This window comes from Rhipicephalus microplus, chromosome 5 (genome assembly GCF_043290135.1).
Source record: "Rhipicephalus microplus isolate Deutch F79 chromosome 5, USDA_Rmic, whole genome shotgun sequence".
NCBI classification, from domain to species: domain Eukaryota; kingdom Metazoa; phylum Arthropoda; class Arachnida; order Ixodida; family Ixodidae; genus Rhipicephalus; species Rhipicephalus microplus.
Window position 1 is genome coordinate 163,980,812 of NC_134704.1, and position 222,125 is coordinate 164,202,936.

The window sequence follows — 222,125 nt, forward strand, 5'->3', positions numbered from 1 at the left end:
GAGCATTTGAAAGACATTCTTTGGTTTTTGTGACAAATATTTCATCTTGCAGCAGCTTTTCATTAAATTTCCATAGAAACCAATTAAACTTCGCAGCCTTACGTTTTTCGCCAATGTTGACCTTGACCAGACAATGATCACTAAAACTAAGATGTTGAATTTGATAAGATGAGCATAGTGGCACCAACTTTGCCGACAAATATATTCTGTCTAACCTCGCGTGCGAATGACCTTGAAAGTGCGTATATCCTACTTCACCCTCTCGCGTCATTACATAACCGACATCTTCCAGCCCTGTCTCGTTCACTATTTTATTCAACAGCTCAGCGCTTCTATCGCGCACATTGAAGCTCGTTGTCTTATCCTCAGCTCTACAGACACAATTGAAGTCCCCTAGAACCACAACATTTCTTTCCGTTTTCAAGAATCCTTCAATCGCTCTGAAAAAAAAAACCCGTTCGTGCGATCTATTCGGTGCATAAACACACACAACGCGCCAAGGCATTCCAGAAACACTGAAGTCGCACACAACCAGCCTACCGCTATCGCAGGTAGACACATTTTCAACAACCGCGATACTACTACGTATGAAAACGACACAGCCTCCTGACCGCCCAACAGCATGACAAACGCAGACATTGTACCTAGAGCGAAAAACTTGAACCATTTGCTCCGTTTGTTCTTCACTTTCCATTTTAGTTTCTTGTACAGCCAGGAGGTCTATGTCGTTTTCTAACAAAATGCGACTAATCTGGCATTGTCTCCTGCGCGAACACAGGCCTCTTGAGTTCAACGTCGCGATGCAAATACCAGTTTTAAAGTTAGTCGCCATTTCTTGAAGGTTGTTTCGTCAGGTGTCATACTCACGTCGCAACAGTGGTTGCGTGTGCTCAGCGTAGAAGGCCTCGGAACGTCTCCTCCGCTACGGCGGGGCCGACGTTTGAGTGCCCCTACGGTCAGGAGACAGGTTTGGTCGTGGTTTAAAGGTAGGCCGACGACCAGTCGCCGTCTTTGTTGGAGGTTCATTGATGGCCGACGTGTCAACATTTCCGGTACGGTCAGGTGTTTCACGAGCTCGCTTAAAAGCGATAGCACCGGCCTTGGTCATCTCGGCGTCCGTTGCTTCCGGGCCGCCCTCTCGCGCAGCTGAAGATGACTTGCTCGCTGCTGTAGCGTCGTTCTCTACTGCTGCCGTGTCTAAATTCGTTCCTGGCGCACCAGAGTGCTTGTCGCCTTTATTGGTAGATTCCAGTGCGGCCCCAGAAGACTGTTCAGGGGGCGTGGCAGGGCCTTCCGTATAACCGTCTTCCCTGCTCGCTTCTTCGGCATCCACGGCATCCATCAGGTGTTCAGACACTTCGTCTGTTTGGCCTGGGCCCGCAATGCTGGCGTACGACCTCACACAGTGGGCGTCATCGTGGCCATAGCGACGACAGACCCCACAGCGCGGCACGCGGCAATCCCGTCGAATGTGTCCGATAGCCCGGCATCGGAGGCATAGCGGTGCTCTGCCAGGAATTACGACGAGCGCCATATCCTCCGCAACTCGCAGTTGGTGTGGCAGGTCGTCCACGGACACGCCCGCGTGTAGCCTCAGCGTGACCGACCGCGTGGTTGAACCTTTATCATTGCAACCCTGCACCTTCCATTTATCTCTGCTTATCTCGGTCACTTTTCCGTAGGGCGTTAAGGCGACTCGCACAGCCTCGTCCGGCACGCCATGAAGAAGCCAGTACAACTTCAGCCGCACACCTCGATCACGGGGGTCAACCACCATACAGCGATGGTCCTTTAGATCAAAAGACTCCGCCGCCAGCATCTTCTTTTTACCCTCATCATCCTTGAACGTCACTGCCCATACATGATTCATTTGGTATGCCCCTAGGGCAACCACTTCCGGCAGCAGCGAAAGACGAGCAAGGCTGTCTCGGACATGCTCCACTCGATATGGCCTGGCTTTCAAGTTTCCGTGCAAAAAAACCGTGTGCAAAACGGAATCACCTGAAGGCAGCTGAGGCAGAACAACCTGGAAATCTTCGCCTGGCTTTTCGGTACACCTGATACCGCGGCCCACACGGGCCGCTGAAACCGCCCCTACGCGGGAGCACATGATAAACACGTCCGTTCACTGTCGTGGCCGGAAGTGGAAAAAAAATTGTCGCCACTGAGTCCGCTTAGAGTAATTGTTCGCAAACACGCTGTAGCATGTTTTGCTCGGCCTTCTGTCGATGAAGCACAGGTAAAGGGACAAGTCATTGCAGATAGACAAATAAGTAGATAGACAGATAGATGAAAATACTAAAAAGAGAATTTGACGCGGACGTGATTAGAACACGCAAACTTCTGATCTGGAGTCAGACGTGCTAAAGTTGCGCCACCGAGTCCGCTTAGGGTAGCCGTTCGCCCCCACGTGGTAGCATGTTTTGCACGGCCTTATGTCGATGACGCACAGGTAAAGGGACAAGTCATTTTAGACAGACAAATAAGTAGATAGACAGATAGATGAAAATAATAAAAAGAGAATTTGACCCGGACGTGATTCGAACATTTAACCTACTGATCTGGAGTCAGACGCGCTACCGTTGCACCTCCGAGTCCGCTCAGGGCAGCCGTTCGCACACACGTGGTAGCATGTTTTGCTCGGCCTTCTGTTGATGAAGCACAGGCAAAGAGACAAGTCATTGTAGACAGACAAATAAGTAGATAGACAGATAGATGAAAATAACAAAAGAGAGAACTTGACATCGACGTGATTCGAACACGCAACCTTCTGATCTGGAGTCCGACGTCCTACCGGGTCGCCACCGAGTTGACTTAGTGTAGCCGTTCGCACACACGCAGTAGCATGTATTGCTCGGCCTTCTGTCGATGAAGCATAGGTAAAGAGAGAAGTCATTGTAGACAGACAAATAAGTAGACAGATAGTTGAAAACAATAAAAAAGAGAATTTGACCCCGACGTGATTCGAACACGCAACCTTCTGATCTGGAGTCAGACGCACTACCATTGCGCCACCGAGTCCGCTTAGGGTAGCCATTCGCACACACGTGGTAGCATGTTTTTTAGGCCTTCTGTCGATGAAGCACAGGTAAAAAGACAAGTCATTGTAGACATACAAATAAGTAGATAGCCAGATTGATGAAAATAAGAAAAAAGGAAATTTGATCCAGACGTGATTCAAACTCGCAACCTTCTGATCTGTAGTCAGACATGCTAACATGTCGCCACCGAGTCCGTTTAGGGTGGCCGTTCGCACACACGTGGTAGCATGTTTTGCTCGGCTTTCTGCCGAGGAAGCACAGCTAAAGAGAAGAGTCATTGTAGACAGACAAATAAGTAGGTATACAGATAGATGAAAATAATAAAGAGAGACTTTTACCCGGACGTGATTCGAACACGCAACTTTGTGATCTGGAGTCAGACGTGCTACCGTATCGCCACCAAGTACACTTAGTGTAGCCGTTCGCACTTACGCGGTAGCATGTTTTGCTCGGCCTTCTGTCGCTGAAGCACAGGTAAAGAGACAAGTCATTGTAGACAGACAAATAAGTAGATAGACAGATGAAAATATTAAAAAGAGAGCTTGACGCGGACGTGATTCGAACACGCAACCTTCCGATCTGGAGTCAGACGTGCTACCGGGTTGCCACCGAGTCCTCTTAGTGTAGCCGTACGCACACACGCGGTAGCATGTTTTGCTCGGCCTTCTGTCGATGCAGCACTGGTAAAGAGACAAGTCATTGTAGACAGACAAATAAGTAGATAGACAGATGAAAATAATAAAAAGAGAATTTGACCCGGACGCGATTCGAACACGCAACCTTCTCATCTGGAGTGAGACGTGCTAACAGTTCGCCACCGCGTCCATTTAGGGTAGCCGTTCACACACACGTGGTAGCATGTTTTGCTTGGCCTTGTATTGATGAAGCACAGGTAAAGAGACAAGTCGTTGTAGACAGAAAAATAGGTAGATAGACAGATAGATGAAAATAATAAAAAAGAGAACCTAACACGGACGTGATTCGAACACGCAACCCTCTGACCTGGAGTCAGACGTGCTACCGTGTCGCCACCGAATCCACTTAGCGTAGCCGTTCGCACACACGCGGTAGCTTGTTTTGCTCGGCCTTCTGTCAATGAAGCACAGGTAATGAGACAAGTCATTGTACACAGACAAATAAGTAGATAGACAAATAGATGAAAATAAGAAGAAAGAGAATTTGACCCGGACGTGATTCGAACACGCAACCTTCTGATCTTGAGACAGACCTGCTACCGTGTCACCACCGAGTCCACTTAGTGAAGCCGTTCGTACACACGCGGTAGCATGTTTCGCTCGGCCTTCTGTCGATGAAGCACAGGTAAAGAGACAAGTCATCGTAGACAGACAAATATATAGTTAAACAGATGAAAATAATAAAAAAGAGAATTTGACCCGGACGTGATTCGAACACGCAACCTTCTGATCTGGAGTCAGACGTGCTACCGTGTCGCCACCGAGTCCGTTAGGTAACCATTCGCACACACGTGGTAGCATGTTTTGCTCGGCCTTCTGTCGATGAAGCACAGGTAAAGAGACAAGTCATTGTAGACATACAGATAAGTAGATAGACAGATAGATGAAAAGAATAAAAAAGAGGATTTGACCCGGACCTGATTCGAACACGCAACCTTGTGTTCTGGAGTCAGACGTGCTACCGTGTCGCCACTGAGTCTGCTTAGAGTAATTGTTCGCAAACACGCTGTAGTATGTTTTGCTGGGCCTTCTGTCGATGAAGCATAGGTAAAGAGAGAAGTCATTGTAGACAGACAAATAAGTAGACAGATAGTTGAAAACAATAAACAAGAGAATTTGACCCTGACGTGATTCGAACACGCAACCTTCTGATCTGGAGTCAGACGCACTACCATTGCGCCACCGAGTCCGCTTAGGGTAGCCATTCGCACACACGTGGTAGCATGTTTTGCTTGGCCTTCTATTGATGAAGCACAGGTAAAGAGACAAGTCGTTGTAGACAGAAAAATAGGTAGATAGACAGATAGATGAAAATAATAAAAAAGAGAACCTAACACGGACGTGATTCGAACACGCAACCCTCTGACCTGGAGTGAGACGTGCTACCGTGTCGCCACCGAATCCACTTAGCGTAGCCGTTCGCACACACGCGGTAGCTTGTTTTGCTCGGCCTTCTGTCGATGAAGCACAGGTAATGAGACAAGTCATTGTACACAGACAAATAAGTAGATAGACAAATAGATGAAAATAAGAAAAAAGAGAATTTGACCCGGACGTGATTCGAACACGCAACCTTCTAATCTTGAGACAGACCTGCTACCGTGTCACCACCGAGTCCACTTAGTGAAGCCGTTCGTACACACGCGGTAGCATGTTTCGCTCGGCCTTCTGTCGATGAAGCACAGGTAAAGAGACAAGTCATCGTAGACAGACAAATAAATAGTTAAACAGATGAAAATAATAAAAAAGAGAATTTGACCCGGACGTGATTCGAACACGCAACCTTCTGATCTGGAGTCAGACGTGCTACCGTGTCGCCACCGAGTCCGTTAGGTAACCATTCGCACACACGTGGTAGCATGTTTTGCTCGGCCTTCTGTCGATGAAGCACAGGTAAAGAGACAAGTCATTGTAGACATACAGATAAGTAGATAGACAGATAGATGAAAATAATAAAAAAGAGGATTTGACCCGGACCTGATTCGAACACGCAACCTTGTGTTCTGGAGTCAGACGTGCTACCGTGTCGCCACTGAGTCCGCTTAGAGTAATTGTTCGCAAACACGCTGTAGCATGTTTTGCTCGGCCTTCTGTCGATGAAGCACAGGTAAAGGGACAAGTCATTGCAGATAGACAAATAAGTAGATAGACAGATAGATGAAAATACTAAAAAAAGAATTTGACGCGGACGTGATTAGAACACACAAACTTCTGATCTGGAGTCAGACGTGCTAAAGTTGCGCCACCGAGTCCGCTTAGGGTAGCCGTTCGCCCCCACGTGGTAGCATGTTTTGCACGGCCTTATGTCGATGACGCACAGGTAAAGGGACAAGTCATTTTAGACAGACAAATAAGTAGATAGACAGATAGATGAAAATAATAAAAAGAGAATTTGACCCGGACGTGATTCGAACATTTAACCTACTGATCTGGAGTCAGACGCGCTACCGTTGCACCTCCGAGTCCGCTCAGGGCAGCCGTTCGCACACACGTGGTAGCATGTTTTGCTCGGCCTTCTGTCGATGAAGCACAGGCAAAGAGACAAGTCATTGTAGACAGACAAATAAGTAGATAGACAGATAGATGAAAATAACAAAAGAGAGAACTTGACATCGACGTGATTCGAACACGCAACCTTCTGATCTGGAGTCCGACGTCCTACCGGGTCGCCACCGAGTTGACTTAGTGTAGCCGTTCGCACACACGCAGTAGCATGTATTGCTCGGCCTTCTGTCGATGAAGCATAGGTAAAGAGAGAAGTCATTGTAGACAGACAAATAAGTAGATAGACAGATGAAAATAATAAAAAGAGAATTTGACCCGGACGCGATTCGAACACGCAACCTTCTCATCTGGAGTGAGACGTGCTAACAGTTCGCCACCGAGTCCATTTAGGGTAGCCGTTCACACACACGTGGTAGCATGTTTTGCTTGGCCTTCTATTGATGAAGCACAGGTAAAGAGACAAGTCGTTGTAGACAGAAAAATAGGTAGATAGACAGATAGATGAAAATAATAAAAAAGAGAACCTAACACGGACGTGATTCGAACACGCAACCCTCTGACCTGGAGTCAGACGTGCTACCGTGTCGCCACCGAATCCACTTAGCGTAGCCGTTCGCACACACGCGGTAGCTTGTTTTGCTCGGCCTTCTGTCAATGAAGCACAGGTAATGAGACAAGTCATTGTACACAGACAAATAAGTAGATAGACAAATAGATGAAAATAAGAAAAAAGAGAATTTGACCCGGACGTGATTCGAACACGCAACCTTCTGATCTTGAGACAGACCTGCTACCGGGTCACCACCGAGTCCACTTAGTGAAGCCGTTCGTACACACGCGGTAGCATGTTTCGCTCGGCCTTCTGTCGATGAAGCACAGGTAAAGAGACAAGTCATCGTAGACAGACAAATATATAGTTAAACAGATGAAAATAATAAAAAAGAGAATTTGACCCGGACGTGATTCGAACACGCAACCTTCTGATCTGGAGTCAGACGTGCTACCGTGTCGCCACCGAGTCCGTTATGTAACCATTCGCACACACGTGGTAGCATGTTTTGCTCGGCCTTCTGTCGATGAAGCACAGGTAAAGAGACAAGTCATTGTAGACATACAGATAAGTAGATAGACAGATAGATGAAAATAATAAAAAAGAGGATTTGACCCGGACCTGATTCGAACACGCAACCTTGTGTTCTGGAGTCAGACGTGCTACCGTGTCGCCACTGAGTCTGCTTAGAGTAATTGTTCGCAAACACGCTGTAGTATGTTTTGCTGGGCCTTCTGTCGATGAAGCACAGGTAAAGGGACAAGTCATTGCAGATAGACAAATAAGTAGATAGACAGATAGATGAAAATACTAAAAAGAGAATTTGACGCGGACGTGATTAGAACACGCAAACTTCTGATCTGGAGTCAGACGTGCTAAAGTTGCGCCACCGAGTCCGCTTAGGGTAGCCGTTCGCCCCCACGTGGTAGCATGTTTTGCACGGCCTTATGTCGATGACGCACAGGTAAAGGGACAAGTCATTTTAGACAGACAAATAGGTAGATAGACAGATAGATGAAAATAATAAAAAGAGAATTTGACCCGGACGTGATTCGAACATTTAACCTACTGATCTGGAGTCAGACGCGCTACCGTTGCACCTCCGAGTCCGCTCAGGGCAGCCGTTCGCACACACGTGGTAGCATGTTTTGCTCGGCCTTCTGTCGATGAAGCACAGGCAAAGAGACAAGTCATTGTAGCCAGACAAATAAGTAGATCGACAGATAGATGAAAATAACAAAAGAGAGAACTTGACATTGACGTGATTCGAACACGCAACCTTCTGATCTGGAGTCCGACGTCCTACCGGGTCGCCACCGAGTTGACTTAGTGTAGCCGTTCGCACACACGCAGTAGCATGTATTGCTCGGCCTTCTGTCGATGAAGCATAGGTAAAGAGAGAAGTCATTGTAGACAGACAAATAAGTAGACAGATAGTTGAAAACAATAAAAAAGAGAATTTGACCCTGACGTGATTCGAACACGCAACCTTCTGATCTGGAGTCAGACGCACTACCATTGCGCCACCGAGTCCGCTTAGGGTAGCCATTCGCACACACGTGGTAGCATGTTTTTTAGGCCTTCTGTCGATGAAGCACAGGTAAAGAGACAAGTCATTGTAGACATACAAATAAATAGATAGCCAGATTGATGAAAATAAGAAAAAAGGAAATTTATCAAGACGTGATTCAAACTCGCAACCTTCTGATCTGTAGTCAGACATGCTAACATGTCGCCACCGAGTCCGTTTAGGGTGGCCGTTCGCGCACACGTGGTAGCATGTTTTGCTCGGCCTTCTGTCGAGGAAGCACAGCTAAAGAGAAGAGTCATTGTAGACAGACAAATAAGTAGGTATACAGATAGATGAAAATAATAAAGAGAGACTTTTACCCGGACGTGATTCGAACACGCAACCTTGTGATCTGGAGTCAGACGTGCTACCGTATCGCCACCAAGTACACTTAGTGTAGCCGTTCGCACTTACGCGGTAGAATGTTTTGCTCGGCCTTCTGTCGCTGAAGCACAGGTAAAGAGACAAGTCATTGTAGACAGACAAATAAGTAGATAGACAGATGAAAATATTAAAAAGAGAGCTTGACCCGGACGTGATTCGAACACGCATCCTTCCGATCTGGAGTCAGACGTGCTACCGGGTTGCCACCGAGTCCACTTAGTGTAGCCGTACGCACACACGCGGTAGCATGTTTTGCTCGGCCTTCTGTCGATGCAGCACTGGTAAAGAGACAAGTCATTGTAGACAGACAAATAAGTAGATAGACAGATGAAAATAATAAAAAGAGAATTTGACCCGGACGCGATTCGAACACGCAACCTTCTCATCTGGAGTGAGACGTGCTAACAGTTCGCCACCGAGTCCATTTAGGGTAGCCGTTCACACACACGTGGTAGCATGTTTTGCTTGGCCTTCTATTGATGAAGCACAGGTAAAGAGACAAGTCGTTGTAGACAGAAAAATAGGTAGATAGACAGATAGATGAAAATAATAAAAAAGAGAACCTAACACGGACGTTATTCGAACACGCAACCCTCTGACCTGGAGTCAGACGTGCTACCGTGTCGCCACCGAATCCACTTAGCGTAGCCGTTCGCACACACGCGGTAGCTTGTTTTGCTCGGCCTTCTGTCGATGAAGCACAGGTACTGAGACAAGTCATTGTACACAGACAAATAAGTAGATAGACAAATAGATGAAAATAAGAAAAAAGAGAATTTGACCCGGACGTGATTCGAACACGCAACCTTCTGATCTTGAGACAGACCTGCTACCGTGTCACCACCGAGTCCACTTAGTGAAGCCGTTCGTACACACGCGGTAGCATGTTTCGCTCGGCCTTCTGTCGATGAAGCACAGGTAAAGAGACAAGTCATCGTAGACACACAAAAAAATAGTTAAACAGATGAAAATAATAAAAAAGAGAATTTGACCCGGACGTGATTCGAACACGCAACCTTCTGATCTGGAGTCAGACGTGCTACCGTGTCGCCACCGAGTCCGTTAGGTAACCATTCGCACACACGTGGTAGCATGTTTTTCTCGGCCTTCTGTCGATGAAGCACAGGTAAAGAGACAAGTCATTGTAGACATACAGATAAGTAGATAGACAGATAGATGAAAATAATAAAAAAGAGGATTTGACCCGGACCTGATTCGAACGCGCAACCTTGTGTTCTGGAGTCAGACGTGCTACCGTGTCGCCACTGAGTCCGCTTAGAGTAATTGTTCGCAAACACGCTGTAGCATGTTTTGCTCGGCCTTCTGTCGATGAAGCACAGGTAAAGGGACAAGTCATTGCAGATAGACAAATAAGTAGATAGACAGATAGATGAAAATACTAAAAAGAGAATTTGACGCGGACGTGATTAGAACACGCAAACTTCTGATCTGGAGTCAGACGTGCTAAAGTTGCGCCACCGAGTCCGCTTAGGGTAGCCGTTCGCCCCCACGTGGTAGCATGTTTTGCACGGCCTTATGTCGATGACGCACAGGTAAAGGGACAAGTCATTTTAGACAGACAAATAAGTAGATAGACAGATAGATGAAAATAATAAAAAGAGAATTTGACCCGGACGTGATTCGAACATTTAACCTACTGATCTGGAGTCAGACGCGCTACCGTTGCACCTCCGAGTCCGCTCAGGGCAGCCGTTCGCACACACGTGGTAGCATGTTTTGCTCGGCCTTCTGTCGATGAAGAACAGGCAAAGAGACAAGTCATTGTAGACAGACAAATAAGTAGATAGACAGATAGATGAAAATAACAAAAGAGAGAACTTGACATCGACGTGATTCGAACACGCAACCTTCTGATCTGGAGTCCGACGTCCTACCGGGTCGCCACCGAGTTGACTTAGTGCAGCCGTTCGCACACACGCAGTAGCATGTATTGCTCGGCCTTCTGTCGATGAAGCATAGGTAAAGAGAGAAGTCATTGTAGACAGACAAATAAGTAGACAGATAGTTGAAAACAATAAAAAAGAGAATTTGACCCCGACGTGATTCGAACACGCAACCTTCTGATCTGGAGTCAGACGCACTACCATTGCGCCACCGAGTCCGCTTAGGGTAGCCATTCGCACACACGTGGTAGCATGTTTTTTAGGCCTTCTGTCGATGAAGCACAGGTAAAGAAACAAGTCATTGTAGACATACAAATAAGTAGATAGCCAGATTGATGAAAATAAGAAAAAAGGAAATTTGATCCAGACGTGATTCAAACTCGCAACCTTGTGATCTGTAGTCAGACATGCTAACATGTCGCCACCGAGTCCGTTTAGGGTGGCCGTTCGCACACACGTGGTAGCATGTTTTGCTCGGCCTTCTGTCGAGGAAGCACAGCTAAAGAGAAGAGTCATTGTAGACAGACAAATAAGTAGGTATACAGATAGATGAAAATAATAAAGAGAGACTTTTACCCGGACGTGATTCGAACACGCAACCTTCTGATCTGGAGTCAGACGTGCTACCGTGTCGCCATCGAATGCGCTTAGGGTAGCCGTTCGCACACACGCGGTAGCATGATTTGCTTGGCCTTCTGTCGATGTAGCACAGGTAAAGAGACATGTCATTGTAGACAAACAAATAAGTAGATAGACAGATGAAAATAATAAAAAGAGAGCTTGACCCGGACGTGATTCGAACACGCAACCTTCCGATCTGGAGTCAGACGTGCTACCGGGTTGCCACCGAGTCCACTTAGTGTAGCCGTACGCACACACGCGGTAGCATGTTTCGCTCGGCCTTCTGTCGATGCAGCACTGGTAAAGATACAAGTCATTGTAGACAGACAAATAAGTAGATAGACAGATGAAAATATTAAAAAGAGAATTTGACGCGGACGCGATTGAACACGCAACCTTCTGATCTGGAGTCGGACGTGCTAACAGTTCGCCACCAAGTCCATTTAGGGTAGCCGTTCACACACACGTGGTAGCATGTTTTGCTTGGCCTTCTATCGATGAAGCACAGGTAAAGAAACAAGTCGTTGTAGACAGACAAATAAGTAGATAGAGAGATAGATGAAAATAACAAAAGAGAGAACTTGACATTGACGTGATTCGAACACGCAACCTTCTGATCTGGAGTCAGACGTCCTACCGGGTCGCCACCGAGTTGACTTAGTGTAGCCGTTCGCACACACGCAGTAGCATGTATTGCTCGGCCTTCTGTCGATGAAGCATAGGTAAAGAGAGAAGTCATTGTAGACAGACAAATAAGTAGACAGATAGTTGAAAACAATAAAAAAGAGAATTTGACCCCGACCTGATTCGAACACGCAACCTTCTGTTCTGGAGTCAGACGCGCTACCATTGCGCCACCGAGCCCGCTTAGGGTAGCCTTTCGCACACACGTGGTAGCATGTTTTTTCGGCCTTCTGTCGATGAAGCACAGGTAAAGGGACAAGTCATTGCAGATAGACAAATAAGTAGATAGACAGATTGATGAAAATAAGAAAAAAGGAAATTTGATCCAGACGTGATTCAAACTCGCAACCTTCTGATCTGTAGTCAGACATGCTAACATGTCGCCACCGAGTCCGTTTAGTGTGGCCGTTCGCGCACACGTGGTAGCATGTTTTGCTTGGCCTCCTGTCGAGGAAGCACAGCTAAAGAGAAGAGTCATTCTAGACAGACAAATAAGTAGATAGACAGATAGATGAAAATAATAAAAAAAGACTTTTACCCGGACGTGATTCGAACACGCAACCTTCTGATCTTGAGTCAGACGTGCTACCGTGTCGCCACCGAATCCACTTAGCGTAGCCGTTCGCACACACGCGGTAGCTTGTTTTGCTCGGCCTTCTGTCAATGAAGCACAGGTAATGAGACAAGTCGTTGTACACAGACAAATAAGTAGATAGACAAATAGATGAAAATAAGAAAAAAGAGAATTTGACCCGGACGTGATTCGAACACGCAACCTTCTGATCTTGAGACAGACCTGCTACCGTGTCACCACCGAGTCCACTTAGTGAAGCCGTTCATACACACGCGGTAGCATGTTTCGCTCGGCCTTCTGTCGATGAAGCACAGGTAAAGAGACAAGTCATCGTAGACAGACAAATATATAGTTAAACAGATGAAAATAATTAAAAAGAGAATTTGACCCGGACGTGATTCGAACACGCAACCTTGTGTTCTGGAGTCAGACGTGCTACCGTGTCGCCACTGAGTCTGCTTAGAGTAATTGTTCGCAAACACGCTGTAGTATGTTTTGCTGGGCCTTCTGTCGATGAAGCACAGGTAAAGGGACAAGTCATTGCAGATAGACAAATAGGTAGATAGACAGATAGATGAAAATACTAAAAAGAGAATTTGACGCGGACGTGATTAGAACACGCAAACTTCTGATCTGGAGTCAGACGTGCTAAAGTTGCGCCACCGAGTCCGCTTAGGGTAGCCGTTCGCCCCCACGTGGTAGCATGTTTTGCACGGCCTTATGTCGATGACGCACAGGTAAAGGGACAAGTCATTTTAGACAGACAAATAAGTAGATAGACAGATAGATGAAAATAATAAAAAGAGAATTTGACCCGGACGTGATTCGAACATTTAACCTACTGATCTGGAGTCAGACGCGCTACCGTTGCACCTCCGAGTCCGCTCAGGGCAGCCGTTCGCTCACACGTGGTAGCATGTTTTGCTCGGCCTTCTGTCGATGAAGCACAGGCAAAGAGACAAGTCATTGTAGACAGACAAATAAGTAGATAGACAGATAGATGAAAATAACAAAAGAGAGAACTTGACATTGACGTGATTCGAACACGCAACCTTCTGATCTGGAGTCCGACGTCCTACCGGGTCGCCACCGAGTTGACTTAGTGTAGCCGTTCGCACACACGCAGTAGCATGTATTGCTCGGCCTTCTGTCGATGAAGCATAGGTAAAGAGAGAAGTCATTGTAGACAGACAAATAAGTAGACAGATAGTTGAAAACAATAAAAAAGAGAATTCGACCCTGACGTGATTCGAACACGCAACCTTCTGATCTGGAGTCAGACGCACTACCATTGCGCCACCGAGTCCGCTTAGGGTAGCCATTCGCACACACGTGGTAGCATGTTTTTTAGGCCTTCTGTCGATGAAGCACAGGTAAAGAGACAAGTCATTGTAGACATACAAATAAATAGATAGCCAGATTGATGAAAATAAGAAAAAAGGAAATTTGATCCAGACGTGATTCAAACTCGCAACCTTCTGATCTGTAGTCAGACATGCTAACATGTCGCCACCGAGTCCGTTTAGGGTGGCCGTTCGCACACACGTGGTAGCATGTTTTGCTCGGCCTTCTGTCGAGGAAGCACAGCTAAAGAGAAGAGTCATTGTAGACAGACAAATAAGTAGGTATACAGATAGATGAAAATAATAAAGAGAGACTTTTACCCGGACGTGATTCGAACACGCAACCTTGTGATCTGGAGTCAGACGTGCTACCGTATCGCCACCAAGTACACTTAGTGTAACCGTTCGCACTTACGCGGTAGCATGTTTTGCTCGGCCTTCTGTCGCTGAAGCACAGGTAAAGAGACAAGTCATTGTAGACAGACAAATAAGTAGATAGACAGATGAAAATATTAAAAAGAGAGCTTGACCCGGACGTGATTCGAACACGCAACCTTCCGATCTGGAGTCAGACGTGCTACCGGGTTGCCACCGAGTCCACTTAGTGTAGCCGTACGCACACACGCGGTAGCATGTTTTGCTCGGCCTTCTGTCGATGCAGCACTGGTAAAGAGACAAGTCATTGTAGACAGACAAATAAGTAGATAGACAGATGAAAATAATAAAAAGAGAATTTGACCCGGACGCGATTCGAACACGCAACCTTCTCATCTGGAGTGAGACGTGCTAACAGTTCGCCACCGAGTCCATTTAGGGTAGCCGTTCACACACACGTGGTAGCATGTTTTGCTTGGCCTTCTATTGATGAAGCACAGGTAAAGAGACAAGTCGTTGTAGACAGAAAAATAGGTAGATAGACAGATAGATGAAAATAATAAAAAAGAGAACCTAACACGGACGTGATTCGAACACGCAACCCTCTGACCTGGAGTCAGACGTGCTACCGTGTCGCCACCGAATCCACTTAGCGTAGCCGTTCGCACACACGCGGTAGCTTGTTTTGCTCGGCCTTCTGTCGATGAAGCACAGGTAATGAGACAAGTCATTGTACACAGACAAATAAGTAGATAGACAAATAGATGAAAATAAGAAAAAAGAGAATTTGACCCGGACGTGATTCGAACACGCAACCTTCTGATCTTGAGACAGACCTGCTACCGTGTCACCACCGAGTCCACTTAGTGAAGCCGTTCGTACACACGCGGTAGCATGTTTCGCTCGGCCTTCTGTCGATGAAGCACAGGTAAAGAGACAAGTCATCGTGGACAGACAAATAAATAGTTAAACAGATGAAAATAATAAAAAAGAGAATTTGACCCGGACGTGATTCGAACACGCAACCTTCTGATCTGGAGTCAGACGTGCTACCGTGTCGCCACCGAGTCCGTTAGGTAACCATTCGCACACACGTGGTAGCATGTTTTGCTCGGCCTTCTGTCGATGAAGCACAGGTAAAGAGACAAGTCATTGTAGACATACAGATAAGTAGATAGACAGATAGATGAAAATAATAAAAAAGAGGATTTGACCCGGACCTGATTCGAACACGCAACCTTGTGTTCTGGAGTCAGACGTGCTACCGTGTCGCCACTGAGTCCGCTTAGAGTAATTGTTCGCAAACACGCTGTAGCATGTTTTGCTCGGCCTTCTGTCGATGAAGCACAGGTAAAGGGACAAGTCATTGCAGATAGACAAATAAGTAATTAGACAGATAGATGAAAATACTAAAAAGAGAATTTGACGCGGACGTGATTAGAACACGCAAACTTCTGATCTGGAGTCAGACGTGCTAAAGTTGCGCCACCGAGTCCGCTTAGGGTAGCCGTTCGCCCCCACGCGGTAGCATGTTTTGCACGGCCTTATGTCGATGACGCACAGGTAAAGGGACAAGTCATTTTAGACAGACAAATAAGTAGATAGACAGATAGATGAAAATAATAAAAAGAGAATTTGACCCGGACGTGATTCGAACATTTAACCTACTGATCTGGAGTCAGACGCGCTACCGTTGCACCTCCGAGTCCGCTCAGGGCAGCCGTTCGCACACACGTGGTAGCATGTTTTGCTCGGCCTTCTGTCGATGAAGCACAGGCAAAGAGACAAGTCATTGTAGACAGACAAATAAGTAGATAGACAGATAGATGAAAATAACAAAAGAGAGAACTTGACATCGACGTGATTCGAACACGCAACCTTCTGATCTGGAGTCCGACGTCCTACCGGGTCGCCACCGAGTTGACTTAGTGTAGCCGTTCGCACACACGCAGTAGCATGTATTGCTCGGCCTTCTGTCGATGAAGCATAGGTAAAGAGAGAAGTCATTGTAGACAGACAAATAAGTAGATAGACAGATGAAAATAATAAAAAGAGAATTTGACCCGGACGCGATTCGAACACGCAACCTTCTCATCTGGAGTGAGACATGCTAACAGTTCGCCACCGAGTCCTTTAGGGTAGCCGTTCACACACACGTGGTAGCATGTTTTGCTTGGCCTTCTATTGATGAAGCACAGGTAAAGAGACAAGTCGTTGTAGACAGAAAAATAGGTAGATAGACAGATAGATGAAAATAATAAAAAAGAGAACCTAACACGGACGTGATTCGAACACGCAACCCTCTGACCAGGAGTCAGACGTGCTACCGTGTCGCCACCGAATCCACTTAGCGTAGCCGTTCGCACACACGCGGTAGCTTGTTTTGCTCGGCCTTCTGTCAATGAAGCACAGGTAATGAGACAAGTCATTGTACACAGACAAATAAGTAGATAGACAAATAGATGAAAATAAGAAAAAAGAGAATTTGACCCGGACGTGATTCGAACACGCAACCTTCTGATCTTGAGACAGACCTGCTACCGTGTCACCACCGAGTCCACTTAGTGAAGCCGTTCGTACACACGCGGTAGCATGTTTCGCTCGGCCTTCTGTCGATGAAGCACAGGTAAAGAGACAAGTCATCGTAGACAGACAAATATATAGTTAAACAGATGAAAATAATAAAAAAGAGAATTTGACCCGGACGTGATTGAACACGCGACCTTCTGATCTGGAGTCAGACGTGCTACCGTGTCGCCACCGAGTCCGTTAGGTAACCATTCGCACACACGTGGTAGCATGTTTTGCTCGGCCTTCTGTCGATGAAGCACAGGTAAAGAGACAAGTCATTGTAGACATACAGATAAGTAGATAGACAGATAGATGAAAATAATAAAAAAGAGGATTTGACCCGGACCTGATTCGAACACGCAACCTTGTGTTCTGGAGTCAGACGTGCTACCGTGTCGCCACTGAGTCTGCTTAGAGTAATTGTTCGCAAACACGCTGTAGTATGTTTTGCTGGGCCTTCTGTCGATGAAGCACAGGTAAAGGGACAAGTCATTGCAGATAGACAAATAAGTAGATAGACAGATAGATGAAAATACTAAAAAGAGAATTTTACGCGGACGTGATTAGAACACGCAAACTTCTGATCTGGAGTCAGACGTGCTAAAGTTGCGCCACCGAGTCCGCTTAGGGTAGCCGTTCGCCCCCACGTGGTAGCATGTTTTGCACGGCCTTATGTCGATGACGCACAGGTAAAGGGACAAGTCTTTTTAGACAGACAAATAAGTAGATAGACAGATAGATGAAAATAATAAAAAGAGAATTTGACCCGGACGCGATTCAAACACGCAACCTTCTCATCTGGAGTGAGACGTGCTAACAGTTCGCCACCGAGTCCATTTAGGGTAGCCGTTCACACACACGTGGTAGCATGTTTTGCTTGGCCTTCTATTGATGAAGCACAGGTAAAGAGACAAGTCGTTGTAGACAGAAAAATAGGTAGATAGACAGATAGATGAAAATAATAAAAAAGAGAACCTAACACGGACGTGATTCGAACACGCAACCCTCTGACCTGGAGTCAGACGTGCTACCGTGTCGCCACCGAATCCACTTAGCGTAGCCGTTCGCACACACGCGGTAGCTTGTTTTGCTCGGCCTTCTGTCGATGAAGCACAGGTAATGAGACAAGTCATTGTACACAGACAAATAAGTAGATAGACAAATAGATGAAAATAAGAAAAAAGAGAATTTGACCCGGACGTGATTCGAACACGCAACCTTCTGATCTTGAGACAGACCTGCTACCGTGTCACCACCGAGTCCACTTAGTGAAGCCGTTCGTACACACGCGGTAGCATGTTTCGCTCGGCCTTCTGTCGATGAAGCACAGGTAAAGAGACAAGTCATCGTAGACAGACAAATAAATAGTTAAACAGATGAAAATAATAAAAAAGAGAATTTGACCCGGACGTGATTCGAACACGCAACCTTCTGATCTGGAGTCAGACGTGCTACCGTGTCGCCACCGAGTCCGTTAGGTAACCATTCGCACACACGTGGTAGCATGTTTTGCTCGGCCTTCTGTCGATGAAGCACAGGTAAAGAGACAAGTCATTGTAGACATACAGATAAGTAGATAGACAGATAGATGAAAATATTAAAAAAGAGGATTTGACCCGGACCTGATTCGAACACGCAACCTTGTGTTCTGGAGTCAGACGTGCTACCGTGTCGCCACTGAGTCCGCTTAGAGTAATTGTTCGCAAACACGCTGTAGCATGTTTTGCTCGGCCTTCTGTCGATGAAGCACAGGCAAAGGGACAAGTCATTGCAGATAGACAAATAAGTAGATAGACAGATAGATGAAAATACTAAAAAGAGAATTTGACGCGGACGTGATTAGAACACGCAAACTTCTGATCTGGAGTCAGACGTGCTAAAGTTGCGCCACCGAGTCCGCTTAGGGTAGCCGTTCGCCCCCACGTGGTAGCATGTTTTGCACGGCCTTATGTCGATGACGCACAGGTAAAGGGACAAGTCATTTTAGACAGACAAATAAGTAGATAGACAGATAGATGAAAATAATAAAAAGAGAATTTGACCCGGACGTGATTCGAACATTTAACCTACTGATCTGGAGTCAGACGCGCTACCGTTGCACCTCCGAGTCCGCTCAGGGCAGCCGTTCGCACACACGTGGTAGCATGTTTTGCTCGGCCTTCTGTCGATGAAGCACAGGCAAAGAGACAAGTCATTGTAGACAGACAAATAAGTAGATAGACAGATAGATGAAAATAACAAAAGAGAGAACTTGACATCGACGTGATTCGAACACGCAACCTTCTGATCTGGAGTCCGACGTCCTACCGGGTCGCCACCGAGTTGACTTAGTGCAGCCGTTCGCACACACGCAGTAGCATGTATTGCTCGGCCTTCTGTTGATGAAGCATAGGTAAAGAGAGAAGTCATTGTAGACAGACAAATAAGTAGACAGATAGTTGAAAACAATAAAAAAGAGAATTTGACCCCGACGTGATTCGAACACGCAACCTTCTGATCTGGAGTCAGACGCACTACCATTGCGCCACCGAGTCCGCTTAGGGTAGCCATTCGCACACACGTGGTAGCATGTTTTTTAGGCCTTCTGTCGATGAAGCACAGGTAAAGAAACAAGTCATTGTAGACATACAAATAAGTAGATAGCCAGATTGATGAAAATAAGAAAAAAGGAAATTTGATCCAGACGTGATTCAAACTCGCAACCTTGTGATCTGTAGTCAGACATGCTAACATGTCGCCACCGAGTCCGTTTAGGGTGGCCGTTCGCACACACGTGGTAGCATGTTTTGCTCGGCCTTCTGTCGAGGAAGCACAGCTAAAGAGAAGAGTCATTGTAGACAGACAAATAAGTAGGTATACAGATAGATGAAAATAATAAAGAGAGACTTTTACCCGGACGTGATTCGAACACGCAACCTTCTGATCTGGAGTCAGACGTGCTACCGTGTCGCCATCGAATGCGCTTAGGGTAGCCGTTCGCACACACGCGGTAGCATGATTTGCTTGGCGTTCTGTCGATGAAGCACAGTTAAAGAGACATGACATTGTAGACAAACAAATAAGTAGATAGACAGATGAAAATAATAAAAAGAGAGCTTGACCCGGACGTGATTCGAACACGCAACCTTCCGATCTGGAGTCAGACGTGCTACCGGGTTGCCACCGAGTCCACTTAGTGTAGCCGTACGCACACACGCGGTAGCAGGTTTCGCTCGGCCTTCTGTCGATGCAGCACTGGTAAAGATACAAGTCATTGTAGACAGACAAATAAGTAGATAGACAGATGAAAATATTAAAAAGAGAATTTGACGCGGACGCGATTGAACACGCAACCTTCTGATCTGGAGTCGGACGTGCTAACAGTTCGCCACCAAGTCCATTTAGGGTAGCCGTTCACACACACGTGGTAGCATGTTTTGCTTGGCCTTCTATCGATGAAGCACAGGTAAAGAAACAAGTCGTTGTAGACAGACAAATAAGTAGATAGAGAGATAGATGAAAATAACAAAAGAGAGAACTTGACATTGACGTGATTCGAACACGCAACCTTCTGATCTGGAGTCAGACGTCCTACCGGGTCGCCACCGAGTTGACTTAGTGTAGCCGTTCGCACACACGCAGTAGCATGTATTGCTCGGCCTTCTGTCGATGAAGCATAGGTAAAGAGAGAAGTCATTGTAGACAGACAAATAAGTAGACAGATAGTTGAAAACAATAAAAAAGAGAATTTGACCCCGACCTGATTCGAACACGCAACCTTCTGATCTGGAGTCAGACGCGCTACCATTGCGCCACCGAGCCCGCTTAGGGTAGCCTTTCGCACACACGTGGTAGCATGTTTTTTCGGCCTTCTGTCGATGAAGCACAGGTAAAGGGACAAGTCATTGCAGATAGACAAATAAGTAGATAGACAGATTGATGAAAATAAGAAAAAAGGAAATTTGATCCAGACGTGATTCAAACTCGCAACCTTCTGATCTGTAGTCAGACATGCTAACATGTCGCCACCGAGTCCGTTTAGTGTGGCCGTTCGCGCACACGTGGTAGCATGTTTTGCTTGGCCTCCTGTCGAGGAAGCACAGCTAAAGAGAAGAGTCATTCTAGACAGACAAATAAGTAGATAGACAGATAGATGAAAATAATAAAAAAAGACTTTTACCCGGACGTGATTGGAACACGCAACCTTCTGATCTTGAGTCAGACGTGCTACCGTGTCGCCACCGAATCCACTTAGCGTAGCCGTTCGCACACACGCGGTAGCTTGTTTTGCTCGGCCTTCTGTCAATGAAGCACAGGTAATGAGACAAGTCATTGTACACAGACAAATAAGTAGATAGACAAATAGATGAAAATAAGAAAAAAGAGAATTTGACCCGGACGTGATTCGAACACGCAACCTTCTGATCTTGAGACAGACCTGCTACCGTGTCACCACCGAGTCCACTTAGTGAAGCCGTTCGTACACACGCGGTAGCATGTTTCGCTCGGCCTTCTGTCGATGAAGCACAGGTAAAGAGACAAGTCATCGTAGACAGACAAATATATAGTTAAACAGATGAAAATAATAAAAAAGAGAATTTGACCCGGACGTGATTCGAACACGCAACCTTCTGATCTGGAGTCAGACGTGCTACCGTGTCGCCACCGAGTCCGTTAGGTAACCATTCGCACACACGTGGTAGCATGTTTTGCTCGGCCTTCTGTCGATGAAGCACAGGTAAAGAGACAAGTCATTGTAGACATACAGATAAGTAGATAGACAGATAGATGAAAATAATAAAAAAGAGGATTTGACCCGGACCTGATTCGAACACGCAACCTTGTGTTCTGGAGTCAGACGTGCTACCGTGTCGCCACTGAGTCTGCTTAGAGTAATTGTTCGCAAACACGCTGTAGTATGTTTTGCTGGGCCTTCTGTCGATGAAGCACAGGTAAAGGGACAAGTCATTGCAGATAGACAAATAAGTAGATAGACAGATAGATGAAAATACTAAAAAGAGAATTTGACGCGGACGTGATTAGAACACGCAAACTTCTGATCTGGAGTCAGACGTGCTAAAGTTGCGCCACCGAGTCCGCTTAGGGTAGCCGTTCGCCCCCACGTGGTAGCATGTTTTGCACGGCCTTATGTCGATGACGCACAGGTAAAGGGACAAGTCATTTTAGACAGACAAATAAGTAGATAGACAGATAGATGAAAATAATAAAAAGAGAATTTGACCCGGACGTGATTCGAACATTTAACCTACTGATCTGGAGTCAGACGCGCTACCGTTGCACCTCCGAGTCCGCTCAGGGCAGCCGTTCGCTCACACGTGGTAGCATGTTTTGCTCGGCCTTCTGTCGATGAAGCACAGGCAAAGAGACAAGTCATTGTAGACAGACAAATAAGTAGATAGACAGATAGATGAAAATAACAAAAGAGAGAACTTGACATTGACGTGATTCGAACACGCAACCTTCTGATCTGGAGTCCGACGTCCTACCGGGTCGCCACCGAGTTGACTTAGTGTAGCCGTTCGCACACACGCAGTAGCATGTATTGCTCGGCCTTCTGTCGATGAAGCATAGGTAAAGAGAGAAGTCATTGTAGACAAACAAATAAGTAGACAGATAGTTGAAAACAATAAAAAAGAGAATTCGACCCTGACGTGATTCGAACACGCAACCTTCTGATCTGGAGTCAGACGCACTACCATTGCGCCACCGAGTCCGCTTAGGGTAGCCATTCGCACACACGTGGTAGCATGTTTTTTAGGCCTTCTGTCGATGAAGCACAGGTAAAGAGACAAGTCATTGTAGACATACAAATAAATAGATAGCCAGATTGATGAAAATAAGAAAAAAGGAAATTTGATCCAGACGTGATTCAAACTCGCAACCTTCTGATCTGTAGTCAGACATGCTAACATGTCGCCACCGAGTCCGTTTAGGGTGGCCGTTCGCACACACGTGGTAGCATGTTTTGCTCGGCCTTCTGTCGAGGAAGCACAGCTAAAGAGAAGAGTCATTGTAGACAGACAAATAAGTAGGTATACAGATAGATGAAAATAATAAAGAGAGACTTTTACCCGGACGTGATTCGAACACGCAACCTTGTGATCTGGAGTCAGACGTGCTACCGTATCGCCACCAAGTACACTTAGTGTAGCCGTTCGCACTTACGCGGTAGCATGTTTTGCTCGGCCTTCTGTCGCTGAAGCACAGGTAAAGAGACAAGTCATTGTAGACAGACAAATAAGTAGATAGACAGATGAAAATATTAAAAAGAGAGCTTGACCCGGACGTGATTCGAACACGCAACCTTCCGATCTGGAGTCAGACGTGCTACCGGGTTGCCACCGAGTCCACTTAGTGTAGCCGTACGCACACACGCGGTAGCATGTTTTGCTCGGCCTTCTGTCGATGCAGCACTGGTAAAGAGACAAGTCATTGTAGACAGACAAATAAGTAGATAGACAGATGAAAATAATAAAAAGAGAATTTGACCCGGACGCGATTCGAACACGCAACCTTCTCATCTGGAGTGAGACGTGCTAACAGTTCGCCACCGAGTCCATTTAGGGTAGCCGTTCACACACACGTGGTAGCATGTTTTGCTTGGCCTTCTATTGATGAAGCACAGGTAAAGAGACAAGTCGTTGTAGACAGAAAAATAGGTAGATAGACAGATAGATGAAAATAATAAAAAAGAGAACCTAACACGGACGTGATTCGAACACGCAACCCTCTGACCTGGAGTCAGACGTGCTACCGTGTCGCCACCGAATCCACTTAGCGTAGCCGTTCGCACACACGCGGTAGCTTGTTTTGCTCGGCCTTCTGTCGATGAAGCACAGGTAACGAGACAAGTCATTGTACACAGACAAATAAGTAGATAGACAAATAGATGAAAATAAGAAAAAAGAGAATTTGACCCGGACGTGATTCGAACACGCAACCTTCTGATCTTGAGACAGACCTGCTACCGTGTCACCACCGAGTCCACTTAGTGAAGCCGTTCGTACACACGCGGTAGCATGTTTCGCTCGGCCTTCTGTCGATGAAGCACAGGTAAAGAGACAAGTCATCGTAGACAGACAAATAAATAGTTAAACAGATGAAAATAATAAAAAAGAGAATTTGACCCGGACGTGATTCGAACACGCAACCTTCTGATCTGGAGTCAGACGTGCTACCGTGTCGCCACCGAGTCCGTTAGGTAACCATTCGCACACACGTGGTAGCATGTTTTGCTCGGCCTTCTGTCGATGAAGCACAGGTAAAGAGACAAGTCATTGTAGACATACAGATAAGTAGATAGACAGATAGATGAAAATAATAAAAAAGAGGATTTGACCCGGACCTGATTCGAACACGCAACCTTGTGTTCTGGAGTCAGACGTGCTACCGTGTCGCCACTGAGTCCGCTTAGAGTAATTGTTCGCAAACACGCTGTAGCATGTTTTGCTCGGCCTTCTGTCGATGAAGCACAGGTAAAGGGACAAGTCATTGCAGATAGACAAATAAGTAGATAGACAGATAGATGAAAATACTAAAAAGAGAATTTGACGCGGACGTGATTAGAACACGCAAACTTCTGATCTGGTGTCAGACGTGCTAAAGTTGCGCCACCGAGTCCGCTTAGGGTAGCCGTTCGCCCCCACGTGGTAGCATGTTTTGCACGGCCTTATGTCGATGACGCACAGGTAAAGGGACAAGTCATTTTAGACAGACAAATAAGTAGATAGACAGATAGATGAAAATAATAAAAAGAGAATTTGACCCGGACGTGATTCGAACATTTAACCTACTGATCTGGAGTCAGACGCGCTACCGTTGCACCTCCGAGTCCGCTCAGGGCAGCCGTTCGCACACACGTGGTAGCATGTTTTGCTCGGCCTTCTGTCGATGAAGCACAGGCAAAGAGACAAGTCATTGTAGACAGACAAATAAGTAGATAGACAGATAGATGAAAATAACAAAAGAGAGAACTTGACATCGACGTGATTCGAACACGCAACCTTCTGATCTGGAGTCCGACGTCCTACCGGGTCACCACCGAGTTGACTTAGTGTAGCCGTTCGCACACACGCAGTAGCATGTATTGCTCGGCCTTCTGTCGATGAAGCATAGGTAAAGAGAGAAGTCATTGTAGACAGACAAATAAGTAGATAGACAGATGAAAATAATAAAAAGAGAATTTGACCCGGACGCGATTCGAACACGCAACCTTCTCATCTTGAGTGAGACGTGCTAACAGTTCGCCACCGAGTCCATTTAGGGTAGCCGTTCACACACACGTGGTAGCATGTTTTGCTTGGCCTTCTATTGATGAAGCACAGGTAAAGAGACAAGTCGTTGTAGACAGAAAAATAGGTAGATAGACAGATAGATGAAAATAATAAAAAAGAGAACCTAACACGGACGTGATTCGAACACGCAACCTTCTGATCTTGAGACAGACCTGCTACCGTGTCACCACCGAGTCCACTTAGTGAAGCCGTTCGTACACACGCGGTAGCATGTTTCGCTCGGCCTTCTGTCGATGAAGCACAGGTAAAGAGACAAGTCATCGTAGACAGACAAATATATAGTTAAACAGATGAAAATAATAAAAAAGAGAATTTGACCCGGACGTGATTGAACACGCAACCTTCTGATCTGGAGTCAGACGTGCTACCGTGTCGCCACCGAGTCCGTTAGGTAACCATTCGCACACACGTGGTAGCATGTTTTGCTCGGCCTTCTGTCGATGAAGCACAGGTAAAGAGACAAGTCATTGTAGACATACGATAAGTAGATAGACAGATAGATGAAAATAATAAAAAAGAGGATTTGACCCGGACCTGATTCGAACACGCAACCTTGTGTTCTGGAGTCAGACGTGCTACCGTGTCGCCACTGAGTCTGCTTAGAGTAATTGTTCGCAAACACGCTGTAGTATGTTTTGCTGGGCCTTCTGTCGATGAAGCACAGGTAAAGGGACAAGTCATTGCAGATAGACAAATAAGTAGATAGACAGATAGATGAAAATACTAAAAAGAGAATTTGACGCGGACGTGATTAGAACACGCAAACTTCTGATCTGGAGTCAGACGTGCTAAAGTTGCGCCACCGAGTCCGCTTAGGGTAGCCGTTCGCCCCCACGTGGTAGCATGTTTTGCACGGCCTTATGTCGATGACGCACAGGTAAAGGGACAAGTCATTTTAGACAGACAAATAAGTAGATAGACAGATAGATGAAAATAATAAAAAGAGAATTTGACCCGGACGTGATTCGAACATTTAACCTACTGATCTGGAGTCAGACGCGCTACCGTTGCACCTCCGAGTCCGCTCAGGGCAGCCGTTCGCACACACGTGGTAGCATGTTTTGCTCGGCCTTCTGTCGATGAAGCACAGGCAAAGAGACAAGTCATTGTAGACAGACAAATAAGTAGATAGACAGATAGATGAAAATAACAAAAGAGAGAACTTGACATTGACGTGATTCGAACACGCAACCTTCTGATCTGGAGTCCGACGTCCTACCGGGTCGCCACCGAGTTGACTTAGTGTAGCCGTTCGCACACACGCAGTAGCATGTATTGCTCGGCCTTCTGTCGATGAAGCATAGGTAAAGAGAGAAGTCATTGTAGACAGACAAATAAGTAGACAGATAGTTGAAAACAATAAAAAAGAGAATTTGACCCTGACGTGATTCGAACACGCAACCTTCTGATCTGGAGTCAGACGCACTACCATTGCGCCACCGAGTCCGCTTAGGGTAGCCATTCGCACACACGTGGTAGCATGTTTTTTAGGCCTTCTGTCGATGAAGCACAGGTAAAGAGACAAGTCATTGTTGACATACAAATAAATAGATAGCCAGATTGATGAAAATAAGAAAAAAGGAAATTTGATCCAGACGTGATTCAAACTCGCAACCTTCTGATCTGTAGTCAGACATGCTAACATGTCGCCACCGAGTCCGTTTAGGGTGGCCGTTCGCACACACGTGGTAGCATGTTTTGCTCGGCCTTCTGTCGAGGAAGCACAGCTAAAGAGAAGAGTCATTGTAGACAGACAAATAAGTAGGTATACAGATAGATGAAAATAATAAAGAGAGACTTTTACCCGGACGTGATTCGAACACGCAACCTTGTGATCTGGAGTCAGACGTGCTACCGTATCACCACCAAGTACACTTAGTGTAGCCGTTCGCACTTACGCGGTAGCATGTTTTGCTCGGCCTTCTGTCGCTGAAGCACAGGTAAAGAGACAAGTCATTGTAGACAGACAAATAAGTAGATAGACAGATGAAAATATTAAAAAGAGAGCTTGACCCGGACGTGATTCGAACACGCAACCTTCCGATCTGGAGTCAGACGTGCTACCGGGTTGCCACCGAGTCCACTTAGTGTAGCCGTACGCACACACGCGGTAGCATGTTTTGCTCGGCCTTCTGTCGATGCAGCACTGGTAAAGAGACAAGTCATTGTAGACAGACAAATAAGTAGATAGACAGATGAAAATAATAAAAAGAGAATTTGACCCGGACGCGATTCGAACACGCAACCTTCTCATCTGGAGTGAGACGTGCTAACAGTTCGCCACCGAGTCCATTTAGGGTAGCCGTTCACACACACGTGGTAGCATGTTTTGCTTGGCCTTCTATTGATGAAGCACAGGTAAAGAGACAAGTCGTTGTAGACAGAAAAATAGGTAGATAGACAGATAGATGAAAATAATAAAAAAGAGAACCTAACACGGACGTGATTCGAACACGCAACCCTCTGACCTGGAGTCAGACGTGCTACCGTGTCGCCACCGAATCCACTTAGCGTAGCCGTTCGCACACACGCGGTAGCTTGTTTTGCTCGGCCTTCTGTCGATGAAGCACAGGTAATGAGACAAGTCATTGTACACAGAAAAATAAGTAGATAGACAAATAGATGAAAATAAGAAAAAAGAGAATTTGACCCGGACGTGATTCGAACACGCAACCTTCTGATCTTGAGACAGACCTGCTACCGTGTCACCACCGAGTCCACTTAGTGAAGCCGTTCGTACACACGCGGTAGCATGTTTCGCTCGGCCTTCTGTCGATGAAGCACAGGTAAAGAGACAAGTCATCGTAGACAGACAAATATATAGTTAAACAGATGAAAATAATAAAAAAGAGAATTTGACCCGGACGTGATTGAACACGCAACCTTCTGATCTGGAGTCAGACGTGCTACTGTGTCGCCACCGAGTCCGTTAGGTAACCATTCGCACACACGTGGTAGCATGTTTTGCTCGGCCTTCTGTCGATGAAGCACAGGTAAAGAGACAAGTCATTGTAGACATACAGATAAGTAGATAGACAGATAGATGAAAATAATAAAAAAGAGGATTTGACCCGGACCTGATTCGAACACGCAACCTTGTGTTCTGGAGTCAGACGTGCTACCGTGTCGCCACTGAGTCTGCTTAGAGTAATTGTTCGCAAACACGCTGTAGTATGTTTTGCTGGGCCTTCTGTCGATGAAGCACAGGTAAAGGGACAAGTCATTGCAGATAGACAAATAAGTAGATAGACAGATAGATGAAAATACTAAAAAGAGAATTTGACGCGGACGTGATTAGAACACGCAAACTTCTGATCTGGAGTCAGACGTGCTAAAGTTGCGCCACCGAGTCCGCTTAGGGTAGCCGTTCGCCCCCACGTGGTAGCATGTTTTGCACGGCCTTATGTCGATGACGCACAGGTAAAGGGACAAGTCATTTTAGACAGACAAATAAGTAGATAGACAGATAGATGAAAATAATAAAAAGAGAATTTGACCCGGACGTGATTCGAACATTTAACCTACTGATCTGGAGTCAGACGCGCTACCGTTGCACCTCCGAGTCCGCTCAGGGCAGCCGTTCGCACACACGTGGTAGCATGTTTTGCTCGGCCTTCTGTCGATGAAGCACAGGCAAAGAGACAAGTCATTGTAGACAGACAAATAAGTAGATAGACAGATAGATGAAAATAACAAAAGAGAGAACTTGACATTGACGTGATTCGAACACGCAACCTTCTGATCTGGAGTCCGACGTCCTACCGGGTCGCCACCGAGTTGACTTAGTGTAGCCGTTCGCACACACGCAGTAGCATGTATTGCTCGGCCTTCTGTCGATGAAGCATAGGTAAAGAGAGAAGTCATTGTAGACAGACAAATAAGTAGACAGATAGTTGAAAACAATAAAAAAGAGAATTTGACCCTGACGTGATTCGAACACGCAACCTTCTGATCTGGAGTCAGACGCACTACCATTGCGCCACCGAGTCCGCTTAGGGTAGCCATTCGCACACACGTGGTAGCATGTTTTTTAGGCCTTCTGTCGATGAAGCACAGGTAAAGAGACAAGTCATTGTTGACATACAAATAAATAGATAGCCAGATTGATGAAAATAAGAAAAAAGGAAATTTGATTCAGACGTGATTCAAACTCGCAACCTTCTGATCTGTAGTCAGACATGCTAACATGTCGCCACCGAGTCCGTTTAGGGTGGCCGTTCGCACACACGTGGTAGCATGTTTTGCTCGGCCTTCTGTCGAGGAAGCACAGCTAAAGAGAAGAGTCATTGTAGACAGACAAATAAGTAGGTATACAGATAGATGAAAATAATAAAGAGAGACTTTTACCCGGACGTGATTCGAACACGCAACCTTGTGATCTGGAGTCAGACGTGCTACCGTATCGCCACCAAGTACACTTAGTGTAGCCGTTCGCACTTACGCGGTAGCATGTTTTGCTCGGCCTTCTGTCACTGAAGCACAGGTAAAGAGACAAGTCATTGTAGACAGACAAATAAGTACATAGACAGATGAAAATATTAAAAAGAGAGCTTGACCCGGACGTCATTCGAACACGCAACCTTCCGATCTGGAGTCAGACGTGCTACCGGGTTGCCACCGAGTCCACTTAGTGTAGCCGTACGCACACACGCGGTAGCATGTTTTGCTCGGCCTTCTGTCGATGCAGCACTGGTAAAGAGACAAGTCATTGTAGACAGACAAATAAGTAGATAGACAGATGAAAATAATAAAAAGAGAATTTGACCCGGACGCGATTCGAACACGCAACCTTCTCATCTGGAGTGAGACGTGCTAACAGTTCGCCACCGAGTCCATTTAGGGTAGCCGTTCACACACACGTGGTAGCATGTTTTGCTTGGCCTTCTATTGATGAAGCACAGGTAAAGAGACAAGTCGTTGTAGACAGAAAAATAGGTAGATAGACAGATAGATGAAAATAATAAAAAAGAGAACCTAACACGGACGTGATTCGAACACGCAACCCTCTGACCTGGAGTCAGACGTGCTACCGTGTCGCCACCGAATCCACTTAGCGTAGCCGTTCGCACACACGCGGTAGCTTGTTTTGCTCGGCCTTCTGTCGATGAAGCACAGGTAATGAGACAAGTCATTGTACACAGACAAATAAGTAGATAGACAAATAGATGAAAATAAGAAAAAAGAGAATTTGACCCGGACGTGATTCGAACACGCAACCTTCTGATCTTGAGACAGACCTGCTACCGTGTCACCACCGAGTCCACTTAGTGAAGCCGTTCGTACACACGCGGTAGCATGTTTCGCTCGGCCTTCTGTCGATGAAGCACAGGTAAAGAGACAAGTCATCGTAGACAGACAAATAAATAGTTAAACAGATGAAAATAATAAAAAAGAGAATTTGACCCGGACGTGATTCGAACACGCAACCTTCTGATCTGGAGTCAGACGTGCTACCGTGTCGCCACCGAGTCCGTTAGGTAACCATTCGCACACACGTGGTAGCATGTTTTGCTCGGCCTTCTGTCGATGAAGCACAGGTAAAGAGACAAGTCATTGTAGACATACAGATAAGTAGATAGACAGATAGATGAAAATAATAAAAAAGAGGATTTGACCCGGACCTGATTCGAACACGCAACCTTGTGTTCTGGAGTCAGACGTGCTACCGTGTCGCCACTGAGTCCGCTTAGAGTAATTGTTCGCAAACACGCTGTAGCATGTTTTGCTCGGCCTTCTGTCGATGAAGCACAGGTAAAGGGACAAGTCATTGGAGATAGACAAATAAGTAGATAGACAGATAGATGAAAATACTAAAAAGAGAATTTGACGCGGACGTGATTAGAACACGCAAACTTCTGATCTGGAGTCAGACGTGCTAAAGTTGCGCCACCGAGTCCGCTTAGGGTAGCCGTTCGCCCCCACGTGGTAGCATGTTTTGCACGGCCTTATGTCGATGACGCACAGGTAAAGGGACAAGTCATTTTAGACAGACAAATAAGTAGATAGACAGATAGATGAAAAAAATAAAAAGAGAATTTGACCCGGACGTGATTCGAACATTTAACCTACTGATCTGGAGTCAGACGCGCTACCGTTGCACCTCCGAGTCCGCTCAGGGCAGCCGTTCGCGCACACGTGGTAGCATGTTTTGCTCGGCCTCCTGTCGATGAAGCACAGGCAAAGAGACAAGTCATTGTAGACAGACAAATAAGTAGACAGATAGTTGAAAACAATAAAAAAGAGAATTTGACCCCGACGTGATTCGAACACGCAACCATCTGATCTGGAGTCAGACGCATTACCATTGCGCCACCGAGTCCGCTTAGGGTAGCCATTCGCACACACGTGGTAGCATGTTTTTTAGGCCTTGTGCGATGAAGCACAGGTAAAGAAACAAGTCATTGTAGACATACAAATAAGTAGATAGCCAGATTGATGAAAATAAGAAAAAAGGAAATTTGATCCAGACGTGATTCAAACTCGCAACCTTCTGATCTGTAGTCAGACATGCTAACATGTCGCCACCGAGTCCGTTTAGGGTGGCCGTTCGCACACACGTGGTAGCATGTTTTGCTCGGCCTTCTGTCGAAGAAGCACAGCTAAAGAGAAGAGTCATTGTAGACAGACAAATAAGTAGGTATACAGATAGATGAAAATAATAAAGAGAGACTTTTACCCGGACGTGATTCGCACACGCAACCTTCTGATCTGGAGTCAGACGTGCTACCGTGTCGCCATCGAATGCGCTTAGGGTAGCCGTTCGCACACACGCGGTAGCATGATTTGCTTGGCCTTCTGTCGATGAAGCACAGGTAAAGAGACATGTCATTGTAGACAGACAAATAAGTAGATAGACAGATGAAAATAATAAAAAGAGAGCTTGACCCGGACGTGATTCGAACACGCAACCTTCCGATCTGGAGTCAGACGTGCTACCGGGTTGCCACCGAGTCCACTTAGTGTAGCCGTACGCACACACGCGGTAGCATGTTTCGCTCGGCCTTCTGTCGATGCAGCACTGGTAAAGATACAAGTCATTGTAGACAGACAAATAAGTAGATAGACAGATGAAAATATTAAAAAGAGAATTTGACGCGGACGCGATTGAACACGCAACCTTCTGATCTGGAGTCGGACGTGCTAACAGTTCGCCACCAAGTCCATTTAGGGTAGCCGTTCACACACACGTGGTAGCATGTTTTGCTTGGCCTTCTATCGATGAAGCACAGGTAAAGAAACAAGTCGTTGTAGACAGACAAATGAGTAGATAGAGAGATAGATGAAAATAACAAAAGAGAGGACTTGACATTGACGTGATTCGAACACGCAACCTTCTGATCTGGAGTCAGACGTCCTACCGGGTCGCCACCGAGTTGACTTAGTGTAGCCGTTCGCACACACGCAGTAGCATGTATTGCTCGGCCTTCTGTCGATGAAGCATAGGTAAAGAGAGAAGTCATTGTAGACAGACAAATAAGTAGACAGATAGTTGAAAACAATAAAAAAGAAAATTTGACCCCGACCTGATTCGAACACGCAACCTTCTGATCTGGAGTCAGACGCGCTACCATTGCGCCACCGAGCCCGCTTAGGGTAGCCTTTCGCACACACGTGGTAGCATGTTTTTTCGGCCTTCTGTCGATGAAGCACAGGTAAAGGGACAAGTCATTGCAGATAGACAAATAAGTAGATAGACAGATTGATGAAAATAAGAAAAAAGGAAATTTGATCTAGACGTGATTCAAACTCGCAACCTTCTGATCTGTAGTCAGACATGCTAACATGTCGCCACCGAGTCCGTTTAGTGTGGCCGTTCGCGCACACGCGGTAGCATGTTTTGCTTGGCCTCCTGTCGAGGAAGCACAGCTAAAGAGAAGAGTCATTCTAGACAGACAAATAAGTAGATAGACAGATAGATGAAAATAACAGGAGAGAGAACTTGACATCGACGTGATTCGAACACGCAACCTTCTGATCTGGAGTCAGACGTCCTACCGGGTCGCCGCCGAGTTCACTTAATGTAGCCGTTCGCACTTACGCGGTAGCATGTTTTGCTCGGCCTTCTGTCGATGAAGCACAGGTAAAGAGACAAGTCATTGTAGACAGACAAATAAGTGGATAGACAGATGAAAATAATAAAAAAAAAGAATTTGACCCAGACTTGATTCGAACACGCAACCTTCTGATCTGGAGTCAGACGTGCTAAAGTTGCGCCACTGAGTCCGCTTAGAGTAATTGTTCGCACACACGCTGTAGCATGTTTTGCTCGGCCTTCTGTCGATGAAGCACAGGTAAAGGGACAAGTCATTGCAGATAGACAAATAAGTAGATAGACAGATAGATGAAAATACTAAAAAGAGAATTTGACGCGGACGTGATTAGAACACGCAACCTTCTGATGTGGAGTCAGACGTGCTAAAGTCGCCACCGAGTCCGCTTAGGGTAGCCGTTCGCCACACGTGGTAGCATGTTTTGCACGGCCTTATGTCGATGAAGCACAGGTAAAGGGACAAGTCATTGTAGACAGACAAATAAGTAGATAGACAGATGAAAATAATAAGAAAGAGAATTCGACCCGGACGCGATACGAACACGCAACCTTCTGATCTGGAGTCGGACGCGCTAACAGTTCGCCACCGAGTCCACTTAGGGTAGCCGTTCGCACACACGTGGTAGCATGTTTTGCTCGGCCTTCTATCGATGAAGCACAGGTAAAGAAACAAGTGCTTGTAGACAGACAAAGAGGTAGATAGACAGATGAAAATAACAAAAACGAGAACTTAACACGGACGTGATTCGAACACGCAACCCTCTGATCCGTAGTAAGACGCGCTACCATGTCGCCACCGAATCCACTTAGCGTAGCCGTTCGCACACACGCGGTAGCTTGTTTTGCTCGGCCTTCTGTCGATGAAGCACAGGTAACGAGACAAGTCATTGTACACAGACAAATAAGTAGATAGAGAAATAGATGAAAATAAGAAAAAAGAGAATTTGACCCGGACGTGATTCGAACACGCAACCTTCTGATCTGGAGACAGACGTGCTACCGTGTCACCACCGAGTCCACTTAGTGAAGCCGTTCGTACACACGCGGTAGCATGTTTCGCTCGGCCTTCTGTCGATGAAGCACAGGTAAAGAGGCAAGTCATTGTAGACAGTCAAATAAGTAGACAGATAGTTCAAAACAATAAGAAAGAGAATTTGACCCCGACGTGATTCGAACACGCAACCTTCTGATCTGGAGTCAGAGGCGCTACCGTTGCGCCACCGAGTCCGCTTAGGGTAGCGTTCGCACACACGTGGTAGCATGTTTTTTCGGCCTTCTGTCGATGAAGCACAGGTAAAGAGACAAGTCATTGTAGACAGACAAATAAGTAGATAGACAGAATGATGAAAATAAGAAAAAAGGAAATTTGATCCAGACGTGATTCAGGCTCGCAACCTTCCGATCTGTAGTCAGACATGCTAACATGTCGCCACCGAGTCCGTTTAGGGTGGCCGTTCGCACACACGTGGTAGCATGTTTTGCTCGGCCTTTTGTCGAGAAAGCACAGCTAAAGAGAAGAGTCATTCTAGACAGACAGATAAGTAGATAGACAGATAGATGAAAATAATAAAAAAAGACTTTTACCCGGACGTGATTCGAACAAGCAACCTTCTGATCTTGAGTCAGACGTGCTATCGTGTCGCCATCGAATCCGCTTAGGGTAGCCGTTCGCACACACGCGGTAGCATGATTTGCTCGGCCTTCTCTCGATGAAGCACAGGTAAAGAGACAAGTCTTTGTATACAGACAAATAAGTAGATAGACAGATAGATGAAAATAACAGGAGAAAGAACTTGACATCGACGTGATTCGAACAAGCAACCTTCTGATCTGGAGTCAGACGTCCTACCGGGTCGCCGCCGAGTTCACTTAGTGTAGCCGCTCGCACTTACGCGGTAGCATGTTTTGCTCGGCCTTCTGTCGATGAAGCACAGGTAAAGAGACAAGTCATTGTAGACAGACAAATAAGTGGATAGACAGATGAAAATAATAAAAAAAAGAATTTGACCCAGACTTGATTCGAACACGCAACCTTCTGATCTGGAGTCAGACGTGCTTAAGTTGCGCCACTGAGTCCGCTTAGAGTAATTGTTCGCACACACGCTGTAGCATGTTTTGCTCGGCCTTCTGTCGATGAAGCACAGGTAAAGGGACAAGTCATTGCAGATAGACAAATAAGTAGATAGACAGATTGATGAAAATAAGAAAAAAGGAAATTTGATCCAGACGTGATTCAAACTCGCAACCTTCTGATCTGTAGTCAGACATGCTAACATGTCGCCACCGAGTCCGTTTAGTGTGGCCGTTCGCACACACGTGGTAGCATGTTTTGCTTGGCCTCCTGTCGAAGGAGCACAGCTAAAGAGAAGAGTCATTCTAGACAGACAAATAAGTAGATAGACAGATAGATAAAAATAATAAAAAAAGACTTTTACCCGGACGTGATTCGAACACGCAACCTTCTGATCTTGAGTCAGACGTGCTATCGTGTCGCCATCGAATCCGCTTAGGGTAGCCGTTCGCACACACGCGGTAGCATGATTTGCTCGGCCTTCTCTCGATGAAGCACAGGTAAAGAGACAAGTCTTTGTATACAGACAAATAAGTAGATAGACAGATAGATGAAAATAACAGGAGAGAGAACTTGACATCGACGTGATTCGAACACGCAACCTTCTGATCTGGAGTCAGACGTCCTACCGGGTCGCCGCCGAGTTCACTTAATGAAGCCGTTCGCACTTACGCGGTAGCATGTTTTGCTCGGCCTTCTGTCGACGAAGCACAGGTAAAGAGACAAGTCATTGTAGAGAGACAAATAGGTGGATAGACAGATGAAAATAATAAAAAAAAGAATTTGACCCAGACTTGATTCGAACACGCAACCTTCTGATCTGGAGTCAGACGTGCTAAAGTTGCGCCACTGAGTCCGCTTAGAGTAATTGTTCGCACACACGCTGTAGCATGTTTTGCTCGGCCTTCTGTCGATGAAGCACAGGTAAAGGGACAAGTCATTGCAGATAGACAAATAAGTGGATAGACAGATTGATGAAAATAAGAAAAAAGGAAATTTGATCCAGACGTGATTCAAACTCGCAACCTTCTGATCTGTAGTCAGACATGCTAACATGTCGCCACCGAGTCCGTTTAGTGTGGCCGTTCGCACACACGTGGTAGCATGTTTTGCTTGGCCTCCTGTCGAGGAAGCACAGCTAAAGAGAAGAGTCATTCTAGACAGACAAATAAGTAGATAGACAGATAGATAAAAATAATAAAAAAAGACTTTTACCCGGACGTGATTCGAACACGCAACCTTCTGATCTTGAGTCAGACGTGCTATCGTGTCGCCATCGAATCCGCTTAGGGTAGCCGTTCGCACACACGCGGTAGCATGATTTGCTCGGCCTTCTCTCGATGAAGCACAGGTAAAGAGACAAGTCTTTGTATACAGACAAATAAGTAGATAGACAGATAGATGAAAATAACAGGAGAGAGAACTTGACATCGACGTGATTCGAACACGCAACCTTCTGATCTGGAGTCAGACGTCCTACCGGGTCGCCGCCGAGTTCACTTAATGTAGCCGTTCGCACTTACGCGGTAGCATGTTTTGCTCGGCCTTCTGTCGATGAAGCACAGGTAAAGAGACAAGTCATTGTAGACAGACAAATAGGTGGATAGACAGATGAAAATAATAAAAAAAAGAATTTGACCCAGACTTGATTCGAACACGCAACCTTCTGATCTGGAGTCAGACGTGCTAAAGTTGCGCCACTGAGTCCGCTTAGAGTAATTGTTCGCACACACGCTGTAGCATGTTTTGCTCGGCCTTCTGTCGATGAAGCACAGGTAAAGGGACAAGTCATTGCAGATAGACAAATAAGTAGATAGACAGATAGATGAAAATACTAAAAAGAGAATTTGACGCGGACGTGATTAGAACACGCAACCTTCTGATGTGGAGTCAGACGTGCTAAAGTGGCGCCACCGAGTCCGCTTAGGGTAGCCGTTCGCCACACGTGGTAGCATGTTTTGCACGGCCTTATGTCGATGAAGCACAGGTAAAGGGACAAGTCATTGTAGACAGACAAATAAGTAGATAGACAGATGAAAATATTAAGAAAGCGAATTTGACCCGGGCGCGATTCGAACACGCAACCTTCTGATCTGGAGTCAGACGTGCTAAAGTTGCGCCACTGAGTCCGCTTAGAGTAATTGTTCGCACACACGCTGTAGCATGTTTTGCTCGGCCTTCTGTCGATGAAGCACAGGTAAAGGGACAAGTCATTGCAGATAGACAAATAAGTAGATAGACAGATAGATGAAAATACTAAAAAGAGAACTTAACACGGACGTGATTCGAACATGCAACCCTCTGATCTGTAGTAAGACGCGCTACCATGTCGCCACCGAATCCACTTAGCGTAGCCGTTCGCACACACGCGGTAGCTTGTTTTGCTCGGCCTTCTGTCGATGAAGCACAGGTAACGAGACAAGTCATTGTACACAGACAAATAAGTAGATAGACAGATAGATGAAAATAACAAAAGAGAGAACTTGACATTGACGTGATTCGAACACGCAACCTTCTGATCTGGAGTCAGACGTCCTACCGGGTCGCCACCGAGTTGACTTTGTGTAGCCGTTCGCACACACGCAGTAGCATGGATTGCTCGGCCTTCTGTCAATGAAGCATAGGTAAAGAGAGAAGTCATTGTAGACAGACAAATAAGTAGACAGATAGTTGAAAACAATAAAAAAGAGAATTTGACCCCGACCTGATTCGAACACGCAACCTTCTGATCTGGAGTCAGGCGCGCTACCATTGCGCCACCGAGTCCGCTTAGGGTAGCCTTTCGCACACACGTGGTAGCATCTTTTTTCGGCCTTGTGTCGATGAAGCACAGGTAAAGAGACAAGTCATTGTAGACTGACAAATAGGTAGATAGACAGATTGATGAAAATAAGAAAAAAGGAAATTTGATCCAGACGTGATTCAAACTCGCAACCTTCTGATCTGTAGTCAGACATGCTAACATGTCGCCACCGAGTCCGTTTAGTGTGGCCGTTCGCACACACGTGGTAGCATGTTTTGCTTGGCCTCCTGTCGAGGAAGCACAGCTAAAGAGAAGAGTCATTCTAGACAGACAAATAAGTAGATAGACAGATAGATGAAAATAATAAAAAAAGTCTTTTACTCGGACGTGATTCGAGCACGCAACCTTCTGATCTTGAGTCAGACGTGCTATCGTGTCGCCATCGAATCCACTTAGGGTAGCCGTTCGCACACACGCAGTAGCATGATTTGCTCGGCCTTCTCTCGATGAAGCACAGGTAAAGAGACAAGTCTTTGTATACAGACAAATAAGTAGATAGACAGATAGATGAAAATAACAGGAGAAAGAACTTGACATCGACGTGATTCGAACAAGCAACCTTCTGATCTGGAGTCAGACGTCCTACCGGGTCGCCGCCGAGTTCACTTAGTGTAGCCGCTCGCACTTACGCGGTAGCATGTTTTGCTCGGCCTTCTGTCGATGAAGCACAGGTAAAGAGACAAGTCATTGTAGACAGACAAATAAGTAGATAGACAGATAGATGAAAATAACAAAAGAGAGAACTTGACATTGACGTGATTCGAACACGCAACCTTCTGATCTGGAGTCAGACGTCCTACCGGGTCGCCACCGAGTTGACTTTGTGTAGCCGTTCGCACACACGCAGTAGCATGGATTGCTCGGCCTTCTGTCAATGAAGCATAGGTAAAGAGAGAAGTCATTGTAGACAGACAAATAAGTAGACAGATAGTTGAAAACAATAAAAAAGAGAATTTGACCCCGACCTGATTCGAACACGCAACCTTCTGATCTGGAGTCAGGCGCGCTACCATTGCGCCACCGAGTCCGCTTAGGGTAGCCTTTCGCACACACGTGGTAGCATCTTTTTTCAGCCTTCTGTCGATGAAGCACAGGTAAAGAGACAAGTCATTGTAGACTGACAAATAGGTAGATAGACAGATTGATGAAAATAAGAAAAAAGGAAATTTGATCCAGACGTGATTCAAACTCGCAACCTTCTGATCTGTAGTCAGACATGCTAACATGTCGCCACCGAGTCCGTTTAGTGTGGCCGTTCGCACACACGTGGTAGCATGTTTTGCTTGGCCTCCTGTCGAGGAAGCACAGCTAAAGAGAAGAGTCATTCTAGACAGACAAATAAGTAGATTGACAGATAGATGAAAATACTAAAAAGAGAACTTAACACGGACGTGATTCGAACATGCAACCCTCTGATCTGTAGTAAGACGCGCTACCATGTCGCCACCGAATCCACTTAGCGTAGCCGTTCGCACACACGCGGTAGCTTGTTTTGCTCGGCCTTCTGTCGATGAAGCACAGGTAACGAGACAAGTCATTGTACACAGACAAATAAGTAGATAGACAGATAGATGAAAATAACAAAAGAGAGAACTTGACATTGACGTGATTCGAACACGCAACCTTCTGATCTGGAGTCAGACGTCCTACCGGGTCGCCACCGAGTTGACTTTGTGTAGCCGTTCGCACACACGCAGTAGCATGGATTGCTCGGCCTTCTGTCAATGAAGCATAGGTAAAGAGAGAAGTCATTGTAGACAGACAAATAAGTAGACAGATAGTTGAAAACAATAAAAAAGAGAATTTGACCCCGACCTGATTCGAACACGCAACCTTCTGATCTGGAGTCAGGCGCGCTACCATTGCGCCACCGAGTCCGCTTAGGGTAGCCTTTCGCACACACGTGGTAGCATCTTTTTTCGGCCTTGTGTCGATGAAGCACAGGTAAAGAGACAAGTCATTGTAGACTGACAAATAGGTAGATAGACAGATTGATGAAAATAAGAAAAAAGGAAATTTGATCCAGACGTGATTCAAACTCGCAACCTTCTGATCTGTAGTCAGACATGCTAACATGTCGCCACCGAGTCCGTTTAGTGTGGCCGTTCGCACACACGTGGTAGCATGTTTTGCTTGGCCTCCTGTCGAGGAAGCACAGCTAAAGAGAAGAGTCATTCTAGACAGACAAATAAGTAGATAGACAGATAGATGAAAATAATAAAAAAAGTCTTTTACTCGGACGTGATTCGAGCACGCAACCTTCTGATCTTGAGTCAGACGTGCTATCGTGTCGCCATCGAATCTACTTAGGGTAGCCGTTCGCACACACGCAGTAGCATGATTTGCTCGGCCTTCTCTCGATGAAGCACAGGTAAAGAGACAAGTCTTTGTATACAGACAAATAAGTAGATAGACAGATAGATGAAAATAACAGGAGAAAGAACTTGACATCGACGTGATTCGAACAAGCAACCTTCTGATCTGGAGTCAGACGTCCTACCGGGTCGCCGCCGAGTTCACTTAGTGTAGCCGCTCGCACTTACGCGGTAGCATGTTTTGCTCGGCCTTCTGTCGATGAAGCACAGGTAAAGAGACAAGTCATTGTAGACAGACAAATAAGTAGATAGACAGATAGATGAAAATAACAAAAGAGAGAACTTGACATTGACGTGATTCGAACACGCAACCTTCTGATCTGGAGTCAGACGTCCTACCGGGTCGCCACCGAGTTGACTTTGTGTAGCCGTTCGCACACACGCAGTAGCATGGATTGCTCGGCCTTCTGTCAATGAAGCATAGGTAAAGAGAGAAGTCATTGTAGACAGACAAATAAGTAGACAGATAGTTGAAAACAATAAAAAAGAGAATTTGACCCCGACCTGATTCGAACACGCAACCTTCTGATCTGGAGTCAGGCGCGCTACCATTGCGCCACCGAGTCCGCTTAGGGTAGCCTTTCGCACACACGTGGTAGCATCTTTTTTCAGCCTTCTGTCGATGAAGCACAGGTAAAGAGACAAGTCATTGTAGACTGACAAATAGGTAGATAGACAGATTGATGAAAATAAGAAAAAAGGAAATTTGATCCAGACGTGATTCAAACTCGCAACCTTCTGATCTGTAGTCAGACATGCTAACATGTCGCCACCGAGTCCGTTTAGTGTGGCCGTTCGCACACACGTGGTAGCATGTTTTGCTTGGCCTCCTGTCGAGGAAGCACAGCTAAAGAGAAGAGTCATTCTAGACAGACAAATAAGTAGATAGACAGATAGATGAAAATAATAAAAAAAGTCTTTTACTCGGACGTGATTCGAGCACGCAACCTTCTGATCTTGAGTCAGACGTGCTATCGTGTCGCCATCGAATCCACTTAGGGTAGCCGTTCGCACACACGCAGTAGCATGATTTGCTCGGCCTTCTCTCGATGAAGCACAGGTAAAGAGACAAGTCTTTGTATACAGACAAATAGGTGGATAGACAGATGAAAATAATAAAAAAAAGAATTTGACCCAGACTTGATTCGAACACGCAACCTTCTGATCTGGAGTCAGACGTGCTAAAGTTGCGCCACTGAGTCCGCTTAGAGTAATTGTTCGCACACACGCTGTAGCATGTTTTGCTCGGCCTTCTGTCGATGAAGCACAGGTAAAGGGACAAGTCATTGCAGATAGACAAATAAGTAGATAGACAGATAGATGAAAATACTAAAAAGAGAATTTGACGCGGACGTGATTAGAACACGCAACCTTCTGATGTGGAGTCAGACGTGCTAAAGTTGCGCCACCGAGTCCGCTTAGGGTAGCCGTTCACCCACACGTGGTAGCATGTTTTGCACGGCCTTATGTCGATGAAGCACAGGTAAAGGGACAAGTCATTTTAGACAGACAAATAAGTAGATAGACAGATAGATGAAAATAATAAGAAGAGAATTTGACCCGGGCGTGATTCGAACATTTAACCTACTGATCTGTAGTCAGACGCACTACCGTTGCACCTCCGAGTCCGCTCAGGGCAGCCGTTCGCACACACGTGGTAGCATGTTTTGCTCGGCCTTCTGTCGATGAAGCAAAGGTAAAGAGACAAGTCATTGTAGACAGACAAGTAAGTAGATAGACAGATAGAGTAAAATAACAAAAGAGAGAACTTGACATCGACGTGATTCGAACACGCAACCTTCTGATCTTGAGTCAGACGTCCTACCGGGTCGCCACCGAGTTGACTTAGTGTAGCCGTTCGCACACACAATGTAGCATGTATTGCTCGGCCTTCTGTCGATGAAGCATACGTAAAGAGAGAAGTCATTGTAGACAGTCAAATAAGTAGACAGATAGTTCAAAACAATAAGAAAGAGAATATGTCTCCGACGTGATTCGAACACGCAACCTTCTGAGCTGGAGTCAGACGCACTACCATTGCGCCACCGAGTCCGCTTAGGGTAGCCATTCGCACACACGTGGTAGCATGTTTTTTCGGCCTTCATTCGATGAAGCACAGGTAAAGAGACAAGTCATTGTAGACAGACAAATAAGTAGATAGACAGATTGATGAAAATAAGAAAAAAGGAAATTTGATCCAGACGTGATTCAAACTCGCATCCTTCTGATCTGTAGTCAGACATGCTAACATGTCGCCACCGAGTCCGTTTAGTGTGGCCGTTCGCACACACGTGGTAGCATGTTTTGCTTGGCCTCCTGTCGAAGAAGCACAGCTAAAGAGAAGAGTCATTCTAGACAGACAAATAAGTAGATAGACAGATAGATAAAAATAATGAAAAAAGACTTTTACCCGGACGTGATTCGAACACGCAACCTTCTGATCTTGAGTCAGACGTGCTATCGTGTCGCCATCGAATCCGCTTAGGGTAGCCGTTCGCACACACGCGGTAGCATGATTTGCTCGGCCTTCTCTCGATGAAGCACAGGTAAAGAGACAAGTCTTTGTATACAGACAAATAAGTAGATAGACAGATAGATGAAAATAACAGGAGAGAGAACTTGACATCGACGTGATTCGAACACGCAACCTTCTGATCTGGAGTCAGACGTCCTACCGGGTCGCCGCCGAGTTCACTTAATGAAGCCGTTCGCACTTACGCGGTAGCATGTTTTGCTCGGCCTTCTGTCGATGAAGCACAGGTGAAGAGACAAGTCATTGTAGAGAGACAAATAGGTGGATAGACAGATGAAAATAATAAAAAAAAGAATTTGACCCAGACTTGATTCGAACACGCAACCTTCTGATCTGGAGTCAGACGTGCTAAAGTTGCGCCACTGAGTCCGCTTAGAGTAATTGTTCGCACACACGCTGTAGCATGTTTTGCTCGGCCTTCTGTCGATGAAGCACAGGTAAAGGGACAAGTCATTGCAGATAGACAAATAAGTAGATAGACAGATTGATGAAAATAAGAAAAAAGGAAATTTGATCCAGACGTGATTCAAACTCGCAACCTTCTGATCTGTAGTCAGACATGCTAACATGTCGCCACCGAGTCCGTTTAGTGTGGCCGTTCGCACACACGTGGTAGCATGTTTTGCTTGGCCTCCTGTCGAGGAAGCACAGCTAAAGAAAAGAGTCATTCTAGACAGACAAATAAGTAGATAGACAGATAGATGAAAATAATAAAAAAAGACTTTTACCCGGACGTGATTCGAACACGCAACCTTCTGATCTTGAGTCAGACGTGCTATCGTGTCGCCATCGAATCCGCTTAGGGTAGCCGTTCGCACAAACGCGGTAGCATGATTTGCTCGGCCTTCTCTCGATGAAGCACAGGTAAAGAGACAAGTCTTTGTATACAGACAAATAAGTAGATAGACAGATAGATGAAAATAACAGGAGAAAGAACTTGACATCGACGTGATTCGAACAAGCAACCTTCTGATCTGGAGTCAGACGTCCTACCGGGTCGCCGCCGAGTTCACTTAGTGTAGCCGCTCGCACTTACGCGGTAGCATGTTTTGCTCGGCCTTCTGTCGATGAAGCACAGGTAAAGAGACAAGTCATTGTAGACAGACAAATAAGTGGATAGACAGATGAAAATAATAAAAAAAAGAATTTGACCCAGACTTGATTCGAACACGCAACCTTCTGATCTGGAGTCAGACGTGCTTAAGTTGCGCCACTGAGTCCGCTTAGAGTAATTGTTCGCACACACGCTGTAGCATGTTTTGCTCGGCCTTCTGTCGATGAAGCACAGGTAAAGGGACAAGTCATTGCAGATAGACAAATAAGTAGATAGACAGATTGATGAAAATAAGAAAAAAGGAAATTTGATCCACACGTGATTCAAACTCGCAACCTTCTGATCTGTAGTCAGACATGCTAACATGTCGCCACCGAGTCCGTTTAGTGTGGCCGTTCGCACACACGTGGTAGCATGTTTTGCTTGGCCTCCTGTCGAGGAAGCACAGCTAAAGAGAAGAGTCATTCTAGACAGACAAATAAGTAGATAGACAGATAGATAAAAATAATAAAAAAAGACTTTTACCCGGACGTGATTCGAACACGCAACCTTCTGATCTTGAGTCAGACGTGCTATCGTGTCGCCATCGAATCCGCTTAGGGTAGCCGTTCGCACACACGCGGTAGCATGATTTGCTCGGCCTTCTCTCGATGAAGCACAGGTAAAGAGAAAAGTCTTTGTATACAGACAAATAAGTAGATAGACAGATAGATGAAAATAACAGGAGAGAGAACTTGACATCGACGTGATTCGAACACGCAACCTTCTGATCTGGAGTCAGACGTCCTACCGGGTCGCCGCCGAGTTCACTTAATGTAGCCGTTCGCACTTACGCGGTAGCATGTTTTGCTCGGCCTTCTGTCGATGAAGCACGGGTAAAGAGACAAGTCATTGTAGACAGACAAATAGGTGGATAGACAGATGAAAATAATAAAAAAAAGAATTTGACCCAGACTTGATTCGAACACGCAACCTTCTGATCTGGAGTCAGACGTGCTAAAGTTGCGCCACTGAGTCCGCTTAGAGTAATTGTTCGCACACACGCTGTAGCATGTTTTGCTCGGCCTTCTGTCGATGAAGCACAGGTAAAGGGACAAGTCATTGCAGATAGACAAATAAGTAGATAGACAGATAGATGAAAATACTAAAAAGAGAATTTGACGCGGACGTGATTAGAACACGCAACCTTCTGATGTGGAGTCAGACGTGCTAAAGTGGCGCCACCGAGTCCGCTTAGGGTAGCCGTTCGCCACACGTGGTAGCATGTTTTGCACGGCCTTATGTCGATGAAGCACAGGTAAAGGGACAAGTCATTGTAGACAGACAAATAAGTAGATAGACAGATGAAAATAATAAGAAAGCGAATTTGACCCGGACGCGATTCGAACACGCAACCTTCTGATCTGGAGTCAGACGTGCTAAAGTTGCGCCACTGAGTCCGCTTAGAGTAATTGTTCGCACTCACGCTGTAGCATGTTTTGCTCGGCCTTCTGTCGATGAAGCACAAGTAAAGGGACAAGTCATTGCAGATAGACAAATAAGTAGATAGACAGATAGATGAAAATACTAAAAAGAGAACTTAACACGGACGTGATTCGAACACGCAACCCTCTGATCCGTAGTAAGACGCGCTACCATGTCGCCACCGAATCCACTTAGCGTAGCCGTTCGCACACACGCGGTAGCTTGTTTTGCTCGGCCTTCTGTCGATGAAGCACAGGTAACGAGACAAGTCATTGTACACAGATAAATAAGTAGATAGACAGATAGATGAAAATAACAAAAGAGAGAACTTGACATTGACGTGATTCGAACACGCAACCTTCTGATCTGGAGTCAGACGTCCTACCGGGTCGCCACCGAGTTGACTTTGTGTAGCCGTTCGCACACACGCAGTAGCATGGATTGCTCGGCCTTCTGTCAATGAAGCATAGGTAAAGAGAGAAGTCATTGTAGACAGACAAATAAGTAGACAGATAGTTGAAAACAATAAAAAAGAGAATTTGACCCCGACCTGATTCGAACACGCAACCTTCTGATCTGGAGTCAGGCGCGCTACCATTGCGCCACCGAGTCCGCTTAGGGTAGCCTTTCGCACACAGGTGGTAGCATCTTTTTTCGGCCTTCTGTCGATGAAGCACAGGTAAAGAGACAAGTCATTGTAGACTGACAAATAGGTAGATAGACAGATTGATGAAAATAAGAAAAAAGGAAATTTGATCCAGACGTGATTCAAACTCGCAACCTTCTGATCTGTAGTCAGACATGCTAACATGTCGCCACCGAGTCCGTTTAGTGTGGCCGTTCGCACACACGTGGTAGCATGTTTTGCTCGGCCTTCTGTCGATGAAGCACAGGTAAAGAGACAAGTCATTGTAGACAGAGAAATAGGTAGATAGACAGATAGATGAAAATAACAAAAGAGAGAGCTTGACATCCACGTGATTCGAACACGCAACCTTCTGATCTGGAGTCAGACGTCCTACCGGGTCACCACCGAGTCCGTTTAGTGTGGCCGTTCGCACACACGTGGTAGCATGTTTTGCTTGGCCTCCTGTCGAGGAAGCACAGCTAAAGAGAAGAGTCATTCTAGACAGACAAATAAGTAGATAGACAGATAGATGAAAATAATAAAAAAAGACTTTTACCCGGACGTGATTCGAACACGCAACCTTCTGATCTTGAGTCAGACGTGCTATCGTGTCGCCATCGAATCCGCTTAGGGTAGCCGTTCGCACACACGCGGTAGCATGATTTGCTCGGCCTTCTGTCGATGAAGCACAGGTAAAGGGACAAGTCATTGCAGATAGACAAATAAATAGATAGACAGATAGATGAAAATACTAAAAAGAGAATTTGACGCGGACGTGATTAGAACACGCAACCTTCTGATGTGGAGTCAGACGTGCTAAAGTTGCGCCACCGAGTCCGCTTAGGGTAGCCGTTCGCCCACACGTGGTAGCATGTTTTGCACGGCCTTATGTCGATGAAGCACAGGTAAAGGGACAAGTCATTTTAGACAGACAAATAGGTAGATAGACAGATAGATGAAAATAATAAAAAGAGAATTTGAACCGGACGTGATTCGAACATTTAACCTACTGATCTGGAGTCAGACGCACTACCGTTGCACCTCCCAGTCCGCTCAGGGCAGCCGTTCGCACACACGTGGTAGCATGTTTTGCTCGGCCTTCTGTCGATGAAGCAAAGGTAAAGAGACAAGTCATTGTAGACAGACAAGTAAGTAGATAGACAGATAGATGAAAATAACAAAAGAGAGAACTTGACATCGACGTGATTCGAACACGCAACCTTCTGATCTGGAGTCAGACGTCCTACCGGGTCGCCACCGAGTTGACTTAGTGTAGCCGTTCGCACACACGATGTAGCATGTATTGCTCGGCCTTCTGTCGATGAAGCATACGTAAAGAGAGAAGTCATTGTAGACAGTCAAATAAGTAGACAGATAGTTCAAAACAATAAGAAAGAGAATATGTCTCCGACGTGATTCGAACACGCAACCTTCTGAGCTGGAGTCAGACGCACTACCATTGCGCCACCGAGTCCGCTTAGGGTAGCCATTCGCACACATGTTGTAGCATGTTTTTTCGGCCTTCTGTCGATGAAGCACAGGTAAAGAGACAAGTCATTGTAGACAGACAAATAAGTAGATAGACAGATTGATGAAAATAAGAAAAAAGGAAATTTGATCCAGACGTGATTCAAACTCGCAACCTTCTGATCTGTAGTCAGACATGCTAACATGTCGCCACCGAGTCCGTTTAGGGTGGCCGTTCGCACACACGTGGTAGCATGTTTTGCTCGGCCTTCTGTCGAGGAAGCACAGCTAAAGAGAAGAGTCATTGTAGACAGACAAATAAGTAGGTATACAGATAGATGAAAATAATAAAGAGAGACTTTTACCCGGACGTGATTCGAACACGCAACCTTCTGATCTGGAGTCAGACGTGCTACCGTGTCGCCATCGAATCCGCTTAGGGTAGCCGTTCGCACACACGCGGTAGCATGATTTGCTCGGCCTTCTGTCGATGAAGCACAGGTAAAGAGACATGTCATTGTAGACAGACAAATAAGTAGATAGACAGATGAAAATAATAAAAAGAGAGCTTGACCCGGACGTGATTCGAACATGCAACCTTCCGATCTGGAGTCAGACATGCTACCGGGTTGCCACCGAGTCCACTTAGTGTAGCCGTTCGCACACACGCGGTAGCATGTTTTGCTCGGCCTTCTGTCGATGCAGCACAGGTAAAGAGACAAGTCATTGTAGACAGACAAATAAGTAGATAGACAGATGAAAATAATAAGAAAGAGAATTTGACCCGGACGCGATTCGAACACGCAACCTTCTGATCTGGAGTCGGACGTGCTAACAGTTCGCCACCGAGTCTATTTAGGGTAGCCGATCACACACACGTGGTAGCATGTTTTGCTTGGCCTTCTATCGATGAAGCACAGGTAAAGAAACAAGTGCTTGTAGACAGACAAAGAGGTAGATAGAGAGATGAAAATAACAAAAACGAGAACTTAACACGGACGTGATTCGAACACGCAACCCTCTGATCCGTAGTAAGACGCGCTACCATGTCGCCACCGAATCCACTTAGCGTAGCCGTTCGCACACACGCGGTAGCTTGTTTTGCTCGGCCTTCTGTCGATGAAGCACAGGTAACGAGACAAGTCATTGTACACAGACAAATAAGTAGATAGACAAATAGATGAAAATAAGAAAAAAGAGAATTTGACCCGGACGTGATTCGAACAGCAAACCTTCTGATCTGGAGACAGACGTGCTACCGTGTCACCACCGAGTCCACTTAGTGAAGCCGTTCATACACACGCGGTAGCATGTTTCGCTCGGCCTTCTGTCGATGAAGCACAGGTAAAGAGGCAAGTCATTGTAGACAGACAAATAAGTAGATAGACAGATGAAAATAATAAAAAGAGAATTTGACGCGGACGCGATTCGAACACGCAACCTTCTGATCTGGAGTCGGACGTGCTAACAGTTCGCCACCGAGTCTATATAGGGTAGCCGATCACACACACGTGGTAGCATGTTTTGCTTGGCCTTCTATCGATGAAGCACAGGTAAAGAAACAAGTCGTTGTAGACAGACAAATAAGTAGATAGACAGATAGATGAAAATAACAAAAGAGAGAACTTGACATTGACGTGATTCGAACACGCAACCTTCTGATCTGGAGTCAGACGTCCTACCGGGTCGCCACCGAGTTGACTTAGTGTAGCCGTTCGCACACACGCAGTAGCATGTATTGCTGGGCCTTCTGTCGATGAAGCATAGGTAAAGAGAGAAGTCATTGTAGACAGACAAATAAGTAGACAGATAGTTGAAAACATTAAAAAAGAGAATTTGACCCCGACCTGATTCGAACACGACACCTTCTGATCTGGAGTCAGACGCACTACCATTGCGCCACCGAGTCCGCTTAGGGTAGCCTTTCGCACACATGTGGTAGCATGTTTTTTCGGCCTTCTGTCGATGAAGCACAGGTAAAGAGACAAGTCATTGTAGACAGACAAATAAGTAGATAGACAGATTGATGAAAATAAGAAAAAAGGAAATTTGATCCAGACGTGATTCGAACATTTAACCTACTGATCTGGAGTCAGACGCGCTACCGTTGCACCTCCGAGTCCGCTCAGGGCAGCCGTTCGCACACACGTGGTAGCATGTTTTGCTCGGCCTTCTGTCGATGAAGCACAGGTAAAGAGACAAGTCATTGTAGACAGATAAATAAGTAGATAGACAGATAGATGAAAATAACAAAAGAGAGAACTTGACATCCACGTGATTCGAACACGCAACCTTCTGATCTGGAGTCAGACGTCCTACCGGGTCACCACCGAGTCCGTTTAGTGTGGCCGTTCGCACACACGTGGTAGCATGTTTTGCTTGGCCTCCTGTCGAGGAAGCACAGCTAAAGAGAAGAGTCATTCTAGACAGACAAATGAGTAGATAGACAGATAATGAAAATAATAAAAAAAGACTTTTACCCGGACGTGATTCGAACACGCAACCTTCTGATCTTGAGTCAGACGTGCTATCGTGTCGCCATCGAATCCGCTTAGGGTAGCCGTTCGCACACACGCGGTAGCATGATTTGCTTGGCCTTCTCTCGATGAAGCACAGGTAAAGAGACAAGTCTTTGTATACAGACAAATAAGTAGATAGACAGATAGACGAAAATAACAGGAGAGAGAACTTGACATCGACGTGATTCGAACACGCAACCTTCTGATCTGGAGTCAGACGTCCTACCGGGTCGCCACCGAGTTCACTTAGTGTAGCTGTTCGCACTTACGCGGTAGCATGTTTTGCTCGGCCTTCTGTCGATGAAGCACAGGTAAAGAGACAAGTCATTGTAGACAGACAAATAAGTGGATAGACAGATGAAAATAATGAAAAAAAAAGAATTTGACCCAGACTCGATTCGAACACGCAACCTTCTGATCTGGAGTCAGACGTGCTAAAGTTGCGCCACTGAGTCCGCTTAGAGTGATTGTTCGCACACACGCTATAGCATGTTTTGCTCGGCCTTCTGTCGATGAAGCACAGGTAAAGGGACAAGTCATTGCAGATAGACAAATAAATAGATAGACAGATAGATGAAAATACTAAAAAGAGAATTTGACGCGGACGTGATTAGAACATGCAACCTTCTGATGTGGAGTCAGACGTGCTAAAGTTGCGCCACCGAGTCCGCTTAGGGTAGCCGTTCGCCCACACGTGGTAGCATGTTTTGCACGGCCTTATGTCGATGAAGCACAGGTAAAGGGACATGTCATTTTAGACAGACAAATAGGTAGATAGACAGATAGATGAAAATAATAAAAAGAGAATTTGACCCGGACGTGATTCGAACATTTAACCTACTGATCTGGAGTCAGACGCACTACCGTTGCACCTCCGAGTCCGCTCAGGGCAGCCGTTCGCACACACGTGGTAGCATGTTTTGCTCGGCCTTCTGTCGATGAAGCAAAGGTAAAGAGACAAGTCATTGTAGACAGACAAATAAGTAGATAGACAGATTGATGAAAATAAGAAAAAAGGAAATTTGATCCAGACGTGATTCAAACTCGCAACCTTCTGATCTGTAGTCAGACATGCTAACATGTCGCCACCGAGTCCGTTTAGGGTGGCCGTTCGCACACACGTGGTAGCATGTTTTGCTCGGCCTTCTGTCGAGGAAGCACAGCTAAAGAGAAGAGTCAAAGTAGACAGACAAATAAGTAGGTATACAGATAGATGAAAATAATAAAGAGAGACTTTTACCCGGACGTGATTCGAACATGCAACCTTCTGATCTGGAGTCAGACATGCTACCGGGTTGCCACCGAGTCCACTTAGTGTAGCCGTACGCACACACGCGGTAGCATGTTTGCTCGGCCTTCTGTCGATGCAGCACTGGTAAAGAGACAAGTCATTGTAGACAGACAAATAACTAGATAGACAGATGAAAATAATAAAAAGAGAATTTGACCCGGACGCGATTCGAACACGCAACCTTCTGATCTGGAGTCGGACGTGCTAACAGTTCGCCACCGCGTCCATTTAGGGTAGCCGTTCACACGCACGTGGTAGCATGTTTTGCTTGGCCTTCTATCGATGAAGCACAGGTAAAGAGACAAGTCGTTGTAGACAGACAAATAAGTAGATAGACAGATAGATGAAAATAATAAAAAAGAGAACCTAACACGGACGTGATTCGAACACGCAACCCTCTGATCTGGAGTCACACGTGCTACCGTGTCGCCACCGAGTCCACTTTGTGTAGCCGTTCGCACACACGCGGTAGCATGTTTTGCTCGGCCTTCTGTCGATGCAGCACAGGTAAAGAGACAAGTCATTGTAGACAGACAAATAAGTAGATAGACAGATGAAAATAATAAGGAAGAGAATTTGACCCGGACGCGATACGAACACGCAACCTTCTGATCTGGAGTCGGACGCGCTAACAGTTCGCCACCAAGTCCACTTAGGGTAGCCGTTCGCACACACGTGGTAGCATGTTTTGCTCGGCCTTCTATCGATGAAGCACAGGTAAAGAAACAAGTGCTTGTAGACAGACAAAGAGGTAGATAGACCGATGAAAATAATAAAAAAGAGAACCTAACACGGACGTGATTCGAACACGCAACCCTCTGATCTGGAGTCACACGTGCTACCATGTCGCCACCGAATCCACTTAGCGTAGCCGTTCGCACACACGCGGTAGCTTGTTTTGCTCGGCCTTCTGTCGATGAAGCACAGGTAACGAGACAAGTCATTGTACACAGACAAATAAGTAGATAGACAAATAGATGAAAATAAGAAAAAAGAGAATTTGACCCGGACGTGATTCGAACACGCAACCTTCTGATCTGGAGACAGACGTGCTACCGTGTCACCACCGAGTCCAATTAGTGAAGCCGTTCGTACACACGCGGTAGCATGTTTCGCTCGGCCTTCTGTCGATGAAGCACAGGTAAAGAGGCAAGTCATTGTAGACAGACAAATAAGTAGAAAGACAGAATGATGAAAATAAGAAAAAAGGAAATTTGATCCAGACGTGATTAAAGCTCGCAACCTTCTGATCTGTAGTCAGACATGCTGACATGTCGCCACCGAGTCCGTTTAGGGTGGCCGTTCGCACACTCGTGGTAGCATGTTTTGCTCGGCCTTCTGTCGAGGAAGCACAGCTAAAGAGAAGAGTCATTGTAGACAGACAAATAAATAGGTATACAGATGGATGAAAATAATAAAGAGAGACTTTTACCCGGACGTGATTCGAACACGCAACCTTCTGATCTGGAGTCAGACGTGCTACCGTGTCGCCATCGAATCCGCTTAGGGTAGCCGTTCGCACACACGCGGTAGCATGATTTGCTCGGCCTTCTGTCGATGAAGCACAGGTAAAGAGACATGTCATTGTAGACAGACAAATAGGTAGATAGACAGATGAAAATGATAAAAAGAGAGCTTGACCCGGACGTGATTCGAACACGCAACCTTCCCATCTGGAGTCAGACGTGCTACCGGGTTGCCACCGAGTCCACTTAGTAAGGCGTACGCACACACGCGGTAGCATGTTTTGCTCGGCCTTCTGTCGATGCAGCACAGGTAAAGAGACAAGTCATTGTAGACAGACAAATAAGTAGATGGACAGATGAAAATATTAAAAAGAGAATTTGACCCGGACGCGATTCGAACACGCAACCTTCTGATCTGGAGTCGGACGTGCTAACAGTTCGCCACCGAGTCTATTTAGGGTAGCCGATCACACACACGTGGTAGCATGTTTTGCTTGGCCTTCTATCGATGAAGCACAGGTAAAGAAACAAGTGCTTGTAGACAGACAAAGAGGTAGATAGAGAGATGAAAATAACAAAAACGAGAACTTAACACGGACGTGATTCGAACACGCAACCCTCTGATCCGTAGTAAGACGCGCTACCATGTCGCCACCGAATCCACTTAGCGTAGCCGTTCGCACACACGCGGTAGCTTGTTTTGCTCGGCCTTCTGTCGATGAAGCACAGGTAACGAGACAAGTCATTGTACACAGACAAATAAGTAGATAGACAAATAGATGAAAATAAGAAAAAAGAGAATTTGACCCGGACGTGATTCGAACAGCAAACCTTCTGATCTGGAGACAGACGTGCTACCGTGTCACCACCGAGTCCACTTAGTGAAGCCGTTCATACACACGCGGTAGCATGTTTCGCTCGGCCTTCTGTCGATGAAGCACAGGTAAAGAGGCAAGTCATTGTAGACAGACAAATAAGTAGATAGACAGATGAAAATAATAAAAAGAGAATTTGACGCGGACGCGATTCGAACACGCAACCTTCTGATCTGGAGTCGGACGTGCTAACAGTTCGCCACCGAGTCTATTTAGGGTAGCCGATCACACACACGTGGTAGCATGTTTTGCTTGGCCTTCTATCGATGAAGCACAGATAAAGAAACAAGTGCTTGTAGACAGACAAAGAGGTAGATAGAGAGATGAAAATAACAAAAACGAGAACTTAACACGGACGTGATTCGAACACGCAACCCTCTGATCCGTAGTAAGACGCGCTACCATGTCGCCACCGAATCCACTTAGCGTAGCCGTTCGCACACACGCGGTAGCTTGTTTTGCTCGGCCTTCTGTCGATGAAGCACAGGTAACGAGACAAGTCATTGTACACAGACAAATAAGTAGATAGACAGATAGATGAAAATAACAAAAGAGAGAACTTGACATTGACGTGATTCGAACACGCAACCTTCTGATCTGGAGTCAGACGTCCTACCGGGTCGCCACCGAGTTGACTTTGTGTAGCCGTTCGCACACACGCAGTAGCATGGATTGCTCGGCCTTCTGTCAATGAAGCATAGGTAAAGAGAGAAGTCATTGTAGACAGACAAATAAGTAGACAGATAGTTGAAAACAATAAAAAAGAGAATTTGACCCCGACCTGATTCGAACACGCAACCTTCTGATCTGGAGTCAGGCGCGCTACCATTGCGCCACCGAGTCCGCTTAGGGTAGCCTTTCGCACACAGGTGGTAGCATCTTTTTTCGGCCTTCTGTCGATGAAGCACAGGTAAAGAGACAAGTCATTGTAGACTGACAAATAGGTAGATAGACAGATTGATGAAAATAAGAAAAAAGGAAATTTGATCCAGACGTGATTCAAACTCGCAACCTTCTGATCTGTAGTCAGACATGCTAACATGTCGCCACCGAGTCCGTTTAGTGTGGCCGTTCGCACACACGTGGTAGCATGTTTTGCTCGGCCTTCTGTCGATGAAGCACAGGTAAAGAGACAAGTCATTGTAGACAGAGAAATAGGTAGATAGACAGATAGATGAAAATAACAAAAGAGAGAGCTTGACATCCACGTGATTCGAACACGCAACCTTCTGATCTGGAGTCAGACGTCCTACCGGGTCACCACCGAGTCCGTTTAGTGTGGCCGTTCGCACACACGTGGTAGCATGTTTTGCTTGGCCTCCTGTCGAGGAAGCACAGCTAAAGAGAAGAGTCATTCTAGACAGACAAATAAGTAGATAGACAGATAGATGAAAATAATAAAAAAAGACTTTTACCCGGACGTGATTCGAACACGCAACCTTCTGATCTTGAGTCAGACGTGCTATCGTGTCGCCATCGAATCCGCTTAGGGTAGCCGTTCGCACACACGCGGTAGCATGATTTGCTCGGCCTTCTCTCGATGAAGCACAGGTAAAGAGACAAGTCTTTGTATACAGACAAATAAGTAGATAGACAGATAGACGAAAATAACAGGAGAGAGAACTTGACATCGACGTGATTCGAACACGCAACCTTCTGATCTGGAGTCAGACGTCCTACCGGGTCGCCACCGAGTTCACTTAGTGTAGCTGTTCGCACTTACGCGGTAGCATGTTTTGCTCGGCCTTCTGTCGATGAAGCACAGGTAAAGAGACAAGTCATTGTAGACAGACAAATAAGTGGATAGACAGATGAAAATAATGAAAAAAAAAGAATTTGACCCAGACTTGATTCGAACACGCAACCTTCTGATCTGGAGTCAGACGTGCTAAAGTTGCGCCACTGAGTCCGCTTAGAGTGATTGTTCGCACACACGCTATAGCATGTTTTGCTCGGCCTTCTGTCGATGAAGCACAGGTAAAGGGACAAGTCATTGCAGATAGACAAATAAATAGATAGACAGATAGATGAAAATACTAAAAAGAGAATTTGACGCGGACGTGATTAGAACACGCAACCTTCTGATGTGGAGTCAGACGTGCTAAAGTTGCGCCACCGAGTCCGCTTAGGGTAGCCGTTCGCCCACACGTGGTAGCATGTTTTGCACGGCCTTATGTCGATGAAGCACAGGTAAAGGGACAAGTCATTTTAGACAGACAAATAGGTAGATAGACAGATAGATGAAAATAATAAAAAGAGAATTTGAACCGGACGTGATTCGAACATTTAACCTACTGATCTGGAGTCAGACGCACTACCGTTGCACCTCCCAGTCCGCTCAGGGCAGCCGTTCGCACACACGTGGTAGCATGTTTTGCTCGGCCTTCTGTCGATGAAGCAAAGGTAAAGAGACAAGTCATTGTAGACAGACAAGTAAGTAGATAGACAGATAGATGAAAATAACAAAAGAGAGAACTTGACATCGACGTGATTCGAACACGCAACCTTCTGATCTGGAGTCAGACGTCCTACCGGGTCGCCACCGAGTTGACTTAGTGTAGCCGTTCGCACACACGATGTAGCATGTATTGCTCGGCCTTCTGTCGATGAAGCATACGTAAAGAGAGAAGTCATTGTAGACAGTCAAATAAGTAGACAGATAGTTCAAAACAATAAGAAAGAGAATATGTCTCCGACGTGATTCGAACACGCAACCTTCTGAGCTGGAGTCAGACGCACTACCATTGCGCCACCGAGTCCGCTTAGGGTAGCCATTCGCACACATGTTGTAGCATGTTTTTTCGGCCTTCTGTCGATGAAGCACAGGTAAAGAGACAAGTCATTGTAGACAGACAAATAAGTAGATAGACAGATTGATGAAAATAAGAAAAAAGGAAATTTGATCCAGACGTGATTCAAACTCGCAACCTTCTGATCTGTAGTCAGACATGCTAACATGTCGCCACCGAGTCCGTTTAGGGTGGCCGTTCGCACACACGTGGTAGCATGTTTTGCTCGGCCTTCTGTCGAGGAAGCACAGCTAAAGAGAAGAGTCATTGTAGACAGACAAATAAGTAGGTATACAGATAGATGAAAATAATAAAGAGAGACTTTTACCCGGACGTGATTCGAACACGCAACCTTCTGATCTGGAGTCAGACGTGCTACCGTGTCGCCATCGAATCCGCTTAGGGTAGCCGTTCGCACACACGCGGTAGCATGATTTGCTCGGCCTTCTGTCGATGAAGCACAGGTAAAGAGACATGTCATTGTAGACAGACAAATAAGTAGATAGACAGATGAAAATAATAAAAAGAGAGCTTGACCCGGACGTGATTCGAACATGCAACCTTCCGATCTGGAGTCAGACATGCTACCGGGTTGCCACCGAGTCCACTTAGTGTAGCCGTTCGCACACACGCGGTAGCATGTTTTGCTCGGCCTTCTGTCGATGCAGCACAGGTAAAGAGACAAGTCATTGTAGACAGACAAATAAGTAGATAGACAGATGAAAATAATAAGAAAGAGAATTTGACCCGGACGCGATTCGAACACGCAACCTTCTGATCTGGAGTCGGACGTGCTAACAGTTCGCCACCGAGTCTATTTAGGGTAGCCGATCACACACACGTGGTAGCATGTTTTGCTTGGCCTTCTATCGATGAAGCACAGGTAAAGAAACAAGTGCTTGTAGACAGACAAAGAGGTAGATAGAGAGATGAAAATAACAAAAACGAGAACTTAACACGGACGTGATTCGAACACGCAACCCTCTGATCCGTAGTAAGACGCGCTACCATGTCGCCACCGAATCCACTTAGCGTAGCCGTTCGCACACACGCGGTAGCTTGTTTTGCTCGGCCTTCTGTCGATGAAGCACAGGTAACGAGACAAGTCATTGTACACAGACAAATAAGTAGATAGACAAATAGATGAAAATAAGAAAAAAGAGAATTTGACCCGGACGTGATTCGAACAGCAAACCTTCTGATCTGGAGACAGACGTGCTACCGTGTCACCACCGAGTCCACTTAGTGAAGCCGTTCATGCACACGCGGTAGCATGTTTCGCTCGGCCTTCTGTCGATGAAGCACAGGTAAAGAGGCAAGTCATTGTAGACAGACAAATAAGTAGATAGACAGATGAAAATAATAAAAAGAGAATTTGACGCGGACGCGATTCGAACACGCAACCTTCTGATCTGGAGTCGGACGTGCTAACAGTTCGCCACCGAGTCTATTTAGGGTAGCCGATCACACACACGTGGTAGCATGTTTTGCTTGGCCTTCTATCGATGAAGCACAGGTAAAGAAACAAGTCGTTGTAGACAGACAAATAAGTAGATAGACAGATAGATGAAAATAAAAAAAGAGAGAACTTGACATTGACGTGATTCGAACACGCAACCTTCTGATCTGGAGTCAGACGTCCTACCGGGTCGCCACCGAGTTGACTTAGTGTAGCCGTTCGCACACACGCAGTAGCATGTATTGCTGGGCCTTCTGTCGATGAAGCATAGGTAAAGAGAGAAGTCATTGTAGACAGACAAATAAGTAGACAGATAGTTGAAAACATTAAAAAAGAGAATTTGACCCCGACCTGATTCGAACACGACACCTTCTGATCTGGAGTCAGACGCACTACCATTGCGCCACCGAGTCCGCTTAGGGTAGCCTTTCGCACACATGTGGTAGCATGTTTTTTCGGCCTTCTGTGGATGAAGCACAGGTAAAGAGACAAGTCATTGTAGACAGACAAATAAGTAGATAGACAGATTGATGAAAATAAGAAAAAAGGAAATTTGATCCAGACGTGATTCGAACATTTAACCTACTGATCTGGAGTCAGACGCGCTACCGTTGCACCTCCGAGTCCGCTCAGGGCAGCCGTTCGCACACACGTGGTAGCATGTTTTGCTCGGCCTTCTGTCGATGAAGCACAGGTAAAGAGACAAGTCATTGTAGACAGATAAATAAGTAGATAGACAGATAGATGAAAATAACAAAAGAGAGAACTTGACATCCACGTGATTCGAACACGCAACCTTCTGATCTGGAGTCAGACGTCCTACCGGGTCACCACCGAGTCCGTTTAGTGTGGCCGTTCGCACACACGTGGTAGCATGTTTTGCTTGGCCTCCTGTCGAGGAAGCACAGCTAAAGAGAAGAGTCATTCTAGACAGACAAATAAGTAGATAGACAGATAATGAAAATAATAAAAAAAGACTTTTACCCGGACGTGATTCGAACACGCAACCTTCTGATCTTGAGTCAGACGTGCTATCGTGTCGCCATCGAATCCGCTTAGGGTAGCCGTTCGCACACACGCGGTAGCATGATTTGCTTGGCCTTCTCTCGATGAAGCACAGGTAAAGAGACAAGTCTTTGTATACAGACAAATAAGTAGATAGACAGATAGACGAAAATAACAGGAGAGAGAACTTGACATCGACGTGATTCGAACACGCAACCTTCTGATCTGGAGTCAGACGTCCTACCGGGTCGCCACCGAGTTCACTTAGTGTAGCTGTTCGCACTTACGCGGTAGCATGTTTTGCTCGGCCTTCTGTCGATGAAGCACAGGTAAAGAGACAAGTCATTGTAGACAGACAAATAAGTGGATAGACAGATGAAAATAATGAAAAAAAAAGAATTTGACCCAGACTTGATTCGAACACGCAACCTTCTGATCTGGAGTCAGACGTGCTAAAGTTGCGCCACTGAGTCCGCTTAGAGTGATTGTTCGCACACACGCTATAGCATGTTTTGCTCGGCCTTCTGTCGATGAAGCACAGGTAAAGGGACAAGTCATTGCAGATAGACAAATAAATAGATAGACAGATAGATGAAAATACTAAAAAGAGAATTTGACGCGGACGTGATTAGAACATGCAACCTTCTGATGTGGAGTCAGACGTGCTAAAGTTGCGCCACCGAGTCCGCTTAGGGTAGCCGTTCGCCCACACGTGGTAGCATGTTTTGCACGGCCTTATGTCGATGAAGCACAGGTAAAGGGACATGTCATTTTAGACAGACAAATAGGTAGATAGACAGATAGATGAAAATAATAAAAAGAGAATTTGACCCGGACGTGATTCGAACATTTAACCTACTGATCTGGAGTCAGACGCACTACCGTTGCACCTCCGAGTCCGCTCAGGGCAGCCGTTCGCACACACGTGGTAGCATGTTTTGCTCGGCCTTCTGTCGATGAAGCAAAGGTAAAGAGACAAGTCATTGTAGACAGACAAATAAGTAGATAGACAGATTGATGAAAATAAGAAAAAAGGAAATTTGATCCAGACGTGATTCAAACTCGCAACCTTCTGATCTGTAGTCAGACATGCTAACATGTCGCCACCGAGTCCGTTTAGGGTGGCCGTTCGCACACACGTGGTAGCATGTTTTGCTCGGCCTTCTGTCGAGGAAGCACAGCTAAAGAGAAGAGTCAAAGTAGACAGACAAATAAGTAGGTATACAGATAGATGAAAATAATAAAGAGAGACTTTTACCCGGACGTGATTCGAACATGCAACCTTCTGATCTGGAGTCAGACATGCTACCGGGTTGCCACCGAGTCCACTTAGTGTAGCCGTACGCACACACGCGGTAGCATGTTTGCTCGGCCTTCTGTCGATGCAGCACTGGTAAAGAGACAAGTCATTGTAGACAGACAATTAACTAGATAGACAGATGAAAATAATAAAAAGAGAATTTGACCCGGACGCGATTCGAACACGCAACCTTCTGATCTGGAGTCGGACGTGCTAACAGTTCGCCACCGCGTCCATTTAGGGTAGCCGTTCACACGCACGTGGTAGCATGTTTTGCTTGGCCTTCTATCGATGAAGCACAGGTAAAGAGACAAGTCGTTGTAGACAGACAAATAAGTAGATAGACAGATAGATGAAAATAATAAAAAAGAGAACCTAACACGGACGTGATTCGAACACGCAACCCTCTGATCTGGAGTCACACGTGCTACCGTGTCGCCACCGAGTCCACTTTGTGTAGCCGTTCGCACACACGCGGTAGCATGTTTTGCTCGGCCTTCTGTCGATGCAGCACAGGTAAAGAGACAAGTCATTGTAGACAGACAAATAAGTAGATAGACAGATGCAAATAATAAGGAAGAGAATTTGACCCGGACGCGATACGAACACGCAACCTTCTGATCTGGAGTCGGACGCGCTAACAGTTCGCCACCAAGTCCACTTAGGGTAGCCGTTCGCACACACGTGGTAGCATGTTTTGCTCGGCCTTCTATCGATGAAGCACAGGTAAAGAAACAAGTGCTTGTAGACAGACAAAGAGGTAGATAGACCGATGAAAATAATAAAAAAGAGAACCTAACACGGACGTGATTCGAACACGCAACCCTCTGATCTGGAGTCACACGTGCTACCATGTCGCCACCGAATCCACTTAGCGTAGCCGTTCGCACACACGCGGTAGCTTGTTTTGCTCGGCCTTCTGTCGATGAAGCACAGGTAACGAGACAAGTCATTGTACACAGACAAATAAGTAAATAGACAAATAGATGAAAATAAGAAAAAAGAGAATTTGACCCGGACGTGATTCGAACACGCAACCTTCTGATCTGGAGACAGACGTGCTACCGTGTCACCACCGAGTCCACTTAGTGAAGCCGTTCGTACACAAGCGGTAGCATGTTTCGCTCGGCCTTCTGTCGATGAAGCACAGGTAAAGAGGCAAGTCATTGTAGACAGACAAATAAGTAGAAAGACAGAATGATGAAAATAAGAAAAAAGGAAATTTGATCCAGACGTGATTAAAGCTCGCAACCTTCTGATCTGTAGTCAGACATGCTGACATGTCGCCACCGAGTCCGTTTAGGGTGGCCGTTCGCAAACTCGTGGTAGCATGTTTTGCTCGGCCTTCTGTCGAGGAAGCACAGCTAAAGAGAAGAGTCATTGTAGACAGACAAATAAATAGGTATACAGATGGATGAAAATAATAAAGAGAGACTTTTACCCGGACGTGATTCGAACACGCAACCTTCTGATCTGGAGTCAGACGTGCTACCGTGTCGCCATCGAATCCGCTTAGGGTAGCCGTTCGCACACACGCGGTAGCATGATTTGCTCGGCCTTCTGTCGATGAAGCACAGGTAAAGAGACATGTCATTGTAGACAGACAAATAAGTAGATAGACAGATGAAAATAATAAAAAGAGAGCTTGACCCGGACGTGATTCGAACATGCAACCTTCCGATCTGGAGTCAGACATGCTACCGGGTTGCCACCGAGTCCTCTTAGTGTAGCCGTTCGCACACACGCGGTAGCATGTTTTGCTCGGCCTTCTGTCGATGCAGCACAGGTAAAGAGACAAGTCATTGTAGACAGACAAATAAGTAGATAGACAGATGAAAATAATAAGAAAGAGAATTTGACCCGGACGCGATTCGAACACGCAACCTTCTGATCTGGAGTCGGACGTGCTAACAGTTCGCCACCGAGTCTATTTAGGGTAGCCGATCACACACACGTGGTAGCATGTTTTGCTTGGCCTTCTATCGATGAAGCACAGGTAAAGAAACAAGTGCTTGTAGACAGACAAAGAGGTAGATAGAGAGATGAAAATAACAAAAACGAGAACTTAACACGGACGTGATTCGAACACGCAACCCTCTGATCCGTAGTAAGACGCGCTACCATGTCGCCACCGAATCCACTTAGCGTAGCCGTTCGCACACACGCGGTAGCATGATTTGCTCGGCCTTCTGTCGATGAAGCACAGGTAAAGAGACATGTCATTGTAGACAGACAAATAAGTAGATAGACAGATGAAAATAATAAAAAGAGAGCTTGACCCGGACGTGATTCGAACATGCAACCTTCCGATCTGGAGTCAGACATGCTACCGGGTTGCCACCGAGTCCACTTAGTGTAGCCGTTCGCACACACGCGGTAGCATGTTTTGCTCGGCCTTCTGTCGATGCAGCACAGGTAAAGAGACAAGTCATTGTAGACAGACAAATAAGTAGATAGACAGATGAAAATAATAAGAAAGAGAATTTGACCCGGACGCGATTCGAACACGCAACCTTCTGATCTGGAGTCGGACGTGCTAACAGTTCGCCACCGAGTCTATTTAGGGTAGCCGATCACACACACGTGGTAGCATGTTTTGCTTGGCCTTCTATCGATGAAGCACAGGTAAAGAAACAAGTGCTTGTAGACAGACAAAGAGGTAGATAGAGAGATGAAAATAACAAAAACGAGAACTTAACACGGACGTGATTCGAACACGCAACCCTCTGATCCGTAGTAAGACGCGCTACCATGTCGCCACCGAATCCACTTAGCGTAGCCGTTCGCACACACGCGGTAGCTTGTTTTGCTCGGCCTTCTGTCGATGAAGCACAGGTAACGAGACAAGTCATTGTACACAGACAAATAAGTAGATAGACAAATAGATGAAAATAAGAAAAAAGAGAATTTGACCCGGACGTGATTCGAACAGCAAACCTTCTGATCTGGAGACAGACGTGCTACCGTGTCACCACCGAGTCCACTTAGTGAAGCCGTTCATACACACGCGGTAGCATGTTTCGCTCGGCCTTCTGTCGATGAAGCACAGGTAAAGAGGCAAGTCATTGTAGACAGACAAATAAGTAGATAGACAGATGAAAATAATAAAAAGAGAATTTGACGCGGACGCGATTCGAACACGCAACCTTCTGATCTGGAGTCGGACGTGCTAACAGTTCGCCACCGAGTCTATTTAGGGTAGCCGATCACACACACGTGGTAGCATGTTTTGCTTGGCCTTCTATCGATGAAGCACAGGTAAAGAAACAAGTCGTTGTAGACAGACAAATAAGTAGATAGACAGATAGATGAAAATAAAAAAAGAGAGAACTTGACATTGACGTGATTCGAACACGCAACCTTCTGATCTGGAGTCAGACGTCCTACCGGGTCGCCACCGAGTTGACTTAGTGTAGCCGTTCGCACACACGCAGTAGCATGTATTGCTGGGCCTTCTGTCGATGAAGCATAGGTAAAGAGAGAAGTCATTGTAGACAGACAAATAAGTAGACAGATAGTTGAAAACATTAAAAAAGAGAATTTGACCCCGACCTGATTCGAACACGACACCTTCTGATCTGGAGTCAGACGCACTACCATTGCGCCACCGAGTCCGCTTAGGGTAGCCTTTCGCACACATGTGGTAGCATGTTTTTTCGGCCTTCTGTGGATGAAGCACAGGTAAAGAGACAAGTCATTGTAGACAGACAAATAAGTAGATAGACAGATTGATGAAAATAAGAAAAAAGGAAATTTGATCCAGACGTGATTCGAACATTTAACCTACTGATCTGGAGTCAGACGCGCTACCGTTGCACCTCCGAGTCCGCTCAGGGCAGCCGTTCGCACACACGTGGTAGCATGTTTTGCTCGGCCTTCTGTCGATGAAGCACAGGTAAAGAGACAAGTCATTGTAGACAGATAAATAAGTAGATAGACAGATAGATGAAAATAACAAAAGAGAGAACTTGACATCCACGTGATTCGAACACGCAACCTTCTGATCTGGAGTCAGACGTCCTACCGGGTCACCACCGAGTCCGTTTAGTGTGGCCGTTCGCACACACGTGGTAGCATGTTTTGCTTGGCCTCCTGTCGAGGAAGCACAGCTAAAGAGAAGAGTCATTCTAGACAGACAAATAAGTAGATAGACAGATAATGAAAATAATAAAAAAAGACTTTTACCCGGACGTGATTCGAACACGCAACCTTCTGATCTTGAGTCAGACGTGCTATCGTGTCGCCATCGAATCCGCTTAGGGTAGCCGTTCGCACACACGCGGTAGCATGATTTGCTTGGCCTTCTCTCGATGAAGCACAGGTAAAGAGACAAGTCTTTGTATACAGACAAATAAGTAGATAGACAGATAGACGAAAATAACAGGAGAGAGAACTTGACATCGACGTGATTCGAACACGCAACCTTCTGATCTGGAGTCAGACGTCCTACCGGGTCGCCACCGAGTTCACTTAGTGTAGCTGTTCGCACTTACGCGGTAGCATGTTTTGCTCGGCCTTCTGTCGATGAAGCACAGGTAAAGAGACAAGTCATTGTAGACAGACAAATAAGTGGATAGACAGATGAAAATAATGAAAAAAAAAGAATTTGACCCAGACTTGATTCGAACACGCAACCTTCTGATCTGGAGTCAGACGTGCTAAAGTTGCGCCACTGAGTCCGCTTAGAGTGATTGTTCGCACACACGCTATAGCATGTTTTGCTCGGCCTTCTGTCGATGAAGCACAGGTAAAGGGACAAGTCATTGCAGATAGACAAATAAATAGATAGACAGATAGATGAAAATACTAAAAAGAGAATTTGACGCGGACGTGATTAGAACATGCAACCTTCTGATGTGGAGTCAGACGTGCTAAAGTTGCGCCACCGAGTCCGCTTAGGGTAGCCGTTCGCCCACACGTGGTAGCATGTTTTGCACGGCCTTATGTCGATGAAGCACAGGTAAAGGGACATGTCATTTTAGACAGACAAATAGGTAGATAGACAGATAGATGAAAATAATAAAAAGAGAATTTGACCCGGACGTGATTCGAACATTTAACCTACTGATCTGGAGTCAGACGCACTACCGTTGCACCTCCGAGTCCGCTCAGGGCAGCCGTTCGCACACACGTGGTAGCATGTTTTGCTCGGCCTTCTGTCGATGAAGCAAAGGTAAAGAGACAAGTCATTGTAGACAGACAAATAAGTAGATAGACAGATTGATGAAAATAAGAAAAAAGGAAATTTGATCCAGACGTGATTCAAACTCGCAACCTTCTGATCTGTAGTCAGACATGCTAACATGTCGCCACCGAGTCCGTTTAGGGTGGCCGTTCGCACACACGTGGTAGCATGTTTTGCTCGGCCTTCTGTCGAGGAAGCACAGCTAAAGAGAAGAGTCAAAGTAGACAGACAAATAAGTAGGTATACAGATAGATGAAAATAATAAAGAGAGACTTTTACCCGGACGTGATTCGAACATGCAACCTTCTGATCTGGAGTCAGACATGCTACCGGGTTGCCACCGAGTCCACTTAGTGTAGCCGTACGCACACACGCGGTAGCATGTTTGCTCGGCCTTCTGTCGATGCAGCACTGGTAAAGAGACAAGTCATTGTAGACAGACAATTAACTAGATAGACAGATGAAAATAATAAAAAGAGAATTTGACCCGGACGCGATTCGAACACGCAACCTTCTGATCTGGAGTCGGACGTGCTAACAGTTCGCCACCGCGTCCATTTAGGGTAGCCGTTCACACGCACGTGGTAGCATGTTTTGCTTGGCCTTCTATCGATGAAGCACAGGTAAAGAGACAAGTCGTTGTAGACAGACAAATAAGTAGATAGACAGATAGATGAAAATAATAAAAAAGAGAACCTAACACGGACGTGATTCGAACACGCAACCCTCTGATCTGGAGTCACACGTGCTACCGTGTCGCCACCGAGTCCACTTTGTGTAGCCGTTCGCACACACGCGGTAGCATGTTTTGCTCGGCCTTCTGTCGATGCAGCACAGGTAAAGAGACAAGTCATTGTAGACAGACAAATAAGTAGATAGACAGATGCAAATAATAAGGAAGAGAATTTGACCCGGACGCGATACGAACACGCAACCTTCTGATCTGGAGTCGGACGCGCTAACAGTTCGCCACCAAGTCCACTTAGGGTAGCCGTTCGCACACACGTGGTAGCATGTTTTGCTCGGCCTTCTATCGATGAAGCACAGGTAAAGAAACAAGTGCTTGTAGACAGACAAAGAGGTAGATAGACCGATGAAAATAATAAAAAAGAGAACCTAACACGGACGTGATTCGAACACGCAACCCTCTGATCTGGAGTCACACGTGCTACCATGTCGCCACCGAATCCACTTAGCGTAGCCGTTCGCACACACGCGGTAGCTTGTTTTGCTCGGCCTTCTGTCGATGAAGCACAGGTAACGAGACAAGTCATTGTACACAGACAAATAAGTAAATAGACAAATAGATGAAAATAAGAAAAAAGAGAATTTGACCCGGACGTGATTCGAACACGCAACCTTCTGATCTGGAGACAGACGTGCTACCGTGTCACCACCGAGTCCACTTAGTGAAGCCGTTCGTACACAAGCGGTAGCATGTTTCGCTCGGCCTTCTGTCGATGAAGCACAGGTAAAGAGGCAAGTCATTGTAGACAGACAAATAAGTAGAAAGACAGAATGATGAAAATAAGAAAAAAGGAAATTTGATCCAGACGTGATTAAAGCTCGCAACCTTCTGATCTGTAGTCAGACATGCTGACATGTCGCCACCGAGTCCGTTTAGGGTGGCCGTTCGCAAACTCGTGGTAGCATGTTTTGCTCGGCCTTCTGTCGAGGAAGCACAGCTAAAGAGAAGAGTCATTGTAGACAGACAAATAAATAGGTATACAGATGGATGAAAATAATAAAGAGAGACTTTTACCCGGACGTGATTCGAACACGCAACCTTCTGATCTGGAGTCAGACGTGCTACCGTGTCGCCATCGAATCCGCTTAGGGTAGCCGTTCGCACACACGCGGTAGCATGATTTGCTCGGCCTTCTGTCGATGAAGCACAGGTAAAGAGACATGTCATTGTAGACAGACAAATAGGTAGATAGACAGATGAAAATGATAAAAAGAGAGCTTGACCCGGACGTGATTCGAACACGCAACCTTCCCATCTGGAGTCAGACGTGCTACCGGGTTGCCACCGAGTCCACTTAGTAAGGCGTACGCACACACGCGGTAGCATGTTTTGCTCGGCCTTCTGTCGATGCAGCACTGGCAAAGAGACAAGTCATTGTAGACAGACAAATAAGTAGATGGACAGATGAAAATATTAAAAAGAGAATTTGACCCGGACACGATTCGAACACGCAACCTTCTGATCTGGAGTCGGATGTGCTAACAGTTCGCCACCGAGTCCAGTGAGGGTAGCCGTTCGCACACATGTGGTAGCATGTTTTGCTCGGCCTTCTATTGATGAAGCACAGGTAAAGAAACAAGTGCTTGTAGACAGACAAAGAGGTAGCTAGACAGATGAAAATAACAAAAACGAGAACTTAACACGGACGTGATTCGAACACGCAACCCTCTGATCCGTAGTAAGACGCGCTACCGTGTCGCCACCGAATCCACTTAGCGTAGGCGTTCGCACCCACGCGGTAGCTTGTTTTGCTCGGCCTTCTGTCAATGAAGCACAGGTAACGAGACAAGTCATTGTACACAGACAAATAAGTAGATAGACAAATAGATGAAAATAAGAAAAAAGAGAATTTGACCCGGACGTCATTCGAACACGCAACCTTCTGATCTGGAGACAGACGTGCTACCGTGTCACCACCGAGTCCACTTAGTGAAGCCGTTCGCACACACGCGGTAGCATGATTTGCTCGGCCTTCTGTCGATGAAGCACAGGTAAAGAGACATGTCATTGTAGACAGACAAATAAGTAGATAGACAGATGAAAATAATAAAAAGAGAGCTTGACGCGGACGTGATTCGAACACGCAACCTTGCGATCTGGAGTCAGACGTGCTACTGGGTTGCCACCGAGTCCACTTAGTGCAGCCGTACGCACACACGCGGTAGCATGTTTTGCTCGGCCTTCTGTCAATGCAGCACTGGTAAAGAGACAAGTCATTGTAGACAGACAAATAAGTAGATAGACAGATGAAAATATTAAAAAGAGAATTTGACCCGGACGCGATTCGAACACGCAACCTTCTGAACTGGAGTCGGACGTGCTAACAGTTCGCCACCGAGTCCACTTAGGGTAGCCGTTCGCACACATGTTGTAGCATGTTTTTTCGGCCTTCTGTCGATGAAGCACAGGTAAAGAGACAAGTCATTGTAGACAGACAAATAAGTAGATAGACAGATTGATGAAAATAAGAAAAAAGGAAATTTGATCCAGACGTGATTCAAACTCGCAACCTTCTGATCTGTAGTCAGACATGCTAACATGTCGCCACCGAGTCCGTTTAGGGTGGCCGTTCGCACACACGTGGTAGCATGTTTTGCTCGGCCTTCTGTCGAGGAAGCACAGCTAAAGAGAAGAGTCATTGTAGACAGACAAATAAGTAGGTATACAGATAGATGAAAATAATAAAGAGAGACTTTTACCCGGACGTGATTCGAACACGCAACCTTCTGATCTGGAGTCAGACGTGCTACCGTGTCGCCATCGAATCCGCTTAGGGTAGCCGTTCGCACACACGCGGTAGCATGATTTGCTCGGCCTTCTGTCGATGAAGCACAGGTAAAGAGACATGTCATTGTAGACAGACAAATAAGTAGATAGACAGATGAAAATAATAAAAAGAGAGCTTGACCCGGACGTGATTCGAACATGCAACCTTCCGATCTGGAGTCAGACATGCTACCGGGTTGCCACCGAGTCCACTTAGTGTAGCCGTTCGCACACACGCGGTAGCATGTTTTGCTCGGCCTTCTGTCGATGCAGCACAGGTAAAGAGACAAGTCATTGTAGACAGACAAATAAGTAGATAGACAGATGAAAATAATAAGAAAGAGAATTTGACCCGGACGCGATTCGAACACGCAACCTTCTGATCTGGAGTCGGACGTGCTAACAGTTCGCCACCGAGTCTATTTAGGGTAGCCGATCACACACACGTGGTAGCATGTTTTGCTTGGCCTTCTATCGATGAAGCACAGGTAAAGAAACAAGTGCTTGTAGACAGACAAAGAGGTAGATAGAGAGATGAAAATAACAAAAACGAGAACTTAACACGGACGTGATTCGAACACGCAACCCTCTGATCCGTAGTAAGACGCGCTACCATGTCGCCACCGAATCCACTTAGCGTAGCCGTTCGCACACACGCGGTAGCTTGTTTTGCTCGGCCTTCTGTCGATGAAGCACAGGTAACGAGACAAGTCATTGTACACAGACAAATAAGTAGATAGACAAATAGATGAAAATAAGAAAAAAGAGAATTTGACCCGGACGTGATTCGAACAGCAAACCTTCTGATCTGGAGACAGACGTGCTACCGTGTCACCACCGAGTCCACTTAGTGAAGCCGTTCATACACACGCGGTAGCATGTTTCGCTCGGCCTTCTGTCGATGAAGCACAGGTAAAGAGGCAAGTCATTGTAGACAGACAAATAAGTAGATAGACAGATGAAAATAATAAAAAGAGAATTTGACGCGGACGCGATTCGAACACGCAACCTTCTGATCTGGAGTCGGACGTGCTAACAGTTCGCCACCGAGTCTATTTAGGGTAGCCGATCACACACACGTGGTAGCATGTTTTGCTTGGCCTTCTATCGATGAAGCACAGGTAAAGAAACAAGTCGTTGTAGACAGACAAATAAGTAGATAGACAGATAGATGAAAATAAAAAAAGAGAGAACTTGACATTGACGTGATTCGAACACGCAACCTTCTGATCTGGAGTCAGACGTCCTACCGGGTCGCCACCGAGTTGACTTAGTGTAGCCGTTCGCACACACGCAGTAGCATGTATTGCTGGGCCTTCTGTCGATGAAGCATAGGTAAAGAGAGAAGTCATTGTAGACAGACAAATAAGTAGACAGATAGTTGAAAACATTAAAAAAGAGAATTTGACCCCGACCTGATTCGAACACGACACCTTCTGATCTGGAGTCAGACGCACTACCATTGCGCCACCGAGTCCGCTTAGGGTAGCCTTTCGCACACATGTGGTAGCATGTTTTTTCGGCCTTCTGTCGATGAAGCACAGGTAAAGAGACAAGTCATTGTAGACAGACAAATAAGTAGATAGACAGATTGATGAAAATAAGAAAAAAGGAAATTTGATCCAGACGTGATTCGAACATTTAACCTACTGATCTGGAGTCAGACGCGCTACCGTTGCACCTCCGAGTCCGCTCAGGGCAGCCGTTCGCACACACGTGGTAGCATGTTTTGCTCGGCCTTCTGTCGATGAAGCACAGGTAAAGAGACAAGTCATTGTAGACAGATAAATAAGTAGATAGACAGATAGATGAAAATAACAAAAGAGAGAACTTGACATCCACGTGATTCGAACACGCAACCTTCTGATCTGGAGTCAGACGTCCTACCGGGTCACCACCGAGTCCGTTTAGTGTGGCCGTTCGCACACACGTGGTAGCATGTTTTGCTTGGCCTCCTGTCGAGGAAGCACAGCTAAAGAGAAGAGTCATTCTAGACAGACAAATAAGTAGATAGACAGATAATGAAAATAATAAAAAAAGACTTTTACCCGGACGTGATTCGAACACGCAACCTTCTGATCTTGAGTCAGACGTGCTATCGTGTCGCCATCGAATCCGCTTAGGGTAGCCGTTCGCACACACGCGGTAGCATGATTTGCTTGGCCTTCTCTCGATGAAGCACAGGTAAAGAGACAAGTCTTTGTATACAGACAAATAAGTAGATAGACAGATAGACGAAAATAACAGGAGAGAGAACTTGACATCGACGTGATTCGAACACGCAACCTTCTGATCTGGAGTCAGACGTCCTACCGGGTCGCCACCGAGTTCACTTAGTGTAGCTGTTCGCACTTACGCGGTAGCATGTTTTGCTCGGCCTTCTGTCGATGAAGCACAGGTAAAGAGACAAGTCATTGTAGACAGACAAATAAGTGGATAGACAGATGAAAATAATGAAAAAAAAAGAATTTGACCCAGACTTGATTCGAACACGCAACCTTCTGATCTGGAGTCAGACGTGCTAAAGTTGCGCCACTGAGTCCGCTTAGAGTGATTGTTCGCACACACGCTATAGCATGTTTTGCTCGGCCTTCTGTCGATGAAGCACAGGTAAAGGGACAAGTCATTGCAGATAGACAAATAAATAGATAGACAGATAGATGAAAATACTAAAAAGAGAATTTGACGCGGACGTGATTAGAACATGCAACCTTCTGATGTGGAGTCAGACGTGCTAAAGTTGCGCCACCGAGTCCGCTTAGGGTAGCCGTTCGCCCACACGTGGTAGCATGTTTTGCACGGCCTTATGTCGATGAAGCACAGGTAAAGGGACATGTCATTTTAGACAGACAAATAGGTAGATAGACAGATAGATGAAAATAATAAAAAGAGAATTTGACCCGGACGTGATTCGAACATTTAACCTACTGATCTGGAGTCAGACGCACTACCGTTGCACCTCCGAGTCCGCTCAGGGCAGCCGTTCGCACACACGTGGTAGCATGTTTTGCTCGGCCTTCTGTCGATGAAGCAAAGGTAAAGAGACAAGTCATTGTAGACAGACAAATAAGTAGATAGACAGATTGATGAAAATAAGAAAAAAGGAAATTTGATCCAGACGTGATTCAAACTCGCAACCTTCTGATCTGTAGTCAGACATGCTAACATGTCGCCACCGAGTCCGTTTAGGGTGGCCGTTCGCACAGACGTGGTAGCATGTTTTGCTCGGCCTTCTGTCGAGGAAGCACAGCTAAAGAGAAGAGTCAAAGTAGACAGACAAATAAGTAGGTATACAGATAGATGAAAATAATAAAGAGAGACTTTTACCCGGACGTGATTCGAACATGCAACCTTCTGATCTGGAGTCAGACATGCTACCGGGTTGCCACCGAGTCCACTTAGTGTAGCCGTACGCACACACGCGGTAGCATGTTTGCTCGGCCTTCTGTCGATGCAGCACTGGTAAAGAGACAAGTCATTGTAGACAGACAAATAACTAGATAGACAGATGAAAATAATAAAAAGAGAATTTGACCCGGACGCGATTCGAACACGCAACCTTCTGATCTGGAGTCGGACGTGCTAACAGTTCGCCACCGCGTCCATTTAGGGTAGCCGTTCACACGCACGTGGTAGCATGTTTTGCTTGGCCTTCTATCGATGAAGCACAGGTAAAGAGACAAGTCGTTGTAGACAGACAAATAAGTAGATAGACAGATAGATGAAAATAATAAAAAAGAGAACCTAACACGGACGTGATTCGAACACGCAACCCTCTGATCTGGAGTCACACGTGCTACCGTGTCGCCACCGAGTCCACTTTGTGTAGCCGTTCGCACACACGCGGTAGCATGTTTTGCTCGGCCTTCTGTCGATGCAGCACAGGTAAAGAGACAAGTCATTGTAGACAGACAAATAAGTAGATAGACAGATGCAAATAATAAGGAAGAGAATTTGACCCGGACGCGATACGAACACGCAACCTTCTGATCTGGAGTCGGACGCGCTAACAGTTCGCCACCAAGTCCACTTAGGGTAGCCGTTCGCACACACGTGGTAGCATGTTTTGCTCGGCCTTCTATCGATGAAGCACAGGTAAAGAAACAAGTGCTTGTAGACAGACAAAGAGGTAGATAGACCGATGAAAATAATAAAAAAGAGAACCTAACACGGACGTGATTCGAACACGCAACCCTCTGATCTGGAGTCACACGTGCTACCATGTCGCCACCGAATCCACTTAGCGTAGCCGTTCGCACACACGCGGTAGCTTGTTTTGCTCGGCCTTCTGTCGATGAAGCACAGGTAACGAGACAAGTCATTGTACACAGACAAATAAGTAGATAGACAAATAGATGAAAATAAGAAAAAAGAGAATTTGACCCGGACGTGATTCGAACACGCAACCTTCTGATCTGGAGACAGACGTGCTACCGTGTCACCACCGAGTCCACTTAGTGAAGCCGCTCGTACACACGCGGTAGCATGTTTCGCTCGGCCTTCTGTCGATGAAGCACAGGTAAAGAGGCAAGTCATTGTAGACAGACAAATAAGTAGAAAGACAGAATGATGAAAATAAGAAAAAAGGAAATTTGATCCAGACGTGATTAAAGCTCGCAACCTTCTGATCTGTAGTCAGACATGCTGACATGTCGCCACCGAGTCCGTTTAGTGTGGCCGTTCGCAAACTCGTGGTAGCATGTTTTGCTCGGCCTTCTGTCGAGGAAGCACAGCTAAAGAGAAGAGTCATTGTAGACAGACAAATAAATAGGTATACAGATGGATGAAAATAATAAAGAGAGACTTTTACCCGGACGTGATTCGAACACGCAACCTTCTGATCTGGAGTCAGACGTGCTACCGTGTCGCCATCGAATCCGCTTAGGGTAGCCGTTCGCACACACGCGGTAGCATGATTTGCTCGGCCTTCTGTCGATGAAGCACAGGTAAAGAGACATGTCATTGTAGACAGACAAATAGGTAGATAGACAGATGAAAATGATAAAAAGAGAGCTTGACCCGGACGTGATTCGAACACGCAACCTTCCCATCTGGAGTCAGACGTGCTACCGGGTTGCCACCGAGTCCACTTAGTAAGGCGTACGCACACACGCGGTAGCATGTTTTGCTCGGCCTTCTGTCGATGCAGCACTGGTAAAGAGACAAGTCATTGTAGACAGACAAATAAGTAGATGGACAGATGAAAATATTAAAAAGAGAATTTGACCCGGACACGATTCGAACACGCAACCTTCTGATCTAGAGTCGGATGTGCTAACAGTTCGCCACCGAGTCCAGTGAGGGTAGCCGTTCGCACACATGTGGTAGCATGTTTTGCTCGGCCTTCTATCGATGAAGCACAGGTAAAGAAACAAGTGCTTGTAGACAGACAAAGAGGTAGCTAGACAGATGAAAATAACAAAAACGAGAACTTAACACGGACGTGATTCGAACACGCAACCCTCTGATCCGTAGTAAGACGCGCTACCGTGTCGCCACCGAATCCACTTAGCGTAGGCGTTCGCACCCACGCGGTAGCTTGTTTTGCTCGGCCTTCTGTCAATGAAGCACAGGTAACGAGACAAGTCATTGTACACAGACAAATAAGTAGATAGACAAATAGATGAAAATAAGAAAAAAGAGAATTTGACCCGGACGTCATTCGAACACGCAACCTTCTGATCTGGAGACAGACGTGCTACCGTGTCACCACCGAGTCCACTTAGTGAAGCCGTTCGCACACACGCGGTAGCATGATTTGCTCGGCCTTCTGTCGATGAAGCACAGGTAAAGAGACATGTCATTGTAGACAGACAAATAAGTAGATAGACAGATGAAAATAATAAAAAGAGAGCTTGACGCGGACGTGATTCGAACACGCAACCTTGCGATCTGGAGTCAGACGTGCTACTGGGTTGCCACCGAGTCCACTTAGTGCAGCCGTACGCACACACGCGGTAGCATGTTTTGCTCGGCCTTCTGTCAATGCAGCACTGGTAAAGAGACAAGTCATTGTAGACAGACAAATAAGTAGATAGACAGATGAAAATATTAAAAAGAGAATTTGACCCGGACGCGATTCGAACACGCAACCTTCTGAACTGGAGTCGGACGTGCTAACAGTTCGCCACCGAGTCCACTTAGGGTAGCCGTTCGCACACATGTGGTAGCATGCTTGTCTCGGCCTTCTATCGATGAAGCACAGGTAAAGAAACAAGTGCTTGTAGACAGACAAAGAGGTAGCTAGACAGATGAAAATAACAAAAACGAGAACTTAACACGGACGTGATTCGAACACGCAACCCTCTGACCTGTAGTAAGACGCGCTACCGTGTCGCCACCGAATCCACTTAGCGTAGCCGTTCGCACACACGCGGTAGCTTGTTTTGCTCGGCCTTCTGTCGATGAAGCACAGGTAACGAGCAAGTCATTGTACACAGACAAATAAGTAGATAGACAAATAGATGAAAATAAGAGAAAAGAGAATTTGACCCGGACGTGATTCGAACACGCAACCTTCTGATCTGGAGACAGACGTGCTACCGTGTCACCACCGAGTCCACTTAGTGAAGCCGTTCGTACACACGCGGTAGCATGTTTCGCTCGGCCTTCTGTCGATGAAGCACAGGTAAAGAGACAAGTCATCGTAGACAGACAAATAAATAGTTAAACAGATGAAAATAATAAAAAAGAGAATTTGACCCGGACGTGATTCGAACACGCAACCTTCTGATCTGGAGTCAGACGTGCTACCGCGTCGCCACCGAGTCCGTTAGGTAACCATTCGCACACACGTGGTAGCATGTTTTGCTCAGCCTTGTGTCGATGAAGCACAGGTAAAGAGACAAGTCATTGTAGACATACAGATAAGTAGATAGACAGATAGATGAAAATAATAAAAAAGAGGATTTGACCCGGACCTGATTCGAACACGCAAACTTGTGATCTGGAGTCAGACGTGCTACCGTATCGCCACCGAGTACACTTAGTGTAGCCGTTCGCACTTACGCGGTAGCATGTTTTGCTCGGCCTTCTGTCGATGATGCACAGGTAAAGAGACAAGTCATTGTAGACAGACAAATAAGTGGATAGACAGATGAAAATAATAAAAAAAAGAATTTGACCCAGACTTGATTCGAACACGCAACCTTCTGATCTGGAGTCAGAGGTGCTAAAGTTGCGCCACTGAGTCCGCTTAGAGTAATTGTTCGCACACACGCTGTAGCATGTTTTGCTCGGCCTTCTGTCGATGAAGCACAGGTAAATGGACAAGTCATTGCTGATAGACAAATAAGTAGATAGACAGATAGATGAAAATACTTAATAGAGACTTTGACGCGGACGTGATTAGAACACGCAACCTTCTGATCTGGAGTCAGACGTGCTAAAGTTGCGCCACCGAGTCCACTTAGGGTAGCCGTTCGCACACACGTGGTAGCATGTTTTGCTCGGCCTTCTGTCGATGAAGCACAGGTAAAGACAAGTCACTGTAGACAGACAAATAAGTAGATAGACAGATTGATGAAAATAAGAAAAAAAGAAATTTGATCCAGACGTGATTCAAACTTGCAACCTTCTGATCTGTAGTCAGACACGCTAACATGTCGCCACCGAGTCCGTTTAGTGTGGCCGTTCGCACACACGTGGTAGCATGTTTCGCTTGGCCTCCTGTCGAAGAAGCACAGCTAAAGAGAAGAGTCATCGTAAACAGACAAATAAGTAGATAAACAGATGAAAATAATAAAAAGAGAGCTTGACCCGGACGTGATTCGAACACGCAACCTTCCGATCTGGAGTGAGACGTGCTACCGGGTTGCCACCGAGTCCACTTAGTGTAGCCGTACGCACACACGCGGTAGCATGTTTTGCTCGGCCTTCTGTCGATGCAGCACTGGTAAAGAGACAAGTCATTGTAGACAGACAAATAAGTAGATAGAGAGATGAAAATAATAAAAAGAGAATTTGACCCGGACGAGATTCGAACACGCAACCTTCTGATCTGGAGTCAGACGTGCTGCCATGTCGCCACCGCGTCCGTTTAGGGTAGCCGTTCGCACACACGCGGTAGCATGATTTGCTCGGCGTTCTCTCGATGAAGCACAGGTAAAGAGACATGTCATTGTAGACAGACAAATAATTAGATAGACAGATGAAAATAATAAAAAGAGAGCTTGACCCGGACGTGATTCGAACACGCAACCTTCCGATCTGAAGTCAGAAGTGCTACCGGGTTGATACGAGTCCACTTAGTGTAGCTGTACGCACACACGCGGTAGCATGTTTTGCTCGGCCTTCTGTCGATGCAGCACTGGTAAAGAGACAAGTCATTGTAGACAGACAAATAAGTAGATAGACAGATGAAATTAATAAAAAGAGAATTTGACCCGGACGCAATTCGAACACGCAACCTTCTGATCTGGAGTCGGACGTGCTAACAGTTCGCCACCGAGTCCATTTAGGGTAGCCGTTCACACACACGTGGTAGCATGTTTTTTCGGCCTTCTGTCGATGATGCGCAGGTAAAGAGACAAGTCATTGAAGACAGACAAATAAGTGGATAGACAGATGAAAATAATAAAAAAAAAGAATTTGACCCAGACTTGATTCGAACACGCAACCTTCTGATCTGGAGTCAGACGTGCTAAAGTTGCGCCACTGAGTCCGCTTAGAGTAATAGTTCGCACACACGCTGTAGCATGTTTTGCTCGGCCTTCTGTCGATGAAGCACAGGTAAAGGGACAAGTCATTGCAGATAGACAAATAAGTAGATAGACAGATAGATGAAAATACTTAAAAGAGACTTTGACGTGGACGTTATTAGAACACGCAACCTTCTGATCTGGAGTCAGACGCGCTACCGTGTCGCCATCGAATCCGCTTAGGGTAGCCGTTCGCACACACGCGGTAGCATGATTTGCTCGGCCTTCTGTCGATGAAGCACAGGTAAAGAGACATGTCATTGTAGACAGACAAATAAGTAGATAGACAGATGAAAATAATAAAAAGAGAGCTTGACCCAGACGTGATTCGAACACGCAACCTTCCGATCTGGAGTCAGACGTGCTACCGGGTTGCCACCGAGTCCACTTAGTGTAGCCGTACGCACACACGTGGTAGCATGTTTTGCTCGGCCTTCTGTCGATGCAGCACTGGTAAAGAGACAAGTCATCGTAGACAGACAAATAAGTAGATAGACAGATGAAAATATTAAAAAGAGAATTTGACCCGAACGCGATTCGAACACGCAACCTTCTGATCTGGAGTCGGACGTGCTAACAGTTCGCCACCGAGTCCATTTAGGGTAGCCGTTCCCACACACGTGGTAGCATGTTTTGCTTGGCCTTCTATCGATGAAGCACAGGTAAAGAGACAAGTCGCTGTAGACAGAAAAATAAGTAGATAGACAGATAGATGAAAATAATAAAAAAGAGAACCTAACACGGACGTGATTCGAACACGCAACCCTCTGATCTGGAGTCAGACGTGCTACCGTGTCGCCACCGAGTCCACTTTGTGTAGCCGTTCGCACACACGCGGTAGCATGTTTTGCTCGGCCATCTGTCGATGCAGCACAGGTAAAGAGACAAGTCATTGTAGACAGACAAATAAGTATATAGACAGATGAAAATAATAAGAAAGAGAATTTGACCCGGACGCGATACGAACACGCCACCTTCTGATCTGGAGTCGGACGCGCTAACAGTTCGCCACCGAGTCCACTTAGGGTAGCCGTTCGCACACATGTGGTAACATGTTTTGCTCGGTCTTCTATCGATGAAGCACAGGTAAAGAAACAAGTGCTTGTAGACAGACAAAGAGGTAGTTAGACAGATGAAAATAACAAAAACGAGAACTTAACACGGACGTGATTCGAACACGCAACCCTCTGATCCGTAGTAAGACGCGCTACAGTGTCGCCACCGAATCCACTTAGCGTAGCCGTTCGCACACACGCGGTATCTTGTTTTGCTCGGCCTTCTGTCGATGAAGCACAGGTAACGAGACAAGTCATTGTACACAGACAAATAAGTAGATAGACCAATAGATGAAACTAAGAAAAGAGAGAATTTGACCCGGACGTGATTCGAACACGCAACCTTCTGATCTGGAGACAGACGTGCTACCGTGTTACCACCGAGTCCACTTAGTGAAGCCGTTCGTACACACGCGGTAGCATGTTTCGCTCGGCCTTCTGTCGATGAAGCACAGGTAAAGAGACAAGTCATCGTAGACAGACAAATAAATAGTTAAACAGATGAAAATAATAAAAAAGAGAATTTGACCCGGACGTGATTCGAACACGCAACCTTCTGATCTGGAGTCGGACGTGCTAACAGTTCGCCACCGAGTCCATTTAGGGTAGCCGTTCACACACACGTGGTAGCATGTTTTGCTTGGCCTTCTATCGATGAAGCACAGGTAAAGAGACAAGTCACTGTAGACAGACAAATAAGTAGATAGACAAATTGATGAAAATAAGAAAAAAGGAAATTTGATCCAGACGTGATTCAAACTCGCAACCTTCTGATCTGTAGTCAGACACGCTAACATGTCGCCACCGAGTCCGTTTAGTGTGGCCGTTCGCACACACGTGGTAGCATGTTTTGCTTGGCCTCCTGTCGAAAAGCACAGCTAAAGAGAAGAGTCATTGTAGACAGACAAATAAGTAGATAAACAGATGAAAATAATAAAAAGAGAGCTTGACCCGGACGTGATTCGAACACGCAACCTTCCGATCTGGAGTTAGACGTGCTACCGGGTTGCCACCGAGTCCACTTAGTGTAGCCGTACGCACACACGCGGTAGCATGTTTTGCTCGGCCTTCTGTCGATGCAGCACTGGTAAAGAGACAAGTCATTGTAGACAGACAAATAAGTAGATAGACAGATGAAAATAAGAAAAAAGGAAATTTGATCCAGACGTGATTCAAACTTGCAACCTTCTGATCTGTAGTCAGACACGCTAACATGTCGCCACCGAGTCCGTTTAGTGTGGCCGTTCGCACACACGTGGTAGCATGTTTCGCTTGGCCTCCTGTCGAAGAAGCACAGCTAAAGAGAAGAGTCATCGTAAACAGACAAATAAGTAGATAAACAGATGAAAATAATAAAAAGAGAGCTTGACCCGGACGTGATTCGAACACGCAACCTTCCGATCTGGAGTGAGACGTGCTACCGGGTTGCCACCGAGTCCACTTAGTGTAGCCGTACGCACACACGCGGTAGCATGTTTTGCTCGGCCTTCTGTCGATGCAGCACTGGTAAAGAGACAAGTCATTGTAGACAGACAAATAAGTAGATAGAGAGATGAAAATAATAAAAAGAGAATTTGACCCGGACGAGATTCGAACACGCAACCTTCTGATCTGGAGTCAGACGTGCTGCCATGTCGCCACCGCGTCCGTTTAGGGTAGCCGTTCGCACACACGCGGTAGCATGATTTGCTCGGCGTTCTCTCGATGAAGCACAGGTAAAGAGACATGTCATTGTAGACAGACAAATAATTAGATAGACAGATGAAAATAATAAAAAGAGAGCTTGACCCGGACGTGATTCGAACACGCAACCTTCCGATCTGAAGTCAGAAGTGCTACCGGGTTGATACGAGTCCACTTAGTGTAGCTGTACGCACACACGCGGTAGCATGTTTTGCTCGGCCTTCTGTCGATGCAGCACTGGTAAAGAGACAAGTCATTGTAGACAGACAAATAAGTAGATAGACAGATGAAATTAATAAAAAGAGAATTTGACCCGGACGCAATTCGAACACGCAACCTTCTGATCTGGAGTCGGACGTGCTAACAGTTCGCCACCGAGTCCATTTAGGGTAGCCGTTCACACACACGTGGTAGCATGTTTTTTCGGCCTTCTGTCGATGATGCGCAGGTAAAGAGACAAGTCATTGAAGACAGACAAATAAGTGGATAGACGGATGAAAATAATAAAAAAAAAGAATTTGACCCAGACTTGATTCGAACACGCAACCTTCTGATCTGGAGTCAGACGTGCTAAAGTTGCGCCACTGAGTCCGCTTAGAGTAATAGTTCGCACACACGCTGTAGCATGTTTTGCTCGGCCTTCTGTCGATGAAGCACAGGTAAAGGGACAAGTCATTGCAGATAGACAAATAAGTAGATAGACAGATAGATGAAAATACTTAAAAGAGACTTTGACGTGGACGTTATTAGAACACGCAACCTTCTGATCTGGAGTCAGACGCGCTACCGTGTCGCCATCGAATCCGCTTAGGGTAGCCGTTCGCACACACGCGGTAGCATGATTTGCTCGGCCTTCTGTCGATGAAGCACAGGTAAAGAGACATGTCATTGTAGACAGACAAATAAGTAGATAGACAGATGAAAATAATAAAAAGAGAGCTTGACCCAGACGTGATTCGAACACGCAACCTTCCGATCTGGAGTCAGACGTGCTACCGGGTTGCCACCGAGTCCACTTAGTGTAGCCGTACGCACACACGTGGTAGCATGTTTTGCTCGGCCTTCTGTCGATGCAGCACTGGTAAAGAGACAAGTCATCGTAGACAGACAAATAAGTAGATAGACAGATGAAAATATTAAAAAGAGAATTTGACCCGAACGCGATTCGAACACGCAACCTTCTGATCTGGAGTCGGACGTGCTAACAGTTCGCCACCGAGTCCATTTAGGGTAGCCGTTCCCACACACGTGGTAGCATGTTTTGCTTGGCCTTCTATCGATGAAGCACAGGTAAAGAGACAAGTCGCTGTAGACAGAAAAATAAGTAGATAGACAGATAGATGAAAATAATAAAAAAGAGAACCTAACACGGACGTGATTCGAACACGCAACCCTCTGATCTGGAGTCAGACGTGCTACCGTGTCGCCACCGAGTCCACTTTGTGTAGCCGTTCGCACACACGCGGTAGCATGTTTTGCTCGGCCATCTGTCGATGCAGCACAGGTAAAGAGACAAGTCATTGTAGACAGACAAATAAGTATATAGACAGATGAAAATAATAAGAAAGAGAATTTGACCCGGACGCGATACGAACACGCCACCTTCTGATCTGGAGTCGGACGCGCTAACAGTTCGCCACCGAGTCCACTTAGGGTAGCCGTTCGCACACATGTGGTAACATGTTTTGCTCGGTCTTCTATCGATGAAGCACAGGTAAAGAAACAAGTGCTTGTAGACAGACAAAGAGGTAGTTAGACAGATGAAAATAACAAAAACGAGAACTTAACACGGACGTGATTCGAACACGCAACCCTCTGATCCGTAGTAAGACGCGCTACAGTGTCGCCACCGAATCCACTTAGCGTAGCCGTTCGCACACACGCGGTATCTTGTTTTGCTCGGCCTTCTGTCGATGAAGCACAGGTAACGAGACAAGTCATTGTACACAGACAAATAAGTAGATAGACCAATAGATGAAACTAAGAAAAGAGCGAATTTGACCCGGACGTGATTCGAACACGCAACCTTCTGATCTGGAGACAGACGTGCTACCGTGTTACCACCGAGTCCACTTAGTGAAGCCGTTCGTACACACGCGGTAGCATGTTTCGCTCGGCCTTCTGTCGATGAAGCACAGGTAAAGAGACAAGTCATCGTAGACAGACAAATAAATAGTTAAACAGATGAAAATAATAAAAAAGAGAATTTGACCCGGACGTGATTCGAACACGCAACCTTCTGATCTGGAGTCGGACGTGCTAACAGTTCGCCACCGAGTCCATTTAGGGTAGCCGTTCACACACACGTGGTAGCATGTTTTGCTTGGCCTTCTATCGATGAAGCACAGGTAAAGAGACAAGTCACTGTAGACAGACAAATAAGTAGATAGACAAATTGATGAAAATAAGAAAAAAGGAAATTTGATCCAGACGTGATTCAAACTCGCAACCTTCTGATCTGTAGTCAGACACGCTAACATGTCGCCACCGAGTCCGTTTAGTGTGGCCGTTCGCACACACGTGGTAGCATGTTTTGCTTGGCCTCCTGTCGAAAAGCACAGCTAAAGAGAAGAGTCATTGTAGACAGACAAATAAGTAGATAAACAGATGAAAATAATAAAAAGAGAGCTTGACCCGGACGTGATTCGAACACGCAACCTTCCGATCTGGAGTTAGACGTGCTACCGGGTTGCCACCGAGTCCACTTAGTGTAGCCGTACGCACACACGCGGTAGCATGTTTTGCTCGGCCTTCTGTCGATGCAGCACTGGTAAAGAGACAAGTCATTGTAGACAGACAAATAAGTAGATAGACAGATGAAAATATTAAAAAGAGAATTTGACCCGGACGCGATTCGAACACGCAACCTTCTGATCTGGAGTCAGACGTGCTGCCATGTCGCCACCGCGTCCGTTTAGGGTAGCCGTTCGCACACACGTGGTAGCATGATTTGCTCGGCCTTCTGTCGATGAAGCACACATAAAGAGAAGAGTCATTGTAGACAGGCAAATAAGTAGATAGACAGATAGATGAAAATAGTAAAAAAGAGAACTTGACCCGAACGTGATACGAACCCGCAACCTTCTGATCTGGAGTCAGACGTGCTACTGTGTCACCGCCGAGTCCACTTTGTGGAGCAGTTCGCACACACGCGGTAGCATGTTTTCTCGGACTTTTGTCGATGAAGCGCAGGTAAAGAGACAAGTCATTGTAGACAGACAAGTAAGTAGATAGACAGATTGATGCAAATAAGAAAAAAGGAAATTTGATCCAGACGTGATTCGTACTCGCAACCTTCAGATCTGGAGTCAGACATGCTAACATGTCGTGACTGAGTCCGTTTAGGGAGGCCGTTCACACACACGTGGTAGCATGCTTTGCTCGGCCTTCTGTCGAGGAAGCACAGCTAAAGAGAAGAGTCATTGTAGACAGACATATAAGTAGATATACAGATAGATGAAAATAATAAAGAGAGACATTTACCCGGACGTGATTCGAATACGCAACCTTCTGATCTGGAGTCAGACGTGCTACCGTGTCGCCATCGAATCCGCTTAGGGTAGCCGTTCGTACACACGCGGTAGCATGATTTGCTCGGCCTTCTGTCGATGAAGCACAGGTAAAGAGACATGTCATTGTAGACAGACAAATAAGTAGATAGACAGATGAAAATAATAAAAAGAGAGCTTGACCCGGACGTGATTCGAACACGCAACCTTCCGATCTGGAGTCAGACGTGCTACCGGGTTGATACGAGTCCACTTAGTGTAGCCGTACGCACACACGCGGTAGCATGTTTTGCTCGGCCTTCTGTCGAAGCAGCACTGGCAAAGAGACAAGTCATGGTAGACAGACAAATAAGTAGATAGACAGATGAAATTAATAAAAAGAGAATTTGACCGGGACGCGATTCGAACACGCAACCTTCTGATCTGGAGTCGGACGTGCTAACAGTTCGCCACCGAGTCCATTTAGGGTAGCCGTTCACACACACGTGGTAGAATGTTTTTTCGGCCTTCTGTCGATGAAGCACAGGTAAAGAGACAAGTCGCTGTAGACAGAAAAATAAGTAGATAGACAGATAGATGAAAATAATAAAAAAGAGAACCTAACACGGAAGTGATTCGAACACGCAACCCTCTGATCTGGAGTCAGACGTGCTACCGTGTCGCCACCGAGTCCACTTTGTGTAGCCGTTCGCACACACGCGGTAGCATGTTTTGCTCGGCCTTCTGTCGATGCAGCACTGGTAAAGAGACAAGTCATTGTAGACAGACAAATAAGTAGATAGACAGATGAAAAGATTAAAAAGAGAATTTGACCCGGACGCGATTCGAACACGCAACCTTCTGATCTGGAGTCGGACGTGCTAACAGTTCGCCACCGAGTCCATTTAGGGTAGCCGTTCCCACACACGTGGTAGCATGTTTTGCTTGGCCTTCTATCGATGAAGCACAGGTAAAGAGACAAGTCGCTGTAGACAGAAAAATAAGTAGATAGACAGATAGATGAAAATAATAAAAAAGAGAACCTAACACGGAAGTGATTCGAACACGCAACCCTCTGATCTGGAGTCAGACGTGCTACCGTGTCGCCACCGAGTCCACTTTGTGTAGCCGTTCGAACACACGCGGTAGCATGTTTTGCTCGGCTTTCTGTCGATGCAGCACAGGTAAAGAGACAAGTCATTGTAGACAGACAAATAAATAGTTAAACAGATGAAAATAATAAAAAAGAGAATTGTACCCGGACGTGATTCGAACACGCAACCTTCTGATCTGGAGACAGACGTGCTACCGTGTTACCACCGAGTCCACTTAGAGAAGCCGTTCGTACAAACGCGGTAGCATGTTTCGCTCGGCCTTCTGTCGATGAAGCACAGGTAAAGAGACAAGTCATCGTAGACAGACAAATAAATAGTTAAACAGATGAAAATAATAAAAAAGAGAATTGTACCCGGACGTGATTCGAACACGCAACCTTCTGATCTGGAGTCAGACGTGCTACCGTGTCGCCACCGAGTCCGTTAGGTAACCATTCGCACACACGTGGTAGCATGTTTTGCTCGGCCTTCTGTCGATGAAGCACAGGTAAAGAGACAAGTCATTGTAGACATACAGATAAGTAGATAGACAGATAGATGAAAATAATAAAAAAGAGGATTTGACCCGGACCTGATTCGAACACGCAACCTTGTGATCTGGAGTCAGACGTGCTACCGTATCGCCACCGAGTACACTTAGTGTAGCCCTTCGCACTTACGCGGTAGCATGTTTTGCTCGGCCTTCTGTCGATGAAGCACAGGTAAAGAGACAAGTCATTGTGGACAGACAAAGAGGTGGATAGACAGATGAAAATAATAAAAAAAAGAATTTGACCCAGCCTTGATTCGAACACGCAACCTTCTGATCGGGAGTCAGACGTGCTAAAGTTGCGCCACGCCCCGCCGCGGTGGTCTAGTGACTAAGGTACTCGGCTGCTGACCCGCTGGGCGCGGGTTCGAATCCCGGCTGCGGCGGCTGCATTTCCGATGGAGGCGGAAATGTTGTAGGCCCGTGTGCTCAGATTTGGGTGCACGTTAAAGAACCCCAGGTGGTCTAAATTTCCGTAGCCCTCCACTACGGCGTCTCTCGTAATCATAGAGTGGTTTTGGGACGTTAAACCCCACATATCAATCAAATTAAAGTTGCGCCACTGAGTCCGCTTTGAGTAATTGTTCGCACACACGCTGTAGCATGTTTTGCTCGGCCTTCTGTCGATGAAGCACAGGTAAAGGGACAAGTCATTGCAGATAGACAAATAAGTAGATAGACAGATAGATGAAAATACTAAAAAGAGAATTTGACGCGGACGTGATTAGAACACGGAACCTTCTGATCTGGAGTCAGAGGCGCTACCGTTGCGCCACCGAGTCCGCTTAGGGTAGCCGTTCGCACACACGTGGTAGCATGTTTTTTCGGCCTTCTGTCGATGAAGCACAGGTAAAGAGACAAGTCATTGTAGACAGACAAATAAGTAGATAGACAGAATGATGAAAATAAGAAAAAAGGAAATTTGATCCAGACGTGATTCAAGCTCGCAACCTTCTGATCTGTAGTCAGACATGCTAACATGTCGCCACCGAGTCCGTTTAGGGTGGCCGTTCGCACACACGTGGTAGCATGTTTTGCTCGGCCTTCTGTCGAGGAAGCACAGCTAAAGAGAAGAGTCATTGTAGACAGACAAATAAGTAGGTATACAGATAGATGAAAATAATAAAGAGAGACTTTTACCCGGACGTGATTCGAACACTCAACCTTCTGATCTGGAGTCAGACGTGCTACCGTGTCGCCATCGAATCCGCTTAGGGTAGCCGTTCGCACACACGCGGTAGCATGATTTGCTCGGCCTTCTGTCGATGAAGCACAGGTAAAGAGACATGTCATTGTAGACAGACAAATAAGTAGATAGACAGATGAAAATAATAAAAAGAGAGCTTGACCCGGACGTGATTCGAACACGCAACCTTCCGATCTGGAGTCAGACGTGCTACCGCGTTGCCACCGGTCCACTTAGTGTAGCCGTACACACACACGCGGTAGCATGTTTTGCTCGGCCTTCTGTCGATGCAGCACTGGTAAAGAGACAAGTCATTGTAGACAGACAAATAAGTAGATAGACAGATGAAAATAATAAAAAGAGAATTTGACCCGGACGCGATTCGAACACGCAACCTTCTGATCTGGAGTCGGATGTGCTAACAGTTCGCCACCGAGTCCATTTAGGGTAGCCGTTCACACACACGTGGTAGCATGTTTTGCTTGGCCTTCTATCGATGAAGCACAGGTAAAGAGACAAGTCGTTGTAGACAGACAAATAAGTAGATAGACAGATAGATGAAAATAATAAAAAAGAGAACCTAACACGGACGTGATTCGAACACGCAACCCTCTGATCTGGAGTCAGACGTGCTACCGTGTCGCCACCGAGTCCACTTTGTGTAGCCGTTCGCACCCACGCGTAGCATGTTTTGCTCGGCCTTCTGTCGATGCAGCACAGGTAAAGAGACAAGTCATTGAAGACAGACAAATAAGTAGATAGACAGATGAAAATAATAAGAAAGAGAATTTGACCCCGACGTGATTCGAACACGCAACCTTCTGATCTGGAGTCAGACGCGCTACCACTGCGCCACCAAGTCCGCTTAGGATAGCCATTCGCACACACGTGGTAGCATGGTTTTTCGGCCTTCTGTCGATGAAGCACAGGTAAAGAAACAAGTCATTGTAGACAGACAAATAAGTAGATAGACAGATTGATGAAAATAAGAAAAAAGAAAATTTGATCCAGACGTGATTCAAACTCGCAACCTTCTGATCTGTAGTCAGACATGCTAACATGTCGCCACCGAGTCCGTTTAGTGTGGCCGTTCGCACACACGTGGTAGCATGTTTTGCTTGGCCTCCTGTCGAGGAAGCACAGCTAAAGAGAAGAGTCATTGTAGACAGACAACTAAGTAGATAAACAGATAAAAATAATAAAAAGAGAGCTTGACCCGGACATTATTCGAACACGCAACCTTCCAATCTGGAGTCAGACGTGCTACCGGGTTGCCACCGAGTCCACTTAGTGTAGCCGTAAGCACACACGCGGTAGCATGCTTTGCTCGGCCTTCTGTCGATGCAGCACTGGTAGAGAGACAAGTCATTGTAGACAGACAAATAGGTAGATAGATGAAAATAATAAAAAGAGAATTTGACCCGGACGCGATTCGAACACGCAACCTTCTGATCTGGAGTCAGACGTGCTGCCGTGTCGCCACCGCGTCCGTTTAGGGTAGCCGTTCGCACACACGTGGTAGCATGATTTGCTCGGCCTTCTGTCGATGAAGCACGCATAAAGAGAAGAGTCATTGTAGACAGACAAATAAGTAGATAGACAGATAGAAGAAAATAGTAAAAAAGAGAACTTGACCCGAACGTGATTCGAACCCGCAACCTTCTGATCTGGAGTCAGACGTGCTACTGTGTCACCGCCGAGTCCACTTTGTGTAGCCTTTCGCACACACGCGGTAGCATGTTTTGCTCGGCCTTCTTTCGATGCAGCACAGGTAAAGAGACAAGTCATTGTAGACAGACAAATAAGTAGATAGACAGATGAAAATAATGAGAAAGAGAATTTGACCCGGACGCGATTCGAACACGCAACCTTCTGATCTCGAGTCGGACGCGCTAACAGTTCGCCACCGGGTCCACAGAGGTAGCCGTTCGCACACACGTGGTAGCATGTTTTGCTCGGCCTTCTATCGATGAAGCACAGGTAAAGAAACAAGTCGTTGTAAACAGACAAAGAGGTAGATAGACAGATGAAAATAACAAAAACGAGAACTTAACACGGACGTGATTCGAACACGCAACCCTCTTATCTGGAGTAAGACGCGCTACCGTGTCGCCACCGAATCCACTTAGTGTAGCCGTACGCACACACGCGGTAGCATGTTTTGCTTGGCCTCCTATCGAGGAAGCACAGCTAAAGAGAAGAGTCATTGTAGACAAGACAAATAAGTAGATACACAGATAGATGAAAATAATAAATAAGCGAATTTGACCCGGACGTGATTCAAACTCGCAACCTTCTGATGTGGAGTCAGACGTGCTACCGTGTCGCCACCGCGTCCGTTTAGGGTAGCTGTTCGCACACACGTGGTAGCATGATTTGCTCGGCCTTCTGTCGATGAAGCACACATAAAGAGAAAAGTCATTGTAGACAGACAAATAAGTAGATAGACAGATAGATGAAAATAGTAAAAAAGAGAACTTGACCCGAACGTGATTCGAACCCGCAACCTTCTGATCTGGAGTCAGACGTGCTACTGTGTCACCACCGAGTCCACTTTGTGTAGCCGTTCGCACACACGCGGTAGCATGTTTTGATCGGCGTTCTGTCGATGCAGCATAGGTAAAGAGACAAGTCATTGTAGACAGACAAATAAGTAGATAGACAGATGAAAATAATAAGAAAGAGAATTTGACCCGGACGCGATTCGAACACCCAACCTTCTGATCTCGCGTCGGAGGCGCTAACAGTTCGCCACCGAGTCCACTGAGGTAGCTGTTCGCACACACGTGGTAGCATGTTTTGCTCGGCCTTCTATCGATGAAGCACAGGTAAAGAAACAAGTCGTTAGACAGACAAATAAGTAGATAGACAGATAGATGAAAATAATAAAAAAGAGGATTTGACCCAGACGTGATTCGAACACGCAACCTTCTGATCTGGAGTCAGACGTGCTAAAGTTGCGCCACTGAGTCCGCTTAGAGTAACCGTTCGCACACACGCGGTAGCATGTTTTGCTCGGCCTTCTGTCGATGAAGCACAGGTAAAGGGACAAGTCATTGCAGACCGAGAAATAAGTAGATAGACAGATAGATGAAAATACCAAAGAGAGAGTTTGACGCGGACGTGATTAGAACACGCAACCTTCTGATCTGGAGTCAGACGTGCTACCTTGTCGCCATCGAATCCGTCTACGGTAGCCGTTCGCACACACGCGGTAGCATGATTAGCTCGGCCTTCTGTCGATGAAGCACAGGTAAAGAGACATGTCATTGTAGACAGACAAATAAGTAGATAGACAGATAGATGAAAATAGTAAAAAAGAGAACTTGACCCGAACGTGATTCGAACCCGCAACCTTCTGATCTGAAGTCAGACGTGCTACTGTGTCACCACAGAGTCCACTTTGTATAGCCGTTCGCACACACGCGGTAGCATGTTTTGCTCGGCCTTCTGTCGATGCAGCACAGGTTAAAGAGACAAGTCATTTTAGACAGACAAATAAGTAGATAGACAGAAGAAAATAATAACAAAGAAAATTTGACCCGGACGCGATTCGAACACGCAACCTACTGATCTCGAGTCGGACGCGCTAACAGTTCGCCACCGAGTCCACTGAGGTAGCCGTTCGCACACACGTGGTAGCATGTTTTGCTCGGCCTTCTATCGATGAAGCACAGGTAAAGAAACAAGTCGTTAGACAGACAAATAAGTAGATAGACAGATAGATGAAAATAATAAAAAAACAAATTTGACCCGGACGTGATTCAAACTCGCAACCTTCTGATCTGGAGTCAGACGTGCTACCGTGTCGCCACCGCGTCCGTTTAGGGTAGCTGTTCGCACACACGTGGTAGCATGATTTGCTCGGCCTTCTGTCGATGAAGCACACATAAAGAGAAGAGACATTGTAGACAGAAAAATAAGTAAATAGACAGATAGATGAAAATAGTAAAAAAGAGAAGTTGACCCGAACGTGATTCGAACCCGCAACCTTCTGATCTGGAGTCATACGTGCTACTGTGTCACCACCGAGTCCACTTTGTGTAGCCGTTCGCACACACGTGGTAGCATGATTTGCTCGGCCTTCTGTCGATGAAGCACACCTAAAGGGAAGAGTCATTGTAGACAGACAAATAAGTAGATAGACAGATAGATGAAAATAGTAAAAAAGAGAACTTGACCCGAACGTGATTCGAACCCGCAACCTTCTGATCTGGAGTCGGACGCGCTAACAGTTCGCCACCGAGTCGACTTAGAGTAGCCGTTCGCACACACGTGGTAGCATGTTTTGCTCGGCCTTCTATCGATGAAGCACAGGTAAAGAAACAAGTCGTTGTACACAGACAAAGAGGTAGATAGACAGATGAAAATAACAAAAACGAGAACTTAACACTGACGTGATTCGAACACGCAACCCTCTGGTCTGGAGTAATACGCGCTACCGTGTCGCCACCGAATCCACTTAGCGTAGCCGTTCGCACACACGCGGTAGCTTGTTTTGCTCGGCCTTCTGTCGATGAAGCACAGGTAACGAGACAAGTCATTGTAGACAGACAAATAGGTAGATAGACAATTAGATGAAAATAATAAAAAAGAGAATTTGACCCGGACGTGATTCGAACATTTAACCTACTGATCTGGAGTAAGACGCGCTACCGTTGCACCTCCGAGTCCGCTCAGGGCAGCCTCTCGCACACACATGGTAGCATGATTTGCTCGGCCTTCTGTCGATGAAGCACACCTAAAGAGAAGAGTCATTGTAGACAGACAAGTAAGTAGATAGACAGATAGATGAAAATAGTAAAAAAGAGAACTTGACCCGAACGTGATTCGAACCCGCAACCTTCTGATCTGGAGTCGGACGTGCTACCGTGTCGCCACCGAGTCCATTTAGTGAAGCCGTTCGTACACACGCGGTAGCATGTTTCGCTCGGCCTTCTGTCGATGAAGCACAGGTAAAGAGACAAGTCATCGTAGACAGACAAATAAAAAGATAAACAGATGAAAATAATAAAAAAGAGAATTTGACCCGGACGTGATTCGAACACGCAACCTTCTGATCTGGAGTCAGACGTGCTACCGTGTCGCCACCGAGTCCTTTAGGTAACCATTCGCACACCCGTGGTAGCATGTTTTGCTCGGCCTTCTGTCGATGAAGCACAGGTAAAGAGACAAGTCATTGTAGACATACAGATAAGTAGATAGACAGATAGATGAAAATAATAAAAAAGAGGATTTGACCCGGACGTGATTCGAACACGCAACCTTGTGATCTGAAGTCAGATGTGCTACCGTATCGCCACCGAGACAGATGAAAACAATAAGAAAGAGAATTTGACCCGGACTTGGTTCGAACACGCAACCTACTGATCTGGAGTCAGACGCGCTACCGTTGCACCTCCGAGTCCGCTCAGGGCAGCCGTTCGCACACACGTGGTAGCATGTTTTGCTTGGCCTTCTGTCGATGAAGCACAGGTAAAGAGGCAAGTCATTGTAGACAGACAAATAAGTAGATAGACAGATAGATGAAAATAACAAAAGAGAGAACTTCACATCGACGTGATTCGAACACGCAACCTTCTGATCTGGAGTCAGACGTCCTACCGGGTCGCCACCGAGTTGACTTAGTGTAGTCGTTCGCACACACGCGGTAGCATGATTAGCTCGGCCTTCTGTCGATGAAGCACAGGTAAAGAGACATGTCATTGTAGACAGACAAATAAGCAGATAGAGAGATGAAAATAATAAAAAAAGAACTTGACCCGGACGTGATTCGAACACGCAACCTTCTGATCTGGAGTCAGACGCGCTACCGTTGCGCTACCGAGTCCAGGGTAGCCGTTCGCACACACGTGGTAGCATGTTTTGCTCGGCCTTCTGTCGATGCAGCACTGTTAAAGAGACAAGTCGTTGTAGACAGACAAATAAGTAGATAGACAGATGAAAATAATAAGAAAGAAAATTTGACCCGGACGCGATTCGAACACGCAACCTTCTGATCTGGAGTCGGACGCGCTAACAGTTCGCCACCGAGTCCATTTAGGGTAGCCGTTCGCACACACGTGGTAGCATGTTTTGCTTGGCCTTCTATCGATGAAGCACAGGTAAAGAGACAAGTCGTGTTAGACAGACAAATACGTAGATAGACAGATACATGAAAATAATAAAAAAGAGAACCTAACACGGAGGTGATTCGAAAACGCAACCCTCTGATCTGGAGTCAGACGTGCTACCGTGTCGCCACCGAGTCCACTTTTTGTAGCCGTTCGCACACACGCGGTAGCACGTTTTGCTCGGCCTTCTGTCAATGCAGCACAGGTAAAGAGACAAGTCTTTGTAGACAGACAAATAAGTAGATAGACAGATGAAAACAATAAGAAAGAGAATTTGACCCGGACGCGATACGAACACGCAACCTTCTGATCTGGAGTCGGACGCGCTAACAGTTCGCCACCGAGTCCACTTAGGGTAGCCGTTCGCACACACGTGGTAGCATGTTTTGCTCGGCCTTCTATCGATGAAGCACAGGTAAAGAAACAAGTCGTTGTAGACAGACAAAGGGGTAGATAGACAGATGAAAATAACAAAAACGAGAACTTAACACGGACGTGATTCGAACGCGCAACCCTCTGATCCGTAGTAAGACGCGCTACCGTGTCGCCACCGAATCCACTTAGCGTAGCCGTTCGCACATACGCGGTAGCTTGTTTTGCTCGGCCTTCTGTCGATGAAGCACAGGTAACGAGACAAGTCATTGTACACAGACAAATAAGTAGATAGACAAATAGAAGAAAATAGGAAAAAAGAGAATTTGACCCGGACGTGATTCGAACACGCAACCTTCTGATATGGAGACAGACGTGCTAAAGTGTCGCCACCGATCCACTTAGTGAAGCCGTTCGTACACACGCGGTAGCATGTTTCGCTCGGCCTTCTGTCGATGAAGCACAGGTAAAAAGACAAGTCATCGTAGACAGACAAATAAAAAGTTAAACAGATGAAAGTAATAAAAAAGAGAATTTGACCCGGACGTGATTCGAACACGCAACCTTCTGATCTGGAGTGAGACGTGCTACCGTGTCGCCACCGAGTCCGTTAGGTAACCATTCGCACACACGTGGTAGCATGTTTTGCTCGGCCTTCTGTCGATGAAGCACAGGTAAAGAGACAAGTCATTGTAGACATACAGATAAGTAGATAGACAGATAAATGAAAATAATAAAAAAGAGGATTTGACTCAGACCTGATTCGAACACGCAACCTTGTGATCTGGAGTCAGACGTGCTACCGTATCGCCACCGAGTACACTTAGTGTAGCCGTTAGCACACACGCGGTAGCATGTTTTGCTCGGCCTTCTGTCGATGAAGCACAGGTAAAGAGACAAGTCATTGTAGACAGACAAATAAGTGGATAGACAGATGAAAATAATAAAAAAAAAGAATTTGAACCGGACTTGATTCGAACACGCAACCTTCTGATCTGGATTCAGACGTGCTAAAGTTGCGCCACTGAGTCCGCTTAGAGTAATTGTTCGCACACGCGCTGTAGCATGTTTTGCTCGGCCTTCTGTCGATGAAGCACAGGTAAAGGGACAAGTCATTGCAGATAGACAAATAAGTAGATAGACAGATAGATGAATATACTAAAAAGAGAATTTGACGCGGACGTGATTAGAACACGCAACCTTCTGATCTGGAGTCAGACGTGCTAAAGTTGCGCCACCGAGACCGCTTAGGGCAGCCGTTCGCACACACGTGGCAGCATGTTTTGCTCGGCCTTCTGTCGAGGAAGCACAGCTAAAGAGAAGAGTCATTGTAGACAGACAAATAAGTAGATAGACAGATAGATGAAAATAATAAAGAGAGACTTTTACCCGGACGTGATTCGAACACGCAACCTTCTGATCTGGAGTCAGACGTGCTACCGTGTCGCCATCGAATCCGTCTAGGGTAGCCGTAGCATGATTTGCTCGGCCTTTTGTCGATGAGGCACAGGTAAAGAGACATGTCATTGTAGACAGACAAATAGGTAGACAGATAGATGAAAATAATAAAAAAGAGGATTTGACCCGGACGTGATTCGAACACGCAACCTTGTGATCTGGAGTCAGATGTGCTACAGTATCGCCACCGAGTACACTTAGTGTAGCCGTTCGCACAGACGCGGTAGCATGTTTTGCTCGGCCTTCTGTCGATGAAGCACAGGTAAGGAGACAAGTCATTGTAGACAGACAAATAAGTGGATAGACAGATGAAAATAATAAAAAAAGAATTTGACCCGGACTTGATTCGAACACGCAACCTTCTGATCTGGAGTCAGACGTGCTAAAGTTGCGCCACCAAGTCCGCTTAGGGTAGCCATTCGCACACACGTGGTAGCACGTTTTGCACGGCCTTATGTCGATGAAGCACAGGTAAAGGGACAAGTCATTTTAGACAGACAAATAAGTAGATAGACAGATAGATGAAAATAATAAAAAGAGAATTTGACCCGGACGTGATTCGAACATTTAACCTACTAATCTGAAGTCAGACGCGCTACCGTTGCACCTGCGGGTCCGCTCAGGGCAGCCCTTCGCACACACGTGGTAGCATGTTTTTCTTGGCCTTCTGTCGATGAAGCACAGGTAAAGAGACAAGTCATTGTAGATAGACAAATAAGTAGATAGACAGATAGATGAAAATAACAAAAGAGAGAACTTCACATCGACGTGATTCGAACACGCAACCTTCTGATCTGGAGTCAGACATCCTAACGGGTCGCCACCGAGTTGACTTAGTGTAGCCGTTCGCATACACGCAGTAGCATGTATTGCTCGGCTTTCTGACGATGAAGCATAGGTAAAGAGAGAAGTAATTGTAGACAGACAAATAAGTAGACAGATAGTTGAAAACAATAAAAAGAAAATTTGACCCCGACGTGATTCGAACACGCAACCTTCTGATCTGGAGTCAGACGCGCTACCGTTGCACCACCGAGTCCGCTTAGGGTAGCCATTCGCACACACGTGGTAGCATGTTTTTTCGGCCTTCTGTCGATGAAACACAGGTAAAGAGACAAGTCATTGTAGACAGACAAATAAGTAGATAGACAGAATGATGAAAATAAGAAAAAAGGAAATTTGATCCAGACGTGATTCAAGCTCGCAACCTTCTGATCTGTAGTCAGACATGCTAACATGTCGCCACCGAGTCCGTTTAGGGTGGCCGTTCGCACACACGTGGTAGCATGGTTTGCTCGGCCTTCTGTCGAGGAAGCACAGCAAAAGAGAAGAGTCATTGTAGACAGACAAATAAGTAGATAGACAGATAGATGAAAATAATAAAGAGAGACTTTTACCCGGACGTGATTCGAACACGCAACCTTCTGATCTGGAGTCAGGCGTGCTACCTTGTCGCCATCGAATCCGTCTACGGTAGCCGTTCGCACACACGCGGTAGCATGATTAGCTCGGCCTTCTGTCGATGAAGCACAGGTAAAGAGACATGTCATTGTAGACAGACAAATAAGAAGATAGACAGATGAAAATAATAAAAAGAGAGCTTGACCCGGACGTGATTCGAACACGCAACCTTCCGATCTGGAGTCAGACGTGCTACCGGGTTGCCACCGAGTCCACTTAGTGTAGCCGTACGCACACACGCGATAGCATATTTTGCTCGGCCTTCTGTCGATGCAGCACTGGTAAAGAGACAAGTCGTTGTAGACAGACAAATAAGTAGATAGACAGATGAAAATAATAAGAAAGAAAATTTGACCCGGACGCGATTCGAACACGCAACCTTGTGATCTGGAGTCAGACGTGCTATCGTATCGCCACCAAGTACACTTAGTGAAGCCGTTCGTACACACGCGGTAGCATGTTTCGCTCGGCCTTCTGTCGATGAAGCACAGGTAAAGAGACAAGTCATTGTAGACAGACAAATAAGTGGATAGACAGATGAAAATAATAAAAAAAGATTTTGACCCAGACTTGATTCGAACACGCAACCTTCTGATCTGGAGTCAGACGTGCTAAAGTTGCGCCACTGAGTCCGCTTAGAGTAATTGTTCGCGCACACGTGGTAGCATGTTTTGCTCGGCCTTCTGTCGATAAAGCACAGGTAAAGAGACAAGTCATTGTAGACAGACAAATAAGTAGATAGACAGATAGATGAAAATAACAAAAGAGAGAACTTGACATCGACGTGATTCGAACACGCAACCTTCTGATCTGGAGTCAGACGTCCTACCGGGTCGCCACCGAGTTGACTTAGTGTAGCCGTTCGCACAAACGCACTAGCATGTATTGCTCGGCCTTCTGTAGATGAAGCATAGGTAAAGAGAGAAGTCATTGTAGACAGACAAATAGGTAGACAGATAGTTGAAAACAATAAAAAAGAGAATTTGACCCCGACGTGATTCGAACACGCAACCGTCTGATCTGGAGTCAGACGCGCTACCGTTGCGCCACTGAGTCCACTTAGGGTAGCCGTTCGCACACACGTGGTAGCATGTTTTTTCGGCCTTCTGTCGATGAAGCACAGGTAAAGAGACAAGTCATTGTAGACAGACAAATAAGTAGATAGACAGATTGATGAAAATAAGAAAAAAGGAAATGTGATCCAGACGTGATTCAAACTCGCAACATTCTGATCTGTAGTCAGACACGCTAACGTGTCGCCACCGAGTCCGTTTAGTGTGGCCGTTCGCACACACGTGGTAGCATGTTTTGCTTGGCCTTCTGTCGAGGAAGCACAGCTAAAGAGAAGAGTCATTGTAGACAGACAAATAAGTAGATAGACAGATAGATGAAAATAATAAAAAGAGACTTTTACCCGGACGTGATTCGAACACGCAACCTTCTGATCTGGAGTCAGACGTGCTACCGTGTCGCCATCGAATTCGCTTAGGGTAGCCGTTCGCACACACGCGGTAGCATGATTTGCTCGGCCTTGTGTCGATGAACCACAGGTAAAGAGACAAGTCTTTGTAGACAGACAAAAGTGTAGATACACAGATAGATGAAAATAATAAATAAGCGAATTTGACCCTGACGTGATTCAAACTCGCGACCTTCTGATCTGGAGTCAGACGTGCTACCGTGTCGCCACCGAGTCCGTTTAGGGAGGCCGTTCGCACATACGTGGGAGCATGTTTTGCTCGGCCTTCTATCGATGAAGCACAGGTAAAGAGACAAGTCGTTGTAGACAGACAAATAAGTAGATAGACAGATAGATGAAAATAAAAAAAAGAGAACCTAACACGAACGTGATTCCAACACGCAACCCTCTGATCTGGAGTCGGACGTGCTACCGTGTCGCCACCGAGTCCACTTTGTGTAGCCGTTCGCAAACACGCGGTAGCATGTTTTGCTCGGCCTTCTGTCGATGCAGCACAGGTAAAGAGACAAGTCATTGTAGACAGACAAATAAGTAGATAGACAGATGAAAATAACAAACACGAGAACTTAACACGGACGTGATTCGAACACGCAACCCTCTGATCCGTAGTAAGACGCGCTACCGTGTCGCCACCGAATCCACTTAGCGTACCCGTTCGCACACACGCGGTAGCTTGTTTTGCTCGGCCTTCTGTCGATGAAGCACAGGTAGCGAGGCAAGTCATTGTACACAGACAAATAGGTAGATAGACAAATAGATGAAAATAAGAAAAAAGAGAATTTGACCCGGACGTGATTCGAACACGCAACCTTCTGATATAGAGACAGACGTGCTACCGTATCGCCACCGAGTCCACATAGTGAAGCCGTTCGTACACACGTGGTAGCATGTTTCGCTCAGCCTTCTGTCGATGAAGCACAGGTAAAGAGACAAGTCATCGTAGACAGACAAATAAAAAGTTAAACAGATAAAAATAATAAAAAAGAGAAGATAACCCGGACGTGATTCGAACACGCAACCTTCTGATCTGGAGTCAGACGTGCTACCGTGTCGCCACCGAGTCCGTTAGGTAACCACTCGCACACACGTGGTAGCATGTTTTGCTCGGCCTTCTGTCGATGAAGCACAGGTAAAGGGACAAGTCATTGCAGATAGACAAATAAGTAGATAGACAGATAGATGAAAGTACTCAAAAGAGAATTTGACGCGGACGTGATTAGAACACGCAACCTTCTGATCTGTAGTCAGACGTGCTAAAGTTGCGCCACCGAGTCCGCTTAGGGTAGCCGTTCGCCCACACGTGGTAGCATGTTTTGCACGGCCTTATATCGATGAAGCACAGGTAAAGAGAAGAGTCATTGTAGACAGACAAATAAGTAGATAGACAGATAGATGAAAACAATAAAAAAGAGACTTTTACCCGGACGTGATTCGAACACGCAACCTTCTGATCTGGAGTCAGACGTGCTACCGTGTCGCCATCGAATCCGCTTAGGGTAGTCGTTCGCACACACGCGGTAGCATGATTTGCTCGGCCTTCTGTCGATGAAGCACAGGTAAAGAGACAAGTCATCGTAGACAGACAAATAAAAAGATAAACAGATGAAAATAATAAAAAAGAGAATTTGACCCGGACGTGATTCGAACACGCAACCTTCTGATCTGGAGTCAGACGTGCTACCGTGTCGCCACCGAGTCCTTTAGGTAACCATTCGCACACCCGTGGTAGCATGTTTTGCTCGGCCTTCTGTCGATGAAGCACAGGTAAAGAGACAAGTCATTGTAGACATACAGATAAGTAGATAGACAGATAGATGAAAATAATAAAAAAGAGGATTTGACCCGGACGTGATTCGAACACGCAACCTTGTGATCTGAAGTCAGATGTGCTACCGTATCGCCACCGAGACAGATGAAAACAATAAGAAAGAGAATTTGACCCGGACTTGGTTCGAACACGCAACCTACTGATCTGGAGTCAGACGCGCTACCGTTGCACCTCCGAGTCCGCTCAGGGCAGCCGTTCGCACACACGTGGTAGCATGTTTTGCTTGGCCTTCTGTCGATGAAGCACAGGTAAAGAGGCAAGTCATTGTAGACAGACAAATAAGTAGATAGACAGATAGATGAAAATAACAAAAGAGAGAACTTCACATCGACGTGATTCGAACACGCAACCTTCTGATCTGGAGTCAGACGTCCTACCGGGTCGCCACCGAGTTGACTTAGTGTAGTCGTTCGCACACACGCGGTAGCATGATTAGCTCGGCCTTCTGTCGATGAAGCACAGGTAAAGAGACATGTCATTGTAGACAGACAAATAAGCAGATAGAGAGATGAAAATAATAAAAAAAGAACTTGACCCGGACGTGATTCGAACACGCAACCTTCTGATCTGGAGTCAGACGCGCTACCGTTGCGCTACCGAGTCCAGGGTAGCCGTTCGCACACACGTGGTAGCATGTTTTGCTCGGCCTTCTGTCGATGCAGCACTGTTAAAGAGACAAGTCGTTGTAGACAGACAAATAAGTAGATAGACAGATGAAAATAATAAGAAAGAAAATTTGACCCGGACGCGATTCGAACACGCAACCTTCTGATCTGGAGTCGGACGCGCTAACAGTTCGCCACCGAGTCCATTTAGGGTAGCCGTTCGCACACACGTGGTAGCATGTTTTGCTTGGCCTTCTATCGATGAAGCACAGGTAAAGAGACAAGTCGTGTTAGACAGACAAATACGTAGATAGACAGATACATGAAAATAATAAAAAAGAGAACCTAACACGGAGGTGATTCGAAAACGCAACCCTCTGATCTGGAGTCAGACGTGCTACCGTGTCGCCACCGAGTCCACTTTTTGTAGCCGTTCGCACACACGCGGTAGCACGTTTTGCTCGGCCTTCTGTCAATGCAGCACAGGTAAAGAGACAAGTCTTTGTAGACAGACAAATAAGTAGATAGACAGATGAAAACAATAAGAAAGAGAATTTGACCCGGACGCGATACGAACACGCAACCTTCTGATCTGGAGTCGGACGCGCTAACAGTTCGCCACCGAGTCCACTTAGGGTAGCCGTTCGCACACACGTGGTAGCATGTTTTGCTCGGCCTTCTATCGATGAAGCACAGGTAAAGAAACAAGTCGTTGTAGACAGACAAAGGGGTAGATAGACAGATGAAAATAACAAAAACGAGAACTTAACACGGACGTGATTCGAACGCGCAACCCTCTGATCCGTAGTAAGACGCGCTACCGTGTCGCCACCGAATCCACTTAGCGTAGCCGTTCGCACATACGCGGTAGCTTGTTTTGCTCGGCCTTCTGTCGATGAAGCACAGGTAACGAGACAAGTCATTGTACACAGACAAATAAGTAGATAGACAAATAGAAGAAAATAGGAAAAAAGAGAATTTGACCCGGACGTGATTCGAACACGCAACCTTCTGATATGGAGACAGACGTGCTAAAGTGTCGCCACCGATCCACTTAGTGAAGCCGTTCGTACACACGCGGTAGCATGTTTCGCTCGGCCTTCTGTCGATGAAGCACAGGTAAAAAGACAAGTCATCGTAGACAGACAAATAAAAAGTTAAACAGATGAAAGTAATAAAAAAGAGAATTTGACCCGGACGTGATTCGAACACGCAACCTTCTGATCTGGAGTGAGACGTGCTACCGTGTCGCCACCGAGTCCGTTAGGTAACCATTCGCACACACGTGGTAGCATGTTTTGCTCGGCCTTCTGTCGATGAAGCACAGGTAAAGAGACAAGTCATTGTAGACATACAGATAAGTAGATAGACAGATAAATGAAAATAATAAAAAAGAGGATTTGACTCAGACCTGATTCGAACACGCAACCTTGTGATCTGGAGTCAGACGTGCTACCGTATCGCCACCGAGTACACTTAGTGTAGCCGTTAGCACACACGCGGTAGCATGTTTTGCTCGGCCTTCTGTCGATGAAGCACAGGTAAAGAGACAAGTCATTGTAGACAGACAAATAAGTGGATAGACAGATGAAAATAATAAAAAAAAAGAATTTGAACCGGACTTGATTCGAACACGCAACCTTCTGATCTGGATTCAGACGTGCTAAAGTTGCGCCACTGAGTCCGCTTAGAGTAATTGTTCGCACACGCGCTGTAGCATGTTTTGCTCGGCCTTCTGTCGATGAAGCACAGGTAAAGGGACAAGTCATTGCAGATAGACAAATAAGTAGATAGACAGATAGATGAATATACTAAAAAGAGAATTTGACGCGGACGTGATTAGAACACGCAACCTTCTGATCTGGAGTCAGACGTGCTAAAGTTGCGCCACCGAGACCGCTTAGGGCAGCCGTTCGCACACACGTGGCAGCATGTTTTGCTCGGCCTTCTGTCGAGGAAGCACAGCTAAAGAGAAGAGTCATTGTAGACAGACAAATAAGTAGATAGACAGATAGATGAAAATAATAAAGAGAGACTTTTACCCGGACGTGATTCGAACACGCAACCTTCTGATCTGGAGTCAGACGTGCTACCGTGTCGCCATCGAATCCGTCTAGGGTAGCCGTAGCATGATTTGCTCGGCCTTTTGTCGATGAGGCACAGGTAAAGAGACATGTCATTGTAGACAGACAAATAGGTAGACAGATAGATGAAAATAATAAAAAAGAGGATTTGACCCGGACGTGATTCGAACACGCAACCTTGTGATCTGGAGTCAGATGTGCTACAGTATCGCCACCGAGTACACTTAGTGTAGCCGTTCGCACAGACGCGGTAGCATGTTTTGCTCGGCCTTCTGTCGATGAAGCACAGGTAAGGAGACAAGTCATTGTAGACAGACAAATAAGTGGATAGACAGATGAAAATAATAAAAAAAGAATTTGACCCGGACTTGATTCGAACACGCAACCTTCTGATCTGGAGTCAGACGTGCTAAAGTTGCGCCACCAAGTCCGCTTAGGGTAGCCATTCGCACACACGTGGTAGCACGTTTTGCACGGCCTTATGTCGATGAAGCACAGGTAAAGGGACAAGTCATTTTAGACAGACAAATAAGTAGATAGACAGATAGATGAAAATAATAAAAAGAGAATTTGACCCGGACGTGATTCGAACATTTAACCTACTAATCTGAAGTCAGACGCGCTACCGTTGCACCTGCGGGTCCGCTCAGGGCAGCCCTTCGCACACACGTGGTAGCATGTTTTTCTTGGCCTTCTGTCGATGAAGCACAGGTAAAGAGACAAGTCATTGTAGATAGACAAATAAGTAGATAGACAGATAGATGAAAATAACAAAAGAGAGAACTTCACATCGACGTGATTCGAACACGCAACCTTCTGATCTGGAGTCAGACATCCTAACGGGTCGCCACCGAGTTGACTTAGTGTAGCCGTTCGCATACACGCAGTAGCATGTATTGCTCGGCTTTCTGACGATGAAGCATAGGTAAAGAGAGAAGTAATTGTAGACAGACAAATAAGTAGACAGATAGTTGAAAACAATAAAAAGAAAATTTGACCCCGACGTGATTCGAACACGCAACCTTCTGATCTGGAGTCAGACGCGCTACCGTTGCACCACCGAGTCCGCTTAGGGTAGCCATTCGCACACACGTGGTAGCATGTTTTTTCGGCCTTCTGTCGATGAAACACAGGTAAAGAGACAAGTCATTGTAGACAGACAAATAAGTAGATAGACAGAATGATGAAAATAAGAAAAAAGGAAATTTGATCCAGACGTGATTCAAGCTCGCAACCTTCTGATCTGTAGTCAGACATGCTAACATGTCGCCACCGAGTCCGTTTAGGGTGGCCGTTCGCACACACGTGGTAGCATGGTTTGCTCGGCCTTCTGTCGAGGAAGCACAGCAAAAGAGAAGAGTCATTGTAGACAGACAAATAAGTAGATAGACAGATAGATGAAAATAATAAAGAGAGACTTTTACCCGGACGTGATTCGAACACGCAACCTTCTGATCTGGAGTCAGGCGTGCTACCTTGTCGCCATCGAATCCGTCTACGGTAGCCGTTCGCACACACGCGGTAGCATGATTAGCTCGGCCTTCTGTCGATGAAGCACAGGTAAAGAGACATGTCATTGTAGACAGACAAATAAGAAGATAGACAGATGAAAATAATAAAAAGAGAGCTTGACCCGGACGTGATTCGAACACGCAACCTTCCGATCTGGAGTCAGACGTGCTACCGGGTTGCCACCGAGTCCACTTAGTGTAGCCGTACGCACACACGCGATAGCATATTTTGCTCGGCCTTCTGTCGATGCAGCACTGGTAAAGAGACAAGTCGTTGTAGACAGACAAATAAGTAGATAGACAGATGAAAATAATAAGAAAGAAAATTTGACCCGGACGCGATTCGAACACGCAACCTTGTGATCTGGAGTCAGACGTGCTATCGTATCGCCACCAAGTACACTTAGTGAAGCCGTTCGTACACACGCGGTAGCATGTTTCGCTCGGCCTTCTGTCGATGAAGCACAGGTAAAGAGACAAGTCATTGTAGACAGACAAATAAGTGGATAGACAGATGAAAATAATAAAAAAAGATTTTGACCCAGACTTGATTCGAACACGCAACCTTCTGATCTGGAGTCAGACGTGCTAAAGTTGCGCCACTGAGTCCGCTTAGAGTAATTGTTCGCGCACACGTGGTAGCATGTTTTGCTCGGCCTTCTGTCGATAAAGCACAGGTAAAGAGACAAGTCATTGTAGACAGACAAATAAGTAGATAGACAGATAGATGAAAATAACAAAAGAGAGAACTTGACATCGACGTGATTCGAACACGCAACCTTCTGATCTGGAGTCAGACGTCCTACCGGGTCGCCACCGAGTTGACTTAGTGTAGCCGTTCGCACAAACGCACTAGCATGTATTGCTCGGCCTTCTGTAGATGAAGCATAGGTAAAGAGAGAAGTCATTGTAGACAGACAAATAGGTAGACAGATAGTTGAAAACAATAAAAAAGAGAATTTGACCCCGACGTGATTCGAACACGCAACCGTCTGATCTGGAGTCAGACGCGCTACCGTTGCGCCACTGAGTCCACTTAGGGTAGCCGTTCGCACACACGTGGTAGCATGTTTTTTCGGCCTTCTGTCGATGAAGCACAGGTAAAGAGACAAGTCATTGTAGACAGACAAATAAGTAGATAGACAGATTGATGAAAATAAGAAAAAAGGAAATGTGATCCAGACGTGATTCAAACTCGCAACATTCTGATCTGTAGTCAGACACGCTAACGTGTCGCCACCGAGTCCGTTTAGTGTGGCCGTTCGCACACACGTGGTAGCATGTTTTGCTTGGCCTTCTGTCGAGGAAGCACAGCTAAAGAGAAGAGTCATTGTAGACAGACAAATAAGTAGATAGACAGATAGATGAAAATAATAAAAAGAGACTTTTACCCGGACGTGATTCGAACACGCAACCTTCTGATCTGGAGTCAGACGTGCTACCGTGTCGCCATCGAATTCGCTTAGGGTAGCCGTTCGCACACACGCGGTAGCATGATTTGCTCGGCCTTGTGTCGATGAACCACAGGTAAAGAGACAAGTCTTTGTAGACAGACAAAAGTGTAGATACACAGATAGATGAAAATAATAAATAAGCGAATTTGACCCTGACGTGATTCAAACTCGCGACCTTCTGATCTGGAGTCAGACGTGCTACCGTGTCGCCACCGAGTCCGTTTAGGGAGGCCGTTCGCACATACGTGGGAGCATGTTTTGCTCGGCCTTCTATCGATGAAGCACAGGTAAAGAGACAAGTCGTTGTAGACAGACAAATAAGTAGATAGACAGATAGATGAAAATAAAAAAAAGAGAACCTAACACGAACGTGATTCCAACACGCAACCCTCTGATCTGGAGTCGGACGTGCTACCGTGTCGCCACCGAGTCCACTTTGTGTAGCCGTTCGCAAACACGCGGTAGCATGTTTTGCTCGGCCTTCTGTCGATGCAGCACAGGTAAAGAGACAAGTCATTGTAGACAGACAAATAAGTAGATAGACAGATGAAAATAACAAACACGAGAACTTAACACGGACGTGATTCGAACACGCAACCCTCTGATCCGTAGTAAGACGCGCTACCGTGTCGCCACCGAATCCACTTAGCGTACCCGTTCGCACACACGCGGTAGCTTGTTTTGCTCGGCCTTCTGTCGATGAAGCACAGGTAGCGAGGCAAGTCATTGTACACAGACAAATAGGTAGATAGACAAATAGATGAAAATAAGAAAAAAGAGAATTTGACCCGGACGTGATTCGAACACGCAACCTTCTGATATAGAGACAGACGTGCTACCGTATCGCCACCGAGTCCACATAGTGAAGCCGTTCGTACACACGTGGTAGCATGTTTCGCTCAGCCTTCTGTCGATGAAGCACAGGTAAAGAGACAAGTCATCGTAGACAGACAAATAAAAAGTTAAACAGATAAAAATAATAAAAAAGAGAAGATAACCCGGACGTGATTCGAACACGCAACCTTCTGATCTGGAGTCAGACGTGCTACCGTGTCGCCACCGAGTCCGTTAGGTAACCACTCGCACACACGTGGTAGCATGTTTTGCTCGGCCTTCTGTCGATGAAGCACAGGTAAAGGGACAAGTCATTGCAGATAGACAAATAAGTAGATAGACAGATAGATGAAAGTACTCAAAAGAGAATTTGACGCGGACGTGATTAGAACACGCAACCTTCTGATCTGTAGTCAGACGTGCTAAAGTTGCGCCACCGAGTCCGCTTAGGGTAGCCGTTCGCCCACACGTGGTAGCATGTTTTGCACGGCCTTATATCGATGAAGCACAGGTAAAGAGAAGAGTCATTGTAGACAGACAAATAAGTAGATAGACAGATAGATGAAAACAATAAAAAAGAGACTTTTACCCGGACGTGATTCGAACACGCAACCTTCTGATCTGGAGTCAGACGTGCTACCGTGTCGCCATCGAATCCGCTTAGGGTAGTCGTTCGCACACACGCGGTAGCATGATTTGCTCGGCCTTCTGTCGATGAAGCACTGGTAAAAAGACAAGTCATTGTAGACAGACAAATAGGTAGATAGACAGATGAAAATATTAAGAAAGAGAATTTGACCCGGACGCGATTCGAACACGCAACCTTCTGATCTGGAGTCAGACGCGCTACCGTTGCGCCACCGAGTCCGCTTAGGGTAGCCGTACGCACACACGCGGTAGCATGTTTTGCTCGGCTATCTGTCGATGCAGCACTGGTAAAGAGACAAGTCATTGTAGACAGACAAATAAGTAGATAGACAGATGAAAATAATAAGAAAGAGAATTTGACCCGCACGCGATTCGAACACGCAACCTTCTGATCTGGAGTCGGACGCGCTAACAGTTCGCCACCGAGTCCATTTAGGGTAGCCGTTCGCACACACGTGGTAGCATGTTTTGCTTGGCCTTCTATCGATGAAGCGCAGGTAAAGAGACAAGTCGTTGTAGACAGACAAATAAGTAGATAGACAGATAGATGAAAATAATAAAAAAGAGAACCTAACACGAACGTGATTCGAACACGCAACCCTCTGATCTGCAGTCGGACGTGCTACCGTGTCGCCACCGAGTCCACTTTGTGTAGCCGTTCGCACACACGCGGTAGCATGTTTTGCTCGGCCTTCTGTCGATGCAGCACAGGTAAAGAGACAAGTCATTGTAGACAGACAAATAAGTAGATAGACAGATGAAAATAATAAGAAAGAGGATTTGACCCGGACGCGATACGAACACGTAACTTTCTGATCTGGAGTCGGACGCGCTAACAGTTCGCCACCGAGTCCACTTAGGGTAGCCGTTCGCACACACGTTGTAGCATGTTTTGCTCCGCCTTCTATCGATGAAGCACAGGTAAAGAAACAAGTCGTTGTAGACAGACAAAGAGGTAGATAGACAGATGAAACTAACAAAAACGAGAACTCAACACGGACGTGATTCGAACACGCAACCCTCTGATCCGTAGTAAGACACGCTACCGTGTCGCCACCGAGTCCGTTAGGTAACCATTCGCACACACGTGGTAGCATGTTTTGCTCAGCCTTCTGTCGATGAAGCACAGGTAAAGAGACAATTCATTGTAGACATACAGATAAGAAGATAGACAGATAGATGAAAATAATAAAAAAGAGGATTTGACCCGGACCTGATTCCAACACGCAAACTTGTGATCTGGAGTCAGACGTGCTACCGTATCGCCACCGTGTACACTTAGTGTAGCCGTTCGCAAACACGTGGTAGCATGTTTTGCTCGGCCTTCTGTCGATGAAGCACAGGTAAAGAGACAAGTCATTGTAGACAGACAAATAAGTGGATAGACAGATGAAAATAACAAAAAAAAGAATTTGACCCAGACTTGATTCGAACACGCAACCTTCTGATCTGGAGTCAGACGTGCTAAAGTTGCGCCACTGAGTCCGCTTAGAGTAATTGTTCGCACACACGCTGTAGCATGTTTTGCTCGGCATTCTGTCGATGAAGCACAGGTAAAGGGACAAGTCATTGCAGATAGACAAATAAGTAGATAGACAGATAGATGAAAGTACTAAAAAGAGAATTTGACCCGGACGTGATTCGAACATTTAACCTACTGATCTGGAGTCAGACGCGCTACCGTTGCACCTCCGAGTCCGCTCAGGGCAGCCGTTCGAACACACGTGGTAGCATGTTTTGCTCGGCCTTCTGTCGATGAAGCACAGGTAAAGAGACAAGTCATTGTAGACAGACAAATAAGTAGATAGACAGATAGATGAAAATAACAAAAGAAAGAACTTGACATCGACGTGATTCGAACACGCAACCTTCTGATCTGGAGTCAGACGTCCTACCGGGTCGCCACCGAGTTGACTTAGTGTAGCCCTTCGCACACACGCACTAGCATGTATTGCTCGGCCTTCTGTCGATGAAGCATAGGTAAAGAGAGAAGTCATTGTAGACAGACAAATAGGTAGACAGAGAGTTGGAAACAATAAAAAAGAGACTTTTACCCGGACGTGATTCGAACACGCAACCTTCTGATCTAGAGTCAGACGTGCTACCGTGTCGCCATCGAATCCGCTTAGGGTAGTCGTTCGCACACACGCGGTAGCATGATTTGCTCGGCCTTCTGTCGATGAAGCACAGGTAAAGAGACATGTCATTTTAGAAAGACAAATAAGTAGATAGACAGATGAAAATAATAAAAAGAGAGCTTGACCCGGACGTGATTCGAACACGCAACCTTCCGATCTGGAGTCAGAGTTGCTACCGGGTTGCCACCGAGTCCACTTAGTGTAGCCGTACGCACACACGCGGTAGCATGTTTTGCCCGGCCTTCTGTCGATGCAGCACTGGTAAAGAGACAAGTCATTGTAGACAGACAAATAGGTAGATAGACAGATGAAAATAATAAGAAAGTGAATTTGACCCGGACGTGATTCGAACACGCAATCTTCCGATTTGGAGTCAGACGTGCTTCCGTGTCGCCACCGAGTCCACTTAGTGAAACCGTTCGTACACACGTGGATGCATGTTTCGTTCGGCCTTCTGTCAATGAAGCACAGGTAAAGAGACAAGTCATCGTAGACAGACAAATAAAAAGATAAATAGATGAAACAAATAAAAAAGAGAATTTGACCCGGACGTGACTCGAACACGCAACCTTCTGATCTGGAGTCAGACGTGCTACCGTGTCGCCACCGAGTCCGTTAGCTAACCACTCGCACACACGTGGTAGCATGTTTTGCTCGGCCTTCTGTCGATGAAGCACAGGTAAAGAGACAAGTCATTGTAGACATACAGATAAGTAGATAGACAGATAGATGAAAATAATAAAAAAGAGGATTTGACCCGGACGTGATTCGAACATGCAACCTTGTGATCTGGAGTCAGACGTGCTACCGTATCGCCACCCAGTACACTGAGTGTAGCCGTTCGCACACACGCGGTAGCATGTTTTGCTCGGCCTTCTGTCGATGAAGCACAGGTAAAGAGACAAGTCATTGTAGACAGACAAAGAAGTGAATATACAGATGAAAATAATAGAAAAAAGAATTAGACCCGGACTTGATTCGAACACGCAACCTTCTGATCTGGAGTCAGACGTGCTAAAGTTGCGCCACTGAGTCCGCTTAGAGTAACCGTTCGCACACACGCGGTAGCATGTTTTGCTCGGCCTTCTGTCGATGAAGCACAGGTAAAGGGACAAGTCATTGCAGACAGAGAAATAAGCAGATAGACAGATAGATGAAAATACTAAAAAGAGAGTTTGACGCGAACGTGATTAGAACACGCAACCTTCTGATATGGAGTCAGACGTGGTACCGTGTCGCCATCGAATCCGCTTAGGGTAGTCGTTCGCACACACGCGGTAGCATGATTTGCTCGGCCTTCTGTCGATGAAGCACAGGTAAAGAGACATGTCATTTTAGACAGACAAATAAGTAGATAGACAGATGATAATAATAAAAAGAGAGCTTGACCCGGACGTGATTCGAACACGCAACCTTCTGATCTGGAATCAGACGTGCTAAAGTTGCGCCACCGAGTCCGCTTAGTGTAGCCATTCGCACACACGCGGTAGCATGTTTTGCTCGGCTTTCTGTCGATGCAGCACTGGTAAAGAGACAAGTCATTGTAGACAGACAAATAAGTAGATAGACAGATGAAAATAATAGGAAAGAGAATTTGACCCAGACGCGATTCGAACACGCAACCTTCTGATCTGGAGTCGGACGCGCTAACAGTTCGTCACCGAGTCCATTTAGCGTAGCCGTTCGCACACACGTGGTAGCATGTTTTGCTTGGCCTTCTATCGATGAAGCACAGGTAAAGAGACAAGTCGTTGTAGACAGACAAATAAGTAGATAGACAGATAGATGAAAATAATAAAAAAGAGAACCTAACACGAACGTGATTCGAACACGCAACCCTCTGATATGGAGACAGACGTGCTACCGTGTCGCCACCGAGTCCACATAGTGAAGCCGTTCATACACACGTGGTAGCATGTTTCGCTCGGCCTTCTGTCGATGAAGCACAATTAAAGAGACAAGTCATCGTAGACAGACAAATAAAAAGTTAAACAGATGAAAATAATGATAAGAGAATTTGACCCGGACGTGATTCGAACACGCAACCTTCTGATCTGGAGTCAGACGTGCTACCGTGTCGCCACCGAGTCCGTTAGGTAACCGTTCGCACACACGTGGTAGCATGTTTTGCTCGGCCTTCTGTCGATGAAGCACAGGTAAAGAGACAAGTCACTGTAGACATACAGATAAGAAGATAGACAGATAGATGAAAATAATAAAAAAGAGGATTTGACCCGGACCTGATTCGAACACGCAACCTTGTGATGTGGATTCAGACGTGCTACCGTATCGCTACCGAGTACACTTAGTGTAGCCGTTCGCACACACGTGGTAGCATGTTTTGCTCGGCCTTCTGTCGGTGAAGCACAGGTAAAGAGACAAGTCATTGTAGAGAGACAAATAAGTGGATAGACAGATGAAAATAATAAAAAAAAGAATTTGACCCGGATTTGATTCGAACACGCAACCTTCTGATCTGGAGTCAGACGTGCTAAAGTTGCGCCACTGATTCCGCTTAGAGTAATTGTTCGCACACACGCTGTAGCATGTTTTGCTCTGCCTTCTGTGGATGAAGCACAGGTAAAGGGACAAGTCATTGCAGATAGACAAATAAGTAGATAGACAGATAGATGAAAATACTAAAAAGAGAATTTGACGCAGACGTGATTAGAACACGCAACCTTCTGATATGGAGTCAGACGTGGTACCGTGTCGCCATCGAATCCGCTTAGGGTAGTCGTTCGCACACACGCGGTAGCATGATTTGCTCGGCCTTCTGTCGATGAAGCACAGGTAAAGAGACATGTCATTTTAGACAGACAAATAAGTAGATAGACAGATGATAATAATAAAAAGAGAGCTTGACCCGGACGTGATTCGAACACGCAACCTTCCGATCTGGAGTCAGACGTGCTACCGGGTTTCCACCGAGTCCACTTAGTGTAGCCGTACGCACACACGCGGTAGCATGTTTTGCCCGGCCTTCTGTCGAGGCAGCACTGGTAAAGAGACAAGTCATTGTAGACAGACAAATAAGTAGATAGACAGATGAAAATATTAAGAAAGAGAATGTGACCCGGACGCGATTCGAACACGCAACCTTCTGATCTGGAGTCAGACGCGCTACCGTTGCGCCACCGAGTCCGCTTAGGGTAGCCGTACACACACACGCGGTAGCATGTTTTGCTCGGCTTTCTGTCGATGCAGCACTGGTAAAGAGACAAGTCATTGTAGACAGACAAATAAGTAGATAGACAGATGAAAATAATAAGAAAGAGAATTTGACCCAGACGCGATTCGAACACGCAACCTTCTGATCTGGAGTCGGACGCGCTAACAGTTCGCCACCGAGTCCATTTAGGGTAGCCGTTGGCACACACGTGGTAGCATGTTTTGCTTGGCCTTCTATCGATGAAGCACAGGTAAAGAGACAAGTCGTTGTAGACAGACAAATAAGTAGATAGACAGATAGATGAAAATAATAAAAAAGAGAACCTAACACGAACGTGATTTGAACACGCAACCCTCTGATATGGAGACAGACGTGCTACCGTGTCGCCACTGAGTCCACATAGTGAAGCCGTTCGTACACACGTGGTAGCTTGTTTCGCTCGGCCTTCTGTCGATGAAGCACAATTAAAGAGACAAGTCATTGTACACAGACAAATCAGTAGATAGACAAATAGATGAAAATAACAAAAAAGAGAATTTGACCCGGACGTGATTCGAACACGCAATCCTCTGATATGGAGACAGACGGGCTACCGTGTCGCCACCGAGTCCACATAGTGAAGCCGTTCGTACACACGTGGTAGCATGTTTCGCTCGGCCTTCTGTCGATGAAGCACAATTAAAGAGACAAGTCATCGTAGACAGACAAATAAAAAGGTAAACAGATGAAAATAATGAAAAGAGAATTTGACCCGGACGTGATTCGAACACGCAACCTTCTGATCTGGAGTCAGACGTGCTACCGTGTCGCCACCGAGTCCATTAGGTAACCATTCGCACACACATGGTAGCATGTTTTGCTCGGCCTTCTGTCGATGAAGCACAGGTAAAGAGACAAGTCACTGTAGACATACAGATAAGAAGATAGACAGATAGATGAAAATAATAAAAAAGAGGATTTGACCCGGACCTGATTCGAACACGCAACCTTGTGATGTGGATTCAGACGTGCTACCGTATCGCTACCGAGTACACTTAGTGTAGCCGTTCGCACACACGTGGTAGCATGTTTTGCTCGGCCTTCTGTCGGTGAAGCACAGGTAAAGAGACAAGTCATTGTAGAGAGACAAATAAGTGGATAGACAGATGAAAATAATAAAAAAAAGAATTTGACCCGGATTTGATTCGAACACGCAACCTTCTGATCTGGAGTCAGACGTGCTAAAGTTGCGCCACTGAGTCCGCTTAGAGTAATTGTTCGCACACACGCTGTAGCATGTTTTGCTCTGCCTTCTGTGGATGAAGCACAGGTAAAGGGACAAGTCATTGCAGATAGACAAATAAGTAGATAGACAGATAGATGAAAATACTAAAAAGAGAATTTGACGCAGACGTGATTAGAACACGCAACCTTCTGACATGGAGTCAGACGTGCTACCGTGTCGCCATCGAATCCGCTTAGGGTAGTCGTTCGCACACACGCGGTAGCATGATTTGCTCGGCCTTCTGTCGATGAAGCACAGGTAAAGAGACATGTCATTTTAGACAGACAAATAAGTAGTTAGACAGATGATAATATTAAAAAGAGAGCTTGACCCGGACGTGATTCGAACACGCAACCTTCCGATCTGGAGTCAGACGTGCTACCGGGTTTCCTCCGAGTCCACTTAGTGTAGCCGTACGCACACACGCGGTAGCATGTTTTGCCCGGCCTTCTGTCGATGCAGCACTGGTAAAGAGACAAGTCATTGTAGACAGACAAATAAGTAGATAGACAGATGAAAGTATCAAGAAAGAGAATTTGACCCGGACGCGATTCGAACACGCAACCTTCTGATCTGGAGTCAGACGCGCTACCGTTGCGCCACCGAGTCCGCTTAGGGTAGCCGTACGCACACACGCGGTAGCATGTTTTGCTCGGCTTTCTGTCGATGCAGCACTGGTAAAGAGACAAGTCATTGTAGACAGACAAATAAGTAGATAGACAGATGAAAATAATAAGAAAGAGAATTTGACCCGGACGCGATTCGAACACGCAACCTTCTGATCTGGAGTCGGACGCGCTAACAGTTCGCCACCGAGTCCATTTAGGGTAGCCGTTCGCACACACGTGGTAGCATGTTTTCCTTGGCCTTCTATCGATGAAGCACAGGTAAAGAGACAAGTCGTTATAGACAGACAAATAAGTAGATAGACAGATAGATGAAAATACTAAAAAGAGAGTTTGACGCGGACGTGCTTAGAACACGCAACCTTCTGATCTGGAACCAGACGTGCTAAAGTTGCGCCACCGAGTCCGCTTAGGGTAGCCGTTCGCACACACGCGGTAGCATGTTTTGCTCGGCTTTCTGTCGATGCAGCACTGGTAAAGAGACAAGTCATTGTAGACAGACAAATAAGTAGATAGACAGATGAAAATAATAAGAAAGAGAATTTGACCCGGACGCGATTCGAACACGCAACCTTCTGATCTGGAGTCGGACGCGCTAACAGTTCGCCACCGAGTCCATTTAGGGTAGCCGTTCGCACACACGTAGTAGCATGTTTTGCTTGGCCTTCTATCGATGAAGCACAGGTAAAGAGACAAGTCGTTGTAGACAGACAAAGAGGTAGATAGACAGATGAAAATAACAAAAACGAGAACTTAACACGGACGTGATTCGAACACGCAACCCTCTGATCCGTAGTAAGACGCGCTACCGTGTCGCCACCGAGTCCGTTAGGTAACCATTCGCACACACGTGGTAGCATGTTTTGCTCGGCCTTCTGTCGATGAAGCACAGGTAAAGAGACAAGTCATTGTAGACAGACAAATAAGTAGATAGACAGATAGATGAAAATAACAAAAGAAAGAACTTGACATCGACGTGATTCGAACACGCAACCTTCTGATCTGGAGTCAGACGTCCTACCGGGTCGCCACCGAGTTGACTTAGTGTAGCCCTTCGCACACACGCACTAGCATGTATTGCTCGGCCTTCTGTCGATGAAGCATAGGTAAAGAGAGAAGTCATTGTAGACAGACAAATAAGTAGATAGACAGATGAAAATAATAAAAAGAGAGCTTGACCCGGACGTGATTCGAACACGCAACCTTCCGATCTGGAGTCAGACGTGCTACCGGGTTGCCACCGAGTCCACTTAGTGTAGCCGTACGCACACACGCGGTAGCATGTTTTGCCCGGCCTTCTGTCGATGCAGCACTGGTAAAGAGACAAGTCATTGTAGACAGACAAATAGGTAGATAGACAGATGAAAATAATAAGAAAGTGAATTTGACCCGGACGGGATTCGAACACGCAATCTTCCGATTTGGAGTCAGACGTGCTTCCGTGTCGCCACCGAGTCCACTTAGTGAAACCGTTCGTACACACGTGGTAGCATGTTTCGTTCGGCCTTCTGTCAATGAAGCACAGGTAAAGAGACAAGTCATCGTAGACAGACAAATGAAAAGATAAATAGATGAAACAAATAAAAAAGAGAATTTGACCCGGACGTGACTCGAACACGCAACCTTCTGATCTGGAGTCAGACGTGCTACCGTGTCGCCACCGAGTCCGTTAGCTAACCACTCGCACACACGTGGTAGCATGTTTTGCTCGGCCTTCTGTCGATGAAGCACAGGTAAAGAGACAAGTCATTGTAGACATACAGATAAGTAGATAGACAGATAGATGAAAATAATAAAAAAGAGGATTTGACCCGGACGTGATTCGAACATGCAACCTTGTGATCTGGAGTCAGACGTGCTACCGTATCGCCACCCAGTACACTGAGTGTAGCCGTTCGCACACACGCGGTAGCATGTTTTGCTCGGCCTTCTGTCGATGAAGCACAGGTAAAGAGACAAGTCATTGTAGACAGACAAAGAAGTGAATATACAGATGAAAATAATAGAAAAAAGAATTAGACCCGGACTTGATTCGAACACGCAACCTTCTGATCTGGAGTCAGACGTGCTAAAGTTGCGCCACTGAGTCCGCTTAGAGTAACCGTTCGCACACACGCGGTAGCATGTTTTGCTCGGCCTTCTGTCGATGAAGCACAGGTAAAGGGACAAGTCATTGCAGACAGAGAAATAAGCAGATAGACAGATAGATGAAAATACTAAAAAGAGAGTTTGACGCGAACGTGCTTAGAACACGCAACCTTCTGATCTGGAATCAGACGTGCTAAAGTTGCGCCACCGAGTCCGCTTAGTGTAGCCATTCGCACACACGCGGTAGCATGTTTTGCTCGGCTTTCTGTCGATGCAGCACTGGTAAAGAGACAAGTCATTGTAGACAGACAAATAAGTAGATAGACAGATGAAAATAATAGGAAAGAGAATTTGACCCAGACGCGATTCGAACACGCAACCTTCTGATCTGGAGTCGGACGCGCTAACAGTTCGCCACCGAGTCCATTTAGCGTAGCCGTTCGCACACACGTGGTAGCATGTTTTGCTTGGCCTTCTATCGATGAAGCACAGGTAAAGAGACAAGTCGTTGTAGACAGACAAATAAGTAGATAGACAGATAGATGAAAATAATAAAAAAGAGAACCTAACACGAACGTGATTCGAACACGCAACCCTCTGATATGGAGACAGACGTGCTACCGTGTCGCCACCGAGTCCACATAGTGAAGCCGTTCATACACACGTGGTAGCATGTTTCGCTCGGCCTTCTGTCGATGAAGCACAATTAAAGAGACAAGTCATCGTAGACAGACAAATAAAAAGTTAAACAGATGAAAATAATGATAAGAGAATTTGACCCGGACGTGATTCGAACACGCAACCTTCTGATCTGGAGTCAGACGTGCTACCGTGTCGCCACCGAGTCCGTTAGGTAACCGTTCGCACACACGTGGTAGCATGTTTTGCTCGGCCTTCTGTCGATGAAGCACAGGTAAAGAGACAAGTCACTGTAGACATACAGATAAGAAGATAGACAGATAGATGAAAATAATAAAAAAGAGGATTTGACCCGGACCTGATTCGAACACGCAACCTTGTGATGTGGATTCAGACGTGCTACCGTATCGCTACCGAGTACACTTAGTGTAGCCGTTCGCACACACGTGGTAGCATGTTTTGCTCGGCCTTCTGTCGGTGAAGCACAGGTAAAGAGACAAGTCATTGTAGAGAGACAAATAAGTGGATAGACAGATGAAAATAATAAAAAAAAAGAATTTGACCCGGATTTGATTCGAACACGCAACCTTCTGATCTGGAGTCAGACGTGCTAAAGTTGCGCCACTGAGTCCGCTTAGAGTAATTGTTCGCACACACGCTGTAGCATGTTTTGCTCTGCCTTCTGTGGATGAAGCACAGGTAAAGGGACAAGTCATTGCAGATAGACAAATAAGTAGATAGACAGATAGATGAAAATACTAAAAAGAGAATTTGACGCAGACGTGATTAGAACACGCAACCTTCTGATATGGAGTCAGAAGTGGTACCGTGTCGCCATCGAATCCGCTTAGGGTAGTCGTTCGCACACACGCGGTAGCATGATTTGCTCGGCCTTCTGTCGATGAAGCACAGGTAAAGAGACATGTCATTTTAGACAGACAAATAAGTAGATAGACAGATGATAATAATAAAAAGAGAGCTTGACCCGGACGTGATTCGAACACGCAACCTTCCGATCTGGAGTCAGACGTGCTACCGGGTTTCCACCGAGTCCACTTAGTGTAGCCGTACGCACACACGCGGTAGCATGTTTTGCCCGGCCTTCTGTCGATGCAGCACTGGTAAAGAGACAAGTCATTGTAGACAGACAAATAAGTAGATAGACAGATGAAAATATTAAGAAAGAGAATGTGACCCGGACGCGATTCGAACACGCAACCTTCTGATCTGGAGTCAGACGCGCTACCGTTGCGCCACCGAGTCCGCTTAGGGTAGCCGTACACACACACGCGGTAGCATGTTTTGCTCGGCTTTCTGTCGATGCAGCACTGGTAAAGAGACAAGTCATTGTAGACAGACAAATAAGTAGATAGACAGATGAAAATAATAAGAAAGAGAATTTGACCCGGACGCGATTCGAACACGCAACCTTCTGATCTGGAGTCGGACGCGCTAACAGTTCGCCACCGAGTCCATTTAGGGTAGCCGTTGGCACACACGTGGTAGCATGTTTTGCTTGGCCTTCTATCGATGAAGCACAGGTAAAGAGACAAGTCGTTGTAGACAGACAAATAAGTAGATAGACAGATAGATGAAAATAATAAAAAAGAGAACCTAACACGAACGTGATTTGAACACGCAACCCTCTGATATGGAGACAGACGTGCTACCGTGTCGCCACTGAGTCCACATAGTGAAGCCGTTCGTACACACGTGGTAGCTTGTTTCGCTCGGCCTTCTGTCGATGAAGCACAATTAAAGAGACAAGTCATTGTACACAGACAAATCAGTAGATAGACAAATAGATGAAAATAAGAAAAAAGAGAATTTGACCCGGACGTGATTCGAACACGCAATCCTCTGATATGGAGACAGACGGGCTACCGTGTCGCCACCGAGTCCACATAGTGAAGCCGTTCGTACACACGTGGTAGCATGTTTCGCTCGGCCTTCTGTCGATGAAGCACAATTAAAGAGACAAGTCATCGTAGACAGACAAATAAAAAGGTAAACAGATGAAAATAATGAAAAGAGAATTTGACCCGGACGTGATTCGAACACGCAACCTTCTGATCTGGAGTCAGACGTGCTACCGTGTCGCCACCGAGTCCATTAGGTAACCATTCGCACACACATGGTAGCATGTTTTGCTCGGCCTTCTGTCGATGAAGCACAGGTAAAGAGACAAGTCACTGTAGACATACAGATAAGAAGATAGACAGATAGATGAAAATAATAAAAAAGAGGATTTGACCCGGACCTGATTCGAACACGCAACCTTGTGATGTGGATTCAGACGTGCTACCGTATCGCTACCGAGTACACTTAGTGTAGCCGTTCGCACACACGTGGTAGCATGTTTTGCTCGGCCTTCTGTCGGTGAAGCACAGGTAAAGAGACAAGTCATTGTAGAGAGACAAATAAGTGGATAGACAGATGAAAATAATAAAAAAAAGAATTTGACCCGGATTTGATTCGAACACGCAACCTTCTGATCTGGAGTCAGACGTGCTAAAGTTGCGCCACTGAGTCCGCTTAGAGTAATTGTTCGCACACACGCTGTAGCATGTTTTGCTCTGCCTTCTGTGGATGAAGCACAGGTAAAGGGACAAGTCATTGCAGATAGACAAATAAGTAGATAGACAGATAGATGAAAATACTAAAAAGAGAATTTGACGCAGACGTGATTAGAACACGCAACCTTCTGACATGGAGTCAGACGTGCTACCGTGTCGCCATCGAATCCGCTTAGGGTAGTCGTTCGCACACACGCGGTAGCATGATTTGCTCGGCCTTCTGTCGATGAAGCACAGGTAAAGAGACATGTCATTTTAGACAGACAAATAAGTAGATAGACAGATGATAATATTAAAAAGAGAGCTTGACCCGGACGTGATTCGAACACGCAACCTTCCGATCTGGAGTCAGACGTGCTACCGGGTTTCCTCCGAGTCCACTTAGTGTAGCCGTACGCACACACGCGGTAGCATGTTTTGCCCGGCCTTCTGTCGATGCAGCACTGGTAAAGAGACAAGTCATTGTAGACAGACAAATAAGTAGATAGACAGATGAAAGTATCAAGAAAGAGAATTTGACCCGGACGCGATTCGAACACGCAACCTTCTGATCTGGAGTCAGACGTGGTACCGGGTTGCCACCGAGTCCACTTAGTGTAGCCGTACGCACACACGCGGTAGCATGTTTTGCTTGGCCTTCTATCGATGATCCACAGGTAAAGAGACAAGTCGTTGTAGACAGACAAATAAGTAGATAGACAGATGAAAATAATAAGAAAGAGAATTTGACCCGGACGCGATACGAACACGTAACCTTCTGATCTGGAGTCGGACGCGCTAACAGTTCGCCACCGAGTCCACTTAGGGTAGCCGTTCGCACACACGCGGTAGCATGTTTTCCTCGGCCTTCTATCGATGAAGCACAGGTAAAGAGACAAGTCATTGTAGACAGACAAATAAGTGGATAGACAGATGAAAATAATAAAAAAAAGAATTTGACTTGGATTTGATTCGAACACGCAACCTTCTGATCTGGAGTCAGACGTGCTAAAGTTGCGCCACTGAGTCCGCTTAGAGTAATTGTTCGCACACACGCTGTAGCATGTTTTGCTCGGCCTTCTGTGGATGAAGCACAGGTAAAGGGACAAGTCATTGCAGATAGACAAATAAGTAGATAGACAGATAGATGAAAATTCTAAAAAGAGAATTAGACGCGGACGTGATTAGAACACGCAACCTTCTGATCTGGAGTCAGACGTGCTACCGTGTCGCCATCGAATCCGCTTACGGTAGTCGTTCGCACACACGCGGTAGCATGATTTGCTCGGCCTTCTGTCGATGAAGCACAGGTAAAGAGACATGTCATTGTAGACAGACAAATAAGTAGATAGACAGATGAAAATAATAAAAAGAGAGGTTGACCCGGACGTGATTCGAACACGCAACCCTCTGATCTGGAGTCAGACGTGCTACCGTATCTCCACCGAGTCCACTTTGTGTAGCCGTTCGCACACACGCGGTAGCATGTTTTGCTCGGCCTTCTGTCGATGCAGCACAGGTAAAGAGACAAGTCATTGTAGACAGACAAATAAGTAGATAGACAGATGAAAATAATAAGAAAGAGAATTTGACCCGTACGCGATTCGAACACGCAACCCTCTGATCCGTAGTAAGACGCGCTACCGTGTCGCCACCGAGTCCGTTAGGTAACCATTCGCACACACGTGGTAGCATGATTTGCTCGGCCTTCTGTCGATGAAGCATAGGTAAAGAGACAAGTCATTGTAGACATACAGATAAGAAGATAGACAGATAGATGAAAATAATAAAAAAGAGCATTTGACCCGGACCTGATTCGAACACGCAACCTTGTGATCTGGAGTCAGACGTGCTACCGTATCGCCACCGTGTACACTTAGTGTAGCCGTTCGCAAACACGTGGTAGCATGTTTGCTCGGCCTTCTATCGATGAAGCACAGGTAAAGAGACAAGTCGTTGTAGACAGACAAAGAGGTAGATAGACAGATTAAAATAACAAAAACGAGAACTTATCACGGACGTGATTCGAACACGCAACCCTCTGATCCGTAGTAAGACGCGCTACCGTGTCGCCACCGAGTCCGTTAGGTAACCATTCGCACACACGTGGTAGCATGTTTTGCTCGGCCTTCTGTCGATGAAGCACAGGTAAAGGGACAAGTCATTTCAGACAGAGAAATAAGTAGATAGACAGATAGATGAAAATACTAAAAAGAGAGTTTGACGCGGACGTGATTAGAACACGCAACCTTCTGATCTGGAATCAGACGTGCTAAAGTTGCGTCACCGAGTCCGCTTAGGGTAGCCGTTCGCACACACGTGGTAGCATGTTTTGCACAGCCTTATGTCGATGAAGCACAGGTAAAGGGACAAGTCATTTTAGACAGACAAATAAGTAGATAGACAGATAGATGAAAATAATAAAAAGAGAATTTGACCCGGACGTGATTCGAACATTTAACCTACTGATCTGGAGTCAGACGCGCTACCGTTGCACCTCCGAGTCCGCTCAGGGCAGCCGTTCGCACACACGTAGTAGCATGTTTTGCTCAGCCTTCTGTCGATGAAGCACAGGTAAAGAGACAAGTCATTGTAGACAGACAAATAAGTAGATAGACAGATAGATGAAAATAACAAAAGAGAGAACTTCACATCGACGTGATTCGAACACGCAACCTTCTGATCTGGAGTCAGACGTCCTACCGGGTCGCCACCGAGTTGACTTAGTGTAGCCGTGCGCACACACGCAGTAGCATGTATTGCTCGGCATCTGTCGATGAAGCTTAGGTTAAGAGAGAAGTCATTGTAGACAGACAAATGAGTAGGCAGATAGTTGGAAACAATTAAAAAGAGAATTTGACCCCGACGTGATTCGAACACGCAACCTTCTGATCTGGAGTCAGACGCACTACCGATGCGCCACCGAGTCCGCTTAGGGTGGCCGTTCGCACACACGTGGTAGCATGTTTTCTCGGCCTTCTGTCGATGAAGCACAGGTAAAGAGACAAGTCATTGTAGACAGACAAATGAGTAGATAGACAGATTGATGAAAATAAGAAAAAAGGAAATTAGATCCAGACGTGATTCATACTCGCAACCTTCTGATCTGTAGTCAGACATGCTAACATGTCGCCACTGATTCCGTTTAGTGTGGTCGTTCGCACACACGTGGTAGCATGTTTTGCTTGGCCTTCTGTCGAGGAAGCACAGCTAAAGAGAAGAGTCATTGTCGACAGACAAATGAGTAGATAGACAGATAGATGAAAATAATAAAAAGAGACTTTTACCCGGACGTGATTCGAACACGCATCCTTCTGATCTGGAGTCAGACGTGCTACCGTGTCGCCATCGAATCCGCTTAGGGTAGGTGTTCGCACACACGCGGTAGCATGATTTGCTCGGCCTTCTGTCGATGAAGCACAGGTAAAGAGACAAGTCTTTGTAGACAGACAAAAGTGTAGATACACAGATAGATGAAAATAATAAATAGGCGAATTTGACACGGACGTGATTCAAACTCGCGACCTTCTGATCTGGAGTCAGACGTGCTACCGTGTCGCCAACGCGTCCGTTTAGGGTAGCCGTTCGCACACACGTGGTAGCATGATTTGCTCGGCTTTCTGTCGATGAAGCACACCTAAAGAGAAGAGTCATTGTAGACAGACAAATAAGTAGATAGACAGATAGATGAAAATAGTAAAAAAGAGAACTTGACCCGAACGTGATTCAAACCCGCAACCTTCTTATCTGGAGTCAGACGTGCTACTGTGTCACCACCGAGTCCACTTTGTGTAGCCGTTCGCACAAACGCGGTAGCATGTTTTGCTCGGCCTTGTGTCGATGCAGCACAGGTAAAGAGACAAGTCATTGTAGAGAGACAAATAAGTAGATAGACAGATGAAAATAATAAGAAAGAGAATTTGACCCGGACGCGATTCGAACACGCAACCTTCTGATCTCGAGTCGGACGCTCTAACAGTTCGCCGCCGAGTGCACTTAGGGTAGCTGTTCGCACACACGTGGTGGCATGTTTTGCTCGGCCTTCTATCGATGAAGCACAGGTAAAGAAACAAGTCGTTGTAGACAGACAAAGAGGTAGATAGACAGATGAAAATAACAAAAACGAGAACTTAACACGGACGTGATTCGAACATGCAACCCTCTGATCTGGGTAAGACGCGCTACTGTGTCGCCACCGCGTCCGTTTAGGGTAGCCGTTCGCACACACGTGGTAGCATGATTTGCTCGGCCTTGTGTCGATGAAGCACACCTAAAGAGAAGAGTCATTGTAGACAGACAAATAAGTAGATAGACAGATAGATGAAAATAGTAAAAAAGAGAACTTGACCCGAACGTGATTCAAACCCGCAACCTTCTGATCTGGAGTCAGACGTGCTACTGTGTCACCACCGATTCCACTTTGTGTAGCCGTTCGTGCATACGCGTTGCATGTTTCGCTCGGCCTTCCCTCGATGAAGCACAGGTAAAGAGACAAGTCATCGTAGACAGACAAATAAAAAGATAAATAGATGAAAATAATAAAAAAGAAATTATGATCCGGACGTGACTCGAACACGCAACCTTCTGATCTGGAGTCAGACGTGCTACCGTGTCGCCACCGAGTCCGTTAGCTAACCACTCGCACACACGTGGTAGCATGTTTTGCTCGCCCTTCTGTCGATGAAGCACAGGTAAAGAGACAAGTCATTGTAGACATACAGATAAGTAGATAGACAGATAGATGAAAATAATAAAAAAGAGGATTTGGCCCGGACGTGATTCGAACACGCAACCTTGTGATCTGGAGTCAGACGTGCTACCGTATCGCCACCCAGTACACTGAGTGTAGTCATTCGCACACACGCCGTAGCATGTTTTGCTCGGCCTTCTGTCGATGAAGCACAGGTAAAGAGACAAGTCATTGTAGACAGACAAATAGGTGAATAGACAGATGAAAATAATAAAAAAAAGAATTTGACCTGGACTTGATTCGAACACGCAACCTTCTGATCTGGAGTCAGACGTGCTAAAGTTGCGCCACTGAGTCCGCTTAGAGTAACCGTTCGCACACACGCGGTAGCTTGTTTTGCTCAGCCTTCTGTCGATGAAGCACAGGTAAAGGGACAAGTCATTGCAGACAGAGAAATAAGTAGATAGACAGATAGATGAAAATACTAAAAAGAGAGTTTGACGCGGACGTGATTAGAACACGCAACCTTCTGATCTGGAATCAGACGTGCTAAAGTTGCGCCACCGAGTCCGCTTAGGGTAGCCGTTCGCACACACGTAGTAGCTTGTTTTGCTCGGCCTTCTGTCGATGAAGCACAGGTAAAGAGACAAGTCATTGTAGACAGACAAATAAGTAGATAGACAGATTGATGAAAATAAGAAGAAAGGAAATTTGATCCAGACGTGATTCAAACTCGCAACCTGCTGATCTGTAGTCAGACATGCTAACATGTCGCCACTGAGTCCGTTTAGTGTGGCCGTTCGCACACACGTGGTAGCATGTTTTGCTTGGCCTTCTGTCGAGGAAGCACAAGTAAAGAGAAGAGTCATTGTCGACAGACAAATAAGTAGATAGACAGATAGTTGAAAATAATAAAAAAGAGAATTTGACCCAGGCGTGATTCGAACACGCAACCTTCTGATCTGGAGTCAGACGCGCTACCGTTGCGCCACCGCGTCCGCTTAGGGCAGCTGTTCGCACAAACGTGGTAGCATGTTTTGCTCGGCCTTCCGTCGATGAATCCCAAGTAAAGGGACAAGTCATTGTAGACAGACAAATAAGTAGATAGACAGATAGATGAAAATACTAAAAAGAGAGTTTGACGCGGACGTGATTAGAACACGCAACCTTCTGATCTGGAATCAGACGTGCTAAAGTTGCGCAACCGAGTCCGCTTAGGGTAGCCGTTCGCACACACGTGGTAGCATGTTTTGCACAGCCTTATGTCGATGAAGCACAGGTAAAGGGACAAGTCATTTTAGACAGACAAATAAGTAGATAGACAGATAGATGAAAATAATAAAAAGAGAATTTGACCCGGACGTGATTCGAACATTTAACCTACTGATCTGGAGTCTGACGCGCTACCGTTGCACCTCCGAGTCCGCTCAGGGCAGCCGTTCGCACACACGTAGTAGCATGTTTTGCTCGGCCTTCTGTCGATGAAGCACAGGTAAAGAGACAAGTCATTGTAGACAGACAAATAAGTAGATAGACAGATAGATGAAAATAACAAAAGAGAGAACTTCACATCGACGTGATTCGAACACGCAACCTTCTGATCTGGAGTCAGACGTCCTACCGGGTCGCCACCGAGTTGACTTAGTGTAGCCGTGCGCACACACGCAGTAGCATGTATTGCTCGGCCTTCTGTCGATGAAGCTTAGGTTAAGAGAGAAGTCATTGTAGACAGACAAATGAGTAGGCAGATAGTTGAAAACAATTAAAAAGAAAATTTGACCCCGACGTGATTCGAACACGCAACCTTCTGATCTGCAGTCAGACCCGCTACCGATGCGCCACCGAGTCCGCTTAGGGGGGCTGTTCGCACACACGTGGTAGCATGTTTTCTCGGCCTTCTGTCGATGAAGCACAGGTAAAGAGACAAGTCATTGTAGACAGACAAATGAGAATATAGACAGAGTGATGAAAATAAGAAAAAAGGAAATTTGATCCAGACGTGATTCATACTCGCAACCGTCTGATCTGGAGTCAGACATGCTAACATGCCGCCACCGAGTCCGTTTAGGGTGGCCGTTCGCACACACATGGTAGCATGCTTTGCTCGGCCTTCTGTCGATGAAGCACACCTAAAGAGAAGAGTCATTGTAGACAGACAAATAAGTAGATAGACAGATAGATGAAAATAGTAAAAAAGAGAACTTGACCCGAACGTGATTCAAACCCGCAACCTTCTGATCTGGAGTCAGACGTGCTACTGTGTCACCACCGAGTCCACTTTGTGTAGCCGTTCGTGCACACGCGTTGCATGTTTCGCTCGGCCTTCCCTCGATGAAGCACAGGTAAAGAGACAAGTCATCGTAGACAGACAAATAAAAAGATAAATACATGAAAATAATAAAAAAGAAAATATGACCCGGACGTGACTCGAACACGCAACCTTCTGATCTGGAGTCAGACGTGCTACCGTGTCGCCACCGAGTCCGTTAGCTAACCACTCGCACACACGTGGTAGCATGTTTTGCTCGCCCTTCTGTCGATGAAGCACAGGTAAAGAGACAAGTCATTGTAGACATACAGATAAGTAGATAGACAGATAGATGAAAATAATAAAAAAGAGGATTTGGCCCGGACGTGATTCGAACACGCAACCTTGTGATCTGGAGTCAGACGTGCTACCGTATCGCCACCCAGTACACAGAGTGTAGTCATTCGCACACACGCGGTAGCATGTTTTGCTCGGCCTTCTGTCGATGAAGCACAGGTAAAGAGACAAGTCATTGTAGACAGTCAAATAGGTGAATAGACAGATGAAAATAATAAAAAAAGAATTTGACCTGGACTTGATTCGAACACGCAACCTTCTGATCTGGAGTAAGACGTGCTAAAGTTGCGCCACTGAGTCCGCTTAGAGTAACCGTTCGCACACACGCGGTAGCTTGTTTTGCTCAGCCATCTGTCGATGAAGCACAGGTAAAGGGACAAGTCATTGCAGACAGAGAAATAAGTAGATAGACAGATAGATGAAAATACTAAAAAGAGAGTTTGACGCGGACGTGATTAGAACACGCAACCTTCTGATCTGGAATCAGACGTGCTAAAGTTGCGCCACCGAGTCCGCTTAGGGTAGCCGTTCGCACACACGTGGTAGCATGTTTTGCACAGCCTTATGTCGATGAAGCACAGGTAAAGGGACAAGTCATTTTAGACAGACAACTAAGTAGATAGACAGATAGATGAAAATAATAAAAAGAGAATTTGACCCGGACGTGATTCGAACATTTAACCTACTGATCTGGAGTCAGACGCGCTACCGTTGCACCTCCGAGTCCGCTCAGGGCAGCCGTTCGCACACACGTAGTAGCTTGTTTTGCTCGGCCTTCTGTCGATGAAGCACAGGTAAAGAGACAAGTCATTGTAGACAGACAAATAAGTAGATAGACAGATTGATGAAAATAAGAAGAAAGGAAATTTGATCCAGACGTGATTCAAACTCGCAACCTGCTGATCTGTAGTCAGACATGCTAACATGTCGCCACTGAGTCCGTTTAGTGTGGCCGTTCGCACACACGTGGTAGCATGTTTTGCTTGGCTTTCTGTCGAGGAAGCACAAGTAAAGAGAAGAGTCATTGTCGACAGACAAATAAGTAGATAGACAGATAGATGAAAATAATAAAAAGAGACTTTTACCCGGACGTGAGTGGAACACGCAACCTTCTGATCTGGAGTCAGACGTGCTACCTTGTCGCCATCGAATCCGCTTAGGGTAGCCGTTCGCACACACGCGGTAGCATGATTTGCTCGGCCTTCTGTCGATGGAGCACAGGTAAAGAGACAAGTCTTTGTAGACAGACAAAAGTGTAGATACACAGATAGATGAAAATAATAAATAGGCGAATTTTACCCGGACGTGATTCAAACTCGCGACCTTCTGATCTGGAGTCAGACGTGCTACCGTGTCGCCAACGCGTCCGTTTAGGGTAGCCGTTCGCACACACGTGGTAGCATGATTTGCTCGGCCCTCTTGCGATGAAGCACACCTAAAGAGAAGAGTCATTGTAGACAGACAAATAAGTAGATAGACAGATAGAGAAAATAGTAAAAAAGAGAACTTGACCCGAATGTGATTCAAACCCGCAACCTTCTGATCTGGAGTCAGACGTGCTACTGTGTCACCACCGAGTCCACTTTGTGTAGCCGTTCGCACAAACGCGGTAGCATGTTTTGCTCGGCCTTGTGTCGATGCAGCACAGGTAAAGAAACAAGTCATTGTAGAGAGACAAATAAATAGATAGACAGATGAAAATAATAAGAAAGAGAATTTGACCCGGACGCGATTCGAACACGCAACCTTCTGATCTCGAGTCGGACGCTCTAACAGTTCGCCGCCGAGTGCACTTAGGGTAGCTGTTCGCACACACGTGGTAGTATGTTTTGCTCGGCCTTCTATCAATAAAGCACAGGTAAAGAAACAAGTCGTTGTAGACAGACAAAGAGGTAGATAGAAAGATGAAAATAACAAAAACGAGAACTTAACACGGACGTGATTCGAACATGCAACCCTCTGATCTGGGTAAGACGCGCTACTGTGTCGCCACCGCGTCGGTTTAGGGTAGCCGTTCGCACACACGTGGTAGCATGATTTGCTCGGCCTTCTGTCGATGAAGCACACCTAAAGAGAAGAGTCATTGTAGACAGACAAATAAGTAGATAGACAGATAGATGAAAATAGTAAAAAAGAGAACTTGACCCGAACGTTATTCAAACCCGCAACCTTCTGATCTGGAGTCAGACGTGCTACTGTGTCACCACCGAGTCCACTTTGTGTAGCCGTTCGTACACACGCGGTAGCATGTTTCGCTCGGCCTTCTCTCGATGAAGCACAGGTAAAGAGACAAGTCATTGTAGACAGAAAAATAAAAAGATAAATAGATGAAAATAATAAAAAAGAGAATATGACCCGGACGTGACTCGAACACGCAACCTTCTGATCTGGAGTCAGACGTGCTCCCGTGTCGCCACCGAGTCCATTAGCTAACCACTCGCACACACGTGGTAGCATGTTTTGCTCGGCCTTATGTCGATGAAGCACAGGTAAAGAGACAAGTCATTGTAGACATACAGATAAGTAGATAGACAGATAGATGAAAATAATAAAAAAGAGGATTTGACCCGGACGTGATTCGAACACGCAACCTTGTGGTCTGGAGTCAGACGTGCTACCGTATCGCCACCCAGTACACTGAGTGTAGTCATTCGCACACACGCGGTAGCATGTTTTGCTCGGCCTTCTGTCGATGAAGCACAGGTAAAGAGACAAGTCATTGTAGACAGACAAACAAGTGAATAGACAGATGAAAATCATAAAAAAAAGAATTTGACCTGGACTTGATTCGAACACGCAACCTTCTGATCTGGAGTCAGACGTGCTAAAGTTGCGCCACTGAGTCCGCTTAGAGTAACCGTTCGCACACACGCGGTAGCTTGTTTTGCTCAGCCTTCTGTCGATGAAGCACAGGTAAAGGGACAAGTCATTGCAGACAGAGAAATAAGTAGATAGACAGATAGATGAAAATACTAAAAAGAGAGTTTGACGCGGACGTGATTAGAACACGCAACCTTCTGATCTGGAATCAGACGTGCTAAAGTTGCGCAACCGAGTCCGCTTAGGGTAGCCGTTCGCACACACGTGGTAGCATGTTTTGCACAGCCTTATGTCGATGAAGCACAGGTAAAGGGACAAGTCATTTTAGACAGACAAATAAGTAGATAGACAGATAGATGAAAATAATAAAAAGAGAATTTGACCCGGACGTGATTCGAACATTTAACCTACTGATCTGGAGTCAGACGCGCTACCGTTGCACCTCCGAGTCCGCTCAGGGCAGCCGTTCGCACACACGTAGTAGCATGTTTTGCTCGGCCTTCTGTCGATGAAGCACAGGTAAAGAGACAAGTCATTGTAGACAGACAAATAAGTAGATAGACAGATAGATGAAAATAACAAAAGAGAGAACTTCACATCGACGTGATTCGAACACGCAACCTTCTGATCTGGAGTCAGGCGTCCTACCGGGTCGCCACCGAGTTGACTTAGTGTAGCCGTGCGCACACACGCAGTAGCATGTATTGCTCGGCCTTCTGTCGATGAAGCTTAGGTTAAGAGAGAAGTCATTGTAGACAGACAAATGAGTAGGCAGATAGTTGAAAACAATTAAAAAGAAAATTTGACCCCGATGTGATTCGAACACGCAACCTTCTGATCTGGAGTCAGACGCGCTACCGATGCGCCACCGAGTCCGCTTAGGGTGGCCGTTCGCACACACGTGGTAGCATGTTTTCTCGGCCTTCTGTCGATGAAGCACAGGTAAAGAGACAAGTCATTGTAGACAGACGAATGAGAATATAGACAGAGTGATGAAAATAAGAAAAAAGGAAATTTGATCCAGACGTGATTCATACTCGCAACCGTCTGATCTGGAGTCAGACATGCTAACATGTCGCCACCGAGTCCGTTCAGGGTGGCCGTTCGCACACATGTGGTAGCATGTTTTGCTCGGCCTTCTGTCGAGGAAGCACAGCTAAAGAGAAGAGTCATTGTAGACAGACAAATAAGTAGATAGACAGATAGATGAAAATAATAAACAGAGACTTTTACCCGGACGTGATTCGAACACGCAACCTTCTGATCTGGAGTCAGACGTGCTACCGTGTCGCCATCGAATCCGCTTAGGGTAGTCGTTCGCACCCACGCGGTAGCATGATTTGCTCGGCCTTCTGTCGATGAAGCACAGGTAAAGAGACATGTCATTGTAGACAGACAAATAAGTAGATAGACAGATGAAAATAATAAGAAAGAGAATTTGACCCGGACGTGATTCGAACACGCAACCTTCTGATCTAGAGTCGGACGCGCTAACAGTTCGCCACCGAGTCCATTTAGGGTAGCCGTTCGCACACACGTGGTAGCATGTTTTGCTTGGCCTTCTATCGATGAAGCACAGGTAAAGAGACAAGTCGTTGTAGACAGACAAATAAGTAGATAGACAGATGAAAATAATAAGAAAGAGAATTTGACCCGGACGCGATACGAACACGTAACCTTCTGATCTGGAGTCGGACGCGCTAACAGTTCGCCACCGAGTCCACTTAGGGTAGCCGTTCGCACACACGTGGTAGCATGTTTTCCTCGGCCTTCTATCGATGAAGCACAGGTAAAGAAACAAGTCGTTGTAGATGGACAAAGAGGTAGATAGACAGATGAAAATAACAAAAACGAGAACTTAACACGGACGTGATTCGAACACGCAATCCTCTCATCCGTAGTAAGACGCCCTACCGTGTCGCCACCGAATCCACTTAGCGTAACCGTTCGCACACACGCGGTAGCTTGTTTTGCTCGGCCTTCTGTCGATGAAGCACAGGTAACGAGACAAGTCATTGTAGACAGACAAATAAAAGTTAAACAGATGAAAATAATAAAAAAGAGAATTTGACCCGGACGTGATTCGAACACGCAAACTTCTGATCTGGAGTCAGACGTGCTACCGTGTCGCCACCGAGTCCGTTAGGCAACCATTCGCACACACGTGGTAGCATGTTTTGCTCGGTCGATGAAGCACAGGTAAAGAGACAAGTCATTGTAGATATACAGATAAGAAGATAGACAGATAGATAAAAATAATGAAAAAGAGGATTTGACCCGGATCTGATTCGAACACGCAACCTTGTGATCTGGAGTCAGACGTGCTACCGTATCGCCACCGTGTACACTTAGTGTAGCCGTTCGCACACACGTAGTAGCATGTTTTGCTCGGCCTTCTGTCGATGAAGCACAGGTACAGAGACAAGTCATTGTAGACAGACAAATAAGTGGATAGACAGATGAAAATAATCAAAAAAAGAATTTGACCCGGACTTGATTCGAACACGCAACCTTCTGATCTGGAGTCAGACGTGCTAAAGTTGCGCCACTGAGTCCACTTAGAGTAATTGTTCGCACACACGCTGTAGCATGTTTTGATCGGCCTTCTGTCGATGAAGCACAGGTAAAGGGACAAGTCATTGCAGATAGACAAATAAGTAGATAGACAGATAGATGAAAGTACTAAAAAGAGAATTTGTCCCGGACGTGATCTGAACATTTAACCTACTGATCTGGAGTCAGACGCGCTACCGTTGCACCTCCGAGTCCGCTCAGGGCAGCCGTTCGCACACACGTGGTATCATGTTTTGCTCGGCCTTCTGCCGGTGAAGCACAGGTAAAGAGACAAGTCATTGTAGACAGGCAAATAAGTAGATAGACAGATAGATGAAAATAACAAAAGAGAGAACTTGACATCGACGTGATTCGAACACGCAACCTTCTGATCTGGAGTCAGACGTCCTACCGGGTCGCCACCGCGTTGAATCAGTGTAGCCGTTCGCACACACGCACTAGAATGTATTGCTCGGCCTTCTGTCGATGAAGCATAGGTAAAGAGAGAAGTCATTGTAGACAGACAAATAAGTAGACAGATAGTTGAAAACAATAAAAAAGAGAATTTGACCCCGACGTGATTCGAACACGCAACCTTCTGATCTGGAGTCAGACGCGCTACCGTTGCGCCACCAAGTCCGCTTGGGGTAGCCGTTCGCACACACGTGGTAGCATGTTTTTCGGCCTTCTGTCGATGAAGCACAGGTAAAGAGACAAGTCATTGTAGACAGACAAATAAGTAGATAGACAGATCGATGAAAATAAGAAAAAAGGAAATTTAATCGAGACGTGATTCAAACTCGCAACCTTCTGATCTGTAGTCAGACATGCTAACATGTCGCCACTAAGTCCATTTAGTGTGGCCGTTCGCACACACGTGGTAGCATGTTTTGCTTGGCCTTCTGTCGAGGAAGCACAGCTAAAGAGAAGAGTCATTGTAGACAGACATATAAGTAGATAGAGAGATAGATGAAAATAATAAAAAGACACTTTTACCCGGACGTGATTCGAACACGCAACCTTCTGATCTGGAGTCAGACGTGCTACCGTGTCGCCATCGAATCCGCTTAGGGTAGCCGTTCGCAAACACGCGGTAGCATGATTTGCTCGGCCTTCTGTCGATGAAGCACAGGTAAAGAGACAAGTCTTTGTAGACAGACAAAAGTGTAGATACACAGATAGATGAATATAATAAATATGCGAATTTGACCCAGACGTGATTCAAACCCGCAACCTTCTGATCTGGAGTCAGATGTGCTAGTGTGTCACCACCGAGTCCACTTTGTGTAGCCGTTCGCACACACGCGGTAGCATGTTTTGCTCGGCCTTGTGTCGATGCTGCACAGGTAAAGAGACAAGTCATTGTAGAGAGACAAATAAGTAGATAGACAGATGAAAATATTGAGAAAGAGAATTTGACCCGGACGCGATTCGAACACGCAACCTTCTGATCTCGAGTCGGACGCTCTAACAGTTCGCCACCGAGTGCACTTAGGGTAGCCGTTCGCACACACGTGGATGCATGTTTTGCTCGGCCTTCTACCGATGAAGCACAGGTAAAGAAACAAGTCGTTGTAGACAGACAAAGAGGTAGATAGACAGATGAAAATAACAAAAACGAGAACTTAACACGGACGTTATTCGAACACGCAACCCTCTGATCTGGGTAAGACGTGCTACTGTGGCGCCACCGAATCCACTTAGCCTAGCCGTTCGCACACACGCGGTAGCTTGTTTTGCACGGCCTTCTGTCGATGAAGCACAGGTAACGAGACAAGTCATTGTAGACAGACAAATAAGTAGATAGACAAATAGATGAAAATATTAAAAAAGAGAATTTGACCCGGACGTGATTCGAACACGCAACCTTCTGATCTGGAGTCAGACGTGCTTCCGTGTCGCCACCGAGTCCACTTAGTGAAGCCGTTCGTACACACGGGGTAGCATGTTTCGCTCGGCCTTCTGTCGATGAAGCACAGGTAAAGAGACAAGTCATCGTGGACAGACAAATAAAAAGATAAATAGATGAAAATAATAAGAAAGAGAATATGACCCGGACGTGATTCGAACACGCAACCTTCTGATCTGGAGTCAGACGTGCTACCGTGTCGCCACCGAGTCTTTTTTTTTTTATTGCCTTGCAAATCATGACTGTTCACATTTTACATATTTACATATGGGTCCATATTCAAGTGCGTCACAAAATACACCCACAGAGTTCATTGAGGTACCGTCAGCTCTTGGCTGACTATTAATCAATACTTGGGCTTTCGTAACAATCGCTCAATGCACCCAATCCAGTCTGGCAGATCCTCTTGGCTTTTCAGCATTTCAAGAAAATGGCACACAGATTTGCAAAAATATTGGCGCACAGCTAGCACTTCTACATCCGCGTTTTCAAAGGCACATCGGGTTTTCCATATACTGTGCAGGCGCAGAAGCATGATAAGATCATAAGGTACGCCTGCCTCATTTTTAACCGAAAGAAAACGGATGCCATGTGGACTTAACGGTAATTCTTTTTTCAAGGTTCTTTGCAGTATATCCCAGAAAAAGACCCCACTCCAGCAATCTATAAACACGTGTTCAATTGTTTCCGGTTTATTACACAAGTGGCAATTTGTGCTCCATGGCACGAATATTCCCTTATCCTGCAACCACGTTTTAACTGGTAAGGTACCAGTATGTAATTTAAAAAAGAAGTTTTGACCCCTGGCGCTACAAGCATTCTTTTAACACGTTTCAGTACATCCTGTCCTGGGCCTGCACAATATAGCTGACGGTACAATGGAACAGGCAGTAAAACATCGACAAGGTCTCTATACAATTTTTTACGTGGTACTTCAGCCAGATACTCTAACGAAAATCTTACTGACAAAAAGCGGAAAGACGAAACAACTTCTTTTAAATACCCTTGTATTGGTCCTTGCATATTTGATGATGATACGAGAAATCCCGGCAGCACTCTAGATAACCTTAGTTGTATAACAGTTCTCAAAAAGGGGTCATCCACATCACGCAGAAAAAGGAAACGATTGACAAGTTGTCTTATGTACAAATGAACTAATCCGAGTCCACCATCTCTAACTTTTCTGAAAAGGTTTGTGCGGCTTGATCTTTCCCATACAGAGCTCCATATAAAAATTGCAAATACTCTGTGTATTTTCTGTACACTTATTCTACTGCAGTGCAAAACCTGCATTACGTACCACAGCTTGCTCACCAGAAACAAGTTGCATGTTGTGGCCCGTGCGAATATCGAAATACCCCAACCTTTCCATTTTTCTACATCATTGCGCAATGCCTGTGTTTCTTTTTTCCAATACGGTTTACTGTCATGATAGAACTCCAGCGGCACTCCTAAATACTTCACTGGTGTTTCCTGCCATTTAATGTTTAGAAATACTCTTGGCGTGACGTCCCATTCCCCATGCCAAAAGCCAAGGCACTTATCCCAGTTCACGGCACTACCACTCGCCTGGCAAAAAGTTTTCACGGCATTTACAGCATGCATTATACTCTCATAATTTGTACAGAAAACTGCAATGTCGTCTGCGTATGCGAGGAGGCTAACCTCAGCTTCATGCAGTTTAAAGCCGCTTATTGCAGGGTTATTAATTACACTTAAGCAGAAAGGTTCAATGAAAATAGCAAAAAGCAGGGGCGATAGTGGACACCCCTGTCTTACTGACCGCAGCACAGGTATACGCTCACCCGCAGTTTTATTTAATACCAATCTCGTTGTGCATCCAGTGTAAGCCATGCGCACTCCTTCGCTAATCAAACTCCCTACGTTAATGTGCTCAAGTAATGAAAGGAGCACGTCGTGCGGCACGCGATCAAATGCCTTTTCGAGGTCAATTTGAAGCATGGCAACATTGAGATGCATAACGTCACAACTTTCTAGGATTGATCGTGCTATGTTTATGTTGGTCATTATTTTCCTTCCCTTTATGCCACAAGTTTTGTGGGGCCCAATCAGTTTTGTCATAACTGTCTGGAGTCTTCTGGCCAATATTTTCATCAATATTTTATAGTCAACATTAGTTAGGCTAATTGGTCTATAAGCAGTAACACTTCTTAACTTCGCGGGATCTTCTGTTTTAGGTGTTAAGACCGTGTGGGCTGACAAAAACGATGGTGGAAGTTGTTTACACTTAAAAGCCTCGTTAAATACCTCCCTCAAAATAGGTGAAACTACGTGTTTGAATTCCTTGTAGACTGCAGCACTAAGGCCATCTGGTCCTGGAGACTTACCATTGTTTAACTTATCAATTGCTTTTTCAACTTCTCGCTCTGTTATAGGCAATTCTAAAATTTTCTTTCTTTCATCATCAAGTCTTGGCATTAATGAAATGAAATCGCTATTAAAACGTTCTGCGTGTACACTGGTTGGTGTGAATAACTCTTTGTAATATTCGAAAAAAGCACCGGCTATTGCTTCTTTCGTATGGCACCTTGTTCCTTTATATTCCATTTCTCTTATTTCATTATTACAGGCATGTCTCTTCTCAGCTCCAAGAGCTCGTTTTGTTGGCATTTCTCCCGCTACCAAGTTTTCTGCTCGAGCTCGAATCAATGCTCCACGATAACGTTCTTGGTCTATCAACTCTAGCTTCTTTTTAGTTATGTTTATCTCCTCTGAAAATGTTCCGGCCTTAGTACATTCATCCGCTACTAACTGTTGCAAGTTTTCACGCAAACGCACTTCAAGTTCTTTTTCAGCATGTCTCAGGATACTGGCTCTCTCAAGTGCTTTCAGTTTAATGGTCTGTTTAAATATTTCCCACTTATGTCCCCAGGATTCAAGTGTTCTATTTGCTAAGTCTTCTATGCCCTCTAGAAAAATCCGATTAAACTCTTCATCCTTTAGTAGCTTTACATTAAATTTCCCGAGGTCCCAAGAGAAATTTTTTTATTCCTTTTATGTTTACCCATTGAGAATGAAACCAAACAATGATCACTAAACGTAACAGGTGTAACTCTGTAATCATGGCACGAAGGAATGATTTCGGAAGACACATATACTCTGTCAAGTATAGCATGGCTTGAACGCTGAAAGTGGGTAAACATAACCCCTTTTCCACTGCAAAGACATTCACCCACGTCCTCTAGCTGAGCTTTCGCCACCATATCAATTAGAACGGCAGTGCTTGAATTTCTGTATGACCTGGAACTTGATTAATCTATACTCGAACAAACGCAGTTGAAATCCCCAGCCAAAATTAGTTTACGTTCACATTTTAAATACGCATCAAGTTTTTCAAAAAACTCCTTTCGATCTTGAATCACAGTGGGTGCGTACACACAGATTACTCTCCATTTTTCTCTTGGTAGGGATAAATCACATATAATAAAACGACCCGCCTCGCAGGTGGTTACAGACTCCACTTTCGCATTTAGGCTCTGCCGAATTAACAAGAGGCAACCTGCAGACGCACCTACCGCGTGACAAACGCACACATCAAACACTCTTGTGAAAGGCTGCACCATTCGCTCAGCATGCTCTTCACTCTCTACTTTAGTTTCCTGTACAGCGACGATGTCCAGATCTTGTTCTAAAATCAGGCGGTAAAGCTGGTTTTGCCGCCGTTTGGCAGAAAGCCCACGTACATTTAGCGTCGCCAATCTAATCGTCGCCATCGTGATGAGAGAAAGCCGAGCGAAAGACGCTTACCTTACCAACACCTAAACAACTGTCCGGCCGACGCTCACGGCGTCGTCCCGTCGCCGCCGCGTGAAAGCGACGACGAACGCAGGCGGCCAGCACCGCGAGACTTTTTGGAGCCAGCCACTCGCCACTGCCCTTGATCTTCCTGGGTCAGACGCTGCTGGGACGCCGCGTCTTCCTCATTCAGGCGGCGCTTTACTGGCGTAGCTTCAACTGTATCCATGTCCGAAGTAGCGTCGGACCCGATGACTGGTTCAGCCTTGTGCTGGGTTTCCATTTGAGTCGAACGCCGTGGTGTTGGAGTGCCCACAACCGTATTTTCATCTGTGCCTGCGTCTTGCTTAGGTGTCTCCGTCTTTTCCTCGCTGGTCGCCACTGCATGAGACGCCTCCTCTCCTGCCTTCGACGCCGCGGCCCTCTCTGCTTCCTCTTCATCCATGAGCAATTCACTGTGGTCGGCATTTGTTGCTCGACTTGCTGCACTGTCATAGGAACGAGTACAGTCCGCCTGCTCATGCCCAAAAGCGCGACAACCAGCACACCTGGGCACCCTGCAGTCGCGACGAATGTGTCCCGTGTTCCGGCAACGCAGGCACAGCGGTGCTCTTCCTGGCACGACCACCAGTGCCATGCCACTTCCGAGACGCATCTGGTAGGGTATGCGATCCGTAGTAACGCCTTCTTTGAGTAGTAGCCGAACGAATCTTGTGGTTGACTCAACTCCTTCGAAGTCTTCGTCTCTCCACTTGTCGCTGATAACCTCTTTCACTTCACCGTACTCCCGGAAAGCACGCCGTACAGTCTCTGCGTTGACGTCAAAGGCTACCCAATGCAACTTGAGACGCACCTCTTGCCTTTCTGGGTCGACGACGACGCAGGGCCGGTCTTTCACGGAGAGTAGGCCAGCGTCCAGAACTATCTTCTTGGCTTCATCTGTCTTCATGTTAAGAAGCCAGACGTGCGACATCTGATACGCTCCTATGCCGCTTACCTCTTGAATGATGCCTAGTTCCTTGAGCGGCTTTCGGAAGTTGTTAATCCCGTACGGACGCGCTGCGATATCGCAGTGCAGAACCAACGTGCGTCTGAGTCCTTCTCCTGTGGGCAGTGGTGGCAGAATTAAACGGTAGTCCTTGGGAAGCGATGTGCACGAGAAACCGCGGCTAGCGTCGGCCGCTGTAACAGCTCTTGAGGAGCCTGCCATCCTGCGTCCGCACGCGTCGGTGACCAGAAGCAGAATGTGTCGCCACCGAGTCCGTTAGCTAACCACTCGCACACACGTGGTAGCATGTTTTGCTCGGCCTTCTGTCGATGAAGCACAGGTAAAGAGACAAGTCATTGTAGACATACAGATAAGTAGATAGACAGATAGATGAAAATAATAAAAAAGAGGATTTGACCCGGACGTGATTCGAACACGCAACCTTGTGATCTGGAGTCAGACGTGCTACCGTATGGCCACCCAGTACACTGAGTGTAGCCGTTGGCACACACGCGGTAGCATGTTTTGCTCGGCCTTCTGTCGATGAAGCACAGGTAAAGAGACAAGTCATTGTAGACAGACAAATAAGTGAATAGACAGACGAAAATATTAAAAAAAAGAATTTGACCCGGACTTGATTCGAACACGCAACCTTCTGATCTGGAGTCAGACGTGCTAAAGTTGCGCCACTGAGTCCGCTTAGAGTAACCGTTCGCAAACACGCGGTAGCATGTTTTGCTCGGCCTTATGTCGATGAAGCACAGGTAAAGAGACAAGTCATTTCAGACAGACAAATAAGTAGATAGACAGATAGATGAAAATAATAAAAAGAGAATTTGACCCGGACGTGATTCGAACATTTAACCTACTGATCTGGAGTCAGACGCGCTACCGTTGCACCTCCGAGTCCGCTCAGGGCAGCCGTTCGCACACACGCAGTAGCATGTATTGCTCGGCCTTCTGTCGATGAAGCATAGGTGAAGAGAGAAGTCATTGTAGACAGACAAATAAGTAGATAGACAGATTGATGAAAATAAGAAAAAAGGAAATTTGATCCAGACATGATTCATACTCGCAACCTTCTGATCTGGAGTCAGGCATGCTAACATGTCGCCACCGAGTCCGTTTAGGGTGGCCGTTCGCACACACGTGGTAGCATGTTTAGCTCGGCCTTCCGTCGAGGAAGCACAGCTAAAGAGAAGAGTCATTGTAGACAGACAAATAAGTAGATAGAAAGATAGATGAAAATAATAAAGAGGGACTTTTACCCGGACGTGGTTCGAACACGCAACCTTCTGATCTGGAGTCAGACGTGCTACCGTGTCGCCATCGAATCCGCTTAGGGTAGTCGTTCGCACACACGCGGTAGCATGATTTGCTCGGCCTTCTGTCGATGAAGCACAGGTAAAGAGACATGTCATTGTAGACAGAAAAATAAGTAGATAGACAGATGAAAATAATAAAAAGAGAGCTTGACCCGGACGTGATTCGAACACGCAACCTTCCGATCTGGAGCCAGACGTGCTACCGGGTTGCTACCGAGTCCACTTAGTGTAGCCGTACGCACACACGCGGTAGCATGTTTTGCTCGGCCTTCTGTCGATGCAGCACTGGTAAAGAGACAAGTCGTTGTAGACAGACAATTAGGTAGATAGACAGATGAAAATAATAAGAAAGAGAATTTGACCCGGACGCGATTCGAACATGCAACCTTCTGATCTGGAGTCGGACGCGCTAACAGTTCGCCACCGAGTCCATTTAGGGTAGCCGTTTGCACACACGTGGTAGCATGTTTTGCTCGGCCTTCTATCGATGAAGCGCAGGTAAAGAAACAAGTCGTTGTAGACAGACAAATAAAAAGTTAAACAGATGAAAATGATAAAAAAGAGAATTTGACCCGGACGTGATTCGAACACGCAACCTTCTGACCTGGAGTCAGACGTGCTACCGTGTCGCCATCGAGTCCGTTAGGTAACCATTCGCACAGACGTGGTAGCATGTTTTGCTCGGTCTTCTGTCGATGAAGCACAGATAAAGAGACAAGTCATTGCAGACATACAAATAAGTAGATAGACAGATTGATGAAAATAAGAAAAAAGGAAATTTGATCCAGACGTGATTCAAACTCGCGACCTTCTGATCTGTAGTCAGACATGCTAACATGTCGCCACTGAGTCCGTTTAGTGTGGCCGTTCGCACACACGTGGTAGCATGTTTTGCTTGGCCTTCTGTCGAGGAAGCACAGCTAAAGAGAAGAGTCATTGTAGACAGACAAATAAGTAGATAGACAGATAGATGAAAATAACAAAAAAGAGAACTTCACATCGACGTGATTCGAACACGCAACCTTCTGATCTGGAGTCAGACGTCCTACTGGGTCGCCACCGAGTTGACTTAGTGTTGCCGTGCGCACACACGCAGTAGCATGTATTGCTCGGCCTTCTGTCGATGAAGCTTAGGTTAAGAGAGAAGTTATTGTAGACAGACAAATAAGTAGACAGATAGTTGAAAACAATTAAAAAGAGAATTTGACCTCGACGTGATTCGAACACGCAACCTTCTGATCTGGAGTCAGACGCGCTATCGATGCGCCTCCGAGTCCGCTTAGGGTAGCCGTTCGCGCACACGTGGTAGCATGTTTTCTCGGCCTTCTGTCGATGAAGCACAGGTAAAGACACAAGTAATTGTAGACAGACAAATAAGTAGATAGACAGATTGATGAAAATAAGAAAAAAGGAAATTTGATCCAGACGTGATTCATACTCGCAACCTTCTGATCTGGAGTCAGACATGCTAAGATGTCGCCACCGAGTCCGTTTAGGGTGGCCGTTCGCACACACGTGGTAGCATGCTTTGCTCGGCCTTCTGTCGATGAAGCACAGCTAAAGAGAAGAGTACTTGTAGACAGACAAATAAGTAGATAGACAGATAGATGAAAATAATAAAAAGAGACTTTTACCCGGACGTAATTCGAACACGCAACCTTCTGATCTGGAGTCAGACGTGCTACCGTGTCGCCATCAAATCCGCTTAGGGTAGCCGTTCGCGCACACGCGGTAGCATGTTATTTCGGCCTTCTGTCGATGAAGCACAGTTGTAGAGACAAGTCATTGTAGACAGACAAATAAGTAGGTAGACAGATTGATGACAATGAGAAAAAAGGAAATTTGATCCAGACGTGATTCAAACTCGCAACCTTCTGATCTGTAGTCAGACATGCTAACATGTCGCCACCGAGTCCGTTTAGTGTGGCCGTTCGCACACACGTGGTAGCATGTTTTGCTTGGCCTTCTGTCGAGGAAGCACAGCTAAAGAAAAGAGTCATTGTAGACAGACAAATATGTAGACAGACAGATAGATGAAAATAATAAAAAGAGACTTTTACCCGGACGTGATTCGAACACGCAACCTTCCGATCTGGAGTCAGACGTGCTACCGCGTCGCCATCGAATCCGCTTAGGGTAGCCGTTCGCACACACGCGGTAGCATGATTTGCTCGGCCTTCTGTCGATGAAGCACAGGTAAAGAGACAAGTCTTTGTAGACAGACAAATAAGTAGATACACAGATAGATGAAAATAATAAATAAGCGAATTTGACCCGGACGTGATTCAAACTCGCAACCTTCTGATCTGGAATCAGACGTGCTAAAGTTGCGCCACCGAGTCCGCTTAGGGTAGCCGTTCGCACACACGTGGTAGCATGTTTTGCACAGCCTTATGTCGATGAAGCACAGGTAAAGGGACAAGTCATTTTAGACAGACAAATAAGTAGATAGACAGATAGATGAAAATAATAAAAAGAGAATTTGACCCGGACGTGATTCGAACATTTAACCTACTGATCTGGAGTCAGACGCGCTACCGTTGCACCTCCGAGTCCGCTCAGGGCAGCCGTTCGCACACACGTAGTAGCATGTTTTGCTCGGCCTTCTGTCGATGAAGCACAGGTAAAGAGACAAGTCATTGTAGACAGACAAATAAGTAGATAGACAGATAGATGAAAATAACAAAAAAGAGAACTTCACATCGACGTGATTTGAACACGCAACCTTCTGATCTGGAGTCAGACGTCCTACTGGGTCGCCACCGAGTTGACTTAGTGTTGTCGTGCGCTCACACGCAGTAGCATGTATTGCTCGGCCTTCTGTCGATGAAGCTTAGGTCAAGAGAGAAGTCATTGTAGACAGACAAATAAGTAGACAGATAGTTGAAAACAATTAAAAAGAGAATTTGACCTCGACGTGATTCGAACACGCAACCATCTGATCTGGAGTCAGACGCGCTATCGATGCGCCACCGAGTCCGCTTAGGGTAGCCGTTCGCGCACACGTGGTAGCATGTTTTCTCGGCCTTCTGTCGATGAAGCACAGGTAAAGAGACAAGTAATTGTAGACAGACAAATAAGTAGATAGACAGATTGATGAAAATAAGAAAAAAGGAAATTTGATCCAGACGTGATTCATACTCGCAACCTTCTGATCTGGAGACAGACATGCTAACATGTCGCCACCGAGTCCGTTTAGGGTGGCCGTTCGCACACACGTGGTAGCATGCTTTGCTCGGCCTTCTGTCGATGAAGCACAGCTAAAGAGAAGAGTACTTGTAGACAGACAATTAAGTAGATAGACAGATAGATGAAAATAATAAAAAGAGACTTTTACCTGGACGTAATTCGAACACGCAACCTTCTCATCGGGAGTCAGACGTGCTACCGTGTCGCCATCGAATCCGCTTAGGGTAGCCGTTCGCGCACACGCGGTAGCATGATTTGCTCGGCCTTCTGTCGATGAAGCACAGGTAAAGAGACATGTCATTGTAGACAGACAAATAGGTAGATAGACAAATGAAAATAATAAAAAGAGAACTCTACCCGGACGTGATTCGAACACGCAACCTTCTGATCTGGAGTCAGACGCGCTACCGTTGCGCCACCGAGTCCGCTTAGGGAAGCCGTTCGCACACACGTGGTAGCATGTTTTTTCGGCCTTCTGTCGATGAAGCACACGTAAAGAGACAAGTCATTGTAGCCAGACAAATAGGTAGATAGACAGAATGATAAAAATAAGAAAAAAGGAACTTTGATCCAGACGTGATTCAAGCTTGCAACCTTATGATCTGTAGTCAGACATGCTAACATGTCGCCACCGAGTCCGTTTAGGGTGGCCGTTTGCACACACGTGGTAGCATGTTTTGCTCGGCCTTCTGTCGATGAAGCACAGGTAAAGAGACAAGTCGTTGTAGACAGACAAATAAGTAGATAGACAGATAGATGAAAATATTAAAAAAGAGAACCTAACACGGACGTGATTCGAACACGCAACCCTCTGAGCTGGAGTCGGACGTGCTACCGTGTCGCCACCGAGTCCACTTTGTGTAGCCGTTCGCACACACGCGATAGCATGTTTTTCTCGGCCTTCTGTCGATGTAGCACAGGTAAAGAGACAAGTCATTGTAGACAGACAAATAAGTAGATAGACAGATGAAAATAATAAGAAAAAGAATTTGACCCGGACGCGATACGAACACGTAACCTTCTGATCTGGAGTCGGAGGCGCTAACAGTTCGCCACCGAGTCCACTTAGAGTAATTGTTCGCACACACGCTGTAGCATGTTTTGCTCGGCCTTCTGTCGATGAAGCACAGGTAAAGGGACAAGTCATTGCAGATAGACAAATAAGTGAATAGACAGATAGATGAAAGTACTAAAAACAGAATTTGACGCGGACGTGATTATAACACGCAACCTTCTGATCTGGAGTCAGACGTGCTAAAGTTGCGCCACCGAGTCCGCTTAGGGTAGCCGTTCACCCACACGTGGTAGCATGTTTTGCACGGCCTTATGTCGATGAAGCGCAGGTAAAAGGACAAGTCATTTTAGACAGACAAATAGGTAGATAGACAGATAGATGAAAATAATAAAAAGAGAGTTTGACCCGGACGTGATTCGAACATTTAACCTACTGATCTGGAGTCAGACGCGCTACCGTTGCACCTCCGAGTCCGCTCAGGGCAGCCGTTAGAACACACGTGGTAGCATGTTTTGCTCGGCCTTCTGTCGATGAAGCACAGGTAAAGAGACAAGTCATTGTATACAGACAAATAAGTAGATAGACAGATAGATGAAAATAACAAAAGAGAGAAATTGACATCGACGTGATTCGAACACGCAACCTTCTGATCTGGAGTAAGACGTCCTACCGGGTCGCCACCGAGTTGACTTAGTGTAGCCGTTCGCACACACGTGGTAGCATGTTTTTTGGCCTTCTGTCGATGAAGCACAGTTAAAGAGACAAGTCATTGTAGACAGACAAATAAGTAGATAGACAGATTGATGAAAATAAGAAAAAAGGAAATTTGATCCAGACGTGATTCAAACTCGCGACCTTCTGATCTGTAGTCAGACATGCTAACATGTCGCCACCGAGTCCGTTTAGTGTGGCCGTTCACACACACGTGGTAGCATGTTTTGCTTGGCCTTCTGTCGAGGAAGCACAGCTAAAGAGAAGAGTCATTGTAGACAGACAAATAAGTAGATAGACAGATAGATGAAAATAAAAAAAGAGACTTTTACCCGGACGTGATTCGAACACGCAACCTTCTGATCTGGAGTCAGACGTGCTTACGTGTCGCCATCGAATCCGCTTAGGGTAGCCGTTCGCACACACGCGGTAGCATTATTTGCTCGGCCTTCTGTCGATGAAGCACAGGTAAAGAGACAAGTCTTTGTAGACAGACAAATAAGTAGATACACAGATAGATGGAAATAATAAATAAGCGAATTTCACCCGGACGTGATTCAAACTCGCAACCTTCTGATCTGGAATCAGACGTGCTAAAGTTGCGCCACCGAGTCCGCTTAGGGTAGCCGTTCGCACACACGTGGTAGCATGTTTTGCACAGCCTTATGTCGATGAAGCACAGGTAAAGGGACAAGTCATTTTAGACAGACAAATAAGTAGATAGACAGATAGATGAAAATAATAAAAAGAGAATTTGACCCGGACGTGATTCGAACATTTAACCTACTGATCTGGAGTCAGACGCGCTACCGTTGCACCTCCGAGTCCGCTCAGGGCAGCCGTTCGCACACACGTAGTAGCATGTTTTGCTCGGCCTTCTGTCGATGAAGCACAGGTAAAGAGACAAGTCATTGTAGACAGACAAATAAGTAGATAGACAGATAGATGAAAATAACAAAAAAGAGAACTTCACATCGACGTGATTCGAACACGCAACCTTCTGATCTGGAGTCAGACGTCCTACTGGGTCGCCACCGAGTTGACTTAGTGTTTCCGTGCGCACACACGCAGTAGCATGTATTGCTCGGCCTTCTTTCGATGAAGCTTAGGTTAAGAGAGAAGTCATTGTAGACAGACAAATAAGTAGACAGATAGTTGAAAACAATTAAAAAGAGAATTTGACCTCGACGTGATTCGAACACGCAACCTTCTGATCTGGAGTCAGACGCGCTATCGATGCGCCACCGAGTCCGCTTAAGGTAGCCGTTCGCGCACACGTGGTAGCATGTTTTCTCGGCCTTCTGTCGATGAAGCACAGGTAAAGAGACAAGTGATTGTAGACAGACAAATAAGTAGATAGACAGATTGATGAAAATGGGAAAAAAGGAAATTTGATCCAGACGTGATTCATACTCGCAACCTTCTGATCTGGAGTCAGACATGCTAACATGTCGCCACCGAGTCGGTTTATGGTGGCCGTTTGCACACACGTGGTAGCATGCTTTGCTCGGCCTTCTGTCGATGAAGCACAGCTAAAGAGAAGAGTACTTGTAGAGAGACAATTAAGTAGATAGACAGATAGATGAAAATAATAAAAAGAGACTTTTACCCGGACGTAATTCGAACACGCAACCTTCTGATCTGGAGTCAGACGTGCTACCGTGTCGCCATCGAATCCGCTTAGGGTAGCCGTTCGCGCACACGCGGTAGCATGATTTGCTCGGCCTTCTGTCGATGAAGCACAGGTAAAGAGACATGTCATTGTAGACAGACAAATAGGTAGATAGACAAATGAAAATAATAAAAAGAGAACTTGACCCGGACGTGATTTGAACACGCAACCTTCTGATCTGGAGTCAGACGCGCTACCGTTGCGCCACCGAGTACGCTTAGGGAAGCCGCTCGCACACACGTGGTAGCATGTTTTTTCGGCCTTCTGTCGATGAAGCACAGGTAAAGAGACAAGTCATTGTAGCCAGACAAATAGGTAGATAGACAGAAAGATAAAAATAAGAAAAAAGGAAATTTGATCCAGACGTGATTCAAGCTCGCAACCTTCTGATCTGTAGTCAGACATGCTAACATGTCGCCACCGAGTCCGTTTAGGGTGGCCGTTTGCACACACGTGGTAGCATGTTTTGCTCGGCCTTCTGTCGATGAAGCACAGGTAAAGAGACAAGTCGTTGTAGACAGACAAATAGGTGGATAGACAGATGAAAATAATAAAAAAAAAGAATTTGACCCGGACTTGATTCGAACACGCAACCTTCTGATCTGGAGTCAGACGTGCTAAAGTTGCGCCACTGAGTCCGCTTAGAGTAATTGTTCGCACACACGCTGTAGCATGTTTTGCTCGGCCTTCTGTCGATGAAGCACAGGTAAAGGGACAAGTCATTGCAGATAGACAAATAAGTAGATAGACAGATAGATGAAAGTACTAAAAAGAGAATTTGACCCGGACGTGATTCGAACATTTAACCTACTGATCTGGAGTCAGACGCGCTACCGTTGCACCTCCGAGTCCGCTCAGGGCAGCCGTTAGCACACACGTGGTAGCATGTTTTGCTCGGCCTTCTGTCGATGAAGCACAGGTAAAGAGACAAGTCATTTTAGACAGACAAATAAGTAGATAGACAGATAGATGAAAATAACAAAAGAGAGAACTTGACATTGACGTGATTCCAACACGCAACCTTCTGATCTGGAGTAAGACGTCCTACCGGGTCGCCACCGAGTTGACTTAGTGTAGCCGTTCGCACACACGTGGTAGCATGTTTTTTTGGCCTTCTGTCGATGAAGCACAGTTAAAGAGACAAGTCATTGTAGACAGACAAATAAGTGGATAGACAAATTGATGAAAATAAGAAAAAAGGAAATTTGATCCAGACGTGATTCAAACTCGCAACCTTCTGATCTGTAGTCAGACATGCTAACATGTCGCCACCGAGTCCGTTTAGTGTGGCCGTTCGCACACACGTGGTAGCATGTTTTGCTTGGCCTTCTGTCGAGGAAGCACAGCTAAAGAGAAGAGTTATTGTAGACAGACAAATAAGTAGATAGACAGATAGATGAAAATAATAAAAAGAGACTTTTACCCGGACGTGATTCGAACACGCAACCTTCTGATCTGGAGTCAGACGTGCTACCGTGTCGCCATCGAATTCGCTTAGGGTAGCCGTTCGCACACATGCGGTAGCATGATTTGCTCGGCCTTCTGTCAATGAAGCACAGGTAAAGAGACAAGTCTTTGTAGACAGACAAATAAGTAGATACACAGATAGATGAAAATAATAAATAAGCGAATTTGACCCGGACGTGATTCAAACTCGCAACCTTCTGATCTGGAGTCAGACGTGCTACCGTGTCGCCACCGAGTCCACTTAGTGAAGCCGTTCGTACACACGCGGTAGCATGTTTCGCTCGGCCTTCTGTCGATGAAGCACAGGTAAAGAGACAAGTCATCGTAGACAGACAAATAAAAAGATAAAAAGATGAAAATAATAAAAAAGAGAATTTGACCCGGACGTGATTCGAACACGCAACCATCTGATCTGGAGTCAGACGTGCTACCGTGTCGCCACGGAGTCCACTTAGTGAAGCCGTTCGTACACACGCGGTAGCATGTTTCGCTCGGCCTTCTGTCGATGAAGCACAGGTAAAGAGACAAGTCATGGTAGACAGACAAATAAAAAGATAAAAAGATGAAAATAATAAAAAAGAGAATTTGACCCGGACGTGATTCGAACACGCAACCATCTGATCTGGAGTCAGACGTGCTACCGTGTCGCCACGGAGTCCACTTAGTGAAGCCGTTCGTACACACGCGGTAGCATCTTTCGCTCGGCCTTCTGTCGATGAAGCACAGGTAAAGAGACAAGTCATCGCAGACAGACAAATAAAAAGATAAATAGATGAAAATAATAAAAAAGAGAATATACCCGGACGTGATTCGAACACGCAACCTTCTGATCTGGAGTCAGACGTGCTACCGTGTCGCCACCGAGTCCGTTAGGTACCAATTCGCACACACGTGGTGGCATGTTGGCCTTCTGTCGATGAAGGACAGGTAAAGAGACAAGTCATTGTATACATACAGATAAGTAGATAGACAGATAGATGAAAATAATAAAAAAGAGGCTTTGACCCGGACGTGATTCGAACACGATACCTTGTGATATGGAGTCAGACGTGCTACCGTATCGCCACCCAGTACACTTAGTGTAGCCGTTCAAACACACGCGGTAGCATGTTTTGCTCGGCCTCTGTCGATGAAGCACAGGTAAAGAGACAAGTCATTTTAGACAGACAAATAAGTGAATAGACAGATGAAAATAATAAAAAAAAGGAAATTTGATCCAGACGTGATTCAAGCTCGCAACCTTCTGATCTGTAGTCAGACATGCTAACATGTCGCCACCGAGTCCGTTTAGGGTGGCCGTTTGCACACACGTGGTAGCATGTTTTGCACGGCCTTATGTCGATGAAGCACAGGTAAAGGGACAAGTCATTTTAGACAGACAAATAAGTAGATAGACAGATAGATGAAAATAATAAAAAGAGAATTTGACCCGGACGTGATTCGAACATATAACCTACTGATCTGGAGTCAGACGCGCTACCGTTGCACCTCCGAGTCCGCTCAGGGCAGCCGTTCGCAGACACGTAGTAGCATGTTTTGCTCGGCCTTCTGTCGATGAAGCACAGGTAAAGAGACAAGTCATTGTAGACAGACAAATAAGTAGATAGACAGATAGATGAAAATAACAAAAAAGAGAACTTCACATCGACGTGATTCGAACACGCAACCTTCTGATCTGGAGTCAGACGTCCTACTGGGTCGCCACCGAGTTGACTTAGTGTTGCCGTGCGCACACACGCAGTAGCATGTATTGCTCGGCCTTCTGTCGATGAAGCTTAGGTTAAGGGAGAAGTCATTGTAGACAGACAAATAAGTAGACAGATAGTTGAAAACAATTAAAAAGAGAATTTGACCTCGACGTGATTCGAACACGCAACCTTCTGATCTGGAGTCAGACGCGCCATCGATGCGCCACCGAGTCCGCTTAGGGTAGCCGTTCGCGCACACGTGGTAGCATGTTTTCTCGGCCTTCTGTCGATGAAGCACAGGTGAAGAGACAAGTCATCGTAGACAGACAAATAAAAAGATAAATAGATGAAAATAATAAAAAAGAGAGTTTGACCGGGAAGTGATTCGAACACGCAACCTTCTGATCTGGAGTCAGACGTGCTACCATGTCGCCATCGAATCCGCTTAGGGTAGCCGTTCGCGCACACGCGGTAGCATGATTTGCTCGGCCTTCTGTCGATGAAGCACAGGTAAAGAGACATGTCATTGTAGACAGACAAATAGGTAGATAGACAAATGAAAATAATAAAAAAAAAAACTTGACCCGGACGTGATTTGAACACGCAACCTTCTGATCTGGAGTCAGACGCGCTACCGTTGCGCCACCGAGTACGCTTAGGGAAGCCGCTCGCACACACGTGGTAGCATGTTTTTTCGGCCTTCTGTCGATGAAGCACAGGTAAAGAGACAAGTCATTGTAGCCAGACAAATAGGTAGATAGACAGAAAGATAAAAATAAGAAAAAAGGAAATTTGATCCAGACGTGATTCAAGCTCGCAACCTTCTGATCTGTAGTCAGACATGCTAACATGTCGCCACCGAGTCCGTTTAGGGTGGCCGTTTGCACACACGTGGTAGCATGTTTTGCTCGGCCTTCTGTCGATGAAGCACAGGTAAAGAGACAAGTCGTTGTAGACAGACAAATAGGTGGATAGACAGATGAAAATAATAAAAAAAAGAATTTGACGCGGACGTGATTAGAACACGCAACCTTCTGATCTGGAGTCAGACGTGCTAAAGTTGCGCCACCGAGTCCGCTTAGGGTAGCCGTTCACCCACACGTGGTAGCATGTTTTGCACGGCCTTATGTCGATGAAGCACAGGTAAAAGGACAAGTCATTTTAGACAGACAAAAGAGGTAGATAGACAGATAGATGAAAATAATCAAAAAAGAGAATTTGACCCGGACGTGATTCGAACATTTAACCTACTGATCTGGAGTCAGACGCGCTACCGTTGCACCTCCGAGTCCGCTCAGGGCAGCCGTTAGAACACACGTGGTAGCATGTTTTGCTCGGCCTTCTGTCGATGAAGCACAGGTAAAGAGACAAGTCATTGTAGACAGACAAATAAGTAGATAGACAGATAGATGAAAATAACAAAAGAGAGAACTTGACATCGACGTGATTCGAACACGCAACCTTCTGATCTGGAGTCAGACGTCCTACCGGGTCGCCACCGAGTTGACTTAGTGTAGCCGTTCGCACACACGTGGTAGCATGTTATTTCGGCCTTCTGTCGATGAAGCACAGTTGTAGAGACAAGTCATTGTAGACAGACAAATAAGTAGGTAGACAGATTGATGACAATGAGAAAAAAGGAAATTTGATCCAGACGTGATTCAAACTCGCAACCTTCTGATCTGTAGTCAGACATGCTAACATGTCGCCACCGAGTCCGTTTAGTGTGGCCGTTCGCACACACGTGGTAGCATGTTTTGCTTGGCCTTCTGTCGAGGAAGCACAGCTAAAGAGAAGAGTCATTGTAGACAGACAAATATGTAGACAGACAGATAGATGAAAATAATAAAAAGAGACTTTTACCCGGACGTGATTCGAACACGCAACCTTCCGATCTGGAGTCAGACGTGCTACCGCGTCGCCATCGAATCCGCTTAGGGTAGCCGTTCGCACACACGCGGTAGCATGATTTGCTCGGCCTTCTGTCGATGAAGCACAGGTAAAGAGACAAGTCTTTGTAGACAGACAAATAAGTAGATACACAGATAGATGAAAATAATAAATAAGCGAATTTGACCCGGACGTGATTCAAACTCGCAACCTTCTGATCTGGAGTCAGACGTGCTAAAGTTGCGCCACCGAGTCCGCTTAGGGTAGCCGTTCGCACACACGTGGTAGCATGTTTTGCACAGCCTTATGTCGATGAAGCACAGGTAAAGGGACAAGTCATTTTAGACAGACAAATAAGTAGATAGACAGATAGATGAAAATAATAAAAAGAGAATTTGACCCAGACGTGATTCGAACATTTAACCTACTGATCTGGAGTCAGACGCGCTACCGTTGCACCTCCGAGTCCGCTCAGGGCAGCCGTTCGCACACACGTAGTAGCATGTTTTGCTCGGCCTTCTGTCGATGAAGCACAGGTAAAGAGACAAGTCATTGTAGACAGACAAATAAGTAGATAGACAGATAGATGAAAATAACAAAAAAGAGAACTTCACATCGACGTGATTGGAACACGCAACCTTCTGATCTGGAGTCAGACGTCCTACTGGGTCGCCACCGAGTTGACTTAGTGTTTCCGTGCGCACACACGCAGTAGCATGTATTGCTCGGCCTTCTTTCGATGAAGCTTAGGTTAAGAGAGAAGTCATTGTAGACAGACAAATAAGTAGACAGATAGTTGAAAACAATTAAAAAGAGAATTTGACCTCGACGTGATTCGAACACGCAACCTTCTGATCTGGAGTCAGACGCGCTATCGATGCGCCACCGAGTCCGCTTAAGGTAGCCGTTCGCGCACACGTGGTAGCATGTTTTCTCGGCCTTCTGTCGATGAAGCACAGGTAAAGAGACAAGTGATTGTAGACAGACAAATAAGTAGATAGACAGATTGATGAAAATGGGAAAAAAGGAAATTTGATCCAGACGTGATTCATACTCGCAACCTTCTGATCTGGAGTCAGACATGCTAACATGTCGCCACCGAGTCGGTTTATGGTGGCCGTTCGCACACACGTGGTAGCATGCTTTGCTCGGCCTTCTGTCGATGAAGCACAGCTAAAGAGAAGAGTACTTGTAGAGAGACAATTAAGTAGATAGACAGATAGATGAAAATAATAAAAAGAGACTTTTACCCGGACGTAATTCGAACACGCAACCTTCTGATCTGGAGTCAGACGTGCTACCGTGTCGCCATCGAATCCGCTTAGGGTAGCCGTTCGCGCACACGCGGTAGCATGATTTGCTCGGCCTTCTGTCGATGAAGCACAGGTAAAGAGACATGTCATTGTAGACAGACAAATAGGTAGATAGACAAATGAAAATAATAAAAAGAGAACTTGACCCGGACGTGATTTGAACACGCAACCTTCTGATCTGGAGTCAGACGCGCTACCGTTGCGCCACCGAGTACGCTTAGGGAAGCCGCTCGCACACACGTGGTAGCATGTTTTTTCGGCCTTCTGTCGATGAAGCACAGGTAAAGAGACAAGTCATTGTAGCCAGACAAATAGGTAGATAGACAGAAAGATAAAAATAAGAAAAAAGGAAATTTGATCCAGACGTGATTCAAGCTCGCAACCTTCTGATCTGTAGTCAGACATGCTAACATGTCGCCACCGAGTCCGTTTAGGGTGGCCGTTTGCACACACGTGGTAGCATGTTTTGCTCGGCCTTCTGTCGATGAAGCACAGGTAAAGAGACAAGTCGTTGTAGACAGACAAATAGGTGGATAGACAGATGAAAATAATAAAAAAAAGAATTTGACCCGGACTTGATTCGAACACGCAACCTTCTGATCTGGAGTCAGACGTGCTAAAGTTGCGCCACTGAGTCCGCTTAGAGTAATTGTTCGCACACACGCTGTAGCATGTTTTGCTCGGCCTTCTGTCGATGAAGCACAGGTAAAGGGACAAGTCATTGCAGATAGACAAATAAGTAGATAGACAGATAGATGAAAGTACTAAAAAGAGAATTTGACCCGGACGTGATTCGAACATTTAACCTACTGATCTGGAGTCAGACGCGCTACCGTTGCACCTCCGAGTCCGCTCAGGGCAGCCGTTAGCACACACGTGGTAGCATGTTTTGCTCGGCCTTCTGTCGATGAAGCACAGGTAAAGAGACAAGTCATTTTAGACAGACAAATAAGTAGATAGACAGATAGATGAAAATAACAAAAGAGAGAACTTGACATTGACGTGATTCGAACACGCAACCTTCTGATCTGGAGTAAGACGTCCTACCGGGTCGCCACCGAGTTGACTTAGTGTAGCCGTTCGCACACACGTGGTAGCATGTTTTTTTGGCCTTCTGTCGATGAAGCACAGTTAAAGAGACAAGTCATTGTAGACAGACAAATAAGTGGATAGACAAATTGATGAAAATAAGAAAAAAGGAAATTTGATCCAGACGTGATTCAAACTCGCAACCTTCTGATCTGTAGTCAGACATGCTAACATGTCGCCACCGAGTCCGTTTAGTGTGGCCGTTCGCACACACGTGGTAGCATGTTTTGCTTGGCCTTCTGTCGAGGAAGCACAGCTAAAGAGAAGAGTTATTGTAGACAGACAAATAAGTAGATAGACAGATAGATGAAAATAATAAAAAGAGACTTTTACCCGGACGTGATTCGAACACGCAACCTTCTGATCTGGAGTCAGACGTGCTACCGTGTCGCCATCGAATTCGCTTAGGGTAGCCGTTCGCACACATGCGGTAGCATGATTTGCTCGGCCTTCTGTCAATGAAGCACAGGTAAAGAGACAAGTCTTTGTAGACAGACAAATAAGTAGATAGACAGATTGATGAAAATGGGAAAAAAGGAAATTTGATCCAGACGTGATTCATACTCGCAACCTTCTGATCTGGAGTCAGACATGCTAACATGTCGCCACCGAGTCGGTTTATGGTGGCCGTTCGCACACACGTGGTAGCATGCTTTGCTCGGCCTTCTGTCGATGAAGCACAGGTAAAGAGACAAGTCATCGTAGACAGACAAATAAAAAGATAAAAAGATGAAAATAATAAAAAAGAGAATTTGACCCGGACGTGATTCGAACACGCAACCATCTGATCTGGAGTCAGACGTGCTACCGTGTCGCCACGGAGTCCACTTAGTGAAGCCGTTCGTACACACGCGGTAGCAAGTTTCGCTCAGCCTTCTGTCGATGAAGCACAGGTAAAGAGACAAGTCATGGTAGACAGACAAATAAAAAGATAAAAAGATGAAAATAATAAAAAAGAGAATTTGACCCGGACGTGATTCGAACACGCAACCATCTGATCTGGAGTCAGACGTGCTACCGTGTCGCCACGGAGTCCACTTAGTGAAGCCGTTCGTACACACGCGGTAGCATCTTTCGCTCGGCCTTCTGTCGATGAAGCACAGGTAAAGAGACAAGTCATCGCAGACAGACAAATAAAAAGATAAATAGATGAAAATAATAAAAAAGAGAATATACCCGGACGTGATTCGAACACGCAACCTTCTGATCTGGAGTCAGACGTGCTACCGTGTCGCCACCGAGTCCGTTAGGTACCAATTCGCACACACGTGGTGGCATGTTGGCCTTCTGTCGATGAAGGACAGGTAAAGAGACAAGTCATTGTATACATACAGATAAGTAGATAGACAGATAGATGAAAATAATAAAAAAGAGGCTTTGACCCGGACGTGATTCGAACACGATACCTTGTGATATGGAGTCAGACGTGCTACCGTATCGCCACCCAGTACACTTAGTGTAGCCGTTCGCACACACGCGGTAGCATGTTTTGCTCGGCCTCTGTCGATGAAGCACAGGTAAAGAGACAAGTCATTTTAGACAGACAAATAAGTGAATAGACAGATGAAAATAATAAAAAAAGGAAATTTGATCCAGACGTGATTCAAGCTCGCAACCTTCTGATCTGTAGTCAGACATGCTAACATGTCGCCACCGAGTCCGTTTAGGGTGGCCGTTTGCACACACGTGGTAGCATGTTTTGCACGGCCTTATGTCGATGAAGCACAGGTAAAGGGACAAGTCATTTTAGACAGACAAATAAGTAGATAGACAGATAGATGAAAATAATAAAAAGAGAATTTGACCCGGACGTGATTCGAACATATAACCTACTGATCTGGAGTCAGACGCGCTACCGTTGCACCTCCGAGTCCGCTCAGGGCAGCCGTTCGCAGACACGTAGTAGCATGTTTTGCTCGGCCTTCTGTCGATGAAGCACAGGTAAAGAGACAAGTCATTGTAGACAGACAAATAAGTAGATAGACAGATAGATGAAAATAACAAAAAAGAGAACTTCACATCGACGTGATTCGAACACGCAACCTTCTGATCTGGAGTCAGACGTCCTACTGGGTCGCCACCGAGTTGACTTAGTGTTGCCGTGCGCACACACGCAGTAGCATGTATTGCTCGGCCTTCTGTCGATGAAGCTTAGGTTAAGAGAGAAGTCATTGTAGACAGACAAATAAGTAGACAGATAGTTGAAAACAATTGAAAAGAGAATTTGACCTCGACGTGATTCGAACACGCAACCTTCTGATCTGGAGTCAGACGCGCCATCGATGCGCCACCGAGTCCGCTTAGGGTAGCCGTTCGCGCACACGTGGTAGCATGTTTTCTCGGCCTTCTGTCGATGAAGCACAGGTAAAGAGACAAGTCATCGTAGACAGACAAATAAAAAGATAAATAGATGAAAATAATAAAAAAGAGAGTTTGACCGGGAAGTGATTCGAACACGCAACCTTCTGATCTGGAGTCAGACGTGCTACCGTGTCGCCACCGAGTCCACTTAGTGAAGCCGTTCGTACACACGCGGTAGCATGTTTCGCTCGGCCTTCTGTCGATGAAGCACAGGTAAAGAGACAAGTCATCGTAGACAGACAAATAAAAAGATAAATAGATGAAAATAATAAAAAAGAGAATATACCCGGACGTGATTCGAACACGCAACCTTCTGATCTGGAGTCAGAAGTGCTACCGTGTCGCCACCCAGTCCGTTAGGTACCAATTCGCACACACGTGGTAGCATGTTGGCCTTCTGTCGATGAAGGACAGGTAAAGAGACAAGTCATTGTATACATACAGATAAGTAGATAGACAGATAGATGAAAATAATAAAAAAGAGGCTTTGACCCGGACGTGATTCGAACACGATACCTTGTGATCTGGAGTCAGACGTGCTACCGTATCGCCACCCAGTACACTTAGTGTAGCCGTTCGCACACACGCGGTAGCATGTTTTGCTCGGCCTCTGTCGATGAAGCACAGGTAAAGAGACAAGTCATTTTAGACAGACAAATAAGTGAATAGACAGATGAAAATAATAAAAAAAAGGAAATTTGATCCAGACGTGATTCAAGCTCTCAACCTTCTGATCTGTAGTCAGACATGCTAACATGTCGCCACCGAGTCCGTTTAGGGTGGCCGTTTGCACACACGTGGTAGCATGTTTTGAACGGCCTTATGTCGATGAAGCACAGGTAAAGGGACAAGTCATTTTAGACAAGACAAATAAGTAGATAGACAGATAGATGAAAATATTAAAAAGAAAAATTGACCCGGACGTGTTTCGAACATTTAACCTACTGATCTGGAGTCAGACGTCCTACCGGGTCGCCACCGAGTTGACTTAGTGTAGCCGTTCGCACACACGCAGTAGCATGTATTGCTCGGCCTTCTGTCGATGAAGCATAGGTAAAGAGAGAAGTCATTGTAGACAGACAAATAAGTAGACAGATAGTTGAAAACAATAAAAAGAGAATTTGACCCCGACGTGATTCGAACATTTAACCTACTGATCTGGACTCAGACGCGCTTCCGTTGCACCTCCGAGTCCGCTCAGGGTAGCCGTTCGCACACACGTGGTAGCATGTTTTGCTCGGCCTTCTGTCGATGAAGCACAGGTAAAGAGACAAGTCATTGTATACATACAGATAAGTAGATAGACAGATAGATGAAAATAATAAAAAAGAGGATTCGACCCCGACGTGATTCGAACACGCAACCTTCTGATCTGGAGTCAGACGCGCTACCGATGCGCCACCGAGTCCGCTTAGGGTAGCCGTTCGCACACACGTGGTAGCATGTTTTCTCGGCCTTCTGTCGATGAAGCACAGGTAAAGAGACAAGTCATTGTATACATACAGATAAGGAGATAGACAGATAGATGAAAATAATAAAAAGAGAATTTGACCCGGACGTGATTCGAACATTTAACCTACTGATCTGGAGTCAGACGCGCTACCGTTGCACCTCCGAGTCCGCTCAGGGCAGCCGTTCGCACACACGTAGTAGCATGTTTTGCTCGGCCTTCTGTCGATAAAGCACAGGTAAAGAGACAAGTCATTGTAGACAGACAAATAAGTAGATAGACAGATAGATGAAAATAACAAAAAAGAGAACTTCACATCGACGTGATTCGAACACGCAACCTTCTGATCTGGAGTCAGACGTCCTACTGGGTCGCCACCGAGTTGACTTAGTGTTGTCGTGCGCTCACACGCAGTAGAGTGTATTGCTCGGCCTTCTGTCGATGAAGCTTAGGCTAAGAGAGAAGTCATTGTAGACAGACAAATAAGTAGACAGATAGTTGAAAACAATTAAAAAGAGAATTTGACCTCGACGTGATTCGAACACGCAACCATCTGATCTGGAGTCAGACGCGCTATCGATGCGCCACCGAGTCCGCTTAGGGTAGCGGTTCGCGCACACGTGGTAGCATGTTTTCTCGGCCTTCTGTCGATGAAGCACAGGTAAAGAGACAAGTAATTGTAGACAGACAAATAAGTAGATAGACAGATTGATGAAAATAAGAAAATAGGAAATTTGATCCAGACGTGATTCATACTCGCAACCTTCTGATCTGGAGTCAGACATGCTAACATGTCGCCACCGAGTCCGTTTAGGGTGGCCGTTCGCACACACGTGGTAGCATGCTTTGCTCGGCCTTCTGTCGATGAAGCACAGCTAAAGAGAAGAGTACTTGTAGACAGACAATTAAGTAGATAGACAGATAGATGAAAATAATAAAAAGAAACTTTTACCCGGACGTAATTCGAACACGCAACCTTCTTATCTGGAGTCAGACGTGCTACCGTGTCGCCATCGAATCCGCTTAGGGTAGCCGTTCGCGCACACGCGGTAGCATGATTTGCTCGGCCTTCTGTCGATGAAGCACAGGTAAAGAGACATGTCATTGTAGACAGACAAATAGGTAGATAGACAGATGAAAATAATAAAAAGAGAACTTGACCCGGACGTGATTCGAACACGCAACCTTCTGATCTGGAGTCAGACGCGCTACCGTTGCGCCACCGAGTCCGCTTAGGGAAGCCGTTCGCACACACGTGGTAGCATGTTTTTTCGGCCTTCTGTCGATGAAGCACAGGTAAAGGGACAAGTCATTGTAGCCAGACAAATAGGTAGATAGACAGATGAAAATAATAAGAAAGAGAATTTGACCCGGACGTGATACGAACACGTAACCTTCTGATCTGGAGTCGGACGCGCTAACAGTTCGCCACCGAGTCCACTTAGGGTAGCCGTTCGCACACACGTGGTAGCATGTTTTGCTCGGCCTTCTATCGATGAAGCACAGGTAAAGAAACAAGTCGTTGTAGACAGACAAATAAGTGGATAGACAGATGAAAATAATAAAAAAAAGAATTTGACCCGGACTTGATTCGAACAGGCAACCGTCTGATCTGGAGTCAGACGTGCTAAAGTGTCGCCACTGAGTCCGCTTAGAGTAATTGTTCGCACACACGCTGTAGCATGTTTTGCTCGGCCTTCTGTCGATGAAGCACAGGTAAAGGGACAAGTCATTGCAGATAGACAAATAAGTACATAGACAGATACATGAAAGTACTAAAAAGAGAATTTGACGCGGACGTGATTAGAACACGCAACCTTCTGATCTGGAGTCAGACGTGCTAAAGTTGCGCCACCGAGTCCGCTTAGGGTAGCCGTTCACCCACACGTGGTAGCATGTTTTGCACGGCCTTATGTCGATGAAGCACAGGTAAAAGGACAAGTCATTTTAGACAGACAAATAGGTAGATAGACAGATAGATGAAAATAATCAAAAAAGAGAATTTGACCCGGACGTGATTCGAACATTTAACCTACTGATCTGGAGTCAGACGCGCTACCGTTGCACCTCCGAGTCCGCTCAGGGCAGCCGTTAGAACACACGTGGTAGCATGTTTTGCTCGGCCTTCTGTCGATGAAGCACAGGTAAAGAGACAAGTCATTGTAGACAGACAAATAAGTAAATAGACAGATAGATGAAAATAACAAAAGAGAGAACTTGACATCGACGTGATTCGAACACGCAACCTTCTGATCTGGAGTCAGACGTCCTACCGGGTCGCCACCGAGTTGACTTAGTGTAGCCGTTCGCACACACGTGGTAGCATGTTATTTCGGCCTTCTGTCGATGAAGCACAGTTGTAGAGACAAGTCATTGTAGACAGACAAATAAGTAGGTAGACAGATTGATGACAATGAGAAAAAAGGAAATTTGATCCAGACGTGATTCAAACTCGCAACCTTCTGATCTGTAGTCAGACATGCTAACATGTCGCCACCGAGTCCGTTTAGTGTGGCCGTTCGCACACACGTGGTAGCATGTTTTGCTTGGCCTTCTGTCGAGGAAGCACAGCTAAAGAGAAGAGTCATTGTAGACAGACAAATATGTAGACAGACAGATAGATGAAAATAATAAAAAGAGACTTTTACCCGGACGTGATTCGAACACGCAACCTTCCGATCTGGAGTCAGACGTGCTACCGCGTCGCCATCGAATCCGCTTAGGGTAGCCGTTCGCGCACACGCGGTAGCATGATTTGCTCGGCCTTCTGTCGATGAAGCACAGGTAAAGAGACATGTCATTGTAGACAGACAAATAGGTAGATAGACAGATGAAAATAATTAAAAGAGAACTTGACCCGGACGTGATTCGAACACGCAACCTTCTGATCTGGAGTCAGACGTGCTACCATGTCGCCACCGAGTCCGTTAGGTAACCATTCGCACACACGTGGTAGCATGTTTTGCTCGGCCTTCTATCGATGAAGCACAGGTAAAGAAACAAGTCGTTGTAGACAGACAAATAAGTGGATAGACAGATGAAAATAATAAAAAAAAGAATTTGACCCGGACTTGATTCGAACAGGCAACGTTCTGATCTGGAGTCAGACGTGCTAAAGTTGCGCCACTGAGTCTTTTTTTTTCTTTATTGCCTGTTTTCGGCTCACGTAAACAATACACATATTAACTGATACACAACACAATCCAAAACATTGTAAAACCGTGGCTCAAACGATGTAGCCACGCATCTGTTGAAATGTTTTTATCGTCGATAGTAATTCGACGCGCGGCAACCATTCTGGGGGGAATTCCTCCAACTTTTGTTCATCCACAAAATTTCTTATATACTCTTTGAAGTACTGGGTGGGTGCTCGTGCATCTACATCAAAGTGCATGGCTGCCATCCTGGATTTCCAAATGCTATGAAGAGCCATAAGCATTATCATATCATATGGGGTACCATCATCACTTTGTATTTGCAAATAGCGGATGCCATATGCATCAATGGGGAAATCTTTTTTGATCGTGCGCTGGAGCACGTCCCAAAGAAAAACAGCATCCCCGCAGTCAATGAATACATGCTCAATTGTCTCCTCCTTTCTGCATATTATGCAATGCGTGCCCCAAGGAACGTAAAACCCCTTTGCAGCCATCCAGGTTTTGACGGTCAGCGTACCGGTATGTAATTTAAAAAAGAAATTCTTAGCACCTGGCGATATTTTCATCGCCTTGACGCGCTTTAGTACAGTGTGGCCTTGACATACATTGTAAAGGGACCGATACAAAGGCACTGGTAAAAACATATCACGTAGGTCCTTGTACAACTTTCTTCGTCGGACTTGACTCAAGTATTCAAGTGAAAACCGCACTGACAGAAACCTACAAGAAAGTACAACTTCGCGGAGAAAGCCATAAACACCACCAGGTACGCTGCAGGTTGATACAACCATGTTAGGCAAGTGTTGCCCCAGGCGAAGTTGACAGACAGTGCGAAGGAATGGGTTGTCGACGTCTCTAAAAAAACAAAATCGATTGACTACCTGTCTTAAAAACAAATGCGACAAGCCGAGTCCTCCATTTCGCACTTGAAGAAATAAATTGGTCCGACTCGATCTTTCCCAAGACGATTCCCACACAAAGACAGCGAACACACGGTGAAATTTTTGGATGTTTACCCTTGAACAATGTAAGACTTGTAAGATATACCAAATTTTACTCACTAAGAATATGTTGCAAATTGTGGCTTTAGAAAACATAGACCGATTCCAGCCATTCCACTTGTTCACTCTTTCCCGCAGGTTATCCACTTGGCTCCTCCAGTACGAGTCGCTGTCTTTGTAGCATTCGAGGGGGGCACCCAAGTATTTCACCGGTGTCGTAACAAACCTTATGCTGGCAAAGCTGTCTGGGGTTTCTGCCCAGTCACCGTGCCAAAAGCTAAGGCATTTTCCCCAGTTTACAGCGCTGCCACTTGCAACACAGAAGTTAGTAACGCATTTGACAGCATCTGCTATGCTGTCAGAGTCCGCGCAAAAAATGGCAATATCGTCCGCATACGCCAACAGTCGGACTTCAACCTCGTGCAGCTTAAACCCACGAACACAGTCATTCTTTATGACACTCAAACAAAAGGACTCTATGTACAAACAAAACAATAGTGGTGAGAGAGGACAACCCTGACGGACCGAACGCTTGACTGGGATGCGCTTCCCCACCACCTTGTTAACGATTAGCCGCGTTGAGCAGTCTCGGTACGCCATGACAACCCCCTCTTTGATTATTTTCCCTAAATTCACATAATCTAGGATGCACAGCAGAATTTCATGAGGCACCCTGTGAAAAGCCTTCTCGAGGTCGATTTGCAGCATTGCGACTCGCGCACCAATAGCGTCGCAACATTCGAGGATGCTCCGGGCTGCGTGTATATTTGTGAGGATAGTTCGACCTTTAATGCCGCACGTCTGATGCGGCCCCACGAGCTCCGTAATGACTGTTTGCAACCTTTTAGCTAGGATTTTCATGAATATCTTGTAATCTCCATTAGTGAGGCAGATTGGGCGGTAAGAATTTACTTTGCGCAGTGCAACGGGGTCTTCCGATTTTGGTATAAGAACAGTGTGAGATGATGAAAAGGACGGGGGTAATATTTTCAGCTCGAATGCCTCATTATAAACGTCGGCTAAGACTGGTGTTATTTCAAACTTGAAACACTTATAAAAGGCGGAAGTCAGACCATCAGGGCCAGGCGATTTCCCGGGATGCATACTTTCAATAGCACTGTTAACTTCCTCTTCCGAAATGGGTTCCTCCAATAATTCTTTTGCATTATTGTCAAGCTTCGGCATTAGCGGTAAAAAATCTTTTTTAAAACGATCGACATCAACTGAGCTGGCGGCGAATAAACCATTGAAGTGCTCAAAGAAAGCACGCTCGATAACATCTGCGACATCGCTGACCTCACCCTCGTGTTCAATTTCTGTTATCTGATTACGACGCGCATGCCACTTTTCTGAGCCCAACGCCCTTTTTGACGGTGCTTCCGCCGTTATCAGTCGCTCGGCTCTTGCCCGAACCATAGCACCGCGGTATCTTTCGACATCGAACCGCTCAATTTTACTTTTCAACGCGCGAATATCTTCAAGAAACATGCCGGGCATTCTACATTCTTCGAGAAGCAATTTTTCCAGGTTTCTGCGCATGAGCTTTTCTTCTGCTCCCTTTTCTCTGCTTATAGCGCTCGAGCGTTCCAAAGCCTTCAATTTAACGACCTGCTTGAAGTTCTCCCATTTTTCTCTAAACGTCTTTTTACTGCGAACTTTCATTTTTTCAACTTCCATCATTACTTCCTCCGTAAATTTTTCATCACTCAGCAGATTCGAATTCAATTTCCAGAGTTGCCACTCGAAGGCCCTTTTCGTTTCTTTCGTGCTAGCTACTACAAAGCTAACCAAGCAGTGGTCACTAAATGAAACGGCGTTAACATGGTATGCCTTGCAAAGCGGTACCAATTCTACACTCACGTACGCCCTATCTAGTCGGGCATGGCTGGCTGCCTGAAAGTGGGTGTACTGCATAGTCCGGCCACCACCGAGACATTCAGCCACATCCTCCAAACCATGTTCTCTTACTATATCGCTTAAGACAGCCGTACTTGCATCCCTGTAATGTCGTTCGCTAGTTTTGTCTTTGGCTGAAAGGACGCAGTTGAAATCGCCAATAATGATTAGGAGCCTATTACAATTGGTATACTGCTTTAGTTGTTCGAAAAATATGCGTCTTTCGTCAGTGACAGTCGGTGCGTACAAGCATATTACGCGCCATTCCAATCCCGAAAACAAAAGATCGCAAACAATGAGCCGACCAGACGGACATGACGTTGAGGCTTCTACTTTAGCACCCAGACTCTGTCTGACGAACAAAACGCAACCGGAAGAAGTCCCTATGGCATGGCTAACTATAGCAGAATACCGCGGCAAGATTTGGCGCACCATGCCCCCAGTTTCATCGTCGCCATGGACTTTAGTCTCTTGGACTGCCAGTATGTCAAGGTCGAGGTCACTAACTAGCCGATAAAGCTGACATTGTTTTCTCCGTGAGGCCAGGCCACGCACATTTAAAGTGGCCACACGGATTGAATTTTCTATTTGCACCATTGTAAGGCTACGAAAAACCCAGGGGCATGGCGCTTACCTTACAACTGCAATTCCTTCCTGAACGCCTTGTCCTAGTACAGTCCTTAAGTTGGCGAAGGCGGCGTTTCCGCCGTCTTGCGCTCCGACGAAATGTTTGGCCGTGGCCGGATGGTAGGCCGCCGAGCGGGAGTCGTTTTGGCGGGTGGTTCGTCCGGCGAGGCAGCAGTGGTGCCCTTGTCTTTTTTCCCTTCGTCACGGGGACGCTTCCCCGTCACAGTGCCACTGTCGCTTTCAATCCCAGTCATTGGTTCAGCCTCGGAGGGGGTCTCGTCTGCTGAGCCAAGACACGTGTCGCCGGTGCTGCTTGCATCCACCTTTTCACTACTTTCGCCTACGCCTTCGTATGGAAGCCCGGTGTCGGGCTTACCTGGTGCTTCACACACGTCCTCTTCTTGATGGCATGACGACCCATCTTCCACAGCAGAGTTCGGGTTAACTCCTGCTGTTTCTTCCGAGTCTGCTTCGTCCATGAGGTGCTCTAGTGCGTCACTTTCCTGCGCTGGTCCGGTCACACTGGCATATGTCTTCGCGCAGTCGGCGTCATCGTGGCCGAAGCGGCGACAACGACTGCAGCGGGGTACTCGGCATTCGCGACGTATGTGACCGGTACTCTTGCACCGTAGGCACAACGGTGCACGGCCTGGAACGACAACGAGAGTCAGCTCTCCGGCAATCTTGAGCTGGTGCGGAATGTCATCCACCTTGACGTCGGAGTGCAGCTTTAGTCCCACAGACCGCGTCGTTGAGCCCTTTTCTGTGATGCCCGGTGCTCGCCACTTCTCCCGTTTCACTTCGAACACTTTCCCATAGGGAGTCAAGGCAACACGCACGTCCTCGTCGGTCACGCCGTGCAGCAACCAGTGAAGCTTCAAGCGAACCTCGCGGTTATTTGGGTCAATGAGCAAACATGGTCGATCCTTTACCTTCACATCGATGGCGGAGAGCAACTTCCGAGCAGCCTCAGCACTCGTCAGTGTCACAGCCCATACGTGGTTCATTTGATACGCCCCCAACGCCAAAACGTCGTCGAGCGCACCAAGCTTGGCCAAAGTGTCCCTGTAGTCTTCGACGCGGTAAGGCCGGGCTCTCGGGTCACCATGCATGAAAACGGTATTCGCAGCGATGCGTCCGGAAGGCAGATTGGGCAAAATCACCTGATAATCGTCGGCGCTAGGCGCAAAAACCCTGTCACCGCGGCCCGGTCGGGCCGCTGATACCGCTCCGTCGGAGCCGAACATTCAGCGACCGTATCGCTCGAAAGCTGGAAGTGGAATCTTGTGCCACTGAGTCCGCTTAGAGTAATTGTTCGCACACACGCTGTAGCATGTTTTGCTCGGCCTTCTGTCGATGAAGCACAGGTAAAGGGACAAGTCATTGCAGATAGACAAATAAGTACATAGACAGATACATGAAAGTAATAAAAAGAGAATTTGACGCGGACGTGATTAGAACACGCAACCTTCTGATCTGGAGTCAGACGTGCTAAAGTTGCGCCATCGAATCCGCTTAGGGTAGCCGTTCGCACACACGCGGTAGCATGATTTGCTCGGCCTTCTGTCGATGAAGCACAGGTAAAGAGACAAGTCTTTGTAGACAGACAAATAAGTAGATACACAGATAGATGAAAATAATAAATAAGCGAATTTGACCCGGACGTGATTCAAACTCGCAACCTTCTGATCTGGAATCAGACGTGCTAAAGTTGCGCCACCGAGTCCGCTTAGGGTAGCCGTTCGCACACACGTGGTAGCATGTTTTGCACAGCCTTATGTCGATGAAGCACAGGTAAAGGGACAAGTCATTTTAGACAGACAAATAAGTAGATAGACAGATAGATGAAAATAATAAAAAGAGAATTTGACCCGGACGTGATTCGAACATTTAACCTACTGATCTGGAGTCAGACGCGCTACCGTTGCACCTCCGAGTCCGCTCAGGGCAGCCGTTCGCACACACGTAGTAGCATGTTTTTCTCGGCCTTCTGTCGATGAAGCACAGGTAAAGAGACAAGTCATTGTAGACAGACAAATAAGTAGATAGACAGATAGATGAAAATAACAAAAAAGAGAACTTCACATCGACGTGATTTGAACACGCAACCTTCTGATCTGGAGTCAGACGTCCTACTGGGTCGCCACCGAGTTGACTTAGTGTTGTCGTGCGCTCACACGCAGTAGCATGTATTGCTCGGCCTTCTGTCGATGAAGCTTAGGTCAAGAGAGAAGTCATTGTAGACAGACAAATAAGTAGACAGATAGTTGAAAACAATTAAAAAGAGAATTTGACCTCGACGTGATTCGAACACGCAACCATCTGATCTGGAGTCAGACGCGCTATCGATGCGCCACCAAGTCCGCTTAGGGTAGCCGTTCGCGCACACGTGGTAGCATGTTTTCTCGGCCTTCTGTCGATGAAGCACAGGTAAAGAGACAAGTAATTGTAGACAGACAAATAAGTAGATAGACAGATTGATGAAAATAAGAAAAAAGGAAATTTGATCCAGACGTGATTCATACTCGCAACCTTCTGATCTGGAGTCAGACATGCTAACATGTCGCCACCGAGTCCGTTTAGGGTGGCCGTTCGCACACACGTGGTAGCATGCTTTGCTCGGCCTTCTGTCGATGAAGCACAGCTAAAGAGAAGAGTACTTGTAGACAGACTATTAAGTAGATAGGCAGATAGATGAAAATAATAAAAAGAGACTTTTTCCTGGACGTAATTCGAACACGCAACCTTCTGATCGGGAGTCAGACGTGCTACCGTGTCGCCATCGAATCCGCTTAGGGTAGCCGTTCGCGCACACGCGGTAGCATGATTTGCTCGGCCTTCTGTCGATGAAGCACAGGTAAAGAGACATGTCATTGTAGACAGACAAATAGGTAGATAGACAAATGAAAATAATAAAAAGAGAACTCTACCCGGACGTGATTCGAACACGCAACCTTCTGATCTGGAGTCAGACGCGCTACCGTTGCGCCACCGAGTCCGCTTAGGGAAGCCGTTCGCACACACGTGGTAGCATGTTTTTTCGGCCTTCTGTCGATGAAGCACACGTAAAGAGACAAGTCATTGAAGCCAGACAAATAGGTAGATAGACAGAATGATAAAAATAAGAAAAAAGGAACTTTGATCCAGACGTGATTCAAGCTTGCAACCTTATGATCTGTAGTCAGACATGCTAACATGTCGCCACCGAGTCCGTTTAGGGTGGCCGTTTGCACACATGTGGTAGCATGTTTTGCTCGGCCTTCTGTCGATGAAGCACAGGTAAAGAGACAAGTCGTTGTAGACAGAAAAATAAGTAGATAGACAGATAGATGAAAATATTAGAAAAGAGAACCTAACACGGACGTGATTCGAACACGCAACCCTCTGATCTGGAGTCGGACGTGCTACCGTGTCGCCACCGAGTCCACTTTGTGTAGCCGTTCGCACACACGCGATAGCATGTTTTTCTCGGCCTTCTGTCGATGTAGCACAGGTAAAGAGACAAGTCATTGTAGACAGACAAATAAGTAGATAGACAGATGAAAATAATATGAAAGAGAATTTGACCCGGACGCGATACGAACACGTAACCTTCTGATCTGGAGTCGGAGGCGCTAACAGTTCGCCACCGAGTCCACTTAGAGTAATTGTTCGCACACACGCTGTAGCATGTTTTGCTCGGCCTTCTGTCGATGAAGCACAGGTAAAGGGACAAGTCATTGCAGATAGACAAATAAGTGAATAGACAGATAGATGAAAGTACTAAAAAGAGAATTTGACGCGGACGTGATTATAACACGCAACCTTCTGATCTGGAGTCAGACGTGCTAAAGTTGCGCCACCGAGTCCGCTTAGGGTAGCCGTTCACCCACACGTGGTAGCATGTTTTGCACGGCCTTATGTCGATGAAGCGCAGGTAAAAGGACAAGTCATTTTAGACAGACAAATAGGTAGATAGACAGATAGATGAAAATAATAAAAAGAGAGTTTGACCCGGACGTGATTCGAACATTTAACCTACTGATCTGGAGTCAGACGCGCTACCGTTGCACCTCCGAGTCCGCTCAGGGCAGCCGTTAGAACACACGTGGTAGCATGTTTTGCTCGGCCTTCTGTCGATGAAGCACAGGTAAAGAGACAAGTCATTGTAGACAGACAAATAAGTAGATAGACAGATAGATGAAAATAACAAAAGAGAGAACTTGACATCGACGTGATTCGAACACGAAACCTTCTGATCTGGAGTAAGACGTCCTACCGGGTCGCCACCGAGTTGACTTAGTGTAGCCGTTCGCACACACGTGGTAGCATGTTTTTTTTTGGCCTTCTGTCGATGAAGCACAGTTAAAGAGACAAGTCATTGTAGACAGACAAATAAGTAGATAGACAGATTGATGAAAATAAGAAAAAAGGAAATTTGATCCAGACGTGATTCAAACTCGCAACCTTCTGATCTGTAGTCAGACATGCTAACATGTCGCCACCGAGTCAGTTTAGTGTGGCCGTTCACACACACGTGGTAGCATGTTTTGCTTGGCCTTCTGTCGAGGAAGCACAGCTAAAGAGAAGAGTCATTGTAGACAGACAAATAAGTAGATAGACAGATAGATGAAAATAATAAAAAGAGACTTTTACCCGGACGTGATTCGAACACGCAACCTTCTGATCTGGAGTCAGACGTGCTACCGTGTCGCCATCGAATCCGCTTAGGGTAGCCGTTCGCACACACGCGGTAGCATGATTTGCTCGGCCTTCTGTCGATGAAGCACAGGTAAAGAGACAAGTCTTTGTAGACAGACAAATAAGTAGATACACAGATAGATGGAAATAATTAATAAGCGAATTTCACCCGGACGTGATTCAAACTCGCAACCTTCTGATCTGGAATCAGACGTGCTAAAGTTGCGCCACCGAGTCCGCTTAGGGTAGCCGTTCGCACACACGTGGTAGCATGTTTTGCACAGCCTTATGTCGATGAAGCACAGGTAAAGGGACAAGTCATTTTAGACAGACAGATAAGTAGATAGACAGATAGATGAAAATAATAAAAAGAGAATTTGACCCGGACGTGATTCGAACATTTAACCTACTGATCTGGAGTCAGACGCGCTACCGTTGCACCTCCGAGTCCGCTCAGGGCAGCCGTTCGCACACACGTAGTAGCATGGTTTGCTCGGCCTTCTGTCGATGAAGCACAGGTAAAGAGACAAGTCATTGTAGACAGACAAATGAGTAGATAGACAGATAGATGAAAATAACAAAAAAGAGGACTTCACATCGACGTGATTCGAACACGCAACCTTCTGATCTGGAGTCAGACGTCCTACTGGGTCGCCACCGAGTTGACTTAGTGTTTCCGTGCGCACACACGCAGTAGCATGTATTGCTCGGCCTTCTTTCGATGAAGCTTAGGTTAAGAGAGAAGTCATTGTAGACAGACAAATAAGTAGACAGATAGTTGAAAACAATTAAAAAGAGAATTTGACCTCGACGTGATTCGAACACGCAACCTTCTGATCTGGAGTCAGACGCGCTATCGATGCGCCACCGAGTCCGCTTAAGGTAGCCGTTCGCGCACACGTGGTAGCATGTTTTCTCGGCCTTCTGTCGATGAAGCACAGGTAAAGAGACAAGTGATTGTAGACAGACAAATAAGTAGATAGACAGATTGATGAAAATAAGAAAAAAGGAAATTTGATCCAGACGTGATTCATACTCGCAACCTTCTGATCTGGAGTCAGACATGCTAACATGTCGCCACCGAGTCGGTTTAGGGTGGCCGTTCGCACACACGTGGTAGCATGCTTTGCTCGGCCTTCTGTCGATGAAGCACAGCTAAAGAGAAGAGTACTTGTAGAGAGACAATTAAGTAGATAGACAGATAGATGAAAATAATAAAAAGAGACTTTTACCCGGACGTAATTCGAACACGCAACCTTCTGATCTGGAGTCAGACGTGCTACCGTGTCGCCATCGAATCCGCTTAGGGTAGCCGTTCGCGCACACGCGGTAGCATGATTTGCTCGGCCTTCTGTCGATGAAGCACAGGTAAAGAGACATGTCATTGTAGACAGACAAATAGGTAGATAGACAAATGAAAATAATAAAAAGAGAACTTGAGCCGGACGTGATTTGAACACGCAACCTTCTGATCTGGAGTCAGACGCGCTACCGTTGCGCCACCGAGTCCGCTTAGGGAAGCCGCTCGCACACACGTGGTAGCATGTTTTTTCGGCCTTCTGTCGATGAAGCACAGGTAAAGAGACAAGTCATTGTAGCCAGACAAATAGGTAGATAGACATAATGATAAAAATAAGAAAAAAGGAAATTTGATCCAGACGTGATTCAAGCTCGCAACCTTCTGATCTGTAGTCAGACATGCTAACATGTCGCCACCGAGTCCGTTTAGGGTGGCCGTTTGCACACACGTGGTAGCATGTTTTGCTCGGCCTTCTGTCGATGAAGCACAGGTAAAGAGACAAGTCGTTGTAGACAGACAAATAGGTGGATAGACAGATGAAAATAATAAAAAAAAGAATTTGACCCGGACTTGATTCGAACACGCAACCTTCTGATCTGGAGTCAGACGTGCTAAAGTTGCGCCACTGAGTCCGCTTAGAGTAATTGTTCGCACACACGCTGTAGCATGTTTTGCTCGGCCTTCTGTCGATGAAGCACAGGTAAAGGGACAAGTCATTGCAGATAGACAAATGAGTAGATAGACAGATAGATGAAAGTACTAAAAGGAGAATTTGACCCGGACGTGATTCGAACATTTAACCTACTGATCTGGAGTCAGACGCGCTACCGTTGCACCTCCGAGTCCGCTCAGGGCAGCCGTTAGCACACACGTGGTAGCATGTTTTGCTCGGCCTTCTGTCGATGAAGCACAGGTAAAGAGACAAGTCATTGTAGACAGACAAATAAGTAGATAGACAGATAGATGAAAATAACAAAAGAGAGAACTTGACATTGACGTGATTCGAACACGCAACCTTCTGATCTGGAGTAAGACGTCCTACCGGGTCGCCACCGAGTTGACTTAGTGTAGCCGTTCACACACACGTGGTAGCATGTTTTTTTGGCCTTCTGTCGATGAAGCACAGTTAAAGAGACAAGTCATTGTAGACAGACAAATAAGTAGATAGACAGATTGATGAAAATAAGAAAAAAGGAAATTTGATCCAGACGTGATTCAAACTCGCAACCTTCTGATCTGTAGTCAGACATGCTAACATGTCGCCACCGAGTCCGTTTAGTGTGGCCGTTCGCACACACGTGGTAGCATGTTTTGCTTGGCCTTCTGTCGAGGAAGCACAGCTAAAGAGAAGAGTTATTGTAGACAGACAAATAAGTAGATAGACAGATAGATGAAAATAATAAAAAGAGACTTTTACCCGGACGTGATTCGAACACGCAACCTTCTGATCTGGAGTCAGACGTGCTACCGTGTCGCCATCGAATTCGCTTAGGGTAGCCGTTCGCACACACGCGGTAGCATGATTTGCTCGGCCTTCTGTCAATGAAGCACAGGTAAAGAGACAAGTCTTTGTAGACAGACAAATAAGTAGATACACAGATAGATGAAAATAATAAATAAGCGAATTTGACCCGGACGTGATTTAAACTCGCAACCTTCTGATCTGGAGTCAGACGTGCTACCGTGTCGCCACCGAGTCCACTTAGTGAAGCCGTTCGTACACACGCGGTAGCATGTTTCGCTCGGCCTTCTGTCGATGAAGCACAGGTAAAGAGACAAGTCATCGTAGACAGACAAATAAAAAGATAAAAATATGAAAATAATAAAAAAGAGAATTTGACCCGGACGTGATTCGAACACGCAACCATCTGATCTGGAGTCAGACGTGCTACCGTGTCGCCACGGAGTCCACTTAGTGAAGCCGTTCGTACACACGCGGTAGCATGTTTCGCTCGGCCTTCTGTCGATGAAGCACAGGTAAAGAGACAAGTCATGGTAGACAGACAAATAAAAAGATAAAAAGATGAAAATAATAAAAAAGAGAATTTGACCCGGACGTGATTCGAACACGCAACCATCTGATCTGGAGTCAGACGTGCTACCGTGTCGCCACGGAGTCCACTTAGTGAAGCCGTTCGTACACACGCGGTAGCATGTTTCGCTCGGCCTTCTGTCGATGAAGCACAGGTAAAGAGACAAGTCATCGCAGACAGACAAATAAAAAGATAAATAGATGAAAATAATAAGAAAGAGAATATACCCGGACGTGATTCGAACACGCAACCTTCTGATCTGGAGTCAGACGTGCTACCGTGTCGCCACCGAGTCCGTTAGGTACCAATTCGCACACACGTGGTGGCATGTTGGCCTTCTGTCGATGAAGGACAGGTAAAGAGACAAGTCATTGTATACATACAGATAAGTAGATAGACAGATAGATGAAAATAATAAAAAAGAGGCTTTGACCCGGACGTGATTCGAACACGATACCTTGTGATCTGGAGTCAGACGTTCTACCGTATCGCCACCCAGTACACTTAGTGTAGCCGTTCGCACACACGCGGTGCATGTTTTGCTCGGCCTCTGTCGATGAAGCACAGGTAAAGAGACAAGTCATTTTAGACAGACAAATAAGTGAATAGACAGATGAAAATAATAAAAAAAAGGAAATTTGATCCAGACGTGATTCAAGCTCGCAACCTTCTGATCTGTAGTCAGACATGCTAACATGTCGCCACCGAGTCCGTTTAGGGTGGCCGTTTGCACACACGTGGTAGCATGTTTTGCACGGCCTTATGTCGATGAAGCACAGGTAAAGGGACAAGTCATTTTAGACAGACAAATAAGTAGATAGACAGATAGATGAAAATAATAAAAAGAGAATTTGACCCGGACGTGATTCGAACATTTAACCTACTGATCTGGAGTCAGACGCGCTACCGTTGCACCTCCGAGTCCGCTCAGGGCAGCCGTTCGCAGACACGTAGTAGCATGTTTTGCTCGGCCTTCTGTCGATGAAGCACAGGTAAAGAGACAAGTCATTGTAGACAGACAAATAAGTAGATAGACAGATAGATGAAAATAACAAAAAAGAGAACTTCACATCGACGTGATTCGAACACGCAACCTTCTGATCTGGAGTCAGACGTCCTACTGGGTCGCCACCGAGTTGACTTAGTGTTGTCGTGCGCTCACACGCAGTAGCATGTATTGCTCGGCCTTCTGTCGATGAAGCACAGGTAAAGAGACAAGTCGTTGTAGACAGAAAAATAAGTAGATAGACAGATAGATGAAAATATTAAAAAAGAGAACCTAACACGGACGTGATTCGAACACGCAACCCTCTGATCTGGAGTCGGACGTGCTACCGTGTCGCCACCGAGTCCACTTTGTGTAGCCGTTCGCACACACGCGATAGCATGTTTTTCTCGGCCTTCTGTCGATGTAGCACAGGTAAAGAGACAAGTCATTGTAGACAGACAAATAAGTAGATAGACAGATGAAAATAATATGAAAGAGAATTTGACCCGGACGCGATACGAACACGTAACCTTCTGATCTGGAGTCGGAGGCGCTAACAGTTCGCCACCGAGTCCACTTAGAGTAATTGTTCGCACACACGCTGTAGCATGTTTTGCTCGGCCTTCTGTCGATGAAGCACAGGTAAAGGGACAAGTCATTGCAGATAGACAAATAAGTGAATAGACAGATAGATGAAAGTACTAAAAAGAGAATTTGACGCGGACGTGATTATAACACGCAACCTTCTGATCTGGAGTCAGACGTGCTAAAGTTGCGCCACCGAGTCCGCTTAGGGTAGCCGTTCACCCACACGTGGTAGCATGTTTTGCACGGCCTTATGTCGATGAAGCGCAGGTAAAAGGACAAGTCATTTTAGACAGACAAATAGGTAGATAGACAGATAGATGAAAATAATAAAAAGAGAGTTTGACCCGGACGTGATTCGAACATTTAACCTACTGATCTGGAGTCAGACGCGCTACCGTTGCACCTCCGAGTCCGCTCAGGGCAGCCGTTAGAACACACGTGGTAGCATGTTTTGCTCGGCCTTCTGTCGATGAAGCACAGGTAAAGAGACAAGTCATTGTAGACAGACAAATAAGTAGATAGACAGATAGATGAAAATAACAAAAGAGAGAACTTGACATCGACGTGATTCGAACACGAAACCTTCTGATCTGGAGTAAGACGTCCTACCGGGTCGCCACCGAGTTGACTTAGTGTAGCCGTTCGCACACACGTGGTAGCATGTTTTTTTTTGGCCTTCTGTCGATGAAGCACAGTTAAAGAGACAAGTCATTGTAGACAGACAAATAAGTAGATAGACAGATTGATGAAAATAAGAAAAAAGGAAATTTGATCCAGACGTGATTCAAACTCGCAACCTTCTGATCTGTAGTCAGACATGCTAACATGTCGCCACCGAGTCAGTTTAGTGTGGCCGTTCACACACACGTGGTAGCATGTTTTGCTTGGCCTTCTGTCGAGGAAGCACAGCTAAAGAGAAGAGTCATTGTAGACAGACAAATAAGTAGATAGACAGATAGATGAAAATAATAAAAAGAGACTTTTACCCGGACGTGATTCGAACACGCAACCTTCTGATCTGGAGTCAGACGTGCTACCGTGTCGCCATCGAATCCGCTTAGGGTAGCCGTTCGCACACACGCGGTAGCATGATTTGCTCGGCCTTCTGTCGATGAAGCACAGGTAAAGAGACAAGTCTTTGTAGACAGACAAATAAGTAGATACACAGATAGATGGAAATAATTAATAAGCGAATTTCACCCGGACGTGATTCAAACTCGCAACCTTCTGATCTGGAATCAGACGTGCTAAAGTTGCGCCACCGAGTCCGCTTAGGGTAGCCGTTCGCACACACGTGGTAGCATGTTTTGCACAGCCTTATGTCGATGAAGCACAGGTAAAGGGACAAGTCATTTTAGACAGACAGATAAGTAGATAGACAGATAGATGAAAATAATAAAAAGAGAATTTGACCCGGACGTGATTCGAACATTTAACCTACTGATCTGGAGTCAGACGCGCTACCGTTGCACCTCCGAGTCCGCTCAGGGCAGCCGTTCGCACACACGTAGTAGCATGGTTTGCTCGGCCTTCTGTCGATGAAGCACAGGTAAAGAGACAAGTCATTGTAGACAGACAAATGAGTAGATAGACAGATAGATGAAAATAACAAAAAAGAGGACTTCACATCGACGTGATTCGAACACGCAACCTTCTGATCTGGAGTCAGACGTCCTACTGGGTCGCCACCGAGTTGACTTAGTGTTTCCGTGCGCACACACGCAGTAGCATGTATTGCTCGGCCTTCTTTCGATGAAGCTTAGGTTAAGAGAGAAGTCATTGTAGACAGACAAATAAGTAGACAGATAGTTGAAAACAATTAAAAAGAGAATTTGACCTCGACGTGATTCGAACACGCAACCTTCTGATCTGGAGTCAGACGCGCTATCGATGCGCCACCGAGTCCGCTTAAGGTAGCCGTTCGCGCACACGTGGTAGCATGTTTTCTCGGCCTTCTGTCGATGAAGCACAGGTAAAGAGACAAGTGATTGTAGACAGACAAATAAGTAGATAGACAGATTGATGAAAATAAGAAAAAAGGAAATTTGATCCAGACGTGATTCATACTCGCAACCTTCTGATCTGGAGTCAGACATGCTAACATGTCGCCACCGAGTCGGTTTAGGGTGGCCGTTCGCACACACGTGGTAGCATGCTTTGCTCGGCCTTCTGTCGATGAAGCACAGCTAAAGAGAAGAGTACTTGTAGAGAGACAATTAAGTAGATAGACAGATAGATGAAAATAATAAAAAGAGACTTTTACCCGGACGTAATTCGAACACGCAACCTTCTGATCTGGAGTCAGACGTGCTACCGTGTCGCCATCGAATCCGCTTAGGGTAGCCGTTCGCGCACACGCGGTAGCATGATTTGCTCGGCCTTCTGTCGATGAAGCACAGGTAAAGAGACATGTCATTGTAGACAGACAAATAGGTAGATAGACAAATGAAAATAATAAAAAGAGAACTTGAGCCGGACGTGATTTGAACACGCAACCTTCTGATCTGGAGTCAGACGCGCTACCGTTGCGCCACCGAGTCCGCTTAGGGAAGCCGCTCGCACACACGTGGTAGCATGTTTTTTCGGCCTTCTGTCGATGAAGCACAGGTAAAGAGACAAGTCATTGTAGCCAGACAAATAGGTAGATAGACATAATGATAAAAATAAGAAAAAAGGAAATTTGATCCAGACGTGATTCAAGCTCGCAACCTTCTGATCTGTAGTCAGACATGCTAACATGTCGCCACCGAGTCCGTTTAGGGTGGCCGTTTGCACACACGTGGTAGCATGTTTTGCTCGGCCTTCTGTCGATGAAGCACAGGTAAAGAGACAAGTCGTTGTAGACAGACAAATAGGTGGATAGACAGATGAAAATAATAAAAAAAAGAATTTGACCCGGACTTGATTCGAACACGCAACCTTCTGATCTGGAGTCAGACGTGCTAAAGTTGCGCCACTGAGTCCGCTTAGAGTAATTGTTCGCACACACGCTGTAGCATGTTTTGCTCGGCCTTCTGTCGATGAAGCACAGGTAAAGGGACAAGTCATTGCAGATAGACAAATGAGTAGATAGACAGATAGATGAAAGTACTAAAAGGAGAATTTGACCCGGACGTGATTCGAACATTTAACCTACTGATCTGGAGTCAGACGCGCTACCGTTGCACCTCCGAGTCCGCTCAGGGCAGCCGTTAGCACACACGTGGTAGCATGTTTTGCTCGGCCTTCTGTCGATGAAGCACAGGTAAAGAGACAAGTCATTGTAGACAGACAAATAAGTAGATAGACAGATAGATGAAAATAACAAAAGAGAGAACTTGACATTGACGTGATTCGAACACGCAACCTTCTGATCTGGAGTAAGACGTCCTACCGGGTCGCCACCGAGTTGACTTAGTGTAGCCGTTCACACACACGTGGTAGCATGTTTTTTTGGCCTTCTGTCGATGAAGCACAGTTAAAGAGACAAGTCATTGTAGACAGACAAATAAGTAGATAGACAGATTGATGAAAATAAGAAAAAAGGAAATTTGATCCAGACGTGATTCAAACTCGCAACCTTCTGATCTGTAGTCAGACATGCTAACATGTCGCCACCGAGTCCGTTTAGTGTGGCCGTTCGCACACACGTGGTAGCATGTTTTGCTTGGCCTTCTGTCGAGGAAGCACAGCTAAAGAGAAGAGTTATTGTAGACAGACAAATAAGTAGATAGACAGATAGATGAAAATAATAAAAAGAGACTTTTACCCGGACGTGATTCGAACACGCAACCTTCTGATCTGGAGTCAGACGTGCTACCGTGTCGCCATCGAATTCGCTTAGGGTAGCCGTTCGCACACACGCGGTAGCATGATTTGCTCGGCCTTCTGTCAATGAAGCACAGGTAAAGAGACAAGTCTTTGTAGACAGACAAATAAGTAGATACACAGATAGATGAAAATAATAAATAAGCGAATTTGACCCGGACGTGATTTAAACTCGCAACCTTCTGATCTGGAGTCAGACGTGCTACCGTGTCGCCACCGAGTCCACTTAGTGAAGCCGTTCGTACACACGCGGTAGCATGTTTCGCTCGGCCTTCTGTCGATGAAGCACAGGTAAAGAGACAAGTCATCGTAGACAGACAAATAAAAAGATAAAAATATGAAAATAATAAAAAAGAGAATTTGACCCGGACGTGATTCGAACACGCAACCATCTGATCTGGAGTCAGACGTGCTACCGTGTCGCCACGGAGTCCACTTAGTGAAGCCGTTCGTACACACGCGGTAGCATGTTTCGCTCGGCCTTCTGTCGATGAAGCACAGGTAAAGAGACAAGTCATGGTAGACAGACAAATAAAAAGATAAAAAGATGAAAATAATAAAAAAGAGAATTTGACCCGGACGTGATTCGAACACGCAACCATCTGATCTGGAGTCAGACGTGCTACCGTGTCGCCACGGAGTCCACTTAGTGAAGCCGTTCGTACACACGCGGTAGCATGTTTCGCTCGGCCTTCTGTCGATGAAGCACAGGTAAAGAGACAAGTCATCGCAGACAGACAAATAAAAAGATAAATAGATGAAAATAATAAGAAAGAGAATATACCCGGACGTGATTCGAACACGCAACCTTCTGATCTGGAGTCAGACGTGCTACCGTGTCGCCACCGAGTCCGTTAGGTACCAATTCGCACACACGTGGTGGCATGTTGGCCTTCTGTCGATGAAGGACAGGTAAAGAGACAAGTCATTGTATACATACAGATAAGTAGATAGACAGATAGATGAAAATAATAAAAAAGAGGCTTTGACCCGGACGTGATTCGAACACGATACCTTGTGATCTGGAGTCAGACGTTCTACCGTATCGCCACCCAGTACACTTAGTGTAGCCGTTCGCACACACGCGGTGCATGTTTTGCTCGGCCTCTGTCGATGAAGCACAGGTAAAGAGACAAGTCATTTTAGACAGACAAATAAGTGAATAGACAGATGAAAATAATAAAAAAAAGGAAATTTGATCCAGACGTGATTCAAGCTCGCAACCTTCTGATCTGTAGTCAGACATGCTAACATGTCGCCACCGAGTCCGTTTAGGGTGGCCGTTTGCACACACGTGGTAGCATGTTTTGCACGGCCTTATGTCGATGAAGCACAGGTAAAGGGACAAGTCATTTTAGACAGACAAATAAGTAGATAGACAGATAGATGAAAATAATAAAAAGAGAATTTGACCCGGACGTGATTCGAACATTTAACCTACTGATCTGGAGTCAGACGCGCTACCGTTGCACCTCCGAGTCCGCTCAGGGCAGCCGTTCGCAGACACGTAGTAGCATGTTTTGCTCGGCCTTCTGTCGATGAAGCACAGGTAAAGAGACAAGTCATTGTAGACAGACAAATAAGTAGATAGACAGATAGATGAAAATAACAAAAAAGAGAACTTCACATCGACGTGATTCGAACACGCAACCTTCTGATCTGGAGTCAGACGTCCTACTGGGTCGCCACCGAGTTGACTTAGTGTTGTCGTGCGCTCACACGCAGTAGCATGTATTGCTCGGCCTTCTGTCGATGAAGCTTAGGTTAAGAGAGAAGTCATTGTAGACAGACAAATAAGTAGACAGATAGTTGAAAACAATTAAAAAGAGAATTTGACCTCGACGTGATTCGAACACGCAACCATCTGATCTGGAGTCAGACGCGCTATCGATGCGCCACCGAGTCCGCTTAGGGTAGCGGTTCGCGCACACGTGGTAGCATGTTTTCTCGGCCTTCTGTCGATGAAGCACAGGTAAAGAGACAAGTAATTGTAGACAGACAAATAAGTAGATAGACAGATTGATGAAAATAAGAAAATAGGAAATTTGATCCAGACGTGATTCATACTCGCAACCTTCTGATCTGGAGTCAGACATGCTAACATGTCGCCACCGAGTCCGTTTAGGGTGGCCGTTCGCACACACGTGGTAGCATGCTTTGCTCGGCCTTCTGTCGATGAAGCACAGCTAAAGAGAAGAGTACTTGTAGACAGACAATTAAGTAGATAGACAGATAGATGAAAATAATAAAAAGAAACTTTTACCCGGACGTAATTCGAACACGCAACCTTCTGATCTGGAGTCAGACGTGCTACCGTGTCGCCATCGAATCCGCTTAGGGTAGCCGTTCGCGCACACGCGGTAGCATGATTTGCTCGGCCTTCTGTCGATGAAGCACAGGTAAAGAGACATGTCATTGTAGACAGACAAATAGGTAGATAGACAAATGAAAATAATAAAAAGAGAACTCTACCCGGACGTGATTCGAACACGCAACCTTCTGATCTGGAGTCAGACGCGCTACCGTGTCGCCACCGAGTCCACTTTGTGTAGCCGTTCGCACACACGCGATAGCATGTTTTTCTCGGCCTTCTGTCGATAAAGCACAGGTAAAGAGACAAGTCATCGTAGACAGACAAATAAAAAGATAAATAGATGAAAATAATAAAAAAGAGAGTTTGACCGGGAAGTGATTCGAACACGCAACCTTCTGATCTGGAGTCAGACGTGCTACCGTGTCGCCACCGAGTCCACTTAGTGAAGCCGTTCGTACACACGCGGTAGCATGTTTCGCTCGGCCTTCTGTCGATGAAGCACAGGTAAAGAGACAAGTCATCGTAGACAGACAAATAAAAAGATAAATAGATGAAAATAATAAAAAAGAGAATATACCCGGACGTGATTCGAACACGCAACCTTCTGATCTGGAGTCAGACGTGCTACCGTGTCGCCTCCGAGTCCGTTAGGTACCAATTCGCACACACGTGGTAGAATGTTGGCCTTCTGTCGATGAAGGACAGGTAAAGACACAAGTCATTGTATACATACAGATAAGTAGATAGACAGATAGATGAAAATAATAAAAAAGAGGCTTTGACCCGGACGTGATTCGAACACGATACCTTGTGATCTGGAGTCAGACGTGCTACCGTATCGCCACCCAGTACACTTAGTGTAGCCGTTCGCACACACGCGGTAGCATGTTTTGCTCGGCCTCTGTCGATGAAGCACAGGTAAAGAGACAAGTCATTTTAGACAGACAAATAAGTGAATAGACAGATGAAAATAATAAAAAAAAGGAAATTTGATCCAGACGTGATTCAAGCTCGCAACCTTCTGATCTGTAGTCAGACATGCTAACATGTCGCCACCGAGTCCGCTCAGGGTAGCCGTTCGCACACACGTGGTAGCATGTTTTGCTCGGCCTTCTGTCGATGAAGCACAGGTAAAGAGACAAGTCATTGTAGACAGACAAATAAGTAGATAGACAGATAGATGAAAATAACAAAAGAGAGAACTTCACCTCGACGTGATTCGAACACGCAACCTTCTGATCTGGAGTCAGACGTCCTACCTGGTCGCCACCGAGTTGACTTAGTGTAGCCGTGCGCACACACGCAGTAGCATGTTTGCTCGGCCTTCTGTCGATGAAGCATAGGTTAAGAGGGAAGTCATTATAGACAGACAAATAAGTAGACAGATAGTTGAAAACAATGAAAAAGAGAATTCGACCCCGACGTGATTCGAACACGCAACCTTCTGATCTGGAGTCAGACGCGCTACCGATGCGCCACCGAGTCCGCTTAGGGTAGCCGTTCGCACACACGTGGTAGCATGTTTTCTCGGCCTTCTGTCGATGAAGCACAGGTAAAGAGACAAGTCGTTGTATACATACAGATAAGTAGATAGACAGATAGATGAAAATATTAAAAAAGAGGATTCGACCCCGACGTGATTCGAACATTTAACCTACTGATCTGGAGTCAGACGCGCTACCGTTGCACCTCCGAGTCCGCTCAGGGCAGCCGTTCGCACACACGTAGTAGCATGTTTTGCTCGGCCTTCTGTCGATGAAGCACAGGTAAAGAGACAAGTCATTGTTGACAGACAAATAAGTAGATAGACAGATAGATGAAAATAACAAAAAAGAGAACTTCACATCGACGTGATTCGAACACGCAACCTTCTGATCTGGAGTCAGACGTCCTACAGGGTCGCCACCGAGTTGACTTAGTGTTGTCGTGCGCTCACACGCAGTAGCATGTATTGCTCGGCCTTCTGTCGATGAAGCTTAGGTTAAGAGAGAAGTCATTGTAGACAAACAAATAAGTAGACAGATAGTTGAAAACAATTAAAAAGAGAATTTGACCTCGACGTGATTCGAACACGCAACCATCTGATCTGGAGTCAGACGCGCTATCGATGCGCCACCGAGTCCGCTTAGGGTAGCCGTTCGCGCACACGTGGTAGCATGTTTTCTCGGCCTTCTGTCGATGAAGCACAGGTAAAGAGACAAGTAATTGTAGACAGACAAATAAGTAGATAGACAGATTGATGAAAATAAGAAAATAGGAAATTTGATCCAGACGTGATTCATACTCGCAACCTTCTGATCTGGAGTCAGACATGCTAACATGTCGCCACCGAGTCCGTTTAGGGTGGCCGTTCGCACACACGTGGTAGCATGCTTTGCTCGGCCTTCTGTCGATGAAGCACAGCTAAAGAGAAGAGTACTTGTAGACAGACAATTAAGTAGATAGACAGATAGATGAAAATAATAAAAAGAAACTTTTACCCGGACGTAATTCGAACACGCAACCTTCTGATCTGGAGTCAGACGTGCTACCGTGTCGCCATCGAATCCGCTTAGGGTAGCCGTTCGCGCACACGCGGTAGCATGATTTGCTCGGCCTTCTGTCGATGAAGCACAGGTAAAGAGACATGTCATTGTAGACAGACAAATAGGTAGATAGACAAATGAAAATAATAAAAAGAGAACTCTACCCGGACGTGATTCGAACACGCAACCTTCTGATCTGGAGTCAGACGCGCTACCGTTGCGCCACCGAGTCCGCTTAGGGAAGCCGTTCGCACACACGTGGTAGCATGTTTTTTCGGCCTTCTGTCGATGAAGCACAGGTAAAGAGACAAGTCATTGTAGCCAGACAAATAGGTAGATAGACAGAATGATAAAAATAAGAAAAAAGGAAATTTGATTAAGACGTGATTCAAGCTCGCAACCTTCTGATCTGTAGTCAGACATGCTAACATGTCGCCACCGAGTCCGTTTAGGGTGGCCGTTTGCACACACGTGGTAGCATGTTTTGCTCGGCCTTCTGTCGATGAAGCACAGGTAAAGAGACAAGTCGTTGTAGACAGACAAATAAGTAGATAGACAGATAGATGAAAATAATAAAAAAGAGAACCTAACACGGACGTGATTCGAACACGCAACCCTCTGATCTGGAGTCGGACGTGCTACCGTGTCGCCACCGAGTCCACTTTGTGTAGCCGTTCGCACACACGCGATAGCATGTTTTTCTCGGCCTTCTGTCGATGTAGCACAGGTAAAGAGACAAGTCATTGTAGACAGACAAATAAGTAGATAGACAGATGAAAATAATAAGAAAGAGAATTTGACCCGGACGCGACACGAACACGTAACCTTCTGATCTGGAGTCGGAGGCGCTAACAGTTCGCCACCGAGTCCACTTAGGGTAGCCGTTCGCACACACGTGGTAGCATGTTTTGCTCGGCCTTCTATCGATGAAGCACAGGTAAAGAAACAAGTCGTTGTAGACAGACAAATAAGTGGATAGACAGATGAAAATAATAAAAAAAAGAATTTGACCCGGACTTGATTCGAACACGCAACCTTCTGATCTGGAGTCAGACGTGCTAAAGTTGCGCCACTGAGTCCGCTTAGAGTAATTGTTCGCACACACGCTGTAGCATGTTTTGCTCGGCCTTCTGTCGATGAAACACAGGTAAAGGGACAAGTCATTGCAGATAGACAAATAAGTAGATAGACAGATAGATGAAAGTACTAAAAAGAGAATTTGACGCGGACGTGATTAGAACACGCAACCTTCTGATCTGGAGTCAGACGTGCTAAAGTTGCGCCACCGAGTCCGCTTAGGGTAGCCGTTCGCACACACGTGGTAGCATGTTTTGCACAGCCTTATGTCGATGAAGCACAGGTAAAGGGACAAGTCATTTTAGACAGACAAATAAGTAGATAGACAGATAGATGAAAATAATAAAAAAAGAGAATTTGACCCGGACGTGATTCGAACATTTAACCTTCTGATCTGGAGTCAGACGTGCTATCGTGTCGCCATCGAATCCGCTTAGGGTAGCCGTTCGCACACACGCGGTAGCATGATTTGCTCGGCCTTCTGTCGATGAAGCACAGGTAAAGAGACAAGTCTTTGTAGACAGACAAATAAGTAGATACACAGATAGATGAAAATAATAAATAAGCGAATTTGACCCGGACGTCATTGAAACTCGCAACCTTCTGATCTGGAATCAGACGTGCTAAAGTTGCGCCACCGAGTCCGCTTAGGGTAGCCGTTCGCACACACGTGGTAGCATGTTTTGCACAGCCTTATGTCGATGAAGCACAGGTAAAGGGACAAGTCATTGTAGACAGACAAATAAGTAGATAGACAGATAGATGAAAATAACAAAAAAGAGAACTTCACATCGACGTGATTCGAACACGCAACCTTCTGATCTGGAGTCAGACGTCCTACTGGGTCGCCACCGAGTTGACTTAGTGTTGCCGTGCGCACACACGCAGTAGCATGTATTGCTCGGCCTTCTGTCGATGAAGCTTAGGTTAAGAGAGAAGTCATTGTAGACAGACAAATAAGTAGACAGATAGTTGAAAACAATTAAAAAGAGAATTTGACCTCGACGTGATTCGAACACGCAACCTTCTGATCTGGAGTCAGACGCGCTATCGATGCGCCACCGAGTCCGCTTAGGGTAGCCGTTCGCGCACACGTGGTAGCATGTTTTCTCGGCCTTCTGTCGATGAAGCACAGGTAAAGAGACAAGTAATTGTAGACAGACAAATAAGTAGATAGACAGATTGATGAAAATAAGAAAAAAGGAAATTTGATCCAGACGTGATTCATACTCGCAACCTTCTGATCTGGAGTCAGACATGCTAACATGTCGCCACCGAGTCCGTTTAGGGTGGCCGTTCGCACACACGTGGTAGCATGCTTTGCTCGGCCTTCTGTCGATGAAGCACAGCTAAAGAGAAGAGTACTTGTAAACAGACAATTAAGTAGATAGACAGATAGATGAAAATAATAAAAAGAGACTTTTACCCGGACGTAATTCGAACACGCAACCTTCTGATCTGGAGTCAGACGTGCTACCGTGTCGCCATCGAATCCGCTTAGGGTAGCCGTTCGCGCACACGCGGTAGCATGATTTGCTCGGCCTTCTGTCGATGAAGCACAGGTAAAGAGACATGTCATTGTAGACAGACAAATAGGTAGATAGACAAATGAAAATATTAAAAAGAGAACTTGACCCGGACGTGATTCGAACACGCAACCTTCTGATCTGGAGTCAGACGCGCTACCGTTGCGCCACCGAGTCCGCTTAGGGAAGCCGTTCGCACACACGTGGTAGCATGTTTTTTCGGCCTTCTGTCGATGAAGCACAGGTAAAGAGACAAGTCATTGTAGCCAGACAAATAGGTAGATAGACAGAATGATAAAAATAAGAAAAAAAGGAAATTTGATCCAGACGTGATTCAAGCTCGCAACCTTCTGATCTGTAGTCAGACATGCTAACATGTCGCCACCGAGTCCGTTTAGGGTGGCCGTTTGCACACACGTGGTAGAATGTTTTGCTCGGCCTTCTGTCGATGAAGCACAGGTAAAGAGACAAGTCGTTGTAGACAGACAAATAAGTGGATAGACAGATGAAAATAATAAAAAAAAGAATTTGACCCGGACTTGATTCGAACACGCAACCTTCTGATCTGGAGTCAGACGTGCTAAAGTTGCGCCACTGAGTCCGCTTAGAGTAATTGTTCGCACACACGCATTAGCATGTTTTGCTCGGCCTTCTGTCGATGAAGCACAGGTAAAGGGACAAGTCATTGCAGATAGACAAATAAGTAGATAGACAGATAGATGAAAGTACTAAAAAGAGAATTTGACCCGGACGTGATTCGAACATTTAACCTACTGATCTGGAGTCAGACGCGCTACCGTTGCACCTCCGAGTCCGCTCAGAGCAGCCGTTAGCACACACGTGGTAGCATGTTTTGCTCGGCCTTCTGTCGATGAAGCACAGGTAAAGAGACAAGTCATTGTAGACAGACAAATAAGTAGATAGACAGATAGATGAAAATAACAAAAGAGAGAACTTGACATTGACGTGATTCGAACACGCAACCTTCTGATCTGGAGTAAGACGTCCTACCGGGTCGCCACCGAGTTGACTTAGTGTAGCCGTTCGCACACACGTGGTAGCATGTTTTTTTGGCCTTCTGTCGATGAAGCACAGTTAAAGAGACAAGTAATTGTAGACAGACAAATAAGTAGATAGACAGATTGATGAAAATAAGAAAAAAGGAAATTTGATCCAGACGTGATTCAAACTCGCAACCTTCTGATCTGTAGTCAGACATGCTAACATGTCGCCACCGAGTCCGTTTAGTGTGGCCGTTCGCACACACGTGGTAGCATGTTTTGCTTGGCCTTCTGTCGAGGAAGCACAGCTAAAGAGAAGAGTCATTGTAGACAGACAAATAAGTAGATAGACAGATAGATGAAAATAATAAAAAGAGACTTTTACCCGGACGTGATTCAAACACGCAACCTTCTGATCTGGAGTCAGACGTGCTACCGTGTCGCCATCGAATTCGCTTAGGGTAGCCGTTCGCACACACGCGGTAGCATGATTTGCTCGGCCTTCTGTCGATGAAGCACAGGTAAAGAGACAAGTCTTTGTAGACAGACAAATAAGTAGATACACAGATAGATGAAAATAATAAATAAGCGAATTTGACCCGGACGTGATTCAAACTCGCAACCTTCTGATCTGGAGTCAGACGTGCTACCGTGTCGCCACCGCGTCCGTTTAGGGTAGCCGTTCGCACACACGTGGTAGCATGATTTGCTCGGCCTTCTCTCAATGAAGCACAGGTAACGAGACAAGTCAGTGTAGGCAGACAAATAGGTAGATAGACAAATAGATGAAAATAATAAAAAAGAGAATTTGACCCGGACGTGATTCGAACACGCAACCTTCTGATCGGGAGTCAGACGTGCTACCGTGTCGCCACCGAGTCCACTTAGTGAAGCCGTTCGTACACACGCGGTAGCATGTTTCGCTCGGCCTTCGGTCGATGAAGCACAGGTAAAGAGACAAGTCATCGTAGACAGACAAATAAAAAGATAAAAAGATGAAAATAATAAAAAAGAGAATTTGACCCGGACGTGATTCGAACACGCAACCATCTGATCTGGAGTCAGACGTGCTACCGTGTCGCCACGGAGTCCACTTAGTGAAGCCGTTCGTACACACGCGGTAGCATGTTTCGCTCGGCCTTCTGTCGATGAAGCACAGGTAAAGAGACAAGTCATCGTAGACAGACAAATAAAAAGATAAATAGATGAAAATAATAAGAAAGAGAGTTTGACCGGGAAGTGATTCGAACACGCAACCTTCTGATCTGGAGTCAGACGTGCTACCGTGTCGCCACCGAGTCCACTTAGTGAAGCCGTTCGTACACACGCGGTAGCATGTTTCGCTCGGCCTTCTGTCGATGAAGCACAGGTAAAGAGACAAGTCATCGTAGACAGACAAATAAAAAGATAAATAGATGAAAATAATAAAAAAGAGAATATACCTGGACGTGATTCGAACACGCAACCTTCTGATCTGGAGTCAGACGTGCTACCGTGTCGCCACCGAGTCCGTTAGGTACCAATTCGCACACACGTGGTAGCATGTTGGCCTTCTGTCGATGAAGGACAGGTAAAGAGACAAGTCATTGTATACATACAGATAAGTAGATAGACAGATAGATGAAAATAATAAAAAAGAGGCTTTGACCCGGACGTGATTCGAACACGATACCTTGTGATCTGGAGTCAGACGTGCTACCGTATCGCCACCCAGTACACTTAGTGTAGCCGTTCGCACACACGCGGTAGCATGTTTTGCTCGGCCTCTGTCGATGAAGCACAGGTAAAGAGACAAGTCATTTTAGACAGACAAATAAGTGAATAGACAGATGAAAATAATAAAAAAAAGGAAATTTGATCCAGACGTGATTCAAGCTCGCAACCTTCTGATCTGTAGTCAGACATGCTAACATGTCGCCACCGAGTCCGTTTAGGGTGGCCGTTTGCACACACGTGGTAGCATGTTTTGCACGGCCTTATGTCGATGAAGCACAGGTAAAGGGACAAGTCATTTTAGACAGACAAATAAGTAGATAGACAGATAGATAAAAATATTAAAAAAAAATTGACCCGGACGTGTTTCGAACATTTAACCTACTGATGTGGAGTCAGACGTCCTACCGGGTCGCCACCGAGTTGACTTAGTGTAGCCGTTCGCACACACGCAGTAGCATGTACTGCTCGGCCTTCTGTCGATGAAGCATAGGTAAAGAGAGAAGTCATTGTAGACAGACAAACAAGTAGACAGATAGTTGAAAACAATGAAAAAGAGAATTCGACCCCGACGTGATTCGAACACGCAACCTTCTGATCTGGAGTCAGACGCGCTACCGATGCGCCACCGAGTCCGCTTAGGGTAGCCGTTCGCACACACGTGGTAGCATGTTTTCTCGGCCTTCTGTCGATGAAGCACAAGTAAAGAGACAAGTCATTGTATACATACAGATAAGTAGATAGACAGATAGATGAAAATAATAAAAAAGAGGATTTGACCCGGACGTGATTCGAACACGCAACCTAGTGATCTGGAGTCAGACGTGCTACCGACTCGCCACCCAGTACACTTAGTGTAGCCGTTCGCACACACGCGGTAGCATGTTTTGCTCGGCCTTCTGTCGATGCAGCACAGGTAAAGAGACAAGTCATTGTAGACAGACAAATAAGTAGATAGACAGATGAAAATATTAGGAAAGAGAATTTGACCCGGACGTGTTTCGAACATTTAACCTACTGATCTGGAGTCAGACGTCCTACCGGGTCGCCACCGAGTTGACTTAGTGTAGCCGTTCGCACACACGCAGTAGCATGTATTGCTCGGCCTTCTGTCGATGAAGCATAGGTAAAGAGAGAAGTCATTCTAGACAGACAAATAAGTAGACAGATAGTTGAAAACAATAAAAAGAGAATTTGACCCGGACGCGATACGAACACGTAACCTTCTGATCTGGAGTCGGAGGCGCTAACAGTTCGCCATCGAGTCCACTTAGGGTAGCCGTTCGCACACACGTGGTAGCATGTTTTGCTCGGCCTTCTATCGATGAAGCACAGGTAAAGAAACAAGTCGTTGTAGACAGACAAATAAGTGGATAGACAGATGAAAATAATAAAAAAAAGAATTTGACCCGGACTTGATTCGAACACGCAACCTTCTGATCTGGAGTCAGACGTGCTAAAGTTGCGCCACTGAGTCCGCTTAGAGTAATTGTTCGCACACACGCTGTAGCATGTTTTGCTCGGCCTCATGTCGATGAAGCACAGGTAAAGGGACAAGTCATTGCAGATAGACAAATAAGTAGATAGACAGATAGATGAAATTACTAAAAAGAGAATTTGACGCGGACGTGATTAGAGCACGCAACCTTCTGATCTGGTGTCAGACGTGCTAAAGTTGCGCCACCGAGTCCACTTAGGGTAGCCGTTCACCCACACGTGGCAGCATGTTTTGCACGGCCTTATGTCGATGAAGCACAGGTAAAAGGACAAGTCATTTTAGACAGACAAATAGGTAGATAGACAGATAGATGAAAATAATAAAAAGAGAATTTGACCCGGACGTGATTCGAACATTTAACCTACTGATCTGCAGTCAGACGCGCTACCGTTGCACCTCCGAGTCCGCTCAGGGCAGCCGTTAGCACACACGTGGTAGCATGTTTTGCTCGGCCTTCTGTCGATGAAGCACAGGTAAAGAGACAAGTCATTGTAGACAGACCAATAGGTAGATAGACAGATAGATGAAAATAACAAAAGAGAAAACTTGACATCGACGTGATTCGAACACGCAACCTTCTGATCTGGAGTCAGACGTCCTACCGGGTCGCCACCGAGTTGACTTAGTGTAGCCGTTCGCACACACGTGGTCGCATGTTTTTTCGGCCTTCTGTCGATGAAGCACAGTAAAGAGACAAGTCATTGTAGACAGACAAATAAGTCGATAGACAGATTGATGAAAATAAGAAAAAAGGAAATTTGATCCAGACGTGATTCAAACTCCCAACCTTCTGATCTGTAGTCAGACATGCTAACATGTCGCCACCGAGTCCGTTTAGTGTGGCCGTTCGCACACACGTGGTAGCATGTTTTGCTTGGCCTTCTGTCGAGGAAGCACAGCTAAAGAGAAGAGTCATTGTAGACAGACAAATAAGTAGATAGACAGATAGATAAAAATAATAAAAAGAGACTTTTACCCGGACGTGATTCGAACACGCAACCTTCTGATCTGGAGTCAGACGTGCTACCGTGTCGCCATCGAATCCGCTTAGGGTAGCCGTTCGCACACACGCGGTAGCATGATTTGCTCGGCCTTCTGTCGATGAAGCACAGGTAAAGAGACAAGTCTTTGTAGACAGACAAATAAGTAGATACACAGATAGATGAAAATAATAAATAAGCGAATTTGACCCGGACGTGATTCAAACTCGCAACCTTCTGATCTGGAGTCAGACGTGCTACCGTGTCGCCACCGCGTCCGTGTAGGGTAGCCGTTCGCACACACGTGGTAGCATGATTTGCTCGGCCTTCTGTCGATGAAGCACAGGTAACGAGACAAGTCAGTGTAGGCAGACAAATAGGTAGATAGACAAATAGATGAAAATAATAAAAAAGAGAATTTGACCCGGACGTGATTCGAACATTTAACCTACTGATCTGGAGTCAGACGCGCTACCGTTGCACCTCCGAGTCCGCTCAGGGCAGCCGTTCGCAGACACGTAGTAGCATGTTTTGCTCGGCCTTCTGTCGATGAAGCACAGGTAAAGAGACAAGTCATTGTAGACAGACAAATAAGTAGATAGACAGATAGATGAAAATAACAAAAAAGAGAACTTCACATCGACGTGATTCGAACACGCAACCTTCTGAACCGGAGTCAGACGTCCTACTGGGTCGCCACCGAGTTGACTTAGTGTTGCCGTGCGCACACACGCAGTAGCATGTATTGCTCGGCCTTCTGTCGATGAAGCTTAGGTTAAGAGAGAAGTCATTGTAGACAGACAAATAAGTAGACAGATAGTTGAAAACAATTAAAAAGAGAATTTGACCTCGACGTGATTCGAACACGCAACCTTCTGATCTGGAGTCAGACGCGCTATCGATGCGCCACCGAGTCCGCTTAGGGTAGCCGTTCGCGCACACGTGGTAGCATGTTTTCTCGGCCTTCTGTCGATGAAGCACAGGTAAAGAGACAAGTAATTGTAGACAGACAAATAAGTAGATAGACAGATTGATGAAAATAAGAAAAAAGGAAATTTGATCCAGACGTGATTCATACTCGCAACCTTTTGATCTGGAGTCAGACATGCTAACATGTCGCCACCGAGTCCGTTTAGGGTGGCCGTTCGCACACACGTGGTAGCATGCTTTGCTCGGCCTTCTGTCGATGAAGCACAGCTAAAGAGAAGAGTACTTGTAGACAGACAATTAAGTAGATAGACAGATAGATGAAAATAATAAAAAGAGACTTTTACCCGGACGTAATTCGAACACGCAACCTTCTGATCTGGAGTCAGACGTGCTACCGTGTCGCCATCGAATCCGCTTAGGGTAGCCGTTCGCGCACACGCGGTAGCATGATTTGCTCGGCCTTCTGTCGATGAAGCACAGGTACAGGGACATGTCATTGTAGACAGACAAATAGGTAGATAGACAAATGAAAATAATAAAAAGAGAACTTGACCCGGACGTGATTCGAACACGCAACCTTCTGATCTGGAGTCAGACGCGCTACCGTTGCGCCACCGAGTCCGCTTAGGGAAGCCGTTCGCACACACGTGGTAGCATGTTTTTTCGGCCTTCTGTCGATGAAGCACAGGTAAAGAGACAAGTCATTGTAGCCAGACAAATAGGTAGATAGACAGAATGATAAAAATAAGAAAAAAAGAAATTTGATCCAGACGTGATTCAAGCTCGCAACCTTCTGATCTGTAGTCAGACATGCTAACATGTCGCCACCGAGTCCGTTTAGGGTGGCCGTTTGCACACACGTGGTAGAATGTTTTGCTCGGCCTTCTGTCGATGAAGCACAGGTAAAGAGACAAGTCGTTGTAGACAGACAAATAAGTGGATAGACAGATGAAAATAATAAAAAAAAGAATTTGACCCGGACTTGATTCGAACACGCAACCTTCTGATCTGGAGTCAGACGTGCTAAAGTTGCGCCACTGAGTCCGCTTAGAGTAATTGTTCGCACACACGCATTAGCATGTTTTGCTCGGCCTTCTGTCGATGAAGCACAGGTAAAGGGACAAGCCATTGCAGATAGACAAATAAGTAGATAGACAGATAGATGAAAGTACTAAAAAGAGAATTTGACCCGGACGTGATTCGAACATTTAACCTACTGATCTGGAGTCAGACGCGCTACCGTTGCACCTCCGAGTCCGCTCAGGGCAGCCGTTCGCACACACGTGGTAGCATGTTTTGCTCGGCCTTCTGTCGATGAAGCACAGGTAAAGAGACAAGTCATTGTAGACAGACAAATAAGTAGATAAACAGATAGATGAAAATAACAAAAGAGAGAACTTCACATTGACGTGATTCGAACACGCAACCTTCTGATCTGGAGTAAGACGTCCTACCGGGTCGCCACCGAGTTGACTTAGTGTAGCCGTTCGCACACACGTGGTAGCATGTTTTTTTGGCCTTCTGTCGATGAAGCACAGTTAAAGAGACAAGTCATTGTAGACAGACAAATAAGTAGATAGACAGATTGATGAAAATAAGAAAAAAGGAAATTTGATCCAGACGTGATTCAAACTCGCAACCTTCTGATCTGTAGTCAGACATGCTAACATGTCGCCACCGAGTCCGTTTATTGTGGCCGTTCGCACACACGTGGTAGCATGTTTTGCTTGGCCTTCTGTCGAGGAAGCACAGCTAAAGAGAAGAGTCATTGTAGACAGACAAATAAGTAGATAGACAGATAGATGAAAATAATAAAAAGAGACTTTTACCCGGACGTGATTCGAACACGCAACCTTCTGATCTGGAGTCAGACGTGCTACCGTGTCGCCATCGCATTCGCTTAGGGTAGCCGTTCGCACACACGCGGTAGCATGATTTGCTCGGCCTTCTGTCGATGAAGCACAGGTAAAGAGACAAGTCTTTGTAGACAGACAAATAAGTAGATACACAGATAGATGAAAATAATAAATAAGCGAATTTGACCCGGACGTGATTCAAACTCGCAACCTTCTGATCTGGAGTCAGACGTGCTACCGTGTCGCCACAGCGTCCGTTTAGGGTAGCCGTTCGCACACACGTGGTAGCATGATTTGCTCGGCCTTCTCTCGATGAAGCACAGGTAACGAGACAAGTCAGTGTAGGCAGACAAATAGGTAGATAGACAAATAGATGAAAATAATAAAAAAGAGAATTTGACCCGGAAGTGATTCGAACACGCAACCTTCTGATCGGGAGTCAGACGTGCTACCGTGTCGCCACCGAGTCCACTTAGTGAAGCCGTTCGTACACACGCGGTAGCATGTTTCGTTCGGCCTTCGGTCGATGAAGCACAGGTAAAGAGACAAGTCATCGTAGACAGACAAATAAAAAGATAAAAAGATGAAAATAATAAAAAAGAGAATTTGACCCGGACGTGATTCGAACACGCAACCATCTGATCTGGAGTCAGACGTGCTACCGTGTCGCCACGGAGTCCACTTAGTGAAGCCGTTCGTACACACGCGGTAGCATGTTTCGCTCGGCCTTCTGTCGATGAAGCACAGGTAAAGAGACAAGTCATCGTAGACAGACAAATAAAAAGATAAATAGATGAAAATAATAAAAAAGAGAATATACCCGGACGTGATTCGAACACGCAGCCTTCTGATCTGGAGTCAGACGTGCTACCGTGTCGCCACCGAGTCCGTTAGGTACCCATTCGCACACACGTGGTAGCATGTTGGCCTTCTGTCGATGAAGGACAGGTAAAGAGACAAGTCATTGTATACATACAGATAAGTAGATAGACAGATAGATGAAAATAATAAAAAAGAGGCTTTGACCCGGACGTGATTCGAACACGATACCTTGTGATCTGGAGTCAGACGTGCTACCGTATTGCCACCCAGTACACTTAGTGTAGCCGTTCGCACACACGCGGTAGCATGTTTTGCTCGGCCTCTGTCGATGAAGCACAGGTAAAGAGACAAGTCATTTTAGACAGACAAATAAGTGAATAGACAGATGAAAATAATAAAAAAAAGGAAATTTGATCCAGACGTGATTCAAGCTCGCAACCTTCTGATCTGTAGTCAGACATGCTAACATGTCGCCACCGAGTCCGTTTAGGGTGGCCGTTTGCACACACGTGGTAGCATGTTTTGCACAGCCTTATGTCGATGAAGCACAGGTAAAGGGACAAGTCATTTTAGACAGACAAATAGGTAGATAGACAGATAGATGAAAATATTAAAAAGAAAAATTGACCCGGACGTGATTAGAACACGCAACCTTCTGATGTGGAGTCAGACGTGCTAAAGTTGCGCCACCGAGTCCACTTAGGGTAGCCGTTCACCCACACGTGGTAGCATGTTTTGCACGGCCTTATGTCGATGAAGCACAGGTAAAAGGACAAGTCATTTTAGACAGACAAATAGGTAGATAGACAGATAGATGAAAATAATAAAAAGAGAATTTGACCCGGACGTGATTCGAACATTTAACCTACTGATCTGGAGTCAGACGCGCTACCGTTGCACCTCCGAGTCCGCTCAGGGCAGCCGTTAGCACACACGTGGTAGCATGTTTTGCTCGGCCTTCTGTCGATGAAGCACAGGTAAAGAGACAAGTCATTGTAGACAGACCAATAGGTAGATAGACAGATAGATGAAAATAACAAAAGAGAAAACTTGACATCGACGTGATTCGAACACGCAACCTTCTGATCTGGAGTCAGACGTCCTACCGGGTCGCCACCGAGTTGACTTAGTGTAGCCGTTCGCACACACGTGGTCGCATGTTTTTTCGGCCTTCTGTCGATGAAGCACAGTAAAGAGACAAGTCATTGTAGACAGACAAATAAGTAGATAGACAGATTGATGAAAATAAGAAAAAAGGAAATTTGATCCAGACGTGATTCAAACTCCCAACCTTCTGATCTGTAGTCAGACATGCTAACATGTCGCCACCGAGTCCGTTTAGTGTGGCCGTTCGCACACACGTGGTAGCATGTTTTGCTTGGCCTTCTGTCGAGGAAGCACAGCTAAAGAGAAGAGTCATTGTAGACAGACAAATAAGTAGATAGACAGATAGATAAAAATAATAAAAAGAGACTTTTATCCGGACGTGATTCGAACACGCAACCTTCTGATCTGGAGTCAGACGTGCTACCGTGTCGCCATCGAATCCGCTTAGGGTAGCCGTTCGCACACACGCGGTAGCATGATTTGCTCGGCCTTCTGTCGATGAAGCACAGGTAAAGAGACAAGTCTTTGTAGACAGACAAATAAGTAGATACACAGATAGATGAAAATAATAAATAAGCGAATTTGACCCGGACGTGATTCAAACTCGCAACCTTCTGATCTGGAGTCAGACGTGCTACCGTGTCGCCACCGCGTCCGTTTAGGGTAGCCGTTCGCACACACGTGGTAGCATGATTTGCTCGGCCTTCTGTCGATGAAGCACAGGTAACGAGACAAGTCAGTGTAGGCAGACAAATAGGTAGATAGACAAATAGATGAAAATAATAAAAAAGAGAATTTGACCCGGACGTGATTCGAACATTTAACCTACTGATCTGGAGTCAGACGCGCTACCGTTGCACCTCCGAGTCCGCTCAGGGCAGCCGTTCGCAGACACGTAGTAGCATGTTTTGCTCGGCCTTCTGTCGATGAAGCACAGGTAAAGAGACAAGTCATTGTAGACAGACAAATAAGTAGATAGACAGATAGATGAAAATAACAAAAAAGAGAACTTCACATCGACGTGATTCGAACACGCAACCTTCTGATCTGGAGTCAGACGTCCTACTGGGTCGCCACCGAGTTGACTTAGTGTTGCCGTGCGCACACACGCAGTAGCATGTATTGCTCGGCCTTCTGTCGATGAAGCTTAGGTTAAGAGAGAAGTCATTGTAGACAGACAAATAAGTAGACAGATAGTTGAAAACAATTAAAAAGAGAATTTGACCTCGACGTGATTCGAACACGCAACCTTCTGATCTGGAGTCAGACGCGCTATCGATGCGCCACCGAGTCCGCTTAGGGTAGCCGTTCGCGCACACGTGGTAGCATGTTTTCTCGGCCTTCTGTCGATGAAGCACAGGTAAAGAGACAAGTAATTGTAGACAGACAAATAAGTAGATAGACAGATTGATGAAAATAAGAAAAAAGGAAATTTGATCCAGACGTGATTCATACTCGCAACCTTTTGATCTGGAGTCAGACATGCTAACATGTCGCCACCGAGTCCGTTTAGGGTGGCCGTTCGCACACACGTGGTAGCATGCTTTGCTCGGCCTTCTGTCGATGAAGCACAGCTAAAGAGAAGAGTACTTGTAGACAGACAATTAAGTAGATAGACAGATAGATGAAAATAATAAAAAGAGACTTTTACCCGGACGTAATTCGAACACGCAACCTTCTGATCTGGAGTCAGACGTGCTACTGTGTCGCCATCGAATCCGCTTAGGGTAGCCGTTCGCGCACACGCGGTAGCATGATTTGCTCGGCCTTCTGTCGATGAAGCACAGGTACAGAGACATGTCATTGTAGACAGACAAATAGGTAGATATACAAATGAAAATAATAAAAAGAGAACTTGACCCGGACGTGATTCGAACACGCAACCTTCTGATCTGGAGTCAGACGCGCTACCGTTGCGCCACCGAGTCCGCTTAGGGAAGCCGTTCGCACACACGTGGTAGCATGTTTTTTCGGCCTTCTGTCGATGAAGCACAGGTAAAGAGACAAGTCATTGTAGCCAGACAAATAGGTAGATAGACAGAATGATAAAAATAAGAAAAAAAGAAATTTGATCCAGACGTGATTCAAGCTCGCAACCTTCTGATCTGTAGTCAGACATGCTAACATGTCGCCACCGAGTCCGTTTAGGGTGGCCGTTTGCACACACGTGGTAGAATGTTTTGCTCGGCCTTCTGTCGATGAAGCACAGGTAAAGAGACAAGTCGTTGTAGACAGACAAATAAGTGGATAGACAGATGAAAATATTAAAAAAAAGAATTTGACCCGGACTTGATTCGAACACGCAACCTTCTGATCTGGAGTCAGACGTGCTAAAGTTGCGCCACTGAGTCCGCTTAGAGTAATTGTTCGCACACACGCATTAGCATGTTTTGCTCGGCCTTCTGTCGATGAAGCACAGGTAAAGGGACAAGTCATTGCAGATAGACAAATAAGTAGATAGACAGATAGATGAAAGTACTAAAAAGAGAATTTGACCCGGACGTGATTCGAACATTTAACCTACTGATCTGGAGTCAGACGCGCTACCGTTGCACCTCCGAGTCCGCTCAGGGCAGCCGTTCGCACACACGTGGTAGCATGTTTTGCTCGGCCTTCTGTCGATGAAGCACAGGTAAAGAGACAAGTCATTGTAGACAGACAAATAAGTAGATAAACAGATAGATGAAAATAACAAAAGAGAGAACTTGACATTGACGTGATTCGAACACGCAACCTTCTGATCTGGAGTAAGACGTCCTACCGGGTCGCCACCGAGTTGACTTAGTGTAGCCGTTCGCACACACGTGGTAGCATGTTTTTTTGGCCTTCTGTCGATGAAGCACAGTTAAAGAGACAAGTCATTGTAGACAGACAAATAAGTAGATAGACAGATTGATGAAAATAAGAAAAAAGGAAATTTGATCCAGACGTGATTCAAACTCGCAACCTTCTGATCTGTAGTCAGACATGCTAACATGTCGCCACCGAGTCCGTTTATTGTGGCCGTTCGCACACACGTGGTAGCATGTTTTGCTTGGCCTTCTGTCGAGGAAGCACAGCTAAAGAGAAGAGTCATTGTAGACAGACAAATAAGTAGATAGACAGATAGATGAAAATAATAAAAAGAGACTTTTACCCGGACGTGATTCGAACACGCAACCTTCTGATCTGGAGTCAGACGTGCTACCGTGTCGCCATCGCATTCGCTTAGGGTAGCCGTTCGCACACACGCGGTAGCATGATTTGCTCGGCCTTCTGTCGATGAAGCACAGGTAAAGAGACAAGTCTTTGTAGACAGACAAATAAGTAGATACACAGATAGATGAAAATAATAAATAAGCGAATTTGACCCGGACGTGATTCAAACTCGCAACCTTCTGATCTGGAGTCAGACGTGCTACCGTGTCGCCACAGCGTCCGTTTAGGGTAGCCGTTCGCACACACGTGGTAGCATGATTTGCTCGGCCTTCTCTCGATGAAGCACAGGTAACGAGACAAGTCAGTGTAGGCAGACAAATAGGTAGATAGACAAATAGATGAAAATAATAAAAAAGAGAATTTGACCCGGACGTGATTCGAACACGCAACCTTCTGATCGGGAGTCAGACGTGCTACCGTGTCGCCACCGAGTCCACTTAGTGAAGCCGTTCGTACACACGCGGTAGCATGTTTCGTTCGGCCTTCGGTCGATGAAGCACAGGTAAAGAGACAAGTCATCGTAGACAGACAAATAAAAAGATAAAAAGATGAAAATAATAAAAAAGAGAATTTGACCCGGACGTGATTCGAACACGCAACCATCTGATCTGGAGTCAGACGTGCTACCGTGTCGCCACGGAGTCCACTTAGTGAAGCCGTTCGTACACACGCGGTAGCATGTTTCGCTCGGCCTTCTGTCGATGAAGCACAGGTAAAGAGACAAGTCATCGTAGACAGACAAATAAAAAGATAAATAGATGAAAATAATAAAAAAGAGAATATACCTGGACGTGATTCGAACACGCAACCTTCTGATCTGGAGTCAGACGTGCTACCGTGTCGCCACCGAGTCCGTTAGGTACCCATTCGCACACACGTGGTAGCATGTTGGCCTTCTGTCGATGAAGGACAGGTAAAGAGACAAGTCATTGTATACATACAGATAAGTAGATAGACAGATAGATGAAAATAATAAAAAAGAGGCTTTGACCCGGACGTGATTCGAACACGATACCTTGTGATCTGGAGTCAGACGTGCTACCGTATCGCCACCCAGTACACTTAGTGTAGCCGTTCGCACACACGCGGTAGCATGTTTTGCTCGGCCTCTGTCGATGAAGCACAGGTAAAGAGACAAGTCATTTTAGACAGACAAATAAGTGAATAGACAGATGAAAATAATAAAAAAAAGGAAATTTGATCCAGACGTGATTCAAGCTCGCAACCTTCTGATCTGTAGTCAGACATGCTAACATGTCGCCACCGAGTCCGTTTAGGGTGGCCGTTTGCACACACGTGGTAGCATGTTTTGCACAGCCTTATGTCGATGAAGCACAGGTAAAGGGACAAGTCATTTTAGACAGACAAATAGGTAGATAGACAGATAGATGAAAATATTAAAAAGAAAAATTGACCCGGACGTGTTTCGAACATTTAACCTACTGATCTGGAGTCAGACGTCCTACCGGGTCGCCACCGAGTTGACTTAGTGTAGCCGTTCGCACACACGCAGTAGCATGTACTGCTCGGCCTTCTGTCGATGAAGCATAGGTAAAGAGAGAAGTCATTGTAGACAGACAAATAAGTAGACAGATAGTTGAAAACAATGAAAAAGAGAATTTGACCCCGACGTGATTCGAACACGCAACCTTCTGATCTGGAGTCAGACGCGCTACCGATGCGCCACCGAGTCCGCTTAGGGTAGCCGTTCGCACACACGTGGTAGCATGTTTTCTCGGCCTTCTGTCGATGAAGCACAGGTAAAGAGACAAGTCATTGTATACATACAGATAAGTAGATAGACAGATAGATGAAAATAATAAAAAAGAGGATTTGACCCGGACGTGATTCGAACACGCAACCTTGTGATCTGGAGTCAGACGTGCTACCGAATCGCCACCCAGTACACTTAGTGTAGCCGTTCGCACACACGCGGTAGCTTGTTTTGCTCGGCCTTCTGTCGATGAAGCACACCTAAAGAGAAGAGTCATTGTAGACAGACAAATAAGTAGATAGACAGATAGATGAAAATTGTAAAAAAGAGAACTTGACCCGAACGTGATTCGAACCCGCAACCTTCTGATCTGGAGTCAGACGTGCTACTGTGTCACCACCGAGTAAGCTTTGTGTAGCTGTTCGCACACACGCAGTAGCATGTTTTCTCGGCCTTCTGTCGATGCAGCACAGGTAAAAAGACAAGTCATTGTAGACAGACAAATAAGTAGATAGACAGATGAAAATATTAAGAAAGAGAATTTGACCCGGACGTGTTTCGAACATTTAACCTACTGATCTGGAGTCAGACGTCCTACCGGGTCGCCACCGAGTTGACTTAGTGTAGCCGTTCGCACACACGCAGTAGCATGTATTGCTCGGCCTTCTGTCGATGAAGCATAGGTAAAGAGAGAAGTCATTCTAGACAGACAAATAAGTAGACAGATAGTTGAAAACAATAAAAAGAGAATTTGACCCGGACGCGATACGAACACGTAACCTTCTGATCTGGAGTCGGAGGCGCTAACAGTTCGCCACCGAGTCCACTTAGGGTAGCCGTTCGCACACACGTGGTAGCATGTTTTGCTCAGCCTTCTATCGATGAAGCACAGGTAAAGAAACAAGTCGTTGTAGACAGACAAATAAGTGGATAGACAGATGAAAATAATAAAAAAAAGAATTTGACCCGGACTTGATTCGAACACGCAACCTTCTGATCTGGAGTCAGACGTGCTAAAGTTGCGCCACTGAGTCCGCTTAGAGTAATTGTTCGCACACACGCTGTAGCATGTTTTGCTCGGCCTCATGTCGATGAAGCACAGGTAAAGGGACAAGTCATTGCAGATAGACAAATAAGTAGATAGACAGATAGATGAAATTACTAAAAAGAGAATTTGACGCGGACGTGATTAGAACACGCAACCTTCTGATCTGGAGTCAGACGTGCTAAAGTTGCGCCACCGAGTCCGCTTAGGGTAGCCGTTCACCCACACGTGGTAGCATGTTTTTCACGGCCTTATGTCGATGAAGCACAGGTAAAGAGACAAGTCATTGTAGACAGACAAATAAGTGAATAGACAGATGAAAATAATAAAAAAAAGAATTTGACCCGGACTTCATTCGAACACGCAACCTTCTGATCTGGAGTCAGACGTGCTAAAGTTGCACCACCAAGTCCGCTTAGGGTAGCCATTCACACACACGTGGTAGCATGTTTTACACGGCCTTATGTCGATGAAGCACAGGTAAAGGGACAAGTCATTTTAGACAGACAAATAAGTAGATAGACAGGTAGATGAAAATAATAAAAAGAAAATTTGACCCGGACGTGTTTCGAACATTTAACCTACTGATCTGGAGTCAGACGTCCTACCGAGTCGCCACCGAGTTGAATTAGTGTAGCCGTTCGCACACACGTAGTAGCATGTATTGCTCGGCCTTCTGTCGATGAAGCATAGGTAAAGAGAGAAGTCATTGTAGACAGACAAATAAGTAGACAGTTAGTTGAAAACAATAAAAAGAGAGTTTGACCCCGACGTGATTCGAACATTTAACATACTGATCTGGACTCAGACGCGCTTCCGTTGCACCTCCGAGTCCGCTTAGGGTAGCCGTTCGCACACACGTGGTAGCATGTTTTCTCGGCCTTCTGTCGATGAAGCACAGGGAAAGAGACAAGTCATTGTAGACAGACAAATAAGTTGATAGACAGATTGATGAAAAAAGGGAAAAAAGGAAATTTGATCCAGACGTGATTCATACTAGCAACCTTCTGATCTGGAGTCAGACATGCTAACATGTCGCCACCGAGTCCGTTTAGGGTGGCCGTTCGCACACACGTGGTGGCATGCTTTGCTCGGCCTTCTGTCGAGGAAGCACAGCTAAAGAGAAGAGTACTTGTAGACAGAAAAATAAGTAGATAGACAGATAGATGAAAATAATAAAAAGAGACTTTTACCCGGACGTGATTCGAACACGCAACCTTTTGATCTGGTGTCAGACGTGCAACCGTGTCGCCACCGAGTCCACTTAGTGAAGCCGTTCGTACACACGCGGTAGCATGTTTCGCTCAGCCTTCTGTCGATGAAGCACAGGTAAAGAGAGAAGTCATCGTAGACAGACAAATAAAAAGATAAATAGATGAAAATAATAAAAAAGAGAATTTGACCCGGACGTGATTCGAACACGCAACCTTCAGATCTGGAGTCAGACGTGCTACCGTGTCGCCACCGAGTCTGTTGGGCAACCATTCACACACACGTGGTAGCATGTTTTGCTCGGCCTTCTGTCGATGAAGCACAGGTAAAGAGACAAGTCATTGTATACATACAGATAAGTAGATAGACAGATAGATGGAAATAATAAAAAAGAGGCTTTGACCCGGACGTGATTCGAACACGCAACCTTGTGATCTGGAGTCAGACGTGCTACCGTATCGCCACCCAGTACACTTAGTGTAGCCGTTCGCACACACGCGGTAGCATGTTTTGCTCGGCCTCGGTCGATGAAGCACAGGTAAAGAGACAAGTCATTTTAGACAGACAAATAAGTGAATAGACAGATGAAAATAATAAAAAAAAGAATTTGACCCGAGCTTGATTCGAACACGCAACCTTCTGATCTGGAGTCAGACGTGCTAAAGTTGCGCCACCAAGTCCGCTTAGGGTAGCCGTTCACACACACGTGGTAGCATGTTTTGCACGGCCTTATGTCGATGAAGCACAGGTAAAGGGACAAGTCATTTTAGACAGACAAATAAGTAGATAGACAGATAGATGAAAATAATAAAAAGAAAATTTGACCCGGACGTGTTTCGAACATTTAACCTACTGATCTGGAGTCAGACGTCCTACCGGGTCGCCACCGAGTTGACTTAGTGTAGCCGTTCGCACACACGCAGTAGCATGTATTGCTCGGCCTTCTGTCGATGAAGCATAGGTAAAGAGAGAAGTCATTGTAGACAGACAAATAAGTAGACAGATAGTTGAAAACAATGAAAAGAGAATTTGACCCCGACGTGATTCGAACATTTAACCTACTGATCTGGACTCAGACGCGCTTCCGTTGCACCTCCGAGTCCGCTCAGGGCAGCCGTTCGCACACACGTGGTAGCATGTTTTGCCCGGCCTTCTGTCGATGAAGCACAGGTAAAGAGACAAGTCATTGTAGACAGACAAATAAGTAGATAGACAGATAGATGAAAATAACAAAAGAGAGAACTTCACCTCGACGTGATTCGAACACGCAACCTTCTGATCTGGAGGCAGACGTCCTACCTGGTTGCCACCGAGTTGACTTAGTGTAGCCGTGCGCACACACGCAGTTGCATGTTTGCTCGGCCTTCTGTCGATGAAGCATAGGTTAAGAGGGAAGTCATTATAGACAGACAAATAAGTAGACAGATAGTTGAAAACAATGAAAAAGAGAATTTGACCCCGACGTGATTCGAACACGCAACCTTCTGATTTGGAGTCAGACGCGCTACCGATGCGCCACCGAGTCCGCTTAGGGTAGCCGTTCGCACACACGTGGTAGCATGTTTTCTCCGCCTTCTGTCGATGAAGCACAGGTAAAGAGACAAGTCATTGTAGACAGACAAATAAGTAGATAGACAGATGAAAATATTAAGAAAGAGAATTTGACCCGGACGTGTTTCGAACATTTGACCTACTGATCTGGAGTCAGACGTCCTACCGGGTCGCCACCGAGTTGACTTAGTGTAGCCGTTCGCACACACGCAGTAGCATGTATTGCTCGGCCTTCTGTCGATGAAGCATAGGTAAAGAGAGAAGTCATTGTAGACAGACAAATAAGTAGACAGATAGTTGAAAACAATAAAAAGAGAATTTGACCCCGACGTGATTCGAACATTTAACCTACTGATTTGGAGTCAGACGCGCTACCGATGCGCCACCGAGTCCGTTTAGGGTGGCCGTTCGCACACACGTGGTAGCATGCTTTGCTCGGCCTTCTGTCGTTGAAGCACAGCTAAAGAGAAGAGTACTTGTAGACAGACAAATAAGTAGATAGACAGATGAAAATAATAAAAAGAGAACTTGACTCGGACGTGATTCGAATACGCAACCTTCTAATCTGGAGTCAGACGCGTTACCGTTGCGCCACCGAGTCCGCTTAGGGTAGCCGTTCGCAAACACGTGGTAGCATGTTTTTTCGGCCTTCTGTCCATGAAGCACAGGTAAAGAGACAAGTCATTGTATACATACAGATAAGTAGACAGATAGATGAAAATAGTAAAAAAGAGGAATTGACCCGGACGTGATTCGAACACGCAACCTTGTGATCTGGAGTCAGACGTGCTACCGTATCGCCACCCAGTACACGTATTGTAGCCGTTCGCACACACGCGGTAGCATGTTTTGCTCGGCCTCTGTCGATGAAGCACAGGTAAAGAGACAAGTCATTGTAGACAGACAAATAAGTAAATAGACAGATGAAAATAATAAAAAAAAGAATTTGACCCGGACTTGATTCGAACACGCAGCCTTCTGATCTGGAGTCAGACGTGCTACCGTGTCGCCACCGAGTCCTTTAGGTAACCATTCGCACACACGTGGTAGCATGTTTTGCTCGCCCTTCTGTCGATGAAGCACAGGTAAAGGGACAAGTCATTTTAGACAGACAAATAAGTAGATAGAGAGATAGATGAAAATAATAAAATGAAAATTTGACCCGGACGTGTTTCGAACATTTAACCTACTGATCTGGAGTCAGACGTCCTACCGGGTCGCCACCGAGTCCGCTTAGGGTAGCCGTTCGCACACACGTGGTAGCATGTTTTCTCGGCTTTCTGTCGATGAAGCACAGGTAAAGAGACAAGTCATTGTAGACAGACAAATAAGTAGATAGACAGATTGATGAAAATAAGAAAAAAGGAAATTTGATTCAAACGTGATTCATACTCGCAACCTTCTGATCTGGAGTCAGACATGCTAACATGTCGCCACCGAGTCCGTTTAGGGTGGCCGTTCGCACACACGTGGTAGCATGCTTTGCTCGGCCTTCTGTCGAGGAAGCACAGCTAAAGAGAAGAGTACTTGTAGACAGACAAATAAGTAGATAGACAGATGAAAATAATAAAAAGAGAACTTGACCCGGACGTGATTCGAATACGCAACCTTCTAATCTGGAGTCACACGCGTTACCGTTGCGCCACCGAGTCCGCTTAGGGTAGCCGTTCGCAAACACGTGGTAGCATGTTTTTTCGGCCTTCTGTCGATGAAGCACAGGTATAGAGACAAGTCATTGTAGACAGACAAATAAGTAGATAGACAGAATGATGAAAATAAGAAAAAAGGAAATTTGATCCAGACGTGATTCAAGCTCGCAACCTTCTGATCTGTAGTCAGACATGCTAACATGTCGCCACTGAGTCCGTTTAGGGTGGCCGTTCGCACACACGTGGTAGCATGTTTTGCTCGGCCTTCTGTCGAGGAAGCACAGCTAAAGAGAAGAGTCATTGTAGACAGACAAATAAGTAGATAGACAGATAGATAAAAATAATAAAGAGAGACTTTTACCCGGACGTGATTCGAACACGCAACCTTCTGATCGGGAGTCAGACGTGCTACCGTGTCGCCATCGAATCCGCTTAGGGTAGTCGTTCGCACACACGCGGTAGCATGATTTGCTCGGCCTTCTGTCGATGAAGCACAGGTAAAGAGACATGTCATTGTAGACAGACAAATAAGTAGATAGACAGATGAAAATAATAAAAAGAGAGCTTGACCCGGACATGATTCGAACACGCAACCTTCTGATCTGGAGTCAGACGTGCTACCGGGTTGCCACCGAGTCCACTTAGTGTAGCCGTACGCACACACGCGGTAGCATGTTTTGCTCGGCCTTCTGTCCATGTAGCACTGGTAAAGAGACAAGTCATTGTAGACAGACAAATAAGTAGATAGACAGATGAAAATATTAAGAAAGAGAATTTGACCCGCACGCGATTCGAACACGCAACCTTCTGATCTGGAGTCGGACGCGCTAACAGTTTGCCACCGAGTCCACTTAGGGTAGCCGTTCGCACACACGTGGTAGCATGTTTTGCTTGGCCTTCTATCGATGAAGCACAGGTAAAGAGACAAGTCGTTGTAGACAGACAAATAAGTAGATAGACAGATAGATGAAAATAATAAAAAAGAAAATAACACGGACGTGATTCGAAAACGCAACCCTCTGATCTGGAGTAGGATGTGCTACCGTGTCGCCACCGAGTCCACTTGGTGTAGCCGTTCGCACACACGCGGTAGCATGTTTTGCTCGGCCTTCTGTCGATGAAGTATAGGTAAAGAGAGAAGTCATTGTAGACAGACAAATAAGTAGACAGATAGTTGAAAACAATGAAAAAGAGAATTCGACCCCGACGTGATTCGAACACGCAACCTTCTGATCTGGAGTCAGACGCGCTACCGATGCGCCACCGAGTCCGCTTAGGGTAGCCGTTCGCACACACGTGGTAGCATGTTTTCTCGGCCTTCTGTCGATGAAGCACAGGTAAAGAGACAAGTCATTGTATACATACAGATAAGTAGATAGACAGATAGATGAAAATAATAAAAAAGAGGATTTGACCCGGACGTGATTCGAACACGCAACCTTGTGATCTGGAGTCAGACGTGCTACCGAATCGCCACCCAGTACACTTAGTGTAGCCGTTCGCACACACGCGGTAGCATGTTTTGCTCGGCCTTCTGTCGATGAAGCACACCTAAAGAGAAGAGTCATTGTAGACAGACAAATAAGTAGATAGACAGATAGATGAAAATTGTAAAAAAGAGAACTTGACCCGAACGTGATTCGAACCCGCAACCTTCTGATCTGGAGTCAGACGTGCTACTGTGTCACCACCGAGTAAGCTTTGTGTAGCTGTTCGCACACACGCAGTAGCATGTTTTGCTCGGCCTTCTGTCGATGCAGCACAGGTAAAAAGACAAGTCATTGTAGACAGACAAATAAGTAGATAGACAGATGAAAATATTAAGAAAGAGAATTTGACCCGGACGTGTTTCGAACATTTAACCTACTGATCTGGAGTCAGACGTCCTACCGGGTCGCCACCGAGTTGACTTAGTGTAGCCGTTCGCACACACGCAGTAGCATGTATTGCTCGGCCTTCTGTCGATGAAGCATAGGTAAAGAGAGAAGTCATTCTAGACAGACAAATAAGTAGACAGATAGTTGAAAACAATAAAAAGAGAATTTGACCCGGACGCGATACGAACACGTAACCTTCTGATCTGGAGTCGGAGGCGCTAACAGTTCGCCACCGAGTCCACTTAGGGTAGCCGTTCGCACACACGTGGTAGCATGTTTTGCTCAGCCTTCTATCGATGAAGCACAGGTAAAGAAACAAGTCGTTGTAGACAGACAAATAAGTGGATAGACAGATGAAAATAATAAAAAAAAGAATTTGACCCGGACTTGATTCGAACACGCAACCTTCTGATCTGGAGTCAGACGTGCTAAAGTTGCGCCACTGAGTCCGCTTAGAGTAATTGTTCGCACACACGCTGTAGCATGTTTTGCTCGGCCTCATGTCGATGAAGCACAGGTAAAGGGACAAGTCATTGCAGATAGACAAATAAGTAGATAGACAGATAGATGAAATTACTAAAAAGAGAATTTGACGCGGACGTGATTAGAACACGCAACCTTCTGATCTGGAGTCAGACGTGCTAAAGTTGCGCCACCGAGTCCGCTTAGGGTAGCCGTTCACCCACACGTGGTAGCATGTTTTGCACGGCCTTATGTCGATGAAGCACAGGTAAAGAGACAAGTCATTGTAGACAGACAAATGAGTGAATAGACAGATGAAAATAATAAAAAAAAGAATTTGACCCGGACTTCATTCGAACACGCAACCTTCTGATCTGGAGTCAGACGTGCTAATGTTGCGCCACTGAGTCCGCTTAGAGTAATTGTTCGCACACACGCTGTAGCATGTTTTGCTCGGCCTCATGTCGATGAAGCACAGGTAAAGGGACAAGTCATTGCAGATAGACAAATAAGTAGATAGACAGATAGATGAAATTACTAAAAAGAGAATTTGACGCGGACGTGATTAGAACACGCAACCTTCTGATCTGGAGTCAGACGTGCTAAAGTTGCGCCACCGAGTCCGCTTAGGGTAGCCATTCACACACACGTGGTAGCATGTTTTACACGGCCTTATGTCGATGAAGCACAGGTAAAGGGACAAGTCATTTTAGACAGACAAATAAGTAGATAGACAGGTAGATGAAAATAATAAAAAGAAAATTTGACCCGGACGTGTTTCGAACATTTAACCTACTGATCTGGAGTCAGACGTCCTACCGAGTCGCCACCGAGTTGACTTAGTGTAGCCGTGCGCACACACGCAGTAGCATGTATCTCGGCCTTCTGTCGATGAAGCATATGTTAGAAGGGAAGTCATTGTAGACAGACAAATAAGTAGACAGATAGTTGAAAACAATGAAAAAGAGAATTTGGCCCCGACGTGATTCGAACACGCAACCTTCTGATCTGGAGTCAGACGCGCTACCGATGCGCCACCGAGTCCGCTTAGTGTAGCCGTTCGCACACACGTGGTAGCATGTTTTCTCGGCCTTCTGTCGATGAAGCACAGGGAAAGAGACAAGTCATTGTAGACAGACAAATAAGTTGATAGACAGATTGATGAAAAAAGGGAAAAAAGGAAATTTGATGCAGACGTGATTCATACTCGCAACCTTCTGATCTGGAGTCAGACATGCTAACATGTCGCCACCGAGTCCGTTTAGGGTGGCCGTTCGCACACACGTGGTGGCATGCTTTGCTCGGCCTTCTGTCGAGGAAGCACAGCTAAAGAGAAGAGTACTTGTAGACAGAAAAATAAGTAGATAGACAGATAGATGAAAATAATAAAAAGAGACTTTTACCCGGACGTGATTCGAACACGCAACCTTTTGATCTGGTGTCAGACGTGCAACCGTGTCGCCACCGAGTCCACTTAGTGAAGCCGTTCGTACACACGCGGTAGCATGTTTCGCTCAGCCTTCTGTCGATGAAGCACAGGTAAAGAGAGAAGTCATCGTAGACAGACAAATAAAAAGATAAATAGATGAAAATAATAAAAAAGAGAATTTGACCCGGACGTGATTCGAACACGCAACCTTCAGATCTGGAGTCAGACGTGCTACCGTGTCGCCACCGAGTCCGTTGGGCAACCATTCACACACACGTGGTAGCATGTTTTGCTCGGCCTTCTGTCGATGAAGCACAGGTAGAGACAAGTCATTGTATACATACAGATAAGTAGATAGACAGATAGATGAAAATAATAAAAAAGAGGCTTTGACCCGGACGTGATTCGAACACGCAACCTTGTGATCTGGAGTCAGACGTGCTACCGGGTCGCCACCGAGTTGACTTAGTGTAGCCGTTCGCACACACGCAGTAGCATGTATTGCTCGGCCTTCTGTCGATGAAGCATAGGTAAAGAGAGAAGTCATTGTAGACAGACAAATAAGTAGACAGATAGTTGAAAACAATGAAAAGAGAATTTGACCCCGACGTGATTCGAACATTTAACCTACTGATCTGGACTCAGACGCGCTTCCGTTGCACCTCCGAGTCCGCTCAGGGCAGCCGTTCGCACACACGTGGTAGCATGTTTTGCCCGGCCTTCTGTCGATGAAGCACAGGTAAAGAGACAAGTCATTGTAGACAGACAAATAAGTAGATAGACAGATAGATGAAAATAACAAAAGAGAGAACTTCACCTCGACGTGATTCGAACACGCAACCTTCTGATCTGGAGGCAGACGTCCTACCTGGTTGCCACCGAGTTGACTTAGTGTAGCCGTGCGCACACACGCAGTTGCATGTTTGCTCAGCCTTCTGTCGATGAAGCATAGGTTAACAGGGAAGTCATTATAGACAGACAAATAAGTAGACAGATTGTTGAAAACAATGAAAAAGAGAATTTGACCCCGACGTGATTCGAACACGCAACCTTCTGATTTGGAGTCAGACGCGCTACCGATGCGCCACCGAGTCCGCTTAGGGTAGCCGTTCGCACACACGTGGTAGCATGTTTTCTCCGCCTTCTGTCGATGAAGCACAGGTAAAGAGACAAGTCATTGTAGACAGACAAATAAGTAGATAGACAGATTGATGAAAATAAGAAAAAAGGAAATTTGATCCAGACGTGATTCATACTCGCAACCTTCTGATCTGGAGTCAGACGTGCTACCGAATCGCCACCCAGTACACTTAGTGTAGCCGTTCGCACACACGCGGTAGCATGTTTTGCTCGGCCTTCTGTCCATGAAGCACACCTAAAGAGAAGAGTCATTGTAGACAGACAAATAAGTAGATAGACAGATGAAAATATTAAGAAAGAGAATTTGACCCGGACGTGTTTCGAACATTTAACCTACTGATCTGGAGTCAGACGTTCTACCGGGCCGCCACCGAGTTGACTTAGTGTAGCCGTTCGCACACACGCAGTAGCATGTATTGCTCGGCCTTCTGTCGATGAAGCATAGGTAAAGAGAGAAGTCATTGTAGACAGACAAATAAGTAGACAGATAGTTGAAAACAATAAAAAGAGAATTTGACCCCGACGTGATTCGAACATTTAACCTACTGATTTGGAGTCAGACGCGCTACCGATGCGCCACCGAGTCCGTTTAGGGTGGCCGTTCGCACACACGTGGTAGCATGCTTTGCTCGGCCTTCTGTCGTTGAAGCACAGCTAAAGAGAAGAGTACTTGTAGACAGACAAATAAGTAGATAGACAGATGAAAATAATAAAAAGAGAACTTGACCCGGACGTGATTCGAATACGCAACCTTCTAATCTGGAGTCAGACGCGTTACCGTTGCGCCACCGAGTCCGCTTAGGGTAGCCGTTCGCAAACACGTGGTAGCATGTTTTTTCGGCCTTCTGTCCATGAAGCACAGGTAAAGAGACAAGTCATTGTATACATACAGATAAGTAGACAGATAGATGAAAATAGTAAAAAAGAGGAATTGACCCGGACGTGATTCGAACACGCAACCTTGTGATCTGGAGTCAGACGTGCTACCGTATCGCCACCCAGTACACGTATTGTAGCCGTTCGCACACACGCGGTAGCATGTTTTGCTCGGCCTCTGTCGATGAAGCACAGGTAAAGAGACAAGTCATTGTAGACAGACAAATAAGTAAATAGACAGATGAAAATAATAAAAAAAAGAATTTGACCCGGACTTGATTCGAACACGCAGCCTTCTGATCTGGAGTCAGACGTGCTACCGTGTCGCCACCGAGTCCTTTAGGTAACCATTCGCACACACGTGGTAGCATGTTTTGCTCGCCCTTCTGTCGATGAAGCACAGGTAAAGGGACAAGTCATTTTAGACAGACAAATAAGTAGATAGAGAGATAGATGAAAATAATAAAAAGAAAATTTGACCCGGACGTGTTTCGAACATTTAACCTACTGATCTGGAGTCAGACGTCCTACCGGGTCGCCACCGAGTCCGCTTAGGGTAGCCGTTCGCACACACGTGGTAGCATGTTTTCTCGGCTTTCTGTCGATGAAGCACAGGTAAAGAGACAAGTCATTGTAGACAGACAAATAAGTAGATAGACAGATTGATGAAAATAAGAAAAAAGGAAATTTGATTCAAACGTGATTCATACTCGCAACCTTCTGATCTGGAGTCAGACATGCTAACATGTCGCCACCGAGTCCGTTTAGGGTGGCCGTTCGCACACACGTGGTAGCATGCTTTGCTCGGCCTTCTGTCGAGGAAGCACAGCTAAAGAGAAGAGTACTTGTAGACAGACAAATAAGTAGATAGACAGATGAAAATATTAAAAAGAGAACTTGACCCGGACGTGATTCGAATACGCAACCTTCTAATCTGGAGTCACACGCGTTACCGTTGCGCCACCGAGTCCGCTTAGGGTAGCCGTTCGCAAACACGTGGTAGCATGTTTTTTCGGCCTTCTGTCGATGAAGCACAGGTATAGAGACAAGTCATTGTAGACAGACAAATAAGTAGATAGACAGAATGATGAAAATAAGAAAAAAGGAAATTTGATCCAGACGTGATTCAAGCTCGCAACCTTTTGATCTGTAGTCAGACATGCTAACATGTCGCCACTGAGTCCGTTTAGGGTGGCCGTTCGCACACACGTGGTAGCATGTTTTGCTCGGCCTTCTGTCGAGGAAGCAAAGCTAAAGAGAAGAGTCATTGTAGACAGACAAATAAGTAGATAGACAGATAGATAAAAATAATAAAGAGAGACTTTTACCCGGACGTGATTCGAACACGCAACCTTCTGATCGGGAGTCAGACGTGCTACCGTGTCGCCATCGAATCCGCTTAGGGTAGTCGTTCGCACACACGCGGTAGCATGATTTGCTCGGCCTTCTGTCGATGAAGCACAGGTAAAGAGACATGTCATTGTAGACAGACAAATAAGTAGATAGACAGATGAAAATAATAAAAAGAGAGCTTGACCCGGACATGATTCGAACACGCAACCTTCCGATCTGGAGTCAGACGTGCTACCGGGTTGCCACCGAGTCCACTTAGTGTAGCCGTACGCACACACGCGGTAGCATGTTTTGCTCGGCCTTCTGTCCATGTAGCACTGGTAAAGAGACAAGTCATTGTAGACAGACAAATAAGTAGATAGACAGATGAAAATAATAACAAAGAGAATTTGACCCGCACGCGATTCGAACACGCAACCTTCTGATCTGGAGTCGGACGCGCTAACAGTTTGCCACCGAGTCCACTTAGGGTAGCCGTTCGCACACACGTGGTAGCATGTTTTGCTTGGCCTTCTATCGATGAAGCACAGGTAAATAGACAAGTCGTTGTAGACAGACAAATAAGTAGATAGACAGATAGATGAAAATAATAAAAAAGAAAATAACACGGACGTGATTCGAAAACGCAACCCTCTGATCTGGAGTAGGATGTGCTACCGTGTCGCCACCGAGTCCACTTGGTGTAGCCGTTCGCACACACGCGGTAGCATGTTTTGCTCGGCCTTCTGTCGATGCAGCACAGGTAAAGAGACAAGTCATTGTAGACAGACAAATAAGTAGATAGACAGATGAAAATAATAAGAAAGAGAATTTGACCCGGACGCGATACGAACACGTAACCTTCTGATCTGGAGTCGGACGCGCTACCGTGTCGCCACCGAATCCACTTAGCGTAGCCGTTCGCACACACGCGGTAGCTTGTCTTGCTCGGCCTTCTGTCGATGAAGCACAGGTAACGAGACAAGTCATTGTACACAGACAAATAAAAAGTTAAACTGATGAAAATAATAAAAAGAGAACTTGACGCGGACGTGATTCGAACACGCAACCTTCTGTTCTGGAGTCAGACGCGCTACCGTTGCGCCACCGAGTCCGCTTAGGGTAGCCGTTCGCACACACGTGGTAGCATGTTTTTTCGGCCTTCTGTCGATGAAGCACAGGTAAAGAGACAAGTTATTGTAGCCAGACAAATAGGTAGATAGACAGAATGATAAAAATAAGAAAAAAGGAACTTTGATCCAGACGTGATTCAAGCTCGCAACCTTCTGATCTGTAGTCAGACATGCTAACATGTCGCCACCGAGTCCGTTTAGGGTGGCCGTTTGCACACACGTGGTAGCATGTTTTGCTCGGCCTTCTGTCGAGGAAGCACAGCTAAAGAGAAGAGTCATTGTAGACAGACCAATAAGTAGATCGACAGATAGATGAAAATAATAAAGAGAGACTTTTACCCGGACGTGATTCGAACACGCAACCTTCTGATCTGGAGTCAGACATGCTACCGTGTCGCCATCGAATCCGCTTAGGGTAGTCGTTCGCCCACACGCGGTAGCATGATTTGCTCGGCCTTCTGTCGATGAAGCACAGGTAAAGAGACATGTCATTGTAGACAGACAAATAAGTAAATAGACAGATGAAAATAATAAAAAGAGAGCTTGACCCGGACGTGATTCGAACACGCAACCTTCCGATCTGGAGTCAGAACTGCTACCGGGTTGCCACCTAGTCCACTTGGTGTAGCCGTACGCACACACGCGGTAGCATGTTTTGCTCGGCCTTCTGTCGATGCAGCACTGGTAAGGAGACAAGTCATTGTAGACAGAAAAATAAGTAGATAGACAGATGAAAATAATAAGAAAGAGAATTTGACCCGGACGCGATTCGAACACGCAACCTTCTGATCTGGAGTCGGACGCGCTAACAGTTCGCCACCGAGTCCATTTAGGGTAGCCGTTCGCAGACACGTGGTAGCATGTTTTGCTTGGCCTTCTATCGATGAAGCGCAGGTAAAGAGACAAGTCGTTGTAGACAGACAAATAAGTAGATAGACAGATAGATGAAAATAATAAAAAAGAGAACCTAAAACGGACGTGATTCGAAAACGCAACCCTCTGATCTGGAGTAGGATGTGCTACCGTGTCGCAACCGAGTCCACTTGGTGTAGCCGTTCGCACACACGCGGTAGCATGTTTTGCTCGGCCTTCTGTCGATGCAGCACAGGTAAAGAGACAAGTCATTGTAGACAGACAAATAAGTAGATAGACAGATGAAAATAATAAGAAAGAGAATTTGACCCGGACGCGATACGAACACGTAACCTTCTGATCTGGAGTCGGACGCGCTAACAGTTCGCCACCGAGACCACTTAGGGTAGCCGTTCGCACACACGTGGTAGCATGTTTTGCTCGGCCTTCTGTCGATGAAGCACAGGTAAAGAGACAAGTCATTGTAGACAGACAAATAAGTGGATAGACAGATGAAAATAATAAGAAAGAGGATTTGACCCGGACCTGATTCGAACACGCAACCTTGTGATCTGGAGTCGGACGTGCTACTGTATCGCCACCGAGTACACTTAGTGTAGCCGTTCGCACACACGCGGTAGCATGTTTTGCTCGGCCTTCTGTCGATGAAGCACAGGTAAAGAGACAAGTCATTGTAGACAGACAAATAAGTAGATAGACAGATAGATGAAAATAACAAAAGAGAGAACTTGACATCGACGTGATTCGAACACGCAACCTTCTGATCTGGAGTCAGACGTCCTACCGGGTCGCCACCGAGTTGACTTAGTGTAGCCGTTCGCACACACGTGGTAGCATGTTTTTCCGGCCTTCTGTCGATGAAGCACAGTTAAAGAGACAAGTCATTGTAGACAGACAAATAAGTAGATAGACAGATTGATGAAAATAAGAAAAAAGGAAATTTGATCCAGACGTGATTGAAACTCGCAACCTTCTGATCTGTAGTCAGACATGCTAACATGTCGCCACCGAGTCCGTTTAGTGTGGCCGTTCGCACACACGTGGTAGCAAGTTTTGCTTGGCCTTCTGTCGAGGAAGCACAGCTAAAGAGAAGTGTCATTGTAGACAGACAAATATGTAGATAGACAGATAGATGAAAATAATAAAAAGAGACTTTTTTCCGGACGTGATTCGAACACGCAACCTTCTGATCTGGAGTCAGACGTGCTACCGTGTCACGACCGAGTCCGTTAGGTAACCATTCGCACACACGTGGTAGCATGTTTTGCTCGGCCTTCTGTCGATGAAGCACAGGTAAAGAGACAAGTCATTGTAGACATACAGATAAGTAGATATACAGATAGATGAAAATAATAAAAAAGAGGATTTGACCCGCACGTGATTCGAACACGCAACCTTGTGATATGGAGTCAGACGTTCTACCGTATCGCCATCCAGTACACTTAGTGTAGCCGTTCGCACACACGCGGTAGCATGTTTTGCTCGGCCTTCTGTCGATGAAGCACAGGTAAAGAGACAAGTCATTGTAGACAGACAAATAAATGAATAGACAGATGAAAATAATAAAAAAAAGAATTTGACCTGGACTTGATTCGAACACGCAACCTTCTGATCTGGAGTCAGACGTGCTAAAGTTGCGCCACTGAGTCCGCTTAGAGTAACCGTTCGCACACGCGGTAGCATGTTTTGCTCGGCCTTCTGTCGATGAAGCACAGGTAAAGGGACAAGTCATTGCAGACAGAGAAATAAGTAGATAGACAGATAGATGAAAATACTATAAAGAGAGTTTGACGCGGACGTGATTAGAACACGCAACCTTCTGATCTGTAATCAGACGTGCTAAAGTTGCGCCACCGAGTCCGCTTAGGGTTGCCGTTCGCACATACCTGGTAGCATGTTTTGCACGGCCTTATGTCGATGAAGCCCAGGTAAAGGGACAAGCCATTTTAGACAGACAAATAAGTAGATAGACAGATAGATAAAAATAATAAAAAGAGAATTTGACCCGGATGTGATTCGAACATTTAACCTACTGATCTGGACTCAGACGCGCTTCCGTTGCACCTCCGGGTCCGCTCAGGGCAGCCGTTCGCACAGACTTGGTAGCATGTTTTGCTCGGCCTTTTGTCGATGAAGCACAGGTAAAGAGACAAGTCATTGTAGACAGACAAATAAGTAGATAGACAGATAGATGAAAATAACAAAAGAGAGAACTTCACCTCGACGTGATTTGACCACGCAACCTTCTGATCTGGAGTCAGACGTCCTACCTGGTCGCCATCGAGTTGACTTAGTGTAGCCGTGCGCACACACGCAGTAGCATGTTTGCTCGGCCTTCTGTCGATGAAGCATAGGTTAAGAGGGAAGTCATTGTAGACAGACAAATAAGTAGACAGATAGTTGAAAACAATGAAAAAGAGAATTTGACCCCGACGTGATTCGAACACGCAACCTTCTGATCTGGAGTCAGACGCGCTACCGATGCACCACCGAGTCCGCTTAGGGTAGCCGTTCGCACGCACGTGGTAGCATGTCTTCTCGGCCTTCTGTCGATGAAGCACAGGTAAAGAGACAAGTCATTGTAGACAGACAAATGAGTAGATAGACAGATTGATGAAAATAAGAAAAAAGGAAAATTGATCCAGACGTGATTCATACTCGCAACCTTCTGATCTGGAGTCAGACATGCTAACATGTCGCCACCGAGTCCGTTTAGGGTGTCCGTTCGCACACACGTGGTAGAATGCTTTGCTCGGCCTTCTGTCGAGGAAGCACAGCTAAAGAGAAGAGTACTTGTAGACAGACAAATAAGTAGATAGACAGATAAATGAAAATAATAAAAAGAGACTTTTACCCGGACGTGATTCGAACACGCAACCTTCTTATCTGGAGTCAGACGTGCTACCGTGTCGCCACCGAGTCCACTTTGTGTAGCTGTTCGCACACACGCGGTAGCATGTTTTGCTCGGCCTTCTGTCGATGCAGCACAGGTAAAGAGACAAGTCATTGTAGACAGACAAATAAGTAGATAGACAGATGAAAATAATAAGAAAGAGAATTTGACCCGGACGCGATACGAACACGTAACCTTCTGATCTGGAGTCGGACGCGCTAAGAGTTCGCCACCGAGTCCACTTAGGGTAGCCGTTCGCACACACGCGGTAGCATGTTTTGCTCGGCCTTCTATCGATGAAGCACAGGTAAAGAAACAAGTCGTTGTAGACAGACAGATAAGAATATAGACAGATAGATGAAATTAATAAAAAGAGGATTTGACCCGGACCTAATTCGAACACGCAACCTTGTGATCTGGAGTCAGACGTGCTACCGTGTCGCCATTGAGTACGTTAGGTAACCATTCGCACACACGTGGTAGCATGTTTTGCTCGGCCTTCTGTCGATGAAGCACAGGTAAAGAGACAAGTCATTGTAGACATACAGATAAGTAGATATACAGATAGATGAAAATAATAAAAAAGAGGATTTGACCCGCACGTGATTCGAACACGCAACCTTGTGATATGGAGTCAGACGTGCTACCGATGCGCCACCGAGTCCGCTTAGGGTAGCCGTTCGCACACACGTGGTAGCATGTCTTCTCGGCCTTCTGTCGATGAAGCACAGGTAAAGAGACAAGTCATTGTAGACAGACAAATAAGTGGATAGACAGATGAAAATAATAAAAAAAAGAATTTGACTCGGACTTGATTCGAACACGCAACCTTCTGATCTGGAGTCAGACGTGCTAAAGTTGCGCCACTGAGTCCGCTTAGAGTAATTGTTCACACACACGCTGTAGCATAATTTGCTCGGCCTTCTGTCGATGAAGCACAGGTAAAGGGACAAGTCATTGCAGATAGACAAATAAGTAGATAGACAGATAGATGAAAGTACTAAAAAGAAAATTTGACGCGGACGTGATTAGAACGCGCAACCTTCTGATCTGGAGTCAGACGTGCTAAAGTTGCGCCACCGAGTCCGCTTAGGGTAGCCGTTCGCCCACAAGTGGTAGCATGTTTTGCACGGCCTTATGTCGATGAAGCACAGGTAAAAGGACAAGACATTTTAGACAGACAAATAGGTAGATAGACATATAGATGAAAATAATAAAAAGAGAATTTGACCCGGACGTGATTCGAACATTTAACGTACTGATCTGGAGTCAGACGCACTACCGTTGCACCTCCGAGTCCGCTCAGGGCAGCCGTTCACACACACGTGGTAGCATGTTTTGCTCGGCCTTCTGTCGATGAAGCACAGGTAAAGAGACAAGTCATTGTAGACAGACAAATAAGTAGATAGACAGATAGATGAAAATAACAAAAGAGAGAACTTGACATCGACGTGATTCGAACACGCAACCTTCTGATCTGGAGTCAGACGTCCTACCGGGTCGCCACCGAGTTGACTTAGTGTAGCCGTTCGCACACACGTGGTAGCTTGTTTTTTCGGCCTTCTGTCGATGAAGCACAGTTAAAGAGACAAGTCATTGTGGACAGACAAATAGGTAGATAGACAGATTGATGAAAATAAGAAAAAAGGAAATTTGATCCAGACGTGATTGAAACTCGCAACCTTCTGATCTGTAGTCAGACATGCTAACATGTCGCCACCGAGTCCGTTTAGTGTGGCCGTTCGCACACACGTGGTAGCATGTTTTGCTTGGCCTTCTGTCGAGGAAGCACAGCTAAAGAGAAGAGTCATTGTAGACAGACAAATAAGTAGATAGACAGATAGATGAAAATAATAAAAAGAGACTTTTGCCCGGACGTGATTCGAACACGCAACCTTCTGATCTGTAGTCAGACGTGCTACCGTGTCGCCATTGAATCCGCTTAGGGTAGCCGTTCGCACACACGCGGTAGCAAGATTTGCTCGGCCTTCTGTCGATGAAGCACAGGTAAAGAGACAAGTCTTTGTAGACAGACAAATAAGTAGATACACAGATAGATGAAAATAATAAATAAGCGAATTTGACACGGACGTGATTCAAACTCGCAACCTTCTGATCTGGAGTCAGACGTGCTACCGTGTCGCCACCGCGTCCGTTTAGGGTAGCCGTTCGCACACACGTGGTAGCATGATTTGCTCGGCCTTCTGTCGATGAAGCACAGTTGAAGAGACAAGTCATCGTAGACAGACAAATAAAAAGATAAAAAGATGAGAATAATAAAAAAGTGAATTTGACCCGGACGTGATTCGAACACGCAACCTTCTGATCTGGAGTCAGACGTGCTACCGTGTCGCCACCGAGTCCGTTAGGTAACCATTCGCACACACGTGGTAGCATGTTTTGCTCGGCCTTCTGTCGATGAAGCACAGGTAAAGAGACAAGTCATTGTAGACATACAGATAAGTAGATAGACAGATAGATGAAGATAATAAAAAAGAGGATTTGACCCGGACCTGATTCGAACACGCAACCTTGTGATCTGGAGTCAGACGTGCTACCGTATCGCCACCGAGTACACTTAGTGTAGCCGTTCGCACACACGCGGTAGCATGTTTTGCTCGGCCTTCTGTCGATGAAGCACAGGTAAAGAGACAAGTCATTGTAGACATACAGATAAGTAGATATACAGATAGATGAAAATAATAAAAAAGAGGATTTGACCCGCACGTGATTCGAACACGCAACCTTGTGATATGGAGTCAGACGTGCTACCGTATCGCCATCCAGTATACTTAGTGTAGCCGTTCGCACACACGCGGTAGCAGGTTTTGCTCGGCCTTCTGTCGATGAAGCACAGGTAAAGAGACAAGTCATCGTAGACAGACAAATAAAAAGTTAAACAGATGAAAATATAAAAAAGAGAATTTGACCCGGACGTGATTCGAACACGCCACCTTCTGATCTGGAGTCAGACGTGCTATCGTGTCGCCACAGAGTCCGTTAGATAACCATTCGCACACACGTGGTAGCATGTTTTGCTCGGCCTTCTGTCGATGAAGCAAGGTAAAGAGACAAGTCATTGTAGGCATACAGATAAGTAGATAGACAGATAGATGAAGATAAGAAAAAAGGGGATTTGACCCAGACCTGATTCGAACACGCAACCTTGTGATCTGGAGTCAGACGTGCTACCGTATCGCCACCGAGTACACTTAATGTAGCCGTTCGCACACACGCGGTAGCATGTTTTGCTCGGCCTTCTGTCGATGAAGCCCAGGTAAAAAGACAAGTCATTGTAGACAGACAAATAAGTGGATAGACAGATTGATGAAAATAGGAAAAAAGAAAATTTGATCCAGACGTGATTGAAACTCGCAACCTTCTGATCTGTAGTCAGACATGCTAACATGTCGCCACCGAGTCTGTTCAGTGTGGCCGTTCGCACACACGTGGTAGCATGTTTTGCTTGGCCTTCTGTCGAGGAAGCACAGCTAAAGAGAAGAGTCATTGTAGACAGACAAATAAGTAGATAGACAGATAGATGAAAATAATAAAAAGAGACGTTTACCCGGACGTGATTCGAACACGCAACCTTCTGATCTGGAGTCAGACGTGCTACCGTGTCGCCACCGAGTCCGTTTAGGGTAGCCGTTCGTACACACGTGGTAGCATGATTTGCTCGGCCTTCTGTCAATGAAGCACAGGTAACGAGACAAGTCAGTGTAGACAGACAAATAGGTAGATAGACAAATAGATGAAAATTACAAAAAAGAGAATTTCACCCGGACGTGATTCGAACACGCAACCTTCTGATCGGGAGTCAGACGTGCTACCATGTCGCCACCGAGTCCACTTAGTGAAGCCGTTCGTACACACGCGGTAGCATGTTTCGCTCTGCCTTCTGTCGATGAAGCACAGGTAAAGAGACAAGTCATCGTAGACAGACAAATAAAAAGATAAAAAGATGAAAATAATAAAAAAGAGAATTTGACCCGGACGTGATTCGAACACGCAACCTTCTGATCTGGAGTCAGACGTGCTACCGTGTCGCCACCGAGTCCGTTAGGTAACCATTCGCACACACGTGGTAGCATGTTTTGCTCGGCCTTCTGCCGATGAAGCACAGGTAAAGAGACAAGTCATTGTAGACATACAGATAAGTAGATATACAGATAGATGAAAATAATAAAAAAAAGGATTTGACCCGCACGTGATTCGAACACGCAACCTTGTGATATGGAGTCAGACGCGCTACGGTATCGCCACCCAGTACACTTAGTGTAGCCGTTCACACACACGCGGTAGCATGTTTTGCTCGGCCTTCTGTCGATGAAGCACAGGTAAAAAGACAAGTCATTGTAGACAGACAAATAAGTGGATAGACAGATGAAAATAATAAAAAAAAAGAATTTGACCCGGACTTGATTCGAACACGCAACCTTCTGATCTGGAGTCAGACGTGCTAAAGTTGCGCCACTGAGTCCGCTTAGAGTAATGGTTCGCACACACGCTGTAGCATGTTTTGCGCGGCCTTCTGTCGATGAAGCACAGGTAAAGAGACAAGTCATTGTAGACAGACAAATAAGTAGATAGACAGATAGATGAAAATAACAAAAGACAAAACTTGACATCGACGTGATTCGAACACGCAACCTTCTGATCTGGAGTCAGACGTGCTACCGTGTCGCCATCGAATCCGCTTAGGGTAGCCGTTCGCACACACGCGGTAGCATGATTTGCTCGGCCTTCTGTCGATCAAGCACAGGTAAAGAGACATGT

The 222,125-nt window shown here is 45.9% G+C and overlaps 64 non-coding genes across 64 annotated transcripts; all 64 read right to left on the reverse strand.

The window, feature by feature from the left end:
• Positions 1-2,949: 2,949 nt before the first annotated feature.
• On the reverse strand, positions 2,950-3,021 carry TRNAW-CCA (transfer RNA tryptophan (anticodon CCA)). Its single transcript has one exon. It is a non-coding gene; the product is annotated as a tRNA-Trp (tRNA).
• A 1,832-nt stretch (positions 3,022-4,853) lies between these two features.
• On the reverse strand, positions 4,854-4,925 carry TRNAW-CCA (transfer RNA tryptophan (anticodon CCA)). Its single transcript has one exon. It is a non-coding gene; the product is annotated as a tRNA-Trp (tRNA).
• Positions 4,926-8,252: 3,327 nt separating this feature from the next.
• TRNAW-CCA (transfer RNA tryptophan (anticodon CCA)) lies at positions 8,253-8,324 on the reverse strand. Its single transcript has one exon. It is a non-coding gene; the product is annotated as a tRNA-Trp (tRNA).
• Positions 8,325-10,795: 2,471 nt separating this feature from the next.
• TRNAW-CCA (transfer RNA tryptophan (anticodon CCA)) lies at positions 10,796-10,867 on the reverse strand. The gene has a single exon. It is a non-coding gene; the product is annotated as a tRNA-Trp (tRNA).
• Positions 10,868-13,762: 2,895 nt separating this feature from the next.
• Positions 13,763-13,834, reverse strand: TRNAW-CCA (transfer RNA tryptophan (anticodon CCA)). The gene has a single exon. It is a non-coding gene; the product is annotated as a tRNA-Trp (tRNA).
• A 5,445-nt stretch (positions 13,835-19,279) lies between these two features.
• On the reverse strand, positions 19,280-19,351 carry TRNAW-CCA (transfer RNA tryptophan (anticodon CCA)). Its single transcript has one exon. It is a non-coding gene; the product is annotated as a tRNA-Trp (tRNA).
• Positions 19,352-20,546: 1,195 nt separating this feature from the next.
• Positions 20,547-20,618, reverse strand: TRNAW-CCA (transfer RNA tryptophan (anticodon CCA)). Its single transcript has one exon. It is a non-coding gene; the product is annotated as a tRNA-Trp (tRNA).
• A 1,840-nt stretch (positions 20,619-22,458) lies between these two features.
• On the reverse strand, positions 22,459-22,530 carry TRNAW-CCA (transfer RNA tryptophan (anticodon CCA)). Its single transcript has one exon. It is a non-coding gene; the product is annotated as a tRNA-Trp (tRNA).
• Positions 22,531-26,485: 3,955 nt separating this feature from the next.
• Positions 26,486-26,557, reverse strand: TRNAW-CCA (transfer RNA tryptophan (anticodon CCA)). Its single transcript has one exon. It is a non-coding gene; the product is annotated as a tRNA-Trp (tRNA).
• Positions 26,558-29,028: 2,471 nt separating this feature from the next.
• On the reverse strand, positions 29,029-29,100 carry TRNAW-CCA (transfer RNA tryptophan (anticodon CCA)). Its single transcript has one exon. It is a non-coding gene; the product is annotated as a tRNA-Trp (tRNA).
• Positions 29,101-31,358: 2,258 nt separating this feature from the next.
• On the reverse strand, positions 31,359-31,430 carry TRNAW-CCA (transfer RNA tryptophan (anticodon CCA)). Its single transcript has one exon. It is a non-coding gene; the product is annotated as a tRNA-Trp (tRNA).
• Positions 31,431-32,624: 1,194 nt separating this feature from the next.
• TRNAW-CCA (transfer RNA tryptophan (anticodon CCA)) lies at positions 32,625-32,696 on the reverse strand. The gene has a single exon. It is a non-coding gene; the product is annotated as a tRNA-Trp (tRNA).
• A 1,620-nt stretch (positions 32,697-34,316) lies between these two features.
• On the reverse strand, positions 34,317-34,388 carry TRNAW-CCA (transfer RNA tryptophan (anticodon CCA)). Its single transcript has one exon. It is a non-coding gene; the product is annotated as a tRNA-Trp (tRNA).
• Positions 34,389-37,926: 3,538 nt separating this feature from the next.
• On the reverse strand, positions 37,927-37,998 carry TRNAW-CCA (transfer RNA tryptophan (anticodon CCA)). The gene has a single exon. It is a non-coding gene; the product is annotated as a tRNA-Trp (tRNA).
• Positions 37,999-38,990: 992 nt separating this feature from the next.
• Positions 38,991-39,062, reverse strand: TRNAW-CCA (transfer RNA tryptophan (anticodon CCA)). The gene has a single exon. It is a non-coding gene; the product is annotated as a tRNA-Trp (tRNA).
• Positions 39,063-39,840: 778 nt separating this feature from the next.
• Positions 39,841-39,912, reverse strand: TRNAW-CCA (transfer RNA tryptophan (anticodon CCA)). The gene has a single exon. It is a non-coding gene; the product is annotated as a tRNA-Trp (tRNA).
• Positions 39,913-40,904: 992 nt separating this feature from the next.
• On the reverse strand, positions 40,905-40,976 carry TRNAW-CCA (transfer RNA tryptophan (anticodon CCA)). The gene has a single exon. It is a non-coding gene; the product is annotated as a tRNA-Trp (tRNA).
• A 1,414-nt stretch (positions 40,977-42,390) lies between these two features.
• On the reverse strand, positions 42,391-42,462 carry TRNAW-CCA (transfer RNA tryptophan (anticodon CCA)). Its single transcript has one exon. It is a non-coding gene; the product is annotated as a tRNA-Trp (tRNA).
• Positions 42,463-46,001: 3,539 nt separating this feature from the next.
• On the reverse strand, positions 46,002-46,073 carry TRNAW-CCA (transfer RNA tryptophan (anticodon CCA)). The gene has a single exon. It is a non-coding gene; the product is annotated as a tRNA-Trp (tRNA).
• A 1,418-nt stretch (positions 46,074-47,491) lies between these two features.
• Positions 47,492-47,563, reverse strand: TRNAW-CCA (transfer RNA tryptophan (anticodon CCA)). Its single transcript has one exon. It is a non-coding gene; the product is annotated as a tRNA-Trp (tRNA).
• Positions 47,564-54,478: 6,915 nt separating this feature from the next.
• TRNAW-CCA (transfer RNA tryptophan (anticodon CCA)) lies at positions 54,479-54,550 on the reverse strand. The gene has a single exon. It is a non-coding gene; the product is annotated as a tRNA-Trp (tRNA).
• A 1,844-nt stretch (positions 54,551-56,394) lies between these two features.
• On the reverse strand, positions 56,395-56,466 carry TRNAW-CCA (transfer RNA tryptophan (anticodon CCA)). Its single transcript has one exon. It is a non-coding gene; the product is annotated as a tRNA-Trp (tRNA).
• A 31,038-nt stretch (positions 56,467-87,504) lies between these two features.
• On the reverse strand, positions 87,505-87,576 carry TRNAW-CCA (transfer RNA tryptophan (anticodon CCA)). Its single transcript has one exon. It is a non-coding gene; the product is annotated as a tRNA-Trp (tRNA).
• A 2,038-nt stretch (positions 87,577-89,614) lies between these two features.
• On the reverse strand, positions 89,615-89,686 carry TRNAW-CCA (transfer RNA tryptophan (anticodon CCA)). Its single transcript has one exon. It is a non-coding gene; the product is annotated as a tRNA-Trp (tRNA).
• Positions 89,687-92,472: 2,786 nt separating this feature from the next.
• Positions 92,473-92,544, reverse strand: TRNAW-CCA (transfer RNA tryptophan (anticodon CCA)). The gene has a single exon. It is a non-coding gene; the product is annotated as a tRNA-Trp (tRNA).
• Positions 92,545-95,624: 3,080 nt separating this feature from the next.
• TRNAW-CCA (transfer RNA tryptophan (anticodon CCA)) lies at positions 95,625-95,696 on the reverse strand. Its single transcript has one exon. It is a non-coding gene; the product is annotated as a tRNA-Trp (tRNA).
• Positions 95,697-97,102: 1,406 nt separating this feature from the next.
• On the reverse strand, positions 97,103-97,174 carry TRNAW-CCA (transfer RNA tryptophan (anticodon CCA)). Its single transcript has one exon. It is a non-coding gene; the product is annotated as a tRNA-Trp (tRNA).
• Positions 97,175-99,957: 2,783 nt separating this feature from the next.
• TRNAW-CCA (transfer RNA tryptophan (anticodon CCA)) lies at positions 99,958-100,029 on the reverse strand. The gene has a single exon. It is a non-coding gene; the product is annotated as a tRNA-Trp (tRNA).
• A 3,080-nt stretch (positions 100,030-103,109) lies between these two features.
• TRNAW-CCA (transfer RNA tryptophan (anticodon CCA)) lies at positions 103,110-103,181 on the reverse strand. The gene has a single exon. It is a non-coding gene; the product is annotated as a tRNA-Trp (tRNA).
• A 1,406-nt stretch (positions 103,182-104,587) lies between these two features.
• TRNAW-CCA (transfer RNA tryptophan (anticodon CCA)) lies at positions 104,588-104,659 on the reverse strand. The gene has a single exon. It is a non-coding gene; the product is annotated as a tRNA-Trp (tRNA).
• A 2,050-nt stretch (positions 104,660-106,709) lies between these two features.
• TRNAW-CCA (transfer RNA tryptophan (anticodon CCA)) lies at positions 106,710-106,781 on the reverse strand. The gene has a single exon. It is a non-coding gene; the product is annotated as a tRNA-Trp (tRNA).
• A 3,304-nt stretch (positions 106,782-110,085) lies between these two features.
• TRNAW-CCA (transfer RNA tryptophan (anticodon CCA)) lies at positions 110,086-110,157 on the reverse strand. Its single transcript has one exon. It is a non-coding gene; the product is annotated as a tRNA-Trp (tRNA).
• A 1,615-nt stretch (positions 110,158-111,772) lies between these two features.
• TRNAW-CCA (transfer RNA tryptophan (anticodon CCA)) lies at positions 111,773-111,844 on the reverse strand. The gene has a single exon. It is a non-coding gene; the product is annotated as a tRNA-Trp (tRNA).
• A 1,829-nt stretch (positions 111,845-113,673) lies between these two features.
• Positions 113,674-113,745, reverse strand: TRNAW-CCA (transfer RNA tryptophan (anticodon CCA)). The gene has a single exon. It is a non-coding gene; the product is annotated as a tRNA-Trp (tRNA).
• Positions 113,746-117,680: 3,935 nt separating this feature from the next.
• On the reverse strand, positions 117,681-117,752 carry TRNAW-CCA (transfer RNA tryptophan (anticodon CCA)). The gene has a single exon. It is a non-coding gene; the product is annotated as a tRNA-Trp (tRNA).
• Positions 117,753-121,901: 4,149 nt separating this feature from the next.
• TRNAW-CCA (transfer RNA tryptophan (anticodon CCA)) lies at positions 121,902-121,973 on the reverse strand. Its single transcript has one exon. It is a non-coding gene; the product is annotated as a tRNA-Trp (tRNA).
• A 2,687-nt stretch (positions 121,974-124,660) lies between these two features.
• Positions 124,661-124,732, reverse strand: TRNAW-CCA (transfer RNA tryptophan (anticodon CCA)). Its single transcript has one exon. It is a non-coding gene; the product is annotated as a tRNA-Trp (tRNA).
• Positions 124,733-129,962: 5,230 nt separating this feature from the next.
• On the reverse strand, positions 129,963-130,034 carry TRNAW-CCA (transfer RNA tryptophan (anticodon CCA)). The gene has a single exon. It is a non-coding gene; the product is annotated as a tRNA-Trp (tRNA).
• Positions 130,035-132,279: 2,245 nt separating this feature from the next.
• TRNAW-CCA (transfer RNA tryptophan (anticodon CCA)) lies at positions 132,280-132,351 on the reverse strand. Its single transcript has one exon. It is a non-coding gene; the product is annotated as a tRNA-Trp (tRNA).
• A 10,881-nt stretch (positions 132,352-143,232) lies between these two features.
• TRNAW-CCA (transfer RNA tryptophan (anticodon CCA)) lies at positions 143,233-143,304 on the reverse strand. The gene has a single exon. It is a non-coding gene; the product is annotated as a tRNA-Trp (tRNA).
• Positions 143,305-146,419: 3,115 nt separating this feature from the next.
• Positions 146,420-146,491, reverse strand: TRNAW-CCA (transfer RNA tryptophan (anticodon CCA)). Its single transcript has one exon. It is a non-coding gene; the product is annotated as a tRNA-Trp (tRNA).
• A 3,521-nt stretch (positions 146,492-150,012) lies between these two features.
• TRNAW-CCA (transfer RNA tryptophan (anticodon CCA)) lies at positions 150,013-150,084 on the reverse strand. The gene has a single exon. It is a non-coding gene; the product is annotated as a tRNA-Trp (tRNA).
• A 2,693-nt stretch (positions 150,085-152,777) lies between these two features.
• Positions 152,778-152,849, reverse strand: TRNAW-CCA (transfer RNA tryptophan (anticodon CCA)). The gene has a single exon. It is a non-coding gene; the product is annotated as a tRNA-Trp (tRNA).
• Positions 152,850-157,421: 4,572 nt separating this feature from the next.
• On the reverse strand, positions 157,422-157,493 carry TRNAW-CCA (transfer RNA tryptophan (anticodon CCA)). Its single transcript has one exon. It is a non-coding gene; the product is annotated as a tRNA-Trp (tRNA).
• Positions 157,494-158,692: 1,199 nt separating this feature from the next.
• TRNAW-CCA (transfer RNA tryptophan (anticodon CCA)) lies at positions 158,693-158,764 on the reverse strand. Its single transcript has one exon. It is a non-coding gene; the product is annotated as a tRNA-Trp (tRNA).
• Positions 158,765-166,508: 7,744 nt separating this feature from the next.
• TRNAW-CCA (transfer RNA tryptophan (anticodon CCA)) lies at positions 166,509-166,580 on the reverse strand. The gene has a single exon. It is a non-coding gene; the product is annotated as a tRNA-Trp (tRNA).
• A 563-nt stretch (positions 166,581-167,143) lies between these two features.
• Positions 167,144-167,215, reverse strand: TRNAW-CCA (transfer RNA tryptophan (anticodon CCA)). The gene has a single exon. It is a non-coding gene; the product is annotated as a tRNA-Trp (tRNA).
• A 3,119-nt stretch (positions 167,216-170,334) lies between these two features.
• Positions 170,335-170,406, reverse strand: TRNAW-CCA (transfer RNA tryptophan (anticodon CCA)). The gene has a single exon. It is a non-coding gene; the product is annotated as a tRNA-Trp (tRNA).
• A 5,868-nt stretch (positions 170,407-176,274) lies between these two features.
• TRNAW-CCA (transfer RNA tryptophan (anticodon CCA)) lies at positions 176,275-176,346 on the reverse strand. Its single transcript has one exon. It is a non-coding gene; the product is annotated as a tRNA-Trp (tRNA).
• A 4,994-nt stretch (positions 176,347-181,340) lies between these two features.
• On the reverse strand, positions 181,341-181,412 carry TRNAW-CCA (transfer RNA tryptophan (anticodon CCA)). The gene has a single exon. It is a non-coding gene; the product is annotated as a tRNA-Trp (tRNA).
• A 1,200-nt stretch (positions 181,413-182,612) lies between these two features.
• On the reverse strand, positions 182,613-182,684 carry TRNAW-CCA (transfer RNA tryptophan (anticodon CCA)). The gene has a single exon. It is a non-coding gene; the product is annotated as a tRNA-Trp (tRNA).
• Positions 182,685-185,160: 2,476 nt separating this feature from the next.
• TRNAW-CCA (transfer RNA tryptophan (anticodon CCA)) lies at positions 185,161-185,232 on the reverse strand. The gene has a single exon. It is a non-coding gene; the product is annotated as a tRNA-Trp (tRNA).
• A 3,100-nt stretch (positions 185,233-188,332) lies between these two features.
• On the reverse strand, positions 188,333-188,404 carry TRNAW-CCA (transfer RNA tryptophan (anticodon CCA)). Its single transcript has one exon. It is a non-coding gene; the product is annotated as a tRNA-Trp (tRNA).
• Positions 188,405-191,726: 3,322 nt separating this feature from the next.
• TRNAW-CCA (transfer RNA tryptophan (anticodon CCA)) lies at positions 191,727-191,798 on the reverse strand. Its single transcript has one exon. It is a non-coding gene; the product is annotated as a tRNA-Trp (tRNA).
• A 5,020-nt stretch (positions 191,799-196,818) lies between these two features.
• Positions 196,819-196,890, reverse strand: TRNAW-CCA (transfer RNA tryptophan (anticodon CCA)). Its single transcript has one exon. It is a non-coding gene; the product is annotated as a tRNA-Trp (tRNA).
• Positions 196,891-199,781: 2,891 nt separating this feature from the next.
• TRNAW-CCA (transfer RNA tryptophan (anticodon CCA)) lies at positions 199,782-199,853 on the reverse strand. Its single transcript has one exon. It is a non-coding gene; the product is annotated as a tRNA-Trp (tRNA).
• A 3,731-nt stretch (positions 199,854-203,584) lies between these two features.
• On the reverse strand, positions 203,585-203,656 carry TRNAW-CCA (transfer RNA tryptophan (anticodon CCA)). Its single transcript has one exon. It is a non-coding gene; the product is annotated as a tRNA-Trp (tRNA).
• A 555-nt stretch (positions 203,657-204,211) lies between these two features.
• On the reverse strand, positions 204,212-204,283 carry TRNAW-CCA (transfer RNA tryptophan (anticodon CCA)). Its single transcript has one exon. It is a non-coding gene; the product is annotated as a tRNA-Trp (tRNA).
• A 2,246-nt stretch (positions 204,284-206,529) lies between these two features.
• TRNAW-CCA (transfer RNA tryptophan (anticodon CCA)) lies at positions 206,530-206,601 on the reverse strand. Its single transcript has one exon. It is a non-coding gene; the product is annotated as a tRNA-Trp (tRNA).
• A 2,041-nt stretch (positions 206,602-208,642) lies between these two features.
• On the reverse strand, positions 208,643-208,715 carry TRNAW-CCA (transfer RNA tryptophan (anticodon CCA)). The gene has a single exon. It is a non-coding gene; the product is annotated as a tRNA-Trp (tRNA).
• A 1,406-nt stretch (positions 208,716-210,121) lies between these two features.
• TRNAW-CCA (transfer RNA tryptophan (anticodon CCA)) lies at positions 210,122-210,193 on the reverse strand. Its single transcript has one exon. It is a non-coding gene; the product is annotated as a tRNA-Trp (tRNA).
• A 769-nt stretch (positions 210,194-210,962) lies between these two features.
• On the reverse strand, positions 210,963-211,034 carry TRNAW-CCA (transfer RNA tryptophan (anticodon CCA)). Its single transcript has one exon. It is a non-coding gene; the product is annotated as a tRNA-Trp (tRNA).
• A 2,455-nt stretch (positions 211,035-213,489) lies between these two features.
• Positions 213,490-213,561, reverse strand: TRNAW-CCA (transfer RNA tryptophan (anticodon CCA)). The gene has a single exon. It is a non-coding gene; the product is annotated as a tRNA-Trp (tRNA).
• Positions 213,562-216,877: 3,316 nt separating this feature from the next.
• TRNAW-CCA (transfer RNA tryptophan (anticodon CCA)) lies at positions 216,878-216,949 on the reverse strand. The gene has a single exon. It is a non-coding gene; the product is annotated as a tRNA-Trp (tRNA).
• Positions 216,950-222,125: the final 5,176 nt, after the last annotated feature.